This window comes from Narcine bancroftii, chromosome 2 (assembly GCF_036971445.1).
Source record: "Narcine bancroftii isolate sNarBan1 chromosome 2, sNarBan1.hap1, whole genome shotgun sequence".
Taxonomy (NCBI): domain Eukaryota; kingdom Metazoa; phylum Chordata; class Chondrichthyes; order Torpediniformes; family Narcinidae; genus Narcine; species Narcine bancroftii.
Window position 1 is genome coordinate 241863966 of NC_091470.1, and position 252000 is coordinate 242115965.

Genomic DNA, 252000 nt, shown 5'->3' on the forward strand with positions numbered 1-252000 from the left:
AGCTGTAAGGAGCGGAGTTGTGGTTTGTTTCTGTGCTAAATGTGTCAGTGAAGATTGTTGGTCGATGAGTGATGCGATTATGCTTCAATGACAGGGTCTGGGCTGAATCATTCAGATGGTGGATTATGCTGCTTGATGATGTGGTCACTGAGCGAAACTGCGCATGCGCTAGAATTTAGGGCTTTTTTGTACCTCATCCATGTCCTTGGGGTGAGATAAAAATCAAACAAACTGCAGATGATGACAATCTGAAACAAAAACAGAAAATGTTGGAAGCACTCAGCAGGTCAAGCAGTTAACATTTCTGATCACAGGATGCTGTCTGAGAATTTCCAACATGTTCTCTCTTTGTCCTTGGGGCAAGGTTCATGGGAATGATCTCAGCTTTCATCTCACCATCAACCTCCTTACTGGCTGTGCATGGAGGATCTTCCCTCCTTTTCATCTCCTCATTCAAGTCCCCCAGCCACACTGACTCTTCATTCTCTGTTCCTTGACAATATGTTTTCAAAGGTATTACTTTATTCATGAAAATTGTAAATATGTAATACATCACAAGTTTCGGTACATGCCATCTCATTCTATTTACTGGTTCATATGGGGAACCAAGATGGAAAAGGTCTGCAGGGCCACTGTTGTGTTTGAAAGAATATCTGGTTTGGTGGGGTCACAGAGAGACAAGTCTGGATACAAGTGTTACAATTACAGGTAACTTTATTGAACACACAGGAGAGAAACAGGGGAGAACATCAAATGATACCTAATTTCTCTACTACTAAACAATATATAGACATTCACATCGGACCGAGGTTGGACTCCGATACCAGTGGCTGCCTATCTTCTACATCAGTGGTTCCCAAACTTTTTCGGGCTACCACCCCCTTGGCTTCTGGCCACATCCCATGCGCTACACACACACAACACACACACACACACACACACACACACACACACACACACACACACACACACATGCGAACACACACATCTCTTTCTTGGTATTAGGTCTACTGCAAATTTAAAACAACAATTAATCTAACACTATAAACAAGTGTATGTATTTCACCAATAAAACATAGCAAACCATTTTATTTAGCATTATGAAAGCATAAATTTAATTCTCACCTGTAACTACATAATCTTCCCAGTTTTCACACTATAATGACTGCACTTCCTTTTTGTTTGCTGTGTTGCAGCCATATGTTATTCTGAAACAAAAAATACAAGTTCTTTGTCGGCTCATCCCGAATGGTTGCCATCCCTGGTCATCACCGTCCTGGGTAGTCACCGTCCTGGACTGTCACCCCCACCCCCTTCTCACCCGACGGATAGCGCACAATGAACATTGCGGGCTGTGTTTGCCGCCCACTTTGTTCTACACATTTACGCATGTGTACACACTCTACAATCAGGGTCCTTCTTTCTTTTTCAATCTTTTTATTGGTTTTAACATCTGCAAATACATAGGTACATAGAGAAATAATAATAAAGTAAGTTAATATCAAGTAACAATAAATAAAGTACATATAAACCCATGTTATTAAATGGAAAAAAGTAAAAGAAAAAACCCATATATTCCTAAACTAAGAATCAAACCCCTCCCTATGAGGGTTTCGGCCAAGTTAAGTAGTCCACTACTAATAATAATAGCTATAGGGTCATTAAAAAAAGCAGAAGGAACTTTCAAACATTTTCCCGATCCCCTGCACCAATGGGGATGTGGCTCTCTGCAAGCTCTGATCTATCACAGAACTACAGCTCAGCTTGAGTGTAGTGCACATCTTACCCATAAGTCTTCCAGCAATACCCACAGTAGCGACCTGGCATGGAGCGATGCCTGGAGCTTGGCCCACGAAGCAGAGAGCAAGAAATGTGCTATGTATCGATGTTTTATACTGGTCTGAGCTGGGCGTCTGGCCAATGATGACCCTGAATCATTTAAATGAGCCATTGGCAAGGTGTGCACTAATGAATGGCCAGGGTCCAACCTTGATTGGCAAATGATGCAACTTCCGAATAAGTTTCAGACAGGGATGTCAGGTGACCATCCAAAATCCACAATGTTGCAGACGGCTACGTGTTCCTCCACAATCCACATATAACATTCCACCCCTCAGAAATCACATCACTCACCAATCACTACAAACACAATGAATAACTGGTTTCTAGACAGTAAACTCGATGTAACATGTTGAAAGTAAATAAAAATGATGCAATATCAACTGGATTGATATATATACAAGAGCCTTCTGTATGGTGGACAAGGCACATTATCAAACTCGACAACACCTCGCCAGCTCCCACCCCCCCCCAACCAAACAGAGTTGTTTTGTTCATGATGGCGCAGGGTGCTGTGGGAAATACTCCCCAGTGAGAGGGGGAGAGAAGAATTGTCTGTTCACTGACTTGCATGCCTGGTTTCTCCAGCTTTGCTGACATATGTATACACCTTTACCACCAATGTCTGTGACCAGGTAGTGCACCATAAGGTGCCAAAGCCCTCTCTTGGCTAGTGCATCCTGCACCTTGGCTTCACATTTTGACAGATGCCTGTCACTGTATTATCCCTTGGTAAGGCAGGGAACAGCCTGGCAGGTGGGCATCCAGGATGTATCTGTATTCTCGTGGGAGTGACCCATTCTTCTGGGCTGTTGTCTTACACCAGGATGCAGTTCCTGCTTGTGTTCCCTTTAAATGGGTGCCACGTATGCCTGTGTTGGTTCTCCGTAACAATAGCCAAGAGGAGTCAGGACTGAACTTTGACCACATTTAGTAGCTTTTTAAATAAAAGTTCCTGAAGCACTCATCCCAAGGGGAATTAGTTTCTGTTAATGGGAGGGCTGGGGGGGGGGGGGGGGGCAGGGCATGGAAACGCTGTCATGGCTGAGTGGTTGCAAAAATGTATACAGCAGTTCCTGCTAGTGTATGATCTGTAACATTGTAATTAAAAGCTGAAACTACAATTTCCTGAGTGCTTTGAGAATCATTAGTGAAGAGTAGATATCACAGCTCAGGTCAATTAAAAGGAAAAAGGTCCATTACAAAGGCTGTTCTTGGAAGGTGCATGACAAAGGTTGTGAACATTAAGTTGGAACTTCCTGTGTGAGTGTCCATGGCAACAGCTCTTGCCATTTCCTAAATGTTTTCTGCATAATTCATGAAACAGCTCATTGCTGCTCAAAGGAGCTGATGCTGATCAATGAGGGGATTGCAGTGTTCTGTTTTGATTACCCTCATATCGAAAAGGGGAACAGCTTGAAGGGTAGTCTTCTCCTGTGGGAGGTGGGGGGGGGGGAGGTTATTGGGGAAAGCTCACGAGATAAATTAGTCAAATGGCCATCTCTGGTGGGGGAGGACTAGAGGGGAGGCTGGTCCAGGTCAGAGTGGGCAGTGCACAGGATGCTCCCCCTCCCCCCACCCCCAATGAGGCTTCCCCAGCCATGCTTTCTCCAGAAAGCGTACATCTCTGTGAATCACCGGCAGTGTGACGTTGCTGAACTTCGCCTCGGCCCTCCAAACTTGAGCAGGAGCACCTGCTCCATGTACTCCAATCCCTCCAGGAGGGTAAAGGCTTCTCGGATGGTTTTCCTGGTTGCCAGATCCATGAGGGACAAGACCATCCCTTTTAGGTTGGGGCATGCAGTAGTGACTAAATAGGGCGTTTGAGGGCACCACTGCAGGTACCGAAGATCAGTGCCCACTCTCTACCAACTCATATCCCCACGCCAATGATGTGTCACTGCGGCTGGTTGTAAAGGCCCCATTCTAGGAAGGCAGGGTAGTTAGCCCAGACTTCAGTCACCACCATTTCCCATAGGGTAGTGCCGTCATCAACCCCTTCTGTTGATCAGACAAAACTCCCAGAGTGCTCAATTCCCCACGAGACAGGTGGACATTGAGGCCCCCCCCCCCCCTTATCTCACAGTCATGGCATGGCTAGATGTTCACCTGGCTGCTGGTGACATTGGTCCCCTCGCCCAGTTAGCTCTTCGATGGAGTAGTCCCGGGTCTCCAATATTTCACAGTGTCCACATACTTTCCCACCCAAGGTCCCTCCATTTTTGGCTACCTCCCTGTTTTGGAGGGTCGGCAGAATGCCCTTGTGGTAGACCTGGGTCCATGTGGTCACTGGTCAGGTTTGCAAAGGCTCAGGCACACAGGGAGGTGGACGTGTGTCACAGGACTCAGATTCCTCATGATCATCACCACCGATCCACACTTAGCCATCCCTCAACCATGTGTCAATCCCCTCCTACTGGACAATGGCTTGGACTTTGCCTGAGTCTTAATCAGATTAAATATATTATATTATTATCAGGATGGTCACCACTTTCATTTACAATGATTGGACATATTAAATTAATTAAAATGAACATTCTACTTAAGTTTTTGTATATTTTTCAAACCTTAACAATTTTTATTCCTAAATCCTTTTTTAATTCATTAGATTCGGTCATTTCTTCATTTATATGGCAGGGAAAACAACCACGTATAACCAAAGGCCATCTTCAGAAATCTTTTATGAATGGGGGAGCGTCACTTCCAAATTTTCAATTTTATTATTGGGTGATTAATATAACCAGTTTACTTGCATTATTAAAATTTGATAAATTAATAGGTCACCCTTCTTGGGCAGAAATGAATGGAACTTTTTTAAGAAATCATCTATGTTGGCAAGTTTAGATTCCGCTTTACCCTTTTCATTTTCTAAATTGACACATAATCCGATAATGAGAATTAGATTGAGAATATGGGCTCAATTTAGAAAATTCTTTGGCTAGAATTATTTTTCTTCAGCTAGTTCTATTATCGATAACCATCTATTCCCACCTTTAGTATTAGATAAAGGCTTTAAGGAATGATTCAAATTTGGTATTAAACATTTTAAAGATTTATTTATTTGAAATAACTTTGCTCCTTTTGAACTGTCAGTTACATTTAAGATCTCTAATAAGATTTTTAGATATATGGAAGTTAGTAATTTTGTTTATTCTAAATTGAACACTTTTCCTCCAATCGCAGACTCAAATATTCTTGATAAACTTTTTGATCTACAATTTGTTCACAGTGGATTGATATCACGTGTTTATATTTATCTATTGGATTTAAGATTAGGTCCAATGGCTAAGATTAAAAATGATTGGGAGCATGATCTTAATATATTTTTTTCAGATGAGGATTTGTATCCCACTCTTAGTTTGATCAATAATTCTTCATTTTGCGCAAGGCGCTGTTTATTACAATTTACGGTGGTACATAGAATACACATATCTAAACTCAAACTATCCTGCTTCTATATGGATGTTGATCCATTTTTGTGAAAAGTGTAAAATTTTTGAAGCCTCACTGATTCATATGTTTTGGGAATCTCTTAAATTAGGAGGATATTGGCAGGATATTTTTCATTCTTTGTCATCTATTTTTAAGATTAAATTAAATCCAAGCCCTTTACTTGCCCTGTTTGGTTTTTCACTGAACCAGTGACAAGGACTTGCATCTCAAGAGAAAGTTTTTGTTTTTACCACGTTGATAGCCAGACAAGCAGTTTTAATGAAAAGGAAGGATGAACTCTGACTGACTCATGCACAGTGGCTACATGATGTAATGTCATATCTAAATTTAGAGAAAATGAGGTAAAGATAAAAGTTTCAGTTAGAAAAGGTTTGGGGCCCATTTATAGAATACCATCATAAATGGCAGTTTTAGGTGATTTGGGTGCTCTAGTGCAGATCTGTCTGTCTTCTGAAGGTCAAGTCTTGATCTATCTTTGTATTTTTCCTGTAACCTTGATTAAAGGGAGGGGTTAGATTAGTATTAGTTTTCGGGTTGTTTTCTTTTAGATAAATGGATTTATGGCATTTATTCATGATTATCCTAGATGATATTTTTTTTAGATACATTGAGGTGCAATGAGGTTTGTTATAATATTATTTAACTGATATTTATGTATAATCATTTTAACAATTACATTCAACCATTAGGGATGAAATTTAAAATTTATTGTATTGTGCATTTACTTTAATTATATGCTATGTACCTGTTATCATATTGCTTCATTATATTAATAACTTGTATATAGATTATTATGTTAATCTCAATAAAAAATATTTAAAAAAGAATGAAAGACTTTGCCTGGGTCAAGCTGCCAGCCAGACCCAAGCTGCTTTCAAGGTTCCAGCTGAAGGTCACATGACTGACTAGGTTCCAGATGAATAGGTCACCTGACCCTCCACAATCCACACCTCAGCAGAGAGACTCCAGTGATGCACTCTGCCACTCTTATGGTCCTGTGGATTGACTTCTGATGCATTTCTCTGTAGCAACCGTACCGCACTGTGACACAGCTGGCCATTACGCTCTCAAGAGAGTTCCTACAGAAGGTTGGCATAATGATGGCCGGTAGCCTTGTCCGTTTCAATCTTCTCAGAAAGTTCAGTCACTGTTGCGCCTTCCTGACAAATGAGGAGATGTTGAGTGCCCACGATAGATCACTAGTTAAATGAACTCCAAGGAACTTGGTGCTCTTCATTCTCTACTACAAAGTAGTTGATGTGTAGTGGAGGGTGGTTGTTCCTGGTCCTCCTGAAGTCCACGATCATCTCTTTTGTTCTGTCCACATTGAGTTTTGGGTTGTTATTCTTGCACCATATCTCAAGATTTTCCACCTCTTCTCTGTAGTGTGACTCATTGTTGTTGCATGTGTAGCTGCATCAGGCTGTGTGTGGAATCAACGTGCAAGTGCACCAAGTGCATTTAAGTGCTGAAATTCTACTTGGTCCAGCTGTTGTGAAGGATGGGCCTGGCCCTGTTGCTGTGCAATGTCCCAGTTAGCTGGACTTTTCCACACCACCTCTTCTTCGTGGAAAAGTTTTTCCCAGACAAACACTTTTGACCACATGTCCATCAGGCAGTGGTCAACTCAGAATATCCTGCAGTCACTGAGGGTCAAGGACTCAATGGATTCTGTGGGATGGTTCCCTGAGTAGATGATCCAGGTCATCTGGTGGAATGCCTCATTGACAGTGCTCACAAACGAGCACCAGGACTTGCCTGGCTGGTGGTGAGAGCAGTTCTCCCAGTCAGATCCTTCCTGTACAACAATGCATGTAGTCTCTGAGATGACTGCAGTAGAGTGGACATAACTGCTTATCTCTTTGTAGAATGCACAATTGATAAAAGTGTGTGGTGAAGGATGCAAGGGTCCTTGTCACGGTTCATCCTGAGTAGCAGTGTGAAAAAGGACCCTCTGATTTATGGGCTGTTCCCAGGGACACACACGATGTCAGAGATCCAGAACTGCTGCAAGACCCATCAATTTGGTGAAAGACACACTTTGGTCTGCCCGAAACCTGTTGGTTTCTCAGCAGAGAGAGATGTTGGTGCAGGAATGTTGCTGACTAGCACATTCCAGGCTGCAGGAGTATGTGCTGATGCTTGGCACAGCCAACACATGGGCACTGTAGGGGAAGATTTTTCATTACCGGCCATTGAGGTACTAAGTCCGGGTAGAAGCCCCTCAAACAGCAGAGCGGGGAGTAACAACAAAATGACACAGTCATGCCAAAGTTGTGAATAGAAATGAATGTAAAAATGCACAGTGATGGAAATGTATGGATATGAAACTAAGGGTGGGAAGAGAATTAGAATTTTGTAAATAATCTATTGTGAATAAAGTTTATCTTCAGTTAAAAAAAACATGTCACTCCTGGCTCATCCCAGTCAGATTGACACAGACACAAGCAACTACAGCTGCTAGAATCTTGAACAAACAGTGAGGGGGTCAGTGGGTCAGACAGCATCCATGGGTGGAAATACTCGGTCAGCCTTACAGGTCGTGAATCTTTTATGAGATGAAGGTGGGAAGGTGTGAGAGAAAGCATAAAAAATAGGAGGGAGGGCCAAGAGATAAGATTGAAAAGGGAGAAGGGATTGGGGTAGGAGAATGGGGACAGGTAAAGGACAAATGGTAACTGTGGAACAGGTTCAGAGTGGGCGGGTCACGATAAACTAGAAAATTCACTGTTGACAGCAAAGGGTTGTGGGCTGCTCAGGAGGAAAATGATAGGCTGTTCTTCAAGTCTGCAATTGTCCTCACTCTGGCAATAGACGAGGCTCTGGACAGACAGGTGTATGAGGAAATGGGAGGGAAGCCAGTGAGAGCAGAGGTATGTGAGATGTGGGTCATGCAGGTAAGGGTTTTACTAATAACTGCTAGAAGTGGAGTGAGGGGGGCAGGGTTGGAAGGGTGCAGGAGGGCACATTTCTTGAAGAAAGAGAACATTTCAGGTGTCCTGGAGTGGAATGTCTCATCCTGGGAACAGATTCTCTGTCTCCATCTAACCCTCCTTCCCCCCCCCCCCCCACCCCCACCATCTCTGTTGTTATTGATAAAGTCCTTGCCACCAAAGTCTCAATTTCATAAACTTCCGCTCTCACCCCACCTCCCCTCAGACAGAACAAGGAGAGAGTTTCCTTGGTTCTCACTTGTCCTCAAACAGCATCTGGAACTCCAAGTTGCAGGCCATTTCAATACCCCTTCCCTTCAGCTCGTGATGCTGCCTTCAGGACAGGGAAGCTGGTGCTAAGCTGAGTGAGGGCTGAACTCTCTTCTGCAATCCAGAAGGCAAAGCATGGGTACGTACATGGGCTTTGACAAAGTGCCACACATACTGTAAGGCTGCTGAACAAGATGAGAGCCCATGGAATTACAGGAAGGATACTGGCATGGGTAGAGCAGGATTGGCAGGAAATAAGAGAGTAGGAATAAAGGGATCCTACTGTGGTTGGCTACCAGTTACCAGTGGTATTCCATAGGGGTTGGTATTGGAGCCAATTCTTTTTACCTTGTATGCAAATTATTTGGATTCTGTAATAGATGGCCTTATGGCTAAGTTTTCAGGTGATACTAAACGAGGTGGTAGGGCAGATGGTGCTGTGGATATGGAAAGGCAGCAGAGAGAAGGATAGATTAAGAGAATGGGCAAAGAGGTGGCAGAGGAAATACAGGGTTGGAAAGTACATAGTCATGCACTTTGTTGGAAAAAATAGATGGGAAGACTATTATTTAGATGAGAAGAAAACTCAAAATTCTATGGTGCAAAGGGTCGAGAATCCTTGTGCAGGCCTCCCTAAAGGTTGACCTCCAGGTTGAGTCAGTGGTGAAGAAGGCGAATGCAATGTTGCCATTCATTTCTAGAGGAGTAGCATACAAGAGCAGGGATGTAATGTTGGGACTCTACTGGGCGCTGGTGAGACCTCACTTGGAGTACTGTGCACAGTTTTGGGCACCTTATTTGAGAAAAGTCATGCTGGAGTTGGAGAGGACTCAGAGAAGATTTACTAGAATGATAATAGGAATGAAAGGATTAACATATGAGGAATGTTTGTTGGATTTTGGATTGTACTCGTTGGAGTACAGAGGGATGGGGGGGGGGAACTTCATAGAGGACAGTGTAGATGTGGCAAAGATGTTTCCCATGGTTGGAGAGATGAAGACAAGAGGACACAACTTCAGGATAAAGCTCAATGTTCCAGGGTTTTGTTGTTTCAGACGCGATTGAGCAGGAGGGATGAAAGGGTAGGAGGGCATTGCTTGTCAGGGAAAATATCATAACTATGCTCAGACCTGAAGGCTCATCTACTGAGGCTATATGGGTAGAGCTGAAGAATGGGAAAGGTATGATCACACTCATGGGGTTGTATTATAAACCACCCAATAGTCAGTGAGAATTGGAAGAGCAAATCTGTAGAGAGATAGCAGACAGCTTCAGGAAACATAAAGTTGTGATAGAAGGAAATTTTAACTTTCCACTTATTGACTAGGACTCCCATACTGTAAACAAGCTGGATGGTTTGGAGTTTGTTAAATGTGTTCAGGAAAGCTTTCTGAATCAATATGTAGAGGTAATAATGTGAGAGAGTGCAATACTGGATCTCATATTATGGAACAGAACAGGACAGGTTACAGAAATATGTGTAGGGGAACATTTTGGATACTGTGATCATAATTTCATTAGTTTCATTAATTATGGAGGAGGATAGGTCTGGTCCTCGAGTTGGGGTTCTAAATTGGAGAAAGGCCAATTCTGAGGAAATGAAAAAGGATCTTGAAAGCATGGATTGGGATAAGTTGTTTTCTGACAAGGATATGTTCAGTAGGTGGAATGCCTTCAAAGGTGAAATTTTGAGAGTACAAAGTTTATATGTTTCTGTCAGGATTAAAGGCAAATTTAACAGGCATAGGGAACTTTTGTTTTTGAGGGATATTGAGATCAGGTCAAGAAGAGAGGCGTATAGCAGGTATAGACAACAACGAGCAAATGAGGTACTTATAGAGTATAAAAAATGCAAGAAAAAAACAAGAAGTAAATCGTGAGGGCTAAAAGAAGGCATGAGGTTGCTTTGGCAGACAATGTGAAGGAAAATCTTACAGGAATCCTAAGTCCAATCCTACAGGTATATTAAGAGCAAAAGGATAGTAAGGGACAAAATAGGTCCCTTTGAAGATGAGGGTGGTCGGCTTTGTACGGAGCCAGAGACATGGGAGAGATCTTAAATGGTCTTTTTTTTGCATCAGTATTTACTCAGGAAACTGGCACAGTCCAGGGAAGTAAGGAAACAAGCAGTGAGGTCATGGAACCTATACATGTTCAAGAGGAGGAGCTACTTGCTGTCTTGAAGCAAATAAGGCTGGATAAATCCCCAAGGCTCGACAATATATCCCCTTAGATATTGCTGGGGCCCTGCCAGAAATATTTAAAATGTCTTTAGCCACAGGTGAGGTGCCAGGGCATTGGAGGGTAGCTCATGTTGTTCTGTTGTTATAAAATGGCACCAAAAGTAACTGACGAAATTATAGGCCAGTGAGCCTGACGTCAATACAGCCTCTCCCCAAATTATGACCTATGCGACTTATGACCATACGTACATATGACTGAAAAGAATAATGGCTGTGTGTGTGTGATAGTACAGATTCTATCATCAATGTGTATATGTACAAATTGTAGTGTAGGATGTCTGTGATTGGCTGAGAGTGTAGCTACACCTACTGGCAGGTCTTAAAGGATTGCTCTTAGCCAGACCAGGGCATTCTGGACTGGTTGACCTACTTGTGATATGCTCCATTCTTTTAGTTAATAAAAGCCTTGGTTTGGATCAACAAGTCTTTGGTTCTTTCGACACGCTCTACAGTGTGTACGATAGTTACTGTCTCTCAGTTGCTATTCAGTAAGCATGGTAAGCTTGCCAAAGAAGATAGCAAGAGGAAAAATTCATTCCCTGCTGATAGAAGCTGAGAAGATGCTCAATTTGGAATTGAAAATGACTTGATTTACGACTTCTACATGCCATACTTCCAACTTGGGTCCATTTGAGATATGACCAGTCGGTCAGAATGGAACTCGGATGTATGTCGGGGAATAGCTGAAGTAAATAAATTATTGGAAGATATCCTAAGAGATCGGATATACAGAATTTGGATAGCCAGGGACTAATTTTGGATAGTCAACATGGCTTTGTGCGTGGTAGGTCATGTTTAAACAATTTTATCGTTTTTCAAGGAGATTACCAGGAAAGTTGATGAAGGAAAGGCTGTGGATGTTGTCTACATGGACTTTGGGAAGGCCTTTGACAAGATCCCACATGGGAGGTTAGTCAGGAAGGTTCAGATGCTTGGTATTCATGATGAGGTAGTAAACTGGATTTGACATTGACTATATGAGAGAACCCAGAGAGTGGATGATTGCTTCTCAGATTGGAGGCCAAGGATCAATGCTGGGACTATTGTTGCTTGTCATCTAAATGGATGGTAATATGGTAATATGGTAAATTGGAACAGCTAGTTTGAAGATAACACCAAGATTGGAGGCATTGTGGGCAGCAAGGATGGCTTTCAAAGCATGCAGAGGGATATGGACCAGCTGCAAACATGGGCTGAAAAATGGCAGATGGAATTTAATGTAGACAAGTGTGAGGTGTTGCTTTTTGGAAGGACAAACCAAGAAAGGGCATACATGGTAAATGGTAGGGAACTGAAAAGTGTGGTAGAACAGAGAGATCTGGGAATACAGATATATAATTTCCTGAAAGTGCCGTCACAGGTAGATAGGACCGTAAAGAGAATTGATGGCATAATGGCCTTCATAAATCAATGTATTGAGTATAGGAGTTGGGATGTTATGGTAAAGTTGTGTAAGACATTGGTGAGGCCAAATTTGGAGTATTATGTGCAGTTTTGATTACCTAACTACAGGAAAGATATCAATAAGATTGAAAGAGTGCAGAGCAGATTTACCAGGACATTTCCAGAACTTCAGGAACTGAGTTACAGGGAAAGGTTAAATAAATTAGGACTGGAACATGAACAACGACGGGAGATTTGACGTTTACAAAATGATGAGCATTATAGGTGGAATAAATGCAAGTAGGCTTTTTCCACTGAAGTTAGGTGAGCAACAAACCAGAGGACATGGGTTAAGGGTGAAAGGGGATAAGTTTAGGGGGACATTAGGGGGAACTTCTTCACACAGAGAGTGGTGGGGGTGTGGAACAAGCTGCCAACTGAAGTAATGAAAGCAAGCTGAATTTTCACATTTAATAAAATTTGGACAGGAACATGGCTGGGAAGGTTATGGACTGGGTGCAGGTCAGTGGGACTAGGCAGAATAGTTTGACACAGATTAGAAGGGATGAAGCACCTATTTTCAGTCCTATAATGTTCTATGGTTCTATATCTAGTTGTGTGTCAGTATGTTTTGCACCAAGAACTAGTGAACGCTGTTTTACTGGGTTGTACTTGTGCACTCAGTCACTTGATGTGACTTGACACTCCCACATAGATTAGTCTGTTCTCAGACGTTGAAAAGTGAGGCAAAACAGAAACATGGAGAACAGTATCTCATATTCTGATGAGATATACTACAATCTAACGGTGAAAGCATTGAATTTCCAGTTTCAGTTAACACTCCCATCCCCCCCCACCCACATTGCTCTAGTTCCCATGCTTACACCTGTCCTTTACCCATTCCTATTCTCTTGGCCCATACTAAGTCTCTTTATTCAATCACATTTCCCCCTACACCCACATATAGTAAGGATAGCATTAGTAAACCAGATGGGTATTTAAAATGATCCAGTAGTTTTTCAGTTACCATTACGGAGATTAATGATTTTTAAATGCCTGATTTATTTGATTATGAGAGTTTAAATTTCCCAGTAGCCATGGAGGGATTTGTACTTATTTCCATGACACACTATTCAAGACCACTCACTCTTATTCCATACATTGTCACCCTTATTTTCCTTTATTAATCAAGTTGAAGAGTTTCAGCAGTAAGATCATGTTAGAAATATAGAAAACATTTGCCAAGGCCTTTGCTTCCAAAAGTGAAACCACAAGAAAGGTGCAGAGGAGATTTATGAGCCAGCACTGGAAGATTTGGATAGGAGGGAAAAATGGTTATTTTGTATTTTGGGGCCGGGAAGGGGGGAAATGGGAAATTAAGAAGAGGCATGATCTTCAGAAGCTTGGACAAGCATAGAGAGCTACATGAAAATTAGTTGGCAAAAGAATTAGAGGGGCACTAAGAAAATAATATAAATAACTTATAGTATGTTGGGGATTTAAAACTCCCTCCTGGTGGAAGAGTCAGAAACATGTAAAAATTACCCAGATAAACATATAAAGAGCTGTTACATACATGACAATGGACTGAGAACTGGGAAAAAGAATGACCATTTTGGGCCAGGATAAAGACGATAGACTGAACGACCCGATTATTTTGCTATATATTTCTATATCTGAAAGAAAAGTCAAGTATTTCATGGATGATATCTCATTTTGAAGAGAATAGCTCATTATGCTCAGTATCTCTTCTCTTTGGCTTGGCTTCGCGGATGAAGATTTATGGAGGGGGTAAATGTCCACGTCAGCTGCAGGCTCGTTTGTGGCTGACAAGTCCGATGCGGGACAGGCAGACACGGTTGCAGCGGATGCAGGGAAAAATTGGTTGGTTGGGGTTGGGTGTTTCCTCCTTTGTCTTTTGTCAGTGAGGTGGGCTCTGCGGTCTTCTTCAAAGGAGGTTGCTGCCCACCGAACTGTGAGGCGCCAAGATGCACGGTTTGAGGCGATATCAGCCCACTGGCGGTGGTCAATGTGGCAGGCACCAAGAGATTTCTTTAGGCAGTCCTTGTACCTCTTCTTTGGTGCACCTCTGTCACGGTGGCCAGTGGAGAGCTCGCCATTTAGCATGATCTTGGGAAGGCGATGGTCCTCCATTCTGGAGACGTGACCCACTCAGCGCAGCTGGATCTTCAGCAGCGTGGACTCGATGCTGTCGGCCTCTGCCATCTCGAGTACTTCGACGTTAGGGATGAAGGCGCTCCAATGGATGTTGAGGATGGAGTGCAGACAACGCTGGTGGAAGCGTTCTAGGAGCCGTAGGTGATGCCGGTAGAGGACCCATGATTCGGAGCCGAACAGGAGTGTGGGTATGACAACAGCTCTGTATATGCTTATCTTTGTGAGGTTTTTCAGTTGGTTGTTTTTCCAGACTCTTTTGTGTAGTCTTCCAAAGGCGCTATTTGCCTTGGCGAGTCTGTTGTCTATCTCGTTGTTGATCCTTGCATCTGATGAAATGGTGCAGCCGAGATAGGTAAACTGGTTGACCATTTTGAGTTTTGTGTGCCCGATGGAGATGTGGGGGGGCTGGTAGTCATGGTGGGGAGCTGGCTGATGGAGGACCTCAGTTTTCTTCAGGCTGACTTCCAGGTCAAACATTTTGGCAGTTTCCGCAAAACAGGACGTCAAGCGCTGAAGAGCTGTGTACAGAGAGTTGTGAACTCGGCCAGTACCATCATGTACATCAGTCTTCACTCCATTAAGGAAATCTACAAGCTAGTGTCTTAAGAAGGCAGCCTCTATCCTCAAGTTTCCCCACCACCCAAACCATGCCCTCTTCACACTGCTACCATCAGGAAGGAGGTACCAGAGTCTGAACACCTAACAATACCGAAACAGCTTCTTCCCCTGTCATCAAATTTCTGAATGGAGAACCACACGTTACCTCACTTCTTTTCTTTTACACTAATTTACTTATTTCTTTAAAAGAAATGTATTTTATAGCAATTTCTGCATCTGTAATGATGTGAAAATAGTTGAATAGTGTGTTTATGACAATAATTCTGATTCTGATTACATGACCATGTAGTTGCGCTGTGTTGAAGTGAGAGAAAGAAGGAGTCTGACTCAAGTGATGTCCAGTTGGAAAACTGTTTACTGTTCACCATCTTGTGCATTTTACACATTCCTCCCAGGAACCCCCATGTACTGCAGGGTAGAAATTACGTGACCTTCCAATCCATGATTTGTCCCGCAGTCAGAGGCCTCCCGGTTGCTGACGTTGGTGGTTCACCCATGACTTTCTGAGCCAGTTCGAATTGTGCTTAGGTGAGCCGCACTTGGCCACCCACCCCACCCGAGAACCGGCAATGGGAGGCGAAACGTCTGATGCTTGCACTTGCTCTGGTTGTTTGGATGGGTGTCCTTGCCTTCATGGTGCGGATACTGTTACTGGTTAGTCAAGGTCCAGCTGTACTTGTTTTGAGGCTGTTAATGGTGAATGTCTCTTTTTTTTTTTTTTTTTTTTTTTTTTTTTTTTTTTTTGGTGAATGTCTCTTCAGGCCCACTGATAACCAGGACACAAGTCATGCCATTGTGGTGTACCACTTTGAACATCCCCTTATAGGGACACTGTAGGGGCAGTCATAGCTCTGTAAGTCCTTAAGCACAAAGGGTGTCAGAGTGCTATGGTTGACCCCATACACCCACACAGTTTGTTAAGGAATTCTGATGGCGCATCCTCCTGCCCTCAAGTGTGAACTCTCCAGGCACCATGAGAGGGACGCCGTATAGCAGCTTTGGCAATGAAGACTTCAGGTCCTCTTTGGGCACCATTCGTATTCCAAGCAGTAGCCAGGGTAGTTCATCTACCCAGTCTGGCCTGTGGAGGCGTGCCATCAGGGCAGCCTTTAAGTGCCTGTGAAAGCGCTTAACCAGACCATTCGACTGCAGGTGGTAGGATGTTGTGCAGTGGAGCTGTGTTCCCAGCAGGCGCAACAGTGCAGTTCACAGTGTGGATGAGAATTGCGGACCCCTTTCCAAGGTCACGTGGGTTGGAAAGCCGAAATGCATCACCCAAGTGCAAACGAGGGCCCTGGAGCACGACTCTGTGAAGGCATCTGCTAGGGGAATTGCCTCCAGCCATCTCGTGAACCTGTCCATCATGGTGAACAGGTACCTCGATCCCCTTGACACTGGCAACAATGTCTATATGTGCATGCTTGAACCATCACTGTGACGGCTGGAAGGGCTGGAGTGGAACCTTCACATGCCGTTGTACCTTGGCGGTTTGGCAGTCTATGTACATTCTGGCGCCGTGCCTGACCTGTTTTTGGAGGTCATGCAACATGAACTTATCGGAGATAAGCTGAAGGGTTGCCAGGTTGGAGAGGTGGGCTAAACTGTATAGGGGGTCAAAAATGCGGTGCCTCCAAGCAGTCACGATGATGGGCCAAGGCTGACTTGTGGATACATCGCAAAGGAGTGTTGGACCCCCTGGTCTAATATCAATATCCTCCAGGCAAAGGCCCAAGACCGCAGTCCTGTATACCAGGATCTCAGTGTCCTGGCGCTGAGCTTCAGCGAGTGCCACGTAGTCCACCCCAGAGATAGGAAATACACCGTTTGCAGGGAGGCACATGAGAGTGCATCGGCAACCACGTTGGAGATGTGTCTTGTTATGGTGGTAATTTCCAAGACATAAGAGAGGTGTCATTGTTGGCGGGCCGACCACAGGTCCAATTAGGAGCTTGTGGTCAGTGAAGATGGTGAACTCCCTTCCTTTGAGGAAATATCAAAAGTGCTGGATGGTCAGGTACATGACTAGCAGTTCCCTTTTGAAGGAGCTGCATTTGACCTCTGGGAGTCATAGGTGCCAGTTGAAGAACAGCAGGGACTTCCTTTAGCCGTTGATGAGCTGTTCCAGCACGCCACCCAGTGCCAAGATGGAGGCAACCATCATGAGGGTGATCAGTAGGCCCACTTGGGGGTGGACCAGGAGTGTGGCATTCGCTAGGGCATCTTTTCAAATGCCATTGTTGTCTCTTGCATCTACGTGATCTCTTTGGCCAGGGGTTGCATGATGTGGGCTGCTGAAGGTAAAAAAAATGACAGTAAAAGTTCACCATCCCCACAAACTTGTGTAGACCCTTAACTGTGTCGGGTCTGGTGAACTGGCGGATGGCTTCCACTTTTTCCGGCAACAGGATGGCGCAGTGGCATTTGATGTGGTACCCTAAGAAGTTGTTAGTGGACAACCCGAATTGGCACTCGGCGGGGTTTATTGCAAGGCCAAAATTGTGCAGGCGGTGGCAGAGCAGACGCAGGTGTTGTAGGTGTTCCTTGTGGGAGTGACTGGCGATAAGTATGTCATCCAAGTAAACGATCAAGAACTCAGTGTCTCGCCCCATCATGTCCATCAACCGTTGGAATGCTTGTGCTGCATTTTTCAGACCAAATGGCATTCTGAGAAACTCAAAGTGCCTGAACGGCGTAATCAGAGCCATCTTTGGTACATTGTCCAGGTGCATTGGGATTTGGTGGTACCCGCGTACTAGGTCTATCTTCAAGAAAATGCGAGCCCTATGCAGGCTGGCAGTGAAATCCTGTATATGGGGCATAGGGTAGTGGTCTACAGTGGTGGCATCGTTCAGCCTTCTGTAATCACCGCACAGTCTCCATCCTCCTGCGGGGCTGTCAGATTTGTGCACAATCCCTATCTCCTCCATCTTCCGAAACCTCTCTTTTGCAAGGCGGAGCTTGTTGGGTGGCAGTCTGTGGGCCTGGGCATGGAGTGGAGGTTCCTGTGTGAGGATGTAGTGTAACGGTCCATGCTTGGGTGCTGCCGGAGAAGCTGTGGCGTAATTATGTTTGGAAACTCCGCAAGAACTCTTACGAATTCATTCCCCAAATACGTTATGGAGTCCAGGTGCAGAGTGGGTAGCTTAGCCTCTCCTAGGGAGAATGTCTGAAAAGTCCTGGTACCTGCCATCTATTAACCATCGTCCCTTCAAGTCAACCAGCAGTGAGTGGGCTCTGCGGAAATCCACCTCTGCAAACAATGGTTGAGATACCGCAGCCAGCGTGAATGTCCAAGTGAACTTGTTGGCTCAAAGCTGCAGGGGCATGCAGATGGCACTGTTGTTTACTGCCTTTCTGTTCCACATATCGTGGCCTGAAGGATGGTGGCCAGCTGCTGTAGCCATTAGTGATGACTGGCCGCAGAGTCTACTGGCAACGCACTTGGAGGTCAGCAACATCACGCACTGGAACCCCATCATCATTGGTGGTAGAAACACCAGGAGTCTGCGCTGGTGTTGCCCCTGTTGCCTGTGTTCGAGGGTGTGTAGGCCTCGTGGTTTGGTTGCGTGGAGCCTGGGCCTTTAGGGGTGCCAGAGCACTAATCTCAATGGGGCATCAGCCCTGCTGCTTCGCGCTCCACAGGACCTCTGCAAGGGCTGCAAAACTCCTCATTGGCTAGCAGGAGGTGGGTGTTTTTGGGCATCTGCTCTATAAAAATTCATTCAAAGAGCAGGCAGGGCTTATTCACGGTAAGGCCTGCCCCCTGTAGTCTGGATAGCACACGCCTCAACCGTCTGTCATGCTCTTCCTTTGTAGCCGCATGGACTATGATGTAATCAGAAATGTTGGCAACTCCAGGAATGCCTTGAATCACTCGATGGATTTCGTACTGGTAGATCTCAGGAGCTGCATTGATGCCGAACGATTGTCTCTTGTACCGGTACAATCCACAGTGAGTCACAAATGTTGTCATGTCCCTGGATTCTGGGTCCAGCTCTAATTGATGATAGCCCCATTTTAAATCAATTTTTGAGAACACCTGACTGGTAGTTAACTCCTGAAGTACTTCCTCCACTGTCGGTATGGGGGGTCGTTCTCGAATTATAGCTTCATTGGCCATCCTCATATCAACACACAGTCTTATGTCACCATTTGGTTTGGGCACGATCACTACTGGGCTGACCCATTGTGTTGAATGTTCTACAGGTTCAATAATGTCTTGCTCGATCAACTCTTTGATTTTGGCCTCGACTTTCCCACGAAGTCCAAATGGAGTTCTGCGCACTGGTTACGCCTTGGGTTTGACCGTTTTGTCCACTACTAGCTTTAGTTGTTGACCTTTCAGCTTTCCTACTCCCTGAAAAACTGCGGGGAATTCTTGCTTCATATCCTCGTATGACTGAACTGAATTGACACGAGCTCCAATATGAAGTATTGCCAGGTCTTGCGCCATGCATCTACTCAGCAATGGTTCTCCCCTCTTGTCTATGACAACAAACTCTGCTTCGGTGTACTTGTCACCAGCTTCAACAGTCGCAGTGAAACATCCAATGGTCTGCAATGGCTTGGTTGCTGTGTATGGATACAGTTTCTTTGAACACTTCTTTGATGTACAAATGATCTTTTTTCTTTTCAATTTCTCCCATAAGTATTGGTCAATTACATTACTGTCACTGCCTGAGTCTACAATGACCGGAACTGTCACACCACCAATTATCACTGGGACCTTCTCATGATGTACATCATTCAATGTAAACTGATAGTATTTCTGCCCATCCTGGTTGTCATCATCATCGTCACTTTCTGGGTCACCTTCTATATGGCGAATAGTGCTTTTCTTTCCAGGATACTTTCCTTTCCCCCAAGCTTTGCCCTTAGAAGCTGTACTCTTCCCATTCTGGTTTGCATTTGACTTGCTTTTGCACTTCGTTGCAAAGTGGTCCTTACCTCCACACTTTCTACAAACTTTGCCTTTCGCTGGGCAGCATGGGTCTTTTCCAAAATGACCTCTGTTTCCACATCTGTAACACTCCAAGTCATGTGTCGGCATATTTCTTGGCTGGCTATGGCTATGCGAGAGCCTATTTGCTTGTTGACCAATTTGTGTTTACTGGGCTGGCTTGAGTTGTCTTTCAGTTTCATGGTATGAAATTGCCCCTCAACAGCCTCTAATGCAGCAGCCATTGTTAAAGCATTGGTAAGTTTCAACTCACCCCCTTTTTCCAGCAGTCGCCTTCTGAGTTTGTCTGATCTGCAGTGCTGCACAACTTGATCCAATAACTGGTTGTCCAAATCAGCTACCACGTAATTGCATCCCACAGCCAGTTTTCGCAATCTCGTCACGTACTGGGCGACCGTTTCTTCATCTTCTTGTTTTGTTTTGCGAAACAAATGGCGTTGAAATGTAGCATTCGGTGTCACCACATAGTGTGCATTCAATGCATTTACTGCTTTCTGGTATTCCTCCTTCCTTCCAGTATTCGAAAGCGTCCTAAAAGTTTCCCGAACTGAGGGTCCTGCGGTGAAGAGAAGTGACGCCCTCCGCTGCGCTTTCTGTTCCGCCGTACTGCTATCGAGAAATAGGCCACGACTGTCGGCGTAAGCTTCAAATTCTTCCAGCCATGCTTTCCACTTCACACTCACAGTGCTTGCATCACCCGTCGGGTCAAAATGAGGAACACCTCGAAGTGTTAGAAATTCAGCTCCTGTGACTGCCATGAAGAAAACCTTCCAGCTCAAAGTCACCGATTCAAAATCCAAAATGTTTATCACATTTAAAATCCAAAATGTTTATCCTCGTCGCCAATGTCACATTTGTGGCCCGAAATGTGAAATTAATAACACCATCACCACATGCTTTACCAGTTGAACATCTCAGTGTCTTTATTTTCCTGCTTCCCTTATTTCATCATCCTGCACCTTTCACCTCCAGTGCATACCATCTGACTTCCGGTCAGGTTAATACATATCATGCATATTCATTATCATGACAGCGTCCAGTTGGAAAGCTGCTTACTTGTTCATATACGCGTGCGTTTCACACGTTCCTGCAAGCAACCCCCGCATGCCATGGGATGGAAATGACATGACCTCCCGGCCCGCAGTTCGCCCTGCAATCAGAGCCCTCTCGGTTGCTGACATCAACGGTTCACACGCGACTTTCTGAGGCGGTTTGAACTGAGCTGAGGCGAGCCGCCCTAACCAAATCTTTCAAGAGATTTGAGATGATCGAGTCACCATGAAACACAATCAAATCGCCTGGCAATCACACAAATGGAGTCATTTCTTAAAAGTTCCTGCATTTGGAACACTAGCCTGTCGTGAGAAAGGTAATAAAATATAGCATTATTTTCAAAGAAAGTAGAAAAGTTCTGGCAAGGCATTTTATCTGAAAGCAATTGGCAGGAAAATACTGGAATCTATGAGTGAGGAAGTGGCAACAGAGCACTAAAATCCTGATACGATTAGACACATTGACTATAAGAAAGCAATATTTAGTTTGACAGATCTAATCGTTTTTTTTGTATTGTGGTGTAACAAGCAGTGGACATCGCGGAGGTAATTGAGCTAACATCTGGATTTTCAAAGGGCAACTGGTAAGTTTTATGCAAAATCAAGGTTCATGGATTCAGGGGAATCATATTGGTACAGAGAATGAGTTGGAGGACATAAAACAGTCAACAAAATAGCTTTGGCAAATAGTCTAGAGGTTACTCTTGCAAATCAGCGTGTCCTTGGGCTCATCTATCTGCAAAATTATGTATTGACAACGGGACTGAGAGATTAATAAAGAGTTTGGGCCATGGGGGATGGGGGGAAGTGAATTGTGAGAAGACTGCAGAGACTCTGTAAAGGAACAGAGGACTGGTCAAGAAAAAAAGGACAAGACGATGGAGTTCAATGTACATAAAGGGGGAAACAAAATTTGCAGACAATCCCATCCCTCAGTGCTAAATGCTGGATGCTCTCCTGATCATCAGGAGAAAACTTTTAGAATATTTTTCTGGGTATTCTGCAAACAAACCTTTCAAGTAGGGAGACTGATGGAGAAAACCCACAAACAGCCAAGATGGGAGACTGAATTTGCTCTGACTAAAGTCAGTCTGACCGTGACTGGCCAAAGAAAAGTCACCTCACGAACTACAGACGGCAACAATGCTCGATCGTAAATTCAGTTTTGACGATAAAGCGCAAGGTGTTTGTAATTTAGATGGTATTATCAGTAAAACTATTCTCCATGCCTCAGAAGGGCTTCACAGAGACTCCTAACCCCGGACAATGGGTACGCGTCAAAATCCGCCCCGGAGACTGAGTACAAATACGTCACCGTGAGATGAAAAACGAATGGGCGAGATGACGCAAGGATTGGAGGCTGGCGTCAAATACGCGGTGACGTTGCATGCTGTCCCAAAGTTTGTGCTGGAGACGGAGGGAACGGGTCACTGGTGGGGAACGAGAGAGTTGGCGTTGCCGTTTGGCGGAGGTAGGAGGCCCACGGTGCCGGATTTGTGGTTATAAACGACGGTAAAACTCTGGGGCCGGAGTGGGGTGAGGAAGAGAAGTTCTAGTCCGAAGGGAGATTGTGGTGCCGATCCCACACCTTCCCCCAGCAGGAGAAACCCCCACCCCATTACCCGACTCCCCCTCCGGCGGGGGGAAGCAGCCCCTCCTTCCCCCACCCCATCACCCGTTTCCCCCTCCGGCGGGGGGAAGCAGCCCCTCCATCTCCCGTCTCCCGCTACGGCGGGGGAAGCATCCCCTCCATCTCCCGTCTCCCCCTCCGGCGGGGAAAGTGGCCCCTCCATCACCCGTCTCCCCCTCCGGCGGGGGTAGTAACCCCTCCATCTCCCCATCACCCGTCTCTTGCTCCGGCGGGGGGAAGCAGCCCCTCCTTCCCCCACCCCATTACTTGTCTCCCGCTCCGGCGGGGGTAACAGTCCCTCCATCACCGTCTCCCCCTCCGGCGGGGGTAACAGCCCCTCCATCACCCGTCTCCCCCTCCGGCGGGAGTAGCAGCCCCTCCATCTCCTCATCTCCCGTCTCCCGCTACGGCGGGGGAAGCAGCCCCTCTATCTTCCCATCAACCGACTCCCCCTCCGGCGGGGGGGAACAGCCCCTCCATCACCCGTCTCCCGCTCCAGCGGTGGGAAGCAGCCCCTCCATCTCCCTATCTCCCGTCTCCCCCTCCGGTGGGGAAAGTGGCCCCTCCATCTACCCATCACCCGTCTCCAGCTCCGGCGGAGGTAGCAGCCCCTCCATCTCCCCATCACCCGTCTCCTGCTCCGGCGGGGGGAAGCAGCCCCTCCTTTCCCCACCCCATTACCTGTCTCCCGCTCCAGCGGGGGTAGCAGCCCCTCCATCACCCGTCTCCCCCTCCGGCGGGGGTAGCAGCCCCTCCATCACCCGTCTCCCCCTCCGGCGGGGGTAGCAGCCCCTCCATCTCCCCATCAACCGACTCCCCCTCCGGCGGGGGTAGCAGCCCCTCCATCTCCCCATCAACCGACTCCCCCTCCGGCGGGGGTAGCAGCCCCTCCATCTCCCCATCAACCGACTCCCCCTCTGGGGGGGGGGAAACAGCCCCTCCATCTCCCCATCACCCGTCTCCCCTTCCCACGGGGGAGGGGGGGGAACAGCCCTTCCATCTCCCCATCACCCGTCTCCCGCTCCAGCGGGGAAAGTGGCCCCTCCATCACCCGTCTCCCCCTCCGGCGGGGGTAGCAGCCCTTCCATCTCCCCATCACCCGTCTCCCCCTCTGGCGGGGGGAAGCAGCCCCTCCACCTCCCATCTCCCGCTACGGCGGGGGAAGCAGCCCCTCCATCTCCCCATCACCCGTCTCCCGCTCCAGCGGGGAAAGTGGACCCTCCATCACCCGTCTCCCCCTCCGGCGGGGGTAGCAGCCCCTCCATCTCCCCATCACCCGTCTCCTGCTCCGGCGGGGGGAAGCAGCCCCTCCTTCCCCCACCCCATCACCCGTCTCCCCCTCCGGCGGGGGTAGCAGCCCCTCCATCTCCTCATCACCCGTCTCCCCCTCCGGCGGGGGGAAGCAGCCCCTCCATCTCCCGTCTCCCGCTACGGCGGGGGAAGCATCCCCTCCATCTCCCCATCACCCGTCTCCCCCTCCGACGGGGGGGGGGGGGGAACAGCCCCTCCATCACCCGTCTCCCGCTCCAGCGGGGGGAAGCAGCCCCTCCTTCCCCTACCACATTACCTGTCTCCCGCTCCGGCGGGGAAAACAGCCCCTCCATCTCCCCATCTCCCGTCTCCCCCTCCGGCGGGGAAAGTGGCCCCTCCATCACCCGTCTCCCCCTCCGGCGGGGGTAGTAACCCCTCCATCTCCCCATCACCCGTCTCTTGCTCCGGCAGGGGGAAGCAGCCCCTCCTTCCCCCACCCCATTACTTGTCTCCCGCTCCGGCGGGGGTAACAGTCCCTCCATCACCGTCTCCCCCTCCGGCGGGGGTAACAGCCCCTCCATCACCCGTCTCCCCCTCCGGCCGGAGTAGCAGCCCCTCCATCTCCTCATCTCCCGTCTCCCGCTACGGCGGGGGAAGCAGCCCCTCTATCTTCCCATCAACCGACTCCCCCTCCGGCGGGGGGGAACAGCCCCTCCATCACCCGTCTCCCGCTCCAGCGGTGGGAAGCAGCTCCTCCATCTCCCTATCTCCCGTCTCCCCCTCCGGTGGGGAAAGTGGCCCCTCCATCTACCCATCACCCGTCTCCAGCTCCGGCGGAGGTAGCAGCCCCTCCATCTCCCCATCACCCGTCTCCTGCTCCGGCGGGGGGAAGCAGCCCCTCCTTTCCCCACCCCATTACCTGTCTCCCGCTCCAGCGGGGGTAGCAGCCCCTCCATCACCCGTCTCCCCCTCCGGCGGGGGTAGCAGCCCCTCCATCACCCGTCTCCCCCTCCGGCGGGGGTAGCAGCCCCTCCATCTCCCCATCAACCGACTCCCCCTCCGGCGGGGGTAGCAGCCCCTCCATCTCCCCATCAACCGACTCCCCCTCCGGCGAGGGTAGCAGCCCCTCCATCTCCCCATCAACCGACTCCCCCTCCGGCGGGGGGGAAACAGCCCCTCCATCTCCCCATCACCCGTCTCCCCTTCCCACGGGGGAGGGGGGGGAACAGCCCTTCCATCTCCCCATCACCCGTCTCCCGCTCCAGCGGGGAAAGTGGCCCCTCCATCACCCGTCTCCCCCTCCGGCGGGGGTAGCAGCCCTTCCATCTCCCCATCACCCGTCTCCCTCTCTGGCGGGGGGAAGCAGCCCCTCCACCTCCCATCTCCCGCTACGGCGGGGGAAGCAGCCCCTCCATCTCCCCATCACCCGTCTCCCCCTCCGGCGGGGGGGAGGCAGCCCCTCCATCTCCCGTCTCCCCCTCCGGCGGGGGAAGCATCCCCTCCATCTCCCGTCTCCCCCTCCGGCAGGGGTAGCAGCCCCTCCATCTCCCGTCTCCGGCGGGGGGAAGCATCCCCTCCATCTCCTGTCTTCCCCTCTGGCGGGGAAAGCAGTATATTCTCCCACCCCATCTCACCTTCCATTAGGGAAAATAGCGCCTTCTCTTCTCCCATTCAGTTGGGGGAAGTAGTGCTACCTGCCCACACCCCACCTCTTTCTCCCCCTGTGGGGTAAGCAGCATCTCCTTTACTTCCCCCCCCCCCCCATTCCACCCTACTTCCTGTCACCCCCCTCCAGCAGGGCAGCGTTCACTCCACCCCCCCCAGTCTACTCCCCAGCAGGGGAAGCAATGCCTCTTTCCCCCACCTCCACTTCCTGTCTCCCTATCCGTTGGGGGAAGCAGCGCCACTTCCCCCACCCCAGCTCCCGTCTCCCCCTCCAGCGTGGGAAGTAGTGCCTCTTTCCCTCAACCACACCAGGGGAAGCTGCTCCTGCCCTCCCTCCCTCCCTCCTCTGTCAGGTGAAGGTTGCGTTCTCCCCTCACCCACAGGGGAGGCGGCTCCCTTTATTTCCCCATCCAGCTGCTCCTGCAGCACATTTCACTCATTTTGCACCAGCTGTGTGTTTCTGTCCATTTTATCTTGTGTATTTTACTTAGAACTAACCTTTTTTAATGTCGCTGTTTACATAGGAATGACCAAAACTCCAAAATTCTGGATTTCACTGTGAATTTAGGCTAAATACCTTCGTTGCGGTATTTACCTTGGCTGGACATGGGACACCATTGCTTTGATGTCAACTGCAGTGTTGGCGCCAAGGGGGCGCATTTGTGGGCTTCGCCCCCCCCCCCCCCCCCAACTGATGTCTTGTGCCTGCCCCCAATCATGCAGTGACGCACTCAGTAGCGGACCAAGCCTTTATCGTGCATTAAAGCAAAACTTTTTTCATTAAAATATATTTTTAATATTAAAACTTGTCTGTTCTCTAAATGAATTCGGAAAGGAAAAATACTTACGTTCATGACGTCAGAAAGGATGTTGCATTGTAATGCATACAACGCTCATGCACGCCGCCACCCCCCCCCCCCCCCCACAGTGAGTTTTAGAGCAGTAGAATGTGTCCCCATGCAGTTACCCAATGCCCCCTGCCTGCTCCCCACCCCAGGCTAACACTTGCTCTGGAGCCAACCTTGGTTGGCTGTGACGTATAACCTACATGTGACGTTTATGTTACGGTAAGTGTCAGAGTCTGATAAATCCAGAGATTGAGATCATTTAAACTGAAAATGAATCTGATATAATGTACATTTTACGCAAGCCTGTTAAGAATACCGCATAATCACAGTTCCAGTCATTACAAATATGCTGGTTATTACCACAAGAAAAAGATACATGCACGACCCTTATAAATCCCAGATTTCTGACTAAGCAATTAATCTAAAGCCAGCGATATACACCTGCTGGATACGCTCAATGTAAAACCATCCTTTTTCAGATTCACATCTGCAACTTTGCTCCATTGACGTAATTGTAGTTAAGTCTTACTTTCAAATAAATGCAGTTTTTACAGGCTTTTATCTCACTTTCATGCCCTGCAATTCTACCTCCCCACCCCTGTTTTTTTTCTCTCTCATTTTTAAGAAATGGTGAGCAAGCAAGCTATCCAGTTCGTGCTTGGAAATAAACATTGACAGATGCCTTAAACTAGTGTAGAGAGCACATTCCTGGAATGAAAGCGAGTGCCGTGATTTTTTTTCTTGTAGAATATCATTATCAGCGGGAATGTCCTACATTGTGATTATCGTTTAATATTATGTTTACTTTCATTTTTCACCTGTGTAGTTTCCTGAAGTCTGGTCTTCTGTAACGAAAAAATAGACATATAGTCCCGTTGCATTGCTGAAGATATTAATTACTATTTAGTTAAGAAGCCCTATTTCCCAGTTTGTGATTTATATTAATGGAATGCCTCCTTTGTATACCAACAGATCTAACTTAATGGAGCTAGTGCTTTCCACATCATAGCATGTCATCAATAACATCCTGTTCATTAGCCCACAGTTGCATTCAGACTGCAGGCATAATAATAATTTCTAGGGGTTCAGGAGGTAAAATATTGGAACGGGAATGAGTCCCTCCTTTGTGTTCTGATCTTTTTTCACAGAGTTCGTTCTGGAATTTTGTGAATAAATTTCTGGTACACAGCAGCTGTATTTAAAAAAAAAAAACAAAAACATTTTAATCTTCCCCTTTCAAAAAGGTTAGTTGCCTTGCCTCCTCCTACCCATCCATCTTCTATTAGGTGTAGCTCATTGCTCTCTCCCCATGTATTGTGATAAACGTGCTCATCTTCCCATCTGCACACTTGCACTGCATCAGTGCTGTATCATCTGAATACAGCAGACAGATTAAATCTTTCCAGCACCTCCTCCCTGTTCTCTTTAAATGGAGTAATGGAATTCAGTGTAGCTTTGGAACCATTGGTATTTGGTTAGCTGGTGCCATTGTTTGGATTGGGAGGAGGTTTTCCCCCATGAGGAGAATTTTCTTTGAATGGCTGTCATAGGACTATTGGTGTCTATAATTATCTCAATGTTGTCATGGTCTCCCTCTTTATGTGCCAATAGTGTCATGTGAATTGTGGAATGATGGCTTCCTAAAAGACTTATCTATTTTGAGTGTGAATCTGTATTTTGAGCATGAATCACAGGTATTTTGCTTTATTTCTCTTAATTGTGGGTATAAGTAATATCCATGGACTTAGGATCTTGAAAGAGAGGGCTCATGAGATTTTTGAGGCATTGATTTTAACTTTCTGGAATTTTCTAAAAGCTTCCATTTGATTGGAAAATAGAGAATTATTTAAAGTGGTTCTTTTAAAAAGAAAGTAGAGATAAAGCAGGAAACTATAGGCCAGATAGCTTAACATCTGTCCAAGGAAGAGTTTGGAAGCAATTCTTAAATGCATTAAACCAGGACATTTAGAAAAATTGAAGATAATTGCGTCCAGTCAGCATAGTTTTGTGAAAAGGAAATCAGGTTTGACCTATTTATTGGAGTCCTTTGAAGAAATAGCATGTGTTGTGAATAAAGAGAAACCAATGAATGTACAATACTTGCATTTCCAAAGTGCATTTGGTAAGATTATTGCGGAAACTAAATACACATTGTGTTGGAGGTAATGTTTATGTCAATGGTAGGTTAGCATAATTGGGTCTATTAGTAGAGTGTAAGTGTGTGGTGTGCCAGAGGAATGAGTATTGGGGCCTCAATTTCTAGTCTGTCAGTATAGATCCTCAGTTTTCTGACTGCACCATGATGGGTTGGAAAGAGATGTGATAAAAGGTATATGTGTCAGTGGGTGGGAAAGTACCTAGCAAGTGGGTTATAATGTGGGGAAAATATGAAATTGTCTATTTTGGAAAGGAACTGTAAAAGGTACAGTATGTTGATTTGAAAAGTAAGCAATTCCAAAACTATGATATCCATAGGAATATGGGTGTCCTGGACCATTATTTGAGAAAGGTGGTTATATGGGTACAGCATGTGATGAGGAACGCTAACAGAATGGTTTTATTGCTAGGAGAATTGGACACAAGTAGAAGGATTGCACTTCATTTACATAGGACATGGGTGATGACCTGTCTCGAGTATTGTTTACAGAAGTCGACTCTTTAAAATAAATGTTAATGCTTTGGAAGAAATTCAGAGAGGTTTACTGAGTTATTATCTGAAATAGGTCATTGTCAAATTGGGAAATGTTACACAGGCTGTTTGACCTAAAGAGTCTTGATAAGATTGATATGGGAAGGATATTTCTTCTGGCAGGAGAATTGAGAACTTGAGATAACAGTGTAAAAATAAGGAATCATGAGGCTTTTTTTTGAGAGAGAGTCTAGAGCTTTTGGGAATCCACAAAAGGCAGTTTGATCTCAAATTCTGTTTATTTTTAAGGCAAAGTTGGTTAGATTCTTCTTAAGCCAAGGGTTGAATGATTTTGGTTGGCAGGGTATCTGAAGGCTCATTGAGCTTCCCAGGCCAGTACAAGATGTCATAGTTATAGGTTGAATGATTACTGAGGACAGATAAGAATGTGGAGTTGAGATTCTTGTCAGATCAGTTGAGATGTTGGAGTAACACAGAAATGAGTCCTATTGCCTATTGGGTGAGTGCCCATTTATACAGATCTTTATCCCATTCTCACAAAATTCTATTTAGATTCTACCATTATCCCCACATTAGGAGCATTTTGCAGTGGCCAATTATCCTTTTGACATGCACTTCTTTGGGATGAGGGAGGAACCATGAGGCATCAGTTCTACTTGTGCCACTATGCTGCCCTGTCATTACATGGTTGAGCAGGTTTGAAGGGTTGAGTGGCCAACTCCTGACTACAACATGTACATAACTATAGGTAGATTTAAGCTGGAATCTGTGTAAAGAAGAACTGCAGAGGTAAATAATTACTTAATGAGCAGCCATGATTTGATGTTCTGCTTGTGAAGTTGTTCATGGCAAGGTTTTATAAAACTTTTGGCTCTAAGTACTTGAGTTTCAATGGAAAAAAAAATTCTCTTCATGATGCAAGATTGGCTGTGGATGAGACGGTTTTTATTTTGAAGTGTTGATGTTTGATTGTTTGCCAAGTGTCCTTTTTAAAATTTATAATCCTTTTATGGTTTTGCCTGATCATAACCAGAATTTGTTTGACCCCTTTATGTGGAAATAAGTGAAAATACAGATTTGGCATGAATAAACAGTGTTGAAATTTCCATTTGCTACAGGAAGCAAACCCACCCAAGAGTGAAATGAAAAAGCTCTTGCCCAGTGATCCAAAAATGTCAATTAGATAGCATTTTAAAATTGAGTGTGTCACAAAAACAATAGTTGACACCAAAGTAAATGTGGATGATTGACCAGACATTTGCCTTATGAATGTCTTAGTTACCTAACTACAGGAAAGATACGAATTAAATTGAAGGAGAGCAGAGAAGATTTACAAGAATATTGCCAGAACTTGAGGAACTAAATTACAGGAAAAGGTTAAGATGTTAGGACTTAATTTCCTGGAGCATAGAAGAATAAGGGGAGATTTGAAAGAGGTAAACAAAATTATAAGAAGTATCAAATGGTTGGATGAAATGAAAACTAGAGGACATTGATTAAAGAAGTATTCAAAGGGGACACTAAGGGGAACTTGTTTACACAGAGAGTGGTGAAAGTGGAATGAGCTCCCAGCTGAAGTGGTGTGGGCTCAATTTTGACATTTGAGAAAAATTTGGATAGACATATGCAAGGGGGTAAAGAGGGCTGTAGTCTGGATGCAGGCCAATGAGACAAGGCAGAATAAGAGTTTGGCACAGACTAGAAGGGCCAAAGGGCCCATTTCTGTGCTGTAATGTTCAATGTTTAAAAGTATTTCTGACTGTTCAGTCTCAGGACTTGCATATTATTAAGTTTTTAAAAATAAAATATTTAAAATCCCTTTAACCCTGAGGGTCAGGTTTTTACTCTATCCTCTTCAGGGCTATTTTATTTGTGTAGCTTGGTATATTCTGAATTTAAATAGGATATCAAGCAAAAGTTGTAGAGGTTTGAGCACAAAAGAATGTCAGGACATTTGGCATCTTGATCCTGTTCTGATCAACTGTCCTATATCACTTTTTATTTTAATATTGGTAGTTTTTGGTAAGCCTTGCCCACAAAACTCTTGGAAAGCTTGCTGTCAAAGGTCTGAAAGATTTCCACTGCTTCTGAATATTTCCCATTTTGAAACATTCCAAAATTATCAAATTAAAAAAAAAACAGGAAAATAAAATGCTTTAAGTAATTAAGAAATTTAACTAAATTGTTAATAAAACAATGCAACTTCCCATGTTTTCTTACAATTATCGTCTTTCATTTGTATCATCACCATTGAAATCAGAGGATATTTGGATCCAGTCCTAGCACAGGTTCTAGGAGCAGGCTTATGAAATCTGCTAGCACTTGTAGTGAGAAACACAGATTTTTTTTTAAGATTGTGTGTCCTTGATATGGAAATATTTTCTCTGTATCCATCTTGTCAACTCCTTGAAGCACTTCTTAACCAAGCTACATTTTAACCTTTCCTCTTAATTTAACTATCTGAGCCCTGATAAATTTCTTCTGTTCTTTCACACAGACCAATATATTGTTTGTTGGGTCTGGTGCCCAAAGCTGAATTGACAGCAACTCTAATACAGAGTTTAAACAAGGTTGGTGGGGGAATGAGAACCAGTGTATTAGGTCCCATGATGGAGCAGTTGGTGAAAAGGTAAGAGACTTGAGAAGGATGGGCAGTGGATAGGATGGATTTAAATGTGTTTAATGTGAGAAGTGTAAGAATTAGTGTAATGATCTTGGAGCATGGATTAACACATGGAATAACAATATTGTACCTATTACAGATTCAATATTAATTGGGAATAGATGTTCTTGGGGAAATGCATAGCAGAAATGTGGAGGTTGTTTAGGGATTACTTGGACTAATTGTGTACATCTATCTATCATTTTATTTGTTATTTCTTTTTCTGTCTTGGCATGTTGTGCAAATTTGATGAATAGTTATTGTATATTGTGTTTCTGTTTGACTGCAGCAAGTAAGAATTCTACTTATCTGACAACAAATTTATTATTCATTATTCATTATATAGCCCTCATTTGTTTTGACCTTGTTCTCCCTTATTGTGACAGAGTATATAGATATGTTTTTTGGAGATAAATTGGTTAGAGTAGGTCACATACAAACACTTTAAAACACTGGAACTCTGCCCCGTGCTAGATATATCGGCTCCATAGCTTTTGCAAGAGTTTTGAAGAGTGCTCAAGAGATTTCACTAATGGATTGTTATTTACAAAAGGCAACAGATGAAAGATCTTGTTTGAGCCTCAGATTGTCTGGAAGAGAACATTGTTCTAAGAGGGCCATGTGGTGGTTTTGCAAGCAAACAGAGGGGGCCATGTGGTGGGGTTTTGCAAGCAGAGGGGGCCATGTGGTGGGGTTTTGCAAGCAGAGGGGGCCATGTGGTGGGGTTTTGCAAGGAAGCAGAGGGGGCCATGTGGTGGGGTTTTGCAAGGAAGCAGAGGGGGCCATGTGGTGGGGTTTTGCAAGGAAGCAGAGGGGGCCATGTGGTGGGGTTTTGCAAGGAAGCAGAGGGGGCCATGTGGTGGGGTTTTGCAAGGAAGCAGAGGGGGCCATGTGGTGGGGTTTTGCAAGGAAGCAGAGGGGGCCATGTGGTGGGGTTTTGCAAGGAAGCAGAGGGGGCCATGTGGTGGGGTTTTGCAAGGAAGCAGAGGGGGCCATGTGGTGGGGTTTTGCAAGGAAGCAGAGGGGGCCATGTGGTGGGGTTTTGCAAGGAAGCAGAGGGGGCCATGTGGTGGGGTTTTGCAAGCAAGCAACCTGAAAGAAGGAGGTTATCATCTGGAGAACCCTGAAGGGGCAAGTTTCTTCAACAAGACACTGAAGTGACTGATGGAAGTAGATCAGTTGTGGATGTCCTGGATCAACAAATTTCTCTCTGAAAACCGACAAGAACTTTTCTGAGTGGTAACCATTTACCTATCAAGCACCAAAGCCTGGTGAACTTTATAAAATGTTAAATTCTGTGCACAGTATAAGAATTGCCTGCAACCAGTGAGCTTGAAGGAATGAGAAGTGAGATTGGACAGTGAACCAAAGAACTTTTCTGAAATTATACACACATTACATACACGTGCACTTAGAATTAGAAGGGGGTTAAGTTAGGTTAAATAAGTCAATAGTGATAAGTTAAAGTTTGATTCTGTTGAAACTTTTGTTTAAGTAACCATTTGTCTTGGTGAATATCTATTACTGCTGGGTTTCGGGGTCCTCTGGACTCGTAATAGTATCAAATTTATGTTATTTATATATTCAACAAATATTTTCTTCAGTCACTATCAGTAAGGGTGAAATTAACTTTTGTTAATTTTCTTTTTGAATTGCTATTGAAATGTTGCAGTGTTTTTTTTTCCCCTTCTCGATTTCTTTAATGTGTCAGTTTTCTTCAACATTTTGAATACTCTCAGTCCTCAGGAATTCTGCTTTTTTTTTGGCAGCATGAGCATCTTCCTTTGATCTAGTACTGTATTTAATATTTGTTGATAACCAAAGCTGGACCATATTTCCTGTTTTTCTTTTCCCTAACGAAATTTATTTTCCATGTATTTCTTTACATGTTAGTGATTGTTTATCATCCTTTTTAAGTTTTCCAATATACCAGAGCCAGTTTATCCCTCATGCATTAATAGTTTAATTCAGTTACAAGTCTTCACTTTTAGGTTGGACAAATCACTGTTTCAAAGTAAAATTGTCATATTATTATGACACTTTCTGAAAGCTCAATTCACAACAGTAGATTTAGATAAACTTTCCCTCCTGATCACTGAATAGACTGCTTTAGATTAGAATTTTACTTCTGATGCCCTCATTATTATTGCTATTTTGCCAGTCTATTAGATTTAAGCCTCCAATGTTTACTGCATTACTCTTCAATTTGTGTGCATTTCTAATTTCCCAATTTACCTTAACTATTTACTATTCAATGCCTCCAACATGCCTCCTGCTTTTTTTTTTAATGCTTTAACCACAATGATCCACTTGATTTTCTAAAATTTTTTTCATATCAAGAATCCCTGCCTGATATAACCTATCCCTTCTAAAAGTTGAATATCCTGGGTTATTTTATTTTCAAATGCACTCCATCACACTTCCCCCACCCCAACTCCAAAATAATATCCTTAAATCTGGCCTTGGTAGATGGTGACTTTTGAGACTGGTTCTAGGTGTGCATAAGGTGTTGTCTTTTCCCCTGTATGCTGTCCTCTAATAAGAGGCCATTTCATTCTCCCAAGTTGAAGGATTCCTTGTAACATGATACTATGGCCATTCTGCTTACCTACCCTACTGTACCTGTGGATTAGAATAAGAATTCTTCAACAATGCTTCCTTGATTTTAATGCCTCATTCATTATCACTAATTTCTTTTTTTTAATTTTTAAATTTTTCACACTGTGAACCATGTCAATCAAAATACATACAAACATTTCCCTCTTAAATATACACAGTGGCATTTTCTCCCCTTCTCCCCCCCCAACCTTCCCACCCCCCTCCAAACCCATTTAACATTCAACATGTACAATACAATAAAACCATTAAACAATGTCATCACACAATGAAAATAAACAAGAAAATCGTGTCATCTACTTTTACACACTGGATCAAGTCATTTTGTCTTCTCATTTTATCATTTTAGGGGATGGAGGTCCGAGGCAAGCCCTCTCTGTTGTGTTCCATGTGCGGTTCCCAAATTTGTTCCTATAATGTGACTTTATTTTTTAAATTATACGTTATTTTTTTCTAATGGGATAGATACATTTATTCATTTCTATGTACCATTGCTGTACTCTCAGACTTTCATCTGATTTCCAAGTTGACATTATACATTTTTTTGCTATAGCTAAGGCTATCATAATAAATCTTTTTTGCGCTTCATCCAGTTTGAGGCCTAGTTCTTGTATTACTTAGAAGAAAGATCTCTGGATTTTTTGGTATGTTGCTTTTTGTGATTTTATTTAATACCTGATTTAGATCTTCCCAAAACTTTTCTACTTTCTCACATGCCCAAATTGCATGTACTGTTGTTCCCGTTTCCTTCTTACAGCGAAAACATCTATCTGATAATATTAGATCCAATTTTTTAAACTTTTGGGGTGTGATATATAACCTATGTAGCCAATTATATTGTATCATGCGTAACTTCGTGTTTGTTATATTATTCATAGTTCCAGAGCATAACTTTTCCCATATTTCATTTTTTATCTTTGTTTAAATCTTTTTCCTACTTTTGTTTTGGTTTATAGTCTTTATTGATGAGCCATTTCCCTCCACTTCTTTCATACCTGATTCTCAGATTCCAGTTTAAGTTCCTTGAACTGAAGCAACTTTGCCATAGACATGGTTTCCATTCTACATTTGCACTTTACCTGTTCTACCTGCCTTGAAATCATTATTTCACTAAATTTACCGATTTTAATTTAATCTTTTTTTTTGTTTTTCTTTATAATTTGTCTCTGTCCAAAAGCACAGTCCACAGAATTCAATCTTAAAATTCAATGTCCAAATTCATTTCTGAGAGAGAGAGAGATGTCTTTAGCAGCAGCATTTTCTCTACTCCTTTGAAAGTTCTGGCAGTTACTACATTCCTCTCTCTCTCTGATCTACACAGCTCCACCTTGGTGAGCCAGCACTTTGTTATACAGTTCTAAGTTGAAATTCATCCTTTAAGGATGATGGTCCAAAAGGTTTGTCCATGGTCCATAAAGACCTCCCACCCACAAAGAAAACTTTGGACTGCAAGAACAATTAAGGAGTTACAACCATAATATAAAGCAAAACACTGTATATTAACACACAGTAACTAATTTCATTTACAATGTTTAGCATCTAGAAAGGCAATCAGCTATCACATCATCCTTTCCCTTAGTGCATGCTATCATCAAATTATGCTCCTGTAAAATTAAACTCCAATTTAACAACCATTTATTCTTATTCATTTTTCACGAAAAGACTAATGGATTATGATCAATATACATCATAAGCAGTTTTTGAGCTTTACAAATGCAAACACCAAAATTCAGTAGAGCCAGCACAAGAGCTAACAATTTTCTCTATGGTGGAATAATTCTTCTGTAGATCATTAAACTCCTTTGAGAAGTAGGATACAGGATGGTCAATATCGTCATCATTTTTCTGTAACAGCACCACACCCACAGCTTTATCACTGGCATCCACAGCTAAAGAAAATGGTTTTGCTAAGTCAGGTGACTGAAGGGCAGGTCGGTGGCATAAAATGGCCTTCAATTTTTCAAATGCTTCTTGGCAGCACTTTGACCAGATAATTTTTTCCCCCTTAAGCAATTTTGTTAGAGGGAGTGTGATATCTGCAGTTTTTTTTACAAAACTTGGCAATAGTGGCCAGTCCCAGGAACCTTTAGAGTTTTCTTATTAATTGGAACAGGGAACTCTGAGATGGTCAAAACCTTTGCCTCAACTGGCACCAACTGCCCCTGTCCTACGACAGAACCCAGATAAGCAAGTCGCGTGACCAAACTCACTTTTACTTAAATTAACAGTGAGATTTGTTTTTGAAAGCCAATTAAACAATTATTCTAATTCAAGAACATGCTCTTTCCATGTGTCTCTACTGATAACTAAATCATCAATATAGGCATCTGTTTGCTTTAACCCCTGAATTACAGAATTAATCACTCTTTAAAATGACCCCAGAGCATTCCAAAGGGCATGACGTTGCACTCGCAAAGGCGTTACAAATGTAGAAATCTCTTTACCCCTATCTGTTAAATAAATATACCAGTAACCTTTCAACAAGTCAATTTAATAAAAAATTTTGCCTTCCCCACCTTGTCTATTCAATCATCCACTCTAGGAATAGGATAAACATCTGTCTATGTCGCAACATTTACCTTCTTAAAGTCTGTGCAAAACCTTAGGCACTAAAACACAAAGTGAACTTCAACTTGAAGTAGACTTTCTAATGATACCATTCTTTAATATGTAGTCAATTTCCTGGTCTACTCATCGGTACTTTTTCATATTCATCTGATAGGGATGCAGTTTAATAGGTCAGCATCACCTACATCCACATCATATTAAGCTATGGAAATTTTCTGAGGTACATCTAGAAATAGATTCTCAAATTTTAAAAAGTAATTGTCTAATTTCTTCCCTTTCTAAAGTTGGGGGATGCAAAACCATGGAATTTTCCAACCTCTGGCTTTTCAACTTTTGTGTCCCATGTCCTTCTGTGAAACTTGTTTTACTTGTCTCCTCATTATCTTGATTGATAACCATCACCTCTGGCGAAAGTTTAGTCTCACTGAGGTACTTGCTTAAAATAATCATATTCACATGACAGAACTGAGTTTCTCGTCTGTGATTAGGAGTTTCAGTAATATAAGTGACCTCATTAATTTTAGACTCAATTTTATATGGTCCTGGAAACCTAGCCCTAATTTGAATGTGTAGGAAATAACCAACACTAACTGTTTAAAATTTCTCCATTTCACCATAGACCTCATCAGTGGTGTGATACTCACACCCCGGGTTGTTGGTGCACCAGGGATGGTATTGACAGGACAGGTGGTCTCGTGTTGACAGGTATTCACAGGTTTTCCTATTGGTTTTGCCCCAACAATTTATAGTCTTTTCTTACCCCACCCTCTGCAGTAGATCAAGAAGTCATGATATAAAGTTCAGTACCTGCAATGTGGAATCCCTCATGGACGACCCCAACAGTGGGTGGCCCAGTCTGTGCTGCTTTAGGCAACAAGGTGAAAGGTTGGACATTGATATGACATCTCATGTGAAGGGTTCAGGGGAAGGTCAAATGAAGGAACAAGGGAATGTATGCATTTTGGAAAGGTAATCTGGAAGAAGAACTTGGTCTTCATGGGGTTAGAATAGTTATCTCCAACATTTCTTTCTCCCCCCCCCCACCTGCTAGTGAGTTTTCATTGTGGCCCCCCCCCTCCACCACAGTTACCCTAATGCCCCCGCTAAGATTTGTTCGGAGCTCACCCTGGCAAAAGAAATGTTTAATTTGTCATCCTGTTTGGTGCAGACATTATGGACTGGAGGTATGTTCCTGAGCTGTGTTTTGCTGAGATAATTTCCTAAAGATGCATTTGGTTTACAGTCTTCTCCTTCAGATTTTCTTTTGTGCATACTTTCTTTCTCATTCATTTCTGAAGCAGTTGTTGATGATTTAATATAGATATTCAAGTCCATTGATTGCTGATCAACTTCCAAACAACCATCAACGTCCCCGCTTGATCTGAACGATTGAGGCCTTTGCTGTATTCCAAAAAAGGTTATTCAATGTTTTTTTTTGAAACTTTATTTATTAATTTTAACATATAAAGAAAGTCAGTAATTCACATACAAAAAAAATACAAAACGAAGTAATACAAATACAAAGTAACATAATTAATACAATACCAATCTCAAAATCTCCCCCTGACAACTAAAAACTAAGATTAAAAGAAAAGAAACTATTTTTAACCCCTAAACCCCCCCCACCCCCACAATAGAGTGAAGAATTAATAGTTAGAAAGGTTATTCAATGTTAAACAAATCTTTTAACTGAAAATATAAACATTTTCAATCTTGTAATCTGCTGAGATTTTTTAGATATTTGTCCATGCCATTATTTTCAATGTTTTTGCTTGCTTTCATAATACATTCCTAATGCAGGATAAAATATCTCTCTGATTTTTCTTTCTTTCCCTCCACATAGGTGAAAAATTTCAACTAATTTCCGATGGAATGGCTTTTGTAGATTTTTGTGACTATTTCTAGCAAGAAAGCAAGTTATTGGGTAAGTTAATGGTCATTTCTTGATTCTTTCATTTTTTTTACTACTAAATCTACTGTTAAGTTGTATTTTGCTTTACCATGTGCCTGAACACTTGGTGGGAAAACTAAATTGGCAGCCTAAAATTGCATGAGGGTGTTCATTGCATGAACTACATTTAAAGTTCATTCTAAGACCATGCCATTTTTTTTTCCTGTTGGTTGCTTGTTCTCCTTCTGAACTTCTGATTTGGTTTACAGCTACATGAGTTTTTGCAATGCACTGTAAGATAAAATAAAAGAACTCCCTTTTTATAGCAGTTGTCATTTGCAGACATAAATGCTTGATAGGGTTGTGTGAAGAACAAAAGACAATAGGACTGCAGAAATTTCTGAAGGGGTACAGGGCTACTACAGAATGGCTCTTGACTAAGTGTCCCTTGCAAAAGAGGACCGCTTTCATTCATAATGATGCGGGGAAACTGGAAAAATGTCCTGCAGATGTGTGACTGTCAAAGTCAATTGAAGGAAAAGATGAGAACCTTGGTCTATTTGTTGAGTTTGGAATGATGAGGCAGCTTGATGAGAACTGGATAAATAATTGTGGGGAACAGCTTGGGCATTTTTGAGTGAATTTAAAGATGTTAGGAAATATGTTGTCCTCTTTCCCCCCACCCCCTGCACCAGTGTTCTTGCAAAAAAAAAAATAAAATTGAGTACTATGAACTTGTAAATTGTGTACATAACAAATGTTTTTGAAGTATGTAAAGAGTATGTACATTTTTGTTTTTATAAAAAAAAAAAAAAATTGGTGGTTGCTTCAGCCAGAATAACAAATATTTGAAGCAATTATTCTATTTTGACAAAACATTTTTGATTTAATCATATTTGATTTAATCACTCTTGGGAGCCTCGTTTCTGTGGGAATCCTGTATGCTTTACTTGTGGGCAGCATGTTGAGGGATGCTGGTTTAAGAGAAAAACTTTTTGGTAATTATTGAATTTTTTACCTGGCTGCCCAATAGCTGAGTACATAATTTCTTAAATGAGGGTCAATTTAATAGGATTAATCTGTGGGAGTGAGGCTTTTGAATTTAATAATTTTGATGTCTTGCTTCCAAGCTTGAAGTACCTATACTCTACCTCACCTTCCCACCCCCCCCCCCCAAAACATCTACCATCATTTCTCTCTTCCCCACCCCCTTCCCCAGTTTACAAGGCTACTGACCACCATGCTGCCTGAAAATTAAGAGCTGTAGAGCTGTTTTGACATTTAACTTGTTTAAATGGAGGTATGAATTGTAATAGTGACCATGAAGGAAACTTAGAACAGTCTTTTAAACAGCTTTTTCTATATTGTTGATCAGACTGCAAGCAGTAAGGCAGAGACTCTGACATATAGAAATCCCTATGAATGGTGGTCTAGCTCATGTAATCCCCCAATTTAAGGCACTCTCCTTAGCAAGACAACTGCATTACAAAGTCCTCTCTTTTTTGCTCCTAATTGAAGCACTGGACAAGTAATATAGACTACAAGCTGTTTTTTTTTAGAAAACTAACTCCATGGCAATTGCCTGCACTATAGTGGAAAGCAGATAAATGGAATGGCAGCATTGTTCAGGGAAGTGTACAACGGCTCCATGTGGGAGCATTGGTCGTCTTTGTTGCCCATAATCCCCCACACAGCTGGAACCACTCTGCCAAAGCAAGGGATATGCAGAGTGGTTCCAGCTGTGTGGGGGATTATGAGTAAGGAAGATGGCCATTGATCCTGCATTGGGCCAGCCGCTGCCTGCTTTTCTCCCACAGAAAAGGGAACGGAGAGTCACCTTTCCACCAAAGGTAAGAGTGGGCAGTCATGGGGGCAAGGACGATGGGGGACTGGAAGGCCTCCCTCTGAAAATGGAGAATATTTGCATGACATTTTTAAAACTCAGTTATATTTCATTCAACCTACCCCCACCTCAAAAGTCCAGCATCCAAAATCACCACAACTCAAACTTATTTAGTGTAAAAGCCCTGCCTCTGTGAGCAGCAGTTCTGGAGGTAAGTATGCTAAATTATTATGGGAAATTAACTTGTGTGTAAAAACCATATTTGATGAGCAGATGCCATCTCCCCGGGCGGCGGGGGGGGGGGGAAAGTGCCGGGTTTTGGAGGTTGCCTGTGTTCGGAATCCCGGATAAAAAGTGAGGTACCTGTGCAGATACTTTGCTTTTTTTAATTAGTCATAAAGCACTGTGTCAGGCCCTACGAATCCATGCCGCTCATTTTACACCCCATTAACCTACACCACGATACATTTTTGAAGTGCAGTATCTCATGATCTGCAGAAGGAAAGCATGGGCTAGATTGTGGTGAAAGTTAGTTCTACTGAAATGTAGAATACCACACAGGTTGGGGACAGGAATAGGTTGCTTCTTGCTCTGCTCCTGGATGTGTCACTGAGTTGAAGGGTGTTCCAGAATGTACTGAACTGAACAGCCAGAGATGGATGAAGTACCTGATCCCTTGGCTTTGTTCTATTTAATAACCTAATCTGCAAAAGGCTTCAGAAAATAGTGGGCTTCGCTAATTCACTACCTGCAATGTGGGATCCCTCATGGACGACCCCAACAGTGGGTGGCCCAGTCTGTGCTGCTTTAGGCAACAAGGTGAAAGGTTGGACATTGATATGACATCTCATGTGAAGGGTTCAGGGGAAGGTCAAATGAAGGAACAAGGGAATGTATGCATTTTGGAAAGGTAATCTGGAGGAAGAACTTGGTCTTGGATGAAGTACCTGATCCCCTTGGGCTAGGATGTACCTTTGCATCCATTTTCAGTGTCATTGGCAAATCAGATTTTAAGGCCTCCTAATCCTTTTTAACCCTATTTGGAGTAAGTCAGCTGATTTAAATTTGTCTGGGCTACAATCCCACGTAGTTGCCTTTGTTCTTATTACCAGAAGAGCTATAGCTATGAGATGGAAGGATGCTGTCCCTCCTACATATACTCAGTGGTTATCTGATGTGATGTGATGACATGCTTGACTCTGCGTGGGGGGGTGGGGGGGTTGGAAATTATATGTTCTACTAATGTAATGAACCTTAAATTTCTAAATTTATAGGGTCCTTTCCTTTCAGAATTTATAAGATTATTGGATCCCATTTTACAGTTTGGTTGTCCTTTCTTTCATGCGTTAATGGAACCTGTATGTTTAATCACAACTTCGCAAGGGAAGGATTAGATTATTAGAATAGTTTTTGTTTTATATACATTTTTATTTTTCTCTTTCATTGTTTACAGCTATTTGTTAATATATATTTACTTTGTTGGTTATGTTTTCTTGTTATTACCTATGTAAGAGCACAAAAATATTGGAAAGAGATTTTAAGGCCTTAGTCCAGAGGTGGCCAACCTTTTTTGGTTTTTAATTTAGATATACAGCATGGTAATGGGCCATTTCGGCCCATGAATATGTACTGGGGGTGTAGCTTAATTGGGCAGCACAGACTCGTGGGGCGAAATGGCCTAATGCTTTGCTGTATGTCTAAATTAAAAGGTTGGCCACCCCTGCCTTAGTCTCTGTTCATTGTACCTGTGGAATGCTGTGTATCTAAACTTGGTGAAACCAAGATGGTTTTTTTTCCCCAGATGTGTACCACCTGCCTTTAAATCATTTTTTTCCTGGTTGATTAGATTCGAGTAAGTTCAATGTACCTCACATGGAGTCAGTGAAAGTTGCCTTGATTCCAGTTAGTGTGCTAGAAATGTGTGTATCATACCATTTTGCATAATTGACTACTCTTACCAAATCAATGATTTTATCTTGCAATTGATCGTATGGTTGCTGCATCAGCAATACTTCAATTGCAAATCATTTTTTAGTCCGTGGACTTGTCTGTCAATCATATTTCATTGCAGCACCACAGTTTGTGAAAACTGTACATGGGAAAAGACCTAATCAATTGCCAAAATCTTTCAAAATTGTATTATAGGACCATACACCACAGAAGGAGGTCACTTAATCTATTTAATCTCTTTCAACTCATTCAAAGTTCAACTCACTCCAGGGAACTCTCTTTATATCCATAGAGCAATTTTTCTCCTAAAAAATATTTATCAAATTCATTTTTGAGAACTGTTGTTCAATGTTTCTTGTAACCAGTCAGGCATAGGATTCTAAATCCCTGATCAAAGAAAGTTACTGGGGGGAGAAAAATCAAGCCTGCTGCTGCAATATGCTGTGGCTGGACTCCTGCAGTTAGGAACACTTTCAAGCAATTAAAACATGTGGCTTTAATTTTGCTTCAAGGGAATTTTTTGGAAAGGAACAAAATTAACTACTTATTCTGCTTTTTGATAATTTTCTAATGTTTATCTAAATTGCATGAGTATAGGAATTAACCCATTTGGCTCACTGAGGCGTTCTGTTTTTATGCTTATTCTGGGGAGAGTCCCAGATTTGCATGTGTCTTTGAGAGGCAAGAAGTACTTATTTACAAATTAAAACTATTTGATCAGGCGATGTCGGGACTTGGCCATTGCTGGACCACAGAAAATGACCCAAAAGGGAACCTCCTATGTAAACGTATCAAAAGTAGAACAAAGCTTAAATCAGGAAATAATACTGTGGGTGGCACGTTAGCGTAATGGTTAAACGCATTGCCTTTACAGCGCCAGCAATCAGGACGTTGGTACAAACTCCTTATAGACAGCGCGGGACTTGAAGTCCGGTCCTAATTGTGGCAGATTCATCCTTTACAGTGCCAGTGAGCAGGACTGGGGTTTCGAGCCCTGTGCTGTCTGTAAGGAGTTTGTACAAACAGTGGCAGATTCAAAACTGACAATGGAACCTTATCCTTTGAGTGCCAGACCGGGAGTTGCTGGGCCACAGAATGCTGGATAATAGAGGTTCAACCTGTACTCTCAACTGGCCTCCTTTCAGATTTTAATGTGTTTCTTAATAAAAGGGCAATATATTGTGAATGTCTGTGACAGTTTAAAACTATTTTTGTGGAAACTGCCAAACAAATATGCAGTGCAATCACACAACCAAACATCTTGATTGAACTCTGGTCCATTATCATTTCACCGGTGGCCAGCCTAAATTTGATGAGCAAATGCACTCCTGGATGAATTCTTGTACTCTTTATGATGGAAATTAAAAGGAAATGTTAATTAAAAAAAAATGCATTTATTGAGCATCAAAAACAACTTTGACACGTACAGATGTACACTGTGCTCCTATTATCATCTTTTAAAACAAAAATCCAACACACATGTACACAAACGTTCACATACACCCACAGATACATGCCTGGGCCCCCCACTCCCTAACCAACTTGGTACCTTTGCTGACTATATCATGAATGTATTACCGATTGTACTGATACAACCACCTCACTCTTAATTCAGAGAAAAAAATGCATAAAGGGTTGGCATTTGTAGAATCATTTTCTGGTGGACTTTAAAAAAAAAAATAAAAAAAATAAAAAATTTTCACACTACGAACCATATTAACCAAAATACACACAAACATTTCCCTCTTGAATATACACAGTGTCATTTTCTCCCATTTTTCCCCCCCCCTTCCCTCCCTCCTCTCCACCCACTAAACGTTCAACATATACATTAAACCCATTAAACAATGTCATCACACAATGAAAATGAACAAGAAAATTGTGTCATCTACATTTACACACTGGGTCAGTTCATTTCATCTTCTCATTCTGTCATTTTAGGTGGTGGAGGTCCATGGTAGGACTTCTCTGTTGTGTTCCATGTACGGTTCCCAAATTTGTTCAAATACTGTGATGTTATTTCTTAAATTATATGTTATTTTTTCCAATGGAATACATTTATTCATTTCTATGTACTATTGCTGTATTCTCAGGCTATCTTCTGATTTCCAGGTTGATATTATACATTTTTTTGCTACAGCTAAGGCTATCATAATAAATCTTTTTTGTGCTTCATCCAAATGGAGGCCAAGTTCTATACTTCTTCTATTACTTAGAAGAAAAATATCTGGATTTTTTGGTATGTTATTTTTTTGTGATTTTATTTAATACCTGATTTGGATCTTCCCAAAACTTTTCCACTTTCTCACATGCCCAAATTGCATGTACTGTTGTTCCCATTTCCTTCTTACAGTGAAAACATCTATCTGATACTGTTGGGTTGGTAAACTCTCTTAATGTGCATTTGACTTTTCTCCAGTTTAATAAAGAAATTAATATCCCTATCAGACTTCCAGTGGAACAAGATGAGATACTTAGCTAATAGTGTCGTAAATGCTATTGCATCTTTCTTCAGGGAATTTAAGAAGTTGTTGGAAATTCCAAATGTTGCAGTCAATGGGTAGGGTTACAAATTGTCATTAAATATTTCAGATAGTGTGCTGAAGACTCTGCTCCAGAACCCTTGTATTTTTGGGCACTGATAAAACATGTGATGTAGGTGGCAAGGGGAGCCATTACACCTATTGCATTTGTCATCTATTTTAGGATAAATGGCTGACGGTCTGGATTTTGAAAAGTGAACCCTGTGTAGTACCTTGAAGTGAATGAGTGCCAAGCACGCTCAGGAGGTGGTACAACAAATTCTCTCAATAGCTTCTTCCATTTCCAATTCTTGCTCCCATTCTGTCTTTATTTTGGAAAGTGACTTTTAATTGACATAATAGAACTATTGTTGTCGATGTTCTGTGCAGTGAACGAAAGAAAAAACGCACAGAAGCTGTGAGGGAGTTAAACCAACCAAATGGCTTTACTGGAAATCTCTGAGAGCTTATCAGCACCACTCCCATGATCCTATCCGGCCCCTCCCACTGGAACCTTTGTGATCTCACACCAGTGTGAGCCTGCACCTCTGTGACCCGATTCGCTTGTAAATCAGTGCAGCTCATGGCATCACCCCACCCCTCCCCCCCCCCCCACCAAGAACCAGTGTTAGGAGGTGCCAAGTTCACAGTTTGTAAACAGTGTGGGAGGCCGACCTCTCTGCCGTGGAGCTGGAATAGTTACTGGTTGGTCAAGGTGTGCCAGTTTGAGGCAATTGACCTGCCTACCCCCCAATATCCAAAAGGCACCTAGTTCCATTGTGTCGTAACACCTTGTCTAATGCGCGCCTCTCCTTATGAAGATGTGTTTGCAGTTTTCGAGATTCTTAGGGATGTAGGATGGAGCTGGACTGTGGTGTGAAGTTGGTATGGGGGCTAAGGTGCCCACCTTCTTGTGAAGTCGCATTAGCAGGAACGTAGGTGCTTCCTCCTGGATGCGAGCCACTGGTACAAACTTTCCTAGGACTGTCAGCGGAACCCAATAGACAAGTTCAGCGGAGAATGTGGCCAAATCCTCCTCCTGAGCTGTGCAGATGCAAAGGAGCATCCAAGACAGCTCATCCACCCAATCCGGGCCTTGGAGCAATGCTATGAGGGCTGTCTTCTAATGCAGATTGAACCTTTCCTCCAGGCTGTTAGACTGTGGGTGGCAGGCTGTGGGGTGATGTAACTGGGTCTCTAGGGGCTGTGACATAGGCCGAACGTTAACTCCACCCCCCCGTCCGACATGATATTAGAAGGAAAGCCGAAATGGGGTATCCAATTGGCGATGAGGGCCCTGGCTCAGGATGAAGTGGAAGCGTCCAAGAGCAGGACATCTAGTGAACCTGTTTACTATTGTGAATAGGTGTATGGCGCTTCTGGAAACAGGCAGCAGCTCGACAATGTCCATGTGGACGTGGTCAAATTGTGTGTCGGCAGGAAGGACTGAAGAGGGACTTTCACGTGCCTCTGCACCTTGGATGTCTGGCCATGCAGGCAAGTTCTGGCCCAGTGGCCAAACTGTTTACACAGGCCATGTCACAAGAATCTGTCTGTGACCAGTTGAGTTGTCGCCCGGATGGATGGATGGGTGGGCTAACCCATGTGTGTCGAAGATGTGACACCTCAACGCTGTGGGAATGATGGGCCTAGGTTGGCTGACGGACACATCTCGGTGTGGCTTTGGATGGCCTGAAATGCACATCTTCCAGCTGTAGCCCTGAGACTGCAGTGCGGTAGACTGATCTTATCATCCTGCTGCTGCGATCGCTGTATAGTCAATTCCGTGGGACAGGAGTGCACAGACAGGATGGATGTACGGGACAAACTGTCAGCCTCAAGGTTGTTTTTGCTGGAAATGTGCTTGATAGCTGTTGTGTACTCTGAAATATAAGAGGGGTGAAGCTGCTGCCTTGCCGACCATGCGTCCAATACCTTGGCGAAGGCAAAAATGAGGGGCTTGTGATCGGTGAAATTCTTGGTCCTTCAAGAAAATGGTGCAAATGGCATCGGTGAGGTAGAGGGCTCGCAACTCCTTGCTGAATGTACTATTTCTGCTCGGGGGGGGAAGCAGGTGTCCACTAAAGAAAGCGAGTGGTTTCCAATGTCCATCAATCAGCTGCTCCAGGATGCCACTGACGGTTGTGTTGAATGATTCGACTGTGAGGATAGTGGGCACATCAACGTGCCAATTCACTAGAAGAGTGGTGTTGGCCAGAGCGTCTTTGGCCTTGTTGATAGCTGCCAAGAACTTTGCGTCCCAGCTGAGTTCTTTGGTCTGACTGGATCACAGCTTGAAAAGAGGTCACATGATCCCGGTTGCTGACGGCAAGAACCGATAGTAGAAGTTGACCATCCCAATGAATTCCTGCAAATCTTTGACTGCAGTTGGCTTTGTGAACGTTCGACCTTTGATGGAAGAGGGACAGCTCCGTGCCAATCGATACAGTGCCCAAGGAAATCAATGGCCGTCAACCCGAACTGACATTTTGCTGGGTTGATGGCTAGGTTGTAGTTGCTCAGTCGCTGGCAGAGCAGCTGCATGTGTGTTAGGTGCTCCTGTTGCGAATAATTGGCGATGAAGATGTCGTCTAGGTAAATAAAAACTAAATCCAGGTCGTGCCCCATCAAGTCCAGGAATCTGTGGAAAGTCTGTTCTGTGTTTTTGAGGCCGAATAGCATGTGGAGGAACTCAAAGGCAGAACGGAGTGATAAGGGCTGTCTTGAGGACGACGCTGGGGTGCACGGGGATTGGAATTTTTGAGAAAATCCTTGCTCCATGTAGATTGGATGTAGAAGTCCTGGATATGAGGAACTGGGTACTGGACAGCTGTTGTGGTGTTGTTGAGCTGGAGGTCGTCCCCCCACAAGGTCTCCATCCCCAGAAGACTTCAGCAACATGTGTAGAGAAGAGGCCCATGGGCGGTCCAAGCGCTGAATGATTTCCATATCCTCCATCTTCCTGAATTCTTAATGAGCTGCAGGTGGTCTGGAGGAAGCTTGCATGCCCTGGCATGTAGTGGCAGACCCTGTGGGGATATGGTGCTGAACGCCATGTTTCAGGACCATAGTGGAGAACTGTGGTGTTATAATGGCCAAGAATCCTGCCAATATTCTGGTAAACCTGTTGCTTGATAAGGTTACCGAGTTGAGGTGGGGGGGCTGAGAACTTGGTTTCTCAAAGGGTGAAGGTCTGGAAGGTCCTGGAATTGACCAGTCGGCATCCTTTCGGGTCTACCAGTGCCCCGTAGGGGTTGAAACATGTCAGCCAAAGTGAAGGTCCAGGTAAAATGGCAGGAGCCGAACTTAAGCAGGATGGTTCACACCTCGTATGAGCTTATGCTGCTATTGTTGGTGGTGGTGAGGGACAGTCCCAACTTCCCAGTGCTGGTGTCCCTGTTCGTGGGGAGGAAAGACGCTGACCTCTGCCCCTGTGTCCACGACGAAACACTGCTCTGAATGCCAGTCCCATAGATAAAATAAGCTGCCTTAATGCCCCTCAGCGACAGCTGCCCCGGTGTTTCCCGGATGATAGCAAGGTGTATGGCAGCGGCAGGCTCCAGAACCCCATTTCTGATGGTAGAAACACCACCACTCCGAGTTTGAGTATCCACCTGCTGCGGCTGTCGCTGGCCTCCTTGGAGTGGGAGAGAGACAAGTCTCTGGGCGTGACACTGCTACTGGGCCAGTGGATGCTCTGCCATATTGCTTGGTGTATTGCAGGACATCAGCACGGGTTGCTAACCTGTGTGGGTTGCTGAAGTCGTCGTCCGCGAAGAGTAGGCAGTTATCTTCTGTCATCTATTAGAGAAATACCTGCTCCAACAGTAAGCACCAATTAACTCCAGCATATCGTTCATAAGGCTGGAGGGCATGTGGTCATCCAGGCTGTCCATGTGGAGCAGCCATGTAGCTTTTTTTGCAGTGGGAAAGGGCAAAAGTGCCTTAATTCCCTCAGACTTGTCCGCGGCTGGTGACTGATACAAAAAGTTGTGATTTGTCTAGCAGTTTCTTGGTTGAGCGAAATTTTTGAAATTGTCCCTCTCACTCCAGGATTAACTGATGTTGGATCTTCCCAGGGTTGTTTGGCACGTAACTGAGGGAAGTTTGGAAAAGGCTTTGAAATAAAATTCTGAATCTGAAAGTAATGAAGTGGGTGTGACGGCAGGTAAGCCATGTATGTGGTGAGAGGAGAAGTTGCGAAACATTGTGCATAAAGATCTTGAAGATATTTGGTACCTTTAGTTTGCCATGTATTTTTAAAAAAAAAAATTTCGTGACTGAAGGTGAAAATGTGATTGTTATTTTAGGAACTTGAACTGACGTTACTGTCCACTTAATGATGTCCAATCTAGTATCAAATTTTTACCGTATTGAGCACCACTGGGTTATAGGTGTAGTTAGAGAGGTTTTTGGGCCATAATGAATATTAAAGATGCCGATTTAGAAGACAATTCTTCCAGTTTACACCAGGAGAGCTCAGGGGAAAGCACCCAATAATTTAGCTTGTGTATATGTGCTGCCCAGTTGTAGAATTGGGAAGAGCGAATCATTCACTAACCTTACAGTTTTACAATGATGTTTTCAGATGCTTGGAGATTTACCTTTCCAAATAAAGGAGGAAATTACTTTATCCAGCGAGGTTAAAAAATATTTTGGAAGAAACAAGGGAATGGTTTGAAACAAGTAAAGGAATCTTGGTAATATGTTCATTTTTGACAAAATTGATTCTTTCTATTAGTGACAGGGCAAATTGTCCCATCACTGAAAATCTGATTTCACCTGGTGGATAAGAGAAATAACATTTTTTATTAGGAAATTGGAGAATGTATATGTGATGTTGAAACCTCTGTATTTGAAACATGATTAAACTGAAAAGGCAGGTCTGATGGTTAAGTTGCAGAGCTGCTCTGATGACAGGATAACATTCATTCTTTTGAAGAATTAATTTATAACCTGAAAATGAGCTGAACTCCTCCAGAGTGGATAGAATGGAGGGAGTATTTCTTTGCAGGTCTGTGACAAACAGCAAGTCATCCACATACAATGAAACTCTAAGTCCATTTCAGACAATGCCTTTAAAGGTTGGGGGAAATCTGTAACATAATAATGGCTTGATTGCAATGGCAAAAATAAGAGGAGATGGGGGACATCCTTGTTAGGTACCATGTTCCAATGCAAAATAGTCAGAGTATTGTTTGTGTCAATTGATGCTTGTGATGTGCTTTATAGAAGGTGAATCCAGGAGATAAACTTGTTACCAAATTCAAATTTCTTTGATACTGTGAAAAGATACTTCCACTCTACCCTATCAAAGGTGTTTTCAGCATCTAGCAAAATTACAACTTCCGGAGCCTTTGTCGAGTGTTTATAGAGTAAATGATATTCGAGTGTGTGAATTTTAAATGTCAAATGATCAGTTTTATGAAACTGTTCTTTGCTTCAGATAGGATCTTTGGTAATACTCCTAGTCGAAATGGTATGACTTTGGCTACCTCTTTGACATCAGCATTAAGCACAGATAATAGCCTATAGGAGCCACATGATGTGGGATCCTTGTCTTTCTTCTAGAGGAAAATTATTGATGCTTGGATTAAAGTAATTGGGAGAACTCCTCATTCTAGTGCTTTATTAAACACTGATGGTGGGGAGACATCACATGATGCTGTAGGGTAAGGATGTTGGAACCTGATCCTCCTGGTAAATTAGTAAAAAAGAACTAAATAAATAATGTTTTCAGAGTAAATTTTTTGAAGTATATTTAAACACTGAAATCACTTTAAAAATGCCTCCGAAAAAAGAAAAAAAAATCACTACAGCTCTACCTGGAGCTCGAAGTGAAGAATAAAAGAGATCCGAGGCGAATATTGAGTTTGAAACAGGGAAGCAACATTCGATCTGTGCCCTCGGTGAGTGAAGCTATGGAAGGATCATCTACTGATGTCACTTGCCCTAGCTTTGGGGAAGAACCTGTAAGTACACTGCACATGCATGAAAGGTTGGGGCCTTCAGCGACAGTGTTGGAAGAAGGGGAGTCGTGCTCACGAGGGTCTAGTAGCGATGAAGAACAGCATTGTGAAGAGGAGGAATTGAAAAAAGTTAAGAATTTTAAAAGTAAAGTAAGATGTTGTAGCGGCAGCTCCACTGCTCCTGCAATAACACACGCAACCAGACGGGTTGAGCTCAGTGAGCAGACTAGATTATTGCAGGCCGCTGGGTTGCACTTATTCTCCCAGCCCGGACCTGGCTGAGAACTGCACTGGAGGGAGCTGACGTCATCCGGGCATCACGTGGTCCCCAAGCACGGGCTTCTGAGCCCTGAGCTGTAAGGAAGGAAACCCCCAACAGCGCCATTTTGGCCGGCTGCCCTGCCGCGTGGCTTACAAGTGGGGCCGGTTCGCCTGCCTTGTGGTGAGCCGCCACAATGTAACCAATGTTGAACTATTAAGAGAACTTCAAGGAATGAAATGGGAAATGAGCAGTCTTGGATGTAGATGAATAAAATGAGAAAATTAGATGGGAAAATAAAGAAGGTTCAGGAAGAAATGCAGCATGTTTATAATAGTAATGTCTTCCAGTCTTGTCACTATTTTGGCTATGTAAAATCAAAACAAAAAGTAGACATATTGGAAAATTTCTGTAGAAGAAATGATATTAAAATAGTGGGTCTTAAAGAAGGAATGGAGGAGCAAGACCCAATTGGCTTTTTCAAAAAATAAAATCCTGAAGTCTTAGGAGGATAGAATTTTGACTATCCTATTGAGATTTAAAGAGCTCATAGCTCTTTGAGGAAAACTATTTCCAAATCAGAACCAGCTTTCTGTGCTAATTAAATTCCTTCAATATCAAGATAGATCTTTAACCTTGCAGCAAAAGGGACAAGAGCAAGGAAAGGCATGCAAGTGTATGAAAGAGGTAGAGTTTTATTGTACCCTGATATGGGCAGATATATTAAGGGAATTTAATTCCGTTAAGAAGGCTCTTTTGGAGGGGGGGAGAGGGAATATAGATTCATGCTGCGTCATCCTGCAACCTTGAAGATTTTCCTGCCTGGAGGTCAAAATAAATTCTTTTCAAATTTTGTATAGGCCAAAGAATTTGTGCAAGATCTTCAAGAGTGCAGGCAGAATGAGGATTTAAACTGTGGTGCTACTGTGTCCGAGATGGACTAAATTTTTCAATCGCCCTGCGGGACTGATAATTCAGAATAATGATGATTCTCTATTTGCTGATTTTTTTTTTTTGGTGGAAATTTTTTAAATTTATGAATTAAATGATTAAAGATCAAATGGTAAATGTACCAGGAGGGTTGAGGGAGGGAAATAAGGTACTAACTGCTACCAGATCATATGTGTTTTTATGACCTTAATCACAGCCTGTAAAATAGAGGGAGGTAGTGTTGCGTATTATTTAAACAGCACTTGTTTGGGGGGGCTGGTGGGTTTACTTTGTTAATGTATGGTTTCAAATGTTGGAATATATAACCTTTAATTGTCTGTTTTCTTTATTTGGATTGCTGGAGGAAGAGTGCGTCAACACTTTGGACATTGAGTAATGGAATTAAGGGGTGGAGATTTGCGGGTAGAGGTGGAGGAAGCAATACTGAAATGATTGAATATGATTTATTAAGACGTGTAATATTGTGAAATTTGTAAATTTTAATGTTAATGAGTTAAATGGGAAGTTGAAGAGAAAGAGGATATTAACATGTATCAAGAAAATGAGAGTTGACTTGGCTTTTTTACAAGAAACCCATTTAATTGAAAACATCTGAAATTAAAAAGAGGTTGGGTATGTAGCAGCTTCTTTGTTTAATTCTAAGGCAAGAGGTATAGAGATTTTAATGAAAAAGAATCTTCCAATTAAAATACAATATGTTGTAACTGACCCTGCAGGGAGATGTATGATGGCACACTGTCCAATGTATTTGGAGTTGAATGCACCTAATGTTGGCAATGAGAAATTTATTCAAGGAACATTTCTTAATCTCGAGGATGCATGTGAAAATATTTTAATAGGAGATTTTAATTTTTGTTTGGATCCATTTTTAGATAAATCTACTAGAGGAGTAGAAATATAAAGTGAGAATTTTGTCTGATCATTAGTATTGTAATGCCTGATAAAGAGAAGTTGGTTTATAGATGGAGACTAAATCCATTATTACTCTAAAGAATGGATTTTTCTAATTTTTAAAAAATTCAGATATTTTGTGATTACAAATTTGAACTCTGTGAATGATAAGTTTGTAATATGAAATGCTTTGAAAGTGTATGTTTTGTGTTTTACTTCTAAAATCAGGAGTATATGAAAGAGATCAATTAGAAAAAGAAATAATGGTTTTGGAAAAGGATCTTCAAAGGAGAAGTTCTGAAGATAAACGTAGACAACTAAATTAAAAAAAACTATAGTATTATCTCTTACAAACTTAGTACAGAGAAAGCAATTACAAGAACTAAACACAGGTATTATGAATTAGGTGAATGATCACAAAGTACTTGCATGGCAACTGAAAGCATAGCAGGTTTTGAGAACTATTAATACAATTAAGAATGACTCCAATGTCATTAATTATAAACCTCGAGAAATAAATGAATCTTTTTAGAGTTTTTATTCTAAATTATATAGGCCAGAATCTTTAAAGGATGATAACAAAATAGATGGATATCTATCTCAGATAAGTTTACCAAGATTGAGAAAGGAAGAACACAGAATTGAGTGTCCACCTCACACAGGTAGAAGTGAGGGAGGCAATAAGTTCATTACTAAGTAATAAATCTCTAGGAGAAGATGGCTTTCTGCCTGAATTTTGTAAATAATTTATTACCTTTACTTTAATTTCCCTAAAAATAAGATGTATCAATAACTCACACTTTCCCAGAATCATTTCAACAGCAATAATTAGTGTGATACAAAAAAAGTCAGAGATCCTTTAAAACCTTCATCTTGTCGACCTATTTCATTATCAAATGCAGATTATAAGATTGTTGCCAAAATTTTTAGCAAATTAGGATGACTAAATTATTACCTAAATTAAATATGGATCAAACAGGTTTGGTTTTAAAAAAGTAAATCAGCTGAAAATGTAGTTAGGTTAATTAGTATTATACATTTAGCATTTAAAAATAAAGACTTGAGTGTTGAAGTGGCTCTTGATGCAGAAAGAGTGTTTGCTAGATTGGAGTGGGGCTTTTTGTTTCAGGTATTGGATACATTTGGACAGACCTTTATAAACTGGATTATGGCATTACATAATGATCCTAAAGCTAAAGTAGTGACAAATGAACAGATATCTGCTCCATTTCAAATGATGAGATCTAGTAGACAAGGATATCCCTCATCTCCAGCTTTGTTTATATTAGCTATAGAGCTACTTGCAAAGGCAGTTAGGAGTGATTTGGAAATTGAGGGATTTAGGGTTGGTCAAGAAGAGCATAAAATTAGTTTATTATAGATGATGTTCTAATATATTTGACAGAGCCTCCTTCCAAAATATTACATTGTAAATTGGAAGAATATGGAAAGATTTCTGGTTATAAAATAAATTGGAATAAAAGTGAAATTGTGTCCTTTATGGAATGAGATTGTAGCCAATGTCAAAAAAAACCTATTCAAATGGCCAAAAAATAGGATTAAATATCTCTGGATTCATATAGATAATTTAAAGAATTTATAAATTGTTTTACCATTACTTAAAGGTTGAAGAAGATTGGAAAAATTAATGATTTTACCTACAACATTAGTAGACAGGATTAACTATGTTAAGAAGAATAAATTCCCCAGAATACAGTATCTTTTTCAAATTTAACCTATATTGCTACCTCAACATTTATTCAGGAATTAAAAATATAAGGACATTTCTTTGGAAGGGTAAAATATCAAGAGTTTCTATAGAAAGGTTAATGTGGAAATATGAATTAGGTTCATATGAATACAACTTCCTAATTTTTAGAATTATCAAGTGGCCCAAATGAGATTTTTTTTTTGAAGGAGAAGAAAAGCCAACATGGGTTAAATAGAATTGGATAAATAGGAGAGAGATTAGCAGGAATTTGTATATAAATGAGATTCAGAATTAATAGTTAATGTTAAATAAACACCATTGCTGAAGCCCTTGATTAATATTTGAATAAGATAAATTATAAAATTGGAACAAAAGGAGATGTATCACCCAAGATGCCTCTGATTCAAAATTGTCTTGTACCATTTAAAAAGGATAACCAATTTTTAAGTAGTTGGTTTCATAAAAGGATTAAAAATATTGAAGATTGTTGTGATCAAGGCCAATTGATGTTGTTTGAACAATTAAGGAATAAATATGGAATATCTAGTAACACTTGTTGTTTTCAATTGAGAGGATATTTAAGGGTAAAGTCAGGTCCAGCTATATTGTTAGTTATTTGTATTGAGGTGTAAACTCTCATTAGGAGGGGAAATATTAAGAAATTTACTTTTATTACAAATGGGAACTCCTAAACATGTTCTTGTGTAGCCAGAGGTGAGAATTCAATTTGAATATAATAATTTATGAGCAAGGATGCTTAAATCTGTCGACTGTATAATGAGTTATTAATTTAAGATGTAGACTAGTTCAATGTAATTTTTTACATGAGTCATACCTTTCACTACAAAAATTAAATAAACAGCATATTTATCAGATCAATATTTTAGACGTGAGGAGGAGATGGGAACCTTGCACTCAACTTGGTCATGTTCCAAGGTAAGACCTTTTTAGGTGGACATTTGGAATTGTTTAGAACATGTTACAGGTATTGTATTTCCACAAAACTCAGAATTATTGGGGAATAAAGAAGGAGCAAACCTGAATTAAAACAATCTGCATACCAATTGAAATTTGTTAAAATTTCATTAGTGGTGGCAAGAAAATGTATTGCAGTTACTTGGAAATCAGATTCACACTTGGGTATGGGAACTTGGAATGCAGAAATTCAAAATAGTATTCACTTGGAGAATATTGTATATAATTTGAGAAATAAATATGGTATTGTGGCGGTGTACATCCTCGAGATGAACCAGCCCCGCTTGTATTGCCACGTGGTGGGACAGCCATGGGGAAACGACGTTGTCGGAGATTTCTCTCCGACTCCAACATCCCTTCCAGCGCGCACCCTGGGCTGTGATTATGATGTCACAATGCACCAGGTGTCTGAGCTCACGCTGCCCTTAAAGGGGCGTGCTGAATTTGAATAAAAACAGTCGTTAATGACCCTCAATGTGGTCTGTTTCTTCCACTGCTCACACTGCCACAGTGGTGACCCCAACGAGCCCAGATGTTTTTCGGACTCAAAACACCATGGATTCAGCAGAGGTTAGTGCTGTCTCCATCAAACCCCCCCCCTTTTGGACCCACTGACCGAGAAAGTGGTTCAGGCAGACGGAAGCACAATTTCAACTCTGCAACATCTCCTCAGATGCCACGATGGTCTATCATGTCGTGAGCAGCGCTCTGGACCAAGATATGGCAGTGAGGGTGGATGACATCATCCACCACCCCCTGGCTACGGACAAGTCCACCGCCCTTAAAGACCTGCTGCTTGGAACTTTCTGGCTAACTCCTCAGCAACGGGCTTCTGGGCTCCTTCACCTAGATGGGCTGACCGTAGTCCATTGACGCTGATGGATGAAATGCTGGCCCTGGTGGAAGACCACAAGCCTTATTTTCTCTTTGCCAGATATTCCTGGAACAGATGCCGGAGGACATCCAGTTGCTCCTCACAGAGGAAGACTTCCTCACAGAGACTTCTCAAACCCAAGGAGAGCAGCAGCCAGTGTGGATGCCCTCTGGCGCACTGAGGGAGAACGAGGCAGCCCTCAACCAGGTGACACAACCAGGAGCCAGCTGACTGCAAAACGCTCCCAAGACCAAGCCAGAGAAGGGCTAGTCAACCTGGTGTTTCTATCACGAGCGCTGGGGAGCACAAGCCTATAAGTGCCGCCAGCCCTGCAAGTTTCAGGGAAATGACCAGGCCAGCCGCCGTTGATGGCTGTGATGGCTGGCCACACAAACAGCCTCCTTCATGTGATGGACAGATCCACCAGCCGCCGATTCCTGGTGGACACGGGCTGAGCTCAGCGTCCTTCCCCCCCCCCCCCCCCCCCCACAGCATTAGAGATTCGCACCTGATCTCAATGTCCAACCCTGCAGATGGCCAATGGCTCCACCATCAGGACCTACGGCACCCACAGGGCACAGATCCAGATCGGGAAGAAGTTTCACTGGAGATGCATCCTAGCCTCAGTGGGCTCCGTGCTGTTAGGGGCTGACTTCCTCAGAGCTCATGGCCTACTGGTTGACTTGAAGGGCAAAAGGCTGGTCAACGTCCGAACATTCCACTCCACCCGACCGGACACAGCGCAAGCCTGCAGGCCCAAAATCGCTGCCATAGCCGCTGTCAGAGGCAAGTTCGACGAGATCCTCCACAAATTCTCCGCCATCCTAGAGCCACAGTTCAACTCTGCCCTGCTCCAGCATGGGGTCTTCCACCACATCGCCACACAGGGCCCCCCACTGCATGCTGGACCCAGACGGCTGCTGCCTGAGAAGCTCCAGCAGGCATAGGAGTTCTTCAGGCTCCAGGAACTGGGAATTGTCCGGCGCTCGGACAGCGCCTGGGCATCGCCACTCCATATGGTTCCAAAATCGTCCGGGGGCTGGTGACTGTGCGGGGACTACCTTCGGTTGAACAACACAACCACCCCCGGCAGGTACTCGGTGCCCCACGTACAGGACTTATCCGCCAACCTCCACAGTGCTTGGGTCTTTTCCAAAGTATACCCAATGTGGGGATACTATCAGATCCCGGTGCATCCAGACGACGTGGATAAGACGGCCATTATCACCCCTTTCAGTCTCTTTGGGTTCCTGCATATGCCCTTCGGTCTAAAAATGCGGCTGAAACATTCCAGCGCCTCATGGACGTGGTTGGAAAAGACATGGACTTTGTATTCATTTACCTGGACTATATTCTCATTGACAGTCGCAACTGCGACTAACACAAAGCCCACCTCCGCACACTCATTGCCCGGCTGGCGACTTCAGCCTCACGGTCAATGCGGCCAAATGCCAGTTCGGCAAGCAGTCCCTCCAGTTCCTGGGGCACACCACTTTGGCAGCTGGTGCTGCACTGGTGCCGGAAAAGATAGCGGCTGTTCAACAATTCCTTAAACCCTCCACCCTGAAAGGCCTCCAAGAGTTCGTGGGGATGGTGAACTTTTACCATCGTTTCATCCCTGGAGCCGCGCGCACTATGCGCCCACTGTTCATGCTCATGGCCACCAAAGAAGACTTTATCGTGCTCAGAGGAGGCGGACAGGGCTTTCATCGCAACAAAGGAGGCTCTAGCCAGCACCACGCTGCTGGTGCAGACACAGCCGGAGGCGCACATGGCATTCTCCGTGGACGTCTCAGCTTCAGCAGTCGGGGGGGGGGGGGGTGGATTCTGGAACAGTGGTGCCTACTGACCTTTATCAGCAAGCAGCTGCATCCGCCTGAGCTCAAATACAATGCCTTCGACCGGGAGATCCTGGCGCTGTATTTGGCCAACCGCCATTTCTGCTACTTCCTCGAGGGCAGGCCATTCACAGCCTTCACGGATCACAAGCCCCTCACTCAAGCACTGGCGATGGCCAAGAATCCTTGGTCCACCAGACAGCAGCGCCACCTCTTGTACGTGTGTGAATTCATGACCGACATCCGACACAGGGCCGGCAAGGACAATGTAGTGGCGGATGCGCTCTCCCATCCAGTCAACAACACTCTCGCGCCCGGCCTGGATTATGAGCAACTGGCTCAGGCACAGGAACGATGCGGAGAAACAGGCCTTGTGGAGCGCTTTCTCGGGACTCAAACTCAAGGACATCCGGGTGCCCAGCAACCCGGACATATTGCTCTGCGACTTAACAGATACGCCGCGCTCGATGATCCCACCGCACTGGAGGGCGAAGGTCTTCAGTCTGATCCATGACCTCACTCACCCAGCAGAAAAGACAACTGTGCGGATGGTTTGTGTGGCCTGGGCTGTAGGAGGTGGCAGAACTGGGCAGGAACTGTACCAGGTGCCAGACCTCCAAGGTCCAGCGACACATGCGAGCCCCCATCCAGAACTTTGACCCAGTGGTTCGCAGATTCCAGCACGTCCATGTTGATATTGTCGGGGCCCCTGCCAGTGTCCAAGGAGGCTTGTTACCTCCTCACGGTGGTGGATCGGGCCACAAGGTGGCCGGAGGCCTCCCTGATTAAGGAGGCCTCCGCGGAGACGTGCGCCAGGACTCTGGTCAGCCAATGGATCGCCCGTTTTGGAGTCCTGGCGTATATCACTAGTGACAGGGGCGCAGTTCATGTCTGCCCTGTGGATTCAGATGGCGAAGCTCCTGGGCATCAAGCTCCACCATACCACAGCATACCAACCGCAGTCCAACGGGTTGGTGGTGAGGTTCCACAGGCATTGCTTATGGCTAAGCTTTTCGGACCAGACTGGGCGGACAAACAACCCTGGGTCCTCCTCGGGATTAGGACGGCACCCAAGAAGGTCCTGCAGGCTTCAGCAGCGGAGATGGTCTATGGTGCACCACTTTCCCTGCCGGGTGAGTTTCTTGGCCCAGACCCTGACATCACGGCCACTGATAAAAACCTGCTGGCAGACCTACGCAGGCAACTGGCCTCCCTAGCTTCCCCCAACCCCAGTGCGCCACGGCACCCGGCCGTTTCATCTCCCCAAAGAGCTCGACTCAGCCCAGTTCGTTTTTGTGCGGAGAGGACCACAAGGTGCATAGCTGCAGCAACTGTACGAGGGGCCATACAAAGTCTGGCGGGACCTTCACCCTTGACGTTGTGGGGGGAAGAGAAGAACTTTTTACAGTGGACTGGACATCACAGCCGGTGCAGACGGCCGTGCCCAAGCACTGGGGCTGGCTGCCAGCGACAGGACACGTAGCCGTTTCGGGGTTGGGGGGGGATGGGGTTGTGTGGAGGTGCAGATCCTTGAACCGGCCCCACTTGTATTGCCACGTGGCGGGGCAGCCATGGGGAAATGGCATCGTCAGAGGTTTCTCTCTGACTCCAGCATCCCTTCCAGCGCGCACCCTGGGCAGCGATTATGACGTCACAATATAGCAGGTGACTGAGCTCATGCTGCCCTTAAAGGAGCGTGCTGAATTTGAATAAAAACAGTCGTTAATGACCCTCAACATGGTGGCTGTGTTTTTCTTCCACTGCTTTGACCGCCACAGTGTATTTTTGCAAATTTTACACGTGTATATGCAAATTTTAGGTATAAATATCTCGTCGTGTTCTTCCTGCTCATCAAAACCTGCGTTGATCTTCTCAAAATTGTAGAAATTCTGGAATCCTGTGTTGGATAACATTCCTCTGAGAAATCCCTGAATTTTTTTCTTTTATATTACTACATATTTGTTTATAAATTTATTTGTGGGTTGGAGGGAAGGATGTGGGTGGAGGGATTATAACCATCATGTAACAATTGCATCTTAAATTTTTGTAATACATTGTTTATTAATGTATGGAAAATTTTTAAACAAAATATGAAAAAAACACAAAGTAATAATTGGACTAGTTTATCATTAAACTTTTTATAAAACTCCATTGGAAATCCATCAGGCCTGGAGCTCTGAGACTGTATTGCTTTAATCAACAGCGTAATCTCTTCCATAGTGAGTGAGGCATCCAGTTCCTTAATCTGGTTTGTAAGATTAAGAAACTGGTTCATTTTGGTGTCATCAGAATCTTATTTGGATTTGTAGAGTGATGAGCAGAAAAATTTAAAGGCAGCATTGATTTCCACGGGATCAGATGTTATATTATTGAAGGGGTCTCTAATTTACAGTATCAGCCTTGATGCAGCCTTGACGTTTCAGTGATTGGGTTAATAGGTGGCTTGCCTTTTCCCAGTGTTTGTAATGTGAACCACAATTTGCATTAGTCACCACTCCACCTGTGTAGTTGATATAAGATCAAATTTTGCTTGTAAATCAAAATGTTTGTATAATTTTGAGGATGAACAAACTGCATAGTGTTGATCCATTTCACTAATAGCAGATGTTAGTTCATTGATCCTGACAGTGCATTTCTTATTTAATGAACCCGTATGAATTATTTGACACCCTCAAATAGCATTCGAGTGACTCTCAGAATAGGAAATAGGAGGTTGACTCTTTTTGATTGTGAGAGAGGCAGTCACTAATGGAGCCTGATATATGTTCACAAAGTTTTTCATCTGCCAGAAGAAGAGAATAAAGTCTATAGTGAGGTGGGGAAATGTTAATTAACCTAATTTAAGGATTAATTGTTTTTGTAGAGTTATCATAATTACTTAGATGTCCTGTGTCATAATATCCAAGCGGACTGGGAGTTCTCTTCTCATTCTTGGAAGATATGAGCTCTTGAGAAACTTTTTGAATTCATTATCATTATTATTCATCATCAGTATTATTTCATTATTAATCATTTATTATCATTTTAATTCATTTATATTTGTTTGAAGTTGAGTATCATTATCATTTACAATATGCTTTTTACTCCGTTATGAAGTGCGAAGCTATGAAAATGTTTATTCACTTTTATCAATGAAAAATTAAAGCTATTTACAGCAGCAATTACAAAGTTTGATTTATTTGGATGAATAAGATACAATTTGGAATATCAAAGCTTACTTGGAAGGTGACATGTTTTGAGATTGAGAAATATTAGAAGCTGGGAAGTGTCTCCTACATCCTGCCTATCCACTCTCAATCTCTCCTGGAAATAGATGTCATTTTGCTGAAGTTTGGGTACTTTGAAGCAGAAAATATGATGGTGAAAAGTATCATAGACATAGAGTAAAATGACCAACATAAGGAGGATTCAAATTGTGATTTGTGGTGGAGTGTGAGAAGTAGTAAGAGGAAAAAGTATTTTACAAGTTGTTATTTCTGTATTATAGGATGAAAAGGTAAATGGGACCCTCCAAGCAATGCTACCTCCTTCTGCCATCACTGCTAATTATAGAGAATATTTGTGTGACTTGGTTGTGAAGGAGGAATTGGGCTAATTTAGGTTGGTATCATTTTATTTAATTATTTTACTTAATTTATTGTATCTGTCTGTTGATCAGAGAACTGTTTCAAATGTTTCGTTGAATCAAAATCACAGACCTCATTGGTAATACATTTCACTTGTGAAAAATGAAGTCCAATGATTGGTTTGAATTTCATTTGAGCGCTTATGAGTAGTAAAATTTAAAGAAAATTAAGGGGAATTGGCTCAGGCTTCAAACTTTTCAGACTGATTTATATAAAAAAAAAACATTTGGAAGTGTGATTGAATTCACCAAAACAGCAAATCGATGTTTTGTAAATAATACACACCATATAATTAACACTTTCTTTAGCCCAATCATTTGAAAGTACCTCAGACAGTTGAGCATCTCTTCCAATTATGTAGTAATTGTCAAGTTTATGTTATCAGTCCTGCTCTATTATAACAAAATGTAATGTTTAACTGAACAGTGAAAACAATAGTTCTTTGGCTTTATTTATCTACTTCATTATCTTATTAAATTATAGCAAAATCATCTCCACAAGTTAGTTTGGTAATCTGCTGCATTTTTTTGCAGAACTGCAACTTGGATATCTGTATGCTTTTAAGTTAGGAGGAAGCCTTTTTTGCATCTATTCTGGCAGTTGAGTAATGGCTTCACTTAAGAATTTGTCTCAAGTAATTGATTACTTTCAAAGAGACTAATTTTCATTGAGCTATCTTGAACAAACCATAATTTTTAACTAACCTTTCCACTATGTCAAAATCTACAACCAATCTAAAGGATCTGGGATTCTGTCCTTGGGAATTAGATCCTTGATAACCTCATTGTCAGACCCAAATCAGTGTGAATCAGCAACATGCTTCCTTCTTGGTGACCGTCAGCATAGGCATTTTATCCCCTACTCTACTCCCTGTACACTCATGACTGTATAGCCAGGTTTGGCTCCAATTCTATCGACAAATTTGCTGATGACACCATCATTGTTGGCTGAATAACTGGAAATGACGTTTTGGAATTCAGAATGAAGATTGAGAATCTGGATGGGTGGTGCCATAATAGGTATTTTGCTTCATCATGTAGAGCTGGCATAATTGACGCAACCATGAAGAAGGCACATAAAGCCTCTACTTTCTAAGGAGTTCGAAGAGATTGGTGATGTCGTTGAATACTGTGACAAACATAGCCAGGTCTATCATAAGCTCTGACTTTGCATTCCTTTTACTAAAGGGGCTTGCTTGATGCCAACTGCCTACATTTGGCATGTGCATTTTTTTCCTGATCAGAGTTTCAATATCCTTCGTTAACCAGGTTTTCTACTTTTTGTTAAATATTTTATTTAACAATTTTTAAACCACAATATTAAATACATATCTTCAATTAAAAAAAACTTTCAAAAATTATACATGTGGTATACAAAATCACCACCCCTCTCCAAGCCCCCCAAAAAAAGGAGGAAAAAGAAAATAGAAGAGAGAAAAACTGGAGAGTGTCAAGAGGATAAACTATATATCATGAAGTTTTTAATAGTATAATGATGCTGGAGGTTACCAAGAGATGGGGTCTTCAGAGAGTCTATTACATTTTGCAAATATGGGCACCATGTTTTCCAAAATACCTGATTTATTTCATAAATTATTAGTAATCTCAGCTACGAAGCTCTGCATTCCATCTCTCCTTCCCTAAATCTGTATCTGATTTCCAAGTAATAGCTATGCACTTCCTAGAAACCGCTAAAGCGATTTGTACATATTCAATTTGATACATAGTTTATTTCAATTTAGGTCTTCTCGTCCTATATTACCCAATAAAAATAATATCAGATCGTGTGTCAACTTGTCCCCTGTTCCTAAAAATTTCCAACTTCCAACCAAAAATATTTAACTTTGGGACACTTCCATGTAGAATGCAGAAATGATCCAACCTCTTGTCATACATCTAAAACATGAATCTGATAATGTAGGGATCAATTTTGTTGTACATTTTTGAGGAGTTAAATATAACTGATGCAAATAATAGTATTGAACTAACTTGTATCTGACATTAAAAATTTTTTAATATTATCTCTACATAATTGCATTCAATCTTTCTCATCTATTTGTCTATTTAAATCCGCTTCCCTCCTTAATCTTATGCACCCCTATTTTAGGGTTTTTTTTGGGAAGTATTTTATGCATTATTACAGAGAAATTTATTTATATTATGAATAATAATTCCAATTCACTTTGACTAGGTAATGTCAAACTCGGACTTATTTTATCAGTCAAAAAAGCCTTAATGATAACAACAGAAAAAAATATTATTTGGTAGATTATTCTTCATTTGTTCAAAAGTAATAAATCTTCCAGCTTCAAAACAATGCTCTATTCTTTCAACACCCATCGCATCTAAGTCATCAGAAATTGATTATCCATGGAAAATGGAATGTCTAGTTTGACATGAAGGAATATTTTGAGAAATTAAAGCTTTCATACCTATTTCATAATCAATTTTATTCCATTATTAAATCAAATGTTTCAAAACCGATGTCTCTTCTTTCCACCAACAATTTTGAATTACATTTTTAAATAAAATCCTGTACATTAAATCCTATATTAACCTAAGCAGGAATTTTATTTACACCAAACCATACAATTGAGCTGCCTTCTAATAATTCTTAAAGTGGAGAAGTTGTAAATCTTCCAAGTCAATTTAAAAAAAAAGCCATCATTTTTCCTTTCCATAAGAACTTTCTTAACACTTGTATTCAAGTTCTTTTTATAAAGACATTTTTTTGAGGAATTGAGATGGGGATCAACTGGGGAAAAAATACTGAATTCTAGGGAAAAATATTCATCTTAATACAATTAACTTGACCTTCTAAAGTTATAGGTAAGTTATTTCTACCTATTCAAATGCTCCTTAATATTATTGGTAAATAGTTCAATTTATATAAATTATCGACTTTAATACCTAAATATTTAATTCCAGCATCTGGCAACCTAAATTAGGTGGCCTTTTTGCTTTGAGTATAGCCATCCTTAACTAAGGGCAAAATTTCACTTTTTCCCCAATTAATCTTGTACCCGGATACTTCACCATATTTTCCAATTTTATATGTAATTGACGCAACAAATTCATATGGTTTGTCAAATAAACCAGAGCATCATCAGCAAACAAATATATTTTGTATTCTTCTTGATTAACCTTCATACCCTTAATCTTAGTCTTGTCTTATAACTCGGCTAAAGGCTCTATATGCCAAAATAAACAAAGCTGGTGATAAAGGACATCCCTGTCTACTTGATCTAGTTATTGAAAAGAAGTAGAAATTTGTCCATTAGTCAGCACTTTTGCAGACATTTTTATATAAAATTTAACCCATTTTATAAATGTCGGTCCAAAACCAAACTTTTCCAATGTTCAACAAGAAATTCCATTTTAACCTATCAAAAGCCTTCTCTGCATCTAAATCTACTGACACAGTTAAGTCACCCCCTTTCTGAGCTAAATGAATTAAATTGATTAGTCTAGCAACAATGTCATCAGATTGTCGCTTTTTAACAAACTCTGTTTGATCCATATGAATATTTGGTAAATATTTAGCTACTTTATTTGATAAAATGTTTAGGTATAATTTTATAATCTGTATTCAGCAATGGTATTGGTTTATAAGATGTAGGCTTTAACGGACCTCTATATTTCTTTTGTATACCAAATAATTGCATTTGAAAAAGATTCCGGTAGAGAATGGGATTCTGCCACTTGCTTTAACACTTCCATAAAAAAGGAGGTATTAAAAAGTCCTTAAAATTCAGGTGGGAAAACCATCTTCCCCTGTTGACTTAACACTCTGCAATGAATTTAATACCTCACTAACTTGCCATAAAGGGAACATCTAAATCTCGATAATTCAAACTAGATATATATTTGAGATTTTTAAAAAAATTCTCAATTTTAATCTCCTCACATGTAAACTGGGATTCTGTATAAATTGAAATAAAAATCTTTAAATAAATCATTAATTTCTTGAGGTTTACAGGTAGTCTTTTTAAAATTCATTTTGATAGCATTAATTATTCCAGAAGTTTGTTCCATTTTCAACTGCAAAGCAAGAACTTTGAGCCCTTTCTTCTAGTTCCTAATACCTTTGTTGAGTTCTCTCAATTAATTTTTCTGTTCTACAAGTCTGAATCATATTATAATGAAGTTTTTGTTATTAGATTCTCCTTTTCTCACCAGAAGCCCTTCTTTGTGAATCCTTTTCCAAACCTTCTATTTCCTTTTACAATTGGACAACCTCTTATATAATCTTAATTTTCTGCTGTATAACTTGTATATGCCTTCATAGCATCCCAAAGAACAAAGTTATTGTCCACTGAGAATTTATTTCTAAGAAATCTTGATTCTGTTCCCTTAAAGTCTCAAAAATGATTCTCTTCAGCAATTTAGAATTAAAATTCCACCTATAAACTGATTTTTCTTAGGGACCAAACATTCCATTGGAAGTGGTGAGTGATGAGAGAATTCTATTCTTTATGATAATTCTTCCTTGCAATTGTGCTGATGTTAAAAATAAATCTGTTCTCGAATAAGAATCATGCCTTTTTGAATAAAAAAATATAGACCCTTTCCTTTGGATTTAACCTCTGCTAAATATCTATCAAATTCAGATCTTTCATCAAACTCAAAATCATCTTTGCTGCTTTTGCTCTTACAACTGATCTTACTGACTTATCCAACACTCGATTAAGACAGCAATTAAAATTCCCTCCTATCAAAACCTCTCATGAGCTTCAGCTAAATGCATAAAAGTATTGTTAATAAACCTTTATTGTCTATATTTGGTGCATAAATACTCATGTGTCCACATTTCAGAATAAATTTGATATTCAGTAAAAACAAATCTCCGTGCAGGATCCGTAACCACCTTTTGAAGTTTAACAAGTGAAGTCTTAATTAATATCACAACTCCTGCTTTCGAGTTGAATGTTGAGGCTACCACTTGATGTTCCTTTTCTGTTAAATGAGTCTCTTGTTTAAAAAAAAAACTTTCATTTAGTCTCTTCAAGCTCTCTATTCACTTGATCATCATCGAGCTCTTCAGTTTCTTGTGGCATCAATATTTTTTCCTGCAGCCTGTGTCACCTCATGTTGAGCTGATGAAACTTGTTGAATGCCCAAGTACTGTACATCCATTTGTTGATCTTGTTTAATAGTTGGAAGAAAATTTACGAACTCCAAACCTTCCATCGCATTTGCAAAGAATTGTGTCTGATTTTCCCCAAAAAACACTAAGTATAGCTGGAGGTTAAAAAGAAAACTTTCATTTTATTTATTTATTTGCACAAAACTGATTTGGCAGGGTTAAACTCTTCTTCTTTTTATTACTGTCATACCTAAATCTGCACTTTTTTTAAAAAAAAAAGCTTTTTTTTAGCCACTATTAATGTGCCCTGATATTTTCAGGCATTCTGGACGACCACTCTCAATATTATTTCTTTATCCTGATAATGTAAACATCTAATCAGAACAGAGCATTTGGCTTGTCCTGGTAATGGCTTCTTTCTATTGGCCCTATGTGCTCTCTTCAATTCAATTCCATTCAGAAAATTCTCGGGACCCAGAACTTCTGGGGTCCATTTTTGAAAAAATTGTACAGGATTAGTGTCTTCCAAATCTTCAACCAACCCAACAATCTTCACGTTATTTCTATGGCTATGATTTTCCAGTATAGGTACACGATCCTTTATCTGGACATCTCAAATCCAGAAAACTCCAAAATCTGACAGGGGGGTACCGGGGGGGGGGGCCGGGCGGCTGATGAACCGCGGTGGAGGGAGGCGGCCAGGCGACTGGAAGGGAGTGGGGTTGGATACAGCAGCACAATTCGGGCGGGCTTTCCAAAATCTGGAAAAATCCGAAATTCAGAACTCACTGTCCCCTAACGGTTCTGGATAAAGGATCGTGTACCTGTATATCAATTTTTTTTTAACAAAAGCTCTTTCCTCTCCATGTCCCATGCCATAACAGTCTTCCATTTCATGAACTGCATCTTTACATTGCTCCACTTCATTATATTCTTGCATATTTTCTTCATTTTTCTGAATTTTAACTTTATCAACCACTTTAGTATAATTTTTCATTTCCTCCTAATATTCCTAATTTCCCCTTCTTGTTCATCGTTGTCTTCTTCGTTGACCTCCTCTAAATTACTTCTATGAACTTCAGACTCTGTCTTGGATTCTGTAAGAGGCTGACCCTGTAAGGCAATCCTGCTGGCAGCAGCTTTAGTTGATTCAACTGTTTTCCATAGAGGAACGGCTTGTTCAGCTCTCGCATGTGCAAACTTTTGTGCATGCGTGATTGTTCCTGAAGCTGAAGATCATTGGTTCTATTCTGGACTCCAGTGCCATCTTCTTCGGCTCCCCAGCGGGATGATGCCAGTGTCACTTGTACGCGGGCTTGATGGAGGAGGAACTTGAGCCCGACGCTCCAACATCAAGGTGGGCCAAACTACTTCTGATTTTCTGACCTTTTTTATCTGTGCCTTTTCCTTCTTTGAAGCCATACTAAAAACTTAGCAGGTAAGTTCCTAAATCTTACTAATTTTTAAAAAATTTTAAAAAATAAGTTAGTTATTAATTAGCACTCCTGGGAGAGGTGTACTTTCACGTCTCCCACTTATGCCATCATGCCACACACCCGCCCCCGTCCCAAAAAAAGTTTTCTCTGTTGTGCTCACCTTGCCATTCACATAGACAGGAAAATGTTGCCTTCCTTTCTCATTTTTTAATTTGAGTGATCCAGCTGCTTGCATGTATTGAGAACGAGCAGTCTTCTTTGTCAATGCAGAAAGTACTGCAGATTTTCTTTTGCAAACTCACTTCTAGATCATAATCATGCTAACACTTAATAATTATTTTATCAGATTTATTCATTTTACTGGGTAAGATATAATTTTGGACACCATCTCCAAATGTTTAGTAAATTTTAATGTTTTTTTTTAACATTTGCCCTGTTTTTATTTTTTGCAGATTTGTTTTGCCTGCCTTTTTAAATGTTATGAAGAGTTTTCATACTTTTTTTTCTCTCTACAGATGCTGCCTGATATTCTGAGTAGTTCCAAGCATTTGTTTTACATCAGTAAGTTGAATGCAAAGCAGGAGGTTGGATTGTGTCTGAAATTTAGCTTAAATTTGCCTCTGATTTTTTTAATTTCAAAGGAAGGAAAGTCAGAGACAGACTGAGTTGAGGATGTCGCTGCTAGTAGATAATTGCTGAACTGGCGTCTAAAGTTGATGACAATTTGGCTTTGTATTTTGATGCAATTAAATTATAAATCAATAAAAGATCTGTTAAGGACCGATGGTTCCTCTGGCGCACCATGGTTGGTGTAATCAGTTACTAAACTATTCTATAGGGGGAAATGAAAGATTCCAGGTTAACCCATTTAAATTTAGATTGCCCTTGTCTACCTAAAAGCTACCTCCTTTGTTGGAATGAGGATTAATCTTTCTGGATATGTGATCCGATGGACTGACGAATTCCATCATAATTTTTCTTGCAAGTGCCAAAAGATTCTTATTTGGGAAGGTTTCATTAAAAAAAAAAAGATCTTAATGTATTTGCTTAACAAAGTAAACCAGAACTATTTAAATGATGTTAAAAGTTGACTTGAGTTTTATAACTATTTGCCTTGTTCATTTTTTCCTATGCTGCTCAATGGTGTTAGAACCTAGAAATCAAACTTGCTGATTTATCATTGAAGTAATTATCAATTCTCTCCTAATGATGCAAGACAATTACAGTCCTAAAGATTGAAGGCCCTCTGCCACTGAGTCTCGCTGACCACCATCCATCCATTTTACATTAATTCTGCATCAATACTATTTATTTAAAAAAAAATCCTCCTATTCTGTTGGACTTCACCAGATTCTACACACTCAGCAATTGACAATGGCCATTTAACCTACTGACATGCATGTTTTTGGAAGCAAAAGGAGCTGGAGCAACAGGAAGGAGTTGCGGGGAGAACATCCATGCAGACGCAACCTTTCAGATCAGGAGTGAACCCAAGTCTCTAGTGCTGAGAGGCAGTGGCTATTATCAGTGGTCAATAGTCTTAGCGTGCAAGGGGACTAATATTTTCCATGCAATAACTCCGGGAAAACCTTGCAGTGAAAGTGTTTGAGAGGCTGGAATTTTTAAAGGGCATCCAAGAAAGCTTTTTGAATCCGTATATAGATAGTGCTACTAGATTAGGGTAGTAGTATTAACAATTTCAAGCAATTGTAGCCAGTTAAATAGTTGGTGTCATTGGAAAAGTATAGTGTGACCATTAATCTCAAGTTTTAAGTGTTATGAGAAAGGATATTGGCTGGAAATTGAACAGAATTGAGAGGAGTCCTTGTGAATATCATAAGGTGGGAACAACTACTCGCTAATGAGTCTACAGCTGATAAACCTTCTTGAACTTTGACTTGTAAAATAACTGCTACTGTATATGTTAATCTGCAAACTTCCTTGATGACCAGAAACCAAGGGCCTCATTGTAATTTTAACAATATAAATATTGAAGATTTTAGCCCTTGAAGAAATGAGCCGCAGTAATCCTAGCTGTGTTTGAATAGAATGTGGCATCCAGAATATAGCAATCTTTGCCTTGTAATGACATGTGGTTATCAGTGTGATAATAGATAATGTGTTGGAAATTAAAACCTTATTCAACAATATTGTGTTTTTAAACTAAAAGATGCACTTTTGATGAAATTATCCAGAGTGTTTACTAATTACACTGTATCCTTGTTTTGCAGTAGCCTTTTCCTCATGGCCTACAGAAGCAGCATAGCAGTTTTGTTACTATTTTTAGTACTAATGGTCTTCAGATGTGAAGCTGAAGGTATGCTATTTTCTTATGCAGAGCAGTTCAACTTTGATTTATTTCTATTTTTTCATGTTTTCTATCCATGCAAAGGAAATCAAATAAAATGATAATTTGGCAGATTTTGAGAAGTCCTACAAGTTGCAAAACATTTAAGATGATCTTGTTACTTTTGAAGTTTTTACTCTTGCTTGGAGGTCCTGAGTCTAGAATTGCATGAGGTTTTTAAATAAAAACTACTTAATCTTCACTGAGAAAATAGTATTTTATGTTAGCAAATTTTAGCAGTGGAACTTTGTGTAAGGTGTAATGAAATACAAAGACAGGATTAAAGATGTTCAGTGTGGCCTTTTTGGGGAGAGGTTTGAATTTGATAGAAATTTTTGTAGAGTTAACAAAATGTATTGATGAGGTCAGTATAGTCTGTTTAGTGTACATTAATTTCAGTAGTGTCTTTGACAAGATCCCCCTTGGAAGTCTTTGCTAAATTGGCTTGGCTTCCTTTTGAGACCCAATTCAGTTGTAGGATTTAAAACTTGCAGTCCAGAACTAAATGGACCTTTTAGATGGTATTTCAGGGCAGTTATGACACTGGTATGTTGCTCGACAATGTGGAAAAATGTCTATATACCACTCAGCCAATCTACTCATTAAAGTAATGGAACCAATTGTTGACAGTGCTAACAAATGATATTTGGCAATAACCATTGATGCCTGGTTTCGGGTTCCCAGGGCTAATTGGATCCATATCACATTGTAACCTTGTTCCAGATACTGATCAAAAATCCAAATTGTGAGGGGGCATGCCCTTGAGACAAAGGAACGTTTGATTGCATGTGACATTTCAATGATCTAGTAAAATTGAAGTTCTTGTGCTCAAAGATGAAACATTCAAGTAGTTGGAGTTGTAACTCCCATAGAGAAGATTGGTGGAGGTCCGTTATCCTAGTCCCACGTTACATTTGTGCTATTCAGCATCTCTCATGAGAGTCTCTACCTACCTACATCTGATATTCAATGACCCAATCATTGCCACCAATATTCTGGGGTCTCAACTGGATCAGTCACACAAGTACTGTGGCAACAGAAGAAGTTTAATAATGATTTGCTTCCTGGCATCACAAGGCCTTTCCACTCTGCCAGGTACAAGTAGGAATGCTTTCCACTTGACTGAATGTAAAGCTAATGACTTCCAAAAAAGTTGACACTATCCAGGCGAAGCAGGCCACTTGATTGAAATGCCATGAATCCTAAACATTCATTCCCTCCACCATTGGTACATGTTGGCTGCAATGTTTACTAATTTAAAAGAAATGCTGAACATTTACTTGCTGGACTTGTCCTGGTTACACACTACCATGTAAATTATATTTCCAGTTCTTCTTCATTGCTGGGTTTAAATCAGGCAATGCCCTACCTGACACCACTGCATGTGGGTGTGTGTAACTTCATCAGAAAGATTCGCAGTTTGAAGAGACAGCTCAGTATCATTGAGGATGAGCAGTGCTGATTTTGGCAGCAATGAACAGATCTGATGTTTTTTTTAAATTCAGTTTCATGAAGTCTGGTGCATGTCAACTGAATAAAAAAGGCAAAAATGTTGATGAAATGTTATTGAAGTTGTGTGGTTGAAAGTCTCGATTTAATTTTGAGTAAAAACATATGCTGGAGGAACTCTGCTTTGCAGCATCTAGAGAAGGTAAAGATATTTCAGATGTTTTGGGCCTAAACCCTTCTCAAGGTACCTTACTTTGAGAAAGGGCTCTGGCCTGAAACATTGCTAATGTATTTTAACCTCTTATAGACACCGAGACTGGCTGAGTTCTTTCAGCATTTTGTGCTTTTACTGCAATCGCAGCCTATGCAGACTATAGTGTTTCAGCCTCCCCTTCCCAATTAAATTTTTGATATTTGCATGGATTTATCATGCAGAGTTTAAGGTGAGGGACATTTTTGTTTCATTGATGTTGGCCAGTCTTGATTGACCTGACATGGAAAAATCTCAACCGATTCTTCCATTAATATTAGAAGAATATTTAATTATAGGAGATGAGCGCACGCACGCATGCACACCCCACACAGACACAGTGAATGCAGACGAATACAATATACGTAGCATAGAAAACAAATGTTTCTGACAGGGAGGAATAGGCTTCTGGGCAGTTCTCAGGCAAGGATTCCTGAGATCTGCCCATACTTCTCGCTTGTGGAAAACAATATATAAACTTAACATTTAATGTTCAATCCTTTCTCATTTCTGTAGACGCATCATGCTGTTACCAAGCAAGAGAATATCCAACATGCAGGGATGTCTGTGATCAGGTATGACCTTTTGATAATTTTTTGGAAAAATGTTTATTAATTAAATAATTGGTGCGGTGCTGCAGGAAATGGACACAGTGCTCCCCCACATGGTTCAAATGCCCAGTCCTACTGCTGTCGGCTTCATACAGGCTTTAAAAGGTCTGTTCAGGTGGTGAGCTGTTGGTGACTCAAGGTGAGGAACTGCTTGCTGCTGGTGATTGTGGTCAAGAGACTTACCAGGCTGGAGACTGGCTTGAAACTGGCTGAAGGGGTTCCAGGTATCAACAGAGATATGAGAGGGCACTGAGGGCTTCCTGATCATGCCAGAGGTTTGGATTTTGAGCTCGGGTTGCCGAGGGTTGGGACTGAAGGCTGCGTGGATGTGGAGGCTGCAGAAGCACTGGAGGCGAATCAATGGACACTGTGACTCGGGTGGGGGGGGGGTGGGGAGGTTCCCTCTCTTTTCTTTCTCTCACTGAGGCAATTTGTTCTGATGGTGAATCTTTGTGTTATTACATGGCAATAAAACAAATCTTGAATAGTTAAAATGATTACAAAATGTTTTGCAATTCTTCTGGTTTCCTCAAGTTTTTGTCTTTAACTGTTCCATCAATCTTAACATCTTGTCCTTCTGGCATGCATGCAAATTACTTCAACTTTGCAATGCTTCCTCAAATTCATCGTGGCTAAAGCCACTGGGGCTGTTGGGAACTTTGTGGCCTTGTATGTAGATAAGCAGTTATGCCCTGCTTGACTATTCCATCCTACTATCTTGCCTTCAATTGCACAATTTTCAAGCATTTTGTTCCTATTGAATCTAACCTTCACTAAGTTGCTGTGTCTCCCCCATCTCTAATTTTTTTTTCCCCACAAAAGACCTTGATCTACTTTTGTACTAGGTGCCTTAAGACGTTTGCCAAGCTCAAAGTGCTGATATTTGATTTGCATGCGGCATCTTAATTGCACCAATAGTTTAGGAAGGAAATGAAATTCCAAGTCTGAGAAAATGTCAATCATCTGATTCCTCAAGATATGATTAGAGCAAATAAATTAAAATTGTTTATAAATCTCTTCATGAAGGGGTATGTCTCTTAACCTTTGAAGTAATTTAGAAAGTGGCTCTTCGGTCTGAGTGGAACATGACTCATCCAATATTATTCTTCTTAAGTTGCTGACTGCCAAACTTTGCTTTTTTGCTCCCAATATCGCCTGACTTACCTGCCCATGCTGTTAACTTTCTCAGAAATATCTCATAAACTCAGTTCTGTGAAATCCTATCTTCAATCTTGTTTTCTTTAAGAACGTAGTAAGAATATCTCCACAATCTCCATCAATGCTGGAGCACCACAACAGTGTTCCTAGCCCCCTGCTCTACTCATTTTACGCCTACGGCTGCGTGGGTCAGTTCAACAATAAAACCATCTACAAATTTGCAGATGATACCACAGTTACTGGGTTGCATAATAAAGAAAAGGCGATGAGTCAGCATGCAGGAGAGAGATTGAAAATCTGGCTGAATGGTACAATAACCTTGCACTCAATGTCACCAAAACCAAGGAGCTGATTGTTGACTTAAGATCATTGGAGGATTAGAGGTGGAGAGGGTGGGCAAATTTAAGTTCTTGGGAGTCAATATCTCAGAGGATCTTTCTTGGACCCTACACACTAATGGCATTGTGAAGAAAGGACATCAATGCCTCTACTTAGAAGTTTTCAGAGATTTAGTATGACATTAGAAACTCTGGCAAATTTCTACAGATATGTAGTGGAAAGTGTGCTGACTATCTGTATCATAGTCTGGTATGGGGGCACCAATACCCCTGAGTGCAGAGCCCTCCAAAAGTTAGTAGATGTAGCCCAGCACATCACAACCCTCCCCACCATTGAGGACCTCTATAGGGAGCACTGCCTTCAGAAAGCAGCAGCAATCATCAAGGATCCACACCACCCATCATTCACTTGGTTCTCTCTGCTACCATCAGGAAAGAGGCACATGTTCAGCAACAGCTGCTCCCCCTCCACCATCGGACTCCTCATCGACAAACTCAATCAGGGACTCATTTAAGGACTCGGTTGCATTTCTGTACCTGTTTACATGTGTAGATTGTGTACAGATTTTTGTTTTGCATTATCAATAAGTAGTAATTCTGCCAGGCCTACAGGAAAAAGAATCTCGGGGTGTTGTATCTGATGTCATCTGGCAATACATTTGAAATCTGAAATTGATCTTGCTTTCTTTTTTTTTAAATTTTTTATTTTTCACACCATAAATCACAATAGCCATGATATACACTTTTTCTTTTTCACACATTTACAGTGACTTTTTCTCCCCCCCCCTCCTCCCAAGCCACCCCCCAACCCCCCCCCCCCCTCTCCTCCATTTTAGGTATACAATCTAGGTTGCATTAATTCAGTCAGACAATGTTGTCATTCAACAAAAATACACCAGAAATTCTACAGAGTCCATTCTTTTCTTTCCTTCTCCTTTCATCAACTTAGGTAATGTTTGTCCCCGGTAGGTTTTCGCTATTGTATTTAATGTAAGGCTCCCATACTTGTTCGAATATTTCAATATTATTTCTTAAACTATGTTATTTTTTCTAATGGAATACATTTATTCATTTCTATATACCATTGTTGTATTTTCAAATTATCTTCCAATTTCCAGGTTGACATAATACATTTTTTTGCTACGGCTAGGGCGATCTTAACAAATCTTTTTTGTGCATCTTCCAAGTCAATTCCAAATTCTTTATTTTTTATGTTACTTAGGAGAAAGATCTCTGGATTCTTTGGTATATTGTTTTCTGTTATTTTATTTAATATCTGATTGAGATCATCCCAAAATCTTTCTACTCTCTCACATGTCCAGATTGCATGAATTGTTCTTCCCCTTTCTTTTTTACATTGAAAACATCTATCAGATACTGTTGGGTCCCATTTATTTAACTTTTGCGGTGTAATGTATAGTCTGTGTAACCAATTATATTGTATCGTACGCAGCCTCGTATTTATTGTATTTCTCATCGTTCCAGAACATAATTTCTCCCATGTTTCCTTTTTTATCTTTACATTTAAATCTTGTTCCCATTTTTGTTTAGTTTTACCATTTGTTTCCTCATTATCCTTTTCTTGCAGTTTAATATACATATTTGTTATAAATCTTTTGATTAACATTGTATCTGTAATCACATATTCAAGGTTACTTCCCTCTGGTAAACTCAAATTGCTTCCTAATTTATCTTTCAAGTAGGATCTCAGTTGGTAATATGCCAGCACTGTATCTCCAGTTATATTGTACTTATCTCTCATTTGTTCAAAGGATAAGAATCTACTTCCTGAAAAACAATTTTCTATTCTTTTAATCCCTTTTTTTTCCCATTTTCTAAAGGAAAGGTTGTCTATTGTAAAAGGGAGTAGCTTATTTTGCGTCAATATTAGTTTTGGTATTTGATAATTTGTTTTATTTCTTTCTACATGAATCTTCTTCCATATATTGAGGAGATGGTGTAATACTGGAGAAGTTCTATGTTGTACCAATTTTTCGTCCCATTTATATAATATGTGTTCAGGTATCTTTTCCCCTATTTTATCTAATTCTAGTCTCGTCCAGTCTGGTTTTTCCCTTGTTTGTTTGTTTATTTGCACACCTAGGTATCTTATTGCCTGCATTTGCCATCTGAATGGGGATTCCTCCTTAAATTTTGAGAAATCTGCGTTATTCATAGGCATTGCTTCACTTTTATTTACGTTTATCTTGTATCCCAACACTTCTCCATATTCCTTCAATTTCTTATATAGTTCTTTTATTGATAGTTCTGGTTCTGTTAAGTACACTATCACATCATCCGCAAATAGACTGATTTTATATTCCCTGTCTTTTATTTTTATTCCTTTTATATTATTATCTATTCTTATCGATTCTGCTAGTGGTTCTATAGCTAGCGCAAACAATAATGGTGATAGTGGGCATCCCTGCCGCGTTGACCTGCTTAAGTTAAATTGCTTTGATACATGTCCATTTACTGTCACTTTCGCTAACGGTCCCTTATATAATGCTTTAATCCAATTAATATACTTCTCCGGTAAATTGAATTTTTGCAATACTTTGAACAAGTAATTCCATTCTACTCTGTCGAAGGCCTTCTCTGTGTCTAAAGCAACTGCTACTGCCGGTGCTTTATTTCCTTCTACTGCATGAATTAAGTTAATAAATTTACAAATATTGTCTGTTGTGCGTCTTTTTTTTGATAAATCCAGTTTGGTCTAAATTTACCATTTTCGGTACCTGTTCTGCTAATCTGTTTGCTAATAGTTTAGCTATTATCTTATAATCTGTGTTTAGCAGAGATATTGGTCTATATGACGCTGGTGAGAGTGGATCTTTCCCTTGTTTTAGTATCACTGTAATTATTGCTGTTTTACATGAATCTGGTAAGTTTTGTGTCTCATCAATCTGGTTGATTACATCCAGGAGGGGCGGTATTATTAGATCTTTAAATGTTTTGTAGAATTCTATTGGGAGTCCATCCTCTCCTGGTGTCTTATTATTTGGTAATTTTTTTATTATCTCTTGTATTTCTACTGTTCCAAATGGTTCTGTTAATTTATTTTGTTCCTCTATTTGTAGTTTTGGTAGTTCAATTTTAGTCAAAAATTCATCTATTTTCCCTTTTTTCCCTTCGTTTTCAGTTCGGTATAATTGTTCATAGAATTCTCTGAAGTTTTCCTTAATTTCTTTTGGATTATATGTAATTTGTTTGTCTTTTTTCCTTGTTGCCAATACCATTTTCTTAGTTTGCTCTGTCTTAAGCTGCCATGCTAAGATTTTGTGTTTTTTCACCTAGTTCATAATATTTCTATTTTGTCTTCATTATATTCTTCTCCACCTTATATGTTTGTAATGTTTCATATTTTATTTTTTTATCCGCCAATTCTCTTCTTTTGGTTGTATCTTCCTTTATTGCTAATTTTTTTTCTATGTTTATTATTTCCCTTTCCAACTGCTCTGTTTCCTGATTATAGTCCTTCTTCATCTTGGTTGCATAACTTATTATTTGTCCTCTAATGAATGCTTTCATTGCGTCCCATAGTATAAACTTATCTTCCACTGATTCCGTATTTACTTCAAAGTACATTTTTAATTGTTTTTCAATAAATTCTCTAAAATCCTGTCTTTTAAGTAGCATGGGGTTTAATCTCCATCTATACATTCTTGGAGGGATGTCCTCTAGCTTTACTGTCAGTATTAAGGGTGAATGGTCCGATAGCATTCTCGCTTTATATTCTGTTTTTCTTACTCTATCCTGCATACTAGCTGATAACAAAAATAGGTCTATTCTTGAGTATGTTTTATGTCTAGTCGAGTAGTATGAGTATTCCTTTTCTTTTGGGTTTTGTTTCCTCCATATGTCCACAAGTTTCATTTCTTGCATTGATTTAATTATAAATTTGGTTACTTTGTTCTTCCTGTTAATTTTTTTCCCCGTTTTATCCATATTTGGATCCAAATTCAGATTGAAATCCCCTCCTATTAGTATGTTCCCTTGCGTATTAGCTACCTTCAAAAAGATATCTTGCATAAACTTTTGATCTTCTTCGTTAGGTGAATATATATTAAGTAGATTCCAGAGCTCCGAATATATCTGACATTTTATCATAACATATCTCCCTGCTGGATCTATTATTTCCTCTTCTATTTTAAATGGCACATTTTTGCTAATTAATATAGCCACTCCTCTTGCTTTTGAATTATACGATGCTGCTGTTACATGTCCTACCCAATCTCTCTTTAATTTCTTGTGCTCCAATTCAGTTAAGTGTGTTTCTTGGACAAATGCTATATCTATTTTTTCCTTTTTCAGTAAATTTAGTAGTTTCTCCCTTGTAATTTGGTTATGTATTCCATTAATATTTAAAGTCATATAGTTCAGCGTAGCCATTTTATATTTTGTTTATCTTCTCTTTCCGTTTTTCCATCATTACCTTTCCTCCTTTTCCATTTCTGTTTTCTTATTTTCAACTCTTTACCAGACAACATTCCTACAACATCCAACATTTTCCTTATTCTCCTATTTCTATCTTCTTTATCCCCAATCTCCCCTTCCCCTCCTGAGTTGTCCTTTATCCCTTGTCGGACAACCACATCACCCCTCTCCATTTGGATTTGCGAATCCACTCGCAAGCGTCAACTGATTTTGCAGTGACCGCTCTTTTCCCCCACCCAGCCCCCCCCAGAAAAGATTTCACTTTTCATATGTCACAAAGGTCACTCTTTTAATTCCCTCCTTATTCTCTCTATTCCATTACCTTCCCTTATTAATTCTTGTCTATACTATCTATGTTTTCCTCTAATTACAGATACTTTCACGTATGCCCATTGTTTCTATTCACTCTTATACCTCTTTACCCGCATACATATCAATCGTGGTCATTTTTACCCTCATTACCCGTCTTCATCCCTCAGTCTATTTTTGTCTTTACCCACATACATATCAATCGTGATCATTTTTACTCTCATTACCCGTCTTCATCCCTCAGTCTATTTTTGTAATTGTTCTGCAAATTTTCGTGCTTCTTCTGGATCCGAGAACAGTCTGTTTTGTTGTCCTGGAATAAATATTTTCAATACCGCAGGATGCTTCATTGTAAATTTATATCCTTTCTTCCATAAAATCGCCTTTGCTGTATTGAATTCTTTTCTCTTCTTTAGGAGTTCAAAACTTATATCTGGATAAATGAAGATTTTTTGCCCTTTATACTCCAGTGGTTTGTTGCCCTCTCTTACTTTTTCCATTGTCTTCTCCAGTACCTTTTCTCTTGTAGCATATCTTAGGAATTTTACTACAATAGATCTTGGTTTTTGTTGTGGTTGTGGTTTAGGGGCCAATGCTCTATGTGCCCTCTCTATTTCCATTTCTTGCTGTAGTTCTGGACATCCTAGGGTCTTAGGGATCCATTCTTTTATAAACTCCCTCATATTCTTGCCTTCTTCATCTTCCTTAAGGCCCACTATCTTTATGTTATTTCTTCTGTTATAATTTTCCATTATATCTATTTTTTGAGCTAGTAATTCTTGTGTCTCTTTAGTTTTTTTATTAGATTCCTCCAATTTCTTTTTTAAGTCTTCTACCTCCATTTCTGCTGCTATTGCCCGTTCTTCCATCTTGTCCATTTTTTTCCCCATTTCTGTTAAGGTCATATCCATTTTATTTATTTTCTCTTCTGTGTTGTTTATTCTTCTTCTTAAATCATTGAATTCCTGTGTTTGCCATTCTTTAAATGACTCCATGTATCCTCTAACAAGAGCAAGTATATCCTTTACCTTGCCTTTCCCTTTATCTATTTCACTGTATTCTTCCTCTTCTTCTTCCTCTGGGTTGGCCATCTGTTGTTTCTTTGATGCCCTTTCCTCCTCTTCTTTCTTGTTTCCATTGTCTTCTGTGGTCTCTTCTTGCTGCAGGTGTTCTGCAGCTGTCGTTGCCGGCTGTGGAGATCGACTCCCCAGCTGGTCCCCCCTCCCGTCGGTGTGTTTTTTTTCATGCGCGGTTGCGCACTTTTACTCGGCTCTGTGAGCCATTGTTGTAGTTCTTTTTCTACCGACCTGAGGTAGTGGGCTCCTCTCTCCACAGCGGGCCTCTTCGGACAGGTAAGGCCTTCACCTTTTTCCTCCGTTGTCTTCTCTTCCTCTCTTCTTTCCGTTGATTTTGATTTTTCTCCTTTTGTCTCCATCTTCTTTCCACCTTTATACTCACTTTTCTTTAACTTGTATTTCTGTGCCTTTGTATTTTCTCTTGTTTTTCCTGACTTTTCTGGAGAGGGCTGGAGTTCACCATCCGGCCACTACTCCATCACGTGACTCCTCCCGATCTTGCTTTCTTAAAGCGTGTATTTACTCCCAGTCAATGCCAACCTTGTCCTTATTGCAGCCATTTTCATGATTGATCACAGCATCCACTTGTGTTTGGCTCATCTATACCCAGTTGAACAAGATGTTTTGCAATAGCTTATCGCTTAACCCCATGAGAGTATCTTTGGAACCCCACCCCCCCCCCCCCTCCCACCCAGGACACCCATTACATTGAACCAGACACTGTATTGAAGGATTAAGTCAATGAGTTGAGATGACACTAACTCTAATATCTTCAACATGTGACTCTGCTGTCAGCCATTTGTCCAATATTCAGTCCTCATTAAACTTCCTCCATTTAATGATTATGAATACTAAATTTGAGAAACTTAGCAAGTCAGGCATCATTCATGGAGAGAAATTAACAGTCAAAGGAAACTAGTGAGAATATGGGCTGTATGGGGACTGAAAAGGAGTGGATGATGGACAGATGGATCCTGGTAGGGAAGCAAGAGGAGTGGCATTGCAAGGTCAAGGCAAGAGTGTGTAGAAGCAGAAAAAGGGAAGAAAAAATACAAGGCAGATGGCACCTTATGGGGAGGGGGTGAAAGTGGAAATAGGTGCTGAAGGAAGAGTTATGGAATCAGGAGGGAGGGTGGTGGCTAGTGGAAGAGGAGATATGATGGGAGGTATGCATAGGTAGTGGACAGGAAGGGGATTGGAAATAAAGGTGTTTGAGTCCTCTTTCCAATTTCGCCAGCTCCATGTAACCTATTCCTCCCCCCTTCCTCCTTCCTTGTATGGTTCCATCAATCTTCTTCAGCTGTCTCTATTGACCCCAACCACCTTCTTCTCAATGCTGTCCATCATCCTCCTTTCTCAATCCTGAAGCAGGGCTTCAAACCAACTTTCACCCACAGATACAGCCTGATCTTCTGAGTTGCACTGGCAGTTTGATTTTTAAATCAATTTGGTAAATCTGTTGCCAGATTTAAATCTCAATATCCATTCACACTCTTCATTTTTGCAGATGCTCAAAGTACACCACAACAACAGCTTTCATGGGTAGATTTGAAGTTATATCTTCTAAGACTCAAGAACTAGGGTTTACTGCTTCAAAATAATGATTTTCCTATTTAAGACGAGAGCTGTGAGTTTTTTTAAGAAATGTTTTCCTGAAAGGGTAGTAGATTATGGAGAATCCCTCGGGTAAAGGAGATGGGTATTTGATAAGAAAATAAATGGTAGAAAGTTTGCTCCAAGTAATTCCAGGCATTTCAGAGTTAAAGTTGCAATTAGACTGGTGATGATTTTAACAAGTGATGGAATGTGTTTGAGGTACTGTGATGCCTTTTCCAAATGTGTAGGTGTCTTTGAGTTCACTTGACTAACTGATGACATTCCATGCTTGTTTCCTGCATTTATCAACCTCTATTTCAACATAAAAGTAGCACAGTGCAGCAACAAAACCTTTGTCCCATGATGACTGCACTGAACATGATCCTGAATTAAACTAATATCCTGTGTCTGCACATAATCCATACCCTTCATTTCATGTGGCTATCTAACACCCTCTTGAATGCTCCCATTATATCTGTTTCTACCACTACCTGGCAGTCTGCTCCAGGCAAATCTCCTTTAAAGTTTCCATTTCTCACAAATGCAAGTCGTCTACCATGAGTAAAACTATTGTCTGTTACTCTATGCATTTCTCATAAAATTTGTATCTGTTATCATCTCAGTCTCCAACACTCCAGAGAAAACAATCCTTGTTTGTTTAACTAGTGTCCTCTCATCCAAGCAGCTTCTGGAAACTCTTTTCTGTATCCTTTTCAAAGCTTTCATAATCCTTGTGGTGGGGCGACCAGAATTGCACATGATATTCTGAGTGCTGACTCGCCAAAGTGTTATATAGCTGTTCCATGACTTTCTTATTTTTATACTCTGTGCCCCAACCAATCAAAGCAAGCACAGAGCTATCCCCCACCCTATTTTTTCTTGTGCCCTCCTTCCCTGATCCACCTGATACCTCTTGCCAGTGCTCCTCCTTCCCCGTCCCCCAACATTTTATTTGGGTGCCTGCCAACATTTTGCTCATAACTTGAAGGGCTCAAGTCTAAAACATTGGTTTTGTATCTTCACCGTTACTATATAAAGTATGCTGTTTGACCTGCTGAGTTTCTCCAGCATTACATTTTACTTCAATCACCATGCCTGCAGACTTGAATGTTTCACTCTAAACATGGCATATGCCACCTTTACCACCCTATCTGTTTGCATAGTTGCTTTCAAGAAATTGTAGATGGAGCCCAAGATTTCTCTGAATGTCAGTTCATTTGATGGTGCTGCCATTTACCAGCTTGCATTTGACTTCCCAAAGTGCGATACCTGGCACTTGGATATTTAACTCCATCTAATATTTCTTTGCCCATATCTGTAACTGATCTATATCCTACTTTATCTTTTGAGAGCCCTCTACACTCTCCGCAACTCCAATTTTTGTCATCTGCTAATTTGCCTATCTATATTTTTTCATCCAAGCCATTTACATAATGCAAGAGTCCCAACACAAGTTGTTGTGAAGTACCACCAATCATGGGTCTTTAGCCAGAATAACATTTTTTCACCACTACCATCTGTCTTTGGGCAAGCCAGTTCTGGATACAAATGATAATTTCACCATAAATCCCATGTATATTTATCTTCTAATCAATCTTTCATGGGGGTGTGCCACATGATGATGTGGGGTTAGTAACAGAATCCCTACTGTCCCCAAAATAGTTTTTTAAACGTATAGAAAAGTTCGGAAGGATAGTGAAAGAAGCTGCCGGAAGAGCTGAAGAAAAGAACAGAATGCCACCAAAGAAGAAAAAACCTGTCACTACAGCATTGGAACTGGACAAAGAAAAGGACAGAGAGAGAGAGAGAGAGAGGGAGAGAGAGAGAGAGGTAAGCCCTACCTCAAAAAATGAGCCTGGAGCTGTCCTGAAGATGGTTCTTCGTAGCGAATGCCAGAGAGCTGGAGAGACCTTGAGCATCTTTGCCCAAGGTCTCCCCTGACAATGGCCGCTGCTCACAGAGGAAGAACACTTACTGTGCAGGCATGACTCCTTGCGCCTGTGCAGAGAAGAAAAATAAGGAGGCATTTTTATTTAAAAAAAACTATCCAGAAGCTGACAGCTCTGGGGGTGAACCTAGTGAAGAATTAATAGAGGTAGAAGCTGAATCGGACTCAGAACAAGGATACAGAGAAGTTGATAAGGAAACTACTACTGGCTTCGGAGGTTAAAATGTATATGGTTGATTTGCAACAGACTTCAGAAGAATCACTGCAACGGACTCTTAGCTATATCTGATAAAGTGACAGAAACTAGAGATGTAACTGGTCGAGTACTTTGAAGCAAATGGATAAGAAATTGGAAGTTATGGAAGAAAGAATAAAAAGGAAATTAATTTGAAGTACAGCAATTAAAAGATCAAGTAAAACATTTGCAAGCAGAGCCCAAAGCAATGAAGGAACAATTTAGTCAGAAGATGGATACTTTTGAAAATTACAGGAGAAGAAACAACATGAAAATCGTGGGGTTGAGAGAAGGTGAAGGTCAAGAAATTCCTACAAGGTTGGATACCACGAGTATTGGGAATGAAAGAATTTAAAGGAGACATTGAAATCAAGAGAGCACATAGAGCTTTAAGACCAAAACTGCAAGAAGTTCAAAATCCTCATCCAATATTGGTCAATTTCCTTTGCTATGAGGTGAGAGAGAGTGTGTTGGAATTTGCAGCTAAACAAGTGAAGGCAAGACAAACTCCAATGATCTACAATGAAAACAAGATTTTTTTTTCTATCCTGTCCTAAATTTTTTAACTGTTGAAAAAGAGAAAGGAATTTAATGTAGTTAAAGATATATTGTGGAAGAAGGGTTACATATTTGTTTTAAGATACCCTGCTGTACTAAAAAATGTTCTTGTTGATGAGCAAAAAATTTTTTTTAGATCCCAATGAAGCTAAAGCTTTTGCTGAATCTTTGCTAAAGTGGGAAGTAAGGGGTAAAGAGGCTTACTGATTGATCTGAAAGTAAAGCTGAAAGATGAATGTTTATTTGACTTAAAACTATAAGGGTAGGGAGTTAAGACAAGATAATAATAGATAGTTAAGTAAATGACAAGTTGTTTGTTGAGATTAGTTAGCAGAAGATTTGGGGGTGGGGGGGCAAAGGAAATGTTTGCTGGCTGCCACCGAATTGTGTGTAGAACCCCAACAAATAAAGGAGGTTAAAAAATGTGCATTAATAGTGTGCGCCTTTTCGGGGGAATTCTATCTTTTCTCATTTTCTAACTTTTCTAATTTCTATACATTTATTTGTATAATAGATCTAATTAACAATAATACTGTTGTTATGTTAGGGGGGATTTGGAAGATGAAGGCTGGATGAGTATTTGATTTAAAAAATGATTGGTAAGATTAACTTGGAGTTTTAATGTTAATGGGATACAAAATCAAATAAAACATAAAAAAAATTGGTGTTTATGAAAAAATATAGATATAGCTTTTTACAGGAGGCACATCGAGTGGAGAAGGAATTGGATAAATTACAAAGAAACTGGGAAGGTAAAATAGTGGCATCTTTATTTAACTCAAAGGCTCGAGGAGTAGGAATAATTGATGAATAAAAATCTACCAATAAAAATTTAAAATGTAGTAAAAGACCCATCAGGAAGGTATGTTTTGGTAGAATGTCAAATATATTCAGAAAATTGGACCTTGTTGAATCTATACGCCCCAAATGTAGAAGATAGTAAATTTATGCAAGATGTTTTTTATGAAACTGTCAAATGCCAATGGTAAGATTTTGATGGGAGGAGATTTTAACTTGACATTAAATTTGAAAATGGACAGATCAGGAAGATGTATAGGAGACAAAGTGTCCAAGTAAAAGAATTAATGGTAGATATAGGACTGATAGATATATGGAGAAAAATGCATATGAATAACACAGATTATTCATTTTACTCCTTTTGCCATAAGACATATTCACGAATTGACATGTTTTTACTGGCAGCTCAAGTTTAACCCAGAGTTCAACAGGTGGAATATCTGGCACATACTATCTTGGACCATTCTCCTTTACTATTGTCAATAATATGTGAAGAGGAAAAAAATTAGTGGATATAGTTGGAGATTAAATAAGGTATTTTTGAAAAGGAAAGACTTTTGTGATTTTGTAAGAAAACAAATGTTTTTTTATGGAAAATAAAGATTCAGTAAAGAATAAATTTGTTATATGGGATATTTTAAAGGCATATTTAAGAGGACAAATAATTAGTTATACAGTAAAATTAAAAAAGGACTATTTAAAATAAGTTGAACAATTAGAAAACGAAATAACTGATTTAGCGAAAACGATACAAATTAGTCCAAACAAGGAAAAGAGGAAATTAATGGAAACAAAAAAGTCAAGCATAAGATGTAAACATATATGGGTTGAGAAAGATATTATGTGAACTAAACAAAGATATTATGAGCTAGGAGAAAGAGCTCACAAGGTGTTGGCATGTCAGTTAAAGAAAGAACAGGTATCTAGGACTATAGTCGCAATGAAAGACAAGAACGGTTAGATTGTTTATAAATTGAAGGAAATAAATGAAAACTTTAGAGTTTTATGAGAAATTGAGTTAAAAGAAGAAATTAAAATTGAGCAATATTTTCAGCAAATCCAATTACCAAATTTGTGTGAAGAAAGAATTATCTAATTCTTTTGCAGAAGATGAGATGTATGATGTTTTGAAAACATTGCAAAATAATAAAGCACCAGGAGAAAATGGTTTCCCAGTGGAATTTTAATAGAAATTTGATTTGTTGGTGCCAATTTTTAGAGATATGAGATCAAATGAGAGAAGTAAATGATGTACCAGAATCTTTCAAGATGGCATTGATAACATTAATACCAAAAAGGGAAAGATCCATTACAAGCAGCTTCATATAGACCAATATCTTTATTAAATGTAGATTATAAAATTGTATCCAAATTGTGGGCCAATTATTTGGTTAAAATACTTCCAAAATTAATCAATATGGACTGAAAGATGGCTGAAAATACAGTGAGATTTTTAAGTTTGGTAAATGTAGCACAAAAGAGGAAAGTTCCAGTGGTAGAAGTTACTTTAGATGCAGAAAAAGTGTTTGATAAATTAGATTTGGACTTTTTATTTAAGGTGTAATACAAGTTTGGATTCCTTGGGATATTTATAAAATGAATAAAAGCATTGTATAATGTTGAGTTTGATTAGATTAGAAAGGTAATCTAGGCAGGGTTTCCCACTCTCACCATTCCTATTTGCATTGGCAATAGAACCATTAGCTGAAATGATTTGAAGAGGTGAGTAAATTATTGGTTTTAAAATAGGAGACAAAGTTCATAAAATTAGTCTTTTTGCAGATGATGTTATAGTATATTTGACTAAACCAGAAATCTCATTGAATAAATTAAAAGAGAGATTAACAGAATATGGATTAGTATCAGGGATACAAGGTTAATGTGAATAAAAATGAAATGATGCTGATAGTTAATGCAAACTATACACAATGTAAAAATTTAGTAAAATTTAAATGACAAAATGATGTGGTTAAATATTTGGGGATAATGGTAAGTAAACAATTGAATAATTTGTATAAATTGAACTATTTACCACTTTTAAAAAGATTAGAGGAATATTTAAAAAGATGGAAGGAATTACCAATAATGTTAATAGGGCTTGTGAATTGTGTTAAAATGAATATTTTTCCTAGAATTCAATAATTATTTCAAACATTACCAATTCAGGTGCCTGAAATGTTTTTTAGATGATTAAATGAGATTATTAGAGAGTTTTTAAGGAGAGGAAAGTCAGCAAGGATAAGTATGGAAAAGTTAACATGGAAAAATGATCAAGGAGGTTTGAGACTACCAAGTTTTAAAAATTACTATAAGGCAACTCAATTGGGATTTTTGTCCTGGTATCAAAGAGGAGGAAAAAGTATCTTGGGTAGATATTGAGATAAATAATATAGGTGAAGAAGTTGCAGACCAAATGCTGTATAAATGGAACTATGAAATTTTTAAAGGTAGGAAAGAAATACCAATTTTAAAACATTTGTTTCGAGTATGGAATGAGATAATGTGGAAAGGGGTATAAGGAATTGATAAGGGAGTTGGCTCAATTAAGACAAAATCAACTTCTTCCATTTACAATGAATAATGCTTTATTTGACATTTGGTATGAAAAAATGTATACAGAAAATTTGAGATTGTTTTAGAGGTTCAATTAAAGGAGAAATTTGGGATAACACAAAATACAGTATTTTCAAATTATCAACTAAGATCATATTTGAAGAGGAAAATGGGAACTGATTTGAGACTTCTGAAGCATAGTCAATTTGAATATATTATAACAGATACCTTTATTTTTAGAAGGTTTATAATTAGCATGTATAATAAACTACTGGAAACAAAGGAAAAAAAAAATCTGTATAAAACTAAATTGAAATGGGAACAGGACTTAAATATACAAATTCAAGAGGAAATATGGAAGAAACTATATAGATAGACAGTGTAACTAATACAATTAATAACAGATATCAAATGGTTCAATATAATTTTTTACATCAAATGTACTATACGCCGAATAAGTTGAATAAAATTAACCCAAATTTCTTTACTCAATGTTTTAGATTAAAAAAAAATGTTGGTAATTTTTTTGTATTCGGTATGGTTGTGTGAAAAAGTAAAAGATGTTTGGAAAGAATTATGTGCTGTGTTAGAGAAGATACTAAAAGTAAAGATTAAAATAGATTCATGAATCTTTTTGTTGGGTAATATTTTTGATAAAGATATTAAGTTGGAGTTAGACAAATATGAAAAAAGATTTTTGAGTTTAGCAATAGCAGTAGCAAGTTTGTAGCTATAACGTGGAAAATGGAAAGTAATGTAAACATAGAAGGGTAAATGAAATTAAACATTGTCTCCCATTAGAAAAAAATTGCTTATAATATGAGAGATGAATATGATTTTTGTCAAATTTGGGAGCCTTATGAGATTTATGGATAGATATTAATCCAGACCTTCTAATCTAACCCCCCCCCTTGAAAATATGGTAGTTACATGAAAATATATGGTATTATTAATGGAATTACAAGTATTACTTCCCAAGATCGTATTATATGGCGAGCTCTCCACTGGCCACCGTGACAGAGGTGCACCAAAGAAAAGGTACAAGGACTGCCTAAAGAAATCTCTTGGTGCCTGCCACATTGACCACCGCCAGTGGGCTGATAACGCCTCAAACCGTGCATCTTGGCGCCTCACAGTTTGGCGGGCAGCAGCCTCCTTTGAAGAAGACCGCAGAGCCCACCTCACTGAAAAAAGGCAAAGGAGGAAAAACCCAACACCCAACCCCAACCAACCAATTTTCCCTTGCAACCGCTGCAATCGTGTCTGCCTGTCCCGCATCGGACTGGTCAGCCACAAACGAGCCTGCAGCTGACGTGGACTTTTTTACCCCCTCCATAAATCTTCGTCCGCGAAGCCAAGCCAAAGAAGAAAAAGACAAGTATTACTATGAATGTGTTCTTTTTTTTCAATCTTTTTCTTTTTCTATCTGTAAGGGTTAGGGAAGATGGGTGGTAGGGGGGAAAATTGAAAATTATTTAGTATCTTTTATGTTATGACAATTCAACCTAATTTGAAATGTATGTATGATACTAATAAATAAAACAGTGGATTGGACTGCAGGCAGTCAGACAAACGGACTGCATTCTCACCTGGCAGCTTCAGCAAGCCACATGCTGAGTTGCTTTGTTCACAGGTGCTCACACTGCCATTTGGAGCTGTATGTCAGTGTGCTCACCCAGTATTTTCAGTGGAAAAAGGAAGACTGAGCTACTTTGTCCACAGGTGTCGGCACTGTTGTCCTGACAGCAGTTTGGGGAACTCTGATACCCAGAGTGTGTGTGGGACTGACCAGTGCCTCACACATTCCCTTTCAAGAGGAGGATTTTGTGTGACAGGAGTCTCGGAACCACCCAAGCCAAAGGAGAGGACTTGTGTGACAAGGCCTCTTGTTAACCCTGAAGAGGGCTTTGGAGGCACGAACCTCATGTGGTGACTAGCACTGAAAATTCTCAGTTGAAGAAAGTAAAGGTGGTTGTTGCCACATTCGAAACTCAAGCCAGTCTATAGGGACCACAGTCATCTGGATACAGCCTTAAACTAAAATACCAATGGGCAAGGAAACAATCCCAAGCCTGGAGACCAGATTCGTGAGTTGTTCATTCTTGACAGACTTGACATGATTGACATGGGGGTTTTGTTTTGGGAATTTTGGTGATTTTTTTTTTCTCTCGGGGCATTTCAGTTTGGACTGTATGGTCTGGGTTTTTTCCACATGCGCTGTATAATAATCCATTGTTTATGTCGAGTTGCTGGTTTTCAGGTGTTAAGTTTATCAGGTTAATTATTATTGTTTGTTAATAAATTTTGTGTTACACTTAACCCATTTGTTTATGTGCTCCTAATTGTTGCTGGGGAGTGTAACAATATCCTCTATAATAGCTTATTTCCTACTGATGTAAGGATCACCAATTTATAAATTCTTAGATTATCCCCATTTTACCCCTTGAACAATGGAACAAGAGTGTTATGCTCCAGTTTTCCAGGACTTTGCCGTGCATATGCTTTCTTTATTTTTAATCAAATTTGGAACCTTCCTTGCCATCTTGGTCCTTTCTCTTTACTGGGAGGTGACAGCACTAAATGTCATTTGTTTTCACTCTGCAATTCTGTAAATGTTGTATGCATACATCTTTCGAGTTCAGGATAGCATGGAAGTCTGCAGCTAAATCTGCATATCTAGATTTTTGTTTAATGTTCCAATTCTAATGCCCATATGGGTCTAAGAACCCTGTCCAGTGCAGAGTTCTTTTTCTTTTTTTTAAATTTTTTTAAAATTTTTCACACTATGAACCATACTGACCAAAATACACACAGACATTTCCCTCTTGAATATACACAGTGTCATTTTCTCCCCTTTTTCCCCGCCTCCCCACTCACTCAACGTTCAACCTATATGATACATTAAACCCATTAAACAATGTCGTCACACAATGAAAATAAACAAGAAATTTGTGTCTTCTACTTTTACATACTGGGTCAGTTCATTTCGTCGTCGTCTCCTTTTGTCATTTTAGGCGGTGGAGGTCCGCGGTAGGACTTTTCTATTGTGTTCCATGTTCGGTTCCCAAATTTGTTCGAATACTGTGATGTTATTTCTTAAATTGTATGTTATTTTTTCCAATGGAATACATTTATTCATTTCTATGTACCATTGCTGTATTCTCAGGCTATCTTTTAATTTCCAGGTTGACGTAATATATTTTTTTGCTACAGCTATCACAATAAATCTTTTTTGTGCTCCATCCAAATCAAGTCCAAGTTCTTTACTTCTTATATTACTTAGAAGAAAGATCTCTGGATTTTTTGGTATGTTGCTTTTTGTGATTTTATTTAATACCTGATTTAGATCTTCCCAAAATTTTTCCACTTTCACACATGCCCAAATTACATGTACTGTTGTTTCCATTTCCTTCTTACAGCGAAAACATCTGTCTGATACTGTTGGCTCCCATTTATTTAACTTTTTGGGCGTGATGTATAACCAATTATATTGTATCATGCGTAACCCCGTGTTTATTGTATTTCTCATAGTTCCGGAGCATAGCTTTTCCCATGTTTCATTCTTTATGTTTAGATCTTGTTCCCGTTTTTGTTTAGGTTTACAGCTTGTTTCCTCGTTCTCCTTTTCTTGCAGTTTGATGTTCATGTTTGTTATAAATCTTTTAATTATCATTGTGTCTGTAATCACATATTCAAAATTGCTTCCTTCTGGTAATCTCAGACTGCTTCCCAATTTGTCCTTCAAGTAGGTTTTCAGTTGGTGGTATGCAAACATTGTACCGAGAGTTATACCATATTTGTCCTTCATTTGTTCAAAAGATAATAATTTATTTCCCGGGAGAGAAAAAAAAAATTCTATTCTTTTGATCCCTTTTCTCTCCCATTCTTTAAAGGAAAGGTTATCTATTGTGAAAGGGATTAGTTGATTTTGCATCAATATTAATTTTGGTAGTTGATAATTTGTTTTATTCCTTTCTACGTGAATCTTCTTCCAAGTGTTGAGCAGATGGTGCAGTACTGGTGAATTCCTATGTTGCACCAGCTTTTCATCCCACTTATATAGTATATGTTCAGGTACCTTCTCCCCTATTTTATCTAGCTCTAATCTGGTCCAATCTGGTTTTTCCCCTTGTTTGATAAAAATCTGATAGGTATCTTAATTGTGCTGCTCTATAATAATTCAGAGTTCTTTTTCTTAATGCTGTTCTGATTCCAAACAGTGTTTGCGTCAGTAGTGCAATGTTTGTTGGTGCAGGTTCTTTTGAACAAAATTCACAGGCACGCTTGCAACTTGTTAAATAAAGCCAACATTTGTTTGTCTTTAAATAATTTACAAAATAATACTTCTACAAAGAACAATGTTATGAAATAAAATTAAGCCCAGATGTTTTGACAGATCCATGTGAGACACTGTGGCATTTAATTCTTGCAAAACAAAATTTTTGGTGACTGTGCATCAACATCGATTTTAATCCTATTTGCTTTGAACTTTGAGTCCATGAACCTTCTTTTCCTGCCAAATTTTGTTTCTGGTCTTCGTATTTCTACATACTTCGTGGGCTGATGCATGTTGTTCTGCTTGAGCTTCCTTTAACTTTATGACAATGACTTTTCTGACACCTGGCTTCGCAATCTGGGTTCTGAGCAAATGCAATTGTAATACATTTTTGTTAATTTGATTGAAGTAACTAATAGAAAATTGTTTGGAATAGTAAATTTACTTCTGTTTAATAACTATCTGGCATTGTTTTTAATCGAGCCTTGTTTTGTTGCTTCTATTAAAATAATAAGTTGTTTAATAGCTTTACCTTTTATTATGCAATTATACCAGATAAATTAACAGCTGTATTTCAGCACTTTAAAGGGTATGATTTTACTTGTACAGTATTTGTTTTCAACAATGAAGACGCTGTTTACATCCGGGGTACCGCACGGATGGCAGTCTCTTCAATCTGAGGCGCCTGCAAGCTCACACCAAGACACAAGAGAAACTTGTCCGTGAACTACTCTTTGCAGACGATGCCGCTTTAGTTGCCCATTCAGAGCCAGCTCTTCAGCGCTTGACGTCCTGCTTTGCGGAAACTGCCAAAATGTTTGGCCTGGAAGTCAGCCTGAAGAAAACTGAGGTCCTCCATCAGCCAGCTCCCCACCATGACTACCAGCCCCCCCACATCTCCATCGGGCACACAAAACTCAAAACGGTCAACCAGTTTACCTATCTCGGCTGCACCATTTTATCAGATGCAAGGATTGACAATGAGATAGACAACAGACTCGCCAAGGCAAATAGCGCCTTTGGAAGACTACACAAAAGAGTCTGGAAAAACAACCAACTGAAAAACTTCACAAAGATAAGCGTATACAGAGCCGTTGTCATACCCACACTCCTGTTCGGCTCCGAATCATGGGTCCTCTACCGGCATCACCTACGGCTCCTAGAACGCTTCCACCAGCGTTGTCTCCGCTCCATCCTCAACATCCATTGGAGCGCTTTCATCCCTAACGTCGAAGTACTCGAGATGGCAGAGGCCGACAGCATCGAGTCCACGCTGCTGAAGATCCAGCTGCGCTGGGTGGGTCACGTCTCCAGAAAGGAGGACCATCGCCTTCCCAAGATCGTGTTATATGGCGAGCTCTCCACTGGCCACCGTGACAGAGGTGCACCAAAGAAGAGGTACAAGGACTGCCTAAAGAAATCTCTTGGTGCCTGCCACATTGACCACCGCCAGTGGGCTGATATCGCCTCAAACCGTGCATCTTGGCGCCTCACAGTTTGGCGGGCAGCAACCTCCTTTGAAGAAGACCGCAGAGCCCACCTCACTGACAAAAGGCAAAGGAGGAAAAACCCAACACCCAACCCCAACCAACCAATTTTCCCCTGCAGCCTCTGCAACCGTGTCTGCCTGTCCCGCATCGGACTTGTCAGCCACAAACGAGCCTGCAGCTGACGTGGACTTTTACCCCCTCCATAAATCTTCGTCCGCGAAGCCAAGCCAAAGAAGATTTGTTTTCAATACTGAGACCATATAAAATAATATAAAAAGTATCTAAGTTAAAATTTGTGTTCTTTTGAAAGATAGACTTCACTGTGGGGGGTTGGGGGGTGGGGGGGAGGAGTCATTTATATGCTGGAGAACCAACCATCTTAAGATTTTTTTTTAAAGTTTATTTTTGACTCCTGCTTTCTAAAGAATAATTTTCCAACTAAAGATGTCAAAAAGGAAGGCCATTTCCCCAGTACCCTTGTACTCATTTTCTCCCTTGCAAGTTGATCACAACAGTGAGGGCAGGTCACATAGCACCTTCTGCTTATGACGAAAGTAGAATGTCACAGATTGTGGTGTCTTCAGTTTTGATGAAGGGTCCTGGAACGGGGGGAGAAAAAGCTTTCTCTGACCTGATGTGTGCTTGATTTCCAGCATCTGTATTTTCTAATGTTCATGTTCTGCTATGGTTTTGCGTCATTTAGTGTAGTTGTAGTGATACACAAAGCAACAGAGGTTGCATTACATATAAAGATGGGACTTTGTCTTGTGGTCTTTCTCCCAGGGGTATTCATGGAAAGATGCATTTGCTACAGGTAGATAGTGAGGTAGTGAGGTCCTGTCTATTTGTGCTTGTTCATCCATTGCCAGCCACAGACCCAGACTGGCAATTATATCATTCAGCATTTGACCAACCCTGATGTTGGTGGATATTGACGTTCCCCATCCAGTGCATCATCCAAGAATTGTTACTGCAAAGGAGCAGTGTTTCATGATCCAATAGAGTATGGTAATTGGTTATCAAGAGACTTCATTTCCCATTGGGAAATACAATTTTGAAAATTGTATTTTTCATTTGCATCAATTCTTCTTCATATAACAATAGCAATATAATAAAAAAGATACAAAATTATATAAATTTTTCTTTTATCCCCCTCCCCTAAAAGAAAAGAGAAAATGTCTGAATTTATTATCATTCACTATTCATATATTCCTTACATTATTCTATCCTGTACATGCTAATTGAGAGGAGTAGGTGTTATGGATGATGTATATGGACTCTTACTAATGAAATCCATATATGGTTTCCAAATCCTATAAAAATTCTCAGGTTGATTCCTTAAATTATAAGTAATCTTTTCCAATGGTTATACAGTTTTGAATTTCCATATGCCATCTATCCAACCATATAAAATTATCTGACTTCCATGTTACTGCCATACATTTCCGTGCCATTCAAAAAAATTTTGTTGATATTTGTCTAACTTCAATTTAGTATCAATGTCCTATAAATCACCAAGCAAAAATATTCTGGGATCTTTTGGTATCTGTATCTTCATAATTTGTCCCAATAATATATTCAAATCTTCCCAAAACTTTCCCACTTTTTCACAAAATCAAACTGCATGTAATAAGCTGTTTTGTTACATCTGAAACATATGTCAGAACAATGGAGTTCATGTAATTTACTTGAATAGTTCCTTTTTCTGCAATTGTATATACATATTAGTTATCTTCTTCTTCTTTGGCTTGGCTTCACGGACGAAGATTTATGGAGGGGGTAAAAGTCCACGTCAGCTGCAGGCTCGATTGTGGCTGACAAGTCCGATGCGGGACAGGCAGACGCGGTTGCAGCGGTTGCAGGGGAAAATTGGTTGGTTGGGGTTGGGTGTTGGGTTTTTCCTCCTTTGTCTTTTGTCAGTGAGGTGGGCTCTGCGGTCTTCTTCAAAGGAGGTTGCTGCCCGCCAAACTGTGAGGCGCCAAGATGCACGGTTTGAGGCGATATCAGCCCACTGGCGGTGGTCAATGTGGCAGGCACCAAGAGATTTCTTTAGGCAGTCCTTGTACCTCTTCTTTGGTGCACCTCTGTCACGGTGGTCAGTGGAGAGCTCGCCATATAACACGATCTTGGGAAGGCGATGGTCCTCCATTCTGGAGACGTGACCCACCCAGCGCAACTGGATCTTCAGCAGCGTGGACTCGATGCTGTCGGCCTCTGCCATCTCGAGTACTTCGATGTTAGGGATGAAGTCGCTTCAATGAATTTTGGGGATGGAGCGGAGACAACGCTGGTGGAAGCGTTCTAGGAGCCGTAGGTGATGCCGGTAGAGGACCCATGATTCGGAGCCGAACAGGAGTGTGGGTATGACAACGGCTCTGTATACATTTTTCAATAAATGTATGAATTATTAAATATTCAAATAGGCTCTGTTTCAGAAGTCTAAAATTCACACCTAATTTTTAAAATATGATTTAAGGTGATAGTATGAAAAAATAGTTTTATTTGGTATATTGTATTACTTTCATTTGTTCAAAAGTCAAGAAAAAAAGAACTTAAGAAACAATCTTTTATCCTCTTTATCCCATTAATGTGCCAGATGTCAAAGAAAGGATTATTTAAAGCAACATAATCTTAGCTATTTGGTAGTTCTTAATTCTTCTTTGTATATGATTTTCATTCCATATCTTGAAATAATGTTTTAAAATTGGTACTCCTTTCCAAAGTTTTTTGTTCCATTTATACAAAAAATGTTCTGAATTAGTTTCTCCTATATTATTCAATTTGATAACAGGAGGATAGAAATCTTAATTGAGCTGCTTTATAATAATTTTTTAAATTTGGCAACTGTAATCCTCCCTGATCAAATTTCCAAGTTAATTTTTCCAAAGCTATCCTTGGCATTTTATCATGCCAAATAAATTTTCTTATTTAATTCTTGAAAAAAAACTTGGTTGGTATAGGAATGGGTAATGACTGAAATAAATATTGCAACCTTGGAAAAATATTCATCTTTATACAATTTATCCTTCCTATTAAAGCTACCAGTAAATCTTTCCATCTTTTAAAATTTTCATTTTTTTTTGTAAGGTAGAAAATTCAATTTAAATAAATTATTTAAATTTCTATCAATATTAATTCCTAAATATTTAATTGCTTCCTTTTGCCACTTAAACTTCATCACCTGCTTACTTAATGTATAGTCCCCATCATTCATAGGCATCACTTCACTCTTTCCTACATTGACTTTATAACCTGATATCAAACCATATTCTGCCAATTGTACATTTATGTTCCTCAATGATATTTCTGTTTCTGTGAGATGTATATCATCTGCAAACAATTATGTACTCTACTATTGTAAAACCCTTAATCTCATTATCTCTTCTTATCACTTCTGTCAATGGTTCTCTCGCTAATGCAAATTAAAATGGTGATAATGGGCATCCTTGTCAAGATGACCTTTCTAATGGAAAAGGTTTAGATTATACAAAGCTCTTATCCAATTTATAAAATCATTTGGAATTCTGAAAACATTCAGTACTTTTAAAAAGTCCTATTTTAGTCTATCAAATGCTTTTTTCGCATCTAAAGCCACTGCTAATGCCGGCATTTTTTCTTTCTGGGCTACATTTAATAAACTTAAAAATTTAACTATGTGGTTTAACATCTTCTATGTTTAATAAAACCAGTCTGATCCATATTTATTTAGGTAAATATTTAGTTAATCTGTTAGCTAATAATTTGGATACAATTTTATAATCTGTATTTAATAATGATATCGGTCTATAAGAGGATGGTAATAAAGGATCTTTCCCTTTTTTTTGGAATAACTTATTAATGCTGTTTTAAAAGATTCTGCTAAGTCGTTAGTCTCTTATTTGATCCAAAAGTCCTATTAAAAACAGGAATTAAAAACTTCTTAAATTCTTCATAAAACTCCGGATAGAATCTGTCCTTTCTCAGAGCCTGATTATTTGGCAAAGACATAAAAATATCATATGCTTCAACATCGATAAAGGAATTGGATAATTTCATTTTTTGCATCAACATTTAATTCTGTCAGTGTAACTTGTGATATTCATCTAATTTTTCCCCATCCTTTAAATATTCAGACTGATATAATTTTTTATAAAAATTCCTAAAATCATCATTATTTTCTTGCAATTTATATATAATTTGACCAGTTTCTCTCTTTGTTGCCATTATTGTTCTTGATAATTGTTCCACTTTGAGTTGCCATGCTAAAACTTTATGGGCTCTATCACCTAATCAAAATATTTCTGTCATGTTTGCAGTACATATCTTTCTACTTTATGAGATTGTATTGTATAAAGTTTCAATTTTTTTGATTCCACTGATCTTCATTTCTCTGAACATGCTATTCATGTTCTAAATACAATACATCTTTGTCTAATTGATATACTTTCATATATTCCTTCTTTACTTTTGATGTGCAACTTATTATTTGTCCTCTTAAAATAGGCTTTCATAGAGTCCCATATAATAAATTTATTTGCTACTGAGTGTTCATTAATTTCTAGAAAAAACTTTATCTGTTGTCTCAAATTCACAAAAGTCCTTTCTCTTTAAAAGTACTGTATTAAATCTCCATCTATAATCTACATTTTGTTTTTCTTCCAACGCAATTGGCATTACTAAGGGTGAATGATCCGATAACATACTTGCTTGATATTCAATCTTCTGAACTTTTAGCTTGTAATTGTGTAGACTAAAATATGTGAATGTCTTGTGTCTAAAAGAATAGTCCCTATCATTAGGAATTTTCCTCCAACTATCAACACGTCTCATCTCATTAATTAAATCAGTCACGATTTTAATTACTTTTTTTAACATTTTGCCTGATCTATCTAGTTTTGAATCAAAAGTAAAATTAGAATCTCCACCCATTATTATTTTCCTCTGGGCAATTGAAAATTGAATAAAAATATCTTGCATAAACTTCCCATCATCCACATTTGGTGCAGAAATATTCATTAATGTCCAATATTCTGAATAAATTTGACAATTAATCATTACAAATCTCCCTGGTAAATGGTAAATTTTTATTTAATAATATAGCTACTCTTCTGGCCTCGGAATTAAATGAAGAAGACAATACAGATCCAACCCAATCTCTTTAACTTCCCATGTTCTATTTCAGTCAAATGAGTTTCCTGCAAAAAAAGCTAAATCTACTTTAATCATTTTCATATAATTTAACAATATTTTTGTTTTATTGGATTCTGAATAGCATTAATATTAATACAAATAAAATAAAATTTTTCTGCCATTAAGTACCAATATTAAATCTTCTGTTCATCGATTGTCCCTTTCCCACTCCTCATACTCCCACTAAAATAACCGCATATGTTACAATAATCTTAATAAATTCAGGCGTAAAATTAGAAAAGAAATAAGAACTAGAAAAGAAGCACCCCCTCCCCCCACAGGCGCGTGATGTTGTTATGTCTCTATTCCCCTGATCTATTCGGGATGTGATCCAAATCACATTCATGCACATAACTTCGCAGTGGTTGGCTCATGGTCCCCTCGAACTCGCTTGATATACCAAACAATCCCTTATTCTATTTTTATCATAGATTCTAATTCTCTCATAGATCTTTTAAAATATATCTAGATCACTTAAAGGTTAAACCCTCCTCCCCATAAACAATTGCAAAATATTACTTATCCCCTCCCCAATTAAAGCAAAACTTCTTCCATCTGCATTCAGGTATCAGCATCCACCTGTCGTGCTTTTTCAGGTAATGAATCTGTACACACGTTTGCCTCCTTTAGGTTATGTGAAAAACCTATTTCTCCCTTCTGGAACAAAGACCTTCAAAACTGCTGGATACCTTAAGACAAAGCCATAACCTTTCTTCCATAACACATTTTTAACTCAAAATCTATCAGGATAGAAAAAAACCTTATTCCCGTTATAAATCATGAATGACTGTCGTTCTTTTGCTTGCTTTGCCGCCAGTTCTAAAATCTTCTCTCGTACTTCATATTGAAGAAATCTGACTAGTATTGGGTGTGGTTTCTGATCCAGCTGTGGCTTTGGTCTCAATGTTCTATGTGCTCTCTCAATTTCAAAGTCTTCTTGAAATTCAGTCACTCGTAAAGATTGTGGAATCCAATGCTGTAAAAACCTTTTCATTTCTTGTTCTTCATCTTCTTTAAGTCCAATATCTTTGTTTCTTCTACTGAAGTTCTCTAAAATGTCTATTTTCTCCATTAAATGATCTTTTGTTGCAGCTGCTTCTGCTTGTCCAGCTTTCATTTGCTCCTTAATGCCTTGAATTTCAAATTCATTACCATTAAATTTTCTCATCAATAACTTCAAATCTTTTATCCACCTGCTGCATCATTTTTTTCAACTTTTATCTACAATCTCTCCATATCCTTTTAATTCTCCCATTATACACTTCCTATCTTGTTGGTAATATTCCATATATTTTCATTTCTGCTGCATAAATAAATGATTCTTTCATTTTCTCCAGCTGTATGGCCTTGAAACTTTGAATAAACAAAAATTCCTGTTCTTCCTTTTCGTTGTCTTACTCACTGAAACTGGAAATCTTTTTTTAAAAAAGCTGCCTCTTTGTGCTCTGTGCATCTGTGCACAGTCATGCATGTCATGCATGCACAGTCATGCATGCACAGTCGCATCTTCACCTGAGTTGGACAGCCATTGTCTGGAGAGATCCTGTACTGCAGGTTTCCAAGGTCTCCCCAGCTCCTGGCTTGTCTTCCCTAGGCCATACCTTCTGAACAGCTCCTGGATCCTTCCTCGAGATAGGCCTTTTGTCTTTGTCTCGACCTTTTTCTTGCTCAGTTTCTTGTACTGTAACAGCTGGCTTTTCTTTCTTTGGTGCCATTTTAAACTGTTCTGCAGGTCTTCCAATACTTCTATCTATTTTTCTTTAGTTTTGCTAAATTTGACTGTTTTTAACTTTCTCGAGGAGAGTAAGGATTTGCAGTCTAACCCCACATCATCATGTGGCATGCCCCCTCCTTTTTTTTCCCCCCAAGTTTGACCAGAAGTCATGAGATCTGCCAACCCAAGTGCTCTATCTAGTTTTATTCTTTCTTGGTTTGAATGTTGGGGTAATAGTGCAATGATGTTATAGGACAGAATGAATAGGGATAGTGTGGGTCAGGATTGTGAATTTCATCCTGTAAGCAATCCCTAATCTCGATTGAGAATAAAATTTGCATTCCATAGCTGCCAAAGTGAGTTTCTGGATATTTGGACTACTTGTGCTGTTAACACTATGCCAAAGGCCCTTGAAGATTTGGGTTCCTCAAGTTGCTTATAGCTTTTTTTTGTGCAAACATTTATTTATGGATGAATTTTTGAGAACCTGGAATGCATTCTCAAGGTAAAAAGAAACAAAGAACAGACAGGATAGATAGGGCAATGATGATGTTACCCTTCATTCCCCTTGCATTGACCTGGGAGCGGAGGTGTTTTGGAATCTTTTAACACCCCAAAGAATGAAGGAGTTTTTCCCAAAGTATTGGTGTAATTTTTGAATGCAAGCTGGATCTTGGCATTTTGTTCTGATGTTTCAACTAGATATGTCTGTTTTATAGCTTGACTTTGACGGATTTTTGGACAGTGACAGCACGTGAAGAATATGGACTAAGTCAACAATGTTTGTGCAGATCAAGATGACAATTTAATTTAGAATCTGCCTGCATTGGTCCATATCCTTCCTTTCCCCTCCTGTCTAAATTCCTCTTAAACATTGCTATCATATGTACTTCTATCACCATGCCTGCCAGCATGCTTTAGCACTGATCCTTTTTTTAAAAAAAACTTGCTTTGTGAATCTCTCTCTCTCTCTCTCGCTCGCTCGCTTGAATTGAACCATCAAATTCCTGGGTGACCATCTTTCAAAAGGCCTCTCCTGGAGCCAACACAATGAGGCAACTGTGGAAACTACTCAGTTGACTGTTCTGCAGCTATACTGGAAATTATACTTACTGATTGCATCACAGCCTGGTTTGGGAGTTTGAATGTCCAGAAATGCAGAAAGTAGCAAACATAGCCAGATTCTGACCTCTATGTGAATCCCTGCATGAAGAAGGCAGCCAACATCATAAAGCACTGGTCACAATCTCATCTCATTGCTTCCTTTGGGTCGAAGGTACAGAAGTCTGAAGATCAGCACATGAAAGTTCAAGAACAGCTATCAGGATTTTGAACCTCCCATCATTGCAATAATAATGGTCTGCTCCAACACCACAGAACGGCTGTTTGCACTATTGCAAATTCACTTTTTTTGCACCAGGATAACACAATATATATCCTATCTTGGATTTATTGTCCCTTTAATTCAATTGTGTAAAATATTGTAGTCTTTGTGAAGCATTTGCTTTGCTAAAGTAAGAAAGAATTTTGGTGCATTTGTACAATATCTATGATAAACTGCTTGTATGTTAAGCTCAGTGCTGCAGTGAAAGAATTAAATTAATGAAAGTGCCTTCCTTACCACCCCATGCAAGTTGTTGCCTCTTTGTAGGAGATGCAGATTTGCACTGCAGGATACCTTTCTCCATCAATGCCAATTATTGAGAGGTTTTTTACATTTGACCTGAAGTGCAACACCATCTGCCTGTACAGTACAATTCTGATTATGGGACCAGGCCCATTTCAGATAAATTCTTTGGAGAATCTGTCTTTTTAAAAACAGCCCAGTAGCAACAAAATCACTTGTAATAGTGTTTAAGCATTAAAATAATGTTTAATTCTCACCAAAAAAAAAATGCTGGCCACCACTGGTCATCCCACTGAGCCCCGGTGCTGCCGGATACAATTTTGGATAACTGAGAATAATCTGAGTTGTACTGTATTTCCAACTTGATCTAGATCCTGCAGTATGCTTTAACAGCCATAATCAACTCTGCCAATTTTTGTGGCCTAAAAATTCACTAATTCACTAGCCCACTTAAAATTTCCTCCAAAATGTTTAATCAACAAGGTCTCCAGATTTTCCTTGTGGAACATCACTAGTTACTCCTCCACTACTTCCTTCTGTGATCAAGCCAATTTTAAATCCAATCCACAAAGTCGCATGAATCAGAATCAAATTTATTGTCATGAACGTGTCACAAAACTTGTTGCTTTGTGGCAGCAGGGTTATGCGTTACAGGTGCAAAGTTGCTATAAATTAAAGTTCCATACATACAAGCTATGTGCTTTAATCTTTTGGATCAGCCTACCAGAAGGGGCTTTGCTGAATGCTTTAAGTTGCATCCACTGCCTGATATTCATGTATCATCTTTGTTCCATTCTCAAAAAAACACAATCAGCTTTGACCACTTCAGCACAAATCTACACTGAATATCTGTAACATCCAAACCTCTCCAGATACAAGATCCTACTCCTAAGAAGCATCTTCAATAATTTCCCAACCATTGATGTCAGGCTCACTGGCCTATCATTTACAGGTGCCTAACCTTTTATCTGGAATTCTGAAAACTGGCAACCTCCAAAAACCAGAACTTTAGTAGGTAGATGACATCTGCTCATCAAAGATGGAGTTTGGCACCAAACATGGCCCTAGTTCAACTCCTGTGTATCCCGTTGTGTTCTGCTACTTTACAAGCACCTCCCAATTGCTTATACTGACACGCGTCCAGCGTTGCGGTGATTCAATGGCCCTTGTCGCTAACCATAATCCTCCACCCAGCTGAAAATTCTGTACCAGCACCAGTTCAGGGGAACTCAGGTTGGTAAGGTGGAGGGGAGAGAGATGGAAACGTGACTCGGATGAGGGGGTGATAGACGGTAGTGCAATGTGGGCGGGCAAGGGGGAGGAGGGATGGTGTGACTTGGGTGGGCTTAAAGGGACAGAAATCAAAATTATTCTGTACAATGACAGGTGTCCAGTCCTGCGACGATTCCGAATAAAAGGTTAGGCACCTGTACTAATTTGTCCCTATTTCCTTTCTTAAGGCAACAACAGTTCTCTGCACCTTCTCTGCACCTTGCTGTGATGGAATAGAATACAAAGTTCTCTGTCAAGGCCCCAGCAATTTATTCTCTCACCTGTCTCAGAAACCTGAGATAGATACCATCAGTTCTTGGGTTGTGTCTTCAAGAGCTCCAACACCAGCTTTAGTGTCCGAGAATATCAGCAGATCCCTTCCTGGTATCATTGTCCTCCCAGAACTTGTTTTAAGTCGCCCACTTCCTCTGGCTGCATCCATCAATCCCCTTTTTTGACCTTGAAAAGTCTGCCATTCTCCTTATTTGTCCTTTTTAATGCATGTATAAATAGCTTGGGATTTTCATTAATCTACTCAACGATATTTCATGGCACATTACATGTATTTTTTAAAATTAAATTTGTAACATCTTTCACCAGTTCTAGAACTTTTCCACCTTTTGTCTTTTTTTCCTCCCCTCACAGGAATGTGTTGTTCCTGAATCGTGACCAACTGGCCTTAAAACAACTCCCAGAGTCTGATGTAGACTTGGCCAATAACTATTACTCCTGACCTCCTGACCCCAGCTTCTGCCTAATATTGTTGTAATTATATTTCCTCAGTTTAGTATTTTCCTTATCCTTATTTATAACTGAAAACTTGTGGTGTTATGATCACTGTTCCTAAAATGCTGTCCTATTGTGATCATTTGGCCAGCTTCATTTCCCAGTACAATGTCTAAAATGGCCACTTTCCTGGTTGGATCAACAGATTTAACAAGAAGCTTTCTTGGATGCACAAATCAAATTGTCCCATTAAGGGGTTCCCAATCAATATTAGGAAGTTGAAATCACCAACTACAACACCTGCTTTCGCATCTTTCCACGATCTACCGGAGTATCTTTTACTCTAACACCTGCTGGCTATTGGGAGGTCTGCAGTTTAACCCCATCAAATTGATTGCACCTTTCTTATTCCTGAGTTTACCCATATTGCCTCAGTGAATGAATCCTCCAGGATGCAACTTTCCATTCTCCTTTTCGTTCTCTCTCTGTTGCTTCAGAAGCAATTGAAACTTTAAATATAGTGTTCTACTCTTTTCTCACTCTAAATGTGTTTTTCCATTTGGCAAAGATTCTTTGGGCTCCCTTAAGTCTGTTTAAGGTTATGACAAATCCATAGTTCATTTTACAACCTTCAGTGTGCAATGAATAGTTGCTCCCCAGTGATGTTTATTCTTTTTGAACAAAGAACTTGATCTCTAAATTGTTTTAACCCCTGAGCACTGAATTTTTTTAAGGAATTCAGTGCATTCTGAAATGATGACCATATAATATTCCTTACTGGATCCAGCTCAAAATGGCTAATTTAAGGTTATTAGGCCTTTTAAGATCAGCTGTTGGGACTCAGCATTCCATATATTGGTAGTCATTGGAATTTGCATCTCAGGTGTTTCCAGTTTAATGAGAGAGGATGTGCATTTTGTTGGATCAATTTCAGTCTCCCCTTGTTCTGATTGACAAGAGGAAATGGAGTTCAGTTTTGGCTATCACTCTCACCCCAGGAGATCTGGTCCTGTTTTAGTTAATGTCCTCACCAGGCAGAATAGGAGGTTAAAATTTTCACACTCCACCCAGATTTACTGCCTATAGACACTCTGATTGCACATGAGTGGTCTGAATGTGAACAGCTGATTTCAAGGTATGCTGGCGCCCCATGTCTTGCACCAACATTGAAGGACTTTCATTGTTTTGACATTTGGTAGACGATATATATGGCAGCCAATAGATGTGGTGATTGTCGAAGGAGTGAATATTTTGGGTAGCTGATTGGATGTCAAATGGTGTTGTGCTTCTTGAAAACCATTGACCCTGCAATTGTATAAAACAAAGTTGGGAGCATAATGAGGCCATTTGGCCTTTTGAGTTTTCTCTGCCATTTGAATCATGGGTGATGTTTTTATTTCTTCCCCCATTCTTCTGTTTTCTCCCCATAATCTTTGATAACCTTGTTCATCTAAACTATAGGAGAGTATTCCATTTCCCTTGGATTTGTGTGTTCTAGACATTTGAAAGGCTTTGAGCTATTAGAGGGGAGTTGCATCTTAGAATGTGTTGTTCTGTTGGATAATTTACAATGTTTCCTTAGACTGGTTGACTAGACCATAACCCACACCCCAGCCAGACCTGGGCCCATTCTGATGATGTTGTAGTTAATGTCCTCGTGTCAGGTGGAGTAGAAGAACATCCTCACATTGAGACCAGCCCCTCAAACAGACATTCAGAGCACTTTAAAATTAAAGCATAATACCATAAATTGGTTGGAAGAACCATTCTGGACTTGGCATTTCAGAAGAGTGACTCATCCCATGATCCCCTTTCAACTGTCCTTATGGTACTGGAGGGTGATGGAATGTGTGGATGAATGCTGCTGCGCAAACTGTTCTCAAGAAGTTCACTAAGATTTGGAATGAAGCCACTTGATTGGCATTTTAAGGCAAATTGGCATTTTAAGGCAAATTGCCATAAGAAAATTTATTGGCTGCAGAATGTCTGTTAAATGTATCGCAGTTGCTTGCTTAGGCTACTCTGACAGTTACCTCAACTCCAAGAAGCATAAAAGCAGCAGTGGGATGGGAGCACCACCACCTGCCAGACCTCCAGGCCAAAGTGTATCACAGGGATCCTTTATTGTGATTGAGTCTAAATCATAGATCTCTCCAGCTATTAGTCTTCAGTAGTTCAAGGAAGTGGCTTGCCACTGCTTTGTTGAAGGAATTTTGGTTAGTGCCTTGCTGGTGATGCCCAAATACTGAAATTGAAGGAATAAAAAAATAGAAAATTAAAAATGTAATTAACAACTCGGAAGAAATTAAACACATTAAATTAATAATCAACAAGAAACATCTGCAGGGCTGGAACCTCCATTTTAATCAATGAAGTCTCTGATCCCGTGCCAGGTCTGAGCTGGCAAAGGATTGGAGAAGCACTTTCCATATGGAGTTGATTAGAGGAATGCGATGACAGATGCAAAGCTTTCCGTCTCTCGGAAAACTTCACATTTGTGTTTGAGAGTGCAATGTTAAAGCTTGAGACTCGAGTTTCACTGACAACATCAGAGCTGACTCCAGCTCAGCAAGAATCACTGCAATTTTTTAAACTTTGAGGCTAGGCACTGATAAGTTAAAGAAGGGAAATGAGATGGACATAAGATGTGGAAACCATTTATAAGTCACCTATCTGGTGATCTCTGTGTCTGTCTTCTGCATCCCTCAGCAATGTTGGCCCAATCTTTGGGCAGCAGTTTGCATTCTTTTTAAGACTTGTTATGGTTAGTGATGTGATTGCACAGTAGTTAATTAACTGGACTAGCAGACAGAATTCTTGACGATTGAGAGATATGAACTGAATTTCATCACTAAATTTAAAATTCAGATTTATTCAGTTACAACATTTAGAAAAAAACACAATGGTTACTGCAGAGTTCAGAATCAGAATTTATTGTCATGAACAGGTCACAAAATTCATTGTTTTGTAGCAGAATTTCAGTGCAAATGTTCTTATAAACCACCTTTCCAAAAAAAAATGCACAGAAAGTCAAAGTAAGGCAGTGCCTTTGGTTCATTGATCATTCAGGAATATGATTGCAGTGGGGAAGAAGCTGTCCTTGTCGTTGTCTTTAGGCTCCTGTACCTTTTTCCCCAATAGCATCGTGAAAAGGGCATGGCCTGAATGGTGCGGGTTTTTGAAGATAGAGACTGCTTTTTTAAGACACCACCTCGTGTAGATGACCTTGATGGAGTGAAGTCTGGTGCCTATGATGTTACAGGCCACGTTAACAACCCTCTGGAGTTTTCTCTTGACCTGAGATTTGGTGCCTCCATATCAGACAGTGATGCAACCAGCCAGAATGCTCTCCACAGTATACCTGTAGAAGTTTTCGAGAGTACTGAATCTTCTCAAACACCTCACAAAGTATAGATGCTGACGAGCCTTCTTCATGTGCATTGACATGGAGGCTCCAGGACAGATCCTCTGAGATGTTAACACCCAGAATTTGAAGTTCTTGATCTTCTCCACTACTGAACCCTCATTGAGGACTGGGTTGAGTTCCCCTGATTTCCTCCTGAAGTCCACAATCATCTCCTTGGTTTTGATAACGTTGAGTGCAAGGTTGTTGATGTGGCACCACTCAGAGCTGATCTATCTCCCTCCTGTTCACTTCCTCATGACCGTTTGAGATTCTGCCGACAACTGTGGCATCATTGACAAACTTGTAGATAGCATTGGAATTGTGCATGGCTACACAGTCATGAGTGTATAATGAGTAGAGCAGTTGGCTAAGCATGCATCCTTAGGGTATGCCTGTGTTGATAATCAGTGAGGAGGAGACATTGTTTCCAATTGGTATGACTGGTCTTCCAATGAGAAAGTCAAGAATCCAATTGCAGAGTGGGGTACAGAGACCTAGTGTTTGTCGATTCTTGACCAGCACTGAGGGAATAATGGTGTTGAAGGCTGAACTGTAGTTGATGAAGAGCAGCCATATGTATGAATTGCTGTTTTCAAGGTGATCCAGAGCTGAGTGGAAAGCCATCAATATTGCATCTGCTGTGGAGTGATTGTGAAGATGGGCGAATTGCAGTTATCATGTTGTCATGTAAAAAAATTCACCCATCTCCTTCATGGAAGGAAATCTGCTATTCAAACCTAATGTAATTAACTTTTAATTGAGACAATTGAGGAAATCTCTATCCTGTGATTCAGTCAGATATGATTTGTCTTTTAACAAATTCATACAGGCTCCCTTAATCAACCTAGTTTTACTCTAAATATCTGAGATTTCTCCCTGTGTTTCTGAAATCTTTCCTGTAAAGAGGGTTCAACTGAACATCCCCCAATTACCTGAAATGTCTGTGAAACTTGAATAAACAAGTTGCTTGTTTTCTACATATTCTATGCAATTGGAAGATTTGCTGAGTAGATATCTTTTTTCGCCAAAGGTGGGTTAAAACTGAGCAAAATCCATTACCACCTTTCTCTATTTCACCCACACTTCACATTCTGCTTGTGGTGGAAATCATACTTCTGTGATTTTTTTTTTGTTTTGTTTTTAAGAGTACCAATGTCAGTGAACCATTTGGTTTGTCTATTTGGATAATTACAGCACCCGCGCTGTATGCTATTGACTTAGGTTTGATGATGACTTTGTTTTACTGTTGTTTTGGGGCAAATGTGGTCCAAAGATGGACCAGGAGAGATGCCTGATGGGTGTGCAGTTAGATAATTTAGAGATGGTGTAAAACTTTTGCTGATTACTCTGCATTTCTTTACCACATGATTCATAGACCTACAGTTATTAATGTCATCCGAACTATTTCTCCTTCATGTGGCTGTTGGCTGAGGGTTACCAGTAAGCTTTGGGAATGTGATGGAATATTTATTTTATCTGGCTGGCAATCCCTTCCTGTGACAACGCTTGGGAGAAAAATAATCTGTTTAAGGAATGCAGTAATGTTTCTTTGAGCAATGTAGCTAAACCAACAGACTTGATTGGGTGTAACTAGTGCCTTGTTGAGAATGTGGCCTGGGAGATGAAACCAACATTTTTTATCCTTTTTAGTTTGAATGATTTTGTGGAAATAATGCTTATATCTTTCCATTGCCTTTAATGTGCCTCCATAGGTAGTCCAGGCCTCAGTAGCATTTTTGGAGAGCAGGAATTGCTGCTGCCCAGTAGACAATGAATTATGTACCAGATTTGAGGTTCTGAGATGCTCTTTTCCTCATTTGACTAAAATGCTGGATGGTTTTACTGATCTTGATTGTGAATATCTACCTTCACTGAGAGGTAATTCCTAAGATATGAGAAGTGGTTGACAGTTTCCAGTGTCTTGTGTACCTTTGTTGGAAGATATCGTACAGATGAGTCAGGTTGTAAGGCTGTCAAGCCACCATCCCATTAAGATGGAATAAAACCTTTTTACTTTGTACTTGCAAATAGAAGGCCTATGCTCCATTATTGCATGCAGTGTCTACATGCCAAACCTTTGTGTTTCATACACTTTTGCCCCCAGATCTCATTGTCCAACAACATTTTGCAGTGTCAGACCAGGTTCACATAAAAAGGATTGGAAACAGCAACCATGTCCATCTGAAACGAGTTGATTATGACAATGCTCCAAGCATATTGTCAGCAGTAGGAGTTATTGGAATTGGTCTTAACTGCTCTGTCCTTGCTGATCACATTTCTATCACAGAGAGAGAGAGAGAAATTGTCTTTGTTAAATCTCACAGAATGATCAGTTTGTCTCTTAGCATGAGAATCAAGCTTTTCTAGGTTGGAATTGAGCCTTGATCTTGTACAGTCAGGCTAATGTAGCACGTTGGTCCTAGGTTAGAAGGAGGAAAAGTGTTGACTAATTCTATTTGGGATGTGATTCAGCCAAATATTCCTTTTCCAATTTGACTTTTCAGGAAGTGTATCCACTGCTTGCTCTTTTGAAGCAGGCTATCTTCTGCACATAATGTCTCACTCTGGGCACTGATGTTGATGTCTAAGCCTCTTGGGTTCTTGTGTTACCACAAGAGGAATGTTCTGACAGTCACTTTTGTAACTATTCACGAGGATACCCTGATGTGATTGAAAATAGATTTTAAACAAAAATGTCTGAAAGGCTGGTGGTAACTTGATGCTTATGTTACCAGTCAAAATTGGATACATCTCTGATTGATAAGGAGGTAAATAAACTGTGCTGGTCATAATTTTTCACTTCACTTTTAATATTTAAGCCAGAAGACTGGACATTTATTAATTGGACATCTGTATTCAGAAAAGGTAAATTGGCCACCCAGACTGAATTTGAAGCAGCAGAGCTTTATAGCTAATTCATAAATAATAGAAATGTCAGAGAGCTGACAGATGTTGGGGTGTAACCTGTGGACTGTAAGCATTACCACCTTCTTTAGTAAAGAAAGAAAACTAAAGATCAGAATTATAAGCCAGACAATTTATTTAGTGGTGAGATGGCTTTAGAAATAATGAGATGGAGAAGTTAATAAAAGGTAGGTTGAGAATGAACATAAATGCTGAGAGTAAATTCTGTTTGATATGTTTCAGATAATATGATTGTTAGGGGCAGCCCGTCAGTATGTTGGCTGCTTTTCTTAGGCAGTAGATGGAGACCATTGAAGGGAGGGAAGTTTGTGTGATGTTCTCAGCTGCGTTCACCACCACCGCAGCTTCCAATCTGGAGCAGAGATGTACGCTGTATTGTATCCAGTGTGTATACTTACGATGGTGCATCTGGAGAAATGGTTGGAGGATATGCCGAACCTCCTTAGTCCTCTTATAAAGAGGTGTCAGTGTACTTTTTGACTGTCCACATGGTTGACTCAGGACAAATCATTGGAAATATTTATTCTTGAACTTTTAAGTTATTCACTTGAAAGGAGAGTATGCTCTCTGCCCCCACTCCTTTGTCTTGCCGATGATGAGAGATCGGTCGTTATCCTGGTACATTGCCACAAGAATTTAAATCTCTCTGCATTTGTCTCATGATTTGATACGTGGCCTACAGCTATGGTGTCACCAGTGAATTTTGACTGTGCAGGTTTAGTTGCAGAGAGGGCTCAGTGTGCATCCTTGCAGATTGCTGATGTTGTGTGATGAGACGTTGCTATCCTTCTTCACTGATGGTTTCTTTAGACAGAAAGTCAAGGATCCAGTTGTAGAGGGAGCATTGAGGCCAAGATCTCAGTTCAAGTTTATTTTCATCTGATTGTGTAAGTACAATCTGACAAAACGGCATTCTCCGGTCCTCAGTGCAAAAACATGCAAACACATACAGACAAATGATACATATATGTATAAAAATAAATAAACTGTTTAATAAATAGAGTTTCAGAGTGTTTGTATGAGCAGTTCATCAGTTGCTCAGCAGTGTCACTGCCCATGGGAAGAAGCTGTTTCTTACTCTGGTGGTTCTGGGTCTGATATTCCTTTATCTCTTTCCCAACATGAGTAGCTGGAAGATGCTGAGTGATAGGGGTCCTTGATGATTTTGTGAGTCCTCTTCAAACAATGATCCAGGAAGATCTCGTTGATTTGGTGGGGGAGGTTGGCAGGGAGACCCCAGTAGTCCTCTCTGCTACTTTCATGGTCCTGTGAATTGACTTCCAATCCAATGCACTAGAGCAGTGGTTCCCAACCTTTAACTTTCCACTCACATACCACTTTAAGTATTCCCTATGCCATAAGTGTTCTGTGATTAGTAAGGGATTATTTAAGGTGGTATGTGAGTAGGAAGGGAAGGTTGAGAATCACTGCTCTAGACCCAATTATTACTTAAATATTTTGCTTGAGAAAAATTGTCATTGGCCCATTTCCTTTGGAGTTATGAAACTGTGCACATAATGAATCAATTTGGAATGATTAAAACAGTGGTTTTCAACCTTTTTCTTTCCACCCACATACCACCTTAAGTAATCCCTTATTAATCACAGAACACTTATGGCATAGGGAATACTTAAAGTGGTATGCGAGTGGAAAGTAAAAGGTTGGGAACCACCGCTCTAGAGCAGCTGGCCAGGATGCTTTCAGCTGAGCTCCTTTAGAAAGTTGACAGCATGGTGGCCATTAACCTTGCCTGCCTCAGTCTTCTTGGGAAATACTATTTCTTTTGTACTTTCCTGACCAGTGAGGAGACGTGTGTTCAGGATGGGTCAATTCTTAAGTGGACTCTGAAGAACTTGGTACTCTCTGCTCTCTCTGCTACTGAATTATTAATATGTAGTGGAGGGTGGTTTTCTCTGGTCCTCCTCAAGTCCTCAATCATCTTTGTTTTGTCTATATTGAGATTTGGGTTGTTATTCTTGCACCATTTCACGAGCTTTTCCACCTCTTTGTAGTGCGACACATTGTTGCTGATGAGGCCAACTACAGTCATGTCATTTGTAAATTTGATGCCTTTTAGAGTTGGAGCTGGATCTGGTGATGCAGTCGTGCATCAGCGTGAACAGGAGCAGGCTGAACACACAGCTCTGAGATGTGCCAGTGCTCAATGTGATGGTGCTCGACATTCTGCTGCCAACCCAGACAGACTGGTCTTTCCACTAGGGAACCCAAAATCCAGTTACAGAGATGGGTGTTGAGTCCCAGTGAGGACAGCTTCTCGAAGTTTGGGGATGAGTTTGCCAGAGATTCTAGTATGGAAGGCAGAGCTGTAAAATGATTTAGTGTCCAAAGAGAAAAGGAATTACTTTGATTTCAAGATTCAGTTTATTGTCACATAATAAAAAGTGTCATATTACATGAAATTGCTTTTTATCAGCTGTAAGGCAAACAGATTCACCATTGGCAAAGATTGCCTGAAGTGCCTCTTACAGTCAGAGAAAGAGAAGCAAAAGAGAGTTTCCCCCAGGGTCACTGAGTGTCCATGAATTAACTTCCAGCCTCCTGCAACTTACACAGACACACAGTTTAGTCCAAGCTGTCAGCAACCTGAGCTCCAGACCTGAACTCTTCAGCACCTTCTTGAAACCCAGTTCTGATACCTGATAACCCTTCAGCTAGTCTCCAGCAGTCTTCTGCCTGGTGTGAGTCCCTTGCCGGCAGCCTGCATGGGTTCCTCTCCTTGAGTCTCCAACAGCCCACGACCTGGGTGTTCCTCATTGGGCCTCTTTCAAGGTCACTGTTCTGTGGGTTGTCTCCTCTGCTTCTCTTTCTCAGATTGGGGGGGTGGGGTCTTCCAGTTTTCTGGTGCACTATACCAGTCCTCTGCTTCCAGAGTCTCCCAACACCTCGTGGCTGATGCAGATTGTAGGCGTTTCCATCTTGGCCACAATCGATGGATTTTAAATAAAACTACTATTGGCTCATTAATGGCCCATTTAAAACATGTATGGAACTGATGGGAGTTGGACTGGGTGGTGAACCCCGCAGGAGCGCTGTGTCTCCGCTCTCTGCTGGTCTGCACAAATGGCAGCGCTGTCGTTTCACCAGTGCGGCTATTTTCCCTAATGCCATGTCTCGGTTGCATGAACAGTGGGGGAAAAAAAATTGTAACCTCTTAACTGTTTGTCAGAAGAAAACCTTATGTCACTTTACTTATTTATATTCAGAAATTGAATAATTTTTGAAAATTGTGATGTCCTCAAAATAATTTTTTGCTTCTATACTCGTATTTTAATTATACAATATTATTCTCATTCATTGGGGATTGGGGAATGTTGGTTGCAAGAAAATGCCAGTTTTGTGAGAATCATCAGTACTGCATGTCATGCAGTAAAAACACAATGCTGGAGAAACTCAGCAGGTCAAGCAGTGTCCTTTATAAAGCAAAGGTAAAAAGACATAACTGTCCTTTCAGGTTAGAGCCCTTAAAGGGATGGAAAAATGTCGATAGGCGTCCGAGCAAAAGAGTCAAGGGTGGAGGTGTGTATCGCAAAGGCTGGAGGTGATAGGTGGAGGAGGGAAGGAGAGGACAGCAGCAATCAAAGGGATGGCTTGGTAAATAGAGGTGGAAAGGAGGGAGAACTGGGAAGGGAAGAGGAGAGCAGGTTAGCAGAAGTCAGAAAAGGCGATGTTAATGCCATCTGGCTGGAGAGAGCCCAGATAGAAAATCAAGTGTTATTCGTCCAATTTGTGGGTAGTCTTAATGGGATAGTACATAAGGCCATAGAGAGACATATGAGTATGGGAATGTGACACAGAACTGAAATGATTGGTTACTGGGAGGTCTCTGTTACTGGTGCGGACAAAGTGAAGGTGTTCAGCGAAGCAATTTCTCAATCTGTGCTCAGTCATACATTTTAGTCTGACATCTCCTTACATATACAAGTTATTTTATACTATTATTTTGAACAGCACTTGAAATAAAATTCACTGTTTTATGTTTTCATAAAATCAAACTTTTGCTACTTGGATGAGAATTCCAGATACATGAATACTGGATAAATACAAGAATCTTATGGAATATTGGGTAGTTTAGTACATCAGTAGTTTGTATTGTCTTGTAGCCTTGGAGTAACATATTCAATCCTATATGTGTGGAATTTGCAAATTCTCCAAGTGACCTGGCAGATTTTGCAAGGTGTTCCTGTTTTTCCTTGCGTCCCAGTTTTACAGGTTAAAAGGCTCACTTGTCCTGACTACTTTTAATTTTTTTTTTTCTCCTTTGAACAAGAAAATGGCAAAAGAATTGAAAAGGGTTGTCATGGCACATAAGGGAATGAAGATGGGTTGAGGCTTGAGTTATTAGTAATTGGACTGATGGAATTGCTCTACTGGTACCCAAGTGGATTTGATGGGCCATAATAATGTCATAACAAATGTAAAAATCTTGTGCTGTAACTTTAGACTGTATGCCTTATCTGGTGTGTGTTTAATGTTGCATTATGTTTGTTACCAGCTAACATCAACAAAAAGTGAAGCTCGATTGAAATATCTCCTGCAGCGGTTGCCTGGCTTCTGTCCTGAGTCTGTGGTAAGAAGATTGTGATAATTTGTAATTAATGTGAAAATGCTTTTTTACTTGCTGCATATTACTGTGAGTACTGAAAGGTGGTTGCGGTTTCAGACATTTAGACCATTATGGAAAGTGCTCCCTGCAGTTCCATTTGTTTATTGAAATACATATTATCTTTCACAGCTGGAAATATTTAATGAATAAGTGATCAAAATATTTTTGAAATTGATTTACAATTTTAAAAATGTTGTTTTTCAGCATGATTTCTGGGTTTGCATCAATGCTTCTTTGCCTGGTAAGTGATGTTGAATGTAATTGAGAAGAATGAATCAGAGAGCATGTACATTTGGTAAAAGGATCCATTGCTGCTGGATTCATGATGGCTTTGGGGCAATCATCATCTTCAGTATTGAGCTTCCCTTCAAAATCGGATCAGATATGGACATACTCGTTCATGCAAAAATGATATTCTCAATCAAATTTAAAAAAAATATATACCCTTGGTCTACCTAAGTTTCTATTCACTTATGAGATGTGGTATTACTGCAGGCATGTATTCCCTTATCAATTGTTGTCCTTGAGAAGGTGGTTACTGTTTATATCATCCAGTAATGGATAACCCAGTAATGGCAAAGGAATGCTAATATATTTCCAAGGCAGGGTACTGTGTGACTTAACAACTGGGAATTGCTATGATAAGCAAACTGTCTTTGGCTTTTAAAGAAGGAAAAAGCCATAGGTTTGCAGAAGTACTGTCAAAGCCTTTGCAAGTTACACCTGGACCTTCGAGATAGCACATACTCAAGCCCATAGGTGATAGTGGGAAAGAACAATTAAGGTGATAGACTGGCTGCTGGTCAAATGAATTGCTTTGCCTTGATTGACATCCTTTTTTTCCCTAAGTGTGCACCATCCAGGCAAATAGACAGTATTTCATCTGTTTCGAGCCCAAAGGACCCCAAAATCCAGCAGCAATAGATATCCACCATGACAAATGGTTACTTAAACAAAAGTTATTTTTAATTAACTTTAAACATGAAAATAGAACGCAACTTTAACTTATCTCTATACTTAACTAACCCAAATTAACCCGCTTCTAATTCTAAGCGCACGTGTATGATGTGTGTGTAAATTTAAGAAAAGTTCTTTGGTTCACAGTTCAATCTCATTTCTTCTTCCAAGTTCTCTGGTTGCAGGCAATTCTTATACTGTGCACAGAATTTAACATGTATAAAGTTCACCATGCTTTGGTGCTCGAAAGGTAAATATTTACCACTCAGGAAGGTTCTTGTAGGGTTTGCAAAGAGAGATTTGTTGTTCCAGGATGTCCACAACTGAAGTACCATCATTAATCACCTTAATATCTCGCTGATGAAACTTGCCCCATCAGGGTTCTCCAGATAATAACCTCTTTCATTCAGGCTACCACAGAGTCCCTTTCTGTTCCTCTTATTCCAAGAGAAACATCAGACAGATAGCACTTCCAGCCATCCACTGCTCTGGAGCTTTCTGTTTCAACCAGCTCTTCCTGGCTTGTACTGTTCAGCTGCTTTCAGTGTCACACACACTAGCTGAGTGAGCTTGTTGAACTTGTCTTCTCTCTCTCTCTCTCTCTCTCTCTCTCTCTCTCCCTAGCTGCCAACTGCCAGAAAGCCCATGTGACTCTCTCACTTGCAAAAACCCCCACCTTCTTCAGCAAACAACATGAGTTATCCTTCTGCTCCCATCTGTTGTCTTAGATAAACAAAACCCAGGAGTGACCTTTTTATGAGCACCCTGTAGGTACTTGCAAGCAAACAGTTTGTCTCCTCTTCCAAACAATGGCCTATTCATTTCACTTTTTTTGGAAAATTTTATTTAATAATTTGCAAAATACATATAATAAAATAATATATAGAAAAACTATAAACTACACCCCCTCCCCTCTTACTAAACTTTAAAAAAAACCCCAACCCACCCTCCCATCACCCCACCTAGCCTTAAAAATTTTTAAATATTTTCTATTTGGCTTGCCAACTCTACATCATTTACTTAAGTTCTATTGACATATATTTTAAATATAGACCCCACATATCCACAAAAAAAGAGTAATTATTTTGAAAATTATGTTATTTTTCTAAATATTATCAAGATTGTAATTCATTATGCCATCTCTGCAAACTCAATTGTACATCATCTTTCCATGTAGCAGCTATACATTTTCTCGCTACTGCTAACCCTAATCTTAAAAAAGCTGAATATGGTTTGATCATTCGTGACTCTATAAATGGTACATTGATATAACCTAATAAGCACATCATTGGATCCAATTGCAAATCTACTTTGAACAAATCTCTCAAAAACCTTACTTCCTCCCAAAAGTATTTAACTTTCTTACATAACCATACTGAATGTATAAATGTACCTTTTTGCTCTCCACATCTAAAACACAAATCTGTTAAACTAAATCCTATTTCTTCAATTTTTCAGGGGTTAAATATAATTGATATAAAAAATTGTAATTAACCATATTATACCTCACATTAATTAACTTTGTAACACTATCCATCCACATTTTTGACCATTCTTCCCATGTCAGAACAATATCTAAATCTTTTTCCCATTTCTCTTTAACCTTATTCATATTCACTTTCTTTATTTTCTCCTGTAACAACCTGTACACATCTGAAATAAAACCTTTTTCAACTTTATCTGCAATTAATAATTCAAATTTTGTTTGACCTGGTAAAGTTAATTCCTGTCCATAATTCTTCTTCAAAATATTACAAAGCTGATAATAAACAAACAAAGAATTTGACAAAATATGATATCTCTCCTGTAACCTTTTAAAAGAACAATATCTCCCTGCCTCAAAACAATCCAATATATTAACTATTCCTTTAGTTTCCCAATCTTTTAAATAAGGATTATGTAAATAAAAAGGAATTAATTTATTTTGATATATTGGTGATTTTTATGGATATTATCCCTTTAGAACCTATAAATAAGTTTCAATTATACCAAATATTCATTATATGTCGTAAAACAGGTAACAAAAGTTTGTAACAGTAAGGGATTCCATTTATAAATAAAATGAGTAATATTACTTTTAAAAATCTGGTCCATCTCTATCTTTGCCAATCTAGGAAGTTGTTCAACATCAAATAACCTATTAATAAACTTCAACTGTGCTGCCTCATAATAATTCTGAAAACAAGCTAACTGTAAACCACCTAACTCATAATGCCAAGTTAACTTCTGAATAGAAATTCTTGACAATTTACCTTTCCATAAAAATAACCTAATTACTTTATTTATTTCCTTATAAAGAATTTTTTTTGGTATTACACACGGAATTGATTGAAAAGGATATTGTATTCGAGGATAAATATTCATCTTTATACAATTTACCCTTCCAATTAAAGTCAATGGTAAATCTTTCTACTTATCTAAATCAATTTTAATCTTATTCAATAAAGATATATAATTTAAATTATATAAATCCTGATATTCTTTATTTTCAACTACTCCTAAATATTTAATTTTACTAGACTATCTAAATTGAGTAACTTGTCTACAATCTGAATAATCTTCTTCAGCTATTGGTAAAATCTCACTCCTTTCCCAATTAACTTGATATCCTGATAACCTACCATATTGATTCAACAAATCTTGTAATGACTTCAATGAATTTTTTTGATTTGTTAAATATATCAGAACATTATCTGCAAACGAACTAATCTTATATTAATTTTCTCTCACTGTAATTCTTTTAATATTAAAATCTTGTCGAACAGCTTGAGCCAAAGGTTCTAATACCAAAGCAAACAAAGCAGGAGAAAGAGAACAACCCTGTCTTGTAGAACAAGATAAATTAAAAGATTTTGAGATCTGACCATTCGTCATTACCCTTGTTGTAGGTCCAGCATACAAAGCTTTAACCCAACCTCTAAATAATGGACCTAAATTAAACTTTTCTAATACTTTGAACAGAAAATTCCACTCAACTTGGTCAAACACTTTTTTCGCATCCAAAGATATTACCATTGGTTGATTATGTTGCTGTTTTGCAAAATTAATTAATGAAATAAATTTAACTATATTATCCACAGAATATCTACCCTTAACAAAACCCACTTGATCAATATGTACTAATTTTGGCAAATAATTTGCTAATCTATTAACTAAAACTTTGGCCACAATTTTATAATCGGTCTGTATGAGGCCACTTTTAAAGGGTCTCTATTTTTTTTGGTGTAACAGTAATCACTGGTAAAGATCTCTTAAGAAAGATTCTGGAAATACACCAGTTCTCATTGCTTGTTTCAATACATCTTTATATAATGGAAATAACAAACCATTAAATTCTTTATAAAACTCTACCGTAAATCCATCCTCTCCAGGAGATTTCCCATTAGGCATCGATTGTAAAGCTTCCTTCAACTCTATATCAGTAAATGAGGTATCTAAATCTTTCATATCAACTCATTCAATATTGGCAAGTTCAAACTAGATAAAAAAGAATCAATTTGATCCATTTCTTGATCACCCTCTGATGTATACAAACTTTTAAAAATTCCTCATTAATATCCTTTTGTTTATACGTAATCTCAGCATTTGTTCTCGATGCTTGCTGAGTTTTAAGTTGCCATGCCAAAACTTTATGCACTTTCACCCAACTCATTATAAAGTTGTTTAGATCACAAAATCATTTTTCATATTTATAAATTTGTAAAGTATTCTAACGTAACTTCAATTTAGATAATTGTATCTTATCATCCTCAATATATTTTCTCTAATTTTTTTTCTCCAAACTTTTAATTTCCTTTTCCAAACTAGAACTTTCGAATAAATATTGCTTTTTAATCCTTGCTGTATTACTAATAATCTGTCTCCCTCAAATATGCTTTTAAAGCATCCCATAAAGTTAATTTACTCTGTACTGAGCCTTAATTCGTTTATAAATAAAAAATAATTTGATCTCTTATATATTTAATAAAATCTGGTCTCTTTAATAACATTTCATTAAATCTCCAACGATAAGCTGTCTCAGTTACTTCAGTACCTCCTAAACATCTAACCAACAAAGAATGATCAGATAAAATCTACTTTTATATTCTGCAGAAATCAAAGATAAATCTATTCTAGAAAAAGAATTATGCTGAGCTGAGTAAAAAGAAAAATCTTTTTCGATTGGATTTAACTTCCTCCATATTCCCACTAAATTCAAATCGTTCATCGTTTCAAGTAATCTTTTTGCCATTTTTGTTTTTTTCCACAGTTTTTGGAGATTTATCCAACAAAGGATCCAAATAACAGTTAAAATCTCCTCCTACCAAAACATTCTCATTTGATTGATTCAAGTTTAAAAATACATCAGAAATAAAAGCTTCATCATCCTCATTTGGTGCATATACGTTCATTAATGTCCAACATTCAGAAAAAAATCTTGCAATTAACTACCAAAATCTCCCTGCATTGGCAGAAAAGGAATCCAAACTGAATGAAACCGTTTTATTTACTAGTATCGCAATCCCTCTAGCTTTAGAATTATAAGAAGCAATTACATGTCCTACCCAATCCTTTTTCAACTTCAAATGTTCTTTTTCTGTCAAATGAGTTTCTTGCAAAAATGCAATATCTACTTTTAACTTCTTAATATAATCTAAAACATGTTTCCATTTTATCAGACGACTTAATCCCTTAACATTAAAAGGTGCAAAGTTTAATGTATTCATTATGTCTTACAAAATGGCACCCAAACTTATACAATTGACTCCATCGAAAACTAAATCTAAAAAAAAACTCACCTTCTTAACAAAAGAAAAACCCCAATAAAACACCCCTGCACCCCCCACCCCCCCAAAAAATACTGCAAACCTATGCAGTTAATACCAACAGTGGCTGATGACTTCAGATTTAGCTGGGTCGTCATCTTTTCCCGATCCGGACTAAGAAAAACCCTTCCATCCGGTATCAGATGTTCCTGGAAGTTCCTCTTTGCCTTTCCCATTTCCAGCTTTATTCAGAGTCACTAACGGCTTCAAAGAGAAATTCTGTATCAACTTGCAGCTTGTGGGTTTTTGAAAAATTGGGACTGGTACTGCCACAAAATATTTTTAAGTTTGCAGGATATCTAAAAGTAGATCTATTTCCTTTCTTCCATAAAACTGCTTTAGCCAGATTAAACTTCTTCCGTCTCATAACAACCGCCTGACTCAAATCTGCATTAAAAAAAACCTTACTATTCTCTACTATCACTGGACAATTCACTTGAGCCTGTAGAACTGCACGTAAAATCATTTCTCGATCCTGATATCTTAAACACCTCACCAAAACGGCTTGAGGCGGTTCACCCGGTAACGTTTTTTTCCTTAACGCACGATGAGCTCTCTCTAACTCCAAACCCTCTGGAAAAAATTCTGGACCAAAAATTTCAAAATCCACTCTTTAAAAAAACTTTGTTAGATTTGTTCCCTCAAAACCCTCTGGTAACCCTACTATTTTAATGTTATTCCGCCGACTTTGATTTTCCAATATCTTCTGCAAAAAATTATTCTCAATTTGCTATCCAGCCACAGCTCCTTCAACTTGATCCACTCTGTCTTCTACATTCTTAATTTTATTTTCAACCGTATCAACTGCTGTCAAACATTTATTAACATCCATCTTCATTGAAGCATTCACCAGACATATCAGTAATTTAAAGTCTAATATCAGCAAGTTGTTGATCAACATTTTGAAAACTATTAGACATATAATCCATCATGCTATCATTCTGCTTGGTTATTGTTTCTAACATTACCATCATATCAGAGGCAGGCGTAGGGCCTATTGTGCTAGGTGACTTGTAATGTGAAGGTAACTTCAAAGCTGTAGGGGAACCTTCCATTTTGGCTGCAGCCAGTGAAACTCTTCTTCCAAATACTGTTGTAGCTCTTCTTCCACTTCCTCCTGTGTTAAATTAACTTCCCTGGGCTGGCTGCATGTTTGCATACCACTCCACGTTGAGCTGAATTCCTCATCCCGACATTGAGCAGCAGCCCTCACTCTTTCGAGTGTCTTGCGCATGCACAATGCCACGCAAGTGGTCTATTCATTTCATGACGTAATTTCAATTAGCACCTACTTGTGAAATGTGCGTAGCATTTTCCATAGATCCTGCAATGTTACTGAATATGAATTCTTCAGTATTTCAAATAAGATCTGTTTCATAATGTGTGTATGTATGTAACCCACTGTAATCTTACCAAATTCCTCCCAATATTTATCCATTACACATCATGCTCCTGACTTGTGTCTTAAATCTGGCCGAAAGTCTCCCAGGAATTGGGAGGTGTGTCACTTGCTCTAGGGTATCCTCTGGCCTGTTCTTTTACGCACAATATTTTTGTGTATGCTTCAGTAAAATACAAGTAAAACAACGTAAAACCATGGAAGTAATGGGAAAAATGTATGAATTATGATCATCTAAGATAAAATGCTAAATCAAGTACTGTGGACATAGTCGGTTTTTGTACTCAGATTCTCACAGCTTTTACTTAACTATAATCATAGTTTCAACTTGCACGCAATTCTCTCTACTTTTGGACTCCACTTATTTCACTGATCAAAGGAGTTGGCATTTCGTTTGTATAGTTTGATGAACCTGTTTTCATTTTCCATGAATATTGCCAAGGTTTGGTCCATGTCTCCTTTTCTAATACAGTTCTTGGCAACTGTGTAGCCCCCTTTCTATGTGCTTGTCCCTTCTACGCTCAGTTTATTTCTTACAAGTTTGTGTATTATTTGTCCATTTAGTCTTGTATCATCAGTTTTCACCAAAAAGTCATTTTGATGGGGAAGAATTGTCAGCATCAGAAAGAATTGCTTTACTCTAAGAATATTTCATAGTCTTACTGCAGTATTTCTGATGATAGTTGTGTTGTGGGATTGATTTTTTGGTTAAAGCATCTTTCTTGCTAAATTTGCATCTTGCAGATTATTTATTTAAAAATCAAAATCAAAATTGATGGAAATAGTAATGGGCTGTATCTGTGGGAAGAAGGTCAAAGAACTGAATTTAAGATTTCTAACATTTGCAATTTTTGATATTCACCTTTTTAAAAGATGCTTTGTAGGTCCAATCATTTCTTGTGGCATGTGAGGAAAGATTTTTTGGTTACCGTAATTTCTTCAGTGTTGGTTTTCCACAAGTTAAATAATGCAGATTTCTGATTATATTCTCTGATTTCCCTGAATATCCAGAATCTCTGTATTGATGACCATCTCTGCAGCCCCTTTGCAGTGAATGCCAACAATTCATGACTACCTGGATAAAGAAATATCTTGCATTCTCATTTCAGAATGGGCAGGTGTTAAATGTGAGACAGTAGCCCCTGGTTCTGGATGCCCCATTGGGGAGGAACATCTCCCCTATCAACTCCTTGAAAATATTGTATGCACACTTCCATTATGTTAGGACTTAATGATGGTTCTTGAAATTTGTGTCTAATCTAGCATGTTCTCCTGATACTTTTTAAAAGTAGGTGCTAGTGAGTATATTCCACCCAAATATTTGAACCTCCACCATCAAATTGATACATATTAATAGACCAGTATTCCCATCTCATGGTAGATAGGGTATTGATAGACATGAACAGATCATGCATTGGTTGCATTTTTGTTTTCTTTCATCTTTGTAGGCTGTATATGTAAAACTTTGTTCCAGATGGCCATATTTCTTTTTTCTCTTGTAACTGGCAATATTCTTTTACTTTAGTAAAAACATCTGCATATCTTTTTAATGCATTACCTTCTTCATCTTTTGAAATGGAGGAGTGTTTTGATCTTAGATACAAAAATTCGTCAATGCTTTTGTTTTCTTTCTGACATTAATTTATTGACATAAGCATTTAGGGTATACTAAAATGGTCTATATCATTATTTATCATAATTTTAAGCCTCCTTACTTAGTGCACGTGTCAAGAAATGAAAGTTGAAAAAATGCGTTGACAGGCTGATCCTTGCATCTCTTTAGAAATCTATGTTCAGTGCCATCTTTATTTCTCCTCTTTTCTGTTAATACGCCCAATATAAAATAATACCTTTTCGACTGGATTTATTCATGTACAGTAGGGAACTGGCTTCTGGCTTGAATAAAATAAATGGAAAATTGATTTCATATTAGAGCTCCTGAACATTTTTGGATGAGTCATGGTGAACTTCCTGATGATTTTATTCACTGTGTATGATCAAATATCATTTTAAAATGTAATCAATTGGAAAAGTTAGAAGCTAAGCAAATCATTTGTGGAAACTACTCATTATACTTTTTGTTTTCTATTCCTTTAATAATTTGAAAGTTTATATGCATGTCTGCACAGAAGAAAGAGACAGACTTTTTAAGGACTTCCTCAAACTGCAACTTGCACATGGAGTGAAGTAGGAATATATTTTGCCTAAGTGGTGGATAACTTCTTGTTAACCAAAAAGTACATCGAAGGATGATCATCGTCATTCAGTTTGCCTTTAAACATTAGTGTGTCTTTGAGCTTGCACAAAGTACATCGAAGGATGATCATCGTCATTCAGTTTGGCTTTAAACATTAGTGTGTCTTTGAGCTTGCACAAAACATAAAAGCAAGTGTTGCAAATGTGTTATTTACTAAAATGGGATGAAGTCACAAGGCATTAGAATTGAACTGTCTGTACACCAAATTTTAATGATAAACTTACTGGGTAGTCATTTACAGGAACCAGGCTGCAGCCATATTAAATTTAGTGCACTGCGTGAGATGCACCAAAACCAACAGGTTTTTATTTCATACAGTAGGTGCAGTCTTGTTAACAGTTTGACATTGAAATGCATCTAGGTAAACAGAAGGGTATGCATGATGCTAGTGTTTTTTTTGTATCTAGTGTAGTTTCAGTGGTTCAGAAATAGTCAAGAAAAAAATCAACTGGCCCAAAACAACAATTAAATTCAGATAATCATTTCTGATATACTTTAAACATGACATAAAATTATTTAAAAACAAACTATATTATTTAACCATAATAACACCTTCAACGAATTGATTGATTCAAAAATACAGTTATTCAAAATATATCAGTCTCTCCTCTTAGATGAAGGGACAAAGTGCAGATTCACAAGGTGATTCTCCAGCATAAATAATTCATGCCAAAGCAAAAAGTGATGAGCAAATTTAGGATTTCTGTGGGAATTGCCAGCATTATGTGGCAATTGATTTGACAGCGCAGAAACAGGTCATGTAGCAATACCAATACCTGCTGACTTTTGTGCTTCATTTGAGCCACTTGCTCTTCTTTCTGATATTCTCAGGATTTGCATATCCTTTTAAAATCATCTATGTTGCTTGCCCTTTTTTTTCTTGTGATTAACCAGTGTGCTAAATGAAGATTTTTTAAATCTTGAATTTCCCATTGCTTTGTGACCTGCTTATTCAGATTTTGATTTTCTCAATGAAAATATTTTCTTCATCCATACTTTTTTGGAAGTCATTCATTATCTTCAAGACTTCCATCAGAACAATCTCAGACTTCTGATTTGTTTTTTAGAAGAAAGTACCTCAACATTGTTACTTGGAGTGTCATCCTTTAGAATCTGATTTCCAGTTTTATCCCTGTTGGAAATAAAAACAGAAAATGCAGGAAATATTTGGCAGGGCAGGCAGCATCTCTGAAGAGAAAAACAATCCACTTTTCATCAGAACTGGAAATGTAAGAACACAGGTGTGTTGTTGAGCAATAGAGAGATCAAAGTTTATTGTGCAAAAGTGAATTTTATTGAAATTAACTTCCAACTATTCTACTAATGTATTACAACCAGAGGTCTAGTTTATATAAAAAAAAAAGAAATATATCCTTGTTCTTTTGTTAAATATTTGGTTGCCTTTCTCATCTGTGCTCTCTTCTTGCTTTCTCTACTCTCACTCTATTGCTAGGAATTCCACAGGACACTTTAAAGGTTCTAATTAACTGTAAAAAAAAAAGATATATGAACCAGAGCAGGAGTGGATTATTTATTCCAGTATGCTTGCCATACCATCTAATAAGATTGTGCTTGATTTTTAAAAATCTCAACACTACTTTCTATAAATACAGCATTTCAGTCAAAGTTCTCTCAGAACTTTACACCTGAGAATAGCTGTCCTTGGGTCTGCCTTGTGCAAGTTTTTCTGAGATGAGTGAGGCTGAACCTGTGTAAATGGTTTTTGCAACCACCATAGATTGAATTGACCTCATGAATTTCTCAGTATTCATGGAGGGCATTTTTGTTTAGCACCTTCACTGTGGCTATGTGTGGCAGAGTAGTCAAGTTATTGGAGTAATGATTGAGATACCCGAATTAGCAATGTCGAGATTGGAGTTCAGTTGATAATTTCAGCTGTGGAATTTAAATTCAGTTATAAATCTGGAATTGAATAAAGGATCTGATCTTGATACATTACATTGATAATGAAATCTTGTTAAAGTACGCTAATGTCCTTCAGGGGAGGAAATCTGTCCTCTCCTGATATGTCTTGTGTGACTCCATGTGCACCAAAGTGGCTGCACAAGACTCCAGTTTAGTTCGAACCATTGGCAACCTGAGCTCGGATTCAAACTTCTGACACAATGAGGAAGCCTTCAGAGCCCTTTGTGAGCCCTTCTTGCCCTCAGCATCCTCTCAAATCCGGTTTCAATACTTGGTTCTCATGAGCCATTCTCAAGCAGTCCACAGGCTGGTATAAGTCCTTTGACCTCAAGTCACCAGCAGCCCACAGCCTTTGTGGGTTCCTCACCTGCAAATCACCAACCGCTCGCCACCTATGTGTGTTCTTCAGCCACAGAGCCCCACGTTGGTTGGCTACTATGGTCTCAAGCCTCAGGGTTGTCTCCTCTGCATCTCCTTGTCAATGGGGGATTGTCTCACTGTTACCTGCGCCCTCAAGGCCGTTGCTGAACACAGGTGCCATCATCTTGGCCTCAGACCCCGTGGTCACAAGATTTTAAATAAAACATCACCATCTCCTTTGACAGGCTGTTTTAAAGCCTGTATGGAGACGTTGGCAGTAGGACTGGGTGGTAGGACCCAGTGGGGGAGTGCTATGTCTCTGCTCCTTGCTCTCCCTGAGATCTCTCAGCAGCAGCACTGCCGTAACTGTAGCTCTGCCACAGTGTTGCCAGTATATTTTAGGCCATTAAGAATGCTGTACCTTCTGTTATGGACCTTAACTTTATTTTTGACAGGACTGAACTTACTGCAGAATATTTGACAGCTGTATTAGTGCTAAGCTACCACGAGGAGACTCTTACAGCTGTGAAAGGACTAAACTTGCTGTGGGAGATTTGACAGCTGCTAGGAGCTGTAGTAATGCTAAGCTGCCACTAGGAAATTTTGACAACTGTCAAAGCACTGGAACCACACACTAGAAGTCTGTGGGCTCACAGGAGAGAGAACCTGCAGCTGCTAACCTCTCCACCAATAGGGAAAGCTGGAGGCAACGGTGGGAAGCTTAAAAAGCCCAGAGTACTAGTTCTGGAGGGTTCGTTGGTGGAGAGTGCAGGACTAACTAGTGCCTCTCCCGTCGCCTTTCAAGGAAGAGGACATGCCAGAAGGACACTATTGAACCCTAAGGAGGGCATTGGAGGGTCACCAGACCACTCAAGTCAAGTGTCCAAGGAAGAAGGACTGTGTGCCAGAAGGGCACTACTGAACCCTAAGGGGAGCATTGGAGGGTCTCCAGACCACTCAGGACAAGGAGTCCGAAGAAGAGGACTCACGTGCCAGAAGAGCACTTGTGAACCCTAAAGTAGGCTTCGGAGGCGAGAACCTCAAATAGTGACCAGGAGGTCACTGTGGAAATTCCTGGATAAAGGAAGTGAAGGGCGGTGGTAGCCCCATTTGAACCCTAAGGCAGTCTTGTGTTCCCTTGACATGACTGATGTGGGGGGTTTTTGGTTTTGTGGTTTATTTTTGGGAATTTTGGTGATTTTTGGGCCATTTCAGCCTGGACTGTAATGATCTGGGGTTTTTTTTCCACGTATGATGTATAATCATCTTTTCTTGATTATAGAGCTGCTATTAAGGATGGTGTTCAGGTGTTAAGTTTATTGAGTTGATTTTATTATTTTTTTTCTTTGGCTTGGCTTCGCGGACGAAGATTTATGGAGGGGGTTAAAAGTCCACGTCAGCTGCAGGCTCGTTTGTGGCTGACAAGTCCGATGCGGGACAGGCAGACACGATTGCAGCGGTTGCAAGTGAAAATTGGTTGGTTGGGGTTGGGTGTTGGGTTTTTCCTCCTTTGCCTTTTGTCAGTGAGGTGGGCTCTGCGGTCTTCTTCAAAGGAGGTTGCTGCCCGCCAAACTGTGAGGCGCCAAGATGCACGGTTTGAGGCGTTATCAGCCCACTGGCGGTGGTCAATGTGGCAGGCACCAAGAGATTTCTTTAGGCAGTCCTGGTACCTTTTCTTTGGTGCACCTCTGTCACGGTGGCCAGTGGAGAGCTCGCCATATAACACGATCTTGGGAAGGCGATGGTCCTCCATTCTGGAGACGCGACCCACCCAGCGCAGCTGGATCTTCAGCAGCGTGGACTCGATGCTGTCGACCTCTGCCATCTCGAGTACCTCGACGTTAGGGGTGTGAGCGCTCCAATGGATGTTGAGGATGGAGCGGAGACAACGCTGGTGGAAGCGTTCTAGGAGCCGTAGGTGGTGCCGGTAGAGGACCCATGATTCGGAGCCGAACAGGAGTGTGGGTATGACAACGGCTCTGTATACACTTATCTTTGTGAGGTTTTTCAGTTGGTTGTTTTTCCAGACTCTTTTGTGTAGTCTTCCAAAGGCGCTATTTGCCTTGGCGAGTCTGTTGTCTATCTCATTGTCGATCCTTGCATCTGATGAAATGGTGCAGCCGAGATAGGTAAACTGGTTGACCGTTTTGAGTTTTGTGTGCCCGATGGAGATGTGGGGGGGCTGGTAGTCATGGTGGGGAGCTGGCTGATGGAGGACCTCAGTTTTCTTCAGGCTGACTTCCAGGCCAAACATTTTGGCAGTTTCTGCAAAGCAGGACGTCAAGCGCTGAAGAGCTGGCTCTGAATGGGCAACTAAAGCGGCATCATCTGCAAAGAGTAGTTCACGGACAAGTTTCTCTTGTGTCTTGGTGTGAGCTTGCAGGCGCCTCAGATTGAAGAGACTGCCATCCGTGCGGTACCGGATGTAAACAGCGTCTTCATTGTTGGGGTCTTTCATGGCTTGGTTCAGCATCATGCTGAAGAAGATTGAAAAGAGGGTTGGTGCGAGAACACAGCCTTGCTTCACGCCATTGTTAATGGAGAAGGGTTCAGAGAGCTCATTGCTGTATCTGACCCGACCTTGTTGGTTTTCGTGCAGTTGGATAATCATGTTGAGGAACTTTGGGGGACATCCGATGCGCTCTAGTATTTGCCAAAGCCCTTTCCTGCTCACAGTGTCGAAGGCTTTGGTGAGGTCAACAAAGGTGATGTAGAGTCCTTTGTTTTGTTCTCTGCACTTTTCTTGGAGCTGTCTGAGGGCAAAGACCATGTCAGTGGTTCCTCTGTTTGCGCGAAAGCCGCACTGTGATTCTGGAGAATATTCTCGGCGACACTAGGTATTATTCTATTTAGTAGAATCCTAGCGAAGATTTTGCCTGCAATGGAGAGCAACGTGATTCCCCTTTAGTTTGAGCAGTCTGATTTCTCGCCTTTTTTTTGTACAGGGTGATGATGGTGGCATCACGAAGATCCTGAGGCAGTTTACCTTGGTCCCAACAAAGCTTGAAAAACTCATGCAGTTTGGCATGCAGAGTTTTGCCGCCAGCCTTCCAGACTTCTGGGGGGATTCCATCCATACCTGCTGCTTTGCCACTTTTCAGTTGTTCGATTGCCTTATATGTCTCATCCAGGGTGGGAACCTCATCCAGCTCTAGCCTTAGGGGCTGTTGAGGGAGCTGGTGCAGGGCGGAATCTTGGACTGAGCGGTTGGCACTGAAAAGAGATTGGAAGTGTTCTGACCATCGGTTCAGTTCAGTTAATACATTTTGTTAAACTTAACTCATTCGTTTGTGTGTCTCCTAATTGCTGCTGTGGAGTGTAACACTACAATGAAAATGTTAGTTGATAATCAAACAAATTAAAATTTCTCATTTCAAAATACAGCATTTCATTGCTTATTACATTTAAAATAGACCTTTACCATCTAAAACATTAGTGTTTGTCTTGTATGAATATCTTTGTTTTGTTGGATAACTTAGTTTTTTTTTAATTTAAAAATTCATCATTGGATTCAAATCTTTCCTGTATTTTTACCTTGTAGGAGCCCCAAAAAAGTCAGAAGGCTGGGTTGGCCTGGGGTGTTGTGAACTGGCTATTTCCTTGGACTGTCGACGTGCATGTAAGCAGGTAATGCATCTCAGCTGTGTCTGGGTTTCACATAGCACTTTGAAAAACTGCAAAATATTACCTTGATTATGGATGTGAGAAATTTCTTTTAGTCAAGTTGATTGTCATCTGATTGCATACATACAACCAAACAAAACAGCGTTCTCCCGTCCTCAGTGCAAAACACACAGACGCACAACTAGACAAACAATACACATAGGACAAGTATTCATATATTCAAATAAATAAATATTGTTTCATGGACAAATGCAAGGCCTCTGCTGAGAAAGGAAAGTCATAAGGGATAGTAAAGACCAAGCAGGGATCAGAGTGGGAATCGATGTGGTGGAGTGTTTTGGGGGGATTTGGAGGGTTGGGGAGGTCAGAGGGTGGAAATGGAAGGTGGGAGGTTGGTGGGGGAAGGAGGAAGGTTGGGGACATTTCTTTCTATACATGACTGTTGATTTGGACACCATTGCACAGAGCTTTGGATTACACTGGAAGTTGTTTGAAAAAGTGTCAATTAAAACATTTTGATGTACTGTCATTTTATACTGGCAGTACAAGATAACAGTGCTTTTGCTGACGTACACCAACATGTATGAGTTGACTGGATTGATAATCCAGAGAACACAAATTCATATCCTATTGTGGCATAATGAAAATAGAATCTATCAGTGAAGATTATCTATGACTCTAGTAAGACCAGTGTGAATACCTATCTGCATCAATAATATTTGGAAAGAGAAGTCTTCAGTCTTACAAGGTTTGGCTTATTTCGTGTTGCCTGGTTTTCCATCAATGGTTAATTTCTAACCTCCTTTGGTGGCATAATAATTTTTCATTCATATTTCTACTTTACTGGTACCTTACCAGGGACACCCATATCCCAAGAATACATTCAAAAATACTCTTCTACCCTGTCACTTCTAATCTGCACCTTAAAATGACGCATCAACACCACCTTCATTGTTAGAAGAAAGTCCATCTCTACCAAGCAAAGTAATTTGCTCAGGGCACATCTGGTTGTAATTGACAATGGGCACTTCATTATCAACACAAGGTCCATTTTTTAATGGTGGCTTCCTTAGTGGATTCGGATACTCATTCTGCTGAAGAATAAGAAGCAGGATCAGGACATTTGATCTTCGCCTGCTCTGCCATTCACTGTGGTTATGGCTGATTTTTTATCTCTCACCAATTCCATATCCCTTGATTTCCTTAACATCCAAAAGCCAAAATATCACACATAGCAGATAACCACGATTATCTCTGGTGTTGATACAGAAGGATTTTACATTTTTATTTTGGTTCTGCTCCTATTTGAGATTTTTCAGTTTGGTGTAAACCTCCTCGTCTGCAACACCAAGAATCAGTCTGATATTCTTAACTGTTCTTTATCGCCAAATAAAAAATTGGGTGAGGTGAACAGAGCAATATTGAAAGGAAAATATTGATTTGCTAATAGCTTGGAAGTCAGTTGCTCTGGATATAAATATGTTTGAGGATGGATAGAATTTAAGTGGCATTGGTTGAATTCTTTGCACCCAATGAAACAATTTGTGAAGGCCTCAGTTTCCATCTTGCTACTTGGGAGTATATTGTGCTTTGGAGTTTGACTGCTCACTGTGGGAATTTGGCTTGCATGTAAAGAGTGTTGACTTGTGTCAAAAGTCATGACTCATTAAGTAGTTATTTAGTGAAAAAGTTTGAGGCACATGAACAGCGTAACCCTGGAGATGGGAATGTTTAGATTTTGTAAAGGTTACACGTCATTGTACTACTTTCTCTCAAACACACTGGATTCTTCACCCATGATTTAATAATGTTAGATTGCTATGAAGGATGTTGGAGATTACTCCACCACCAATTTGTTTCGTGATCAAAGACCATCTAATGGGGATCACATTCCCCTTCTTAAATGCCACCTCCAAGTGAGATTCCCTGTCACTTTCTGAACTCTACTTTTCCAGTTAGGAACCACTGTTTTCCTGGCCTTTGTTCCAAGTTAGGACCATTTTATGAAATTCTTGCTATGGAACGCAGACTGCATTTCTTCATTCTTGGATCGCTTGGCATAATGTAACCAAATGGTTGGCTAAATATTTTTTTGGCAGCAAGTGGTATTTGATTGTAGGAGATTACCAGTAAAGAGTATCTTCTTAATTTAGCAAATATCTATTTGTGGATATTAGTGGTCTCAGTGTTTTAAAATTCACTCTTAAATCTTTGAATGAATTTAAACCTGCTCCTTCTTGAAAACATTTCTTAAAATTCATCTGTGACCAACTACTTAAATGTCAACAAAGCAAAAACTCCGGAGAAAAATTGATTCAGACAAAATATTTAAATCCTTTCCTGGATATTGTAGAGATTTAATTTGAATTAAAAAGCTGTTTGAATTTCAAATACTAAACAATAAAAGTTATTTATTGCATAGGGTTTAAAACTGTTTAAGAAAGAAAATAAATTAAACAATTTAAATGCAGAGTATGCAGTGAAATTAGAGATACAGGTACATAATCTTTATCTGAAATTCTGAAAATAGAAACTTCTGAAAACCAAACATTTTTTTCCATGGATGTCGTCTGCACACCAAAGCTTACATTTGGCCCCAATCATGACCCGACGCAAACCAGCCCTGTCCAGCACCGTGACTTAGTGCTCCTACCAGTCAGATGCATCTCTGCTGCTCAAGGTCTTTGAAGACTGTGGAAAAAGAGCTGCAGAGTCTCCTACAGGTAATGGATAGAAGCAGAAAAAAAGCGTCTGTCATTATCAATAGCACAGAAAGTCGAGTTATTGTAGCAGCCTGATCGTGGTGTATCTGTGCGGCGACTTACTGAAGATTATGATGTGGGAACTACCACCATATACGACTTAAAGAAGCAGAAAGATAAATTGTTGAAGTTTTACAGTGATGACAGTTTGAGGCAGTTTACGTTTGAAGTTTTACTTAAAAATTAAAAAGTACTCTAGTAATTTTGTGGTCTATCTTTATCTCATTTCATTTACCACACACTCTGTCCAGCATGGCTGGAGCCCCACTCACCAGTCCAGAGACCCTTCTAGTTGGAGTGTCTTTGTTTTGCATGAATCTGAAATCAGCTCAGTTACATAACGTATCACTGTTACTATTGATTCTGTTATCCAAAAAATTCCAAAGTGCTGGTCCCAAGGGTTTCGGTTAAAAGATTATGTACCTGCATCACGCTAGAGGCCTTTTTCACCTGTTGTAACAAACATGTAAACCATTTGTGTGCTAAATAAAGAAAAAAAAAATGACTTCCATGCTTTTGGGATATCCCAAAGATTCAGAGCCAGTTAAGTACTTTTTGAAGTGTCATTTCTGTCATCTTGAATTGCAGCAGTCAATATATTCGTGGGATTATTGCAGTGTCTATAACTTTTTATTTTCCTTGTGCATTCATTTGCTTTTTTTTTAAGGCATCTTCAAAGAATGATCTCAAGGACTGCAGAAAGGAATTTGAGGTCTGTATGACAAAATATTAATAAATGCATTGCACAATATTGAAATGTAAGTCACTGCATAGATTTCCCAAAAACTTGGCAGTAAAGGTGAGGAGTAAGCTTGTTGGCTGAAGAAGAAGTGCTGCATGAGAAGGCAAAAGAACTGCTCCCCCAAGGTGCTCAAGGAAGCCTCACTTAGCTAATCACGAGTATTCTCCTTTTCCCAAAACTCCTGCTTCCTCATCCCAACCCATGAATCTTTTATTTTTTTCACCCTTTCTTTTCCCTCACCGAGACTCAGTCCCAAATTTACATCTACAGACTGTTGCTGGTACCATAACTGATAGCTTTCCATCCATCAACTGCAAGTCTGCCAATTTAACACCCTGCATTAAATTCAGTAGGAATATATATCCCTGGCATTGCTAATTTCACCCCTTGACCTCCTTTCCATCTCTGTACAATGATTCTAAGGCTAATGATTCTAAAATGCCTTCAGATTATGTTGTGCAAATTTTTATTAATTTTTTTCTTTGCTACATCATGGTCATTTGGATCCAAAGTTACAAAATCAGTGTAAACTTTTCTGGTTTGCTCTTCGTCCTACATTTTTACAGTAGATCTCCCCATCTAAAATTTAGTTCACAAGGTTATTATTATATTGATTGCAATCCCAAATTGGAATCCATTACAGTAAAGCATGTATTTATCCAAAATTCAAGCAACCAGCAAAAAACTTTGCAGAAAATAAATGGTAAAAAATAGGAAGTTTAAAATTGGCATGTCTCGCTGTTAGTTCACCAATCCATGCAATCTCAAGCAACCGGAAAATTCACTTATCTGGCATCTACCAATCCCCAGAGTTACTGGATACCAGGGGTTTTGCTGTATTATTTTCCTCACAACCTATCATCTTGCCCCCCTCGCTTCATTCTGACATGCTGGGTTCTCATAATGACTCAGAAGGTCATTTGGCCCATCAGGTTGATGTTGGGTCTCAGGGAAGCTATCCCATTATCCCCTCTACATCTGCAATTTATGCTCTTTCACTGATGCTTATTCATTCTTCTCTTATGCCATTAATCTACTCTGAGGATAATTAATTTACCAGCACATTGTTGGGATTTGTGCAAAAATTGGAGGAGCATCCAGAGCGATTCCACATGATATGGGAAAATATACAAACTCCAAACAGACAGCATCGTACATAAGAATCGAAACCAGGTCCTCGCAGCTGAGGCAGCAGCATGACTTGATGAAAAACAATATTTTTCCAAAGTCACTTTACACAATGTTAAGTTTCACAACAAAACAGCTTAGAAATAGTCATTATGGTATTAAGAACAGAGGATTTTTCTGATAAACTTGCTTATCCTTTTGTACATTAGCTTTTACTCTTTTACTGCAGTTCTACCCACTACATTTTCAGCTTTGTTCTTTTGGTCCAAACATCTTTTGATTCCATTCTCATGCATCCTCAAATGCATCAAAAATTTTGGTTCTTGCATACTGTTTGTCTAATTTTGTTTGTATCACATTGACATTCAGTTCTAATGATTGAAGTCAGTACAGTACAACTCCAACTATCCAAAATGGTCAGAACTGGACCTGTTTCGGGTGACTGAATTTTTTGGATAACTGGTCATTTTTTAAGAACAGCCCAGTAGCAACAGCAAATTACTTGTATCAACAAACACAAGGCTTTTAAAGCATTAAAATAGTGTTTAATTCTCATTTTAAAAAAATACCGCTGATCCCTGACACATCCCCCAAAGCTGCTGCCAATCACTGAGACCTCCCAACCCCTGCAGCCAACATGCCCCCACTGAGGTCCCACTCCTGCCTGGGAACCCGAGCAAGGGTGTAGCTTGGAGGAGGAGCAGGGGATGCAACGGTTTCCCCCACTTTTTCAGCCCAGCATCGCCCCCAGCCCCTTGGCCCTCCCTCGCTGCATATTTTTGAACTCTTCCGCAGATGCCATGGTCTCACAGTATCACCGGAGCTCCCGACACTCTTTCAGTGTGTATGTGGGGTAGGCTGAGGGGAGGATTCAGAGCCAATGTTGGGAGCTCCAGTGTGCCAAGGAGGGAGGGAAGAAAGGGAATCGGGGGAAGGGAAGGGAAGGGAAGTGGAGACGGAGGAGGGAGGGAGAGGAGGAAGGAGCATCACTGATCCTGAGGTCCTGCTCCTGCACAAGAGGCCAATCCCTTTGATGATGCCAGGATAAGGGATTCTTCCGACTGGTTGTGTTGGGAGATAGTGGCACACAGTTTGAGAGGGAGAGTTGGAGAGAAAAGTTAATAGCGGAAGGTAAAGAAGAAATGGAAAGAGAAAGGGGAGGGAGTTACATGAAATGAGGACAATCGTCGTTCTCATTTCATGTTGGGTGAATTTTTTTTCAAACTGTGAGGTCATTTTGGCTCTGAAAATATCGGATAAATGAGGATTTCTGATTGTTTTAGATATCCTCGTTTATCCAAAATTTTTTGGACCCAGAAGTGACATCCATTCACCTCTGGAAAAATTTCAGACAATTGAGGATTTTGGATAATTGGAGTTGTATTGTATTAAAAAAAAAACCTTTGTACATGTTTGTTGCAGGATTTAAACAGCTTTAAAAAGTTTTATAGTGATAAAAATATGGTTAAAGCAAGTTTAATATGCAAGAAATATTTTAATTGTTTAAGTTTGTATAATTATTTGGCCACCTAGGTAGTCAACATCAGTTCTTGGCTGAAGAACAAAGTATTATTAGAATGCTCCAATTTTGGGGCACATGGGGAGAGGGATGGATAACAGATGATGAATATAAATGTGTTCTGCAAATTATTCCAGCGCCTGAACGGAAGTATAATTGCCAATGATATAGAAAGCATTCACTTTGAAGGAGGTTATGGTAAAATTATTTTGTGGGATATTTGACATAAAAGCGATTTTCCCCCCAAATTTTCTGCCTTTATAATTACTGATACGTGTTTTGAACTTTGTTTTTCAGACTGCATTTTTCAGCTGTGTGAACAGAAATGAAAGTAAGATTCTTTCTCCTAAAAAGAGAAAACTATGCTAACGAAGCAACTAAGTATTGAATTCATACAAGTACCTATGTGGAATGCATGATTTTTCAATATACAAGATGTAAATGCCAACAGTAAATGTAATCTTTTGTTGCTAATTGTAATCAGTGAGTTGTAGCACCGCTGAAATAAATGCCGTCCACACCAAGCAAGTAAACCAGTAACTGCCGCTTATTCAAACCACGCACGTTCCTTTTTAGGGGAGGCAACAGGATCACGGGAGTGATGTCATAATGCTGCTGTGAGGCCTGGCTGTTCCCCTGGCAACGTACTCCTGCAGCCTGGAATTTCTGCACGGTGGGGGGAAAGTTCCTGTGCCCTGCCGCACAGGCTATTGGCTACGACGATTCGGGCCATCATATGCGGGGTTGACCCGGCCCACTACAGAGGGTTAATAATGTCATAGACGCCGGTATAGGGCACTGTGTATCACAATCAGTTATTTTAACCAATTATAAAAAAAAGGTAGATAGGCATTTGACAGCAGAAAAAAAAGTGGTTTCTGAGATCGCAAGATACCTATTGAAGTACTAAACCATCGCAGTGAAAAACTTCCATGATATTATTTCCCTTATCAGACAGCTGAGAGATCACATAATTGGCACAATAATTGTGACTGTCTTCAAGAAAGGAGACAAGTCCAGCTATGTTAATTGCAATGATATATCCCAATTGCCATTGAATGGATCCTTCTCAGCTGCTCTCTTACAATGACCGAAGTGTGCCTTCCCGGGTGTCATTATGAATTCCATCCATTAAATGTGACTAAGAAAAATGTTGAGAGAATGACCAACCAATGTTCGCAGCCACGGATCTCACAAATGCCTTCACCTTTGTAACAGAGAAGCATTATGAAAAATGCTTTTCATATCTGGCTGTCCTCAGAAATGCTTTGCCATTCTATGTCTGTTACATAATGAAATGCACTCTCGACATACCCAATTCCAGTGCAAGCTGTACTTAGGCACCATTATGTCGTCATTCCATCACCTCCTCAATCTTGCTTAATATTGCACCTCAGCTCTGTCAAATTTTTGAAAGTTTAGACAAAGGATTGCAGTTGTGAAATATACTGGTTATTTTTCTTTCCAGAGGCAGCCTTATATTTATGTTCATATTTTTTCCCCAGCATTGTCTGTTTTTATTTTAGATTTTCAGTATTTGATTTTTTAAACTCTGCAGACTTCCATGAGATGAACAGGAAATTATTCAACTTTCATCATTTCTACTTCAGAGTGCAGAACACACTGATGTTGGTCATTCATTTATAGCATACACATTTGTGTACACATATACCATGTGTCAAGTCATTATTGACTTCTTCACTGAAGTGCACCTGAGGATGGATTTGTTTTTAACATGAAAATAAAGAAATATGTCACCATCACATAAAACTGCCTCTTGACAATCAAGATTCCGAGGGAGACCCTAGAAATAGTCACTTTCCAAAGCTGTCCCAATAATATCTTCTAAATCCTGTGACAGGACAGGTGATATAATGCCACAATCCTCTATCAGGCCAGCATCCGCTCTTGAGAGGCTGATTCCCATTTTGGAATCTCACACATTGTCAACAAGAAGACAAAAATGCTAAAAGAATATTCTGTAAGTGACCTTGAGGAGGGGGTGGGGTGTGTCATCTCTATTGATTTGTGGTCCATGGCTATTCAAAATTTGGAAGAAGCATCTGGGAGTTCAGTGAGGGATTGGACTTGAGTCTCAATGACAGGCACAACCGAGGATGTGAAAACAGTAAAAATAAGTGCAGTTCATTCCCAATTTGCAACTTGCCTGCCCACTCACTCACTCTTTCCACCACTCCTGCCCCATCGATGTTGAAATTCCTCAGAAGTCAGTCGAGTCATCAGAATATTTAATTGTTGACCCAGCATTGTTCAAGAAGAAAGATGGGGTAATACAAGCTGTTGAAATGAATGCAGTGTTTGGAAAGAGTGGAAATGACATATTTGATAAAATATGTCAGTAAAAGATCAGAGTCCTGAATGAATAAACAGGGATAAATAGATATTCAAGCTGATGCATGAATTACAATATTCATTTGTTATATTACAGTGGGATCTTTATGCTGCAGCTATGCAGGTTGGCATACAAATTGTAGAGAATACTGCCACGCTATTTTCCGCACAGATTCTTCACCCACGCAATCACAGATTAAAGCTGTGGAAAACTACTGTGCCTCTATCAGCCCACAACTTATTCAATGTGTGGACAATTATACTCGCTCATATCCAATGAAAAATCCTGTTGATAGTAAGTACAAATTCTTAAAACTATTTGATGATGAGATTATTGTCATATGCATTGTACAATGTACATATGTCCAAAAATATTTCTTGCTGCAGACAAACATGCACTTGTATTGAAAAACTATAATAGTAAACTAATTGAATTAAATTTAGAGAGACAAAAATACATGATAGATGTAAATATTCACAGTAATCCATGTTGATAAAAAGTGATTCGCAATAGTATGGACAATCCTTTTATGCTGTCGAAGTAGTCTGTGAATAGTGTACCAAGGGGAGTTTCAAGAGTCTGACAGTTATTTGTAAGAAATTGCTCTTGAACCTCGAGGTGTTGGTTTTCAGGCTTTTGTTACCTTTGAGAAGGTACCAGTGACCAGGGTGATGGGGGTCCTTTATGATGATTGCGTTCTTGAGGCAGCGCTTCACATAGATGTTTGCAGTGGATGAGAGATCAGAGCCTGTGATTGACCTAGCTATATTTAATATTTTCTGCAGCCTTCTGTGTTCCTGTGCATTTGAATTGTCAAAGGAAACTGTGAGCCAACCAGTCAGTATACTTTCTACAGTGCACATGTACGATGTGCCAAATCTCCTCAGAAAATAGAGGTGTTGCTGTGGCTTCTTCACTGTTGTCTCAATATACTGATTCCAGGGAAGGTCTTCTGAAATATTTTAAGATTCTTGCGCCTTCCTGTTTGTTTTTTGGTTTTTCCTTGAAGGGCTCAGGCCAAAAACATTGGTAATATATCTTCACCTCGTATATGGATGTTGCAAGGCCAACTGAGTTCCTCCAGCAATTCTGTGTGTTTTTAACTTGAAGGTTCTGATTTCTTTCCCATCAATGAGGACAGGTGTGTGGTCCTTTCTCTTCCTAAAATCAGCAGCTCCTTGGTGTTGGTAATGTTGAGAGTAAGATTATTATTCTGGCCCCATTCAACCAGGTTCTTGATCTACACCCTGTGTTGTGACTCAGTCCACTTATTCGGCCATCAATGGTGGTGCCATCAGTAAATTTGTAGCTTGAGATGGAGCTGAACTTGGCTGTGCAGTCATGGATGTGCAAGGAATAGAGCAGGGGATTAAGCACACAGTCTTGGGGTGCCCAAGTGTTGATGGTCAGCGTGGAGGTGGTGATGATTGCTGTTCCTCACTGATTGGGGTCTGTGGATGTGGAAGTTGAGGATCCAGATGCAAAGTCCCATATCCTGTAGCTTGTTTTGAGTTTTGCTGGTTTGATGGTATTGAATACCGAGCTGCTGTCAGTGAACGACAACCTGGCTTAGGTGTTCCTGTGGTTGAGATGACCAAACATATAGTGGAGGGCCAGTGAGATGACATCTGCCATTGACCTGTTGTGATGATAGTCAAACTGAGTGGGTCCTTGGCTTCCCTGTGATAGGAGCTGATTTACACCATAACCATTCTCTCAAAACACTTCATCATGATAGATGTCAATGTCACCAACTGGTCATTCAAGTTCAAGCTTATTGTCAAGTGACTGTACATGTACAACCTGACAAAATAATGTTCTCTGGACCACATTACAAAGTGCATAATGATAATTTATTTACATAAAGATATACTTTAAAATAAATATATAAATATTTTGGGATGATGTTCAACAATCTCACAGACTGTGGCAAGAAGCTATTTTCCAGCAAGGCCTGTCTCCTTGCTCTATTTAAGTAGTTCTTGCAGAGGGTGCTCTCTTTGATTAGGTTTTATCTGTCTTTTCTCTGGCAGAGAGCACGCATTTTTCAGTAATTAATATATAGATTTAGCATTTATCTGTGCATTTGCTTTTTGCCTGAATTTTATACCCCCTAGGTCTGAATGTTCTCTTTTTTTTTAAAACTGAGCTCTCTTATATTTTTCTAATCTCCAATAACCCGGTCAGCTCAGTTTATCTGTACAATTCATAACCTTGTGGTTTGTCAGATTTCTCTGCACAAATATGACCCTTTTATGGCATGGTTAGCGGAGCGGTGGGTGCAATGGTATTACAGTGCTAACTATGCAGGTTCGAATCCAGTGCTGTCCATCAGGAATTCGTGCATTCTCCCTGTGGATGCATGGATTTTCCTTGGTACTTCAGTTTCCTCCCACCTTCCATTGGCATTGTAGGTTAATTTGGGTGTAATTGGGCAGCATGTATTTAAAGGCTGGAATTGGCTTCTAAAGTGCTGTAAACAAAATTTAAAATTTAATTTTAAAAATTACTTTAGAATATCCAAAGAGCAAAACAAATCCGAGTGGCTTCTTTTGGCAGCTGGTTCCTTCATTAACAACCCATTATGTTCCTTTACAAATTTATAAATTATTCTTACAGCAGCTAAGGTTCCTGTAGATTCTTCTTCTTTTGCTTGGCTTCGCGGACGAAGATTTATGGAGGGGTATGTCCACGTCTGCTGCAGGCTCGTTGGTGACTGACAAGTCCTATGCGGGACAGGCAGGCATGGTTGCAGCGGTTGCAAGGGAAAATTGGTTGGTTGGGGTTGGGTGTTGGGTTTTTCCTCCTTTGTCTTTTGTCAGTGAGGTGGGCTCTGCGGACTTCTTCAAAGGAGGTTGCTGCCTGCCGAACTGTGAGGCGCCAAGATGCACGGATGGAGGCGATATCAGCCCACTGGCGGTGGTCAATGTGGCAGGCACCAAGAGATTTCTTTAGGCAGTCCTTGTACCTCTTCTTTGGTGCACCTCTGACTCGGTGGCCAGTGGAGAACTCGCCATAGAACACGATCTTGGGAAGGCGATGGTCCTCCATTCTGGAGACGTGACCCACCCAGCGCAGTTGGGTCTTCAGCAGCATGGATTCGATGCTTGCGGACTCTGCCAGCTCGAGTACTTCAATGTTGGTGATGAAGTCATTTCAATGAATGTTGAGGATGGAGCAGAGACAGCGCTGATGGAAGTGTGCTAGGAGCCGTAGGTGATGCTGGTAGAGGACCCACGATTCGGAGCCGAACAGGAGCGTGGGTATGACAACGACTCTGGACACGCTGATCTTTGAGTGTTTCTTCAGGTGGTTGTTTTTCCAGACTCTTTTGTGTAGTCTTCCAAAGTGGCTATTTGCCTTGGCGAGTCTGTTGTCTATCTCTTTGTCGATCCTTGCATCAGATGAAATGATGCAGCCGAGGTAGGTAAACTGGTTGACCGTTTTGAGTTCAGTGTGCCTGATGGAGATGTGGGGGGGCTGGTGGTCATGGTGGAGAGCTGGCTGATGGAGGACCTCAGTTTTCTTCAGACTGACTTCCAGGTCAAACATTTAGGCAGTTTCCGCAAAACAGGACGTCATGCGCTGGAGAGCTGGCTCTGAATGGGCAACTAAAGCGGCATCGTCTGCAAAGAGTAGTTCACGGACAAGTTGCTCTTGTGTCTTGGTGTGAGCTTTCAGGCGCCTCAGATTGAAGAGACTGCCATCCGTGCGGTACCGGATGTAAACAGCGTCTTCATTGTTGAGGTCTTTCATGGCTTGGTTCAGCATCATGCTGAAGAAGATTGAAAAGAGGGTTGGTGCGAGAACGCAGCCTTGCTTCACGCAGTTGTCAATGGAGAAGGGTTCGGAGAGCTCATTGCTGTATCTGAGCCCACCTTGTTGGTTTTCGTGCAGTTGGATAACCATGTTGAGAAACTTGGGGGAGGCATCCGAGGCGCTCTAGTATTTGCCAAAGTCCTTTCCTGCTCACGGTGTCAAAGGCTTTGGTGAGGTCAACAAAGATGATGTAGAGTCCTTTGTTTTGTTCTCTGCACTTTTCTTGGAGCTGTCTGAGGGCAAAGACCATGTCAGTAGTTCCTCTGTTTGCGCGAAAGCCACACTGTGATTCTGGGAGGACATTTTCGGCGACACTAGGTATTAGTCTATTAAGGAGAATCATAGCGAAGATTTTGCCTGCAATGGAGAGCAGCGTGATTCCCCTGTAGTTTGAACAGTCTGATTTCTCGCCTTTGTTTTTTTACATGGTGATGATGATGGCTTTCCTTGGTCCCAGCAGAGCATGAAAAACTCATGCAGTAAAAATTAGCTTACAATTATTTTGTACTCTATATTTATGTAGCTTTGCATTTATGCTAGAATGAGGTCTAAATGGAGATGGATTCTTATTCTGTGAATCAATACATTAAATCTCTGGGGAATTTGGTGCTGGACGTTGAGATTTTCTGGACATTTGGATACCATTTCTATTAATATGCTAATGCACTTTTTACTAACTTTCTAAAGATTTTGCACAGTGTTAGCTTAAATTTTCCAGAGTCCAGTAACTTGAAAGGGAATGTGGGAACTGAGGTCCCAGTGAGTGGAAAGGGAGCATAACAAACATCACTTTGTGAGCCAGATGCCAAACCATTTCTAAATTGTAGATATTTTATTGGCGTTTTACTGTACTCTAGAATTGAGCGTATAGCTTTAGGCTATTTTCTCAATGCTATAAATTTACAACAGAGCTCTTACCCCGAAGCAGCCCTCATTATAGTCGGAAATTTTAATCACACAGATTTAAAGGCGGAACTCCTGAAACTTGAACAGCATATTAAATGTGTTAACAGGGGAAAAACACACTAAAGTCTATTCAAATAGTAAGAATGGCTTTAGGTCAATACAGTTACCACACCTTGGCCAGTCGAATCACTTATCCGTATTCTTAATCCCAGCATACACTTTCCTGAGAAGGAAAGCTCAACCCAATATAAGCAGTGTTAAGACATGGCCGGAAGGAGCTTCCTTGCAGCTACAGGATTGCTTTGAAAGGACTAACTGGGACATTTCTGAAGATCAGCATTTGGAGGTACACATCAGCTGTACTCTGTTATATTCAGAACTGTGTTGACATTGTCACTGTCGACAAATGTATTTGGTTGTATTCCAACCAGAAGCTCCGGATAACAAAGGAGTTCAAAACTCTTCTTAAGATCTGGCGATAGAGCACTGTATAGAGCTGTTAGAGCCAATCTGAAGGGATTCAGCAGGGATACTAAAGTGGCTCATTAAAATGAGAATTGAGGAGCACTTTATCAATAATGACCCACAGCGAGTGTTGCAAGGCATCCAAAATCTCACCAATTACAAAACCAACAACAGTATGACTGTCGGCGGTGACACCGCACTGGCCAAGGATCTTAATTGCTTCTTTGCTAGATTTGAGGTGAAGCCAGCAGAAACTAACACAACACCCTCCTCAGCATCCAACAGCCATGTCTTCACTGTGCAGGAGTATGATATGAGATGGGTGCTCAAGGTGGTGAATCCAAGGAAAGCCTCTGGCCCTGATGGCGTGACAGGAAGGGTAGTGAAGGAGTGTGCGTACCAGGTCTCCAAGGTCTTTACAAAGATCTTCAGTCTGTCCCTGTCTAAAGCCATCATCCCACCTTGCCTGAAATCTGCCACTATCATCCCAATGCCGAAGAAGAATGTCATCAAAGGCCTCAACGACTACTGTTCACTAGCACTTAGATTGGTCATTATGAATTGCTTCAAGAAGCTGGTCTTACAACACACAAAAGCCAGCCTCCTATCCACCTTTTATCCATATCAGTTTGTTTACAGGGCAAGCAGGTCAACAGTGGACGCCATTGCCACTGCTCTTCACACTGCACCTTGAGCTATGTGAGGATGCTTTTTATAGACTTCACTTCTGCCTTTAACACAGTCATCCTGAGAAGATTGGTTACAAAATCTGGTGAATTAAAAAATAATTTTTATTTTTTTAAAATTTGGTGAATTAGAATTTTCCAGATCTATTTGTCTCTGGATTAAGGACTTTCTATTGAACCGCCCCCAGACAGTTAAAATTGGCACTCTTCTCTACCCTTTTATTCAGTACTGACTCCCCACAAGGGTGTGTTTTGAGTCCCATCGTCCACTCTCTTTATACCCATAATTGTTCCTTCACGTATTCTATCATCACGTTTGCAGACGACACTGTGGTTGGACTAGTTTCAAGAGGATACAAGACAGCCTGCAGGGATGAAGTCCAAGTACTGACAGTGTGGTGTTCAGAGAACAATCCTGTCTTGAACTCCTCAAAAACAAAAAAACTTGTAATAGACTTCAGGAGGAACAGTATAGTTACAGACCCATTATATATCAATGGGGAGTTTGTGGAAGGGGTCACTGCTTTCAAGTTTATGGGTACGCATTTTGCTGAAGATCTCTCTTGGACTACTAATACAATCGCAGTAGTTAAAAAGGCACAGCAAAGACTCCATGCCTTGAGGATTCTTAAGAAGGTCAAATTGTAGGAGATGTTAGTCTGATGGTATTAAAGAATGAGAAAAGCACCACATCTCAGAGTCCTAATTGTTTAAGTGCATGCACAACAGTGACGATGAGGAATGAAATAAACCCTACACATGCTCTATTCACCAACCAGGGGAAGGAAGTAAAAGTATAAAGGTAAAAGGTGACTACCTAATGAGTTCCTGCTAAAAGATGAAAGTGAAAGTGCTCCAGGATGGCGGAGAGAAAGTTCGGAGAATTCAATGAAGCAGATGAAAGTTGGGGTAATTACGTAGAATGGTTTAACCACTACTGCGTAGCCCATAATATTATTGAAATCCCGGTAAACTGAAAATGTGCCCTATTCCTCAGTATAATGGGCAGCAAAACATTCAATCTCCTTCAAACTTTGCTGTCCCCGGAGGACCCAGGCACAAAGGTATGCACAACACTAGGGAACCACTTAAACCCCAGACAGCTGGTTATGGCAGAAAGGCAATGATTCTATGAAAGGAAACAAATCCCAGGGGAGGCAGTAAGTGAGTACCTGGCAGCGTTGCTTAAACTGTCCAAGCGGGAGGAGTCACGTGATGGAGTAGTGGCCGGTCAGGGAACTCTAGCCCTCTCCGGAAAAGTTTAAAAAAAACACACAAAACACAAAGGCACAAACATAAAAATTAAAACAAAGTGAAAGTAAAGGTGGGAAGAAAATTGCAACGGGAAGAAGAGAAGAAGAAAGAACGTCAGAAGAAGAAGGTGAAGGCCTTACCTGTTCGAGGAGGCCCGCCGCGGAAAGAGAAGCCCGCTCCCCAAGGTCAGTTGAAGTCCCGAGCTCGGGACTACAAAAATGGCTCGCGGAGCCAAGTAAAAGTGCGCAACCGCGCTTGCGCAAGGAGTCGCGCATGCGCGATGCGCATGAAAAGAAAACACTGATGAGAGGGGGGACCAGCTGAGGAGTTGATCTCCACAGCTGAGAATGACAGCTGCAACACAACAACAGGAAGAGAACATAGAAAACAACGAGAACAAGAAAAAAGAGAGTAAAAAGAAAGAAGAGAGTAAAAAGAAATCAAGGAAACAACAGATGACCAACCCAGAGGAAGAAGAAGAAGAAGAACATAGAGAAATGGAAGAAGAAGGGAAAGGCAAGACAATGGATATATTTTTTTTTAAAGAATATATGGAATCAGTAAAAGAATGGCAATTACAAGAATTTAGTGAAATAAAAAGAAGAATTAAAAGTGCAGAAGAAAAAATGAATATATTAGAGATGGTCATGTCAGATATAGGAAAAAGAGTGGACAAGGTGGAAGAACGAGAAACAGCCGTAGAAATGGAAGTAGAGGACTTAAAAAAGAAATTAGAAGAATCTAATTAAAAAGTTAAAGAGACACAAGAGCTGTTAGCTCAGAAGATAGATATAATGGAAAATTATAATAGAAGAAAAAATATAAAGATAGTGGGCCTTAAGGAAGATGAAGAAGGCAAGAATATGAGAGAATTTATAAAAGATTGGATCCCCAGGGTCCTAGGAAGACCAGAATTACAGGAAGAAATGGAAATAGAGAGGGCACATAGAACCTTAACCCCGAAACCACAACCACAGCAAAAACCAAGATCCATTTTAGTAAAATTCTTAAGATATACAACAAGAGAAAATATATTGGAGAAAGCAATGAAGAAAATAAGAGAAGACAAAAAGCCACTGGAATACAAAGGTCAAAAAAATTTTTTTCTATCCAGACATAAGTTTTGAACTCCTGAAGAAGAGAAAGGAGTTTAATACAGCAAAAGCGATCCTATGGAAAAAAGGATATAAATTTATGCTAAACTACCCAGCGGTACTTAAAATAGTTATTCCAGGGCAGCAAAACAGACTATTCTCGGATCTGGAGGAAGCACAAAAATTTGCAGAACAACTACAAAACAAGCAGAGAGATGAAGACATGTAATGAGAGTAAAAATGACCACGAACTATATGTATGTGTGTATATGTGTGTGTGTGTGTGTACATGAGTGTATCCGTATTTAAAGGAAAATATATAGAGTATAGATAAGAATTAATAAGGAAAAGAAAGGGAAGAGAGGAGGGAATTAAGAGAGTGACCTTTGTTATATATGAAAATTGAAATCTTTTCTGAGGGGGGCTGGGTGGGGAGGAGTTACGGTCACTGCGAAATCAGTTGACACTTGCGAGTGAATTCGCAAATCCAAATGGAGAGGGGAGATGTGGTTGCCCGACAAGGGATAAAGGGCAACTCAGGAAGGGGAGGGGATAGTGGGGTTAAAGAAATTTTAGATAGGAGAATAAGGGAAATGTTTGATGTTTTAGAAATGTTGTCTTATAAAGTGTTCAAAACAAGAAAGCAGAAATGGATAAGAAAGAAAGGTGATGATGAGGAAACGGAAAGGAAAGATAAACGAAGTATTAAATGGCTACGTTGAACTATATTACTTTAAATATTAACGGAATACATAACCAAATCAAAAGGAAGAAACTGCTAAATTTACTGAAAAAAGAAAAAATTGATATAGCATTCGTGCAAGAAACACATTTAACTGAAATGGAGCACAAGAAATTAAAGAGAGATTGGGTAGGGCATGTAACAGCAGCGCCATATAATTCAAAAGCTAGAGGAGTAGCTAAATTAATCAGTAAAAATGTGCCAATTAAAATAGAAGAGGAAATAATAGATCCAGCAGGGAGATATGTAATGATAAAATGTCAGATATATTCAGAGTTTTGGAATTTACTCAATGTATATTCACCTAACGAAGAAGATCAAAAATTTATGCAAGATATTTTTTTGAAGATAACAGACACGAAAGGGAACATACTAATAGGAGGGGATTTCAACCTTAATTTGGATTCAAACATGGATAAAACTGGGGAAAAAATTAACAGAAAGAACAAAGTAACCAAATTTATAATTAAATCGATGCAAGAAATGCAACTTTTGGATATATGGAGGAAACAACACCCAAAGGAAAAGGAATATTCATATTATTCGGGTAGACATAAAACATACTCAAGAATAGACCTATTCCTGTTATCAGCTCGTATGCAAGACAGAGTAAGAAAAACAGAATATAAAGCTAGAATATTATCGGACCACTCACCCCTGATATTGACAATAGAGTTAGAGGACATCCCTCCAAGAATGTATAGATGGAGATTAAACTCCATGCTACTTAAAAGGCAGGATTTTAGAGAATTAATTGAAAGACAAATTAAAATGTACTTTGAAATAAATACGGAATCAGTGAAAGATAAGTTTATACTATGGGACGCAATGAAAGCGTTCATCAGAGGACAAATAATAAGTTATGTAGCCAAGATGAAGAAGGACTACAATCAGGAAACAGAGCAGTTGGAAAGGGAAATAGTAAATATAGAAAAAGAATTAGCAATGAAGGAAGACACAACTAAAAGAAGAGAATTGGCAGATAAAAAAATAAAATATGAAACACTACAAACATATAAGGTGGAGAAGAACATAATGAAGACAAAACAGAAATATTATGAACTAGGAGAAAAAACGCACAAAATTCTAGCAAGGCAGCTTAAGACAGAACAAACTAAGAGAATGGTATTGGCATCAAGGAAAAAAGACAAACAAATCACATATAATCCAACGGAGATTAATGAAAACTTCAGAGAATTCTACGAACAATTATACCAAACTGAAAACGAAGGGAAAGAAGACAAAATAGATGAATTTTTAACTAAAATTGAACTACCAAAATTACAAATAGAGGAACAAAATAAATTAAAATATTTGAAATAGTAGAAATACAAGAGATAATAAAAAAACTACCAAATAATAAAACACCAGGAGAGGATGGATTCCCAATAGAATTCTATAAAACATTTAAAGATTTATTAATTCCTCCCCTCCTGGAAGTAATCAACCAGATTGATAAAACACAAAGCTTACCAGATTCATGCAAAACAGCAATAATTATAGTAATACCAAAGACAGGGAAAGATCCACTCGCACCAGCATCATATAGACCAATATCTTTACCTAACTCAGATTATAAGATAATAGGTAACCTATTAGCAAACAGATTAGCCGACTGTGTACCAAAAATAGTAAATCTAGACCAAACTGGATTTATTAAAAAAAGACGAACAACAGACAATATTTGTAAATTTATTAACTTAATTTATGCAGTAGAAGGGAATAAAGCTCCAACAGTAGCAGTTGCTTTAGACGCAGAGAAGGCCTTTGACAGAGTAGAATGGAATTATTTATTCAAAGTATTACAAAAATTCAGTTTACCAGAGAAGTATATTAATTGGATTAAAGCATTATATAAGGGGCCATTGGCGAAAGTGACAGTAAATGGATATATATCAAAGCACTTTAACTTAAGCAGATCAACAAGGCAGGGATGCCCACTATCAACCTTATTGTTCCCGTTAGCTATAGAACCACTAGCAGAATTGATAAGAACAGAAAATAAAATAAAAGGGATAAAAATAAAAGACAAGGAATATAAAATCAGTTTATTTGCAGATGACGTTATAGTATACTCAGCAGAACCAGAAATATCAATAAAAGAATTACATAAGAAATTGAAGGAATATGGAGAAGTGTCGGGTTACAAGATTAACGCAAATAAAAGTGAAGCAATGCCAATGAATAATGCGGATTTCTCAAAATTTAAGAAAGAATCACCATTCAGATGGCAAATGCAAGCAATACGATACCTAGGTATACAAATAAATAAAAACCTCGGCCATCTATATAAACTCAATTATTATCCACTAATGAAAAAATTACAGGACGACTTAGAGCATTGGAAAGACTTACCACTAACACTAATAGGAAGGATAAACTGTATTAAAATGAACATTTTCCCAAGGATACAATACCTATTTCAGACATTGCCAATACACTTGGCTGAGAAATTCTTCAAGGAGTTAAAGAAAATAATAAGGAAATTTTTATGGAAAGGGGGGAAACCGAGGATAGCGCTAGATGAATTAACAGAATGGTATAAACAAGGAGGCTTACAACTGCCAATCTTTAAAAATTATCATAGTCGCACAATTAAGATACCCATCAGATTTTTATCAAACAAGGGAAAAGCCAGATTGGACTAGATTAGAACTAGATAAAATAGGGGAGAAGATACCTGAACATGTATTATTTAAATGGGATGAAAAATTGGTACAACGTAGGAATTCTCCAGTATTACATCATCTGCTCAATATTTGGAAGAAGATTCATGTAGAAAGGAATAAAACAAATTACCAATTACCAAAACTAATACTGACGCAAAATCAGCTAATCCCTTTTACAATAGATAACCTTTCCTTTAGAGAATGGGAGAAAAAAGGGATCAAAAGAATAGAAAATTGCTTTTCAGGAAATAAATTATTATCCCTTGAACAAATGAAGGATAAATATAATATAACTCGAGATACAGTGTTGGCATACTACCAACTGAAATCCTACTTGAAGGGCAAATTAGGAAGCAGTCTGAGGTTACCAGAGGGAAGTAATTTTGAATATGTGATTACAGACACAATGATAATCAAAAAATTTATAACAAATATGTATTTTAAACTGCAAGAAATGGAAATGAGGAAACAAATGGTAAAACTAAACAAAAATGGGAACAAGATTTAAACATAAAGATAAAGAAGGAAGCATGGGAGAAGTTATGCTCAGGAACTATGAGAAATACAATAAAAGATACAATATAACTGGATACACAGGCTATACATTACACCTCAAAAGTTAAATAAATGGGACCCAACAGTGTCTGACAGATGTTTTCGCTGTAAAAAGGAAATGGGAACAACAATTCATGCAATTTGGACATGTGAGAAAGTGAAAAAATTCTGGGAAGATCTCAACCAGATATTAAATAAAATCACAAAAAGCAATATACCAAAAAACCCAGAGATCTTCCTCCTAAGTAACATAAAAAACAAAGAATTTGGACTTGATTTGGATGGTGCACAAAAAAGATTTGTTAGGATAGCCCTAGCTGTAGCAAAAAAAATGTATTATGTCAGCCTGGAAATTAGAAGATAACTTGAGAATACAACAATGGTATATAGAAATGAATAAATGTATTCCATTAGAAAAAAATAACATATAATTTAAGAAATAATATTACAATATTTGAACAAATATGGGAGCCATACATGAAACACAATAGAGAAAACCTACCGGGGACATCTATCACCTAAAATGACAGAAGGAGAAGGAAATGAAAAGAATTGACTCAGTGGAACTTCTTGTTTATTTTTATTGAGTGACAACATTGTTTGACGGGTTTAATGTATCTTAGATTCTGAACTTTAAATGAATGGGAGGGGAGGTAGGGAGGGTGGTATGGGAAGAGGGAGGGGGGGAGAAAACGACTGTATATATTTGAAAAGGAAAATGTATGTATCTTGATCAATGTGGTTTATAGTGTGAAAAATAAAAAATAAAAAAAAACTGTCCAAGCACTGTCACTTCAACACAGATTGGTGATGGGGTAGGGAGATCGCCAGGCAAAACAGAAATTGTTGGTAAGAGATGATGAAATAACTCTCAAGATGGCTTATAAGACTGTCTGCAGCTCGAAAATGGCAGACAAAAATTTGGATGTGGGCCAACAAGACCTTCTGGTTGGGAGATGCAACCATCACTCAGAATACTGTTTCTTCAAAAATTCCAAATGCCACCTCTGCAAGAAAAAAGGACATATCAAACTGAAATGGCCAATTAAAGAAACAGTAAAACACAGCTGGACTCAAAATGCTGATAACCACCCAGCCGAGGTCAGAATGCGAGCAGGGAGAGACAGCAATCCTGACAACGACCATGGCAACAGCTCTGAAGGGGACAAAACAACATCTGCAGTATTGCATATCTGAAGGATAAACAAAAAAAAACAGCAATTTTATATTCAACTGAAAATAAACAACGAACCTCTGAAAATGGAGCTCGACACCGGAGCTACAGTGTCCTTAATTCCATTACATTTAAAGCAACGCTTGCTATCACACCTTCTGGTGAAAACAACTGAAGTAACACGGAGATCTGTTACGGGAGACAAAAATCAGTGTTTGGGAAATGTACAGTCAAGGTACAATACAAGCAACAACAACTAGAAACACTCTCTCTCTACATTGTAGTTACCAGTGACCAACACTTTTCGGAAGAAACTGGCTACCACACATTCCTCTAGAGATCGGTTCAATACTGACTCTAAACCACAAAGATAACACCCAGCCAGAACTCAACCAGATCCTCAATGATCACACCATGGTCTTCCAACAAGGGTTGGGAAGATCAGAGGTTCAAGCTAAACTGCAATTAAAATACAACGTGGAACCAAAGTTCATCAAAGCCAGAACAGTTCCATTTGCAATGAAAGGTGAAATTGAAGCTGAGATAAATAGATTAAAAGATGAAGGCATATTAGAATACAGTGATTGGGCAGGGCCCATCGTACCTATACGCATTTGAGATTCGCATTTACGGCAAATACAAAGTCACTATCAACCAGGCACTAAAAGTATCAGAACATCCCATGCCCAAAGCAAAAGAACTATTCCAAGCACTAAATGGAGGGCAAAAGTTCACAACACTAGATTTGTCACAGGCAAACCAAACAATAGAGTTGGACAAAGAATCAAGAAGATATGTGACAATCAATATCCATCTGGGACTATTCACCTACACAAACAGGCCATATGGAATTTCAGCAACATCTGGGATTTTTCAAGCTACAATGGACAAATTACCTCACGGAATAGCAGTGGGATGCTACCTTGATGATGATATCATCATGGGTTGAAATGACAGAGAACACTTACAAAACCTTGAAAAGGTCCTAAGCAGACTACAATTACAACAGGATAAATGTGTCCTCAAGCTGCCCTCAGTGACTTACTTGGGATTTACAGTTGACGAGGAGGTAAGAATGGAACCAGCAGCCACAGAAGCCATTCACAAGCCCCATATCCAACCAACAAGTTGGAATTACAGTCCTTTCTAGACCTTATAAAGCACTCTCTGAAACATGTCTACACCATGCAGCCCCTTAAACCACATACTCAGGAAAGATCAAAAATGGTACTGGAATGCGGAAACTAAAAACAGTCGATCAACTAAAAGAAATATTAATGTCAACAAATGAAGTTCTGAAGCAAAAACAATTGCAAACTCAAGGGAATGATGAACAAAAGAAAATCTTGTATTTAAAGAAATTGAAGCTTAATACAATGCAAACATATAGAGTAGAGAGGGATATAAGACAAACCCAACAACAATATTATGGATTGGGAGATAGAGCACATAAAGTTTTAGCATGGCAATTGAAGACTGAACAAGTATTGAGAACAAGAGTAGGTGTAAAATAAGATTAAGGTTATCTTACTTATAAAACACAAGGTATTAATGATGTGTTTCTGTAATTCTGTAAGAAATTGTATAAATCGGAATCTTTGAAGGATGGGGATAAAATAGACGAATGTTTGTCCAAAATTACTTTACCACAGTTAAGCATAGAAGAGAAGACAGAATAAACAAATACATTTACAATTACAGAATTATATGATATATTGATGTCTTTACCAAATAATAAGACTCCAGGGGAGGATGGTTTCTCTCCAGAGTTTTATAAAGAATTTGAAGAGTTATTAATTCCAATATTTATGGGATTGTTAGATCCAGTGGAAGATCTGTGGGACTTAACTGAGTTGTTTAAAACTGCATTAATAACAGTTATTCCAAATAAAGGGAAAGACCCTTTGCTTCCATCCTCATATAGACCAATTTCATTATTGAATATTGATTATAAAATTTTGTCCAAACTAATAGCTAATAGATTAGCTAGATGTTTACCTAAATTGTATTATTTTTGTCATAATTTTATCATTTTTATATTATGGATAAATACTGTATATGTTTTGACACAAATGGAAAATAAAATTTTCAAAAACAAAAGTTCTGATCCACTACGACCCAAATAAGGAAGTGATTTTAGCCGTTGATGCTTCACCAGTAGGACTGGGAGCAGTATTGTCCCAAATCACAGAGAAAGGTGAGCAACCAGTGGCATAAGCTTCATGGACATTAACTGTAAGTGAACACAATTACTTACAACTGGAAAAAGAAGGATTAGCAATAATTTTTGGTGTAAAAAGATTCCACCAGTATCTCCACAGAAGAACTTTCACCCTAATCACTGACAACAAATCTCTAAGTTTGATTCTGGGCCCCCATAAAGGAATACCAATATTAGTTGCAGCCAGACTTCAAAGATGGACCATGCTACTAACCGCACACAACTACGAGGTAAAACAAACCAGGAACATTCAACAGCTATGCGGATGCCTTATCGCATTTACCACTGAACAAAAAGAAGAAATTATTAAATGGACAGCAGAAGCAGCAGCTATTAACCAAGAACAACTAAAACAAATGCCCATTACAGCCCAGATGATCAGGAAAGAAACCCAAAAGGAGGTAACATTAAGCAAAGTCTTATACTTCACCCTTAATTGATGGCCAGAATCTGAGGTCATACCAGAAGACCTGAAAGTGTATTTCACACGCCGCCATGAACTATCAGTTGAAGAAGGATGTTTATCTTTGGGTACCTGTACAATCATCCCTGCCAAATGGCAAAACACCATATTATCAGAGCTGCACCACAAACATCCGGGAATGGCATGAATGAAAGCGCTAGTTGGGTGTGTGTTTGGTGGCCATCAATAGACAGAGACATTGAGAATGCAAAATATATCAGTTAATGCTACAGGCCTCGTTTGCCATGTACGGATTACCTCACGAATTGGTCACAGACAATGGACCCCAGTTTATATCAGAACCTTTTAAAAAAATTTGTGTGCGACTACAATATCAGACATAGTTTGTCAGCATCCTATCACCCAAGTACTAATGGGGAGGTGGAACGCTTTGTGCAAACATTCAAAAAGTGATGATAACCAAAAAACTCCTAAACGCCTCCTGGACTCACAGAATTTCAAATTTTCTACTGGGGTACAGAAACACACCACATCCTACCACAAAACACACCCTAGCAAAATTGATGTTTGGCTGCAACCTGTAGACAAAACTGTCCACAGTTCACCCTGATCTGGACCTCCATTTACCTAGAACACTGGAAGTGGGCGAGAGAGTGCTGGCACAAGATTACAGACAATTCAAAGACCCATGGGTGGCAGGGGTGATTCTACAAAAGTTGAGCCCCTGTTCATACTCTTTTGTAGTTGGAGACAGACTGGAAACTACACACTGACCAATTGCGGCCATTGTCTGACACCAAAGTCCATGAACTACCTCATGACCTGAAGGAGGTAGAACCCGACCTGCCGTGGCCTGCCACGGCAATCCAACCCCTTGGGCCAAGTGAAAGAGGGGCGGAGATGGGTAGCCTAGTAACTGTGACAACCAGTCCATCAAGTAGAACTTCGGAGGCCAGTGAAGGCCGGCAATCGCTGTCGACCCGAATATCAGTGGGTCCCACCCAGAACAGCCCGAGCAAATACCGGTCCAGCATGCCACACCAAGTGGTCCAAGAGAGAAAGAAGACCACCTGAGTACTTTAAGGACTACCATCCATAACTACTATCAAGTTCCTTTCTATATTATAATCACTCAGTATATGTACTCTAATTCACACTATTAGTAGTCATGGGCCCAATGTAGTAATGGTAGAGTGAGCCCATTTGAGATTTATTGCAATGGGGAAAATGAATGTTGTGTTTTAGCCTGACCTGCTGTCCATCATGACACCCATATCATAATATCATCCCTCCACAATATATAGCCATACAAAACTCAAAACGGTCAACCAGTTTACCTTTCTCGGCTGCACCATTTCATCAGATGCAAGGATCGACAACAAGATAGACAACAGACTCGCCAAGGCAAATAGCGCCTTTGGAAGACTACACAAAAGAGTCTGGAAAAACAACCAACTGAAAAACCTCACAAAGATAAGCGTATACAGAGCCGTTGTCATACCCACACTCTTGTTTGGCTCCGAATCATGGGTCCTCTACCGGCATCACCTACGGCTGCTAGAACGCTTCCACCAGCGTTGTCTCCGCTCCATCCTCAACATTCATTGGAGCGCCTTCATCCCTAACATCGAAGTACTCGAGATGGCAGAGGCCGACAGCATCGAGTCCACGCTGCTGAAGATCCAGCTGCGCTGGGTGGGTCACGTCTCCAGAATGGAGGACCATCGCCTTCCCAAGATCGTGTTATATGGCGAGCTCTCCACTGACCACCGTGACAGAGGTGCACCAAAGAAGAGGTACAAGGACTGCCTAAAGAAATCTCTTGGTGCCTGCCACATTGACCACCGCCAGTGGGCTGATATCGCCTCAAACAGTACATCTTGGCGCCTCACAGTTCGGCGGGCAGCAACCTCCTTTGAAGAAGACCGCAGAGCCCACCTCACTGACAAAAGACAAAGGAGGAAAAACCCAACCCCAACCAACCAATTTTCCGCTGCAACCGTGTCTGCCTGTCCCGCATCGGACTTGTCAGCCACAAACGAGCCTGCAGCTGACGTGGACATTTACCCCCTCCATAAATCTTCGTTTGTGAAGCCAAGCCAAAGAAGAAGAAGAAGATTAAAGAATGAGAAAACACCGTGTCTCTAAGTTCTAATTGTGTAAGTGCATACACAACAACTGGGAAATGTAGCTAACAGTTATAATATATATGCATATAAATCTAAAATATCTGTGGGAAAGTTTAAAGTTTACCATGTATGTGTTTCGGCTGTTTGTTCGACTGAGCCTACAAATCTAAGTGGGGAGTAAATGGGGATTTACATTAATTAATGACACACTTTTTTGTTATTTCGGATACTTATTGCTTAGAAACACTTGAGTCATCAGTGCAATAAACATGCATTTTATTCTTGAGCTGACTGTGGTAAAGGGTGAATAAATACAACATTCATGAGCATGCATTCGGGACCCGAGTGTGAATCTTGAGAAAATTCTTTGTCTCTTATTTTGGTTATAGCTTTAAATACAAGTTTATATTGTTTGGAAACATTAATAATAACTTTTTTGAGAAAAGGGGCTATAATTAGATTTTATGGCTAAAGAATTTTGGGGTTAAAATGTCTTTCTTTGAGCTCGTTGCTGTTTCAAACAGCAACAAACCAATTTTGGCTGTTTGGAAAAGAAGGTGGGTGTTTTAGTTTAAGGTATCAGGTTTACAAGGTTGTTTTGGCTTTATGTTCAGTGTATGCTTTGTAACTGCATGGCTTCAAGGTGACTACCTGGAGTTTGGTGATAATTTGTACCTGGTTTTGTTCATAACATTAATTAAAAACCATGAATAATCTTATCAAAATTCTTACTTGCAATGTGAAATGTTTAAACAAATTAAGTGAAGGAAAGTCTTTGCACATATTAAGCAATTGAGATCAGAGATGGTTTTCTTACAAGAAACCCATATTTGTAGCTGTGATAATTCTTGTCTTGTGTCACAATGGAGAGGGCAACTTTTTCATTCCTCCTTCAATGCTCCTTCAGTGCATCATAATGTTATATCAGATAAAAATGGACAATACATTATCATTACAGGCAAATTATATAATAAAATGGTAGTTTTCACGAATGTATACGTCCCAAACATTAAAAATTTGGTATTTTTTGTGTTTTTTTTTATATCTCTACTAGATTTGAGTCTACTTATTGGTGCTGGGGGTAGTCATTAATTGTTGGTTAGACCCTACTTTGGACAGTTTATCCTCTAATCTCGGTACTTTGAGCAAATCTGCTTCTGTAATCCATTCTTTTTTTAAATCAAACTTTGGTATCTCAGATGTATGGTGTTTTTTTTTAAACCCCAATAGGAGAGACTTTTTTTTTCCCCCCTGTTCATTATAATTACTTGCAGATTGATTATTTTTTTAATAGTTAATCAGTTGATTTCATTGTCCTGATCATGAGAATATCAGAATATAGTGATATCTAACCATGCTCCAATTGCATTTTGCAAGTGCAGAGATATTTCGGGGATCAATAGGAAGGGAACTGGACATAAAGTTTCCCTTTATGTAGATGACCTTTTGCTTTTCATATCAAACCCTGATATTTCTTTACCTTTATGCTATTCTTACTTTCTCAAATTAGTCAATTTTCAGGATACAAGTTAAGTTTGAACTTTTCCCTTTAAATTCTCCTGTACTAATGTATTCTAATTTTCCTTTTAAGATTGTGAAATATCAATGTATTTATCTTGGCATTATGATAAGAATGATAAGCATCTCTTTAGGGAAAATTTCTCTACTTAAGTTCATGAAACTGTCTTTAACAAAATGGTCTCCTTTATCAATTGCTTTGTTTGGTTGTATTAATTCCATTAAAATGAACATTCGACCAAATTTTTTTTTTAACCTCTTTCAGTCTATACAATTTTTATTCCTAAATTGTTCTTTGACTCACTCGATTTACTTACATTGTCTTACATATGGCAAGGAAAGCACCCCCGTTTAAATAAAGCTAATCTTCAAAAGTGTCATAGTGATGGTGGTTTGGCACTTCCTAACTTCAAATTTTATTATTGGGTGGTCATTATACATAACCTTGTGTTCTTGTTGTAATTTCATAATCAAGTTGACCGTACTGCTTGGATAGAAATGGAATTAAATTCTACCTAAAAAGTTTCTATCTCGGCACTTTTGAGTACTCATTTTTTTTGTTGTTTCATATAAACTAACTGACAATTTGATTGTTAAATACAATTTGAGAATATGGGTGGAGTTTAGAAATTATTTTGGATTTCAGGGCTTTTCTATTGCAAGTCCCATTGTGTCCAATCACCTTTTTTCAGCCGCCTTTGCAGGATTCTGCTTTTAATGATTGGTATAATTCGGGTATAAAATGTTTTAAAGACCTTTTTATTGCTAACAGTTTTGCTTCTTTTGAACAATTGGTTGGAAAATTCAATTTACCAAAACACCTATATTTTCAGATATTTACAAATCTGGCATTTTATTCAATCTCAGATCCCTGATTTTCCTAGAGCTCCTGAGGTGAATGTACTTGCTGCATTTTTAGAATACAACCTTCTGGTAAAGGGTTAATATCTGGTGTTTATGACAAGTTTAAGGCATGCCCCTTTAGTCCAAATTAAGAAATGCCTGGGAACAGGATTTAAACTTTTCGCTGGCCAATGAAGTTTGACACTCTATTTTCCAACTGATTAACACTACATCTCTGTGTTCTCGCCACTGTCTGCTGCAATTCTAAGTGGTCCATAAGGCCCACATGTTTTTTCTCAGATATAAATTCTCGTTGTGATAAATGTAAAATAGATGATCTTCTCTAATTCATATGTTCTGGACGTGCCCAAGTTTGGAAAAATATTGGAGAAAAGTTTTCTTTAAACATTATTGGTGATTCACAATTTAAAATTAGAACCAAATCCCTTAGTTGCTCTGTTTGGAACTAACACGATGTTTTCCTAACTCCTATTAAATGTTGCATGTTATCTTTTACATCGTTGCTGGTCAGATGGGCTATTTTGATTAAGAGGAAAGACAATACCCCACCTAATCATGCACAATGGCTAAGGGACACAATGTCCTGCTTAAATTTGTGGAAAAAAATGAGATACGCAATTAACGATTCAAACATTAGATTCCAAATGTTATGGGGCCTGTTCATGGACAAGTACCATAATTTCGAGGTTCAGCGTTAATGCGGAATTTTGGCACTGTGTTGTCCCACTTCAGAGTGAGCTACTTTGTTTCATCGACATTAACTTTCAACCTTATTTAGGGTCAGGCATTTGAAAAATTGAAATTTATCATGTTCATTTTTTATTATTATGGTTATGGTTTGGGAATTCATATGTATGATTATTCTCGCAGTGCTTTTCTGTATCTTTTTCTGTAGCACATTCCATAATTGTATTGAATAAACTTATTATTACTGAAAATCAATAAAATATATTTTAAAAAATTCTGCTTTATCTGTACATGCTCTTCCATGTAAAATAAATAATCCTCTTCATACTGGTAGTCAATGGTTTTCCCATGGCTTCATTGTGAGGTATGGTAATTGCAAAGTATCAGACAACATTTACCACAACTGTTGCTTAAATAGGGCTCAAAGAATTATAGACGACCCTTGCCATCCAGAACACAGATTCTTTGATCCATGACCATTAATGTCATGGATCATCAAAATCTGGACTACCAGTCTGGAAAATAGGGTCTTCCCATAGGCTGTGAGATTTTTCCAAGAAATCTACAGGCCCTTTGGCCCACAGATTGATGAACAATATCCTGTACCCAAGTAAATATCCCAAAATATTTATAAATGCATTTTAAGTGATAACTTTGTGATTATCATGTGTTGTATTGTGCGTCTATGTGTGTACACTAAAGTCCCAAGAAATGCTATTGTTACAAGCCCAGAGGACCCCAAAACCCAGCAGCAATAGATATTCACCAAGACAAGTGGTTACTTAAACAAAAGTTGCTTTTAATTATCTTTAAACATGAAAACAGAATCACAATTTAACTTATCACTATTAACTTAACTAACCTAACTTAACCCCCTTCTAATTCTAAGTGCACGTGAATGTAATGTGTGTGTAAGTTCAGAAAAGTTCTTTGGTTCACAGTCCAATCTCACTTCTCATTCCTCCAAGTTCACTGGTTGTAGGCAATTCTTATACTGTGCACAGAATTTAACATTTATGAAGTTCACCAGGCTTTGCTGCTTGAAAGGTAAATAGTTACCGCTCAGGAAAGTTCTTATCGGTTTTCAGAGAGAGATTTGTTGTTCACTGGACACCCACAACTGATTCCTTGTAACCAGCCACTTCAGTGTCTTGCTGAAGAAACTTGCCCCATCAGGGTTTTCCAGATGATAACCTCTTTCTTTCTGGTCACCACAGAGTTCCTTTTTGTTTCCCTTATTTCATGTGAAACATTAGGCAGCCAGTACTCTCCTCTTGCATGAACTACAAGGGCTTTGACCAGACTGAACTAAGTCACATCCCATCTTCCAAATGGGGTTTTCCACAAGCTTGCTAGCTTGTCCTGTTCCAGTCCCAGCTGCTGCTGACTGTAGAACTGAATTTTCTCTCTCTCTCTCTCTCTCTCTCTCTCTCTCCCCCTCTCCCCCTCACTCTCTCTCTCTCTCTCTCCCCCTCTCCCCCTCACTCTCTCTCTCTCTCCTTCTCTCTCTGATAGAAAGCCTGTTTTAATCTCTCTGCCTGCATTATCACATGACCCTCCTAGAACAGCAAGTTCCAGACAGTGTGCGGCTCTGACAAGTTCTTTCATCTGTTGCCTTTTGGTAAACAACAATCCATTAGTGAAGTCTCTTGGGCACCCTCCAAAGCTTTTGCAAAGGCTCTTGGCACTGGCCTGTCTAGCATGAGCAGAGTGCCAATATTTTAAATGAGATCTGTTTTAAAGTGTTTGTATGTGACCTATGCTTAAAAAAAACTGCCCCAATTTATCTCTCAAAAACATATCTATATGCAATACAAACACCACATAATCTGTCACACTATTTTGTCTGGTTATACATGTACAGTCAGATAATTATCTTGCAGAAACTGCAAAGTGGTTTTATTCTTTTCCTACTGTTACCATCATAAATAACCAGTCTAAATGTTGTATTAAATGGACATTTTGTGTGCTTCCTATCTGGTTTCACATTTTCTCAGAGGTGGAACCTCTGGAATTATTGACGACGTTTTCAGCACTATTAACTACCTGGGGAAAATGGTAGCGTGTTTTGAAAAAAAAAAACACTTAATTGACTTCCCCTGAGGCCAAGGTAGTATTATGTCCTAAAATCAGAAAATCAAAGATTCAGAACCACATTGCTTTTTCAGGTGAATGTCTAATCAGAGGAGTAAGAGCCAAAAAGTTCTTTAATCTTCTTGGCAAATGTTATCACTTTCACATTTCTCTGGAAGTTTTGGCATCCTCCTTGCACCTATGTATCTTTATTTACTAATATAACAGCGATAGAATTCCAAGATCACTTCCTGAAGATTTGCATATAAATATGAATTTCTAATGACTTTTATAGTTAACAACCCTGTCAAAAACCGAGGCAATCCTCAGTAGAAATAATTGGTCAAGTTTAGTCTTTTCAGTTGACTGTCTTCATTTGAGGGTAGCACAGTTGGTGTAGTGGTAAGCGCAATGCTGTAATAGCACCAGCAATCTGGACTGGGGTTGGAATCCCTGTCTGTGAGGAGTTTGTACGTTTTACCTGTGTCTGTGTGGGTTTTCCCTGGGATCTCCAGTTTCCTCCCACCATTCAAAACATTATCGCAGATTGTTTATCAACTGGGTGTAATTGGGTGGCATGAGCTCATGGGCTGAAAGACTCAAATTTAAATCTGCATGTTAGTCATGCAATTTGTTGTCAAAGGTAAATTTTTGCATGGGTGTTGCGAAGTTACTTGTATCGAGAGGCATTCGATTGTTTCAAGGAATTCTTAATGCTTTTGGACCAAGTAATTCTGTTGTATTTTTTTGTTCCAAGCACTGCTGGACCATGCATCTATTTTCATTGCCCACTTGAATTGTTCCTTCTTAAGTTAACTTACTGTGCAGTTAATTTATGGTCATAATTCCTTGAAAACTTCATGAATTGGATGTTGCACTACTCAAAGATTGGTCACTATCTGTTAACGTCTGCAAAGAAATAGGACTATATGTGTTCTCTTGGAGAAACGCCTTTGAAGTTATCAACAATACAGGAGTTGTGAAGTGGTTTTCATTTTTATTGTCAATTTGAATGTCCAGACATTGAATTTGAGGTTCATTATGAAGGAGCTTAAATTGATCAGAATTAATCTGTTAACATTTTAAGAGAGTCGATATTGACTGCTGTTTAAATTAAACTACAATTTTTAAAAAATCATGGCATATGATATATTTAAACTTTAATTGCATTGCTGAATGACCTTTATAAGGTGGTAGAAAGAATCTTGGATATAATTTACAAGGATACCTCCATACCTCAAATTAAAATGTTCAGCCTCCTGTACAGACCTAAATGATCATGCTGAGGAGAATCTTCCAAGACATTTTATTTTGGAATTACAACCTGAATTTTTTCTGTAGAGATCAGGGTTTTGATATGAGTTAAAACTCCAAGTTTAGCTGTGCTAAAAACCTGTGAATTAGAACCATAGAACACTACAGCACAAAAACAGGCCCTTTGATGTATTCGGTCGATGCCAAACTATTCTGCCTAGTCCCATCGACCCGGACCATACTCCTCCTGTCCATGTACCTATCTAATCTTCCCTTGTTTGTCGAAATCAAAATCTCATCCACTCCTATCTTTCCTATAGTTTAGGTAACCAAAACTGTACCATAAGACATAGGAGAGAATTAGGCCATGTGGCTTATCAAGTCTGCCCCACTTCAACTTCATTCTCATGCCTTCTTCCCATAACCTGTAATTCCTTTCCTGATCAAGAACAGATCAATTCTCCCTTAATTATCCCCATTGACTTGGCCTCCACAATATTCTCAGGCTGTGCCCTCTGGAACCAGACTCCCCCACCATAGGAAACATGCTCTCCACATCCACTTGATCCAGGCCTTTCAGTATTTGATAGCTTTCAGTGAGATTCCTCCCTCATCCTGCTATACTCCATTGAGAACAATTCCAGAGCCTTCAAATGCGCTTCATGTGAAAACCCTTTCAGTCTGGGAATCATCCTTGTAAACCTCCTCTGGACCCTCTCCAATGCCAACACATCCTTCCTTAGTTATGGAACTCAAAACTGCTCACAATATTCCAAGTGTGATCTGTCCAATGCCTTATGAAGCCTCAACATCACATCCTTCCTTTTATACTCTATCCCTCTCAAAAAGAATGCAAGCATTCCATTCACCCTCCTTACCACTGACTCTGCATGCAATTTTACCTTTTGGGAGTTTTGCACAAGGATACCCAAGTCCCTCTGAGCCTTCAATTTCTGAATGTTTCCCATTTAGAAAATAATCTATGGCTATATACTTTCCACCAAAGTGCATGATTATACACTTCTCTACACTGTACTCTATCTGGCATTGTATTGTCCAATCTTCTATTGTGACAGAGTATTTAGAGGTTACTTGGGATGAATTGCTAGAGTAGCTTGTACACAAACACATTTGAAAACACAGAATATTTGCAGGACTTTTGCAGAATGCTTTTTGCAAGAGGTAACAAAGTATCAACATACAGCTTGCCTGGGAGAGCATGTGATTTTTGCAGTCAGAGGCAGGACAATTTTGCTCTCTGAGAGAGGAGTCACAGAAATTAGTTCCAGAAGGATAAAGCTGGCAAACCTTTGAAAGACTGTCTGAAAGATGACCTGAAAGAAAGAGGATCATCTGGAGAACGCTGAAGGGGGAAAGTTTTGTCAGCAAGACTGATTGAGAAGGAATCAGTTGTGGATGTCCTGGAAAAGGAATCTCTGAAAACCAGCAAGAACCCTCCTGAGTGGTAACAAAGACTGATGAACTTTGTTAATGCTAACTTCTGTGCACACTATAAGAATTACCTGCAACCAGTGAGATTGGACTGTGATCCAAAGAACTTTTCTAATCTTAAATATACATTACACACACCTGCGCTTTGCATTAGAGGGGGATTAAGTAGGTTAGGTAGGTTAAGTAATAAGTTGAAGTTTAATTGTTTTCTTGTTCAATTATAATTTAAAAACTCCTTTTATTGAAGTAATCGTGTGTTGTAGTGCATATCTATTGCTACTGATTTTTGGGGTCCTCTGGACTCCATAACACTATCCAATCATTCTTGACCTTTTTCTCCTCATAGTACTCTGCTCAAAATACATGGGCCCCATTCCCAAGTGAAGCTGTGTAGTTTACTTGGTTTCTTCTGTACTACTTCCTACCAACTTTAAAAAAAAAATAGATATTTCATGACTTTAGACCCTGGCTAGGCTTAAATGTGCTGTGGCCCAGGAAGTTGGGGGGGGTGGAGGGAGGGGTGGGCGAGCACCATACGGCCCTCATTGAGAATGGCTGTTCTAACCTGTCCAAGTCCTTCTATAGACTTGTGGCTTCCTCAACACTCTGCCCCTCGTCTAATCTTTGTCATCTGTAAACTTGGCCACAAACCTATCTAATCCATCAACCAAATCAGACATGTAGTGCGAGAAGAAGGTGACCCAACACAAAGCCCTGTGGAACACCACTTATCCCCAGCAGCCAATCAGAAAAGGTGCCTTTTATCCTCACTCTCTGTCTTCTGCTGGTTAGCCAATCTTCTATCCATCCTAGTATCTTTCCTGTAGTGCCATTGGCTCTCATCTTGCTCAGCAATCCCTTGTGCAGCACCTTGTCAAAGGCCTTTTGAAAAATCTAGGCAAACTACATCCACTTACTTCTTTATTTGTCCTTTCTGTTCTTTCCTAGGCAGAATATCCCCTTCCAGAAACCATACTGACTTTAACCAATTTTACTGAATGTCTCCAAGTTAAAAACCTCATTCTAAATAATAGATTCTAACAATCACCATAGTCAGGCTAACGGGCCTATAATTTCCTGTCTTTTGCCTTTTTTTCTTAGAGTGGTGTGAGATTTGCAATTTTCCAATCCTCCAGAAGCATTCCAGAATCTAGCGTTTTTTTCGAAATATCACTACCAATGCCCCCACAATTTCTTCAGCTATTTTTTCAAAACTGTTAGGTGTACGAGGTTTACCTGGTCCAGGTGATTTATCTACATTCAGACCTTTCAACCTTCCCTCCGCCTTCTCCTTGGCAGTACCATCTCCATACACTTCTGCCCCTTGACACTCTTGAGCTTCTGGCACACTGCTGGTGTCTTCTGTAGTGAAGACAGATGTGAAATACTTAAGTTCATCTGCCATTTTTTTGCTCTCCATTACTATCTTCTCAGTGTTTTTCAGTGGTCCAATGTACACCCTCAGCTTTCTTTTGCCGTTTATGTACCTGAATAATCTTTTCACATCCTCTTTTACATTGCTGGCTAGCTTACTTCACTTTGTATTTATTTTTTCTCTCCTTATTGCTTTTTTAAAATTGCCTTCTGTTGACATAAAATTTTCCCAATCCTCTTGCTTCCTTCTAATTTTTGTTGTATTGTAAGCCCTCTCTGTATTGCTTTTATGCTGTCTTTGATCTCCCTTGTCAGACACAGTTGCCTCATCCTCCCTTTTGAATACTTCATCCTTGGGATGAATTTGTCCTTTGCCTTCCAAATTAATCTCAGAAACTTTGGCCAGCTCCTCCCTCTGTAGCCCCCTTTTGTTTCACTGGTGTACTAACATTCTGATTTTAGTTCTCTCTCTCTCTCTCTCTCTCTCTCTCTCTCTCTCTCTCTCTCTCTCTCTCTCTCTCTCTGATCATCTTGCATGTTGTAATATTGCTCTTTTTGCATGCTACTGTATCAGTTTTTTCTTTTTCTCTGTTACATCTTCCAACTTTCATGGCACTATTATTGGGATTTCACTGTTTAGAAGTGAAAGTGGTTCTTGTATTTTGAGCTCTTGAGTTGCATTCGGCTGGCACTTTCCTGTTACAAATGCAATGTTCTATTTGTTGACTTAAAAATCTACCCTGAATGGCAATCCTGTTAAAGAGTGGAGTAAACCTTAGTTGATGTCCAATTTTTTAGGTTTATATTGCTGTGACAGAGCAGAAGACCTTGCTTGTCAGGCCACATGTCGAAGAGTGTTGATGACAAAGTCCACTGATCAAGAAATTGTTGATGGACTTATTGAAGGCTGTAAGAAAATGCCTCTGCCTCAGGATCCATTATGGCAGTGCTTTCTAGAAAGTTCTGGATCAAGTAATCCAGACAACAGCACAAATGGATTGCCAGCTACAGCTGTTGATGGAGCAAAATTGCACTGTTGTTCTAAAGCAAATACTTCCATCTGCAGGTTGGTAAATATTTTCTATTTGCATTTCATATTTTAAGCAATTGCAGCCCATAAAATGTATAATATGTATAATGTATAATAGAGCCTGAGCTCCTCTTATTCATTTGGGTTTGGTGGGGCAAGTCTGATTTGATGGGATTCTACATGTTGTCAGAAGACCAATGAAATCGGGTTGACATGATAGCATTCAGAAATACTAATTTTGTTTTTCTTTCTAGAATTGCTGCTTGTCTTGCTGTTATTTAGGTCAGTTTCACTATCCCAAGCATTTTGCTTTTTGGAGAATTTTACTCCCTGCCAATCAGCTGGAAATTCAACATGCTCAAGAAGCAGTTACTTTTCCAATTGTTTTGTGTATACTTTGTTTTGGCTTTCATGATGTTTAAAGAATGTCTCAGATCAAGAGAGTGGCTCTTGTGGAGCCAATTTGTCTCTTAAAGGATGCAGTGCAGTTCCTTCCAATTAATGTTTTGGGATTTTATTAGGAAATGTGTTGTTAAAATAAGTTGATACTTCATGCATTCATCCTGAATTTTCACTGAGGCACATGTAAATTTGTGCCCACGTATCATTTTGAAAATAAGGGCTTGTTTCAAATGTATATTTCCAGAACTGTTTCAGTGGTTAAATTCCTCAGGTGTTTGGAAAAAAAATCACTTTCATAGTGAACATTCCAGCCCTAGACTCAAAATTAGAGCCTTACGGTAGGGAAGGTAAATGCATTCTCACTATATTGTCACACTCAGGATTCATATGAACATTAATAGATGACTCTTCCATGAACAGTAATCCCACCCCAATGATTTGGAAAGTCATCTGGTTGTGGTGCATTATCTTGGATATGTTCATTCTGAAACTATTCAAAATCTATTTATGGTGCTTGCCTTAATGCTAGTTGGATACAGTGCAGTTATATCACTTGTATCAATCAGCTGTAGGAAGATAAGTGAAGACTATGCCAAATTTATTCTTCACATTGGTTCACTCAATCTCAGCCTCAGGACTTGGCCAGCTCAATTGGAGATTGTACTAACAACTTGCACTTGAGATGGATGTTGAAGTCCCCCTTCAGAGTAGATTCTATGCCCTTTTACAGCAGCTTCAATAGATTGAATATCTTGTGGCAAATGGCAAGAGAATTGATGATGGTTTTGTGCTGCCAGTAATTTTTGAATTAAGGATTTGTAGGAAGAATTGAGATGAACAATTAAAGATTCATGGAAGAACTGAACTGGGAATATGGAAGTAAATTCTAGGTAGAGCTGATTCACTTTTTAAAGAATATTCCTGTGATCTGGTACTCCTGTCACAAGTTGAGGGGCCCAATCTGGGAAATCACAAATATGCAGTCAGGTTTGTTTAGTTAATGTATGAGAACCCATAATTGTGGAACTGCAGTCCCTCAAGGAGAAATCTCTGCAGTTATATTTCCTTTTGGGGGAATGTTGGATGGTGCCATTCATTGCAGACAAAGCCAATAAAAATATATCACGTTATTTAATGTGGAAATTGAACAATCTACAAATGCTCCATTTCCCCAAAGCCTACTATACCAAATTGAAACCAAGCCTGAAGGACTGACCAAACAGGAGGGATTTGTGGATTAAGTGAAAAGATAAGTGGCCCATCCAATTTGTTGCTTTAATGGTGCACCTGCTCTTGTCCCCATTCATTCAAGCAACTTCTTTGAAGAGGTAAGGAATTTTTTAAAAAAGAAGCTAATTTAGAGACAAAACAAATAGGTAAGTTGTTAAGTCCCTGGAGTTGTTCAAATAAGCTTCAGAAAGTTGGAAGAACTGATCTTACTATTCACTTTTAATCTCCTATAATTAAGATAATTTACACAAATGAGGCTTCTTTTGAAGTTCTTAAATCAATTTTTTACAAACATCTTGTGTAAGGAATTGTTATTCCAGATTTACTTTCTAACCTTGAGACAATTTCCTCTTTGACGTGTTTTTGTTATTGACAGGGATCTGTGCATTAAGTTGTACAGCACCAGATGGGGAAGCACAACTCACTGGCAGGAATTTGATAGAGTTTGTGAATATAACCGTCTGGAAGCTGCCATGTTTACGTGCCTGGCTGACGTACGGGAGCCATGTCAACTGGGATGCCAAAATCTCAAATACTGCACTAATTTTAACAACAGGTAATGCCCCTCCTTAATTATGTTAAAACCATTCATCATTAACCTTGTTTACACTTCTGTGAATGTTGATGATATAAGTGGGCTTTCAGAATGTCAGTGGATTAGTTTCTTTCATTGATAGGGTTTCTGGAATGTCAGCAAGAGGGGAGAATTTTGTTTCACAATATCTTTCAAAAAAAATTTTTTCAAATCCCAATGATTGCTTGTCCGGAGATGACGTGTTTGCTCTGCTAATTTGGTTTGTCAAGTTAATCCCTTGCAACCAATGTCAGTCTTTATGCCCCACTTCACAGGGTAACCTTGGGAGGTTCAAGGTAGATAAGAGTGAACCAGGACCATCAATCGAGTCACTAAAAATGCATTTGTTCAGGGATGTGGCCATCAATGGTAATGGGAAATAGTGGAAATTCTACACAGCATTGGAGGAAAGATTGAACACAGGTTGCTGGAGTATGAGGCAGTAGCTGTACTGACATTTAAATTCTTCAACAATATCAGAAAAGTGCAAAGTGAAACGCTCTTGATTTCTGATGTTTGCCATGTAACTGCATTTTGTTTGTAAGTGCGAGCCAGAGCTACCCGAGGTTCTTGTCTCACCCTCTCCCCCAGCCTATCAACTTTTGGTCTCCATGCTGTTCCAAGGGATGCTTAATGCAAGAGTTGACAATAGGACCCGTCTTCAAACTAATTGTATGAACTTTAATCTGACTCTAATAAAATTTGTAAATATAAATTTGTTTTCCATAAAATCTAAATCAAAAGTTCAAGCTGTCCTATAAATTGGAGAGAAAAAGATTGGTTTCCACATTGATTGGTATCTGACAACTGTAGATTCATATACTGTTAAGGTGTGATAAATAGATTGACTTTATTCAAATAACCAACAATTGTTAACTCTCTGCATGTGGGAGGGTATCTTATGAAAGAGGACATCAGAAGACTTTGATGATGCAAGGAGATAAAAATTATTTTAAAAAGGAAATAATTGCTTTGTGAATATCTTACTTGAAAATGTGCTTCATGGTATTTTAGATTACTGCCTTGACCGTTTCTTATATGAATGTTTCCTCCTCTGCATGGAATTTCCTTAACGTTGTACAAATGTTGGTTTGATTGCACTAAGAATTCTATTCTCTGTGGGTGTTTTTTCATGCTTGCAATCAGCTGAATTTGAGTATTTAATTTCACAATGCTAGAGTTGCTGCCTCACTGCTCTAGCCATAAGTGTTTTGTCCTGACTACCTATTATGGAGTTTGATTTTAATGTTCTTTTTGTGAGTTGCTTAGAACATAACAGTATGGTACAGGTCCTTCGGCCTTCAATGTTGTGCCAATCTATACAAACCTACTCAAGAAACTAAACCTTCCCCATCATACATCCATAACCCTCTATTTTTTATTACATCTATGTGCCTGTCTGAGTTTTCCCATGAGCAGTGAGAATGCTGAACAACCTAAGGAATTGCTCACACTAACCATCCAACCTTCTGAGACTCTCACTTGTACGAAACAATATTTGCTTTATGTGTCCTGTGTGACGGATTATATTGTGTTTGTATTGTATATAGATAAGTTTTTTGGAGATAAATTGGGGCAGGTTTTTTTTTAGTGTAGGTCACATACAAACACTTTAAAACAGATCTTATTTAAAATACTGGAGCTCTGCTAATGCTAGACCTATCTATTGCTGCTGGGTTTTGGGGGCCTCTGGGCTCATAACACCTGCATGTCTGTATGTGTGTTATGTCTGGTTGTGTGTTTGCATGTTTTGCACTGAGAACTGGAGAGCACTGCTTCATCAGGTTGTACTTGTACAATCAAATGACCATAAACTTGGCTTCTAAATGTTCCTAAGCACACTTTACTCTGTGTAATAAAAAAAAAACATATCCCTGTCACTCCTTTTGTCAACCACAGTTCTCTTATTCTACCACATTTTCCATCTCTGGGACAAACCTATCCAGAACCCTGCACAAATGGTCCCTAAACATTCTCCACATTACTTCTGTGCTTTTACCCAAGAACATCTTTTTCCATTTTAGTCTCCCCAGTTCCTGCCTAATCCCATTGTAATTAGCTCTTCCCCAATTAAAAACTTCACCATTTTGTCTACCCCTATGCTAAAGTTCAAGGAGTTGTGATCACTATCACCAAAATGCTCCTCCACTGTGAGATCTGTCACCTGAGCAGTTTCATTATCCAGTGTTATATTCAGTACAGCCTCTCCTCAGTCAGCTAGTCCACATACTGTGTCAGAAATCCTTGGACACTCCTGATCAATACTGCCCTTCTTGCTTAAAGGTGCTAGTAAATACTTGGGAAGTTGAAGTCTCCCAATACAACAACCTTGTTATTTCTGCCTACTTATCTGCTCCTCAGTGTCCCTGTTTCTGACTTCTACCCACACTGACTCAGTAGACAAAAATTCTCCACAGTGTAATCCCTTTCTTTAGCTGTGATAAGATCCCTGATTAGTAATGATACTCCTATCCCCCACCTTTACCTCCCATCCTATTTTTTTGAAACATCAAAACCCTGGCAGCTGCATCAGCCAATCCTGTCCTTGCATCTGTAATGGCTACAATATCGTAATTCCACATACTGATGCATGCTCTAAGTTCATCCTCGTTTTTCCAAATACTTTTGTGATGTGTCTTGTGAGTTACAACAAGCAAGAATTTCAGTGCATCTGTACATTGTACTTGTGTATATGACAATAAACTAGTCGTACTGGTTAGAGCATAAGTTTGAGCTAGTGAATGCAGAGCTGAAAAATTTGTGCTTGAGGAAAAGTGTGGTTTGCATGGCATCAGAGCAGATTTATGACCAAGTGGGTCGTTGTGGAGGGAAATTATTCCACTAAAATCTTGGCTGTGGATGATTATTGCAATGAATAGCCTCTGGCCAATTGCATTTGAGTATATAATGTTATGGGACCAGAGGACCCCAAAACCCAGCAGCAACAGAAATTCACCAAGACCAATGGTTACTTAAACAAAAGTTGCTTTTATTATCTTTAAACATGAAAACAGGATCAAACTTTTACATTACTATTAACCTCTTCTAATTCTAAGCACACGAGTGTGTAATGTGTATGTAAGCTCAGAAAGGTTCTTGGATTCACAGTTCAATATCACTTCTCATTCCTCCAAGTTCACCAGTATCAGGTAATTCTTATACTGTGCACAGAATTTAACATTTATGAATTTCACCAGGTTTTGGTGCTTGAAAGGTGAATGGTTACCGCTCAGGAAGTTTCTTATCAGTTTTCAGAGATAGATTTGTTCCCATTTGGATACACACAACTGATTCCTTCCGATCAGCCACTTCAGTGTCTTGCCGAAGAAACCTGCCCCATCAGGGTTTTCCAGATGATAACCTCTTTCTTTCAGGTCACCACAGAGTTCCTTTTTATTTCCCTTATTTCAAGTGAAACATTATACAGCCAGCCATCTCCTCTTGTATAGACCACAAGTGCTTTGAGCAGGCTGAACTCGGAAATCACAACTTGTTTTCAAAATGGGAGTTTTCCACAAGCTTGCCAGCTTGTCCTGTTCCAGTCCCAGCTGCTGAACTGTAGAATTCTCTCTCTCTCTCTCATTCATGAGAAAACCATATGACCCTCTTAGAACAGCCAACTGCACTCAGACTGCAGCACTGGACCTAATCTTCCCAATCCTTTCATCTGTTGCTTTCCAAAACAATCCATTACTCCACAGCAAGTCCAATTAACACCTACTTGTGAAGTCCTTACAGATATTCTTCAAAGTTTTTGCAAAGGCACTCGGAGCCTGGACTATTTGACTTGAGCAGAGCTCTGGCATTTAAATCAGATCTGTTTTGAAGTGTTTGTATGTGTCCTACACTAAAAATCCTGCCACAATTTATCTCCTTTAAAACCTATCGATATACAATATAAAACAACATAATCCATCACAAGAGCAAGGGGTTCGATACATATAATGATCAAATAAGAGAAAAACAAAAGGGATCTATAGAGTAACAATGAAGTCTTTAAGTGCCTATGTATACATGTATGAAGCTTTGGGGATAACACCAGGGAACAAGAAGCACTAATCACTCTCTAATTACTGGTGTTATGGGCTTGACAGAAATTTTGCTTCCCTTGAGTCGGTAATAAGAATCAAACATTTTTGGTTATAAAATTTTCAAAGGCGATGGAGAAAGCAAGCAGGGCAGAGGATTGCATGACAAACCAAGCAAACAATTACAGTACAGGTATTAAAAAGAATATCAAAGTTCCTGTTCAACTGAATCTCTCTGGACTATATTAGGGACTCTGAAACAATGCTGGGCATGCATCATAGACAGCCGAAAGACATGAAAGATGTGGCGAAGCATGGACAATTTAGAGGTTTGAGAAGTAATGGGGCTGTGAGAGGGGATTCCTGCAGATGGCCTCGAACAGAAGGCAAGACTGGGGGGTTGGCTAATGACAACAATAGGGAAGAGGGGATATCAGGTCTGGGGAAAGAGGTTGTCCTGTTCCTACTGGTCTCGGAGGAACTCGATGCCAGGCAAAGTTCTAAATCTTGTCGAGGCTTCTGGCCAGTCACTTTCTCCTGCTCTGTTGTTGCGTAGGATGAACAGTGTAATGAGGTTTCAATAAACCAGCACAAATAAACACATTTCAAACTCTCCAATCGACTACATTTATGCTCTCTCCACTGCTTGTCTCTCCGCACAAATTCACTGCATATTGGATCAATCTTTCCATCATCTGCTCTACTCTCTGCCCTTTCATTCTGGTTCCCAAGCCCCTGCCAAACGCCCTCAACAGCTCAAGCAAACCTACCTGTCTGCCTGGATGTTGTCCCCATGTGGTTCAGGTGCATTCTTTTCTTTTTATTTGAGGTCCCAGTGATCCACAAATCTAAACCCCTACCCCCTGCATTCATCTGCCATAACTTCCAATTCCTGCCTTTACTGGGGTGTAGCACAGGCAGCAATCCTGAGATGACCACCTTTGAGCTCCTGCTTTTTACCTTCCTTCCTAACTCCCTATATTCTCTCTTTAGGACCTCATCCCTTTTATTTTCTATGTTTTTGTTACCAGTGTGGACCATGACATCTGGCTGCTCACCCTCCTCCTCAAGAATGCTGTGGACTATCTGAGATGTCCCTGACTCTGGCACCTGAGAGGCATCCAGGAGTCATGATTTTGTGAACAGAACCTCCTATCTGTTTGCCTAACTATTGAATCACCAATCACTATAAGCCCTTCCCCTCTGAGCCAAAGAGCCAGACTCTGTGCCAGAGAGCTGACCACTGCAACTTGTCTCTGCTAGATCCTCCCCCGCCCACCCCCCCGCCCCCCACCTCACAATAGTATCCAAAACAGTATACTTATTGCTGAGGGGAATGGCCACCAGGGTTCTCTGCTCTGGCTTCCTATTCCTCTTCCCTTTCCTAACATTCCCCCCACTACCTGACTCTTGGATGTGACTGTCTGTTTATAGCTTCTCTCTATCACCCCATCTCCCTCCTGAATGATGCAGAGTTCATCCAGCCCCTGTTCCTTAACACAGTCTGTAAGGAACTGCAGCTTGATACTCCTCTGGTAGGTATCGTTAGCAGGGACACTTGTGCTGTCCCAGTTTCCTCCAGGCACTCAAGTTTCCTCTCGTATTCCAAAGACGAGTGGGGCACTATAAATATCCCAATTGTGAGTGGCAGAATTTGCGGAGGGAGAGATGATAGTAATATGGGGAGAATAAAGTGCAAATGGATGCCTGATGATTGGTGTGAACCTCTAGGCTAAAAGACCCATTTTCGTGCTGTATGACTGTAATATCAGTAAAGGTCAGTTCAGATTGCCACTACAATTCAGTTCAATGCAGTATATCAAAGGAACCAGTCAATCAAATATATATCACCATCACTGGCAATTTACCATTCTACACAAACAGCAAGTTAATTTTATGTTGTTCAGACCCACAGAATTGTTTCGAAGTTGCAATGCTCAGTCAGACCAGGGAGCCAAGAATGATATGAAACTTTGGGAAAAAGGGACCATCAAGATGCCATTTATGAATATACCTGTACAAAATATTAAGAACTGTCAGCCAGAAATGTGGAAAGCAATTGCCTGTTCATTACAAATCAAGCCATGCTACAGCAAGTCTGGAGGAAGTATCTGCAAGTAAGTTCAGTTTTACTCGAGCCCGAAGACTATACAGGGTTAGCTACTTCAAATAAGGTATGGTTACTTTTTAATGGCTTACGCTTTTTGTTTTCCATTCTCTCCTTGTCTATTGTATGTTTTATTTCATTGAAATGGTTGCATGCAACATTTGCTTTAAAGAAATTAATTTAATCACTTGCATCAAAATAGCTTATCTTCCCAACTAATCTGCACATCCTGAGGAACAGCGTCATTACTGTTATATAATCACATACCAATTGGGGTAAAACTGACAAGGCTGCTTGTGACAATACTCCAGATGTGGCCTTCCCAATGTGCTATATAAAGTGAACCCTCGCCATAAATAATTTATGATTAAATTCTTCTAGTAATTCCAGTCCTCTTTCCTAATTACTGGCTCTACTGGCATAGTAGCCTTTTGCAAATCATACACTAGATTATCCAGATCCCTCTGCATCTCTCACCGTTGAAATGACGAGTTTTTCCAACTAAGATGGTCAATTTTTATATTTTCCCGCAGCATACTCCATTTACTTGATCTTTACCCACTTGCATACCCTTTTTGATGCTTCATTATGTCCTGTTCACAACTCCAGGAAATTGAAGTTGTAGAGTTCAGAATCAAATTTATTGTCATGAATAGGTCATGAAATTCTTTGTTTTACAGCACCATTACAAGGTGCAAATATTGCTATAGATTATGGAAAAAATAAATTAATCCAAAGAGAATGTGTCTGTGGGTCATTGTCCATTCAGAAATCTGATAGCAGAGGGGGAAAAGCTGCTTTTTGTGCTGCTGGGTGTTCAAGTTCAGGCTTCTGTACCTCCTTCCTGATGGTAGCCGTGTGTATCTGTATTGATCCAGGAGGCTGCAATGTGCCTACATATAAGATGAGGTGCTGTTCCTCACACTTGAGTTGCACTTCAATACAGAAGCCTTCCGATTGGTTAGAGTGGGATGGAGACTTAACATGATGGGCAACGGGAAGTTCAGGGCTGTCCTTATGGACTGAATGCAGTATTCTGCAATGCAATCACCCAATCTGTGTGTGGTTTCCCCAATGGCAAATTGAGGTGAAGGTGCTCTTGCACTCAAGGCAAATACCATTAAACTGCTGTTACCATATTGTTACATGCCATATTCCCTTCCAGGCATGCACTTTAAGATCCCTTGCATAATTTTCAAGAAAAATGGCAGTTTCACAAAGTATACACAGTAAAACTGATTATCCCTCATCTGACCATTTGGCAATCCCAGTGATTTGGCATCTGGCAATTTATGATTCTCATACACTTTCTGGGGCCCTAGTTCCTACACACCCCAAGCACTCACTGGGGCCTCAGACCCCACACTCAGTGACCATTCACTAGGGCCTGTTTTCCATTACCCTTTTAAACTTGCCAGGATCACAATCTTGTGAAATTTAAAAAAAAATGTTGTGGAGTATGAATGAAGAGCAAATAGTAGTCCACAATATCTGCTAGTCCAGCACCAAAGTCCCAATTAACAATGCTGATTTACAAAGTTTTACCATCGTGACAATATACGAGATTCCTCAATCCAGCTTTCCACTTCAAGTCACAGTCTAGGTTATGAAAAGGTGTCAGGAAAGCTTCAACTTTTTAATAGCAAGTAATGTTACATATTAATTAGATTTTGTGTGAAGCAATTATAACAAACTATAGTTTGCATGATCAAGATTTTTTTGATCAGAATTTCAATATTGATTACTGACAGTTCTTACAGATTCCACAATGGTCAGACAGATGAATGCTCAACTAAGCTTTTTTTTTTAAATTTTCTATTTTTCACACCATAAATCACATTAGCCATGATATACACTATTTCTTTTTCACACATATACAGTGACTTTTTCTCCCCTCCCCCTTTCCTCCCAAACCACCCCCCCACCCCCCCCTCATCCATTTTAGGTATACAATCTAGGTTGCATTAAGCCAGTCAGACAATATTGTCATTCAACAAAATTACACCAGAAATTCTACTGAGTCCATTCTTTTCTTTCCTTCTCCTTCCATCAACTTAGGTACTGTTTGTCCCCGGTAGGTTTTCGCTATTGTATTTAATGTAAGGCTCCTATACTTGCTCGAATATTTCAATATTATTTCTTAACCTATCTGTTATTTTTTCTAATGGAATACATTTATTCATTTAAATTTAGTAGTTTCTTCCTTTTAATTTGGTTATGTATTCCATTAATATTTAAAGACATATAGTTCAGCGTAGCCCTTTTATATTTTGTTTATCTTCTCTTTCCGTTTTTCCATCATTACCTTTCCTCCTTTTCCATTTCTGTTTTCTTATTTTCAACTCTTTATAAGACAACATTCCTACAACATCCAACATTTTCCTTATTCTCCTATTTCTATCTTATTTATCCCCAATCTCCCCTTCACCTCCTGATTTGTCCTTTATCCCTTGTCGGACAACCACATCTCCCCTCTCCATTTGGATTTGCGAATCCACTCACAAGCGTCAACTGATTTTGCAGTGACCGCTATTTCCCCCCACCCCGCCTCCCCCAGAAAAGATTTCACTTTTCATATGTCACAAAGGACACTCTTTTAATTCCCTCCTTATTCTCTCTATTCCATTACCTTCCCTTATTAATTCTTGTCTATACTATCTATATTTTCCTCTAAGTACAGATACATTTATGTATGCTCATTGTCTCTATTCACTCTTATACCTCTTTACCTGCATACATATCAATCGTGATCATTTTTACTCTCATTACCCGTCTTCATCCCTCAGTCTATTTTTGTCTTTACCCGCATACATATCAATCGTGATCATTTTTACTCTCATTACCCGTCTTCATCCCTCAGTCTATTTTTGTCTTTACCCACATACATATCAATCGTGATCATTTTAACTCTCATTACCCGTCTTCCTCCCTCAGTCTATTTTTGTAATTGTTCTGCAAATTTTCGTGCTTCTTCTGGATCCGAGAATAGTCTGTTTTGTTGTCCTGGAATAAATAATTTCAATACCGCTGGATGCTTTAGTATAAATTTATACCCTTTCTTCCATAAAATCGCCTTTGCTGTATTGAACTCTTTTCTCTTCTTTAGGAGTTCAAAACTTATATCTGGATAAATGAAGATTTTTTGCCCTTTATACTCCAGTGGTTTGTTGCCCTCTCTTACTTTTTCCATTGTCTTCTCCAGTACCTTTTCTCTTGTAGTATATCTTAGGAATTTTACTACAATAGATCTTGGTTTTTGTTGTGGTTGTGGTTTAGAGGCCAATACTCTATGTGCCCTTTCTATTTCCATTTCATGCTGTAGTTCTGGACATCCTAGGGTCTTAGGGATCCACTCTTTTATAAACTCCCTCATATTCTTGCCTTCTTCATCTTCCTTAAGGCCCACTATCTTTATGTTATTTCTTCTGATATGGTTTTCCATTGTATCTATTTTTTGAGCTAGTAGTTCTTGTGTCTCTTTAGTTTTTTTATTAGATTTCTCCAATTTCTTTTTTAAGTCTTCTACCTCCATTTCTGCTGCTACTGCCCGCTCTTCCGTCTTGTCCATTTTCTTTCCCATTTCTGTTAAGGTCATCTCCATTTTATTTATTTTCTCTTCTGTGTTGTTTATTCTTTTTCTTAAATCCTTAAATTCCTGTGTTTGCCATTCTTTAAATGACTCCATGTATCCTTTAATAAGAGCAAGTATATCCTTTACCTTGCCTTTCTTTTCTTCTTCTATTTCTCTGTACTCTTCCTCTTCCTCTTCTTCTTCCTCTGGGTTGGCCATCTGTTGTTTCTTTGGTGCCCTTTCCTCCTCTTCTTTCTTGTTTCTATTGTCTTCTGTGGTCTCTTCTTGCTGCAGGTGTTCTGCAGCTGTCGTTGCCGGCTGTGGAGATCGACTCCCCAGCTGGTCCCCCCTCCCGTCGGTGTGTTTTTTTTCATTCGCATCGCGCACTTTTACTCGGCTCTGCGAGCCATTTTTGTAGTCCATTATTTACCGACCTGAGGGAGCGGGTTTCTCTCTCCGCAGCGGGCCTCTTTGGACAGGTAAGGCCTTCACCTTTTTCCTCCTTTGTCTTCTCTTCCTCTCTTCTTACCGTTGCTTTCGATTTTTCTTTTTTTGTCGCCATCTTCTTTCCACCTTTATACTCACTTTTCTGTAACTTTTATTTCTGTGCCTTTGTGTTTTTCTTTGTTTTTCCCGACTTTTCTGGAGAGGGCTGGAGTTCACCGTCCGGCCACTACTCCATCACGTGACTCCTCTCTCAACTAAGCTTTTGAAGTAAGAATGCTGTCCAATGGAACATCCTATCCCTCAGATGATACAGTTAAATAATTGGTCCAGTCATGGATCCTAGTTTAATGTTTCAACTAACTGGTTAATATTAATTCATTCTGTACCAGCCTAGATTTTTGTATTCAAATCTGAGAATGGGGTTTGAGTACTGTGCTATCTTTGCATTCTCATTGTAAATTTTCACATTGCTGCTATGGATACAGATCATCTCACATCCGCTGATGGATTAATGTGCACCGAGGATTAATGAGAGGAAATGCAGTAACTATTACCTTGTCAGGGCTGCAGCTAGAATTGCACACTATCTTTTAAGTTGATAATTGGTCTGGTGAAGCCTTCAGACTCTTGTTTTCTCTGATCCAGGAATATTATTATATCAAGCCATGTGTTCTGATAGTTTGTGGCAGTATATTTCACAAAATCTGTGCTCCAATTATAGGTCAGACTGCGTAGAAATTCTTACAAATTGTGGAGATCACAGTAAATTTCCAGCTGGACAAACTGCTGAAACCATCTGCAATCAATTATCTCCAAACAATGACCACAAGAATTGCATCCCACTCAAAAATTACCTCGGTATGTTTGCTGGACAATAATTGAATGGTTGTTTCATTCTCAGTTTTTTAGAAAGCTAATGCTAGAAGGCAAAGAAGTAACTTGGATTTACTGTAAGAACTTTGTGATATTCTTGGAATGTTTCAAAGAACCACAAATAACAAATTACTTTTTGAACTGCAGTTATTCTCCAAACGTGTACTTTTTACAGAATTCAAGATAATTACATCATCCTTCATAGCACAAGACGTTATTCCATTACATCAGCCTATTCTCTATTTTTTTTTCACATTCATTCCATAATAGGTTTTTCCATTGGTTGTAGCCCCTTCGTGTGCACTGTTGGAAGGGTCCTATAATTTCTGGTGTTTCCCCACAGGTTGCACTGAGCTTTAGCATGCCCCATGCCATGCGACACTGTAGGGAGCCCTTTGCATTGTCAGACCAAAGGGTGTGGTTCACTGAGTTCATAATTCTTCATCATCAATTGTTGTTGGCCTCAGTGTGCATTCTGGGTATGACCCATATTCTCTTCTGTTACCTATGACTGTGGTGTGATTGTACAAACAGTAAATGAGGTAAGTAGCTAGTTAACTTTTGGTGGGAGTGTTTGAAGGATGAATATTGACAAGGCCATTCACTGGTTTTGATGCTGTTTGAACACAGCCATGAGATATTTAATGTTAATGGAACTGACAATAACCACTTCGATTTCTAGATGATGTTTAATGGTGAAATACTCATGGCCCATGAATTCAGACAGATGAGTACAAATTTCATCAGAGGTATATTCTAAAGAGATGAAAATACAAATGAATTGTTGGAAAAGAAAATGGCTAAAGATACAGATATAGAAACAAAAAATGCTAAAAGAACATAGCAGGTCAGGCAGAATCCATAGGTAGTTCACTTCAAGTTCAATTAGCTGCTGATTGCAAAGTCCTCTTGAGTTGTTAATGTTGCTTGACAAGTTATAATCAGTGATGACATATTGTACTTGTTAGTGTTACAGTGTAAGGTGACATCTTGATTTCAGTATTAGAACAATGTATTGTGAAAAATATAATTGATTTTAAAATACTGTTTTAGTTATAGAACTGTATGCTATCATGACTTGGTTTATTCTTTACAAACAAAAGCAGACTGGATAAAGATATGCAATTTTAATTGGTATGACTGATTTTGTGCTTGTGTGTAAACTTACTGGATGCTTCCAAGATGTGATATATTAATGTGTCAGGTGGGTTGTATGAATGAAGGAACTCTCAATGTATTTCTCAGATATTCTCCATTGTGTATTTTTGACAGCTCCCAGTCCATTTCATGGTTATGTTGCAGAGGTGATACATCCATGTAATCCAAATGCCTGTCCTAACAATTACGTTTGTGAAGTAAATCGAAAGGGATGCCAAGCTGGACAAGAATGCCTTCCCTATTTGTGTGTCCCAGGTGAAAATGAGCAATTACAATTGTAAAATGTTCCTTTCTTGGGTTTGGGTTACACTTTTGAAGAATTACTCTGAAAGCTGAATGCCGTTGCTATTGCACTGGAAGTGGACTTTATTGTTAAAATGTGCCCTTGCAAATCTCCTTCATGACTTCCCAATCCACACTCTTGTGGCGGTCTTTAAAAGCATTGATACGTACTATTTGCTCATACTGAAACTTGTGATCTTCCCAAAGCCTGCTTGTTCAGCTTTCAGGAAGACCCTGAGGAAATTGATATGTTCAGTGCTATTTAGTACACAAATAACTGTGGTTATTAAACCCATGCTTAACTTATAAATGATGAATGAGGACAAAAAATAAGTTGAATGATTTATAAATATTATTTTAGGTGATTGAAGTTTGCAAAATGTTACATTGACCCAATCTGTTACGGTAATATGAAGAATGGAGCCCAAATGCTTCAATCCAAGTCATTATAAGACATGACATGAATGTAAATTTAAACCAGATATTGAGAAGGAAGAATGGTTGTTGATTTTTTTGGGGGGTTAAGAACTTTTATCAGGATTTGTAGATCTTTTGTTCTAAAGTATGTAATTGCCAATTTTAAGCAAATTCAGAACCAATTATTTCTCAAGGCTGATAGATGACCAAAGAACATTAAAAATTTGTATGTGGAAGTTTGTGAAAACTTTTTTTTGACAATTTTATTTTCCATTTGCGTTAAAACATACACACACACACACACACACACACACACACACACACACACACACAGTATTCATAACATGAAAAAGATAAAATTATGACATAAAAATGATACAATTTTTATATATTTTCTCTCCCCCTCCCCAAAAAAGTAGGAAAGAAAGAAAAGGAAAAGCCTGTCTAATAAACCTATATCTTATAATCAATTAAATGCAATTTACATAACAGTCAAACCATAACTAATTAGGGCAGGTTGGAAGGGGGTATGGTGGACACTGCAGGTAAAGTTGTAGCAATAAAATCCATGTAGGCTTTCCAAATCTTCTCAAATTTTTCTGGTCAATTTTGTAAATTATACACTATTCTCTCTAATGGTATACAAATTAATAGTTCCATTTGCCATCTATTCAACCCCACAATTTCACCAGATTTCCATGTTATGAATATAGATTTCTTTGCTATTGCTACACTTAAAAACTTCTTTTGATAAATATCTAACTTCAATTTTGAAATATCTCCCAAAGAAAATACTCTGGAATCCTTCAAAATTTGCATCTTCAAAACTTGTCCCAATAAAATACTTATCTCCTTCCTAAACTTAACTACCTTTTCACATTGCCAGACTGCATGCAAAAAAGATCCGACTTCTTTATTACACCTAAAACATTGAAGAAAACAATTCAAATTACTAAAAAGAGATTTTGATATTTGTCTATTTGTAATCACTTTAGCCTTTGGAGAATTATATAATGCTCTTATCCAATTTATAAAACTTGTTGGAATTCCAAAAACTTTCAGTACTTTAAATAAATAGTCCCATTCTAATCTATCAAATGCCTTTTCTGCATCTAAAGCTAAGGCCTCTGAGATTATTTTTCTTTTCTGAGCCATATCTATTAGACTTAAAAATCTAACAATATTATCTGCCGATCTTCTATTTTTAATAAAACCCTTTTGGTCAATATTAATCAATTTAGGTAAACATTTAGCTAATCTATTAGCTATTAATTTGGACAAAATTTTATATTCAGTATTCAATAATGAAATTGGTCTATAAGAAGATGGAAACAAAGGGTCCTTCCTTTTTATTAACGCAGTTTTAAACAATTCAGATGAGTCCTACTGGATCTAACAATCCCATAAATATCAGAATTAATAGAGCTTTATTATTTGGTAAGGACTTAAATAGATCATATAATTCTCTAACTGTAAATGGACTTGTTCATTCTGTCTTCTCTTCTATGCTTAACTGCAGTAAAGTAATTTTGGACAAATATTCATCTATTTTATCCCCATTTTTCAAAGATTCTGATTTGTATAATTTCTTATAAATTTTCATAAACACATCACTAATACCTTTGTTTTATTAGTAAGATGACCTGAATCTTCTTTTACATCTACAATTTTTCTCGATACTTGTTCAATCTTCAATTGCCATGCCAAAACTTTATGTCCTCTATCTCCCAATTCATAATATTTTTGTTGGGTTCGTCTTGTACCCCTCTCTATTCCATACGTTTGCATTGTATTAAGCTTCATTTTCTTCAAATTCAACATTTTCCTTTGTTCATCATTCCCTCGATTTTGTAATTATTTTTTCATCTTTATTATTTCCTTTTCCAAAGAATTAACTTCAAACGTATATTCTTTTTAAATCTTAACCATATAACTTATTATTTGTTCCCTTAGATAAGCCTTCAAACAATCCCATACCACTTAGTTATTAGTTACAGAATGTTCATTCAGGTCCATAAAATTTTTTATCTGTCGCCTTATAAAATCACAGAAATCTTTCCTTTTTAGCAATGCTGTATTAAACCTCCATCTATAACCTATATTTTGCTTCTCCTCCAATAGAACTGACATAGCTAAAGATGAATGGTCAGACAATAACCTCTTTTGATATTCAATACTATGGACTCTTGACTGAAGTTGAGAGGTGATTAATCTATACCGGAATATGCCTATAAGAGTAAAATGAATAACCCCTAGTATCAGGATGCATCTTCCTCCAACTATCCACAAGTTTCATTTCATTCATTAAATTTTTTATATTCTCTGTCACCTTATTTTTAATTATGATTCCTCCTGATCTATCCAACTTGGAATCAAAAGTAGAATTAAAATCTCCTCGCATAATTATTTTCCCTTTTGCATTAGCTAACTGCATAAAGACATCTTGTATAAATTTTCCATCATCCACATTCGGTGCATATACATTCATCAAAGTCAAGCATTCAGAATATATTTTGCAATTTATCATCACATATTTCCCCACTTTATCAGTCATTACATTCAATATTTCAATTGGTAAACTTATTTATTAATATCACAACTCCTCTAGCTTTAGAATTAAATGAAGAAGAGAATACTCCTCCTACGCAGTCTCTCTTTAATTTTGTATGCTCTATTTCTGTTCAGTAAGTTTCCTGTATAAAAGCCACATCTACTTTAGTTTTTTTTTCCATATAATTCAATAACCTTTTTCTCTTTATTGGATTCTGAATTCCATTAATATTAATACTAATAAATGACAATTTCCCTGCTATTAGACATCCAAATTAAAACCTATGTCCATCCAGCGTCCCCCTCCATCTCCCCATCCAACCCAACCCTCTCCATATGATATCTTGCATCTATAAACAGTCCAGGCTAAAAACCAAAAAAGGTAAAGAAGAAAGGTAAGGAAAACCCCCAGAGGTGCATGATGTTAAAGCTTCTCTATCACCCTGATCTATACGGGATGCAAAACTAATCGAATTAGTGCCCATGATAGGGTAGTGGTCGACATCATGTTCCCCACAACTCACTCAAAACACCATACCATCCCTTACTATAAACTTATCAATATATCTTTTAATCCATTAATCATATCCAGTATATCAGGCCACGCATAGTATAGGTTAAACCTTCCTCCCCTTTTTAACCCTCTCAAAACATAATGTATTTTCAGTTACAGCAAAACCTCTCAGTTATATAATAAATTCAAGTGTCTACAACCATCTGCTGATCTTTAGCAGGCAATGAATTGTCATATACTTTTGCTACATTAGGCTTAGCAGAAAATCTATTCCTCCTCTCCCACCCAGGACGAATACTTTCAGAGCAGCTGGATATCTCAAAACAAAGGCAGAGCCTTTTTTTCCACAGTACATCTTTAACCAGATTAAACTCCTTTCTCTTTTTCAAAAAAATAAATCAAAACTTATATCTGGATTTTTAAAAATCTTACTTCCATTCTTTCTTTAGCTTGTTTAGTATCTTCTCTCTTACTTCATATCGAAGGAATCTGATGGGACCTTTGGTCAGGCTGAGGTTTAGGTCTCAATGCCCTATGGGCTTATTCTATCTCCAAATCCCCTTGAAATGCAGCCTGACCCAAAGATTCTGGTATTCACCATTGTAGAAATTTTTTCAAGTCCAACAATCTTGATGTTATTCTGTCTACTGAAATGTTCCAAAATGTCAACTTTTTGCATTATCTGATTGTTCTTGGCAGCAGCTTCTGCTTGTGCTTTCTTCATTTGATCTTTTAGATTTTGAATCTTAAATTCATTCCCTTTAATTTTTCCATCCACTATTTCAAATCTAGTGTCCACCTGTTGTATTAATCTTTTAATTTTATCACCATTCTTTCTTACTTCATCAGTTAACACTTCCATGGATTGTCAAAAAAAAGTCTAACATTTGCTTTACTTCACCAGAAGATAAAGAAGCTTCTGCACCTTTTCCTGCTTTTTTTTCTTGACTGTAGGTCGTTCTTTCTCTTTCCTTTGCTTTTCCAGGTCTTCTTCTTGATCACTGGAGCTGTGGGTGTTTGGAATCTTTTTTAAAATTTCCTCCGTTTTTTTTTGCTCCTCGTGCATGCATAGAGTCACTTCTTCACCCGATGTCGGCAGCCATTGTCGGGGGAAACCCTGTGCAGCAGTGTCCAAGGTCTCCCCGGCTTTTGGCCTCTCTCCTTTGGATTCTACAGCTCCAGGATCCTTTCTTAAGGTAGGCCTCTCTTCCTTTTCTTGCAAAGTAGTAAGTCCTTTATCCTTCTTTGGTGGCATTGTTGATATCTTCTATGTGTCTTCAGATAATTCTTTCATATATTTTCTGTAACTTTTATAACCTTTGTCACTTTTTCTCAACTTTTTCGAGGCGAGCAGGGATTATCAGTCTAACCCCACGTCATCACGTGGCACATCCCCCCAACTCTAGTTATAATTATTACACATTCCATATGTTAGCATATGATGTTTCTCATTGTGTGCCTGGAGTTGAAATGAAAAATTGAATTAGCTCAAGAATCAAGCCAACTGCCATCATTTCATTTGATTTAACTGTTGATATAGTTGTCAGTTTTGAGATGCATTTTATTGGCTGTAAAGTTATTGGATATGCTACTCAAGGATATAATGTTGTTTCGAATAAGTAGCAATTTGTGACAAAATTATAATAAAGATAATTTGTAAAGAATGAATGATGCTTCTGAATCTCAGCTCAGAAAGGTGGCATTTCAAATATTATTACCATAAATAAACAAAAGCCATACTCTGTGATAGTACGGGAGTAAACATTGATTGGTCTTCAAAACTTGTGGTTTATCTGAAGACTGGCAACAATTTTTTTTTGTCTTTTCAATGTCACTGAACCACAGCTCTTCTCTATTGGTCACCAGATAAAGGCCACGATGTTTGCTAAGTATTTCATTTATTTTAAATGTTTTCATTTAAATTGGGTAGCTAGAATTCATTGTACAAGACAGAATGTTGAGCATGGTCTTGACAGCATAATGGGTCCATGATTAGTCGTGCAATCCAGAAACAGGGACTAATGATTGCTGGGCATAAATTCTAGAACAGATATTTTTCTTGGCTTCAACCCATGTATCTAAAACCAGAAGTGAAATTTAACCTTTAATGGAAGTCACCAGATTCAGAAAAAAAAACCCACTGGGTTTTTGTACGACTACAGGTTTGGAGCAATCTGGTTGGTTCAACTGCCCTCTGGAATGGTTTAGAAAATCACTCCAGTTGCATTAGAATCTGGCTGCAGCAGTTGAAGAAGATTCACTATATTATAGAAGGCAATTAAATGTAGGCCTTACTAATTTGGTTGACATTCTGTGCGTGAATGAAATGCACATTTGAGAAATTGGTAAGAAGCAGAAGTTTGTCACCTAATTTGTGTGGACACATGGCACTTGAGTTAATACAGAGGCAGTCATTAATCATTTATTTTCTTGTATGCTGTTTCCATGTTCTCCCTGTTCACTTCCCTACTTTTTCTTGCTTCCTCTACTTCCTCTATTTCTGTCTCTCAAACTTTACCTCTTTCCTTTTGTTCCAGGTTTCTTTAATACAACCTGCCTTCTACAATAGTTGCTTACACTGATTAGTATTATGTTGTAGTTGAGAGCATCAATTGGGCTGATGAAAGCTAGAGCATTGAATGAGGATGTACACAAGGTCATCAGACTTGATCATCACAGATTGTCTGCCAGCTGTAAGTGGGTAAAAGAGGGATAAAAGGGATGTTATTACAATATAGTTTAACTACCACTGCATTCACTATCATTTCAAAGATAAATTTAAACAAGCTTTCATTTGAAATTTTAAATTTATTTCATGTGCGCTATTATTGTACATTAAAAATGGTGCTTTTCTTTCTTAACAAAGGCTGCAAGCTGGGAGAAGCTTCAGATTTCCTTGTTCGCCAAGGCACCCTGATTCAGCTGCCTGTAACCAGCGGAGAAATGGGTTGTTATAGAGTGTGCACGTGTGGCCCAAGTGGGCGGCTGGAGAATTGTTTGGAGATGCCCTGCATTGATGTGCAAAAGACGTGCATCGTTGGAGGCCAGAGGAAAAGTATGTTTGTTTAAAAAGTGTGTGAATTATTTATAAATATATATTAAACCTAAGCCTTGTAATTTTGAAATGTCATAATAGCCCCTCTGAGATTAACAATGGGTTCCAGAGACTTTGGGGGAATTGGTAGAGATCAAGATGGTCCATTGGTCCTTCTTTATGCACCTGGGCCCTGGACAAAGGCCATGCTTGGTGCTGGTGGAGCTACTGTGCCACCAGGACCGAGAAAAAATTTTAAGAGCTGTGGTTACTGGGGCAAAAGCAAGGGGGAGGGACTTTCGAGCTGGAGGGCAATAAAGTGTTTTTTTCACCTGATATCAGTGGGACCCTCCTGCATCAAAGGAAGGAATTGGAACCAATGAAAAGGGCGACAAAGCAAAAAGGGTATCACTGTGTAATCAGACACCTGGCAAACTTGAAAATAGTAATGCCGAGAAGAGAGAGGAAATTTTTCTCAGACCCAAAAGAAGCTCAAAAGTTTGTCAAAGAACTAGCAATGTGTAATAATCAACAACTGGAATAATGCTCATGAAATCATACAGTAAAGAATGTAAATAAGTGGAAAGGGCAAGAAATGTAATGAGGAAAATGGTCCTGGAGACGGGGAAGGTGGGTGGAGAGGTAGATGGGTGCGAAAGTCACAACCTTTAATTTAGAGGGGAATGGTGAAGACATGGGGGATTCAGTCACCAGTGGGGAGAGAAGGGGAGATCTGTGAAAAGATGAAAAGGGGGAATGCATGGAGGTGGTAAGTAGTCTTAATGGCGAGTATTGTAAGAGGTCGGGTTTTGTTGTAGTAATTTTTTTGTTGATTTATTTTCTTATCTGTCCTTTTTGTGTTCGTGGTCCTTGTTTTTGTTTTATCTTCCCAGGGTTTGTCACGGGCCTGGCAGGCTGGAGCAGACGGCTGAAGAGAAAAGGTTGGGCAAACGATAGACATGGGGCGGTGGAGATATGGGGGAAACACAACAAGCCTGAGAGACTGGGGCAATGGCTAAAAGAATAAAGAACGTTAGTTTTAATGTTAATGGCTTGAACAGGATAGTGAAGAGAAAGAGAATCTTGGCACACATTTTCGAAAAAAAAAAGACCAGATCTGGTCTTTCTCCAAGAAACGCATTTAATGGAGTGGTAACTTCAAAAACTAAAAGGGGGATGGATGGGCCAGGTAGTAGCTTCCTCATTCAGCTCAAAGGCAAGGGGGGTGGAAATTCTGATAGGGAAGAATGTTCCAGTGAGAGTGCAGAATATGATCACAGATAGATTTGTAATGTGCACTGCCAGATATATTCAGAATCCTGGACTTTAGTAAACCTGTATGCCCCCAACTTTGATGACGAATAGTTCATACAAGACATTTTCCTGGGATTTGCAGAAGGAAAGGAGAACATTTTGATTGGGGAGATTTTAATTGTCTGGATCCTGCCTTAGATAAGTCAACAAAGAAAATAACCAAAACAAAGGCGGCGAGGGCTACCACTGATGGTATGAAGGAGCTGAACTTGATAGATGTGTGGAGGCAGGAGCATCCGAGGGAGAGGGATTATTCCTTCTCAAAGTGACATGAATCCTACTCTGGAATAGATTTTTTTCTTGGCTTCAACCCATGTAAGGGTAGGATCATGTAGACTGAGTACACAACGAGACTTCTCACAGGTCATTCACCCATGACACTAACAATGGAAATGCCAGAGAAGCAGGATACGGCATACAGATGGCATCTTACTACGCTGCTGTTAAAGAAGCCAGAGTTTAGGAATTTTATAAGAGCATAGATAGAAATATTCTGTGAGGCAAACTGTACCTCTACTCCAGATAAATTCCTCCTATGCATATTTGAGAGGTCAAATAATTAGATACAGTAAAAAAAAATGAGGGAGGTGGACGAATTAGAACAGGAGAATACTCATCTAGAAAAGGATTTTCAAAAATTGGGTTCGGAGGACCACTACAGGGTTCTAACAAATAAAAAACTGAAATACAATATGCTCCAATAGTATGGAAAAGGCCATAATTAGGTCAAAGCAAAAAACTAGGAATTGAGAGAAAGAGCCCAGAAAGTCCTCTCTTGGCAGTTGAGGACAGAACAGGCCAAAAGGATGATCAATGTGATACTAACTGGGAATGGCAGGATCACCCATAAACCAAAAGAGATTAATGAGACCTTCAGGGAATTCTATAAGGGTTTATATAAATCAGAATTCACAGGGGTTTACCAAATTTAGACCCAGAAGATCAGGAAGGTCTAGATCTTCTCTTCATGGAAGAAGAGATAGGGAAAGCATTGAATTTGTTGCAGACTAACAAGTCTCTAGGGGAGGATGGGTTTCCACCTGAGTTTTATGAAGAATTTAAAGATTTATTGATGCCTCTTTATATGGAGGTGGTAGACCAGGTAATGGAGACCTATACCCTCCTGGAATATTTTTTGACAGCAATCATTACAACAATACTAAAAAAAAGACAAAAATCCACTAATGCCATCTTCTTATAGACCCATTTCACTGTTAAACACAGATTATAAGATACTTTCCAGAGCCCTGCTTTGTGCAAAAAAGACAGGTCACGGATGACATTGGCAGACTGTTGAGTATAATGCATCTGGCACAAACAAGAAACGAAAGAGGTTAGCTTTGGTCCTGGATGAAGAAAAGGAATTTGACAAATTGGAGTGGGATTATTTTATTTAAAGTGCTGGAAAAATTGGGGTTGGGCCAACTTTTATAAATTGGATAAGGGTGCCCAAGGCTAAAGTTGTGACCAGTGGACAAATTTCTCCAGCTTTCCCACTGACAAGATCAAGTAGACAAGGGTGCCCACTATCTCCAGCCCAGTTTGTTCTCGCCATAGAGCCACTAGCCGAGCCATTCGCCAGGTTCCAGACATCAAGGGTTTTAAAGCAGGCCAGGAAGAACATAAAATCAATTTATTTGCCAATGGCATATTGATATATCTGACAGACCCAGCAAACTCGTCCAAGTTGCGTTCTAATCTGGAGGACTATGGGGAGATCTCTGGCTACAAGGTTAATTGGCACGAGCAAAACCATGCCTCTTACTAAGGGGGATTACAGTCAATATCAAGAAAACAATTATTTAAAGTGGCCACAAAATGGGATCAAATATCTAAGTGTCAGAATAGACAATAACTTGAATAATTTATATAAACTAAATTATATCCCCTTGCTTGGGAAAAGTGGACTTAAATAAGGTTGATGTCCCTGTCCCTAACTTTAATGTGCAGGGTCAAATGTGTTAAAATGAATGTGTTACCGAGACTTCAGTACCTCTTCCAGACACTGCTCATGGCATTGCCCTGGAGATTCTTCCAAAATTTGCTCTCACAAATAAGAACATTTCTATGGAATGGAAAGGTAGTCAGGGTTTCTATCCAAAGTTGACCTGGGTTTACAGTCTGGGTGGATTATGAGAAATATTATTGGGCAGCCCAGTCAAGATACATTGCTTCACTCTTTGAAGGGGAGGGGGCTGTCCCCCAAAACACCCACGACTCAAAATAGATTAATACCACTGATGATAGTTAACAAAATCCTGGACACCTGGCGCCGTAATGGCATCAGGTGCATAGAGCCCTGTTACAAAGGGGGACAGCTAATGTCATTTGAACAACTCCGGGACAAGTATCATTTATCAAATAAGATGTTCCACTACTACCTTCAGCTAAGATCTTTTCTGCAGGAAAAATTAGGTCCAACTATGGCCCTTCCAACATGCAGTGACATACAGCCCATGATTCAAAGAGGGAACACGTCGAAGTTCATCTCGGCATTGTATTTCCAGGCCTTAACAAATCAAGACAGAGGTGGGACTCTGACTTAGGAATAATGATTGATGAGCGGTGCTGGTCCGACACAGGTCGGATCAGCATGACTGCAATCATTAATGGACAGTATAGGCTGGTACAATGCAACTTTCTACATCCGCTGTACCTGACACTGCAAAAATTGAACAGATCTAAACTAGAATTGTCAGAAATACTTTAGGTGCGGCATTGAGACAGGAACCTATGTGCACATAACCTGGACGTGTACCAAGGTGAGACCCTTCTGGTTGGTACTAGGTCAAGTCCTAGAAAAAATTATAGGTAAAGAATTCCTGCAGGATTCAGAGTTATTCCTGTTGGGAAACATAATGGACATAAGACTTAGAATAAATCTGTCCAAACTCCAAATCCAATTTGTAATGATCATATTGGCAGTGGCCAGGAAGTGCATAATAGTTACCTGGAAATCTGAGTCCTGCCTGAGCATTGTGCACTGGAACATGGAAATGCAACGGTCTGTTACCCTGGAGAAAATTACTTACAACTTAAGAAAAATGTATAATACTTTTTTTTGGGAAAATTTGCTAACCATATTTAAATTCCATAGAAGCATGATTATAGTGTGGTCATCATGCCTCGCCGTCCTAGCTTCCCTGACTCTCCCTCAATTGGTGGGGGGGGTGGAGAGATCCATCTCTTCCCAACCAGGAAAAGTCAAGAAAAGAAAACAGCCTGTGCACTGGCCGCCGTGTCGTGACAAGCCCATAAAACCCTGATCTGTCTTATACCTTTGTTGTGAGTGTCTTGAATGTTGTGTGTAACTGTAGTTAGTTAAGTGTTAAATGTTGAGAGTGTCTGGGGGAGGGGGAGGAAAAGAGCTTGAAATCTGCAGAAAACTTTGTATAGAACTGATAAGTGTAAATTGTAGTCAATGCTGATACTGTTAACATTGATATTGATAATTGTTTAAGTTTGGAAAATCATTAATAAAATATTCAAAAAGAAATCTTGTGTGACACTGAAAATATTAATGAACCCAGAAACTGTTCTCAACTAATTTCTTGAACTCCCTTTACTGCATAGGCAGTTGTAGCTGTACTTTTCCACATAGCAAAGTGAGGTAAGTGACCAGAAAACTTTTATGGAACGAATTGAGGGGACAACATTAGTTATAACGAAACAAGAACTTGTTACTGTTCAGTTGATGCCATGGAATGCAGAATGTTTACTTCATGGACCTCAGATTAGAACAGGGACGATTGGTTTTTCAAAGGCCAACAAGCTGAATTGTAGACTCTGCTTTTCCTTGATAGAAGCAACACAATATGATACATATTTCCAGCATTTTCTGTTTTTGTTTTATTTCAAATTTCCTATACTTACAAATTTGCTTTTTGATTACTGTTTGTAAATTATGTCTTTTGGACCCTTTTTTGGTTGAAACATCAAGACTTTCCTGATCTTCTAATTGATCCTGCTTTTGTTTCTGTTCTCATAGGTCATGGGACATCTTTTAAAGTAGACTGCAACACATGCTCATGTTTTGCTGGTGTTCTGATCTGCTCAAACCGTCAGTGTTTGAGTGAATACAGTTTTCTGATGGACCGGAGTGTGATCACAGGTCAGAACATATATGCTTATAATGTTTTCTGAAAATGAAGATCATAAACAAAATTCTAAATTACTTTTGGGGAATATTGAATACTTGGTTTTAATAGTATTAACTATGTCTATGTACAAAGGAAGAAGCAGCCACCTGATCCCAGCATGTTACAAAATCTTGTACACTCATAGTTGGAATACAACAAGCAGATAGATATGGCCCTGGGTAGTAGTAACTAAAATAAGATTCAAGCCCATGCTCTCTTTCCTTTTTCAAGTAATTATCCATTCTCTTTACTGTTGAATCTATTGGAGCATCGTAACTTGTGTGTAAAACAGTCTCCTCATTTCAAACCAGGATTCTTTAAATCAATTACATTTACCAGCCCATTTTCCAAAGGAAACAATTTTCTCCCACTCCATTCCTATAATTTTAATACCTTAAATTCTTGCATCAACTTTCTTGGCTCAAAGGAGAATAATGCCAGTTTCTCTAGTCTTGCCATATAGAACAATGAATTGGACAGTAGGAGGAGTCATTCTTCACATTCTACCTGCAAGAACTTTGCTTTCACCTACTTAACCAGTTCCCTTTTGAAAACCACTGTCAGATCTAATTCCACTGCTCTTTCAAAGTTTGATTCCAGATCACAAAAAATCACCTTTTTGACGATTCTGGTAAATCTTTCTGAACGCTATAATCCTCACATTGTATACACTTCACAAACTGAGGCCTATGTAGTAATTATAAACAGTTCTTTGACATCTTTATTTTGTAACGTTATTTGCAAAGACACTGTTGCCATAGGGTTTCTTCAGTCACTTTTTAAACTGCGTCCTTCACAGAATTGTATTTGGTAGCTCTTGGATTTCTGGTCCTGTGCCTCTTTATTTTTTTCATCATGTGACTATTTTAATTCCTTTTTGTCTATTATATTTCCTTTTTTTATATATTCTGCAAATTATGCCCTGAGGGTTATCAAAATTATTAATACATGTTAGTGATATCCTAAGAGTGACCTACAAGAGATGACATTGTATGCTACCTTTGAATCTGAAAAGCAATATTCACCACTTAGTAGAATAATTCCAGTTTCTCTGGTGTCTAGCATTAAAATTTGAGTGATTTTTAAAAAATGGAGTTTATTGGTAGCAATTGTTTCCTTGAAATCTGCCAAAGAATAGTATTGAATCCACTCTAATGTGATATTTTATCAAAAGCTTCTGAGTGTTCATATCTTGAAATATATATTATCAATCTTTGTAGGAATAAATTAAATTCTTTAAACATGATTTGAATTTTAAATGATTTTGGGTGTCATTAAAACGATCTCACAAATAATTCTTAATTTTATTCCAGAAAATGATTCCAAAAAATTTTGGACAGTGTGTTGTTGAGCTGGTCAATTAATTCTTCGGCTTTACCAAATGTAATGTAGCATTTAAAGTTCCCCAAGGAGCACTGAAAACAGCCTTTACTCTTTGCACGCTCAAGGTTCTGCTTCTTTTGTAATTTCTGCTCTACATAATTTTTTTAGTTTCTCTTCTCTTCCCTTGCCATTTTCACTGCTATTAACACTTATGCTTTTGTGAAATCAAAAGCACAACACTCATTTCATTCTTCTCGACAAGAAGTTTATTTCTTTTTATTTCTAATAAGTCGCATCCTATCTAGAATAATTTCTGTGTGCTCTATTTTTAAAATACTTGGTATCCTTTGTTATTAGCTATTTTTTCATACACTTGCTTTGGATCTTAATTTTCTTTACTTCTGTATTCACCTTGATACAGTATTGTATTATGAACCGAACATTAACATCCATGTTCTTTTCTCTATTTATGATCCCTCGCCTTTATTCATTCAGGAAGCTTTAACTTTTCTGTCCATCTTCTACCTACCTGATGTGTCTTACCCCATCTCAAAGACGTTTTCATATACTGTGTACATCATGACCTTCGTCTTTATTTGACCTTGGGTAGTTTCTTTTTCAACTTCATGCTTTATTTTCTTTGCCTTAAATTTTGTAAAACATCCAATTGTGATTGCTGTTTCTCAAAATGCTCTCACTGAAAGAGATTCCATTTAGTCTTGCCATTTCCTACAATTCAATCCATTTCAGTGTTCCACATTTTGGATATCCTTCCTGGCCCAAACCTGGTACCACCATTCCAGGAATGTGAACCTTCCTTCCTTCCTTGTACCCACTTATGTGAACTTGCTTTAGCTTTCTATTCTTATGGTCTCCAGCACGTGGCTCATAAGTAATCTAGAGATAACCATTTTTGAGCTTCTGCATTTTAGTTTCTGCCCTAACTTCTAAATTTTTGTCTATAGGTTCTGAGCCCTTTTACCTCCATGATTGACAGTAGTAAAGAAACATGATTGTTCCCTGTAATCTTAGATTCTGTGCTCTGTTAATGAGCAATCCAGGAAATAAAAGCAATAAGCATTTTATTTTGTTCCTGGATGATAACTGTCAATTCTATTATCTTTGCCTGGCAACAGAAAATCAAGACAGGATCAAATATTCTATACTTTTAAAATAAATTCAGACATGTTTTGTAATGATATGAAAACAGTACAATTGAATTATCAGACATAATTGTAAACATTGAGTTTTTAATCATAATTTATTCTTAAAGCTCCACAGTGGGAATGGTGTTCTGAAAAGTCTATGTTGACCATTGTTCTCTCTGAAACCCAACAGTTAATATATTATACATTTTATTATCGTATTCATCTTGTTCCTTGCAACATAAAGAAAGCTGTTTGGCCCACTGAATCTTTGCTCAGAGCAAACCCTTTCCCCCACTATTTTCCAGTAACCTTTCATGTCTCTCATGCTCATCTACTCCAAACCCGTCCACAATAAGGATAATTTACAGTAGCCGATTAATTTTTCACCTGGCCAGAAACTGAAACATGTGGGGGACACCATGTTGTTACAGGGAGAATTTGCAAATCCCATATATGCAGCATCAACATTGAATCCCAATCACTGGAGATGTAAGCCAGTAATTCCACCTGCTATGTCACTCAATTAACTTTCAGTAATCATATTTGGTCCTTAATTGGGGTGTTGTTGCACATCAAGATTTTAGATAAACTCATTTGAATGGCTGAAGGCTGGGTGAAGGTTCTGTAACAGTGAACAGAAATAAAATATACTGGGGATAGCTACTGATTTTGTGTTATGCATGAAAATTTGCAATATTAATGTTTTCAAGTAAATTATTTATAAATATCTTTGATAGGCCTTCCCTGTAATTGTCCTGATCAGTTTGTACCAGTTTGTGCCCACAATGGCCGTACCTACCCAAGTGCCTGTATTGCAAGATGTGTTGGACTGCAGGATAATCAGTTTGAATTTGGATCTTGTGCAACCAAAGACCCATGCATTTCTCATCAATGTTCCAAAAGTCAGAGGTACCAATATTTCATTTATATGGCTAGATTTATGTTCAGTTTCATCTCATTCATCAGAGAAGGTGACACTGCAGCCTGACAGTTACAGATTGTTATGGCTGTTCAGTTTGAATACCTGTGCTCCTTGTCATAGCTTCTATTTTTGTGTTTAATAATTTTCATTCATCCAGTTTTCCTCCATATTGGTGGTGTCATGTTGTACCTGTCTGAGCTGTTGTAATCAATCAATGTAGTTGTACTGATGATTTTAGCTTTTAAGTTTTAATCGTCTGGAATGTGACCTCATGACATAATCAATAGTATTACCTGGTTATCCCACATCTGCACATTTTTGCAGCTATGATTGAATGAATCCCCTTGATATATCCCCAATTGTACAAACTTATAGCATCTCAGCTTTTAAATGCAGCAGTATTCAGTACCACAATTCTTGCATGAATTAGAAACATGTTCTTCCATTTTGCTCCTTGGAGCAGTTTGATACATTAGCCTCCTACCTCGTGGGTTGTTTCAATATGCTATTTATTTTCAACCTTGTTGGAGGGAAAATGCTCAACAAATAATTTTAAAGAAATTTGATACATGCTCATTTCTTCTGAAGATGCCAAAGTATTTCACAATTAATCAATATTTTAGAAGGATGGTCTTTGTGTAAAAGTTAAAAATGGAGGAAATATGGTATCCAATTTCCACAACCTGCAAAGGCATATCAGATTCCATAATCTGTGTTTTTGATTGAAGGATTATTATTGGATAAAATACATTTATGAATTGTGGATTTTATTTACCAGATTGAAATCGAGTCTTTGTAAGTTTGATGCTGTATGCACGATGTTGATACCCTGGATTGTGTGCTTGAGTATAGCAATGAGAATTTAAACCTTCACCTTGAGGGTTCAACTCTCCAGTTTCAAATGGATGTACTGGTAATTGAATCTCGTTAGGTCTATTGTTATTTCAGTCCTCTCGAAAAATGAACCCTGTCATTAAAATCCATGAAGGATTGCAAGCAGAACACTGACTGGGATAATAACCAGTCTAATTTACAATTACCTAGGACATGTTTAGTTTCATAACCATCTGCAAATGAATTTGTCATTCTTTTTTTGTCAGTAAATTTTTTAAATTCTTTACTTTTAAAAAAAAATGTTTATGTTTTCAAAGGTGCATTCCAAAATCTAAAGTTTGTCTTACTAGCATTGATTTGCTTGAATGTGACCAGTATGAGTGTATTTCGAGATCAGTGAATTGTGAGCTGCTTCCTATTGAACCGGTTTGTGATACAGAAAATGTAGAACACTCTAATCGGTGTGCCCTGTATCAAAGATCCAAAACCTTGTCCTATATGGGTCCATGCCAGGTAGGAATGCACAAAGTTCACTTTCTAAATGTCTTGCATGCTTACACCATTACTGGAACTGTGGATGTGAAGACTAATTCTGTGATGTTTCCTATTGGTACTGAAGGATTGAAAAACAAATTGGATTTATTTATAGTTCTCATGCACCCTGTTATTAAAGCATTACAACTTTGCTTTTCTGATTTGATTAACTTAACCTGCTCTGACTGAACCAAGCAGATTTCATTCCCAACTTCCATTCCACACTTTTCTGTCTCTTCCAAACTTACATATATTGTTTACAATTGACTGCATTCATTTAAAATTTGTGTATTGTTTTTAATTTTAGATATTACATTTGCTGTTGCTTCTTCTTCCAACTTTAAAAAAATTATTTACTCTGACAGGAAGTGCATTTTTCTTTCCATTCAATTCACAGATAACTTATTTCACTTGATCATGCATTGTCCAAGGCTTCGTAATCCATCATGATGCATTACTCTGCAGAGGCTGCTATTCTTTCATCTTGTCTTCTTAAGATGGTTCTTTTGCTACAGACATCAAAATTAACTGGACCATCCAACTGCAGTCCTTCAAAACCTACCACACTTCTCATTATTCTAAGCCAGACCACCTCCTTTGTTTTACAAAATAATTACAATTAACATAATTACTTGCGTTACCTGACCACAAATTGTGACAAGTCTGTTTCCTCTACACCTTGTGTGCTAATTGCTCTGCATAGATATCTTGAGACCACCTGTTCTGGATCATATGTGTATCCAGTTTTCTGTAGTTTTTCCTTTAAATTGTATTGAAGAAAAATCAAAATGACAACGCATCCAATAGTACGCTTCCGATTATCCAAAATACTTGGGACTGGATGTTTTTCGGTTATCTGCATTTTTCGGATAACTGAATAATGGCTTTAAGCAGCTCAGTAGCATCAACAAAATATTTGTATCAGCTGTCACTGATCCCTGACACCTCCCCACTGCCGTTGCCGATCCTGCCCGGGAGCCTGAGTTCCCCACTCCTGTCCGAGAAGCCACTCTCTTTGATGGTGCCGGGATAGCAGAGAACCAAAAACAGTGGAGGGTAAAGAAATGGAAAGAGAGAGGGGAGGGAGTTATCTTGAAAAAGGACAATCTTCCCATGTGCTGCCTGACTTGCCAACTTCCTCTAGTTGCTCACTGATGGCTCAAGATTTCAGCCTGCTTCTCTGAGCTGGTATCCAGCTATTCAACTTCTGTCTTCCTGGCTGGTTTTGAGCTCTGTTGTTACCAAACTGGTACTACATAAGCATGTTGGGTGAAAAAAAAATTTCAACTTGTGACGACACGTTGCCACCCGAAAAAGTGTATGGATAACTGAGATTTTCGGTTGTTTGATTTTCGGATAATCGAAACGTACTGTTCTTCTTACTAATGCAGTCATAGCACTTAATGCTAATACACTAGCATCTTCAAGTGGTATAAGATGCGACTGATTTTGGAAATGTTTATATCAGAGGTGTGCCCCTCCACTCGTTTGCACAAAAACATCTTTGAGTCTGTTCAAAAACAGAAACAAGTTGCAAAACATGATATTGTTTTGAGTCTGAATATTCTTATAATAATATACTTAATGTTGCTTTCTTCTATTTAATCTTTCTGTCAAAGATAATTAACATTCATAAATCTGGAATCTTAATAAATATGTTTTTCTCATTCTCTTCATCCAGTCTCTATTTCCCTTCTATGACATTGAATTCTTCCATTCTAATTTGCTCTTTGTTATTCAGTCTTTCAGACTGTGGATGTCCTGTAGAGGGCAGTGTGACATTGGAGAAGTAGAGTTGACCAAAGTCTGTATTTTCTAGAACAGCCATTCTCAAAGGGGACCATACACCCCCACAGCCCCCCAACACTTCCCTGGGGTACAACACATTTAAAGGAGGGGGGCACAGAAAAATGGGAAGAAATCTCTTCAAAACAGAAAATTGATAAAGGTCCTGGCAGGCAAGATTCAAGAAAGATGAACCTAGAATTCTAAACCCTGGACACTCCGCAGGCTTCATGCTATGCCATTGATTTTTGGTCCATGAAGGGGCAATGTGGATATTGCTGGAAAATGGGTTGAAGTAGAAGGTCAGCCGTGGCAAAGCATGCTCAAGGGGCCCAGTAGCCTACTCCTGCATTTTATCTAATGCTTCAAGCAACCAGTCCAGTGGAACCTCAACAAGTATCACCAACGATGGGTGCCTTCATTGAATAGTTGTCAAAATTGTTGAGCAACTGTTGCATGAATTCTGTTAATTGAATGATGATATTGGTTTAGGTGAAAGATGAAATCTTAATTGTTCATATTTCATAGATCATGCAATAGGACTTTTGGTTTTGTATTTTTTCTGTAGGATATGTGTGGGCAAAAACCTGTTTGTGGCCATAATGGTGAGACCTATGATAATGTATGTGCTGCCTACTCAGATCGTGTGGCAGTGGATTATATTGGACCTTGCCAGGCTGTGGCCATTCGTCCCGAATATAATTCTCATCCTGAGTGCTCAAGTGTCGTATGTTCACCACTGCCTAGCAATGGATGCAAGCCTGTCACTCCACCTGGTATGGAAAAAATGTTTTCCTTGAACTCTAAATCTGATTTATTTTTGTTTAAATCTACTGAATAATGTTTTTAACTAATATTTGCAGCCGGTTTATTTTGGTAAGTTTCCCTTTTATAATGTTTAATTCAAAGAATTTAACTCAAGTGGAATGCACAGAGGTAAATTGTGTAAGCAAGATCACATACTGAATTTAAACCAGGGCATGATTCTCAGTTATTCCCTTCCTGCTATATTGAACAATCCTTAAAACACGAGCATGCATTTATTCACATCCATAAGAAGTTAGTGTTTCATGCAAAAGCTGGAATATAAGGCTGAATGAGGATTTATTGCTTGTATAAAACTGGTCCAACGGTATAATGTTTATTCATGTTATCCAGGAGCCTGCTGCCCATTATGTGCTGGAATGCTGCGAGTTTTATGGAGCAGAGATCAGTTGGACAGCCTTGCTAAGGTAATTCCCAGATATAATTTAATTTGAAATCCAAGTTACTCAAGCAACAAACTTTAATATAGTTGATTACAAACATCACTGTTTCATGAAAATCTGTTCATTATTTTCAGACCAAACTGTTATTAAGAGAGTGTCATTTTACTATCTACAATGATTTTTAGATTGGCGGATGTATTCTGAAATCTAAGTGAATTTCTATCCACTCTGTTCCTAAGGAGTTGATTAGGGTGGAATAAATAAGACTGCACAAATATATGTACAAATAACTTTTGGAAGAATAGGGCAATTGGTTTCTCAGTTTCCATTTTGACTGCTGCTGTGGCCACAGTTTGGAATGTTCGGACAATAGTAGGAAGAATACAAGGTTTTTATATTGAAATTTCTTGGATCCCTGCTCTGAAATTTGCCACAGTAACATTACTACTCTAACACTCTGCCACCACCTTTCCAACCCAGAGCTCGATATCACCATTATATTTAATTCTAAATATTCCTCAACTTTCTTGAGCTTAACAGGATGCTAAAGGTTTTGTGTCACATTTTACCCCAGCTTTATGTGTATAGGATTTGGTTGGTTGTCCTGCCAATTAATTCACTCCCCACCCCTCTTGGATATGAACATTGCTTCCATCAACCCCCTGCTGAACCATGTAAAACAATTTCAATTTGGTTCAATGGGAAATGGCAGGGAATGTCATCTAGATTTGAATTATTAACACAATTTAATTAGAATATATCTCCAATACCTTTAACCCTGGTAGAGTGAATTTTGTCTTGTTATCCCATTCCAGATTAAGTTGGTAAATGTAACATATGCACATTAAGGTCTGTAACTAAATAAAAGGATTCTCTGGATTGTGCTCAATGTAATGATGCTTGTTCAAGGTGAAGTTTGTTGCTTAAAATAAAGCCGAAAGGAAATATTTAAATGAAAATTATTCTGTTGTTGGTAAAGAACAGATGTCAAGCACAGTTTGTGATGAAACATGCACTTCCTCATTGGAATGCATTTACTGTTGTGTGATCTATTTGATTAACATGGCAAATTTGCATCCAAATCTCCTGGTATACTAAAAGTATAATCCAAGACCCTTGATGCTTTGGTTTCAGACTAGCATATATTCCAGACTATTGGATATATTCTAGTTATTACTCCAATCAATATCTTAACCACTGGGATTTCTGAATAATCAGATGGTAAATTATTGGAATTGTACTGTACCAAGCAGATATTTTTAAAAAAAATTGTCAGAAGATCATTAGAAAATTAATGAGTGACCCTTTTCTGGATTGGTCTTATTCAGCATTTCTTCATTCTTGTAGCTAAATGGAGGAAGACCAGTTTCTGTACATGACATCCTTTACACTTTACGACTCCATGTATCAGTGCCTCAGTGTGATGTCTTTGGATACCTAAGTATAGAATCAGACCTTGTGGTCCTCATCATTCCAGTTGAACAAGATCCAACAACACTGCAGGTATACTTCACAAATCATAATCTACATTATCATTAGTTTATCTTCATTTGTCTTTATTTTCCTATTTTGCGTGATTTAGGTGATTTTCTTTACATAGTTTTTGCATTCTCTCTTGTCTCTGCAGCAGCAAAAGCTTTTTATATGCCTGGTCATGCTTCTGTTCTCTTGTGTGATAAATGTATTTTTAAAATTTCTCTCTGTTCTTCTGGTATTTTAATTCAAAGTAGAGGTGGAGCAAGTAAAACAGACAACTCCAGGGCTGAAGCCAGGTGCACCAGAGGAGCTTAAACTGGAGAAGCTGAAAGGGACCACATTTGGGGATATAGATATCTGAGGGTTGGATTTCAAGAGGTTCCAGATGATGGTATTAGTCCTGAGTTATTTAATTGGAGCTTAGTTCTGCCTCTGTACTTCATGGTGGCCAGGCGACTTGACATGGGGAATCTTGCAAAATCAAGTAAGGTAGTAATGAGGTGTAACTGACAATTATCTCTGCACATGTGGCTTTGAATAATTTGGCAGAGAGGCAGGATGCAGGTGGGAAAATAAATAGATCATCTGAGAAAACCAGAGGTAACAGTGCAGCAGCAACTATTTGGTAGGTCATTGTAAATTATTCTGTAGCTATAACTGAATGATTAAGAATGGAAGCAAGTACATTGTTTTACATCAGCACAAATACCACCAATTTATTTTTAAGCAATGCTTTTCTCAGCATCGTATATCAGACTTTGGTCATTTTCTTTCAAATCAGATTAACTCATTCAGTCTCACAAGGATTTCCATTATCAATATTTCCATTTACTCACCTCTGGTAAAGCAAACTTTGATTCTCTTGACATTTAGAAATCTATTCATCTTTGTTTTGAATATACAGATCAACTAACCTTACTCAGCCTATTTGGTAATGTATCCCAGAGAATCTCTGGATGTAGAAAATCCTTTTCTTGTCCATTGTGAAAATAGCTGACCCATTATTTTAAGATTGTGAATCCCCCCCACCCCAGATACAGGCCCCTCAGCCAGTGGATCATTAATTCAGCCTCTCCACTGTGAAGCTCCCTCCAAATAACAAGAGGTTTCAATCTCTTGTCTCTTGAAAATTAATCTGCAGCGGCAGCTACACTGCTACTGAAAGAACACACAACCAGACGGGTTGAACTCAGTGAGCAGAAAACTGGTTTATTGCTGGCTGCTGGGCTGGACTTATACTCCCAGCCCGGACCTGGCTGAGAACCCCGCTGGGGGGCGCCGAGGTCACTCGGTGTCACGTAGTCCCCCAGCGTGGGCTTTTGAGCCTGGTGCTGAGAAGAAGGGGAAACCTCCCGACGGCGCCATTTTGGCCAGCTGCCCTGCCGCGTGGATTACAAGCGAGGCCGGTTCGCCTGCCTAGTGGGATGCCGCCACACAGCCACCCCCAGAACCGGTGCCAATGTCCTTTTTAGCTGGGCGACCTTGCTTCTTGGGCTGGGCCACAATCACTGGTTCGGAGGGGTCGAGGTGAGCTGGCTTCAGCCTGTCCACAGTAAGCAGCTCCTGCCTGCCGCCAATGTCCAGAATGAACGTAGACCCTGAACGCTGGACAACCCAGTACGGCCCCTTGAAAGGTCTCTGCAGAGGTGCCGCGGTCAGGCCCCGCTGAATTTAAACGTACTCTGCGGAGTTCAGCTCGCTGGGGACGTAAGATGGCCATGTGCCATGTCTGGGCGGCGGTGGGGGTGCGTAGGAGTCTAAGTGGGCATGGAGGTGGGAAAGTAGCTCGTGCGGTGACCGCTGGAGGTTGTGAGGCATGTTGATGAACTCACCGAACAGTGCCAGCGCTGCGCCGTAGATCAGGTCAGCTGATGACGCCTGCAGATCCTCCTTGGGCATGGAGTGGATGCCCAGGAGCACCTAAGCCAGTTTGCCCACCCATTCGGGACTGGTAAGTTGGGCCATAAGTGCCGACTTAAGGTGGCGGTGTAAGCGTTCGACCGGCTCATTGGCCTGCAGGTGATAGGCCATGGTGCGGTGTAGCTCTATCCCCAACCTGTTGGCGAGTTGTGCCCAGAGCGCAGAGGTGAATAGGGTGCCCCGATTGCTGGTAAGGTGATTCGAAATGCCGAACTGGGTGACCCAACCATGCAACAGCGCTCGGGAGCAGTAATCCATGGAAGCATTTGGCATCGGGATCGCCTCGGGCCAACGAGTAGTGCAGTCTACCACCGTGAACAGGTAACGGTTGCCCCGGGAAACTGATAAGGGCCCGACTATGTCCATGTGAATGTGGCTGAACCATTCCCGGACATGCTCAAACTGTTGCATGGGCGTCCTGGTGTGCCTGTGCACCTTAGACATTTGGCAATGGGTGCATGTTCTGGTCCAGCCCGCGATCTGCTTCCGCAGCCCATGCCAGACGAACCGCTCTGCCACCATACGGACCGAGGACCTGATGGACGGGTGCGAAAGGTCGTGGATGTGATGGAAGACTTGCCTGAACCACTCTGGGGAACCATTGGCCGCAGGGTGCCCATGGAGACATCACACAGGACAGTGCCTTCGCTGCTAGGAGTCGGGAGGTCTCAGAACCGCAGGCCCGTGATGGCATTCCTGAAGGCTCACGTCTCCTCATCGGACTTCTGGTCCCGGGCAAGCTGGTTGAAGTCGAGGCCTGGTGTCAGCACGCAGATGGCTGGTCGTGATAGTGCATCGGCGACCACGTTGTCCTTCCCCGCCTTGTACCGAATGTCGGTGGTAAACTCCGACACGAAGGAGAGGTGACGCTGCCGGCGGGCTGACCAGGGATCCTTTGCCATCTCAAGCGCCTGAGTGAGGGGTTTATGGGCAGTGAAGATGGTAAAAGTTCTCCCCTCCAAGAAATAGCGGAAATGCCGCACCGCCAGGTACATGCCCAGTAACTCACAGTCGAAGGTGCTATACATGCACTCTGGTGGGCGGAGAAGTCGGCTGAAGAATGCCAGCGGCTTCCATCGTCCATTCACCCGCTGCTCTAGGATGGCACCGATGGCTATGGCAAAGGCATCGACGGAGAGTGCCATATGCAGGTCGGTGTGTGGGTGGGTGAGCATGGTAGCCTTCGCGAGGGGATCCTTGGCCTCGAATGCACTGCAGGCCTCTGGATCGGTTCAGGTGAGATTTTTGTGCTTGGCCGTGACGAGGGCGAATAGCAGCTGCATGATACGCGCGGCTCCTGGGATGAATCATTTATAGAAGTTGACCATACCCGCGAACTCCTGCAGCCCTTTGAGGTTGTCCAGGTGTGGGAACTCCTTGATAATGACAACCTCCATAGCAGCAAGCGTGGCTCCTTCGGCCGTGATGGTATGGCCCAGGAACTGCATGGACTCTTTCCCAAACTGGCACTTGGCTGGGTTGATGGTGAGGTCGGAGTCGGCCAGCCGGGAGAAGAGGGTGCACAGGTGGGCCTTGTGTTGCGCCCGATCCCTGCTAGCAACAAGGATGTCATCCAAGTAAATGAAGATGAAATCCAAGTCCCTGCCCACTGAGTCCATGAGGCGCTTTGGCCCGTTCTTTGGCCCGAACGGCATGCGAAGGAATTTGAACAAGCCGAAGGGGGTGATGTTGGCCATCTTGGGTATGTCCTCAGGGTGTACCGGGATTTGGTGATACCTGTGCACCAGGTCAACCTTGGAGAAAACTCTTGCACCATGCAGGTTGGCCGTAAAGTCCTGGATGTGAGGGATGGGGTAACGATCAGGAACTTTCGCCTCGTTGAGCCGTCACTAGTCTCCGCAGGGGCGCCACCCACCGGAGTCTTTTGGGAACAGGTGGAGCGGCGAGGCCCACGGGCTGCTGGATCCCCGAATGATCCCCACCTCCAGCAGATGCAAAAACTCTTCCTTCACCATCTGGAGCTTGTCAGGCGGAAGCTGGCATGCCTTGGCGTGAACCGGTGGACTCTGGGTGGGGATGTGGTGGAACACCCCATAGCGCGGTGAGGCAGCGGAAAACTGTGGCCTGAGGAGGGGCAGGAACTTGTCCAGGATTCGCTGGAACTCTTCTCTGGGCGTGCTGATCGTGGCCATCTGCGGCTGCTCTGTATGGGAGGCGTCGAGGTGAATGGCCTGGAAAGTCCGGGAGTCTACCAGGCGCCTCCCTCAAATGTCCACCAGGAGGCCGTAGGTGAGGAGGAAGTTGGCACCCAGGATGGCGGTTGGAAGGGATGAGATGGTGAACCTCCATGAGAACTTTCGCCAGCCAATCTGGAAATGTACTGTCTTGTTCCCATATGTCCGGATTTCTGTTGCGTTGGCCGCATGGAGGGGCGGTCCTAGAGGTTGGTTCCTCGACTCGATGGCCGGGATGACGGTGATCTGGGCTCCAATGTCGACGAGGAAATGCCGGCCGCTGACTGAGTCCCGCAGGTAGAGGAGGCTGTGTCCTTGGCTAGCCGCTGCAGCCATTAACAGCGGCCGGCCTGCTAGTTTCCCTGGAACGAGCAGGGCTGACGACACTTCCGAGTCTTGGCTCCTCAGCACTGGTGGTAGAAGCAGAGGCCCGGAGTGGATGCTGTGCCCCTGGTTATGCTCTTGGTGGCCCCTGTAGGGGCCGGGTGTTTTACCGCAGTGCTAGGGGCAGGCTTGGCGTGGTCATGCCCGTGCCTCGTGACCTGCTGGACTGCCGAGCCCTCCGGGAATCGCTCGAGCCATAGCACTTAGGCATTTTGAGCAACCTTCCTCGGGTCGGTAAAGCTCTCTTGGGCCAGTAACGGCTGGATGTCATTGGACAGATGGTTGAGGAAAATCCGCTCAAAGAATGGGCAGTTAGTGTGATCACCCATGAGCGCGAGCATCTTGTCCATCAGCTCCACCGGGGACCTGTCCCCCAAGGCGTCGAGGTGCAGCATCTGAGCGGCACACTGCCACCTGGATAGTCCGAGGGATCCGGTGAGCATTCGCTTGATGGTCGCGTATTCATCTTCGGTGGGTGGGTGGGTGCTGAACGAGGTGCAGCACATGTTTGGTGGTGGCCTGGTCCAGGGCGGCAATCACATGGTAGAATTTGGTCGTGTTGGACGAAACCTGGTGGAGGTGAAACCGAGCCTCTGCATGGCCGAACCAGGTCTCTGGCTCCTGAACCCAGAAGTCAGGTAGCTTGACGGCTATAGCACTGATCCCAGATTCACTCATGTTGGGTTCAAAGACGTTTGAACCAGTCAGGGTCACCAATTGTAGTGGCAGCTACACTGCTACTGAAAGAACACACAACCAGACGGGTTGAGCTCAGTGAGCAGAAAACTGGTTTATTGCTGGCTGCCGGGCTGGACTTATACTCCCAGCCCAGACCTGGCTGAGAACCGCGCTGGGGAGCGCCGACATCACTCGGGCATCACGTGGTCCCCCAGCGTGGGCTTCTGAGCCCGGTGCTGAGAAGAAGGGGAAACCACCAATGGTGCCATTTTGGCTAGCTGCCCTGCCGCGTGGATTACAAGCGGGGCCGGTTCGCCTGCCTAGTGGCATGCCGCCACAAATACACCCTTCTATTTTTATAAAATGATGACCTGACATTTTTATTCCATATATATTTCACCTGCCATGACCCTGTCCATTCACTTAGTTTATGTATATCCATTGAAGCCTTTCTGGATTCTCCTTGCAATTGGAACTGCCCTCTACTTTTATATCAGATTAAAGAAGTATTCTTACAAATGTGCAAGTCTTTGACACCATGTCTGGAATATGGAATGTGTGTTGGTTTGGTCTGTTTATTTAAACAAAGAATGTACTTGTCTTAGAGCTGATGCTGTAAAAGTTGACTGAATTGATGCATTGTGAGGGTTGAAAAACAAATTCAAGTTTATTTATTATCCAGTTGTACAGTACAACCTGACAAAACAATGTTTTCCCATCCTCGATGCAAAACACACAGACAAACAATATGTGTATACAAATATTAAAATAAATAAATATTATTGTTAAGTAAATAGTAGAGTCACGGAGGATTTGTATGAGCAGTTTATCAGTCATGCAGCAGTCTCAAATTCAATTGCCAAAAATATGAAGTAAAATCAGTAAAAGCTGGAAATTCTCTGCAGGTTAGTCAAAGTTAGCCAAAAATATTAAAACTGTTCTCTCCACAAGATGCTGTTTGACCTCTGAGTATTTCTACTATTTTTGTGTTTTATTCATGGTAATGAATATTATGGGCCTTAAGTTCAGGAGAACTTAAGGAAATGTACGGCATTCTGAGTGAGAATATGCCCAAAGAGGTTGTTATAAGACTATTTCGCCGATCGATGCATCTGGAACCTGGCATTCTCTCAACACTGAGATAAGAAGTAAATTCTTTTGTGAGAATTGTGAACCTTTGGAATTCTGTACCTAATCATCCACTGGTGGGGCCAAAAAACTACAGATGGTAGAAAAAAAACTCATCTAAACAAAAGATAAAAACTCAGGAAACACTCATCAGGCATCAGCTCAAGAGGGAGAAACTGATAAAAGATCTTTGTCCCAAAACATTGATTCTTTTTATCCCATTGACTTATCGAGACCTTCAAATACCTTTTTGTTTTTGTTTGTCTTGACACCGAATGGCAACTCCTCCTGTTTCTTATGTTCTAACATCATTGTGTCGACACAGCTTCACCTTACTGCCATCCATCTCAACCTCTTGGGCAGTTTCTGAATACGTATCAAAATAAATGTCCAACAGCCAGTTTTGGATGAGCAGAGATATCATCCAAATAAACTATTGAGAAAACTGGTGGAATTATTTGTTATTTTCTCTTGTCTGCCAATCCTTTAAGGTATTTGGATCCCTGGGACCCCTCAACACCCCAATTTTAATTGTTCTGTCATTGCACACAGCTTTAGCTGCTGAGATTCAATACTTTGGAACTCATTCCACTTCCCAATTCTCTCCTTTGCTTTTTGTCTCCTGTGTACATCTAGGGATATTTGCGGCACTAAGGAGACCGTATCACCACCTTCAACGATTTGGAATAGGCAAGAAATGTTTGCCTTGCTGGTGTCATTTAGATTCCCAAAAAAATGAATAAATGCAAATATTGTCACAACCTTCAATTCTCCCCTGAAGCACATTCCACCCAATATAATGAAGTAGCACTACCGAGACATCAGGTCCCAAGAAATGCTCGAAATCCCAAGTTGGAAATGAACAAAAGCAGTGTGGGGTAGAGGACGACAGAAGCAACTGTGATGGGAGAGGGAGCAGGCATGGGAAATTTGGCTGCCAGCTGGTCGCACTGATTCAGTGATTGAGCAAGTCTGCTCTGCTCAACCGTGCCCCAAATTGTTGCCACCAGAGCAGGGTGGGGTGAAAAGGGAAGAGAAGGCATGTTTAAATGTTCAGATTCCACTCGGGAGAAAGTTTTTGCAGCCCTGCAGCAGTGGGCAAACTCATCCCCATCCACCTTGCTGGTCTCCCAAATGCTCGTACATGTGTCCATAAGTTGGATATTTATAATTGGTGGGGGGGGGGGGGGTGTTGGAGGAGGAAGCTGTACTTAGATCCAGTATCCTAGATCCAGTATAGTATCTTCTTCAAGCAAGAAACGTGCATGGCTCTTCACAAATCACAGTGCTGTTCCCGACCATGTTGTCTATTTAGGGAAACTAAATCCTGTGATATTACTACCCTACTGTATTCAGTTTTCTCTGAAATCCTCTTTTGATAAGTGCTCCAAGCAAAACACTCAGCAATGTAACAACATCTTTTCTGTCCTTAACTGTAGAAAATCTGATTTAATCAGTCCTGAAAACTGCCAATAATATGTTTTCTTTGTAAACTAATATTATCCTTGGCCAATATTCTGAACATTACTGAAATCAAATTTTAAGAAAATATATACAAAATAAGCAGCCAGGAAGGCTAGAAGGTCATAGGTAAACATTTTTTTATTAAAGGAAGGCTTACATTGGATAGAGAGTTCAATACTGCAGTAAGCTGAGGAAATTGACTCAATGTGTACAAGTTCTGCCTCTGAGGAGAGTATAGATGTAAGTCCCAAGTGCAGATTAGAATCAGAATTTATTGTCAATGACAAGACATGAAATTTGGTGTTTTGTGGCAGTATCATCGTGCAAACATTCATTTTATAACCATCTTACGACATGTGGGCACAAAGGCTGTCCATCAAGTGTGTTGCATTCTCAGAGGTGCTTTCTTTTGCCCAAGATGATAAACTTAACACCAAATCTGATTTCTCAGGTGGACCAGGATTTTGAAAAAGATCAATATTTCTAATGTCCTAATTTTGAATTTATACTTGATGGTGTTTGCAACTTGATAAAAATTCAGCTTTCTTTTCCATTACCAGTTCCTCAGCTGATGGAGAAACTGAACAGATTTGTGCTAGTCAGTGTTTATTTCTCATAGTGATGTTTTAACAACTAGTAACATTTTTTGACAAAATAAAAGGATAGATTAAGGAGAGGCATATGTGTTGATTCATAAGAACTCTGATGAGAAATATAATAGGAAATAATGGGTCATGCCATTAAAAAGAGTACATTGCTATGTGGCTAGAGAAATGAGATGGCAAAAAGCAAATGGTAGAGGGAGGTTTGGCAGGCAAGAAAAATGCTAATAATGCTTTACTTTGTCAGTAATGGAAGCAATTGGGAGTTTGTACGTAAACTGTAGAATGATGTTGACCCTGATTTTTAAAAGAAAAATATGGCTTCTTTTAGCATTCCAATCTTTAAAGATAGCTACACCTGGAGTGTAAGGGGACTCACTGAGCCAAGTAAGCATAAAAGTGGCAGTCAAATGGTAATGTTGGGAATTGAAGTAAAATCAACTGGGGACTTGTTTTGCATTAAGAGCCTCTTGGAACTTGGATTATTCAAAGATAATTTATGGGTGGCACGGTTAGTGAAGTGGTTAGCACGGTTAATGCAGTGGTTAGCACAATTCTGTTACAGTGCCAGCAATTGGGACTGGGGTTCGAATCCGGTGCTGTCTGTAGAGAGTTTGTTCATTCTCCCCATGTCCGCGTGGAGTTTCTCCGGGGGCTCTAGTGTCCTCCCGCCATTTGAAATGTACTGGGGGTTGTAGGTTAATTGGGTGGCATAGGCTCATGGGCCAAAATGGTCTGTTACCGTCTATATCAGTAGTTCTCAATCTTTCTCTTCCCCACTCACATACCACTTTAAGCATTCCCTGTGCCATAGGTGCTCTGTGATTAGGAAGGGATTGCTTAAGGTGGTATGTGGGTGGGAAGAAAAAGTTTGAAAACCACTGTTTTAATCATACCTAATTGACTCGTTATGTGCATTATTTCCTAACTCCAAAGGAAATGGGTCAATGACAATTTTTCTCAAGCAAAATATTTCAGTAACAATTGGGTCTAGAGCAGTGGTTCTCAACCTTCCCTTCCCACTCTCATAGCACCTGAAGCCATCCCTTAGTAATCACAGAGCACTGATGGCATAGGGATTACTTAAAGTGGTCTGTGAGTGGAAAGAGAAAGGTTGAAACCACTGGTCTAAATTAAAAAAAAACTTCTCTAGGGAAAGGAACCCATGGGCCAATAAGACTTTATGTTACAAAGTGCAAACAACCTTTATATTTTGGAAGTGAGTCAAAGGCATGATGTTTATTTGTTAAGCCAAGTTATCTTTGATTAAAAATGTTAAAAAAGGCTGTCAGAATCTTAACCTTTTCATCTTTCGTGAAACAGGACTAATTGTAGTCATGAAACTAGGCTCAGAGTCTCTAGTATTGAACACTTCTGTCCATGCCTTGGCTATCTCAGTTTTTCTCTGTTCACTTTTGTTTGATGGTCTCAATGAAATTAATCACTCACGGTGTGAATTATACTAAATGGCTCTATCAATGTCTTTTTATACCTCTACATAATTTCAGAGCCCTAGCTACCTCCGCTTAGTACAGTTTACCATTCAGTGATGACTGTAGGTCTGGCGTTTAGGTTTTGTGTTATCCTGGCTCCACTTCTTTAATGGTTCCAATCTGTGATACTGCTTGATTTGCATCTAGTAGAATAAGTCATAATCCTGCAACTGAAGTTTTAGGTTTCAGCACAATCTGTGCCCTTACCTCTGAATCTCTGTCTGGTTGTCAATATCTCTGGCACTCTCTGACCAATATTTCAGGTTTAATTGTACTATTTCCTTCATTATTTGAACCCGTACCTCAGCCCCTCCAAGCCGATAGCCAACATGCATCTCCTTGTTATCTTTATGCTCCAGCATCTTTGGGTTATCCACACATACATTTGTTGCATTCCACCTTAAGCCTCATCCATCACCCAATTTTCTTCCCATTCTCCAAAGTAACAAATTTTAAATCCTCATTTTTTTTCCCCTCAATATGTCTATCATTCTTCTGGTCCAGGCTTTACATCCATTCAACACAATTCTTCCAATCAAGGTCTCTTGTACCTCCCTCATACTCTGTATACTGATATAGGTGATGCAGATTTCAACTAGCTAAGTTTATTTCAACGGTTAAGTTTATTCCAAAGCATCTCCACCTACCTTCCAATTTGGCAGTAGCTCTCTCATTGTTCAGAAAATCATACCTTGAAGAATGGCAGTATGGTTGGTGTAGCAGTTAGCACATGCCTTTACAGCACCAGCGATCAGGAGTGGGGTTCAAATCCCTCTGTCTGTAAGGAGTTTGTATGTTCTCCCTGTGCCTGCATGGGTTTTCCCCATGGGCGTAGGTTAATTGGGTGGCATGGGTTCGTGCTAAATGGCCTGTTTCTCTGCTCTATGTCTAAATATTAATTTTTTTTTTTAAATAATTAAAAAGTATACTCTAGAGACTTGTGAACAGAATTTAGGCTGTCACTAATTATAGTTCAACTTTATTTATGCTTCATGTAACATGATTAAAATTACATTTTCAGGTCCCTCTATGGTATCAGAATGGCCTACTGATTATGGGTTGAAGGGTTGGACTCTGGCTGTAACCAAGTTTCTGGGCTGTCAGACTTGTCACCTTTCCAATGAAACTTTAAACCAAGCTCCTATTTCCCTAATCTTATCCAATATTTATCTCGCAGCCAACATTTTGGCAGCATGGTTTGTGTAGTGGTTAGCACAACACAATTACAGTGTCAGTGACCTGGGTTCAAATCCAGTACTGTCTGTAAGGAGTTTTGTAAGTTCTCCCCATGTCTGCATGAGTTTCTTCTGGGTGCTCTGGTTTCCTCTCACATTCCAAAGACATATGGGGGTAGACAGTTGATTGGTCTCATGGATATATCTGGGCAGCACGGGCCGGTGGGGCCTGTTACTGTGTTGTATCTCTAAATTTAAATAAGTACTTAAACGTTTGCTGCTTTGGGTTTTACTTTTACATTTGGCTGCCACAGTTATGATATACTCATAGTTATAATCAAAGTCACAAAAGGTAGGATGTGAATGCAAAATGTTTCATATTTGTGACATGTCTGGGTTATTTCTTTGAATTAAAAATACAATTTAAGTACAAATTTAGAGGTATCTTTGTAAGAAACAAAATCAAACTCATCTGAGTGCAATTATTTATTCCATGTCTCTGTCAGACTACTGTAAAATGTATAATTCCACTCTATTTCATTGTGATTCAAACTATTCTAGATGATCCTGAACTTTTTAAAAAACTTTTACAGTGGTTACAGTGCTTGAATTATTCATAACATGTCTATTTTAAATTGCAGATTGATGCTTGTAATAAAGAAGCTGAAAAGATAGATTCCCTGATCCAATCTGCTAGCCCGGCATTAATGGCCCATGTTCCTCTGTCAGCACTCACTACCTCACAGGTGGAAGTCTCTTCAAGGGATTTATCTGACTCTGCAATGACCATCCTCTCCTCAGCTGCACTTTCACTCAACCTAGTTTATGCATTGTCAGGGTTCTTGTGATTTCAATTGATATTTGTATGTCTTTACTCGAACAAAATAGCAATTAATTTGCCAATGAACTGCATTTGGAAGGTCTGTCGAATGACTGAACTGCAAATCCCTACATAATTATGATAGAGTGAGCTCTACAAAGCTTAAGCTTTACAACTTTTTAATTAGAGGTAAAAATCCAAATTGAATCTTTATCCCATCCTTTTTGATGAAGAGATATCTATTTTATTTTCAATGAATTCAGGTTAAATTTAATCTTTCAATTAAAAAAAAATTAAGTTGATAGTTGAAGGTTTGGGTGATTTTTTGGGGGGAAAAATTTACATCTTAACCCTTTGGACTCTGGCCATTTTTAACGTTCAATGGAAATCATTTATACTGTTGCAGTTCCACATTTACATAGAATCTGCAGCTGAGAAAATTGTTCTGTGTGAAATGTTTAAACTTCACATGAATATCCTATTCTGCCTGTTGTCTGTCTATTCCTTACATCAATCTATTATATCTAGTTCAACCACTGCTGTGAGTTCCCTATTCTCAACACTTGGTTAATTGTCACTTAAAACTAAAAACACTCTTATTTAATTTTAATTCATCAAGTAAAAATTAATTTTATATCTTATATTTTGACCATTACAATAATTTATTTTGCAACAGGCATGATTAATTCTCCTGGAGTAACCAATATTACTAATTCAATTATTGTACTCAAGATATTACCTGCACTCTGGTCTCTTTAAGTGTTGCATGATCTTGGGTAGGTTCTGTGCAGAACTCCTCTGTATCTTAACTACAGTATTAGCTGCTTGTTTAGTCAACCTCTACTTCTCTAGATTACTTCCAAAAAAAAAGTAGTAATCCAGGGCAGTGTTGATTTCACTCTACTTGTTACTTTCCAATTTCTTTCAACAGATTGCATCCAGTGTTTACTGCTGCCTTTGCTATGATTTCTTCTTGTTTGTTGTTCATTTTTATTGTTCATTTTAATATTCTTGAGGCCTTGTCTTATTGATCCAAATGGTTGAAATCTTCATTTTACCACTATTACTTCTGCTGTAGTTCTTTTAGCTGGCATTCAAACTTGTATCAAGCTTAACCATAATGTAACTCCGATAACCTGCTGCCCTCTTGTTTGTAAATTCCAAAGGTTCAGCATTGGGAATGCCTGGTTGTATTTGTGCTGCCGTTAAATTCACTGGGGTCCCTTTTTTTTGCACTTCTTTTAAACTCAGCAAGATGAAAGAAATTAAAAAATTATGTAGTGAGGAATTGGCCCTTTCCAGGGGAGTGGGGGTGGGGGGGGAGGAGGTGGGAAGAGGGTTGCACTATATTAGTTCTTGGAGATTAGAGTAACCCAAAAAACAAATCTGCCACTGATGTATCGCTAAATTCCTGAGGGTGGTAAATTATTGGAGTTTTTTTTCTTCTTGTTGCTATTTAAACTATCAATTTTGGTACCCAAGACAGGGTTGTCCATAGCAGGCTCTTCACCAGCACTATTTCTACCTCTTTAGACTACCTCACCTCTTTAAAAAGTCAAGTTAATTTAAACTTGAAAAATACACACCCACTTTCTTTACATTTATTGTTCAAAACTCGAAGTTCCTATTGAATTTCATAAGTACAGCAAGTAGTCATTAAATAATCTTATAAATCATTTATTTTGAGACATGAAAATGGAATGAATAATTATTGTTGCCATACTCTTCAGACAAATCCTGCTATTTGTCTGTAGAATAAAGGATTATGATCTGGAATATAGCTGCTCAAAAGCTGATGAGTTACCTTGAGAAGTGAAAGAAAAATAATTTGTAGGGCAAGTGCAGATGGACATAGTTCAATAAATCTAGTAATCTGGATCTGATTCGGATTATACAACAAAACTGAAATGATTTTAAAAGCCTTAACGATCTTACTCCTCACTTTTAACAAGCAAAGTGAAAAATTATGGTTGCGTGTAAGTCTATTTTGGGATAATGGAAAGTGGAAATTCTAATAAAACAGAACCTTTAGGAGCCAAATTATTAACTTTTGGCTGATAAAGCATTAATGAAACTTGAAAAATTTGACATCACTAAATATTCTTAGTTTAAGTAGTTAATTGCATTATTTAAGTTATTCACTACTGTGTTCTGAAGCACTCACCCATAACTTTGCTTAATTCTTGCCCAATATAAACGAATGTAGTTCTCCATATTTATGTTCATTATCATTGTATTAAGTTTACATCCTAAATCAGTATTACAAGGTACCTTTGAAGGAAATGGTAGCACTTTCTTTTTAAAGAGCATGAACAAGTTTATTGATAATGGATTTTATATTTAGAGAATGATGATCATTGCCACTTGATCCCTGAAAGAGCAAAACAGAGTATGATATAGATTTTAACACCATTTTTATCCTTCATTTAATTTATACAATATTATTATGATATGAATTGAATTTTATAAGAACCCTCACTTCTGTGACTTTGATCCAGGTTCATGGTAACCACAGTAAGGGACAGAGCCACATATATATGGTGTGTCCTGTGATAAACAGTAAAATGCAGGGTGAATAACTAATATACTTACTTCCTTGTCAGAACATGGATTCAGAATCCATTCCAGAAACTTAAGGACACAAACTTAATTGCAACAGTAAGAATGTTGCAATGGTGGTGTTGTCTTGCAAGTTTTCCTATAAATTGGGGCATTTGTTTTGCCTGTTCAAATTTATATTGGGGGTTATGAGGCATTCTTCAAATAAGTTAGTTGCACTATATCCAGGCATCATTTGTACCTGATGGATACTGAAAAAAATCTATCTGGCCACTTACCTCACTACCATTTTCAAAACAGTGTGTTACTTGCTGAAACATTTCCCTGTGTAACAGTAGTAACATTTGTAAAATATTTCCACTACACGCTGAGTGTTTTTAAATTAATTTTATGATGTAGAAAGTGCAAAGTATTTCATTAAGCACTGCACTGAACTTGTCTAGATACTCTTGTCTGCTGGGTAACTTAATCATACCCTTCCCAAATCATATAATTTAATGCCTTGATCTGGGTTGGGATTTAATCTGTTCGAAATTCAAATTCATTCGATCAATTTTCAAAATTTCATACAGCTCTATTATTTGTGAACCTGTATTTAAATGCTCTTTACAATCAAAATCAATTTTGATGTCTCTTTGAACCTATCCATTTATAATAGTTAGCATTGACCCTTCTTATTGTAGTTTCAAGAATCTACTAAATACAGTAAAACTCTATTACCTGGAATTCCTGAAATTAAACATCGTCCTATTAAGGTTTGCCACACTCCATTCAAATTCTAGTTCCCAAATTCCCACTCTTTGCAGCTCCAAATCCCATTTAGTTCCTTAGATCCTTGTTATTACTCTCCCATTCCACTGGCAGGGATGATGGTTCTCATGCAACTGTTAATACACCAGGGTCCCAGTTCCTGCGTTTCCTTTATTACACCATTGCAGACCATTCTTAGCATATCAACTTAACTGTTGGCCTTTGAGAACCAAAGCATTCATACTAAAATATTTGTAATAAATGCTAAGACTTGTGACATCAATTCAACCATCTGATCATTTTATACTAAATCATGTTGAAGTGACAGTTGATGAAGTAAACAAAGACGATGTGGTCAAACAATAATCATGGCTTTTATTAGCAGAAACTCATGGTACAATAATGAAAGACAATAGGTGCATACACAGTTATACCCAAGGGGAGTGTCCTTAATAGTAGAGATAATGCAAGGCCAATGTTAGTACAGCAAGGCTCGCCAGAGGGGAGACAGGCAGCTTGGCAGACATTCACCACACATGTTTTGTTTGAAATTGTAGATAGGTGTTTTCCTTTAAAGAATTTGTTCATGCTTCTTTAAGTGTAACCAAAAAAGAAAAAAAATTGAACTGTAACATTTGATTAGAAATGAAATACATTTTCTGCAAATATTTGAATGAAATGTATTGAAGTTAAAGATGACAAACAATGAAGTAGGATTCTTTGCACAGTTATTCACCAGTGTTGCCTTTTTAAAGTGCAGAAAATGTACTCTTGCATTGAAACGTTGGGTTATCTATTTTTAGTTAAAGGGGAAGGAATGCTGGGAGGGTGGGAGATATTGAATGTTTTAAATATTTATATGTAGAATACTTTGAATAAGTAACTTTCCTTCCCCTTTAAGAATAACAATTTTTACTTGTGTAGTGAGAGTTAGTAGTTATGGTGTGAAAGTAATGGATGCTGTCTTTTTAAGGCCATTATACAATGCAGCACCCAAATGCAAGATCTCGCCATTTTACAGATAATTGCATTGTTTTAAATGAGCTTTGCCAACTTCTTTGAGTAATAGAATTGCTCTCTATTTTTGTTAAAATGTTGAAGACATTTTTACAGTATGACAATCATTTAAATGTATAAAATAAGCTGAAAAGTATGATTTTAATTATCCTTAAAAGATTACAGAAATCAAGTGTTTAATTCATGGGCTAGAACTGAAATATTTATAGTGTATATGCTATTTAAAATTTTATGGTTTTGATATACAACTTTATGAAGTGCCATATGAAAGTATTAATGCATGATAATTGATGGATAATTTTCAAATTAAATCCATTTCTAAACTATGTGACATTGTACTATCAAGCTAAATGTTGTGTGCCATCTTTATCTCTATTTTTTGCTCTTTATTTTTGTACTTGGCGCACATGCAGACCAATCTTTTATATGAAGTTTGTTATATCTTCAGTATTATGTCCTAGGTGCCTTCCAGAAGATTTTTAAATGGAAGATGGGCAAAAAAATCAAATTTTCATCAGTTTTAGTTTTGTGAACTTGTAGGCACTTAATGTAGGCAAAGTATCACAGTACAAGGACTAGTTGTCCTTGGAAAAATACCAATATTTATGTTATACATGGTAATTCTATTAAAGTATTTTAAGTATGTGAAATGTTTGTGTTTTGTGGATTATAATAGTTTTTCAGAAGACTCGTAACCTTCTACATTTCACTGATTGTTGCTTTATTAACTGTTACAGAAAATATGGGAATTTTCCTCTCTGGCATTTCCACACAAACTTTATTGCTGATTTAGTATTAACATGCTGAACCTGTGAGAGATCCTGGTATTATCCATTTGTCCCAGTCAAATGATTACACTCTCAAATACATGAATAATCAAGTTATTTGTAATTATGGCCTCAATATTAAACTGGGAATCAGAATATTACTAGATGTGAAACTACAGCATTGAGTAATGTTTAGGACTAGTCTATTTTAAAAGCCAGATATCATTTAAATGAGGATTTCAGGTTGATGCATCTGTGGGAATATTACCCATTTATAAAGTGGGTTGGTTTTTTTTTTGCCTTAAACCACCTTATCAGTGAAGGATAAGGGAAAGATTAATGAAAAATCTAAAGAAAGATTGCCACTCAGATGTAAGTGAGTGAAGAAATGTTTTCTAATACTCCATGATGTTGACCCTCATTAAACTGAGGGCCTGAATGAAAATTGAGTTCAGTGATTTAATAATTTAACAATGTTATTTCATAACTACTACCATTAACATTCCAGGCAGAAATTCTCAGTAGTGTCTCTTCTATTCCAACTGACACCTTCTCTTGCCATATTCTCATCTTTATTTCTTGTGATCACTCTTCTGCACAATCTTTTTTAATCATTTAATCTCTTCTGCCTTGTATGCTATAACAGATCTTTTTTTTGTTCTTTCGTTCTCTCCCCTTTCCCTATCTCTTACTGAAAACTTGCTTTATCTTTAACTCAGGGTTTCACAAACTGGGTTCCGTGGAAAGGCCTGGGGATTCCTCAGAAGAAATGGCAGAGATGTAGTAGGGGGAGATGTGTGACTGTTTGCTGACACTCACCTCGGCCACTTATTTGCACAATACCTGCCCCCTCCGGCTCTAATCGGTGCCCGGGCTCGCTTGTCCATCAAAGGATCCAGAGTCGGAGTGAGGGGGGTGGGGTTGGCACGGTTGCCTTTTGAATGCCTTCTTGTGATGCATTCTTGACATTACACTGCTGCCTGTGGACACAGGAAATGCAGTTCCCCAAGTGCCAAGTGAAGTAACCAGTCCAGACACCACACTCCTTGTTCTTTCAAGGTTTAATTAACCTCTGCCATAGTGGAAAGGTTAATGATCTCCGTTGTGTCAGGCTGACTTTTTGTTCGGAAGTTAGACACTGAGGTCTGCAGTGATTAAAGAAAATTCTTGATTGAGGAAATCAGGGAGGTCTGTTTTATTTGTAATCCCACACTGGTTATTCATTTTAAATCGATTTATTTTGCTGGATTATGCCTGTCCAACGATGAGGTAATCAGTCTTTTTGGAAGGTTAAAAGCTCCCGTGATTTGTGAAGGCGTGCTTAGGCAAAGGATCCCCGTGTCTCATGTTGCAACTGGGTATTGTTCACCTGCTGTTTCCCTGCCAGTGCAGCTCACATTGTCACGATTCACCAGAAGAGAGAAGTAGTGTCAGGGTTGCAAATCATACCACCACCACGTTCCTTACTTGCACCAATGTTTACACAGTGTTAAGGTTGATGTGTGAATTTAAGAAAAAAATCTCCTTTGTAGCTTGAACAATATCCCCTCCCTGAACCAACCAGATTTACTATGAGGCACCTAGTTTTCTCCACGGGATCTCGGCTCACTGGAGGTGGGTCACTCTTCCCTGTCTAATCCACAGTACTCACTCCCCATATGTGATCAGCATGGCAAGAGTTGTGTGGTGTGCTCCATTTCCCATTGACGGATGGTGCAACCTGAGCTGCTGGAACTAACCTGCTGCTGAAGAGGAGAGGGCCATTCATTGGTTTGACTCGCATGATCACAACAACTTGGATCCAGTGCCTTCCTTCTTGTTAAAACAAGTGATGGTGCAATGGTTTGCCACCTCGGCATGGGAGTGCAGTGGGGCTGCCTGTGCTGGAGCAACCATCAGTTCAGGTAGGTTGTCCTGCTCCTGCTCTGGGGTCCAGCTGCACATGGGCAGGGGGAGAGGCTTGCCCTAGGTGCCAGATGCTTGATTTTGAAAATTTTTTAAAAAGGTGAATGACAAGTGAGGAAAGGCAGCCACAAGAGTCCCATGTCCATGGGTTTGGGTTTGATGAGTTGAGTGGATGCTGTCTTGACCCACCCTAGAGCCAAAAGGATAACTTCTTTATTAACTTCTTTATTAACTTCTTTATGAGAACTTATAAAAGTCTATCGATGCTGGAATCTTGGGCAGACAAGGAATTGATGGAGAAAGAGTATAGGCCCAGCAGCATCTCTATTTCTTGCAAAGGCTGAGGAAAGTTCATCTCCCACCCTCCATTCAACAGAGGATGTATCGAGAGCATCCTGTGCAACTGCATCACCGCCTGGTTTGAAAGCTGTACCAGCTCGGACCGCAAAGCTCTGCAGAGGATAGTGAAGTCAGCGGAAAAGATCATTGTGGGCTGTCACCATGAAGGACATTTTCAACACTTGATGCAGGCGAAAGGCAATAAACATTGTGAAGGGCTCCACACACTTCTCATGTGAACTCGTCTCCCTTCTGCCATCTGGTAGGAGGTACCATAGCACTCGGGTCCTTCTATCCTGATTGGGCAATGGCTTTTTTCCCCCTGAGCCCTCAGGTCTCCTGAATTCCCAAAAAATAAGTGGATATGTACCATGGACTTTTACTGTGTATGTTTTAATATTTCAATGTGTTTAACTTTTATTCTAACATTTATGTAAATCTGCTCCATGGTCCTGGAGAAAAGCTATCTCATCTTCACCGTGCAAGCATAGTGTGATCGATAAATAAAGGTGACTTGAGGAAATCTGCAGGTCAGAATGCATCCATGGGGAGAAATGGTCAGTCGTTGAAATCGGGGCAGAACAGCAAGCAACAACGGGTTCGGGGAAGGGGAGACCCTTGGTCTCGGACTGGTGTCTTTTCAAACAGTAATATATCGAGGAGCTTTAGTCGCTACTGCTAGCCTGCAAATGCGGCCCCTCCCATCAATGGCACCAACCCTGTGTATATACCAAGTCTTTTAAACTAATTGACGATTGGGTTCTGCAATTTCCAAGTGCACCCAAAAAGGGTTCGGTGAGCTTAAAAAGTTTGGGAAGCCCTGTTTTAACTGCTTTTGATTTCTGATGAATATAAAATAGTGGCAAAAGCAGAGGGCATATGAGAGTAATAGATGAAAAAGATATTAAAGTGAAATCAATATATTGATCAATTATTGTTTGTCGAAAGCAAGTATGAACACTAAAAAGTTTTCAAATTCCACTACTTAAGGTGGAAGGTAAAGTGCGAGTTATCCCAGTTGCCTGGATGGAAATGACAGTGGGCCTTGGCCTTGTACTTGTATTCTTTATTTCAAAAATGAAACAAGTATGTGACTTTTCTCTACATTCATTGTTCTATCATATTAATGCATTCTCCTACAATACTCATTTCCAAGTTAAACAATACATCTGAAGCTTTTGAGAAGCTGTTATACAGGGCTCAGCCCTTCAGTGTTCAGTGATGGAAGGACCTGAGATCATGATCCTTTTTCTGACCTCGGCCTTCCCTGTTTCAGTGTTTCTCAGCATGTATTCATGCACCTTGGAATGTGCCAATTGGAAACATCTGCTTGCAGAAGTCTACCAAATCACCTCTCTTTCTACCTCCTAAATTCTTGATCTTGCAAGCAAGTTGAACACTAACGGCTTCCAATTAGCAAAGGACTTTACTGACAGTGTGTGCTCTGAATGCAATCCATGTATTCTCATATTTGTATAGAATCAAAACTGCAAGCCTTTGTGCTGATTTGCCCATTGAGATTAATTGTTGATGCAATATATTGAATTACCCTGGAAAATTATTCACACTGCATTCAGCTGACACAATTAGTGGCCAGAAGATCTTGAGGAAAAAAGGTGTGATATATTGATGAGTATTCTATTTAACTACAATGGGCTTGATACTCATTGCCATTGTTAGATGGAAACATGGCTCCAGACAGGATCACCATTTGTAAGATTTTGATGAGTTGCCTGACATTTCTGCTTTTTAAGGAAAGACCTAAAATCAAAGCCGACTTGATTACTTTTGATGCTAGAGAAGACAATCTCTGTTTTTCCCTTTGAGGTATTTGATCTTTCTGCAGCTTCTATGTGCGAACAAGCCTTTGGGAGCAGTGCATATATGGCCAGATTATTACTTAGAGTTAGTATGGTTGATAAATGAATTCTATGTCAATTCACCACTGAAAATCTTCATGGAGCAAATAAATATTGAAGTAAATGATGAAACCCTGGGCCTCTGCACACCCACCTCCCCCCTCCCCCCACCCCACAACTATATCCTTGACTTCCTCATCAGAAGACCACAGTTTTCCACAGTCAGTATGAATTTGAAACCATGTCTCTTCCTCACTGATTATCAACACGGGTGTACTCCAAGAATACATGCTTAGCCCAATGCTCTACTCACTATACACCCCCGACTGTGACCAGACACAATTCCAGTGCTATCTACAAATTTTTTGATGACACCACAGTTGTTGGCAGAAATCACAAATGTCAATGAAGAAGCGTATAGGTGGGAGATTAGCTCATTGAGTGGTGTCACACCAACAACCTTAACAATGTTAGCAAAACCAAGGAGATGATTGTGAACTTTAGGTGGAAGTCAGGGGAACACGACCCAGTCCTCATTGTGAGCTCAGTAGTGGAGAGGGTCAAGAACTTCAAATTCCTGGTGTCAACATCTGGAGTCTCCATGTTGATGCAATCACGAAGAAGGCTCACCAGTGGCTATACTTTGAGTTGTTTGAGATTTGGTATGTCACCAAAGACTCTCAAACTTCCACAGATATACCATGGAAAGCATTTATTCATTTTTTTTTCTTCTGCATATTCTTCTGAATTTCCAATTATAATTGTTTATAAAAGAGAAGTACCAAACAGTTTTAACTCTACCTCCTGTCTGGAGTAAAGGCCATCCATCCCCAGAATTTATTTAATAATCAAATCAGCAACTTTGCCTTCAAATGTACTTTTTTAAGTATTGTTTCCTCTCCCTTGTGTATTTTCAATGGGACATCATTTTATCTTTCATGTAACCACAGCTATATGACTTAATTTTCTGTCTAACATTTGACATCCTCTTTGGCTGAATCTTTCACTTTTTTTCCCTCCATTTCTTCACATTTGGAGTATCTATACGTGCAAATCTAAATTTTCTGAAAGCAGCATTTTTCCTATATTTTAAACCTCATCTTACAATGGGCTTCGCTTGGAGCATCCCACAGCTTTCCTCAGTACCCTCCTTGGCATCTTCTGAGCTGCATTTGGCAAAAAGATGATATGGACAGTCACTTATATGAACTTTTATGGGGTATATTATATTTTATATTATATATTAATTGTGTATGTACTCATCATTGGGATGCTTTCTCATCATTTACTTCTACTTTCATTTAACATCACCACTGGCATGCAGGGTGATATAAATATATGGAAGGGTGATGTCATGACGTGGGTATCATTATGTCCAGCAGAGGGCAGGCTTATACCCAACACTCTTTCCCCCCACCCCGTGCAATAAATGCTGATTGGGCCCCTTTGAACTAATAAGATTACATCAGGCTCAGGACTACGTGAGAATTAGAATACATCTCATGAGTAATTATAAAAGGGAAAGTATTTAATAATAATCAGAACATAGTCCTTAAGGTGTTTGGGTGGACTTCTTTCTCTATTGGAACGCCTTGTTGTGTTTTGCTGTGCCGGTTTTTGCTCAAGACCCATAGACAGTCAGGTCGACGGTGACTGCCCGACTTCGCTGACCTTCGGCGGCGACTGCCCATCTCGCTGCCCTCCTGGCTGCATGTCTCAGTTACTGGGCTCCTTAGTGGACTGCTGGGCTCTGTGACCGTCTCTGTCCACCTCCCACTTAGTCTGAGGGTGGGTTAGTCGGGGCAGGCCACAGCAGGTCTTATTCCACCTCCTCCAATTCATGAGACAGTTCATGGGCCTTAGTGTCAGTCAATGCTCGTAATTGGTCAATGTGTCACTTCCACTAGATGTCCCCACTAGAACAGAATATGAACAGGGGCTCAATTTTTGTAAGATTACTCCTACCACCTATGGGTCTTTATACTAACTATAATCTTGTACCAGAACTCTCTAGCCCACTTCCAATGTTCTAGGTGAGGTTTGTAGCGATGCTGTTTTTTTGTAATCAGACACCCAGGTCTGGGTGAACTGTGGACAGCCTCGTCCACAGGTTGCGGCCAAACATGAGTTATGGTGGCGTGTGTTTGTGGTAGAATGTGGAGTGTTTCTGTATCCCAATAGGAAATCTGCAATTTTGTGTGTCCAAGAGGCCTTTAGAAGTTTCATGGTTTTCATTGCTTTTTTGAATGTTTGTATAAAACATTCTGCCTCCCCATTAATACATGGGTGATAGGGTGCAGACAAAATATGTCTGATATTGTTGTCATGTATAAATTTTTAAAAATGTTCTGATGTAAATTGAGGCCCATTGTCTGTAACTAATTCATGAGGCAATCCATAAGAGGCAAAGATGGATCATAGACAATAAATCGTGGGATCTGGTTTAGTGTTTTTCAGCTGTGAAACTACTGGCCATTTGGAGCTATAAGGAAAGTTTCACCTATGAATGGTCCAGCAAAATCTACCTGAATCTGACACCAGGGTTTAGATGGCCATTTCCATGGGTTAGCTTTGGCTTGCAGCATTTTTGGCTGCATTGTCTGACATACTTTGCATTCTCTTACTGTTGTTTCAACGTCTCTGTCTGGAGGGCCACCAGACATGCATCTGGGCCAGTTCCTTCATTTGTACCATTCCCAGATGGTTGTGTAGTTCTGATAACATGGTAGTTTGCCATTTGGCTAGAATAATTGTACGGGTACCCCATAGTAAACATCCTTCTTCGACTGATAGTTCATGGTGGCCATTTAATAATTACTTCTCATTCTGTCTTGGGTAGTGGCATGTGTGATAAGGCATCTTCATGGCTGTTGAGTGTTCCTGGTTTATATTTTATATCATAGTTATACGCCATGAGTAGCATGGCCCATCATTGAATTCTGGCCACAGCTAATACTGGTTTACCTTTGTGTGGCCCCAGGGTTAAACAAGGAGGCTTGTTGTCTGTGATCAGGGTGAATTTTCATCCATAAAGATATTGGTGAATTTTTTTTTACACCAAAAATTATTACCAATCCTTTTTCTAGTTGGGCATAATTGCATTCGCTTGTGGTTAATGTTCGCAAAGCATACGCTACTGGCCACTCACCTTTTTCTGTGATTTGCGATAGTACCACTTCTACTCCAAGCTGGTGTAACTTCTTTACTAGGGTCGTAGTGGATCAGCACCTTATTTGTTGACATTAATATTTCCTTTAGTTGATCTTCTGTGTTTTTAGTTTCTGTGTTCCAATACCATTTTTGATCTTTCTTGAATAATTGGTTCAGCAGGCTGCACAGTGTAGACATATTAGGTTTATGTTTTTGGTCATGATTAACAAGTCTGAGGAAGGACTGTATTTCCGATTTGTTGGTTGGGTATGGGGCCTTGCGAATGGATTCTGTTCCTGCTGGATTCATTCGTACCCCCTCATTGCTGATTGTAAACCCAAGATATGTTACTGAGGGCTGCATTAAGACACATTTGTCCTTTCATAATTGTATATTATCTGTTGTAGTCTGGTTAAAACCTTTTCAAGGTTTTGTAAGTGTTCACTGACATTTTGGCTCGTGATGATGATGTCATCTAGGTTATGCCCAACTGAGAGTCCATGTAGTCATTTGTCCGTTGTTGCTTGAAAAATCACAGGTGCTGCAGAAATTCCATAAGGCAGGTGAATAGTGCCAGATGGGTATTGATGGTCACATATTCCCTTGATTTTCTTGTCCAATTCTATCCATTATGATTGTGACAAATCTAATTTTATGATTTGTTGCCCTCCTTTTAGTGCTTGGAACAATTCTTCTGCCTTGGGTATTGGGTGTTCAGGTATTTTGAGTGATGGTGTTTTTGTAATCACTGCAAATGCGAATTTCACCATTTGCTTTTCGTTTGGGTACAATGGGCGCTGCCCATCGCTGTTTTGTATTGGCTCTAATTTGCCTTCATGTTTTAGTCTGTTTAATTCAGCCTTAATTTTTCCTTTCTTAGCAAATGAGACTGTTCTGGCTTTGAAGAATTTTGGTTCTGCATTATCTTTTAATTGCAGTTTGGCTTGAACCCCTTTGATTTTCCCCAAATCTTGTTGGAAAACCACTGCGTGGTTGTTGAGGATTTGATCGAGTTCTGGCTGGGAGGTGTCTGTGTGGTTTACATTTATATTAAACCAATTTCCAGACTGTCGAGAGAAATGTGTTGTAGCCAGTTTCTTCCGAAGAGTGCTGGTCCCTGAGTATCTACGATGTAGAGAGAGAGTGTTTTTGGTTGCTGCTGTTTGTATTGTACTTGGACCGTACTTTTTCCAAGCACTTTGATTCTGTCTCCTGTAACAGATCTTAGAGTTATTTCAGCTGTTTTTACCGGGAGGCGTGGTACCAAGTCTTCCTTTACATGCAACGGCATTAGGGACACCTCTGCCCCTGTGTAACTCCATCTTCATGGGGTGTCTGTTTAGTTTTAGCTGTGTAAAGATTGCTGCGTTTTCTCCATTTATTCCTCGGATGTGGAATATCTCAGGAGCTGAAATTTCAGGAGCTTGAAGGTCAGTCGTTGGGCTGTTATCATCATCGTTGCTAGGTTGCCTCTCTCTCTCTGTAATTGTTTTGACTTTAGCTGCCTGTTTATTGCAGGCCACCTGCACTTTAGAAGCGGACATTTAGCTTTGATATGTCCTTCTGTTTTGCAATGGTTGCATTTAGAATTATTGAAGAAACAGTTTTCTGGTCGGTGGTTGTATTTCCCACAACAGAAGCATTGTTGGCAGGAAGACCTCCCGACCAGTAGGTCTGGTTGACCCACATCCAAGTTTTTATCTGCCATTTCAGAGCTGCAGGCAGTTCTGTATGTAATCTTTAACATAACCTCTTGATCCAATCCTAATAGTTTTTGCCTTGCTTGGTGATTTGCCAGCCCCATCACTAATCTGTCTCGCAGTGCCTGATTTAGAAACTGCTCGAAATGACAGTGCTCCACTACGCCAGGTCTTCACTTACTGTTCCTCCTGATCCTTGTCTCCTTTCATAGAATCATTGCTTTTCTGCCATAACTGGTGGTTTGGGGCTTAAATGGTTCCTTAGAGCTGTGCATAATTCATTGAATATCTTCATCCCTGGGTCCTCCGGGGCCAGCAAGGTCTTAAGGAGATCGAATGTTTTGCTGCCCATTATACTGAGGAAGAGGGCATGTTTGCGGTTTATTGGATCTTCCACAATATTGTGGGCTACGCAGTAATGGTTAAACTGTTGTACGTAGTTATCCCAACTTTCTTCTACTTCGTTGAATTCCCCAAACTTTCCCTCCACCATCTTGGTGTACTTTCACCTTGATCTTTTGGTGGAAATTTGTTGGGGTTGTTAGGTAGTTGTTTTCTACCTTTCTTCTGTTGTTTTCTTTTTCATGGTTGGTGCATGGAGTATGTGTGGGGTTAGTTTCGTTCCTCGTCACCACTGTTTTATGCACTCACAGAATTAAGTCTCGGAGACTTGATGCCTTTCTCATCCTTTACTTCTATTAGACTAACATGGCTACTGACACACAGGGTTATATAAATATATATATATGGAAGGGTGACATCATGACATGTGCGTTATGATGTCCAGCAGAGGGTGACCTTATATCCAAGATTAATGTCTTTAAAAGAGATAAATTGTGTGGGTTTAGTGTGTAGGTCACTTTACAAACAGAGTAACACCTTACAAAAGACCTCTCATTTAAAATGCAAGAGCTATGCATAGAGACTTCATGTCCACAATGACTTTACAGGAATTTTGAGGAATGCCTATGGAAACTTCACAAGTAGGTGTTAATTCGACTGATGTTGTGGAGTAAATGGACTAATGTCTTTAAAGCAACAAAATCCCAGGCTTAGCAACTGATAAAAGTGCCAGCAATCTGTCTGGTGGCAGTTTGCTGTTCTAAGAGGGGTCACATGGTTTTGCAAACAGAGAATGAGGGAGAGAGAGAATTCAGTTTGAGGGTTTTTCAATGGCATTTGGGAGGCTGCAACATGGCAAGCTGGCAGCCTGTTGAAACCCTTTTTGAAGACAGGTTGTGAGTTTTGAGTTCAGCCTGTTGAAAAACCCTTGTAGTCCTTACAAGAGGAAATGACTAGCTGGAGTGTTCCTCCTGAAATAAGGGAAACAAGAGGAACTCTGGTGACCTGGAAGAAGAGGTTATCATTTGGAAAAACCATGATGAGACAAGTTTCTTTGGCAAGACACTGAAGTGGCTGATTGGAGGGAACCAGTTTGTGTGTGTCCAACAAGCAACAAATCTCTCTCTGAAACCAAATAAGATTTTCCTGAGCGGTAAATACCTTTAAGCACCAGAGCCTGGTGAAAATTCATAAATGTTAATTTCTGTGCACAGTATAAGAATTGCCTGAAACCAGGGAACTTGGAGGAGTGAGAAGTGAGATTGGACTGTGAATCAAAAAACTTTCCTGAACATATACACATTACATACATGTGCGATTAGAATTAGAAGGGGGTTAAGTTAATAGCAATTAGTTAAAGTTTGATCTTGTTTTTATGTTTAAAAAAAATTAAATGCAACTTTTGTTTAAGTAACATTTGTCTTGGTGAATTTTTATTGCTGCTGGGTTTTGTGGTCCGCTGAACTCGTAGCAAAACAAAAAAGGGTACTATTCAATAAGATGATATGGACAGTTAGGCAAACTAAATAAGGCACTTTGTAAAACACCAACATACATGAATTGTAAATCATATCCAATTCATATTCTTAATAATATATACATTTTTAGAAGAAAAAACTCATAATTCAAAAAAGAAAGGAGAAAAACTCAAATCCTTTAACTAAACGCGTTGCCAGATGTTATACAAAATAAGTATTAAAAGAAAAATGAAGAATGTGCAAAAGAAACAAATCAAACATATTAATTACATTGAAGTAAAATTATAAATGTTGGATATGACACCATTACATGTACGTGATGATGTGGGGAACTGATTTATACTAAATGCTTCAAGGTAATGCTTGTAGAATGTAATTAGTGTGACAGAAAATAGATGTTTTTGGGAGATAAATTGGGAAAGGTTTGTTAAAATAGGTCACATACAAACACTTTAAAACACATCTTAATTAAAATACGTGCTCTGACCCATGGTAGACATATCGGCTCCACAGCTTTTGCAAGAGCTTTGAAGAGTGCTCATGAGACTTCACTAATGGATTGTTGTTTACAAAAAGCAACAGATGAAAGATTTTGTTGATGCCGCAGATTATCTGGAAGAGAACTTGTTGTTCTAAGAGGGTTATGTGGTTTTGCAAGCAGACAGAGTCAAACAGGTTTTCTATCAGAGAGAGAGAGAGAGAGATACACACACACACACACACACACACACACACACACACACACACACACACACACACACACACAGATTACTTGTACAATGTTACAGCTAACAGAAGCAGCGGGGACTGGAACAGGACAAGCTGGCAAGCTTGTGGAAAGCCCATTTGGGAAGACAGCCTGGTCAAAGCCCTTGTGACTCATGCAAGAGGAGAGGACTGGCTATCTAATGTTTCACTTGGAATAAGGGAAACAAAAAGGAACTCTGTGGTGAGATGAAAGAAAGAGGTTATCATCTAAAGAACCCTGAAGGGGAAATTTCATCAGCAAGACACTGATTGAAGTGGCTGATTAAAAAGGAACAACAAATCTCTATCTAAAAACCGACAAGAACCTTCCTGAGCAGTAACCATTTACCTTTCAAGCACCAAAGCCTGGTGAACTTTATAAATGTTAAATTCTGTGCACAGTATAAGAATTACCTGATACTGGTGAACTTGGAGGAATGAGAAGTGATATTGAACTGTGAATCTAAGAACCTTTCTGAGCTTACATACACATTACACACTTGTGTGCTTAGAATTAGAAGAGGTTAAGTTAATAGTAATGTAAAAGTTTGATCCTGTTTTCATGTTTAAAGATAATTAAAAGCAACTTTTTAAGTAACTAGTTGTCTTGGTGAATGTCTATTGCTGCTGGGTTTTGGGGTCCTCTGGGCTCGTAACATTAGTAAAGCATTGAGTTAGTCTGCACAGACATTGTGGATGTTGTTTATTTACAATGGGGGGCCTCAAACATAACAGTAGGGACATGGATTCAAGAACTCACTCAACCATTACACATTTATCAACTCTAACTACAGAAGACAGCAAAAGGCTGGGAAACCCAAGAGATGGAGACAGCAGTTTCTGCAGCTCACTTAGACAAATTCAATGAAGACGAAGACACATGGGAAATGACCAGAACAATGAAGGACCACTTGCTACCACATGCAAAGATGCTCCAAACAGACACTATCTTAAAAACTGTTATGGGGAGGAAATACAAGTGTTTGGAAAGTGCAATGTACAAGTTAGGTACAAGGATCAATCAAACCAGTTGCCCCTCTATCTCGTGGACAACGAGGGGCCACCATTGCTCGGTCGCAATTGGTTAAGCAACCTTCAGCTGGATTGGCAAGAAATATGGAAGATAATTAGCCAAAAAAACAAAGAAAAGCAGGATGAACACCTGCAATGAACCACTGACCCCCAAACTGGCTCCAATTTTAAAACATTATAGCACAGTATTCGAAAATTGTTTGGGAAAAATTTGTGGGGTATGAACCTAAGCAGAACCCAAATTGTGCAAATCCTTTTGCAATAAAGGAAAAAATGGAATCAGAACTTAATAGACTGCAGAAAGAAGGGATATTAGAAAAAAAATCCAGTACTCTGATTGGGCAACCCCAATTGTACCAGTATACAAGGCAAATGGAGAAATAAGTATCTGTAGTGATTACAAAATGACCATCAATCAAGCACTACAAATTCCAGAACACCCCATTCCAAAGGCTGAAGAACTATTCCAAACATTAACCAGAGGACAAAGGTTTACTAAACTGGATCTGTCACAGGCCTACCAACAGGTGGAGCTAGACTACAGCTCCCGGAAATATGTAACCATGAACACACATTTGGGATTATTTACATATACCGGTATGCCATTCAGAATATCAGTCATATTCCAAGCAATTATGGACAAGTTACTGCAAGGACTCAGCGTAGGCTGCGACTTAGACGATGGCATCATTACTGGCAGGGATGACACTATACATCTAACTTCCCGAGATTTCATTCTGAATCTTCTACAACAGGCAAACGCCCGACTACGAAAGGACCTATTTAGATTTCCTCATCAATAACGAAGAGGTACAAATGGACAACAAGGGTACAGAAGCTATATGGAATGCTCCCTACCTGATCAACAAAACAGAACTACAATCATTTCTGGGTCGAGTAAACCATTATCGCTGACACATTCCAAACATGTCTATGTTATTTAATCCCCTGAATAAACTACTTAAGAAGAATCAGAAATGGTACTGGAACACAGAAACCAAATGAGCTGTTGATGAACTAAAAACAAATTTAATAAGCAGTAACCATGTCTTAGTTCATTACAATCTGGACAAAGAACTAACACTGGCAGTAGATGCATCACCCATAGGATTGGGCACCGTACAGTCACAGAAAACTGAAAAGGGAGAATAACCCGTGGCATACGCCTCCCAATCACTAACTGCTTGTGAGTGGAACAATGCTCAATTAGAAAGAGAAGGACTAGCCATCATCTTCGGGGTAAAAAGATTTCACCAATACCTGTACAGATGCAAGTTTACATGGGGACAGACAACAAACCACTGAGTCTAATACTGGGATCAAAAAAAGGAATAGTGATGGTGGCAGCAGCCCAAATTCAAACATGGGCGATGCTATTGGCAGCATACGATTTTGATTTAAAACACAAACCAGCGCAATTGGCGGATAAAAAAATAAAATATGAAACATTACAAACATATAAGGTGGAGAAGAATATAATGAAGACAAAACAGAAATATTATGAACTAGGGGAAAAAACACACAAAATCCTAGCATGGCAGCTTAAGACAGAGCAAACTAAGAAAATGGTATTGGCAACAAGGAAAAAAGACAAACAAATTACATATAATCCAAAAGAAATTAAGGAAAACTTCAGAGAATTCTATGAACAATTATACCGAACCGAAAACGAAGGGAAAGAAGGGAAAATAGATGAATTTTTGACTAAAATTGAACTACCAAAACTACAAATAGAGGAACAAAATAAATTAACAGAACCATTTGGAACAGTAGAAATACAAGAGATAATAAAAAATTTACCAAATAATAAGACACCAGGAGAGGATGGACTCCCAATAGAATTCTACAAAACATTTAAAGACCTAATAATACCGCCCCTCCTGGATGTAATCAACCAGATTGATGAGACACAAAACTTACCAGATTCATGTAAAACAGCAATAATTACAGTGATACTAAAACAAGGGAAAGATCCACTCTCACCAGCGTCATATAGACCAATATCTCTGCTAAACACAGATTATAAGATAATAGCTAAACTATTAGCGAACAGATTAGCAGAACAGGTACCGAAAATGGTAAATTTAGACCAAACTGGATTTATCAAAAAAAGACGCACAACAGACAATATTTGTAAATTTATTAACTTAATTCATGCAGTAGAAGGAAATAAAGCACCGGCAGTAGCAGTTGCTTTAGACGCAGAGAAGGCCTTCGACAGAGTAGAATGGAATTACTTGTTCAAAGTATTGCAAAAATTCAGTTTACCGGAGAAGTATATTAATTGGATTAAAGCATTATATAAGGGACCGTTAGCGAAAGTGACAGTAAATGGACATGTATCAAAGCAATTTAACTTAAGCAGGTCAACGCGGCAGGGATGCCCACTATCACCATTATTGTTTGCGCTAGCTATAGAACCACTAGCAGAATCGATAAGAAGAGATAATAATATAAAAGGAATAAAAATAAAAGACAGGGAATATAAAATCAGTCTGTTTGCGGATGATGTGATAGTGTACTTAACAGAACCAGAACTATCAATAAAAGAACTATATAAGAAATTGAAGGAATATGGAGAAGTGTCGGGATACAAGATAAACGTAAATAAAAGTGAAGCAATGCCTATGAATAACGCGGATTTCTCAAAATTTAAGGAGGAATCCCCATTCAGATGGCAAACGCAGGCAATAAGATACCTAGGTGTGCAAATAAACAAAAATCTAGGCCAATTATATAAACTCAACTACAATCCACTAATGAAAAAATTACAGGACGATTTAGAGCATTGGAAAGAGCTACCACTAACACTGATAGGAAGGATAAACTGTATTAAAATGAACATTTTTCCAAGGATACTATACTTATTTCAGGCATTGCCAATACAACTGACAGAAAAATTCTTCAAAGAGTTAAAGAAAATAATAAGGAGATTTTTATGGAGAGGGGGGAAACCGAGGATAGCACTAGACAAATTAACAGAATGGTATAAACAAGGAGGCTTACAATTGCCAAACTTCAAAAATTATTATAGAGCCGCACAATTAAGGTACCTATCAGATTTTTATCAAACAAGGGAAAAACCAGACTGGACGAGACTAGAATTAGATAAAATAGGGGAAAAGATACCTGAACACATATTATATAAATGGGACGAAAAATTGGTACAACATAGAACTTCTCCAGTATTACACCATCTCCTCAATATATGGAAGAAGATTCATGTAGAAAGAAATAAAATACATTACCAAATACCAAAACTAATATTGACGCAAAATAAGCTACTCCCTTTTACAATAGACAACCTTGCCTTTAGAAAATGGGAAAAAAAAGGGATTAAAAGAATAGAAAATTGTTTTTCAGGAAGTAGATTCTTATCCTTTGAACAAATGAGAGATAAGTACAATATAACGGGAGATACAGCGCTGGCATATTACCAGCTGAGATCCTACTTGAAAGATAAATTAGGAAGCAACTTGAGTTTACCAGAGGGAAGTAACCTTGAATATGTGATTACAGATACAATGTTAATCAAAAAATTTATAAAAAATATGTATATTAAACTGCAAGAAAAGGAAAATGAGGAAACAAATGGTAAAACTAAACAAAAATGGGAACAAGATTTAAATATAAAGATAAAAAAGGAAACATGGGAGAAGTTATGCTCTGGAACGATGAGAAATACAATAAATACGAGGCTGCATATGATACAATATAATTGGTTACACAGACTATACATTACACCGCAAAAGTTAAATAAATGGGACCCAACAGTATCTGATAGATGTTTTCGATGTAAAAAAGAAAGGGGAACAACAATTCATGCAATCTGGACATGTGAGAGAGTAGAAAAATTTTGGGATGATCTCAATCAGATATTAAATAAAATAACAGAAAACAATATACCAAAGAATCCAGAGATCTTTCTCCTAAGTAACATAAAAAATAAAGAATTTGGAATTGACTTGGAAGATGCACAAAAAAGATTTGTTAAGATAGCCCTAGCTGTAGCAAAAAAATGTATTATGTCAACCTGGAAATTGGAAGATAATTTGAAAATACAACAATGGTATATAGAAATGAATAAATGTATTCCATTAGAAAAAATAACATATAGTTTAAGAAATAATATTGAAATATTCGAACAAGTATGGGAGCCTTACATTAAATACAATAGCGAAAACCTACCGGGAACAAACATTACCTAAGTTGATGGAAGGAGAAGAAAAGAAAAGAATGGACTCAGTAGAATTTCTGGTGTATTTTTGTTGAATGACAACATTGTCTAACTGAATTAATGCAACCTAGATTGTATAACTAAAATGGATGAGAGGGGGGGGATGGGGGGGTGGCTTGGGAGGAGGGAGGGGGGAGGGAGAAAAAGTCACTGTAAATGTGTGGAAAAGAAAAAGTGTATATCATGGCTATTGTGATTTATGGTGTGAAAAATAAAAAATTTAAAAAAAAAACACAAACCAGCGCTACAGAATAACCACACAGATGCCCTCGCCCTCTTACCACTCCCAGATATGGAACAGAATGAAACAATCGTAAAATGGACATCAGAAGCAACAGAAATAAATCAAAGCCAAGTGAATCAACTTCCAATAACAGAAAAGGGGATCAGTAAGGAAACCCAGAAAGATATACTGTCCAGAGTATTCTATTTCACAATGGCTGGCCAGAAGATCAGGAAATGTTAGAGGAGATGAAATCCTATTACACCAGATGTGGCGAACTGTCCATCGAAGAAGGATGCCGACTATGGGGAACCCAGACCATCATTCCCAAGAAGTGGCAGCAAGATGTCCTGGCCGACTTACACAATAACCACCCAGGGATGGTGTGTATGAAAGCACTGACCAGGATGTACATCTGCTCTTCCCATAAGGGAAATTATCGAGCACACAGACAGAAGGTGCCAGGAGGCAGAACCCAAAGCACCTCAGGCAAAAGAAAATCCATGGAAATGGCCATCACAACAATGGCATCATTTCCACGTAGACTTTGCAGGGCCATTCATGGGAAATAATTTCCTGATAGTAGTGGACGTGCCCTCAAAATGGCCGATTGTAATCCGCATGAAAAAACGACTGCGGGTCAGACCATTGAAAAACTCAAAGAAATTTTCACATCGTATGGATTACCCATTGAACTCGTCTCCGACAACGGCCCACAATTGGTATCAGCAGAATTTAAAGCTTTCACGCACAACACTAACATTCGCCATATACTGTCTACACCAGACCATCCCAGTACAAAATGGAGAAGCAGAACGTTTCATACAAACTTTCAAGAAAGCCATGAAAATGAGACAAAATTCGGACTCATCATTGTTCCTTAAGATCGATGAGTTACTGGAACACACCACACTCAACCACCAAAAGAAAACCATCAGAGCTGATGTTCGGCAGAAATTTAAGGACCAGACTGTCGGCAATACATCCAAATATCAGCCTTAGACTGAAAAAGACAGCTTCCACTAAGAGAAACCTGAGATTGATTGAAGTGGGAGAACCAGTGTTGGTGGAAGACAAAGCTCCATGGGTGCGGGCACTAGTCCTGAAAAAACTCAGCCCATACTCGTATCACATCCTAGTGGGGGACATGATATGGAAAAGACACATCAACCAACTAAAACCATTGGATGACATAATGATACCCCCAAAGCTGGAAAGGATGGTGTGTTCAGTGAGGGGCCGACTCAGCTACCAGTAGAAGCATCTCCACCACATGTCAACAGGCACGGAGATGGGCCGAGACCACCACCCAAGGAGATACCATCGAGAAGGGCACCTGAAACCAGAGACCAGGCAAGCAACCTTCTGGATCTTCGCATCCCAACTCCGAAAAGACTGCCAAGATAATTTTCTCCACCGCCCAGTTACTGATGAACCAGAACAGATCATGCCTAGAGCTCCTTTACTATCCCTCTCCGTAGATCCAAACAAACCACACACCCATCTGAACATTTCAAAGGTTATGTGGGGGAGAGGGAGAGTATTGGATATGACACCATTACATGTACGCAATGACATGGGGAACTGATTTATACTGAATGCTTTGTAGCAATGCTTGTTGTATGTAATTAGTAAAGCATTGAGTTAGCCTGTACTGACATTGTGGCTGTTGTTTATTTACAATGGGGGGCCTCAAACATAATAAAGTAAGAAAATGAGTCACAAATGATCCTCATAACATTTGGAATCTTGTATCTGAATATTAACTGATTAATAAATCTTTTGGTTATTCAAACAAGATTCCACTCACTGATCATGAGTAGGTGGGACACCATCCTTCCATTTAAGTAAAATTGCACGCCTCGCCAAAAGAGAGGCAAAAGAGATAGCATGACTCTGAACCGGGGATAAAGAAGAATTATTCCCTCCCATTGTACCATAGAGGTCCACCAAAGGTGTTAAATCTATATTAAAATGTTTTGATAAAATATGGAAAACCTGGGGGTGTGATGTGATGGCATAGGTTGGAGTTGTGGAAATTCATCTCTCCCAGCAGAGTTAATTAAAACCCAAATTGAAAAACCTTTTAAAATTTTTTTTACAATATTGAGACATGTTCTGAACTGAACTACAATGGCTACAAGAAAATGAAAGACTCAAACTGCAAAAAAAAATATTAAAGAGGTTAGTACGATTGAAGAAATTGGGCCTACCTTAACAATGGAGCTTTTGCAATTGCCTCCTCTCCCTCTGAGGTCGACTCACGCTGCAATGGCAAAAATCGATGTAACTCCATCGCTGCTTCTCCAGGGAGTCGGTAAAGATGGCTCTGGAGTTCAAAAGAAGACTGTTGGATTGCAAGCGTCAAAAGAACAAATGTGCATGCACGGAAGTTCACGCATGCACAACTGAATTGATGTCATTACAAGGAGCAACTGAGCCGGCCAAGCCCAGTTCTGCTAGCGTCGCTAGTCATACCAGGGCTAGTAACTGGCTCACAAGCAATCAAGACCAATTCCATCATCAAGTGAAGAGGAAGAAGGAAAAGAAGAAGAAATGTATGAAGAACTGGAGTGAGTAGGATTATAAAATCATGGAGAAGAGCCCCAGTTTACTGAAGGTATGGAGGTAACAAAGTTTAAGTATTTTCAAGTTAAACTTCAAAGTGCAGATCCTTCAGTTCAGACTTCTTTACTGATGGATCACATGAATAAAATGATTAAACATATGGATGTACAATTCATGTCTGTAAGATCTGATGCTAATACACAATTTCAGTATCTTAAAGGTGAAATGAATTTTATTAAATCAGAAATGGCAAAATATTCTAAAACTGTGGATAAAGTTAAAGTCTAGAAAATTGAAGAAGATATACAAGATTATCATTTTGAAGTAGAACAATGTAAACAAACAGTTAATAAAATGGAAGATTCTTTTACAGCTTGGCAAGTTCAAAGGAAAGAACTTTTACAGAAAATTGATGTATTAGAGAATCATAGCCTCAGAAATAATGTTAAGATAGTTGGACTGCCTGAAGATGTTGAAGGTCCTAATTTAGTACAATTCTTTCAAAAATTGATTCAGGAAATTATGGGGCCTGAAAATTTTCCGAATGGATTGGAATTGAATAGAGCACATAGAGCTAATAGAAAGAAACCATTTCCAGGACAAGTGCCATACTCTATTCTGATCGGATGTTTATGTTATCGAGATAAAGAAATGCTATTAAGAGTGGCAGTCCAGAATGCCAGGAAATAACAAAGCCCTTTAGTGATTGGAAATAATAGAGTATTTTTCTATGCATATTTGAGTATATCTATTGTTAAAAGAAGAAAAGATTTTAACCTTTCAAAATCTGTTGTTTGGAAGAAGGAGTATAATTTTTTTTTCGATACCCAACCATACTTTTTCCTGGAGAAAAAAATCAATTATGATTTTTAATTGATGAAGATGTAGCTCTGGAATTAGCTAATTATTTGACTAATAATAAACAAGATCTAACTCAAAGCCAATCTATTCAAAAAGTGAAATTGAGTCAAGAGAAGGTGCAAGATGAATGTCAGATGTTAGAACTTTGAGAATCGATTGAAACTGATGATGATCAAGTGAACGAGAATCTCGAAGGAACTCTTTATTCTTGAAAGAATAGTATGAATGCATTTATCTGTATTCTGTCTAGGGGAGGTGGACTTTTTGTCTTCTCCTTCCACAGTTGTGTGCCACTTCGTAGCGAGAGCCACTTCCCGTACAACAGAGGGAAATAGATTTTTTTTATTATCAGTGCTCTTTGGTTTTTTTTTTCTTTTTGTGTTTTTTCCTTTTTTGGAGATATCAGATATATTTGAAAAAATTTTTGGGGGTGGGGCTCACTGGAATGAGTGCTGTTAATAACCTATTACATTTTGTAATTTTTAATGTGAATGGGCTTAATAACCAAATTAAGAGAAAAATTCCATTTATAAATAAATTCCTGCATATATTTTTAATCTATTTTACTCCATTCTATTTTAGCCCAAGTTAAAGATTTTTCTAAATCAAACATTCTATTAATAAACTTCAATTAAGCAGCTTTATAATTATTCTCAAAATGTGGAAGTTGTAAACCTACTAATTCAAGCTTCCAAGTTAATTTTTCCAAACAAACTCTAGCCATCTTTCCTTTCCATAAAAATTTCCTCATAACTGAATTCAAATCTTTAAAAAATTTCTGAAGTATACTACAAGGAAAAAGATATGAATTCTTGGGAAAATATTCATCTTAATATAATTCACTCTGCCTATTAAAGTTATAGGTAAATCATTCCATCTATTCAAATCCTCTTTAATTTTATGTAATAATGGTAAATAATTCAATTTATATAAATTATCCAAATGTTTATCAATTTTAATACCCAAATATTTAATTCCATTATCTGACCATTTAAATTGGACAATTATTTTACATTGAGCATAATCTCCCTCAAAGGCATAATTTCATTTTTATCCCAATTAATTTTATAACCTAATATTTCACCATATTCGTTTAATATCATATACAATGAATGCAGAGAATTTTCAGTCTCTGTAAATAAATCAAAACATCATCAGCAAATAAATTAATCTTAAATTCATCAAAATGAACTTCAATTCCTTTAATATTAATATCTTGTCTTATTAATTGTGCAAAAGGTTCAATAGCTAAAATAAATAAAGTTGAGGACAAAGGTCATCCTTGTCTAGTTATTCTAGTTAATAAAAAAGCTGGAGATATTTGTCCATTTGTCACCACTTTAGCAGAAGGGTTTTACATAAAGTTTTAATCCAACAAATAAATACTGATCCAAATCCAAATTTTTCTAACATCGAGACTCAAGTGAACCATCTCCGTACTGTTACAGCCGCAGCAAAGCAGAGCAGCGTGTCAAGATGATGCTGCTGGGCGCATCTTCTACCATGCTCAAACTGGCTGCGTACATGCACGGCTGCGTCATGACATCACTGCCCGCGCATGGATAGGTCTTAAGGTTGGACGTGCAAGTGACGTACAGTGTACAGTCTCCTCATTTCACATCCCTTAGTAACTACCGCTACAGTTGGTGACCCCAATAAGCCCAGACCATTCTGGACTCTACACCATGTATGCTGCAGCAGTCAATGCGGTGGCTATGACACTGCCAACCTTCTAGATGCTTTGCCCATGCACTTGGTTTGGGCAAGCGGAAGCATAATTTCAGCTCCGGCAGATTACTTCCGACTCAACAATGTTTTATCACATCGTCAGCTCCCTAGACCACACATGTCAAACTCTGGCCCGCGGGCCAAGATATAATTATATTTGGCCCGCAAGATCATTTCAAAAATGTATTAGAGGTGGCCCACTGGCCGCCGCGCCAGTATAGCTCATGCACAGTAATACAACAAATCCCAGAATGCATTGGCGTCAGCCTGCTAATTGCTCCTACCACCTCTGTTTACATTGCAGGGTCTCACCGTGGACTCTGGTTTTGGGGCCTGGCCGGTGTCAGGGGAAGCCAAGGCCGCTTCCCAGCGCCCGGAACTGGAGGCCTCGGGCCTGACCTCGCCAGGACCGTTGCCCACTCCCCCTCCCTGCCGCAGGCGACTCACGGTGACGGGGCCGCTGATCCGCCGAGATGCCACCCTGCAGCGAGAGCCGATGCCCCCGCACTGTCATTGTCCAACCCGATCACCTGCAAACCCCGCCCTCCCGCACACAGGCCTGAGTAAGGATTATGAACTTTAATCTCAGGATAAAATGATCTTCCAATAGTTTCATGTCACAGTGATAAATATACTCCTGGTTAAAAATGGTCCTGCACCTGGATACAAGCTTATTAGGCATAAAACTTGAAAAGTGTGTAAATCAAAGGATATCTGTACCAATGGAAAAAGGGCATGGCAAATAACCCTGCTAGAGTTCATGCCCACAATCAGTCACCCATTTGATTGTTTCAAGAATCATGTTATTCTCCCACATTCTCAATAGCGCTCAGATTTTACTATTCGACAGCACACTAGCAACATTTGACAAATCCTCTATAGAGAAATATTATTTATTGAATATTTTATTTCTCATTTGTTAATGCTTCTGGAAAGAGTTTATCCAAAACTATTATTAAACATTTATTTTAATAAGAAAAAGTTTAACATTACATATGTTGAAAGAAGAGAAAACATGCAGATGTTGTTGAAAATTTTCAATAAATATTTAGTTCGGCCCTCGACTTAGTCCAAGTTTTTAATTTTGGCCCTCCGTGAATTTGAGTTTGACACCCCTGCCCTAGACCAAGAGACTGTGGCCAGGGTGGACGACCTGATACACAACCACCCAGACAAAAGTAAATACCCAGCTCTCAACAAAATCGTCCTGAGTACTTTCAGCCTGTCAAGATGACAGTGCACTGCCAGGCTCATGCACCTTAACGGCTTAGGCAACAGAGCACCATCCGCCCTTATGAATGAGATGCTAACACTAGCAGAGGGCCACAAACCATGTCCCATGTTTGAGCAGGCTTTTCTGGAACAGGTGACAGACAACACACAACTGCTGTTGGTGGATAAAGATTTCTCAGACTCACATAAGGTCACAGCCAGAGCAGACGTTCTGTGGTGCACGAAATGCGAAAACAAGTCCGCCATGAATCAGTTGACTCTATCTCCATCCAGGTCAGCAGACCGGACCCTACCTGAACTGAACACAATAGCTCCCCAGCAAACCAGCAGAGGCACCAAACACTAGCTGGTGTTTTTTTATCACCAACGCTGGGGCGCACAAATGCAAAGTTGCCGGCAGCCCTGATTGTTTTCAGAAAATGCTCAGACTAGCTGCCACTAATGTCTATGGCGGCTGGTCACAATAATAGCCTATTGCACGTCACCAACAAGGCTAGTGGCTGGTGGTTCCTGGTCAACAAGGTGTCATCCCACCAATCACCCTGGAGACACGAACATGCCCACAAGGTCCCACCTCCAAATGGCAAAAAACACCGCCATCAAGACCTTTGGCATGTTCAACAACCAAATACAACTCCGCAGAGAAAAGTTGGTGGACGTGAAGACCAAACACCTGGTCCATGCCCATGCCCAGGCATTCCAGACCGTCCAGCTTAAAGCAATCAATGCTCGCAATGCTAGCGTGGCCATGGTGAATGCCCCAAAAGACGAGTACAGTGACATCCTGGATGAATTCCCATCCATCCTCAGGCCGCAGTTTACCTCCACTATGCTACAGCATGGGATGCAACACCACATCCCAACTCAGGGCCTCCCACTCCACATCAAAGCCAGAAGGCTACCCCGGATAAACTGCAGTTGGCCAAAGAATTTTCTCAGATGTGAGTTGGGCATAGTCCACGGGTCTGACAGTCCGTGGACGTCCCCTCTTCACATGGTCCCCAAGTCCTCAGGCGGGTGGCGGCCCTCCGGAGATTACCACTGCCTAAATGACTCCACCATGCCAACAATTTCCCAGTCCCACATATACAAGACTTCACAGCCAACCTGCACGGCATAAAGTTTTTCTCAAAGGTCAATCTAGTGTGTGGCTATCACCAGATTTCCATCCACCCAGATGACATTGGAAAGACGGCCATCATCACCCCATTCAGACTCTTTGAATTCCTCCATGTGCTGTTTGGCCTCAAGAACATGGCACAAACTTCCAGCGCTTGATGGACGCAGTGGGCAGAGACTTGGACTTTGTGTTCATCTACCTGGATGACATACACATTGCCAGCAAGGACCATGAAGAGCACAAAGATCATCACCGCAGACTCTACACACATCTGTCCAACTTCAGCCTCACTTGGAAAAGTGCCAGTTCAGGAAAGACTCCATGCAATTCATGGGCCACGCTATCACCGCAAATGGGGCAACACCATCAATGGAAAAAGTTGGAACCATACACCAGTTCGCCTACCCTAACACCCTCAAAGGCCTCCAGGAATTCACTGGGATGATTAATTTCTACAAACTTTTCATCCCAGGGGCAGCTCGCATCATACACGCCCCCCCCCCCCCCCCCCTCACCATGATGTCGGCCAAATGCAAGATCCTAGCTTGGACAGAGGAGGCCAATGCAGCTTTCACCGCAACTAAGAATGTCCTGGCCAATGCCACCTTGCTGGTACACTCCAGATCAGATGTGCCCATGGCCCTCACCATGTAGCCATTGGGGGTATCCTCAAACAGTCTATTAACAGTGCCTTTTTCAGTCACCATCTACGCCCCCTCCCCCCCCCCAGAGCTTAAATACAGTGCATTTGATGGAGCTCCTGACACTCTGTCTTTCCATTAGATATTTCCACTATTTTCTGGAGGATAGGCCATTCTTGATTTTTACCGACAAGCCCCTCACACATGGCTTCTCTATGGTCAAGGATCCCTGGTCAGCGTGCCAGCAACGCCACCTATTGTACATACAGGGTTCACCACCACCATCTGGCACCTCTTCGGTAAGGACAATGTTGTGGCTGACACCATCTCTTGACCCACCATCCAAACCTTGTCCCCGTGGCTGGACTACTCTCAACTGGCGCAGACATATAAAGAAGATGTGGAAATGCAGGCTTTACGCACAACCATCATTGACCTCCACTTTAAGGACATCAGCCTTCAGGGCAGCTCTGACACACGACTCTGCGATGTTTCCACTGGCTCACCACGTCCAGTTGTACCACAGCAATAGAGGTATCCACAACCTCAGCCACCCGTCCATAAAGACCATCACCCGCATGGTGGCAGAGAGGTTCATGTGGCATGGCCTGAGGAAGCGTTGCCCAACTGGCCCACAATTGCACCCAGTGGCACCGACACATCAAGATCCCTGTCCATCAGTTTGACCCTCCAAAAAGGTGGTTTGAGCATATACATGCTGACATTGTGGGCCCGCTACCTGTCTTTTGGGCGCCCGGTACCTGCTAATGGTGGTAGACTGCACCACAAGATGGCCATAAGCCATCCTGTTAAAAGACACTTCCACTGATTCCTGTGCCAGGGCACTGCTCACGCATTGGATTGCAAGGTTTGGGATACCAGCTCATATTACCACTGACGGGGCACAGTTTACATCGGCACTGTGGTCACTGCAACTTTCCCAGCCAGGAAGCTGCACCACAACCTCGCCTACCATCTACAATCCAATGGCCTGGGCGAACATTTCAACCGCCACCTGAAGTTAGCTCTCATGGCCCGTTTAACCAGCCCCAGCTGGATGGATAAGCTCCCCTGCATCCTCCTAGGCATCTGAACTCCACCCAATGAGGACCTGCAGACATACTCCGTGGAAATGGTGTATGGCACCCCCATTAATCCTGCCAAGTGAATTCTTCCCACCGTACCAAGACCCAGATGCCGAGGGGAGAACAGCATTGCAGAAACAATGGGACAAGTTTGCCTCCTTCGCACCCCCCTCCCCCACATCATGGGCGCTGGCCTGCATTCATTTCTCAGGTCTTAATAACTGTTGACTTTGTTTTTTGTCTGCTGTGGACTTCATTTCCACCCCCCTCCAATGTCCCTATGAGGGACCATACAAAGTCCTGTGCAAAACTTTCATGCTGGACATTGGGGGTAGAGAGGAACTGCTTGCAGCCAACCGGCTGAAGCTTGCACATTTTGACCTCAGCCAGCTGGTCATGCCAGCACAACCAAAGCGCCAGGGATGACCTCGCAAAGGTCTAATTAGCAGCAATATTATCTGCAGAATAACATTTTTAACAAATCCAGATTGATCTAAATGAATTAAATTTGGTAAATATTTAGCCAATCTATTTGCTAAAACTTTAGCTACAATTTTATAATCAACATTTAATAATGAAATTGGTCTATAAGATTCAGTCTTTAACAAATCTCTATCTTTCTGAGGTATTACTGCTATAATAGCATTAGAAAAAGACTCTGGTAAAGAATGGACTTCCACTGCCTGTTTCAATACCTCCATTAATGGAAGCATTAACAAATCTTTAAATTTCTTATAAAATTCAGATGGAAAACCATCTTTACCTGGAGACTTACCATTTTAAATAGAATTAAGTGCATTAACCATAAATGGGGAATCCAAATCTTCCCAATCTTGGCAATTTAAAGAAGGAAGATGAACCAGATAAGAAATTATTCATCTTTATTTCATCATTATTAGATTGAGATGTATATAAATTAGCATAAAAATCTCTAAAAAGAATCATTTATATCTTGATATTTATAGGTAATTTTTGAATTTCTTTTAAAAGCATTAATACAGTGGTTCCCAACCTTTTACTTCCCACTCACATACCACTTTAAGTATTCCTATGCCATAAATGTTCTGTGATTAGTAAGTGATTGCTCAAGGTGGTATGTGAGTAGGAAGGGAAGGTTGAGAATCACTGCTCTAGACCCAATTATTACTGAAATATTTTGCTTGAGAAAAATTGTCATTGGCCCATTTCCTTTGGAGTTATGAAACTGTGCACATAACAAATCAATTTGGAATTGGTTTTCAAACTTTTTCTTTCCACCCACATACCACCTTAAGTAATCCTTTATTAATCACAGAACACTTATGGAATAGGGAATACTTAAAGTGGTATGTGAGTGGAAAGTAAAAGGTTGGGAACCATTGCATTAATAGAAGCCTGTTCTGTCTTCAATTGTCAAGCCAACACCTTATGAGCCTTCTCCCCCAATTCATAATATTTCTGTCTAGTTCTCTGTATTAACTTCTCTGTTATATAAATATGTATCAAATTATAATACATTTTCTTTTTTATTAAATATATATTTCTTTTCAGATGAATCTTTCTGCAAATCTTTCTCTAAATTCTCGATTTCTCCAATTTATCTACTTCTTTAAGATAGTCCTTAATTTTAGCAGAAATACTTATTATTTGACCTCTCAAATAAGATTCAAAAGCATCCCATAATATAAATTTATTATCAACTGGATCAGTATTTATATCTAAATATTCCTGAATTTGATTTCTCATATAATTACAAAAATCAACATTTCTTAACAACGAAGGATTAAATCTCCATCTATAAACTGGGTTAATCTTTTCAGAGCCTAAACGTGAAATCAATAAAGGTGAATGATCTGATAGCCTTATATTCTGCAAGCATTATTTGTCCTTGTAATTGAGCCTAAATTAAGAAAAAAATCAATTCTAGAATAAGAATAAAATTAATAATCCTTTTCCTGAGGATTCAACCTTCTCCAAATATCAACTAAGTTCAAATCTTTCCTCAACGCTAAAATTCTTTTTGCAGTTTATGCTTTCGTTATTGATTTTTGAGGTTTGTCTAATAATGGATCTAAAGAACAATTATAATCACCACCAACTATCACATTTTCATATGCTTCTGCAAGATTAAGAAAGGAAACCTGAATAAATTTCTCATTTTCTATATTAGGTGCATAAATATTCATAAGAGACCAAAATTATGAATGAATTTGACAATTTATTAAAACAAATCTTCCTGCAGAATAAGCAATAGTAGATTGGAATTTAAAAGGCAACTTCTTATTAATTAAAATAGCAACTCCTTTTGCTTTAGAATTAAAGGATGAAACTATAACTTGACAAATCCATACCCTTTTTAATTTTTGACATTCTTTCTCAGTTAAAGGAGCCTCTTGTAAAAAAGCAATATCTACTCTCAAATTTTTAATAGAAACTAAGTTTCTTCCTCTTAGATTATTGAACCCATTCACATTATAAGTTAAAAAATTCAAATTATTCACCAACATATTATATATCTAAAAATACACAACCCTTGGCACCAGTCCCAGTAGGTCTCAGCTCCACAGCAGTTTTTAAAAGTAAATAATATCTCCTAAAAAAAAAACCCTCAAAAGACAAAAAGAAAAAAAAATCCAAAAAAAGTATTGTCAAAAAAAACAGTACTACTTCCCTCTATTATACAGGACTTTGGAAGGAGAAGACAAAAAGTCCCCCCACCTTCCCGGACAGAATATAAAAAAACGTATTTATAAGTCCCTTATGTTTGATAAGCTCCTTCAAGATCTTTATTCATTTGATCATCATCAATCTCAATCGATTCTCGATGCTCCAACATTTGAGGTCCAACTCATGACATCTCTTGACTCAATTTAGATTGTTGATAAGGATAACTTTGATTGCCCTCTTATTTATTATTAGGCAATGAATTAGCAAACATCAAAGCTTCATCTTCATCAGTAAAAAACTGTGATTGAAATTCTCCATAAAAAACTTTTAAGTACAGGCAAATCTCTATCTTTGCCTTTTATCGAAAGGCAAATTTATATCCTTTTTTTCCATAAAACAGATTTTGCCGGATTAAATTTTTTCCTTCTCTTAACAATGGTTTGAGAGGGCGTGGCAAGATGGCATAGAGTCTAGACATGTAATCTCAACCTCTCTGGCCAGACTTTTAAATACCTGTTTTTTAACTCTTTGTTTACAAGTTTAAATTTTTTAAATTTTAATTTAAAGTATTAAGGAATTATTATGGCCACTAATGGTAAAAAGATTAAACCTCAAGTGCAGAAGAAGTTATATTTTCGAAGTGTTGAAGATTTGGGGCCTAGATGACTTGATACAGCCCCAGGCTTAATCTTTTCATTGTCTAAACCCCAAAGACTGCCTGTGGGAGCTGAAAAAAAAATCCTATTACTCACCAAGTGAAGGATGGCACTGGAATTACCCGTTCTCTGGAAGAAGGTACATTTTCCCAAGAAGTGGACTCCGTTTTGGAAAGCTTTTTGATTTCAACAGAGGGAGCATGCAGGAAGAAGACTCCATTGTTGGAAATGCATCAGGTAGCATTTCAATCTGAAGAAATCGCTTTTCTTCATGATTTGATGAAAAAACAACGAGATGCGGGGGGGAGACCTGCGGCGACTCCCTGAGAAAGTCGGGGTGCCGTCGCTGGGAGTCCAGACCTGCAGTAAAACTTTTAAAATGCCTTCTGTTGAGTTGCAGCAGGAGCTGCAGTTACCTTGTTCTGCCACAATGTCAGAGAGAGCAGAGCTGAGCTTTACAATTCACAGAGTATGCAATTAAATGCTATTGTTCAAGCTGATATAAAACCTTTGTTGACATCTCGAATGAATGAAATGGTTCAAATGAATGCTGGTATAAGTTCAGAATTAAATATGGTTAAGACACGTGTGGATGCATACTATGAAGAATTAAAAAAATTTCAGACTGCTGTTTTAGACTGTAAACAACAAGTGACCTCTAACACAGAAAAAGTGTTGAAGGTGGAAAAATCAGTCATAGAACTAGGAGAACGTGAGAAGGAGCTAGAAAGAAAAATAGACTACTTGGAGAATTAAAGCAGAAGGAATAATGTGAAAATTGTTGGTTTGCCAGAAGGTATAGAAGGACAAGATCCTCTTCATTTCTTTAAAGACTGGATCCCGCAAATATTAGGGCAAGAATTTTTCTCTCAGGGATTGGTACTGGAAAGAGCCCATAGAGCTTTAAGAAGAATACCCTCAGCCGGTCAACCACCGAGACCGGTAATAATTCAATGTTTGAGTTATTTGGACAGGTCAGAGAGGCAATACTTCGACTTGCAGTGCAAAATGCGAGACAACAACAAACCCCATTATTGATTCAGAATAGCAGAGTATTTCTTTTATCCTGATCTGAGTCAAGAGGTCATTCAACGTCGACGCCGATTCAATCCGGTTAAAGAAGTTTTGTGGCGTAAATGTTATAAGTCTACTTTTCGCTACCCTGCAGTGTTGAAGATGTTTTATGGAGACTATCAATTTCAGTTTTTTGAAAATGATCGTGAAGCAATGATTTTTGCTGATTTATTGCCAGATATAAGAGGACAAAGATGTAGTCCACGATTATCCCCTAAAGAAAAATCTGGTTGTTCTAGAAATGGCAGAAATGGGAAAAATGGGAATGGAAAGAGTCTACCTCCTTCTGAAACGTGATCTCTGAGATTGGAATCTTCTGGATGAAAAGAAAAATTTTCTTATTTTTTTTGTTATTATGATATTTTGATGTTATTGATTATTTGGCTGGGGAGGGAGAGATTCGCATTAAGTCATCAGCCACTGGTGGGTGACCCACAACCAATTTTTGTTTAGGGATTATTACCTTTTGGTAGTTTTTTTGGGGGGTGGGATTTTCTTTTATTTTTCTTTATTTTTTTTATTTTCAGTTTAGTTAGCTTTTAATTTGTGATTTTGTTTTCTCCTACTGGAGGGCCTATATACGTGGATTTGAGTTTTCATATAAAAATATTATTGGTATTTAGTAACAATAGTAGATATCTCAAAGTTGAGGTTTGCTACTTTTAATGTTTTAATGAGGATTAAATAGTCCGATTAAGCATAAGCGAGTCTTGGCATATATTAAGAAAATGAAAATTGATATTGCTTTTTTTACAAGAAACACATTTGAATGTGAAGGAAAGCATGAAATTAAAAAGGGA

General features: G+C 39.7%; 1 protein-coding gene across 13 annotated transcripts; it reads left to right on the forward strand.

Moving 5' to 3' along the window:
* Nucleotides 1–22306: 22306 nt before the first annotated feature.
* On the forward strand, nt 22307–220459 carry reck (reversion-inducing-cysteine-rich protein with kazal motifs). 13 transcript variants are annotated; one of them, XM_069920608.1, is made up of 27 exons: nt 22307–22400; nt 37439–37524; nt 38141–38236; nt 38663–38743; nt 61981–62093; nt 69156–69201; nt 70872–70957; nt 73203–73261; nt 115422–115496; nt 115737–115773; nt 130778–130863; nt 134290–134334; nt 137309–137342; nt 139461–139658; nt 167523–167790; nt 169763–169942; nt 175896–176105; nt 180835–180971; nt 182259–182399; nt 188774–188962; nt 194244–194366; nt 197603–197774; nt 198939–199134; nt 201509–201716; nt 202099–202172; nt 203496–203651; nt 215305–220459. In XM_069920608.1, exons 7-27 carry the CDS (start codon nt 70885–70887, stop codon nt 215509–215511), a joined length of 2868 nt encoding a protein of 955 aa, XP_069776709.1. In that variant the 5' UTR covers nt 22307–22400; nt 37439–37524; nt 38141–38236; nt 38663–38743; nt 61981–62093; nt 69156–69201; nt 70872–70884; the 3' UTR covers nt 215512–220459. The 13 variants fall into 13 exon arrangements, with proteins under 13 accessions (XP_069776709.1, XP_069776711.1, XP_069776712.1 ...); XM_069920610.1 differs by lacking the exon at nt 38141–38236; XM_069920609.1 differs by lacking the exon at nt 37439–37524 and having other exon boundaries at nt 22315–22400.
* The last annotated feature ends 31541 nt before the right edge of the window (nt 220460–252000 follow it).

Coding starts and splice junctions, on each gene's coding strand:
- reck (XM_069920608.1), top strand. CDS start 70,885: ATGGCCTACAGAAGCAGCATAGCAGTTTTGTTACTATTTTTAGTACTA. Junction 115,497..115,736: donor GCTTCTGTCCTGAGTCTGTG/GTAAGAAGATTG, acceptor GTTGTTTTTCAG/CATGATTTCTGGGTTTGCAT. Junction 176,106..180,834: donor TCTGGAGGAAGTATCTGCAA/GTAAGTTCAGTT, acceptor CTCCAATTATAG/GTCAGACTGCGTAGAAATTC.